Source organism: Anser brachyrhynchus (assembly GCF_964034855.1).
Source record: "Anser brachyrhynchus genome assembly, chromosome: 3".
Taxonomy (NCBI): Eukaryota; Metazoa; Chordata; class Aves; order Anseriformes; family Anatidae; genus Anser; species Anser brachyrhynchus.
This window is the reverse complement of record NC_137696.1, coordinates 100,999,615-101,287,972: the sequence shown is the minus strand read 5'-3', so window position 1 is coordinate 101,287,972 and position 288,358 is coordinate 100,999,615. Positions and strand designations below refer to the sequence as shown.

Here is a 288,358-nt window from a genome sequence, read left to right as displayed (position 1 = left end):
TGCAGACCTCAGTGGGGATTTTGTGGGCCAGCTCCACGCTTGCAGAAACAGAGGTGTGTGGTAACCCAAGCTGAACCCAGAAAGGGGCATGTAAGAGAAAGCTTCAAGGTCCTTTACAAGGAATGCTTTTATCATTATTATTATAATTGTAACACAGAACAACTATTATCATCTTGTCGAAACCCATGCTTGTGTGACTTCTCTTCCATCTTCTGGCTTTCATCACCTTATTTCTTTACCTATGACTGCAAAAACATACATCAATTGCCGGAAAAGCTTGCCAAAGACAAAAAGGTAAGTGAACTCGTTTACCTTTGCAGGATAAGACAGCTTGTTGGTACTTGCTGTCAAACAACGTGCAGTGTTTTTAACAGCTGGGAAGATGGCGGTGACACCGGCATTGGGGAGCCTTGTTTTAACTGCACACACACGTGCAGCGCTGCTGAGCAGATGGGGAGGGCTCGAAAAGAGGCAGAAAATGGCCTGAGGTCTGGAAAAGCTGCTGTGTAGATTTTTTTAAAACTATTAAAGTGATAAATGCAATTTTCTGAATTTAATTTTTCAAAGAAAGAAGGTGTCTCAATTTGAGACATGCTATCTTTTTCAGTGTATTCTCTACTTTGATGAATAGTTCTGAATTTTATGCAGGAATTATTGTGTGCATCTTTTGGCAGTTTTTCACGTGGGAGATCAGACCTTAAATATTTCAATCTGATGTACAGGCCTGGAATCTACAACAGATTGAGTGATGCAAAAAATAATGTATTCATTAAACATAGCATCTTCCTCTGTGGAAATACACACAAATTTATTTTTATTTTCTCTCACTTCCACAGTATTTTTTGATTTTTCAGCTTAGCATCCTGAGGAAGGAAGTCTTCGGTGATCACATCTGTCCACCTGTCCCCCTCTAGTAACTTTCAAACCAACTTTAAATCAACTTTCAGATCAACTGCCGAATTTTAGCATTGTGCAATAGTGTGGCACACAGCTCACAGGCACTGGAACAGGATTCATTTCACCTAAGTTTAGCCTTCAGACACGGTATCAGTGTCCTCATCTGAGACAGTCACCTTAGGTTGTCCTTACAGTTAGTGGAGACCAGCTGGCACCTTTCAGCATGATGCAAGCGACCTGATTTAGACGTCTATTTTGGGGTGGGATGAATCACAGATTAACACTGCCTTCCTCTCTGTACCTACCGTTCAGTCGGGATGATCGGTTGAGATGAAGAATGGCTAATAGTGGAGTTTTCTACAAGACTTCTGAGGACCGGCTGTAGGTAAGATAGGAAATGTAATGTCTCCTTTGAGGCAAAAGCTGAAGCGTGTGCAGAGCAGCGGCGGTGTCTGGGGAGCACGTGCCCCATGTCGGGAGCTGGAGGGAGCTCACGGTGCCCTTCACCGAGCTGGTATTTAGGTGAGTGCACTGCCAAGGTGAGGAGAGTCACGCAGGGCTTTTGGGCCAGGAGAGCTGTCAGGGTTATTGCGTTGGGTGGGTAAGAAAATAAGACACGAGTTCGTAAAAACAAGACTTCACCGGATTTACTGCTCACAGAATTAATTGCTTTTCCCCGTGAACTCACCACAACTCCGCAGTCTGTGACTGCTCAGATAAAACCACTTCTGAAATAACCCTTTCATCATCCAGAGGCCAAGTCCTACCTCTGATCAACATACAATGCCAATTTCCATTTCCAACTTAGTCATTTTCAGACAAACACTTCTGTGTTTTTCCTTACAGCCGCTCTCTCCCCTTAGAAAAAGCCACTATAAACACTTTCAAACTAACTCGTTCTTTTCTCTGAAATTCCCCAGGCCTGCCTAAGCCCTGATGATGACTGAGTGGTTGCTCTGCTGAGACTGCTGCCTGGGACTGACCACCTCCATTTCCTGTTGCTGTCCATTTGACGGCTCCCAGTCCAAGTTCTCTGGGCCAGAGCATCTCAGTGCTGCGTGTGGTAGAAATCTTGGTCAATAAACCTAAGTTTGTAAAATCTATGGTAATGCAAATAAATAAATAAGAATACATTACTGTTCTGGTTCTGCTCTGAATGCGTGAATGTTGGTGGCATTCATTCTAAAGTGAAGGGTCTGGGGCTCGTTATGACAATGTCTCTAAAATAGAATCACAGAATGGTTTGGGTTGGAGGGGACCTTACAGACCACCTAATTCCACCCCCCTGCCATGGGCAGGGACACCTCCTACCAGGTTGCCCAAAGCCCCATCCAGCCTGGCCTTGAACACCTCCAGGGATGGGGCATCCACAGCTTCTCTGGGCAACCTGTGCCAGTGCCTCACCACCCTCTGAGTAAATAACTTCCACCTTATATCTAATCTAAATCTCCCCTCTTTTAGTTTAAAGCCATTCCCCCTTGTCCTATCAGTACACCCCCTGACAAAGAGTCCCTCCCCAGCTTTCCTGTAGGCCCCCTTTAGGTACTGGCAGGCAGCTATAAGACCACTCCTCTGAAACGTTGTCTGGTTAAACTCAGTCACTTGGTTGTTTGTATGAGGAGACAGAGAAGTAGGATCGAGCCATACCTGCAGGAGGGGCAGATGCTGGCAACAGCAACATCTCACAGGAAGAAACAAGAACACAGGAGGCATATCTCAAGAGCCTGCTAACCCCGGTGATATCACTGAATGAAAAGAGTCATCCCCACCCTAACAACCTTCATAAAGTTGTGCTTTGTCACGGTGACTTTCTGCATTTAATAAAGCAGGGCATTAATCAAGGTTGGCCTTGGTGAAAAGGCAGTTGCTCCCACAAGCATGTTCTCTTCTCAGGATCACTCATTAATGCATATTTATTTAATAATTTACTTTCTGGGTATAATTCCATTCATGCTCACTTTTTCATTATCAGCAAAGCGTAACTCATTGCCCTGCTTTTCAAAAGGCAGAACTGGGATAGCTCGGTGTTTGCTCAAAGCCAGGGAGTGCATCAGTGACTCATCAGAAGAGCGAGCAGTTTGAATGGCAGGCAGTTTTTGTCAACATTTAGTTCCAGGAAAATCAAAATAAGTCATACAGGCTGGGAGAAAAACTTCAAAACAAATGGATTGGAGCAATCAGTCCCAAGCTGATGCTGTCCATAATTTGGCTTGGAATTGTACTCTGAATGACAAACAGTGAATGCTGGTTCCTCCCTTCATCTGCAAAAGCTTCATTCTCTATTAAACTCCAGCAGGCGTACTGCCCATAGTCCATGATTCCTCCTTTTGGGTATCTCTGTCCTCCCGGTGGGACAGCAGAAGGAAGCATGGCACACGGCATGCATGGCACTTGTTGCCATCCTCTTGCTGTCAAAACACAGGTCTTCTGGCCGTGATATAAATGAACAACTCATCCCTCAGAGCTTTCCTGTTTAACGGCTGCCATCCATGTCCTTGGGTACCAATACTGACCATTCCTTTGTCCTTACTTTGCTGCTTTGTCTGGTGCTCTCACGTATTTTCATTTCTGCTTCACCTGTAGCTATCTGACTGTTCTTAGTCTTTGCCATAGGGTTGCCTTCCAGAACTGTCTTGCAAAACACGGCTGATGCCAGCTTTCAGTCACTTGGAGTAAGTCAGATATGGGAAGGCTTGAAAGGACTCTCTGAACGGCCTGTATGCATGCGCATCTGTTGTAAGGCTCAACAGCATAAGCTGTCCCTGAACAGATAGTTCAGGTTGTCTTGTGGTGGGTGAAACAAAAGCGGGTGGGAGTCTGCAATTAAAAGACACAACAGCCTCGAAACAAAACGTCAAAGCAAAGCAACCTTCAAGAGGAGGTACAGATATACGGTATCTAGAGAGGAATCCAGTTCAACATGAATACCCTTAAATGAACATGTCTGTTTGTAGGTGTGTATAAATAAACGTGCTGTGTTTTGACTATGGAGATCAATGGGTCAGCCAGAGGAGATCGGTGGCTTGATTCAGTCACCTAAATGCTGGTGCCATTTGAAATATTCCAGAAGTCCAAGATGTGGCTGGCACTTGCAGGGGAACTTAGAGGGGAAACCCATACCCTTTTGGAGCAGCTGGATGTCAGCCCAGACACCTCCCCAGTGCTAAGGCAGTGCTGGACACTTACGGGTAAATCTTGTGTCTTGCCAACACAGTCAGTAAAGCCTAAAGAGCAATTCATCTTTTCCTAAAGCAGGACTTTGTGGGTGACTGAATAAATCACTTGATATGGCTGTTATTGGCTGATATTTTATCTTTGACTGTATCGACTATAACTGGAGATTTAACATCTGCATGTATCGATGCCTACATTTTGTGTTTCCTGACCTTGAATTTACTGCAGTATTAAAAGGCAATGCTGACAGCGCTCGGCATGCTTGTTCCAAAGGAGCAGTGGCAGATATGAAAACATTTGTTACCCGACAGATTATGCCTGCGACTGCTCAGTTTCATGACTTGCATGACTTATCTGTTCCTTTATAAGTGGTCTGCCCCTCCAAAGAGATAAGATCACATGGGAATACTTTGAACACTTATTTCTCGTACGAACTGATCCAAATTCTGTTGGTGTGACCAAACTTGCCCTGCTTCCGCTGGGTGAACCAGTCCCTTTTTCATGACTCCTTGCAACAGTTCAGCCCTGGACATATGCCTATCTTTAGTTTCAAAGGGTGGTTTGATAATGAAGTATTCAAGCTGCTGCTAAGAGCTTAGAGTGTTACTTATTACTCACATAACACCACGAGAGAGTTCTGCACTGGCTTTTAATACATGATTTATGGTATCTGCCCCCAGCCCCCCAGTTTTGCTAAGATTCTTTGGCAGTCCTAACAGCTTTTCTGTTCACCTGTCCTGGAACCTCTCTTTCTCCTTCAGAAGAGCTGATCTGTTACTTCTGACAATGCAACCAAGGTGTCCTTTTGCCAGAACTGGTTTGACACTAGCAATGAAGCAAAGAGACCCTGAAATGTCACTGACGGCCGCGCTGGCTGCTGCAGTGCCTTTGCTATTGTTCCAGTGAGTGTGATCTAATGGAAAGCAGAGCATTCTTATTATAGCAGGCTATAATTCACTGCCTGAACTCTCAAGTGTATGCTGTGACCAGCGTAAGAGCTTCAGAGAAGCAGCCGGGCCAGGAATCTGCTGGCTGCACCATCCTCCCAGCAGCATGGGAAAGAATTGTTTTTCCCATGTCCTAAACTTTGGTAATTTCCAGTATGTATATCTGTGTTGCGCTGGGATGAAAGCATAAAATGTGTTCGCACGTGTTGTCCTGGAGCATCTAAGAGATCAGTGTTTAGGGCACAGGTTTGGGAGGCAGAAAGCAAATCCGTTCGAAAATCCTCTGCAATGGGGATAAATATTTAATTGTTTAGCCAAACGGGAACAAACTCTGGGAGAGGAGATGGAGAAACTTTCAAAAAGGTGGTGGTTGGGACCACGTATGTGAATTTGTGAACAAAGTTCCTAATGTGAGAGCCGAAAATAAAGGAGACATACGCCCTCCCCAGCCAAAGCTGAGCGTCCTCTTTACTGTGGGGATGATGCTCTCTTGTGGTGGCCAGGCATTCATGCTGGAGAAAACTTTCGTTCAGGAAAACGTTGTCAAACTTCCTGCATTTTTGCGTAGTTCATTATTGTGTAGTATTGATTGTACTGAAACAGAATTTTTCAGCTCATCCTCCTTGAATAGCCCCCTGCATTTTTCAGATCGTTTCACCACTCTGTGGGCTGCTCCTGAGTTGCTGTCTTCTCTCCCAAAACCTTTGCAGGCAGGAGATGGACGTGAGGTGAGGGGCAGCAGGCAGGACACTACTGAAATATTTTTTTTTACATGATGTAACAATAGCCTTTGAATTTTTTCCCCACTTCACTGCTGCCACCAGCTCCTCTGCCCGAAAGAAGCGTTTTATGGCTTTCCTCCTGGATTGCCCCTTAGCTGTCCCGAGGTGTCTGCTGGACACCCTTCTCCCTGAGGTCACTGCAGCATTGTGGCTTGTGTGCCAGCATCTCTGGGCACAGGCAGCTGCGTGGCCCAGGTGTCTCCCCCGAGGCAGTGGCACCACGGAGCTGCCAGCTCCTTTCTTCTGGTGCCCTCCAGTGCTCCGGTCCCTTACGGGGCACTGCAACAAGTCCCTGCAGAAAGGGGACAAGTCCCCTGCCCATGCTTTCTGATACTTCATTGGACACACACGAGGATCAGACACTGAATTCGATTGAAGTTTCAGTGCAGTTTGCTAGCGTAAGCACTGTACCATTGTCTAAGAGGAAGGAATTTAAGCACCCAACTGACATTAACCCAGGCTAAAACAAGCCTTGCTGCATTCACTTTTAATTCAGGAAAGCAATGCTGTGTCTGTGTTAGCTGAATGGTTATTCTGGGGTGCTGCCTTAACAAAGATGTTCACCGTACAATCATTTTCACTTTATTTAAAAGATAGTATTAAGATACACGGGATGAGAAGTAGTGATTTTTCTTTGGCTGGTTTAAACGATAAGAACGTGAGTTACAGACTGTGAGGCTTTTATTCTGTGTTTTTCTTTTTGTTTGGATAAGTAACTCAAGCTCACTGTTTGGCTCAGAATAATCCCACACATAAACAGCAAGAAGATAAAAGCAGTCCTTTCCATTTGGTTGTTTCTAATTAACAGCAAAATTCTGGCCCTACCGATCCTCGTGGCTATTCTCACATTGCCACAGGGGGATTCTGCATAACGAATGCAGGATGTCCTTCCGATGGAACAAAATGCGTTGCCATAGGCTTGGGTCTTATTTGTCTTGTGAGCATTTCACAGAAAGCAGAAATATACCAATTTATATGCCTTTACAAACTGGATTTAAGTTGGCATAACAGACGCCACAAATGTATGAAAGACCTACAGCTAAATTATGGATAATTTAGGGAAAATCAGCTTCCTCTAAGTGAATATTTCACTCATGTTGAAGGGAAATGATGGCATAATAAGCTCTGAAATGTATCTGGAATACAGAGCAGAAAGTTTTCTCAGACCCTCAAGTAACAAGGCAAATACTATAAGAAATGAAGGATACAGCTAATGTTTACTTTACTCCATGCTTTTTCCTTTTGTGATGCTGCCAAATAATGCATTTGGCAAGACTTGCTTAAAATCTTTGCCTTTTATACCATGGTTTATTTTCAATTATTATTGTTATTTTTATTTTTAGCAGCTTTTATCACGCAGATCCATGGCTTGACATGGACATCCTGTTTTTTGCTTCCTCAAAATCATCCCTGGACTTTGATCTGCTCTACTTTAGCTCCTGGCAATGATTTACGTTATTCTTTACTTTTTTTTAATTATTCTTTAACACTACTTAACATCATTATTTCCACCCCAGCTACTTGAACTGTTTTGAAGATTACAGCCAAAAGACGAAGGGCCTGCGGATTCAGAGATAGCTTCTAAGCCGTTGTGATGCTCTGTTAGTTTCTATCTTTCCCTTTACAGACAAGCCCCAGATGATCGTTTACGATCTGCTCCCAGCAGATCATGGCTAGCTGTGATGCTGTAGAGGTTCAGGTTGGAAATTTAACATTTCTTTCCTGTTCCCCTCTCTGGCTTCAGGAAGGAGTCATCTAGCGGTGATTCACGCCAGCAGCTCATTGTTTGGCCTTTTAGTGGTGGGGGCACAGCAATACCTCACTGGCCTCACTCCCTCCTTGAGGTCAGGACCAGTGTGCCGCTAGCCCTGGCAAGAGATCAAGGGAGAGCCTTGCTCTTCCCATTCTGCACAAGAACAGGTCATAATCCCTGTCAGGCTGCTGTGATCCTAATTATGTTTCTTTACAAATAAATGTTAAAACTTTGGCTTGAATAGGTGAATGACACATCCTATACTGGGTCTCTTTCTAAAGCTTATGCCTCCATACGAAGAAATTTCCTTAGGCCAAGCAAATCAACCCTGTCCTTTTCTCCAGCAACATCATTCACATGAAGAGACAAATCTGAGACTATCAAAGATTCACGTCCAATATCTGAGGATCACTGGGAAAAGTTTTACCGATAAACATCAACACTTCATGCTTGCTGGGCAGAAGAAGTTCTGCGCCCACGTTCCCTGAATCTTTTGCTTTCTGCTCCACACCATCAACCAGGTGAAATAAAAGCTGCAAGCTCCGGGGATGCATTTGTTCCCTAAGAACTGTTTTTACCGCTTTATTTACACTGGTAAACTCAGACATCACCACTTTGAATAGATTTCTCCCTGAAGGAAATAAAGCTTGCACTTAGCATTTGAAAAGTTTTCTTATTAGGATTTGAGATAGGATGGGGGGAACAGCAATGCAAATTTTGATGATAGATTTATGTAGGTTAATTACAGTGAGTTATATTAATTATAACGCATAATTTAGCAGACCTTTTTGGATAAGAGCTTCAGCACATTTGAAATGCTGTAGTTACCAAGGACTAGTGGGACAGACCAGGGCACATCAAATAGGACTCGAGGGGAGCATTCAGACACTTGATTCCTGACCTTCAGGCTCGATGCACAGCTGAGCACACCTGCAGGCAGGTAGCATCTTTTCAGGCGACCTAAGGAGACAAGCTGCTGCTCTAGATGTGCAGGGGTGCTGGTTCATGGTCAACAGTCTCATCTGGCTGTCATAGATGCTCCACAGAATCCCAAATCATGCTTTGAAGCAAGCTCTTGGGGTCAAAACACGGGGAACACTCTTTACTGCTTCAAAACCTCTCATCAGTGGCACAGCTTAATTGGTTTTCAGAATTGTGACTATTTTTTTTCCTTGAAACTTAGTTTTTTTATTTCCATTAATGTTACTTATACAATCAAAATGAAAACGTTACATTGCTAATCAGACATCTACTCTGTTTTCATGTCTTGTTAGGCATTTTGATGACGAAAAATGACCGTGAAATGCATTGTTAAAAGAACGTTTTCCTTGTGAAAAAATGGAAAAGACAGGTTAAAAGTGGCTTCACTGTCATCCTGCGTGGCTCATTGTGACGGTGGTTTGACAGCCAGGGTCTAACAGAAATGCCAAATAGCTGCTCTGAAACCAGCGATCAGCACGGGGCTCAGAAAACAAAGGAGATTTGAACTGCAACCAGGAGTTAGCCAGGCAGAAAGAGAGTCTCAGAGTTTCAAACTGACGTGACAATAAAAATAATTTGTTTGCTCTACATGTCAACAGTTTTATTTAAAGCATACAATGAAAAATACTGACATGCTGGTTTATTCCTCTTAACAACAACTGCTGCACCACATATTTTAATTTTTAAGTAGTAACATTCTCACATGACATGTATAGATTTTCCTGTTGAAATATGTTCCCTTGTGTTATCACAGTCCATCCTTAAAGTGTGTGATTAGAAAACCTATTTGTATAAGCAGGATGTCTAACAGTCATAAGCCAGGGAAATGCTTTACACAAATAAGTTATATTTTAAACTTTTCTTGTTGACAACAGAATTGCCAAGGCAGCAACTAGTGTAACATCCAGTGTATCTAAATGTGTGTGTTCCCATTCTTACCAACAGGTATCAACTATGTCTTCCTCACAAGTATACCAACTGCCTGTATTGTTATTGAAAATTCCATTTCCATTGACACAACGAGCTCATACTAGTCTTTTGCTTGGTAAAACTCTCACTCAAGCTAATTGCATGTGTTTTCCTTTATTTTTTAGGGAACTGCTGGGAACAGAGCTCTGAGCAGTGCCACACTTTCAAATGAACTCCAGCGACTCACTATTTACCCCTTTTTCCCAACAGGCATTTCAGAATGTGATCTTCTCTTTCCTGTGGCCACCAGCAAAGAGATTTTTTGCATTAGATTCACAGATGAGCTTTTATGAGCTCTACAACTCCATGCACTACAAACATCTGTTTTGGTGGACTATGAGAGAGTCACTCAGTTATGGACAAGAGAAGAGAAAATTAAAAAGATATGGCCTCATTGCAGCATTTCTATACGTAAAGGGGTCTTATAAAAAGGATGGAGAAGGACTCTTCGCTCAGGTAGATAATGATAGGACAAGGAGGGGTGGTCTTAAACTAAAAGAGGATAGATTTAGATTACATGTTAGGAGGAACTTCTTCGCTGTTAGGGTAGTGAGGCACAGGAACAGGTTGCCCAGAGAAGTTGTGGATGCCCCATCCCTGGAGGTGTTCAAGGCTGGGTTGGATAGGGCCTTGGCCAACTCCATCTAGTGGGTGGCGTCCTTGCCTACAGAAGGGGGATTGGAGTTAGATGGTCTTTAAGGTCCCTTCCAACCTGAGCCATTCTATGATTCTATGATAAGAGATACTCCTCCTGCATGGAGGAGTCAGAGGTACAAATCCATTCATTGAAATGTTTTTGATTACTTATACAAAGTAGGTCTTTGACAAAAGGATGAGAAGATTCATTACAAAAAGGCCAGGAGACTGTAGTAGGACTATTGCATTCTCCAAGCAGGCAGATTCAGAACTTAAGATCTCCCAGCTTGGGTAAGCCCAAAAAACAATGAAGTCCCTGGAGCCTACACAGGATTTTACTGAGCAGTTAACCCCAATGAAATAACGCTTATGGGGAAATCTAGTCCCTAAAAATTTCAGGTACAGCATGATAAGTAGGTAGCTGAATGGTAACACTGAGTATCAGTCTAATACCTCCATGTTGGCCTTCCTCGTGTATTGATGCTTGTCTCGCCATGGATGTAGTTCTTGTTTTTTACTTTGCCAAACATAAAGCATAAGAATAACTGTATGTAAGAGAAGCCCCACTGAATTCAAGATGGTTTGCATGCTCATACAATTACATGTATGACTGTTGGGTTTGCAGCCAAACCCAGCCATTAGTAGGGAAATACTCCCTCTAAACCCAGCATGAATTTTGAGAGTTAAAACTGTAGGCTCAATGAATCTAGGTTTCAGGGTAACATAGTCTTACTCAGTCATTTCATTCATTACATACTTTTCCCTGCAAGAACTGCTTTTTAAAAATCTCAACACAGAACGCTTTTTAACACTTTATAGCTTTGGTTGATGCTAAGTTCGTCCACTTCCCTTTTTGACCAGCTGGATGTTGGCACTTAATCTTACTGGACTCTTCACTCATACATAGATGATCTTACAGCTTAACTACAGGAAAAGATTAAACAACCGTGGTCTCATCTTGATTAAGAACTATGCACAAAAAATTCCTTTCAGCATAATTTTGCAACCCCGTCACACACAACCTCATAACACACTCTCCCATGCACCTATACAAGCACAATTAAACAAGAAAATAAAACATTATCAAACTGTTTCATTCACAGGCTGAAGAAATGTCATTTTCAGATTTGAATTCCTTGGAAGCACAGATGTCGTAGACCCAAAAATGCATAGGCATAAGGAATTTTGAAGAGTTTTTTTTTTTCCTTTTCTATCCGTATAGCATTAAAGAAGATTCTCATAGTGTTTTAGCAACCTGTGTCTCATACAGTTGGAAGTTCTGCTTTACTTAATATTATCATGTCCAGTACTTCCTAAATTGCATTTTAAAATTTCTTTTCGGCATATACAATATTTTAAGTTCCAGTGAAATGTTCTTATTAAATATTTGGAGACTGAAAGAATGGTACTGGACAATGGAAGAGCACTGTCCCATAACACATAACATACAAACCACTTTTTACAGTTCTAACAAAATGAGATTGTACATAAAAATGTCACACTTCGCTCAATACATTGGTATGATCATAGCAACATTAAGTTCAGCTGATATTGCCATATATTAAAGGCCAAATCCTGGCTCAATGTGCAGTTGAAGCCTAAACAGATGTTTAGAGAAAATAACGAAAATAACACAATGAAGTGCTATACTGATAACAATACCTTTTCTTAATCTACCTAAGATTTTTGGCCTATGGCACGTACCTAGTTTGTGCAATGGAAGCAACATGTGGCCAGTGGTGCTTGACTCCTGTCCTAGGACACCTCCTTATGGATTTGTCGTGGCCAAGGGCAGTGAGGGCTGAGAGATCAGTCTTCCTTATGGGTATGACAGTTTTGGCAGGCATCTGTATGTATTGTTCTGCCGGAATTTGGCCAAGAGTCTGAAATCCTATACATCTTATTCAACAGTCCCAGTGAAGTCAATGGAACTTTTTTTGTGAGTAAGATGAAAAGGATTTGGCCCCCAAAGTTTTTAACCCTTTAAGTAGTTAAGAGAATAGTTTCATTGCACTTAGCCCATCATCCACAAATAACTTTCTATCCAAAAACAGAAGATCAGTGTTGATGTATAGGAAGCATTGGTTCATAGAAGAGGAAAGCGTGCAGCAACATCTGACTACTCGTATCATTTTGGAACTGAAGCCCTAAAGGGAAAAAAGTGGCACTTGCATATGACACAACCTTATCCCATATTTATCTGAGGCCAAAATGACTGTTTATTGAATTCCTAAATGCCATCTTAATGGGTGTCTTAGAACCGCTAAATAAATAGTGTATCTAAACAGATATAAATGAATTTGTGTATGTGTGTCTTTATTGACCTGGGTGTATAAGCAACTACATCTAATAGTATTACAATATTACAAAAAATATTGGAGCAGATGGATTTTTTAAAGAGCATCTTAAATATTTCCATATAGAACATGTGGTCATGGCTTTGGGAAAGGTTGGACCAGGTGACCTGCAGATGTCCCTTCCAACTTCTGAATGCTTTTGATTGGAGTGGGCAGGAACAGCATTTTTGTATTTAAAACACAGTGATCCTACTCTGTTATACAATTCCATGTTTTGTTCTGTGACTGCAGATTTGAATTACTATTATTTGGATTAGAAAATACAAAGGATAACTATATGCAAATTAAATTAATCAGAACAATATGACTGCTACTCTGACTACAAGTCATCGCAACGCAGTATATTCTAATAGCACGCAGTACTCAGAAATAGAATTTGGGATTTAAGTTTGTGTAGTCAGGATGCAGACATGAATTCTAAGTCAGAACTGGAAAACAGGACTGAGTACCATGCAGTGTAATCCCGAAGGACAGGGTGAATCACACCATCTCTAATACTGTGTCACGCTCATTGCTGATGCTCAGTATGTAGCTGTAACAAAGTCCTGTAAATGTTTGTCTTGACAAAAGTCTGCACATACAGACAGTTTTATAGCATTTTTGTTTTGCAAATGACATGAAAGTTTGGCTGCCTTGTAAATGTTGCTAAGAGTATGCCTTCCTATTGGCCCTGGAGCCTGGAGGTGTCAATTATAATCCACGGAAACTGCATGCAAGGCCTTTATGAATTGGTTGAAGTGAGTGAACTTCTACTGTTTTGGTTATATTAAATAATTTTAGTTCCTTGTATTGCCTCTTTCCTTCTCAAACAGAAGGATGTGGACATTTTGTATTGACAGCACTCCTTCGGTATCAAGTTCTAAGGGGACATTATGGGCTGTATATCCCTTTGCTCAAGTGAATAGGATTAGGTTTCATAATTCACTCCTCCACTGCATGCTGAGACTGGGGAAACAAAGTTCTTGGAAAATCATCTGAGTTGATCAGAGACTTCACTCACTGGGAAAACTCCACAGGATTCAACAAGCACAGCATTAGCCTAGCCTTTGGAAAAACCTGAGTAAGAGCTCCTCAAAATACAAGTGAGGCTGTAACAAAGGCTTCAAAGGAGGTACCTAACAGTATGTCTAGAGAAAGGTTAGTTTGGGTGATGTTGTGTCTACACCTGATAAGAAAGGTGTTAAGGTATCTCTTTGTCACTTCTAAGGAAAGCCTCTTTGATTTCATCCACTTTCCCATTATTCACTGTTCTCCATATACATACACTATGCTTAAAGGCAGATCCTGCAGTCTTTATACATACTTTGTTCCTCACTGCACTGGGAATTTTTCAGAATAATACTGAGTAGGAGAGATGCTCTGTGCATCTTCTCCGCTCTCAGAAACCGTGAGCCTCGGTGCCTCCTGGCATGAACTCAGCTTCCAGATTTTGCCCCTCTTGGCTTTTTGGCTTCTCAGAAGCCAGAAGTAACCCCGAGATACATTCCTACACAGATGGGTAGAGCTGGAACAGGAGGAGACATACTGCGTGGCCTTCACACCTTCCTCTGGGAGTAACAGGAGAGTCTCCCTGGCATGAGGAGGAGGACAGGGTGGCGGTCTGCTCCCTGTGTACACATGGGGGTCAGAAGAGGTCTTTGGCACCCGAGGCAGACCTCGGGGCTGGCCCATAAGGCTTACAGGAGCTAATGTATTTTGTGGATTCAGGTCTTGATAAAGTCGTGTCACAGCATTAGAGAAGAGGATTGAAATGTCTCATTGCAGAAGATAGGGATCTCTTTCTAGCTTCTGAAGGAGAAAACACTGTGAAAAAAATTCTGTGAATATCACTGCCCCAGACGGAAAGTATGTACATGCTATATGCAATTTTTTCTTGTTTTTTTTTTTTCTGTCTTTTTTGTTTGTTTTTCAAAAAATAAAATGCTTAGAAAAGAACAAAACTGATAAATTTTATAATGACATGGCACATTTCCAATGTATATTGAGATTTATTACTACTAATGTTTGGCTTTCATTTTGAGTTCTGAAAGCATTTAAAAGTCAGTATTAAAAAAGCCTCACAACAATCTTCTGAAGCAACTTTATCTCTATTTTACAGGTAAGGAAACCAAGTCACAAATAAATTATTTGCCACAGATAACACAGTGAGTCAGTGGCAAAGTCAGGAACAGAATAAAATTCTCTCTACTGTTATGGCTTAACTCTTTTCCTGCTAAGAAAATTCATCTTATCCCTAATATGTTGTTTCATGCCGCCTGTCTTAAAGATCAGGAAAAATGGCCAATTTGCACTGTTAAAATTGTTGCAAAGCCAATTATTTTTTTCCACGTAAGCACAAAAATGCTACTTAAAGGGTTAATTAAACTGCTGTGCTGGTAAACATTTTTACCGGTTGCTGGTCTGACCAATGTTTAAATACTGACTGGTACAGAAGAGACTGAGCTCGCCCTGGACTCCCTTGTCTTGGTGTTGGGCATGGATATAGTACAACAGGATACTCCCACAGTGGCCTCAGGCAGCTCGTCTTCCTCTGTCCACTCATTGAGATCTGGGTTATAGCACTGAATGCACTTCTTATATTTTTTCTCTATCTCATTCCACCCCCCCACCAAGTAAATCTTCCCATTCAGCATGGAGGCGCCGGCCGTGCTCACCCCGGTTTGAAGGGGCGCCACGTAACTCCACTGCCCCGTGTATGGGCTGTAACACTCCACGGGGAGGACGTCCACCCTTTCCCCTCGCCCGCCCAGCTGCGACCCACCCATGACATAGACCCTCTCCAGCAGGGACACGGCGCAGTGCCACCCTCGTGGAGTGCTAAGGCTGGACTTATCCTGCCAGCTATCGTTGCTGGGGTCATACATGCACACTGAACGGGAGTAGGCGCTGTTAATGTAACCTCCTGTGACCAGGATCCTACCATCCACCACAGCGCTGGCGTGGCAGCAGCGGGGCACCTCCAGGGGTGCCTTCATCTGCCACTGATTAGTGGCAGGCACGTAGCACTCAACCGAGGAGAGACAACCCTCCGAGTTGCGACCGCCCACTGCGAAAAGGAGGCCATTGAACACGTTCAGGCTGAAGTGGGTACGCTTCTGATTCATGCTCGCCAGGTGAATCCAGGTGTTGAAACGGGGATCGTATCTGAAAGCATTAAAAACAGAGGGTAACCATCCCACGTGCGGCTATGGTAAGTTCTACACTCCTAAATCTGTCCCACTACTACAGTGGCTGAGGAATGCTAAATCACTATTGTGTTCAGCTATTTCTTTAGCCTGGCAGAAGTCAGTGGAATGACACTGGTACTCCTGCTAAATTTCAAAATAAATTTAGTTTTTTTTGGAGAAAACTGTGTTAGTACCATTCACATCCAATATTATTTCAATAAAGTAAATCTGTCTCTTTTCTGTAACTTGAGTTTGCATAATAACCTCATAAGAATATTGGAACGCAATAATTTTAACATACAATAGAAATTTTAAAATGATTGCGATTTATGCCTACAGCAAAGATGACAAAATTTAAAAAGTGTGAGGTGGTGGTTTATATTTGCTCCTTTTTAGTAAGGGTAAGTGTTCTTTCCCTGCTACTCCTATCAAGTAGTATTTATGTGGAGAGGATATCTTAGTTTCTGAACCTATGTGAAATATAGCTGTCCTCTGTCCCTGACATTTCAACAAGCAATTTAGAAGTAGCAAATAGTACATAACAACTCCTTTGGACAAGGAGTTGGGTGAGGTGCATTAGTAGACCCATACATTTTTCCCTTTGCATGCTGAAGGGACCAGAGAATCACACAAGAAAAAGACTATGAGGAAGTGAAAAGTAATTGCTAGCTGTTATATGGCATTCTTATCGGTAGCTCTGAAAGCAAGTTCACAGACACACTGATGTGGATTGACATTGTCAAGAATAAAGGCTGAAGAGGGAGCAGAACACCAAGTGGACCACAAGGACTCTCCCACCTCCTTCACACAACCTGGGCGTGCAGCGACCACACAACTTGCTGGAGAATGTGAGGCATAGCTTCGAGGCGGAAGGTTGGGAGAGCAACAGCATAGTCTCCTTTACGTGCTGTATTTTTCTGACAAAGCAGATTACACAATAGAAATGACCTAGAGAATTTTCCTTATTCATTATCTTGGTATGTTAGTGGACCTCTCTGGGAGAAGTTATCTTAATGTTCTTTTCCGGGAGCAGAAAAGGAAGCACTGCTAGGCTGCATATTGGCATTGCTTGTCCATAGCCTGTTACACGGTCTGTTACTAGATAAAAGATGAGTTTTCTCACCTCCAGCATTTGCTTCAAGCTACTGTGTGCCATCAGCTTTTAGCCTGAACTAATCAATAACTAGCACCATTCATCTGACTACTGCACGTTAGGCTACATACTCTTTTGCCCTTGCAATCACCAGTATGGTTCTTAGATGATGACAGAGAAGAATCATAAGCCAGGTATTGTTTGGAGTACCTTGGAGGATAGAAATATAGCCTTCAAGAGGCTATGATGTAGTTTCTAAACTCGTCATAAATAAAAAAGCCAAAGGATATGAAATGCAGTACAAGAGCTGTTAAAGATATGGTGAATGGTGCACAGAAAGGCAAGATTATAATAACTCAGAGAATTTTTTGGAACTTTCTGTGAGGCATCATCAGCTCATGAAATTTAAAAAATCTTACCTTGCCTGATTTCATGCATTTAAATGTTACCTTAGAAACTCCTAGAACTCCTGTTTATTCTCCTATTTATTTCCTCCACTTGGAATATTTCTCAGTCTTCCCCTCTTCTCATTGTGCATGGGTAACCATGGTGAAGTTTTTACATATTTCAGTTGCATTTTTCTGTTCATTCAAACTCAGTACAGAACAGCATCCGTACCTCCTCCACCCTGTCCTCCTTATAGGTACCTGATCTGATCACACTGCACATCACAACCCAGCTCAGTCTTCTCCCTGCACTGTGTGGAATGAATAAATAAATAAATAAATAAATTTAAATAAATAGTTACCTGCAGAAATTGCTGACTGCATGCTTGGCTTGGTTCCTGGCATCATTCTGGTCTTCCCCACCGGCCACATAGAGAAATCCATCCATCACCGTCACGCACTGGTTAAAACTTTTAGCAGGCATCTCACTAAGCTTCTTCCATCCCTTTTCAGGATCTCTGTATAAGATGTCTCTGCTAAGAGACTTCTCTGTTAGAGCAGGGCGTCCCCCAACAGTAACTAACACTCTGAAACCTCCGCGAATCCTCGTTCTTCTGGACTGCAGTGTATTCTGATGATACGGAAGCAAATGATAGTTCATGGCATCCACCAGGAGCTTATGGCAGTCAGCATCTTGCATCATTCTCGGAACAGTTTGAACATAATTGACAAGGTCTTGAGCTGAGATGGTACCAAAACGGATGTTGCCTAAGAGATCAGCAGCAAACTTTACTCTTTTTTGGTCAAATTCCAGCCATTTTATTGCAATCTGGAATGCAACAATTTCAGAAGGAAGCTGTAAGTCATCATCTGCAAGAAGTTCATTAATCTGATCAAAAGTAAGTTTTAAGAACTGATCCGTTTCTGAAAATTCAATGAAGTTGTCTCTAATAAATTTGTGTGCTGCCTCCTTGGTCGTTTTTAGTCCATACGTTTCTGCAATATTGGCAATGTACATACAATTCTCAACACTGATTTCTTGGATTAGAAAATCACAGCACATCTTTACAAGGGAGTGAATCTGAAGATAAATTGCTGTGGAAATAATACTACCTATTGTATAAAGCGAGAGAGTAAGTTTTCCAGTGTAAGCATAGGTGATAACAGTAGCTAGACCCAATGGGGACACATCATTGAGGTCTACTCGTTGGGTGGATGGATCTTTCTTTAAGATGTTGTGAAAGTAGTCACTGATTGAAGCCATCACCACCTTATGAACACTGAAAGATTTGGTTTTGGTACTGATAGTCAAATCACAAAGAAAATTCTCTTGTCTCATCCTGCTTAGACCTTCCAAGAGATTTGGGCTATATGATGAGTCAGAAACTTCAGATGAGATGCAGCTGAAACCATTGCCTCCTTCTAAGAGTCCATTCAAGCCATTTAGTTTACTGAGGGGACCGTCTTCCACAATGATAGTAGTTTCATTGATATCTGCTTTGTTCTTCTTCACATTCTTCTTCTTAGGTGCCATGACTGCAATGAAATATTACAGCCAAGAGCTTGCTAAAAATAAAATGAAAAAGTTTAGAGCTACACTGCAGTTGTGAAATTTAATATCTGAGTGGTTATGCAACAAAGCTAACCTTTGTCAATACATATAAATGCCACAAAAATAAAACACGTGGGATAATCTACCTCTCTAAAAGCTATTATATGGTCCTAAATTGTAATGTGGCTGCTTATTCATAACAATGGATACTCAAATTATGACGAATAGAACTACAAGTAATTTTCCTTTTTTTAATAACAAGATCATAAAAATAATATTTCCATATTGTCATCACATTTGAAGAGTTAAATTATCTTCCTAAACATTAAACAAGTTTGCCAGAGTGTAAAATTTTGGAAATATATATTTAAGTCAGCCAGGCTCTAGATCTGAAACATAGGAAAGATATGGTCCAGCTTTGTTCTAGGGCTAATACAGATTTACAGGTAAGTGAATTCAGAGTTTGACCAAGAAATATTAAGAGTTGGGGAAATTCTTAAAGAAAGAGTAATGTAAAACATGAAGGAGAAAGTGAATTCTGGGTATAACGTTATCTTGATTTTAGATTTAGGATCTGCTCCAAATTGCTTCAATTTTTTATAACTTTAGATTTATGAGACTGATGATATTCTGTTTCCCATGACAGATTTGCAAATACCTTCTACTTATAGACCCTTTGCTTGCTTTTCGATGTCAGTAATTTGAAACTATTAAACTTAACCTTCCTTTTACGATTTTGAGGACATTTAGGGAGAAGAGATGATGTCTAACTTTTATCTGGAAAAAATGTCGTGCAAACTGTAGCAGAATGTATTAACTTAACCAGGTTCTTCATGTGTGATGGAAATAATTGTTCACATACATTTATCTTAGAAGAGATATTTGAACCACACTTATCAACTCTAGGCAAGTTCAGCTTTTGCTGAAATGCAGACCTAGGTTTTTGTCAAACGCAATGTGAGATGGCTCTTAAGTAATTCTCAAAATGCTTATTTCAAAAAATATGTGTATGCAAACATACAGCGAAGGAAAATGCTGGTCTTCAATACCAGAGTTAAAACAGAATTGCTGAGATCAGCACGCAACCTATTCAAATATAGCATTTCTCCTTGATATATCCATTGATTTTAAAAGAATTTACACAAGCTAATATTCTTTGTGATCCTTGTGCTCACGAAAGACAGAAGATGAAGTATTGCTACTTAATGATAAAACAATCTGGATTACTTCAGATCAATTTATAAGAAGTCATATTTCAATGCAGTCACATTTCAGTCTGAAATCTCAGCACATCAATTTTCCCTTAAGCCCGCAGCATGCAACAAAACGGTAATTTAATTATAGAAAGGAATGGTTGCTGCCTGTGAGTACCAGGATTTTTTTCTTCTTTTGCCGGGTGATGACTGCGTGCGGAGAGCAGCAGAGGGAGAAGGCCATGTGTGCTGGAAGTGTCAGTGTCAGCGCAAGCTGACGTGAGCTGCGGGCCCCGAATGTCTGGGTGCCAGCACGGGGGTCAGCTGCTCCCCGCCTCCCCCCGCTCCGGCTGCATTCCCAGAGCTGCATCTGTTGAGAGCTATCAGAGTCACCTCCGAGAATAGCAACCTCCGAGCAGCTTGCCATTTTAAGACAGGTTCAATCGGAGGTGCATCTGGTGCTTCAGTCTACTTCGTTGTTTAATGCAACTTTTTGCAATAAAACTATGTTACCTCCCCTGCAGTGTATGATTATTGACACAGAATAAAACCAGAACAGAACTTTTGGATGTCTTTGTATGTCAGCCACATAGCTATAGCTTTTCATATTAATAGCCACAACTTCAGAGCTGGCAAGGGCATATTAGTTTGGCAGTCATATTTGTGGTTCTACGTATTTTTAGAGACCCATAACTTAAAAATTTTAATGCACGCACCACTTAATGTTTATTGCCTCACTAAATCATTGCGGAGCACATTTAAATATGTGTCATTTGAAGCTCTCTGTTAAAAAATGTCCACTTTCCAAAGTTTTTTCCTGAACACTACTTTTCTGTCAGCAGAAATTGCACTAGCTAGTTTAGTGTATAAGTGCGTAAGTGACAGGAAATGCAAAACCAGTGAAACAAATCAAGCAATCCTGTAACAAATCCAAGTTACTGAGCTTTGAAATCCCTGGATGATTTGGTTTCCTCTAGCTGTTTGCCATCCCCTAATTTCCTTTTGCACTACAACAACTTATGCCAAAGGACATTGAGGGTCCCAAACCAATGCATTCAAACACACAACCTTCCCCCCTTTAATATGCTATCTTCTAAACACTATTAAAGTGAGGCGTTAAAAACCCCTTACCCTCCTCAGAAAAATGTTGTCCCAGAGCTGTCCAAGAAGCTGTCAGTGAAAATGCCTCTTCCTAAGAAAAAATGAGAAGACAAAGAGACGAAAAGTGGTAAAAAGAAAGGAGAAAGATCGGAGGCCACTTGGTATGTCCCAGCTTGTGGTTTCTAGCGTGACCCTTTTCTGTCACAGTGAGCAAAAGAGACCGGAGCCTGCGCTCGGTGCTCTTTAAAATGACCCCTCCTCTCGGTGCCTTGCTCTCTGCCTCTGCCCAGCCACGGGAGTTAAGTTTCCCTGGCCTGCCTGGCCTTCAGAAACTAGGGGAACAAACCTGGATACTTGAAATGCTCCGGTACAAGGCAGAAAAGGAGGTAGATGAAAACGGCAGACCCACAGCATTCAGTGATTGTGCCAAGTAAGCGCAGGGTGGACCATCACATTCCCCATCTTTGGGTGCCCGGGCTCCCTGAGCAATGCTGGGAGACGGTGAAGTTTAAGGGTGGGATGTGCAAAAGCCAGTATGCTCTGGGGAACATGTCTAAAACAACCCGCAGGTAACGGCACGGAGAAGCTGGCACTTTAGTTCCACTTTTCATTGGACTGAGGTGTTTGCCTCCAGGCAGAGGGAAGGCAGCAGACTGACAGGGATTCACTGTCATGTCCTATTTCTCGGCGTTAGCTCACCGCTTCCATATAGGCTTGTCTCGGCTTCCAGGGACACTGGCTCACAACCCCTGATATATTTGCGCAGAGATCTGAGCTCTGATCTGTCTCTCGAGAAGGTCTCCCGACTTGTGGGTTAGAAAATACACCGGAGTGTTTTACCTTCAAGACCTCTGGCCAGAAATCCCCAGGCAAAATTTAAAGCCCAGTCTCCACATCCCAGAGGAATTTCATACCATGGGGGTGATAAAGGTGGTGGGAGGGACTGCATGGGGAAGGAGGGACATCGGGGGATACGGACAGCACAGAAAGGGAAGATTTTCTCTTGGCTGGACTTCATGTAATGCTTAATCCGATAGATTCATTAGATTAGCTTCTGGCTTGGATGATGGGCTTTTACAGCAACTGCTGCAAAATAACACTTGTCGTTTCGAACAAAAGGGCATTGCTGTGCTAGCGTAGTTACATGACAAAAATGAAAAAACAGAACGGGGAGTAGGATGTTGTCAGACTACTTCTAATAGCTCACAGCCGGACTTTTATCAATTTGTCTAATTAAATGATGCCCTAAAAAGCCAACATTTTTCAGAGAAGGAATATCTTCTTTGTTATTTTTCAGTTAGTTTATTCATTAAAAGGGGCATTTATTCTCCAGAATGAATATGCTATCGTGATCTGTAGAAAATAAAAGATCGCTCTAATTTTAATACCATATCATAAAAACATATTTGCAAGATGTAAAATAAATTTAAGTCTTATTCAGAATCTAAAAATGTATTTCCAGCATCCCTATATGATTCACTGTGAAAAAAAAAAAAGCACACAAACTACAAAAAGGAATTATCCCTCCTGAGAATACAAAACTAATTTCTAATTTCCAGAAAACACTGAACATGCTTTGAGCTGTGCTGTGCCGTATAGAGATAATCATCACAAGAGGCATGCCTCAGCATTTCAGTGTATTAATGCTGACACAGTCAAACATCTCCCATATTTCTGAAACTCTGGTTGTACCTTAGGGCAAAACCACAAAAACTTTAGTTACTTGGTCTTCAAGATCAGAACACAGCTGATACCACACGTAGCTGTTACACAGCATGCAAGCTGATCTTGGAACCTGTCATTCTCATTTTCCATTAATCTGCATACAGCAAAGTCTCTTCAAAGGTAAACTGTACTAGGATTAGCCTGGCATTGTGATATGCTTTTAAAATTCAGACTTTAATATTTTTTTTAAAATGCTGTTATAGTTAAACAGGTGTTCTTAATATTATTCCCTTCAAATAACATTCTACCTTGCTGATTATTTCCTTTCCAGTGGGATAGAAATTAATTACTACAAAAATATTTTGATAATTGTCTACGGAAAATCTAAGTCCCTGAAAACTAGTTACAAATGATTTTCTCATTTAAAAGAAAGGATAGTACATATTTGGCAATATTTTAAGCTTGTCAATACGTATCTTTTTATCTATAAGTAAATCTCATAAAAATTGAAAAAATAAAATAAAATTGCTCCATAATCAGCTGTGTGAGTGACTAAGGACAATACAATCAATCCATGCAGCAGTAGCACATCATGTAGCAATGTTTTAACATTCTTTATGGAAAAAAATACACAAACGTTTCAAGAGATTTGCTCATAGCCCAACAAGCAAGAATAATTGTTATTATCTGCTCCACACACATGAGCCAGAATTAGCAATAGGGAAGGATCTTTTATCAGCAAACATAGGCCTCAAGGCAATTACAGCAATTATATCCTTTCAAATCCATGTGCAATCACTACTGCACTCTTTCTGGTAAATGTAAAGCCTTTTCTCTAAAGTCAGCATGTCTCAATGTGTTTGTGGAATGCTAGCACCACAGCCATGGCTACATGGAGACTTACCTTGTTCAACTAAAACTGTTAATAAAATTATGGCTCAGCGTTAGATTATTATTGCTTTCTTGGCTCTGAACCCTTTGTGCATACTCAGCCAAGTATTATGCACCTCAAAAGCCCATATTTATTTAATGATGATAATTAGTTATGAAAGATATCTTTAAATGCATTAATCTGAATGTATTGAGTAATCTCACCCATAATGACTTCAGGAAGGCTGAAGCTCCTTCTGCAGATTGGAGATACCATGAAAGCATATTGAATTTCTGTTGCAACTGCAGTCTTTTTAATAAAACGATGGAAAAGAAACATACATTTTCTTTGTAAGCAACAGAATAAACATAGGATAAACCATCATAGTGTAGAATCTAATAAACAGGCTTTGATTTCATGGATAGTGGCTCAGAGAAACTGTGTGCAGTAAACCAACCAGCACTTATTTGGTCAGTCAGATCTCCCCAGCCACACAGAGCTCCCACAATACTTGATCATTGCCTAATTTTGCTCAGCCAAATCTCTCACATCAGTTCAGGCCTTGGAACTCCTCCCTAGCTGTTCTTAGCTCATGCACAGCCAACTTCTCTTCCTGATTCCTCAGTTTCCTCAGAGCACAGCTGGCAGCGCACCACTGTTCTCTGGCAGGTAGTGACACAGAGCGATTATCAGAGCTAGCCTGTGTGCAGCACCCCCACTTCTTCATTGCAGGAGTTCCTCTTTGCAGTCAAACAAATCTTCATGACAGTTGGCATCGGAGGGCCTTTCCGAAGGACCAAGTAGGCTTGTCACTTTTCTCTGTAAAAATTATGATGAGTAATATGAGAAATTTTGCAGTTACACCTGGGTAAGACATATTTCTTGTTCTATTAATGTTTTTGAGATCTTAAATATTTTATTCATCACTGGCATGAAACTGTGATCTTTCAGATTTGTGCATAAACACAGGAAGGAGATTTTCTTCATTCCGCAAAACCGAGCGGCTTGATAATTAAGGCTTTCATACAGTGTACGGGAAACCCAGCTTCAATCACATCACTCATATGATGACCCGAGTCTCAACTTCCCTACTCAAAGATGACGTTAACCATAATGCTGCTGTGGGTTGAATCTCTTTCAAGATTTTCTTCTGCACAAATTCCACTTTGTGTAAGTAATTGAATATTATTAGGGCCAGAAAAAAAAAAAAAAAAGAGCAAGCAACCAGCTGTGGGTGGCTGATTCTAGGGCAGGGTTAATGAAGACTGTATACATAACGAAGATGAGCTAATTATTTCTGCAAAATAAAAGATGAGGATGTGAACCGGAGAGCCAGTCCATGACAGGAAACTGGATCTGTTTTTTCCATATCCAACCCGAGTGCTCTACCTACTGCTTTGCACTACTGTCTGTTTTGGTTTCTCTACTGATAAATTTGCTACACGCTGTGCCAAGCTGTAATGAGATCTATTTTGCAACGTAATGTGCAAATACCAGACATAAAGGTAATCCTCTTTTGCCTACTTAAAATTCCCCTGTAATTTAGTCTGGGTACACTCTTTTTAACACTTCTCCCAAATGCTGTTTTAAGGAGTGAAAAGTGACCTACATATCTAACTATTCTAATTATATCTACAATAACCTCCGAGGAAATATGGCAAACCCACAGATTTTTTCAGAAAGACTCATTCAGCCTCAAGTCTTTCAAGTGCTGAGCCCCAGTAAGCTCTGTGCCAGAGATCCTATTTCGCTTTCGCAGTAGACAAAGACAGATTCCCTGCCCAATGTTTTTTGTGACCTTATGTACCTTTCAAAGAAGCCATGCTTCAAGCTGAAGGGCCCAAAAGTGCTTTGTTCTCCTGCAACAGTTGCATTAACTATCAGGCTATAAATAAGGTAGGACAGAAAGACAAATAAAATGCTTTCTTCAGCCTGGCTGCTACCTTTACCTGGGGGTTAAGACTGCAGCAGTGTGCTTGCTGGTGCTGGGCACGTCTTCATGCACTTGGCCTTGCTCCTGCTACGCTTGCCGTCGTACTTAGCAGCCACTAAGCAGCCTTACAGCCACGCACGGACAACAGACACACCACAGGCCTTGAAATGACCTGCTGGTGACCGAACAAGTTCGCGTGGGCAAGTGTAACTGCCCCTGATGCTGCGTCCCATCCGTCAGCTGCTGTAGTGGGGACTATGACCTACACACCCCTGCAGGGACGCTGCCCCAGCCATACCGATGGATTCGTCTTTGGTGCTCTTGAAGGACATGTGGAAGGGCCACCACGGGTCGTGGGGCAGGCTGCTGCTCTCCGACTCAGAGCTGCAGGCATACTTGAATTATAACTGTTTGCTAAGCACTAACCACAGTGTGTGTTGAAATAAAGGTAAACCTGAGAGAGGCAACACAAAGCAAAGCATCTAGTCCATATTACATGCTGATAACAAATACGTGCTGGGAATAGAACAACCAGGTCGACCACAATCACCATCCTTGCAGCCAGCCCTGTGGGGCAGAGGTGCTTTGGGAGGGACACTGTTGGCTGTGCCCTCAGCAGCAGGACAGGGGGATGAGACCCTGCAGGACATGAGGATGAGGCCCTGCAGGGCTGAGGCTGGGGCAACCGAGGGCCTGAGCTCGGCACTGGCAGCCTACGGAGGACATGGAGGAGCGGGACGAAGGCGGCGCTCCCCCCCGAGGCCGGGGAGGGCACGGCAGGCAGCCGGCCGCGGGACGCCGCCCATGGCGCCGCTACAAGAGGGCCGAGATGGCGGGCGCGGGGGCTGCGTGCCCGCGACCATGGCGGAGGGGCCGAGCGCGGCGGGGAGGAGGAGGAAGATGAGGCTGAGGAGGGTGCTGGAGCTGAAGGAGCGCCTGGGCCGCGCGGAGCAGCCCGCGGAGGTAGCGGGGGGCCGGCGGGGGTCCCCCCGGGTGGCCTCGGGGCTTCGTCCCCGGCTTGGGGCGCCTGGGGGGGGCGATGTGCCTCAGGTCCCTTTGGCACCCTGAGGTCGGTGTGTGGCCGGGCTCTGGCTGCATGGCGTCATATATAGGGGGCCCAGTGCAGGATGAGGTGACAAGGATCTGTGTCTTGAAGCCAGATATAACGCTACGCATCAAACCACCTGATGGGCGGTGCTGGTGGTTACATGTCTTGTCCTGGCCAGAAGCTCAAAGCTGAGGTGCTGAGCTCCGTAAGAGCTTTTTGTAGCAAAATAAGTGTTTCTGCTGTGCTGTGGTGGTGCACAGAGGGCATCGCATCCTGCGCTACGATTCCTGGTACGTGAAGAGCAAAGCTGTGCTTATCTGAAATAAATTAAGCAACCTGTAGGAGAGCAGGGCTCTCCTCGGGAGCTGCAAGAAGTAGATAAGGAGGGCTTGAAACAAGAAAACATCCTCTGTGAGGTGGGGTAGAGCAGCCGAAGGAGGCAGAGCCTGGCACTTGAAGGTACCAAGGTGCAGGGAAGGAGATGAGCAGGAGGGAAGGCACCTTGTTCCAGCAGAGGAGTAAGCCCAAAATTTGACTTACTGTTTGCTAATGAATCATGTTTGACCAAAGAAAGCGTATTCTAAAGGGGTTTTTTTCTTAATTTTGAGGGGTTGAATTCAGCTTGAAAGTACAGAACATGCTTCACGTGATAGATTTCTGAAGTGTTATAACTTGATGCAAGTTAGTGGAAGTGTTTGCAAACAGAGGGCAGGCATATCATTTAACTTGCTTTGTACTTTGTAGTTAATAAAACTTAAAAGGCATCATTACTACATTCATACCTACTGTGTGTGTTTGAAGTGTGTGTTTATGCATGTGCAAGGAATACTGATTTTCTTAGCCAGTAAAGGTTTATCTTCCTCCGCTGGTGCTGTAGGCTTTGTCTGTCCAAAATGCAAATATCAGAGTGCAGGTACTACTTGAGGTGCTATACCTTGCAATTCAGCAAAACTAAAACTTCTTGTGCTCTAGAAGTGATCAGATTTTACTCTTTAATATATCTTTTAATACTTATGTTTGGTGATGATATGCTATTATGAACAGGAGATTGAAGAGGCAAAGAAAAAAAAATTATCTCTGGAATTGTTTCTAAGTGCTCCCAAAGCATTAAACTTGAAAACACATTAAACTAAGGAGAAAAATATGAGTAGCCCTGACAGGTTTGGCTCTGAAGAAGGAGAAGGAGATGCCCTGTGTTTGTAGTATGACCAAAAGCAGGTGCTGCATAAAGTAGGTCTAATGGTGGTGCTGTAGCACTTCCACTGTTCCTGGTAAAGCTGTGTCTAGTGAAATAGAAATAGTTATGGGTGAGGAGTGGAAGGGAAGGGAGAAACTGATAGCTGTAAATTGGCAGGCATGAAATGCACTACTAATAAAAGATAAACCTACTAGTAGAAAACATGTAGTTACGTTTAAGGCAAAGAGAGGCTTTAAGGATGCGCAGAAAGAATAATAAATCCTTATTACAGATACATATGTTGGTGTTGTCAAGTATTTCTGCTCCATAGTTGAGAATAATCTTTGTCTGATCATGTCACATTTTTTAATAACTACTGGATACTTTGATAGGCACCAGGGAAGATGCAGAGCATCAATTGTTTATATCAAAAGCTTCTTAATATGCGAGGTTTAATAGCTACCCGGTGAGTTTTCAGGCAACTGACTAAAAATGAACAGAACTGATGAGGTTGAATGATACTCAAGATACTAGGGAAGTTCAGCAGCTCTGGAAAAAAATTACCGTGCTTCTGTTTATACAGGTAGATGAAATGAGCCCTGTCCCTAAAGTCCATGAAGCAATGCAATGAGCAGCTGCAAAATCTTGCATGTAAGATGTGACTGGTGTAGAAATAAAGGATGGTACCATGAGCCAATGCACTCAATGAGACTTCACATAGATATGTACTGCTAAATTTATCTTGAATTTATCTTAAATTTATATTCAGCTGACACTAGCTGTCATAAATATACATAAGTCTCTTAAAGAATTTGACTTGCTGCTGTATGATGCTGATTACAGTAGCAGTGTTACAGGCCTGATGTAACATCCACAAGACGGATTGAAATTACACTCAGCAAAAATAAGTGACAATCCTTATCAGAAAGCAATGCTGTTTATTTTTTGGGAGGGTAGGAATAGGAGGGGGAGCAATTATCCATCTCATCTTGACATGGCGTTACTCAAATCTTTCTTAATTTAGAAGACAGCAAGCAGTGCGGGGAGATGTTACAAATACCAAAGTAATTTGTGTCAAATGAAGAGGACTCTTCTAGAAAGCAGCCTTGGTCATGTGCTAGGCTACATTCATTTGAGCGGCGTGTGTTTTAGCATGGCTCAGTGGAAAGTCACAGCCAGGAGCCATGAATATAGGTCACTCAGGATAGGAGACTGTATTTTGGAAAGCATTGACTCAGAAAATGATTTGGAGCTCTGGTGTATTACCAGTTGAGCATGAAATTGCAGTACAAGGCAGTGGCTTATGGAATAACTGCTATCTTCGGGTAGCTTAGCAGGGTCGTGTTATTACAGCTATGTAGTATGAGAGGGGCAATTAGGGGAATATTATGTCCTGTTCTGGGGGCTGTTCTTAAAAACAAGGCTGCCGAGCTGGAAAGATTTTAGGATAGCAGCAGAACGGCTAGAGCTCTGGTCAGCATAACTTACTGAAGCTCAAGAACTCGGTCTGGTTGGCCCTAAAAAAATAAAAGACCAAGAGGTGACCAATGTGCATGATTAGTGTTTATATTTGTGGGTTGTATAAAATATTTGAGAGAGGACTCCCTTTAGTTAGCGGGAAGAGATGATGAGATTCAGTGGCTGAAAACAAAATCAGACTTTTTAAAGGAAACTTTTTTTTTTTTAAGTGAGGGCAACCGAACGTAGGAGTGACTTGCTTGGGATTGTGTTAAGACTTCTCTAAAGCGCTGTCTTCAGAGACCTGGTACTCTTTCAGACGAGGTGGCTAGCTCAGCAAGGAAGCTGGTGAGGGGTCTGGAGAACAAGTCTTACGAGGAGCAGCTGAGGGAGCTGGGCTTGTTCAGCCTGGAGAAGAGGAGGCTCAGGGGCGACCTTAAAGGTACCTTAAAGGAGGCTGTAGAGAGGTGGGGGTTGGTCTATTCTCGACGTGCCTGGTGACAGGACGAGGGGGAATGGGCTAAAGTTGTGACAGGGGAGGTTTAGGCTGGATATTAGGAAGAACGTCTTTACTGAAAGGGTTGTTAGGCATTGGAATGGGCTGCCCAGGGAGGTCACCATCCCTGGAGGTCTTTAAAAGACATTTAGATGTAGAGCTTAGTGATATGGTTTAGTGGAGGACTTGTTAGTGTTAGGTCAGAGGTTGGACTGGGTGATCTTGGAGGTCTGTTCCAACCTAGACGATTCTGTGATCCTGAGTTAGGGACCTGCTGGGGTTTCACCACCCAGCTGGGTTGCTGGGTCCCATCCTGCCTGAGCGAGGGCCGAGCTACAAGAGGCGAGGTGACCTCGAGGCTCACGCAGAGAGGCTGGAGCAGCGCTGGTGCAATGGGAAGACACAGACCTGGCGCAGCCGGGCCTCTTCATATCATCCCTCTGCTTTCAGCTTTCACTCTGGAGAGCTGCTTGCTCACGTGCTTCTTGCTGTTATTCATTGCCTGGGCCCTCTGCTTCCCGAATGCCTGTCTGCTTTCCATCCTCCCCTTCATCTTATCTTGCTCCTGCTCCTGATGGCCCCCGTACTTGTGTCTCAGGCTGGTATGTGTGTGCTCGTCCGTGAGGCTCTGGTTGTGCTGCACACGCAGGCACACGGGGCTCTCTCTCCTTTGGCAGCCCCTCTCAGGCATGGCTGCTGGTCTCACTGCAAGCTGAGCTGTTCCCAGCTTTTGGGAGATGGGGATCGCTTCTCTTAACGGGATTGTTAGTGTTTGATCAATGCTTTCTTCCTTCTACCTAATGAAACCCTTATGTTTGTCTTAATTCGCCAAATGGGATACACATTTCAGGAAAGCAAAATGAACAGTGTGGGCTTTGGCTTAAAAATTAAGAGTTTTGTCTCACATTAAAATGTGTTGACTGCTCTCAGGCATGCTTGTCATCCAGGTACTTTTGTAATTTACCCCGCTGTTTTGAAGCTGCATGAATAGTAATTGCTTGCTTCCTGAACCCATTTTAAAGATTCTTCTGTAATGAACTCAGCTTCATGAACGAACTTGGTCCACAACCCATCAAGAGGAAATACTCAAAATCCTCATTGTCTCTGATGAAAGCATCTTTTAGCATTCTTACATGCAGGATTGTCTCTGGGCTGTGGGATTTATTCCCAGGTGGTTTGCACTGCTTGAGTAGCCAGTCACCCTACACAGCGAAGTCCATCCGCTTAGCAATGGGCTGCTTCCTTCTGATTGCAAAATGAGTTAAATGCCCAGGAACATCATTTTAAAAAGAAAATTAACTAAATTGACACTGATACCTTAGTTTCTAATGCTTGTCATTAACATTGTGGGTATATTATTTACGCTTTTTTTTTCCACTTAACTTTGTCAGCATCTTTGCAGTGTATTTTCTTCCTGATGGGGTTTATTTAGGAAAAGTCTTCATCTTGTAAAATGTGTAGTCTATGCCTGTGAAGTGTCTGGGAAAAGTTAAATATTAAGCATGTGTTGTCCTCAGGAGGGAGAGTCGCTTCCTAGAGCTGCAAGATTGGTTTTAACTTAATTGTGCATACACTTAACACAACTTGCTGGGTCAAGGAACGTCTTTATTTTAAATAGGAGGTGAGCAGAACTTCACGTGGCTTTTGTGTTGGTTCTGGAGCTGGCTGTGCAGCGTTTCTCCTGCACCTCTGGGTGTCTCAGTGCCACTACTGCAGGGTGATGCCTTGCAGGAGAACCGCGTGCCAGGCGTATGGATGGAGCCCGCTGCGCACAGTGAAATTCACAGGGATTCCGCTTCTAATGTATTACACGGACAGTGAAAATTAGAACTGTTGTAGAGGGAAGTGACTATTATTAAAGCAATTATTAAAGTTTAAAAAGTTTTAGGGTTGTTGTCTTGCATCCCGGGAGGTTCCTGCCACTGCATTTAGAAGTGGCAATGGTCTGAAAAAACTTGATAAGTATTCCAGGCTTTGTTAGAGCCCTATGAAGTGCTGTTACTTTAGTTACACATTAATTCTGTCAGCTAGATAACATAACTTTGTAGAAATTCGTCAAAAATGATGCAAACTGTGTGTAGTCAACTGCAAGACTCAGGTGTGCTGCACACCCGTTGCCAAATAAGTTCATACTATTTATAAATGAAACTTTTGTATTATTAAAAAACCTCTCAGAGTAAGATAAGCAGTTTCATATTTGAAAAATACTCTTCTGCTTCTACAAAACTCAACATTTTAACCAAAGGTTTATATACTTTGCCAGTGTGAAACAAAGCAGCTGTTCTAGCTTGATTTGGTCTTGTTAATGTACAAAAAGCGTGAAGGCTTCAAAACCTGATAGTCTTTGCAAGCTGAACTCCCACAGGCTCTTTTTTTTTATTCTTGGCCTAGAGTGGTGCTGCTGGCTGGGAGACCTTGTGGGAAACTTGCTTTTTTTTTTTTTCCAGGGTGCTGCTTCTGCTTAGTGCAGCCTTTGAATCGGTTCGGTGCTGATCGGTCACTGGTACACCAGGAGTGGGGGCATATGTGTAGCCTGAGCTGCTGCGTTATTGATCTTTAATGTAATCTCTGCAGCAGTAAAGTCAAACCTGTTGGGATTTCTGGTGTTACTGCTGCTGGGGGTATCACAGAGCTGCACTGGTTCGCAGAACAAATTTCAAGCATAGCCCTTACGTACAGTAAAGGAGTTTTCCTGGAGTTACTGGATATTCCTCCTCTCAATGTTTTTTTTTTGGATAAACATGGGAATGAGGATGAGAAAAGCAGGATGGTACTTAGGAATGTGTTCTCTAAAAAAAAATAATAAATAAAAATCTAACGTTTCCTTCCAGATTCTAAAAGCACTTGAGGTACTACAGGATTTGGATATATCGCTGGATATTCTAGTGGTAAGTGACCAGTAATACATTACACAATCATTCACTAAAAAAGAGTTTATGGGGTCTGCAATCCCAGAAGCAGTGGGCATTGTTGCATTTGGGAATTCTGGCTCTTAGCACGGTTCATTTAAAGCTCTGTATAAGAAGCCATGGAGCCTTCTCCAAAAATTAGCTGGAAGCTGGGCTTAAAACCTAGCAAATTTGGCGTTGTGACAAGTGTTAGTGGTGAGCAGGGATCTGAACATACAGGGAATACTCTTACTCAAGGCTGGTTTCTTACTAAATCTGCTTTCAAATCAGTGCTTAAGATACCCCAAATATGGGTGATCTGTTCTTCAGGCCAGTTGTCTAAATCTTCTGTCTCTTATTAGCTGGTCAAGGTGAGTTTCTTCCATCTAAAGAGCAGCCATCCCAAGCTGTGGAGTAAGAATACCTGTGATTTGTATCCTTAGCCAAGGTGCATCCTGTCACATTTTATATCGGAAACTCTCAGTGTTTGGGAAGTTTCTGGTTACTATTGTCAATGTATCTATGTTTGGGGAAGAAGATTTTTTTTTGAGATAGTTCTTTGCAGAGCAAGAGAAAAATACGGTAATTGGAATATTTGGCCAGCTTATTTGGGCAAAAGGCACTTGCCTGCCTAAAAACAGATGGGCCTCTACTATAATCCACCAATATTTTTATCGAGTAATGAAGTAATCTCATCTGAGCTGTTAAAAATGACAAAGGGCTTCTTCAGATAATTAATGTTCTCAGCATACTTTCATACTACAATGTGGCAGACTATGATGGAAGTCTTCTAGTGAGACAGAGGGAAGAGATGTCTTAAAATTGAGGATTGTGCATATTTTAAAGCATTTTTAGGAACATAAATTTCTCACATGGATAGCTTTAGGAAATCCTCCCACCAGTTTTCTTGCATGTATTTGCAATACACTGAACCTCCAAACCAGTGCTCCTGAATGATACAGAAACTGAATCTCTTTAAAGCAAAATTATTTTTCTGAGACTTTAAGGAATTCCCTTCTAACGCCTGAGCTGAGCCTGGAAGAGTAGTACTTGTATAGCTCTTACTCAGACTTCACAGGAGTAAAATTTCACTGGCTAGCGAAAGCGTTAATAGGTTGCTGTTGGCTTTGCAAATTCCAGGGTTTGCACACAAAAGTGTATCTTAAAAGTGGGGGTTTGTGGGCTGGAGATACTAATAACAGGATTAAAAAATTCACCTGTGATACTTATATACGCACAAAGTCTGCAGGATAGTTCTGCTTAGACAATGTAGAAATCATTAGAGCAAGATTTGAAGACAATGATAATGTGAAAATAATTGTGTGGTGGGTGAACAGAACAGCGAACATGGCATCTTAAACATCAGGGGATTTTTCCTGTGGCTGAGACTTGAGTTTAGTCACATGAACTCTGCTCATCTGGCACCTCTGCCCCATGGTACTTCGTGTTGAGGCTTTTAGATTACAATACACTGATCATTTGTGCTCTTTAACACATTAACCTGTACCTGTGTAAGCCTAAAGGAAACTTAAATTGATTAATCTAATTCGCTTTAGCAGTATGCATTTTGTGGGCATAAGCACTCAAGCCAAGTGAGCTTTCTGAAATACATGCATTTAATGGAGAAAAGTAGCTTCTTTTATGAATTAAGGCTGCACTTTGTTCCCAGTATTTGGTTATAAATATATGCTTTTCTTTCAGTTCTGTTTGTAGGGTGAGAAGTGTTTACTTCTTTAGCTGCTGTAAGACTGCTATGCTAATGCTGCTTGTAGCAGTTTTAGGGAAGGTTTTACTTGGGATGTTAGCTGTGATTTATTCCACCCATCTTTCTTGCACTGTCTTCAACAGGAAACTGGCATAGGCAAAACAGTGAACAGCTTTAGGAAACATGCCACTGCTGGGAATGTAGCTAAATCCCTGGTGAAGCGATGGAAGAAACTTATTCCTCCAGAAAATAAAAGGTAGGTATGGGCTTTTTTTCTAAAGGATTAATTGTGCTGTTGCTTAATTTAATAAAATGCAACTTGGATATATTAGAATAATATTTGGAATGACAAATATGCATTATGAAATATACATGAATGGTAGGAATGAGTCTTTTATAAATTACTAGAAGACAGATCAAAGCAACCAGTGTTGGTTTAGCCAGCCAGCACTCAAGCTTCACCTGCTTTTTGACCAGCACAAGTTCTTAGGTGCTAATTGACATGAGCAGCACTAAGCCAGTGATGGGCAGTGCTCTCCACTCCTCTAGAGAAGTAGGAAGTTTGCTTTTTCTTCTCAGCAATGAGGCTGTTGTTAAATGAAGCATCTCTCTAGTGATTTGGTTGTATACAGGACTTCCCTACAGTATTTCTGCAGACTGAGAAGGGTTTTGTGTGTCAGTGCAGTCACACTCGAAGAGATGTGATTCCTTCTCAGGAGTCAGCCTCCACTGCCATCAGCAGGCTGACTGTGCTGAAGGTGTTTTGCAGTCCTCTGGCAATGGGAGAAGTTGATCTGAGAAAGCTGAAGCTTCAGATTGACTAAGCAGTGCATTTTAAATTTGAAGTTGTTGAAACAACAGGAAAGTGGCATACCAGAGCACACGGGTAATAACAAAATATCCAGGCTGATGTTTTGTACTCTTACCACCTGCAGAACATGTTTTAAATTCTGCCTCCTAGTTATTTCAGGTACTATCTCTGTATTATATAGCATGCAGGGAAACTTGTGTAAAAGCAGTGGTATCAAAAGCATTTTGAACAAATAGTACTATGTGAAACATATTTTCTTATTGATGCTTATGTCCTTACTCTCCCCTTGCTTTGCTCTCAGTTTCTTGTTGCAGTAGTTAGTGGCGCTGGACCCAATGGTGACTCCCTCAGATTTCTGTGCTGATGTGGAAGTAAAATAAGAGCACAACAGAGTGTGGTTCTGGGTCCTGTAAGAATTATGTCACGTGGTGTGATTTAAAGCTTTTGGTTTCACTGATGTAAATAAAAAGATTAATTCTTCAAGAATTTAGCATCAGATGTAGCGTGGGATGTATTTTTTCCTTTGTGTTGCAGTGATCACAGAGGAAGAAAAAATACTGAAAAAGAAAAAGATGAGACAAAATCTTCTGTTTCCAAAGGAACTAAGCCTTCAGAGAAGTCCAAAGCATCTGTATTGGCCTCCAAAAGCTCCAATAGCTCTCCCCTTTCTAAAAAGTTGAATAAGCAGCATACTCATATTGAAAAAAAGCACCGAAATACAGGTTCTGAGCCTCAAAAAGGATGTGATAGTAAAGAATGTAGCAGCAGTGGTTCTAAACATGGTTCCCAGGGTACTGATCCTCAAGCTAAAGAAAGGGCCTTGAAAGAGAGAGCCTCCAAGGGCAGCAAGGAAGGTTCAGAAAAGAGGCGTTCCTGTGTAGCCAGTAAGGATGTATCCCCCACGAAGGAAAGGCCTAGTAAGGATGCTCCCAAACAGGGAGATCCTAAGCAGGTGAAGAAACCAAAACAAAAGCTCGTCACGGGAAGCAAAGCTAAATTACCTAGTGATGAGGAATTTGAGCCCCCTACTATGTCTTTTGAATCTTATCTTAATTATGATCAGGTTACAAAAAAAAGAAAGAGGAAAGCTTGCTCTACAGGTGAATGTCCAAAGAAGCGCAGCGAACAGAAGAGTAGCTCAATACCGCAAAAGACTTCAAAACTTCCTCACGCGGATGGGGGAGAAGAGAAGATCCAAAACTGTGAGGATGATCAGTCAGAAACTCCCAGTAAAAAGGTAAACCACTGCGTGCTTGGAATAATAGCAAATAAGCTGCAGGCAAAGGAGTGTTCTGGTCTATTACTTCCAGCAAAATTAATCTGTGATTAATTTAAGCAACAAATGTGTGGCTGTGACATAGGCCGTGTGGCAATGGCAAATAATTATAATTGGGGCAAAAAAGATTATTTACAGCATACTGACAGCTTACAATCAGTTTCTTATGGTTTTTATGATAACTTCCTATGCAGCAGTGGTATTTAATTGGTATCAGCTAATTGACTTTTTACCCGTAACTTCATTCTTGACCAGTTTGTTTTTTGACTTTAGCAGATGTTGGCATAGCACAGCTGTTTTGTTGGAAGCTGTGGTTCTGTATTAGTTACGGTCTGTAGTGGAAATGAACAGACTCTTCCTTCAATGCATTAAAGTAAACCACATTATTACATGTAAGAGTAGCTTATATGAATTCTTAAAGTGAAATATCCTAGTCCCTTGAAGTGGCAGAAAGCTTAAGTAGCTCCTTTGAGCTGAGGTAGATGTAAACATGCTTACTAATTAGACTTTTTAAATGAAGCCCTTTGTACGCAGGGAATTAGAGGTCTCTTCAAGTCTCTTATCTTTGCTGTGATGTGAAAGCTCCAGGCTTTATTTATTGCACAAGATCTGCGATAGGAATGTCTTCTATCCCAAATAGAGGAATATTAACGGAGAGGCTTGTACATGATAGCAGCATTTGGGAACTAGGAAACTGAGGAAAATCTTGGTAAAATTGAGAGGAAAATGTTGGCTGCTCAAGTTGCAAAAAGTTCTTACAGATACTGAAATGAAGTTTAGAGAGATGCAAGCTTTATGTTGTAAGTGCCTGGCTTATGACTGGAAGACACCCAAGACTTAATTTAGATACTGTATGCAATGCTGAGCATTTGCAGGAACACTAACCAGACTCCTGAATCTTTAAGTCACTTTTTAAGGCGATATCTGGAAGACTGTGTTGCTTATCCAGCACGATGCAGGAGACGAGGTAGAACCAGGTAGAAAGCTGTTTCTTGTCTTTCAGGATGGCATTTAGCTTGCCTTTAAACATCTAACTCTGCTTTTTGTCATCTTGCAGTTTTGTCTCATTTGCTGCATGCCTGTAACCTCAGCAGCGATTTATCTGAAAGCCTGTTAGCTGAACACATCTGCTCCTTTTTTTAATCCCTTATTATGCACTGATTGCAGATACCCCACTAAGTTCCTTTTGTGATGTAGTATCGGTAAGTAGAAGATGAAAGAATATGCTGAAATACAGGAGTAAATCTTAGTGCAGAAAAGCAGTAGTTTTGGTTATCCTAGGTAATTTTGGGGCTTGATTAATTTATTTTGTAGTTTATTTTAAGCCTTAGTAAATCTGAATTTGTAACAATGAAGCGATGTTTCCTTGACTGTCTGCAGACCAAGGTGGCTTCCCTCCAAGATCTTCTTAATACTCCACTGCCTAAATTTCTGCCAAGCATTTTAATCTCATCTCCCCCATATGCTGCTGACTTTAAGGGTAAGTAGTATGTGAGGCTGATAAATGTGAAGCAGTGCATGTTTTTACAGCTCTATCTAGGGTAGTCTTCATCCCATTTCCTAATAAACTATAGTAACTCATCTGTCTGTGGCAAAGAAATGTCTTCACTTGCTCCTCTGTAGAAATCGTTTTGAATCTGAGGAGAGATATAAAGGCTTCCCTCTTACAGCTTGCAAGTAAAGAAATGCTGTAGAAGGTTTCCACAGATGTAGAGGAGGTGTAGATCCTGTAGTCATTCTCCAGGCTCCATTTGTCTTTATCCCTGTCTATGCCTTATGCAACTGTAGTAGAAATTGCCACCAGCTGTAGCTTCAGCCTAGAAACTTGCTAGTATTCTTACTCATAGGTGGCACAAAGTGCCAGTGGTTTTCCCTTGCAGCTCCTGTGAGGTTTCAGTAGTCTCACGTCTCTGTGGGCTTGAGACATCATTGCTATTGCAACTTCTCTAGGATAACCCTGTAACATCAGTAACATGGTGGGCTGGTAACTGAGAGTATCTAGATGTCAGTGAATATCCCTGTTGCAAGGGGAAGGCTAAGGGCCCAGCCTAGATGTGAATCTGACTTGTGTAGACCTGAGCTAGCTAATGTAAGGCTGGTTTGGGTTCATGCAGATAAAATTACATTTGCAATGTAGTTGCTGTATTTCTGTTAGATGTATGAGGGGACCTCTGTAACAGAGTACGTGTAAGGGATCAAACTCTAGCATAATAACATTATATAACATTATATTTCAAGAAGCAAGAATATATTTGTCCTGCCAGGCATGTTTCTCTGAATGTTTAAAGCCCCGTAAAATGTCAGGAGCCAAAGAAACCCTGCCTGATGTTTTGTTTGATTTCCTTAGCGCCTGTTGTGGAAGCACCCCAGCAAGTCAGCGAACCAGTTCAATTCACGGGACGGAGACTGAACTCTAAAATGCAGGTTTACTCCGGGTCTAAACCAGTCTGTCTTTCAAAGATGCTTACACTGTATGAGCAGTGCATCCGAGTGCTTCAAAATAATATTGATTGTGAGTACTTTAAGGGATTTGTAGCAGGCTGTACTGAAAGACTATTTGATTTCTTTTTTTCCTCCGTGCTGGCCTACTAGAAGATACTGTGCCTCCCTACAGACAGTGACTCAGAGCTGGTCAAAAGGCATTTATAAAACTGAACTTACGATCATGCTGAAATGCAGTTTTGTTTGGAGGCCTGCCTCTTTTAAAGCTCCAATTCTTAGTTAAAATATAATGTCCTATGAAGTATAAGCCGAAAAGCCTGCTGACTTTTTTGCCCCTCCAAAGTGTTTGTTCACGTAAACTGGAATGTGTGATCAAGAAACTGTTTATTCCCTTGCGTAGGCAGAGAGGAGAGTGATACAGATCAGTAAAGATGGGGCAATAGCTATTGCAGGATGCTTTCTCCATCCTCAGATAAAAATTACCATTCACTTATGAACTGCTGATTTATAGCTTCATACCCTGACTTCAAAACCTGTGTTCTGTTGGTATTTGCTGAAGTTAATTTGTATTTTTATTTTTTAAACTGTTGGTAAGTGGTGTTACACACCAAGTGAAACAAATGAGCTGCTAAAACTACTGTCCTCTCTTGTAGCACTACATGAAGTAGGAGGTGTGCCCTTTGAAATTCTTGAGCCTGTGCTAACACGCTGCACACCAGAGCAGTTGTTTCGAATAGAGGAATGTAATCCGGTAAACTCTGCTTTGTTAAATTCAGGGAACCACGGAGGACTTGAGGCATCTGTTTCTGCTTTCCTTGCACCCCTCTTGATAAAGATTCTCTGTGTGTTACGCCGTTTTTGTGTCTTGTATACCTATTTCTTTGAGTTCAGCTGTCATCAAGCCTCCCTCTCTCCACTGTCAGGATGCAAAGCATTTGGGAGAATTATTACTGATGACTAAGTGAAAGCCACTGTGGGTGGAAATGTTGCTGTTTTTGAAAACAAGAGAAAACAACAACAAAGAATATTTGCTAGACACAGTAAGAACAAATGTTTTCAGGCTTAAAAACTATTAAGGCTGCAAAGCATACATGAAATCTCACTCCAGATATTTCCCAATTTGCATCTGGTAGATTTCTTATCTGTAGTGTTAAGACTTCAGCTCCACGGTGCATTTGGACATTGATGTTCTGAATGCACGGCACTCCTTAGTGCAAGCTGGCCACTTCTCTGCATGCCTGAAGTTGAGAGCTGGCGTGGCCTGAGCCTGTGCTGAAAACACAAATCTAGCCTGCAAGCATGGCTCATGAACTCAAATATAGAGCTCTGCTCTCTGAAGCTACGTGATTTTTAGACTGACGCTGACATCTCTGTGTGGCACAGTCACGCCTCATGGTGGGGGTACCAGTGAGGGCACCTGGTGGGATTTGTTCTGCACCTTTCTCCACTGGGTTATTGGGCTTTGTCGACAGGCTCAGCCAAGCAAGTAGTCTTGGAAATGTTACTCTTAAATTCTTGATCTTAAAATACCTTGTGTTCAAACTAAGACATTTACAGAAGTGTCTGACCACTTGTGGAAGAAACACTGCCAGAGGGATTTTAAAAATGAGAACCTCCTGGAATATGAATCTTGGCGTGAAATGTACTTGAGACTCTTCAATGAGAGGGAAGAGAAACTGAAGACGCTTACAAAAAACATTCTTTCAGCTCAGTCTGAGAAACCAAAAGGTAAAAAATGTGGGTAACCTGGTTTTCAAAACCCAGTCTCGTCTGTTCTTCTTGACACTTACTGTGTAGTGTTTAGTGGCTTGTTTGCACTGATCACTGATGCTGTGTCTCAGGGAGAAGGCATCAGGTAAGGATGCTGTTCCTTTTGATTTACAGGTTGCCCACAAAGTGAACATGTACATTAATACAGTATGTTAATGCATAATGCTTGCAGGATGCTGTACACGAATCTTACCTTACTGGTTAGACTGAGGATTCTAGGCAACCATACAGAGTGCAATTTTAATAAAAAATACCAAAAAATACAGATACAATTACAAATATCAAAGTTAATGTGAAGAAATACTGTATGCGACTTGCTGTGGTTCAGTTACTACTTTGGTACCATATTCTTTTTTTCTGAATGATTTTTTTGATATTTAAACCTAGAAATTGTCACACAAACATATTCTCAACTGACTTTCAAACATAAGTAAGGAAAAATCACATTCTCTGCTCCTTGCTTCTGTATTAGGCCGGCAAGTGAAAATGGCTTACATGACTAGTGCAGCAAAACCACCCAGGAATATTCGCCGAAAACAAGAAATCCATGGGACAGCAGGACCTGCCACCCAGCTTCATCCCACGGAGAAGTGCAAGTAAGTGTTCTGTCCTGTGCGTTTAATGAGATTAAACATCTCTGTCAGTGCTAAAATTTGTTGGCAAAATATCTTGCTCTTATAAATAGCTCTTGGTTTACTTTTTTAAGCAGCTAGCGGCTAGAAGCTAAGTTGCCTCTTAAGTCTTGTGTGCTCCTCTGCTGTGTGTGCACTGTCACCACGTGTTTCTCCGAGTGCCAGGGATGAATTCATCTTCTCTGCTAGTGAGCGAGCAGCCTCTATTGTTTTCTTCCAGATTACATTAATGCTGCTTGACATCCCGGGGAGATCCCAGTGTTGATGTTTGGTGTTTATAAACCTGCCTAGTAGTTTCACGTGTTCTCCTGTTTTCATAAAATCCCCAGTGAGCTGTCCAGAGTGATATAGCTGACCAGAGTGAGTCTCAGCAACCGTTAATACGCTGGATTGTGGGCTCCCACTTTGGCAGCCTGAAGGAGTGTCTGGAACAGCCAGTCAGTGGCAGTAGCCAACACTAGTCACCGGAGGAACAGAAAATTGGGATTCCTCAAATATTTTCTTTGTACAGCACAAAACCAAGGTCTCCTCCTGACAACTTCATTCAGGGTAGTTCAGCAGCCATGGGAACCAAAGCAGAGATGTGGGATTTGTCCTGCCATTCCTGCTGGCCTGATGAACTCCTCTTAGACACAGGAGAATGGCTGCAACAGGAAGAAAAAACAGCTGTAGCACCAACTTACACCCCCCTTTTCTCTTCTCAACTCTGTGGAGAGACTTTTTATGTTTGTATATCTGTTCTTGTCCAAAAGAAAGTCAGCAGTTTGATTTAAAAGCACCCCATGGGTTGGTAAGTCCATGTATCAGCAGTTGGACTGTAAAAGCAGTGGAGACTATTCACACTGCCTGGATGTGGGCGTCTTGTGCTGCGGTCACTTACTTCACTCTGAGGAGCATTGTGCCTTCCCTTCTCCCCATAGCTTTGGGTGTTCCCTTGTTGGCATAACTGCTCTGCAGCTACCTCTGTCAAAAATGATCCTTTTGAGGAGGGAAAACTTCTAATTGATCTGGATTACTCTTGAATTAGCAGATATGCAGACTGGCAAATATGTAAGTGGAAAGTGACAGGTAGCTGGGGAGTATAAAACTTAAGCTGTTGCAAAGATGATGCAAGACTGACTGACAGTAACCGAGAATGTCAGCAGTCATTGTAAGTAGTTTCTGTCCTCGTGCTGCAGCGTCTGCAGTTGTGCTGAATAATTCTTCACGTGCCTAAGACTGAGCTGACCTGGGCTTATGGGAGAGGGGAGAAAACACACAAACAACAGAAGCCTGGGGAACTGTGTGTATAAACATATACACACACGTATATAAAAACAGAGTCTGCTGATATCAGGAACTTGATTTACAGTTCAGCAGCGTACTGTATTGCTCAAGACAGTGGTGGTATGGGGCAGGAATGACAGCCCACATGTAGGAAATTCTTAAAAAGAGCTTTTACACTGCAGATGATCTCTTTACAGCTGCACCTTTAGGTGATTAAATTAGGAAGCTTCTTTCCAGACTGTTGCTGTTATTGGTGAAAAGATGGTCCAACACCAACGCAGTAGCTTAAGGCACTTCAAGTTAGGCTTCTGCTGTTGGTTACCCTGTGGGAGGTTGTATCTGTTGTGACAGACTAGCCTTCCAGTTTAGGTTCTTCAGTACAGTAGTGTAAATGTCCTTTCTGTCCCACTAACTGCCTGATGTACTCAAAGCCCTGCATATTTTTTTTCACACATCCTAAATTAGGACAAACTGCTGTTGTGTGAAAGGAGCTGCAAGGATGGTCGCTGGTTTGCCTTCTTGAGAAACAAAACTTTGTTTAGACGTGATGAGTTAACTTCTTTGTTTCTTTGAACATGTCCTCTGAAAACCTGTCAGTTTTACTATATACAGCTGAAATTTTCACTTATGAAGCTGGTCTTACAGGAGCTAAAAAGGTCCTGTGGCACACATGTACAGATCCCTGGCAGGCTGTTTGCAGTTCGGCATGCAGTGGTTTGTGTTAACTGGCAGCAGGCCTCGGTGACTGGCTCCAAGGCGTACAAGGCTGCCTGGATTGCTGGGCAGTTAAATGCTGTGTTGGCTTAACTGTTTTACACAGAGCTGATGCCTACTGCAGCCATCCCAGTCCTTGTCCTGTTGCTTGGTGTTTCCAACCTAATATTTAGGGCTAGTTATTGTGCCTTTTCCTAGGCATTTCTAACTTAAAGGAGGAAAAAAGAAAACCTGAAAACTCGAGTGTGAATTTTTCCTAATTTTCTGGCAGAGGGACAATTAGTAGTTAGCTGTATTCAAAACCAAACAAAAAAAAATCACAGAGCAAACTAGAACACAGGCCAACAGCCTATTATGAATCATCATAATACCTCCATCTGTCGTAAATTCAGATAATTTTATTTTAAAGACAAATAAGAGGTATCATCTAATGAATGGAAAAATTGTGCAAGAATGGAAATAGACTAGATGACCTCAAGAGGCCCTTTCTAACCTGAATTATCCTATGATATTAAATGTATCACAGTACTGATGAGGAGACAGACTTGTTAAAATGCTGTGACCTTTTTTATCAAAATGAAATGGAGCAAATAGTAGATTTTTATTTTTTTTAAAAAAGTTAATTTCTTTATTTCATGGTTTTAAAAGAACACGGTTTCCAGAAAGCAGAGACAGAAACAATAATTCATCAAATCCGAATGCTCCTAGCAACAGTAGAAGCTCTAGCTCAAGTGGAACAACTCAAGATGGAAAGAAGCCTATCAAAAGTAAGTGGAATTTCCTGAAATGATCAGAATAATTGCTTTAACTTGCTGGTTGTCAGTGTATGCTTAACATTATGCTACTATCACTTTGTCATTCACATTATGCTGTTAATCCTAACTGATCTTTCTTTTCTTTTTTTGTTGTTGTTAAAGAAATTGCACCAATCATGAGGAAAACTTTAAAAGCACTGAAGAGTAGAGCAGGACGACGATGAAATGAGGATGCATATTGGAAGCTTATGTGAATATTTGTATATCGTGCTACAGCTAACGGAAATAACATTAATGTAAACCTTCCCTGACTTACTGTAGTTAAAATAGTTATCAAATGTTGCAGGAGCAAATGACTTTCAATAAAAAAAAAAATGAAACCCTGGACTCCCTTTGTAGTGCTGCTTCCTTCCTCATGAATGAGGAAAACTGAATTGAAATAAGGTCAGTACCTGCTAGTGGCAAATCAGTTTGTATGGACTTCTATTGATGCTGTCTTTATCAGTTTGTTTCCACATTTGAATAAGCTTTTGATGAAAGCACTTAACCAACCTTGGCAAAATACATCCATGGCTTATATTTTAGGAGGAGGCACAAGGTATATTTAGATACAATTGCAAAGAGGTTTTGGTGTCTCCAGCACAAGAGTCTTTTGGAAACTTGGTATATTTGTTGCTGTAAAGGTTTCCGTAAGGAGACTTCCATATGTTTCTTTCTGTTAACGCCTGGTTTGGTTGGGTGTTAGTTTTTTCCTCTTCTGGATAAAGACAACCTGTCTTATAAGACACTCCTGGAACTCTGCTTCTGACCTGCTAGAAGAAGCTGCTCAGGACAGTGAATGGTGTTTTTTTTCTAGTTTCTGAGAGTCAATTAGCCTGTAAAGGAGAGGTGAGAGGAAACTGTTAAATTTGAATTGCTTTTTTAAAGCAGGATGTATAAACTGCTTGGGTAGATAGGGCAGGCCATGACAGTGAGTTAATGAGAAGCCATGTGTCATTCAGGGACTCTTTCTGGTTGGGACATTGTACAATAATGAAAAACAGACCTCTCGGTGTGAGACCCACTAAAGGCACTAAGAACTTGTGTGGGTAATAGTGTTTTGGGGGGAAAAAAGCAGAAGGGAGGGAAGCCATCACTGTCATCAGCTTGATGTTATGGTCATCTTGTAGGAATCTTACTGACTTCAGAATAATCCCTCTGAGTCTGGAGATGGGAGAAGGTTTGTGGTATGCTCTGATCTGCTACTCTGAGTATGCTGTGAAGAGACCTAGCTCACAGCCTTGAGGATGGGCCCCTTGCGTTTGAAGTGAAAAGCTGTCAGGTGTTAAATAGCTGTCCTTCCAGGAGTTACAGGCTGCTGAGGTTTGGGGTTGGTCTATGAATGGGCTTGCTTTTAGGAATGAGATACTTTCTAATTACTTCATTTAAAATAGTTCACTTGCATGAATCGAAAGTCAGGCTTTGTCTTAATGGCATGGCTTTCACATGGAGGGATTATTTCTATAGACAGCAAGTAGGTTTTCTTTCTAATCTCATACTTCTGTAGGGCTCTGCATTCTGAAACAAAGGGTAAGACTGTTGTGAAACCAGCAGCTGTCTCTTTTTCAAGAAAAATGTGAATTTCCTCAATATTCTATTCTTTTTTTTGAATAAAGAAAAAATGTTGCTACTAAAATTGGCTCTTATCAGTCTGCTAAGGTAAGTCACCCATACATAACAGCTTGTGTAAATGCTCTATTTATAGAGGGATTTTAAGTCAGTAGGTGTGCTAGTGTGTCATGGTTTACTGGGCAACGGAACAAGGACAGGTTTTTCTTTGTGTGTTATAGTTGCCCTTTTAGTGCAATGAATGAAAGATGAGAACAGGAATGTTGACCCGCAAACTCTTGTGTGGGTTTTTTTCTGTCTCTGGGTTCAAATAAGCATCAACTAGTAGGAGGGCTGTAGTGTTTCTCATCCACATCAGTGAAGAAAACTCCTGGGAGGAGCTGCTCAGGATTCAAACATGGCTAAACAGTCGGTGTACCACCCGTTGTTCATCAAACACTCTGGTCATCATATAGTTGCTAATCAGTTGGTGGCAGAAGTTTAGCTCAACTACAGGCTTGTATCACAGGTGGTGTGAGTTGTTGGAAAAACTCTGGTTTTATTTATACTTTTTTCCTGAATCACTTTTTATTTGCTATAGATGTTACTGGTATCCTTTTGTACAAGAGACAAGAATGCCATAACAAAGCCTTTTTTTTTGGAATTGAGCCTTAAAGGACACAGCTGTTAAGCCAACATTTTGCACAGCTGTAGATGACAGGACTGCAGCCCCAGGAGATTAAAGATAAATGGTTGTTTTAACTGGTAAGCCTGTTAGTTGCAGGGCTAGTTCAAGTAGGAGAACTCTTCCTATGCTTGATGCTGATGGCAGAGCTGTGTGGAGGGCAAATTTGACTTAAAAATAAATGGAATTTAATCCATCTTTATAGAATATCTATAGAGATCTCCTTGCTTTCTCTGACTTCAAAGGGCATAGACCCATCTCTGGTAAGAAGGTAACTGTACAATCAGTTTTTTTTCCTGACAATTTCTATATTTGAGAATACTGCAGCCAGGCAAATCTCTTTAAAGCAAGGTAGTCTGTGCTACAGTCATTTTAGACTAGGGCTTTTGTTTCACTTCAGACTTGCTCTGATCTGTTCCTGCGGACTGGTTGCCCAGCTCAGACAGGTGCGCTCTTGGAATGTGTCTTCCTCTTTTTGTGGTTTGACGCTGCTTCATGGTGCAAATCAGTTTGCACAGAGCTAAGTAGAAAGCTTGCTGCAAAAGCATACCCTTTATACCCTTTGAATCTGAACTAACATGCTAATGTTGATGCTTTCTTAGTCTCTTACCTTCCATGCTGTTTGCAGTTATGCTACTAAAGGATAGTTCTTAGCTCTGCGTATTCTTAGCACCTACCCAACAATACAGTGTTATTGGAATATATTGGCCTGTGGCAGATCATCTTCCTTCTGCTGGATCCATGGAAAACATTGTTACTTGTAATCTGCTCCCCAGTCTGGTTGTCACATCTCTCTTCCTGATGAGTCCTGTATTCTCCTGTTGTGCGTTCTTGCGTGTGGCTCTGAGCTTCCAGGTAGAGAGCTGAGCCTGACTGAGGGCAGCTTGGAGGAAGAGATGACCTAAGATCCTCAGCAGGTGGCTGCTTTGATGGAAAGTGGAAGATCCTGAGTGTGTGATGTCCTGCTCTTCCTTAGTAACACACTGCAGCTCTAAGTGCTTCTGGAAAATCTTGCAGCGTTTCATCCCAGCAGTAAAACTGCTTTTTCCTCCATGTCACAAGCAAGTTCCATGTTCATTTCTGGCAAATTAAGTAAGTAACGGGAGAACAAACATGGTCGCAAAAGGAAAGCCATGATGTTGTGGAAAAGACCACAAGTGAAGGAGACTTCTTAAACTGTCCATTTCATGCACAAAACCCACTTTCCACATCCTGCCAGTGTTTCATAGCATTCACAATGTTTGTCTTCTGTCCTGTTAGTGGTTGAGCCCAAGCAGAAAGCTCAGCCTGATTGCCTGATTGCTGCTCCATTTTAAAATAAGGACGCCTGATCCTACACTTAAAACAGACCTTATGGTAGGAGGAGAAAACACAATTTTGAGGTGAAGTGTTCTTCAGAGACCTTGCTCAGAGGGCGTGTGAAGCTCCAGGAGCTGAGCTCTTCCCAGGGACCACAGATGTTCAAATTTCGGGTTAAGTCCTATCCTAAAGCCAGGAAGGGGTTCAGGATTTGGCATGATCCTTCTGGAAGAATTTGGAGAGCTCAGTGGACGCGGAGCCTTGTGTGTAGTCTCATCAGTTGTTGCTGTCCTAAGGATCACTGTCTGAGGTGCTGCTAATGTGCATGTGTCCATGACTGCCATTGTACCTGTTTTTTTCCAGTTTTTCAGATTTCTGGTAGCCATGGGATAGTCTCATCAGAGGGCGAAGGATCCCCTTCACATGATGTAAACCTCAGACTTGCCCTCTGAAAGCTCAGGATAACGTCTGTGCCAGGATTTAGTGTGTTGCAAAATACTGCTGGGTTGCAGAGGAAGAAAGAGTGCACCTTGGAGCATGTACTGAAAGAAAATGTGGCTGACTTCTTTTTTTCCTTCATTGGCGGGGGGGGGGGGGGGGGGGGGGGAAGAAGGTGAACTGGCTTTGCCTCAGCTACCTGCTCTTTCCATAAGACAGACACGATGTTTGGGAGGGTGGTGGAAGGCCGTGGTTAGATGGCCTCCCATCTCCCCTGCACTGACCAGAGGTCTCCCTCCTCCCGCAGAGCTGCCGAGGGCAGTGCCTACAACAGTGCTTATCAAGGTCTCTGCTGTGCTTACAACAAGTATTGCCACCAGAGGAACCAGGTCTAGTTTTCTCTAGGTCTGTAATGTTTGCTTGTGGCAAACTTAATACTGCCGGGCAGCTGAAGAAGTAGCTTATTCTCCTGGTTCACCAGCTATGGGAGAAAGCCTGTCTTCTTGTTCTTTACAGCCTGAATATACGGTGTGTTTCCCCCCCCAGTAACATTCATATGAACAATTCTCTCTAGCCCCCAAGCTATTTCCTGTCTGATTTGCTGACTCAGTCAGGGACACACTTTTGACTTGGAGTTGCAGGTTTTTCAGAAAATCGATATAATTTGTGGTAAAATGGGATTCAAAACAACAAGACAGAATAAACCTTTGCAGCTATGCAAAGGAGTGTGTTAATCCCAGAAGACTTGAGAAGACTGCTCCTGCAGATGAGCATATGAAGCCTAAATCTTATAGCCTGGAACCAGGTAGATCAGCAAAAGCTGGTTTCTGTAAAATGGCGCATCCTGGGAATGTCCTGGAATTGGGTGGCTAAAGGTCATGTACGTCCAGCCCTCCTCAACTCCCTCACCAATGTAGTCCTAGACAAATACAGCATTAAAGTGAAGCTCAGAATTGCCAGGACTGTCAAATAAAATATAGTATGAGGCTGTCAGTTTTCCAGAAATGAAGCATCTAACGTTTAGAAAATTACACAATTTTTAAAGGTTTGAGCATCCGAAAGTCTTTTGGATTCAGAAGAAGAAAATATTCAGGTCAGGATAGTGGGGAAGCCTTTTTCCTTTTTTTTTCTTTTTTTTTTCCCCCTTGAGATCAAAGACTGAAATCCCTGCTTTAAACATGAAACTAAAAGTCATGAGCATCGTCTTTGTAGATTAAGCCCCAAATGGTGTGCTTGCTGTGGGAGGCACCAGAGGAAGCGCTCAGCAGAGTATGTTTTGTGAGTCCTGTTTACAGATAAGATGCCTATCCTCATCCCTGGGGACAGACCTAAAAAAGGCACCAGCTCAGGGAGGGGGCTGCACGGCTCTGGAAATGGTTACATAGCTGTCCTATGGAACTGCAGGTGGGAGACAAAGCTGTTTGCCACTTCTCCTGTCCCTATCCCTGGCTCTTTGCAGTATGGTGGAGCCTGCAGGAGAGGAGATACTGCTTGCCAGAGCCTGCAGAAGCAGGAAAATAGGTGTGCGGGCAGGAGCAAGGAGGAGCGAGCTGCTGCTTGCCTCTGGGAGAAGGAAGGAGCCTACTTCCCTTCAAGAGGGGAGGAAGCTGCTGAGACACGGCTGGGGAGCTGCGTTACCTCTCTTTGAGGTGCTGACCTCTCTGAGGGGAAGAAGTTGGAGCCGTGTCCTCGTGCCCCTCTGTTCCTTAAATTTCCTGTCCCTTTTCCCTGCATGAGGCACTTTCCCTTCTTACAGCTCTTCGCAACACTCAGTGAGCTCTCTGCTTTTCTCTCCCACGGATGTGCTCCAGCCAGCTCTCTGCAAAATACATTTCCCATAGTTACCTATGTTGGCGTGCTTTTCAGAGCTTTCAGACCTTTCAGGCTGGAAGTTAGACAATTAGTCTGTCTGAAATTTAGATAAACACTAAAGTGCCGCATTAAAGTGTGACTTCTCAGAACATTAGTATTGTGCCGGAGTGGTGCTGACAGCTGAAATCTGGGTTTGGGCGTTGAGAAAATCAAGGCAGAGAATGAAATGCTGCAGAGAGGTCCCAGGGGCTCATGCACGAAGCAGCAGCTCCAGGTTTCCAGCAAGCCTGAGGCCTCAGCTTGCTTGTGCTGTTGAGGGGTGAACAGTACAGACCCTGACTCAGGTAATCACAGAATTGTAGGGGTTGGAAGGGACCTCAAGAGATCATCGGGTCCAACCCCCCTGCCAAAGCAGGCTTCGTAGAGCAGGCTGCCCAGGTAGGCGTCCAGATGGGCCTTGAATATCTCCAGAGAAGGAGACTCCACAGCCTCCCTGGGCAGCCTGTTCCAGTGCTCCGTCACCCTCACCGTGAAGAAGTTCTTTCGCATGGTGGTGCGGAACTTCCTGTGCTCTATTTTGTGGCCATTGCCCCTTGTCCTGTCCCCACAGATCACTGAAATGAGGTTGGCCAAATCCCTCTGTCTCCCACACTTCAGGTATTTGTAAACATTGATAAGATCCTGTCAGTCTTCTCCAGGCTGAACAGACCCAGGTCTCAGCCTTCCCTCATAGGGGAGATGCTCCAGGCCCCGTATCATCTTTGTTGCCCTCCTCTGGGCTCTTTTCAGGAGATCCCTGTCTTTTTTGTACCGGGAAGGAGGAAGTACTCTGTGTGGCTCTGAAGCTGAAGGATGAATACGCCGGTGACCTCATTACAGCAAGGAGCTAAGGGCCCTGTGGTACAAGGTCGTGATGTTTCTTGGATGGTCACCACCGGCCAGTTGATCACCTGGGCAGCCTTCCAAGCTCCCCTCTTTGGTAAGGGGGCATCACATCACTGGGAGGTGTGCAGCCTCGTTGACCTATATTTTCATAGCAAAAGTGATTTTGTGCTTTAAGGAGGAGAGGAATACATGAAGAAATAAGGCTTACGTTGCTGCTCAGGCCTCGCCACCTACTCTTCTCTTTGGGCCTAAAGAGTTGGGAAAGGTATGTTTTCTGAAACCTGCTTTCCCCGCGACAATTTGGAGGACAAATATTTTTAGAACAGGCAGAAAGTAGAAACATTAAGAAATTGCTTTATTCTAGGAGCCTTAATAAAGGACTTGGATTGGATTCGTAATGATCTTTAGAAGAGGTTAAAATTTAATGTTCTCAGAAAGATGCTGGTGCCTAACAAAGGCAGTGTCCTCAATCTCCACCAAATGCCATTTCCAGGAGTCGCCCTGTCTGGAGAGCTGCACCGGTGTGTTTCCCCTGCTGTTCAATGCAGTAACCTGCTTTTCGTTACCGAGGGCTCGGAGCTTTGGCCTGCCTAACCGGAGAGGCTCAGGGAAGAGGATCCTTGAGAAAACCTTGGGCTGGGTCTGCTGCTGAGTTACTTCATCATTCACCGTTATCAAAACTTTCAGTGCAAAATGACAGAGTATCTTGTTTATAATCTGTATCAAGAGTTCTGTGGAAGAACTCCTGTGATGTGCATTAAGCATTTGTCTCGGCTGCTTGAGTAAGACTGAGCTATATTTTGCATTTAACATTGAAAACAGTGTTATTTCCTCCAAATTATGGCACTTATGGCACAGAGAGGATCTTCTGAGGAAAAATCAAGTATGTGACAGACCGTGCTTTTGGTCCTGTGCTGTGCCCGGCACTCTGCTTTACGTTCTTCGTGGCTTTTGGTAGTTAAAACCCACCGAGTTGCTGAGCTTGCAAGGGATAAGATACCTATTTGTCCTACCAGGCTTTTTCGTCCTGCTCTGAACAGAGTGGGGCTGCCAGCCCATCGCAGCGACCCGTGTGCTGCTGCTGGGATGGAGAAACTCTGCCCTGTGAGCTGCCTTCTCCCTGCAGCCGCGGCTATGGCCTGCTTACCTAAGCTTAAAGGTGATTTTTTTTTTTTTTTTTAAGGCTGTCATACTCTGGTTTCCAGGCAGCAGAATTTGACAAGGATTATGACAGCAGGAAGATGACTGCACTGCTGTGTGAGCACAGCCCTGAGGAGGATGAGGAGGGAGGCTGGTGCCTCCAATACCTCGTGAAGCCCACCTCGTGCCTCTGCTCATTCGTCCTTCCAGCCACTGCCCCAAGGCCTGCAGGAAGCTGCCCTCCTGGGTCAGCAGGGCCTGGACGTCTGCCTCCTGCTTGAGCAGTTCAGGAGAGCTGGCAGCTGGGCTCCTGCTTCCTCCTGAAGTTCGTCACGGTTTGGTTCTGCAGCTCCCTCGAGCAATTAGACAAATGGAGGTCCACGTCATTTCCTCCTAACAACCCCCGTGTGAGCACCCTGGTGTGCTGTTTGCAAGTTTTTTTCCCCCTCAAGATAGATGCCAAACCACAAGCATGGGCAATCTTAAAAATCAGAGAAACATCAGGCTAATCCCCAGCCGTGAGATTAAAAATAACGCTGTTTTTTTGGACTGCCATCCAAAATGCTAATGGAGCTATTAGCGTTGCCAGCTCTCCCCGTAGCACTGAGCGAGATGTTTTACCTCTTTTCTGCCCAAAACCTCCTGGTGTTCCCAGCCTCTCTGGGGAACCGAAAAGCTGATTAACCCTTGTGGTGCCATCACCCTTACCCTCCTTGTTCCTCCCTCTTGCTCCCTGCCTCTTGATCGTGTTGTAACCCCTCCTCTTCCAGCTCCTGGTGCAGTGTGGCAACACAATGCTCTCTGAAGGAAAAACCTTTGCAGGGTGCCCTAGTATGTATTCTACCTCTTTTCGTGTTGAGCACACTTGCTTTTCTTTTATACCCCTCATTTTCAGGGTGCTGCCTTAGCTCCCGTGTTGAAAACATTCCCTGTTCCACAGCACAGGTAATTTTACAAATGTGTTTCAAGTGGCGTTTCCCTTCTGCAGAGAGCTCCTAGAGGAGGTCAAAGCTTCCCAATTCAGAGACTCAGCTGCCTGCTGCATAATGGATCCTGAAATAATCAGGATGCTGTTGATATTCTCAAAAACCAGGCTATGTTTGCTATCTTTGAGTGTTTGCTCTTACTTTTTCAGGCTGCTAAATTAGTTTTCTTCACACTTTGACTAGCCGGTTTGACGTTCAGTGTGAAATAGGTGGTTGTGTTCCTGAGTGCAGATGCCAGGTTCAAACTCAGACTCAAAACGTCTGATTTAGTCTTTGAAAATGGGACTTTTTTTTTTTTTTTCCCTCCTGAAGCCTGTGTGTGTAGGCTGAAGAGGAGCTGGAGCTGTGGGGGAGGCAGGGAGGCTGAGCCGAGCATCGTCAGCATCATACCAGGAGCTCGGATGCCTTTTTGCAGCTTTTTAAAAAGACTTTTTCCTCTATGCTATTTTATTTAGTGGAGATGAGATGGTTTGGAGTGGTGCTAGCCATGCTGATTTCCCTACAAGAGCAGTACCAGACCAGTTTTTTGGAGGTCTGGTGGCTGTGGCGTGTTTCTTTCTGGGCATGTAGACGCATATAAGACTGGAAATCATTTCCTGAGCTGCAATCAGGTATCACCCATGCCTGTTTCTCCATCACTTTTTGTTACTGTAAAATAGGAGGAGGATTTGCTAGGGGGAAGACTTCCTCGAATGCCTTCCAAGAGCATCATTGCTTGGCATCCGGGGTACCTAAATGCATCCCCTTGTCACACCCGATCCTGTGGTGCAGCCCTGTGATTTGCAGCGTGGCCACAGCAGGCAGGAAAGCCTTCCCATTTCCTTCAGGGTGAGGCAGCAATTCCCTGGGGAGCGCTGATGATGCTCTGCCACTTTCCACTTAGGAAAATGTAAGCACGAGAGGCTGAAGGAGAGTGACGCTGCTTTCCAGATATGCCGCCGCACATTTGCGTTGGGGCTGTGAGGTTCACTGCTTCTCTTCGTGGGGAGCCCCATCAGCTCTTTGTGCTTTTCCTCTTCACCTGCTCTGAATAGCAAACAGCATCTGAAAGTCTCCTGCTTGCATGAGACAACGCTTACGACAAAATAGGTGGCTCAGAAAGTCAGAGAAACCTGATGGTGCTGGGCCACAGAGGTGGGCATGCTCGCTTTATGGGAACATCCATGGGAGTTATCCATTAAATCCCCCAGACTTTGGAGAGTAAACGTGAGTGGAGATATTGACTCCTAAGCTGTGCTGTGGATGGACTGGGGAGGATCAACAGGATTGTGTGCAGGATTGAACTCAAAAAAATAAGCAGAACCCTTTCAATCTATGCTAATAAATTCAGCACTTGCAATTTATTCTGCAAAATTTACGCTGGAACCTGAGAAAAATAGGAATAGCAATATCCACTTAGGCAATCAGGCAAATTGTTTATTTTGCAATATTCACAGTCCATTAAGTTCAATAGTTGTACCAAAAATCCACTGTCACCGATCTGGAAAAACAAAGCTCCGTGATACACATCTGTTATTTCTCAGTATGGTAAGGATGGTTGCATTCAGTAGGACTTCAAAATGCAAGCCGCTCTGGTCAAAGTTAGATAAATCTCTTCAAAACACAGCATACATCCCCTCGCTATTTTCAAACCCCAGCAGGAATCAGCCAGCAATTCTCAGCCTTATATTTTTTGTCTTATTACGGACAGCTGGTTTTCATCCAGCTGATGGGCTCGGGGTGATTCAGAGAAAATGATGTTGTAGAGTCTAGCTTGTTTAAAAAAAAATAAAAAAAATCCATATCCTTCCTTTTCAACCTATGGAAGATGAAGCATGAGTGTTACTATTTTTTTTTAAGGTATTTAACTAAAAAGAACATTTTAATGCCCTACAGAGCAGAGGGAGGGAGGAGTATTTTGGTACCTCCCCAGACATAAGAGTTTGATGCTACTGGCAGTAGTGGCTATGTCAGTTTTGTACAATTGGTAATACTGAAATACGTATTTTCTGTTGTTTTTTACCTGTGGTACTTACGCAAACAACTTTTTTCACTGGAAGTAGAGAGGAGAATATTTTTGCCCTTATGCCTCACAGCTGAAAGCAGGCATTTGAACAGAAATTACACACATGAGAAGGAACTAATGTGGTGGTTTTGTCGTTTCCAGTCTGCGTACAGTAGGGTTTCTGTCTTTGATGGACTGGTGAAAGGAACGGAAGGATGAATTGCTTGTCACCATATAATCTGTCAATATATAATTTGTCAACACATAATCTGAGTCAGCCTCTGGAGAAATAAGTACATGCTTCGTGGTTGCATTCATAACGAATTCAATGAAATGCAGATATCTTGTACAAAGCCAGAACAATCTAGCTGTAAGATTAAGCTAATTGAAAAGATCTCTCTAATTTCAGGATGAAGTTCTTGTGTGCGGGCAGGAGCTCTGCGTCAAAAATTCGGCACATGGAGCCATTGTAGGACAAAACGAGCCCTGAAGCTCTTGTATTGACGATATTCACTGACTTTGGCAATCCTTTGCATTGCAGCACAGGTTGCAACACCTCTCGGAGCTCCGAGCCACTTTTCCCCACCTGTCCCTGCCTGCTGTCTGTAATTTAGCTGCTCCTCATGAGCTGCTCTACGAAGTTTATGTAATTAAAATTACATTTGGAGAGGAACAAAGAGGAAAGGCAAGCAATTCAGTTTGACTGGGAACCTTGACTCGACTTTGCTGAACGCACTGTTTAAGCATCTGCTCCAAAAACAATGTGCCTTTTACCAATAAGTAAAATCAAGTCAGTAGCTGTGTATGGCACTAATGGCCCAGAACAGATATGAGATATTAGAGAGGCAGAGAACAGCAGCAGTAATGGGGAAAATAACCTGAATTTCTCACTCTTGCTCTTCGCTTCCACATTACGCCATCAAGGATGTCAAGAGTTTATATGCTGTTAGCCAGAAGGCATGGCCACCCCAAATACTGCCTATAATACAGGAACTTTTAATATAAAGATGCAGAAATCCGTGATGGGATTCTCATTCTGCTCTTCCTAAGCCCCAAGCGAGAGAAGAAAAATGTGCTGTAATCCTGGAAGAGTCAGTCCTAGAAAACTACAGCTCTCCTTCAAAGAGAGTAATGGCAGTGCTCACCATGCTCGTAGCTCTCTCTATTTTTTTTCCCCTGAGCTCTAAATAGTTTCCAAGTGCTAAAGCTGTACATTTTTAAACTCTAAGATATGGCAACGTGAGCTCATCAAAACTGGCATTGCTGCAGAGTTTCTTCCCTCTTGCCGTATGTTCCTGGGCCCTTATTTGCACCAAGTTGAGGGTTTTCCTGATTTAGCAGTGAGCCAAATTGGTGGCATTTTTTTTTTTTTTAAAAAAAAAACCTTCCCAAACTGCTGACCAAATGTTTCCACCTCTTTTCTTGAATCAGATCTAGTGCGCTTGTAGTATGCAGTATGTTGATTAGGCATTCAAAGTCAATGAAATAAAAAACTCTCCTTTTTATATTTTTCATACTGGTTTGAAATACGGTGCTGCTGCAGGCAATGCACAGGAAGGCCTGGGCAAGGGGAGACGAAGGAGAAGAGCATTTTATTTGGCAGCAGCTTACAACTGAAAGGCTTGGGGTGAAGCATGGCTTGGGATGGCCGAGTGACCTGAAGCCCTCCGAGAGGTGTCCCAGGCTGTGCTGGCGAGCCTCAGGCTGTGCTGGCACCTCTGCTGACCACACAGGTGTTGGGTTCAGTTTCTGACAGCGGTTTGTACCTAGCTTGACCGACTACTGTGGTCAGCCCAAGTGAAAAAGAGAAGTGAGAGAAGGTGGAGACCACACGAGTCCCTATATCATATGACTGTGACTGTGCTCTCAGTCATATGGTCTGAATTTTGGGGTGGTGCTGTGTGGAGCCAGGAGTTGGACTCGATGATCCTTGTGGGTCCCTTCCACCTCGGAATACTTTATGATTCTGCCCTCTGACCTGCACCATGCACACCACGCCGAAAGCTGCTGGTGGGAGAAGGTCTGGAGCTCTCTTGTTCCCTGTGCCTTCGGTACGGGACTTCGTGGGTTCAGAGCTTCGAGTTGTGTGAAGAGCTACCTGACAAATCTTCAAGGGATTTCTCTGGGATGTATAAATATAGTCCTGCGTGACACTAGTTCAAATCAACTTTTGAAGAAGTTGAAGGTTTTGTTTTGTTTTTTCAATTCTGCAATATCTGGTTTTAGGCGAGCTGTTACTGCACACAACGACATTGTACAGCCAATCTCCAGGGAAAATCAAGCCCTGTAAATGTGCAGAAGTGGTCCACTTCCTCTAGAAGTGACTCTAATTTTTACATATCTTCATTTTATTTCTGCTGTGGTTCACACAAGGCACAATTTTCTTGTCCTGGGTTGTTATATTTCTGAGTTATCAGTCATTGCAATTTCATGACAAAGCATGAATTCGATCTATTAATATTTTAGTTTCTATCCTACAACATACATTTGGAAACGTGATTAATTGCTACAATTGCTCTATAAATATGACAGTAATAGGAGCTAGGTGTAAATATTCCAACTGGTGCATCTAAGGCTAAATTATTCATCCTGTGGTGCAGGTTGCTTGCTGTACTGATTGGTTCCAGAGGGACTGGTTACTTACTAAGGGATTTCTAACACTCACAACCATGTTTACTATCCGTAGCTAAATAAGAGATTTAGAGGCTAGCCTAGAAACGTGATGGGTTTTTATTATAATTTTCTTGAAGATGTAAATGAAAGTGTAAGTCTGTCATCACGGGGAAGCAGAGAAAGGAAAGTGAGGGAATATTCTTGGCAATTACTGGGCAATACTTACCGAGACCGCCCCAAAGAGCTTGCTGCAGCCACAAGCCTTTTATTATGAGGACTTTACCCCAGTGCAGAGAGCTTACGTAAAAGCCTTTGCTCCCCACGCGACCTACTTTAGGTCTCTGTGAAGTGCAGAAATTTGGCGTAAACGGTCAGGTGTTTCTGCTACAAACCCAAATCCTTCGCGAAAATCCCTGCTATAGCGTTCAGCCACTGGATGTCCTCGTTTTCAAAGGTCTGCAGCGGCTGATCGGCTGGCGAGCCACATGTTGTTGACGGTTTGCAGAGCGTTGCATAAAGATGTTGTGCGCGTGTTGCACGTTGCCAAACTCCAAGCTTACCACCCATAAAGCAATAAAATGGGTTTCACTTCTCAGGGCTATTAAACTCCTACTGCATGCAGAACATGTGTTAGTCTGCTCCGTCTTTCTCTCATTTTGATGACTGATCTACTTATTTATGTAAAAGCTTGCTTTGCAGGACTCTTGCATGCTTAAAGCTCTACATTTCTTCCTCTTTGCCATGCTACGTTTGCTAGAGGTTCCCACAGCTTTTACTGTGCGTTCTGGCCACAGCTTGATTTTTCCAAATTCCTTTTCAAGGGTGCACCCCGCTGCTGGCAGGAGCCGGTGTTGCTGACAGCAGCAGCAGCAGTGCCGGCACCCGTGGGCAGCCCTGATCTGACCCCATGAGGACATCACTGGTGATAGGTGATGACGTTCTGTCCATGCCAGGGACCGCGGCTGCCCTTGCCATGAGAGCCAGGCCTCTGTTTTTCTCAGAAGAAGGCCTCCTTCCTCCTGCAGCTGGCAAGACATCACCACCCACCTTTTCTTTGCTGCAGGCTCCCGTGCCTGCACCATCATGGAGGGTGCTTCAGCCCGAGCTTCCCCTGCAGCTAAAGCACTCACCCAGCCTCCTCTTTCTCGCAGATCTGATGGGATCATCTTTCCTGCCAAACATTCCTGTCTTCTGATTATTATTTGATATCGCTTGTCAAACACTCTCCAACAGTTTATAATAATCTAAGCTGGGGGAAGGGTTGGCAAAGGGATGTCCGTAGCTGCGCCTGGATTTCATGTTTGTTCATAAAATGTGAAGAAAATGCTCATGAAAAATCTCACTGTTGGTTTTTTTTTTTTTTTTTTTAGTTTTAAGTTGCAAGAAAAAAAATCATCTACTTAGCTGTCAGCCTTTTAATTTTTCTAGCTTAAGCCACTGTTAAACCACATTGTCTTCCCAACAATGGGGAAGCTTGTGCTGTGTAAACACGTTTGAAATTGTGACAGCAAGTTTTGCCAGAGGACAAACTCGGTAGGAAAATTAAGGCTGGACTTCTTTTCCTTATAAAGAAAACTCTTCTTCTATTATAAACAGACATACTTGCACCAGATATGTTTGCTTCATGTACCAGCATGGTAGTTCCGCTCTTCCCATGCTGGTGCATGAGGCTTATCTCCAGTAAGCATCAGCCTCCATAGCTGCTCAAGTCTCCTAAGGTGACCAGGTGTGTGTTTATTTTTCTACTTGGTAATCTCTCTTTTTGGTGTTCAGCATTTGATGAGAGCTTCAGAAAGAGGTAAACATGTTATCTTTCCAAACACAGCTCTGCAGGACTGATTAGGTCCTTGTGGAGACTCATTCTTATACACTGGAAGAGGAATGGTGCCTAGAGCTTCCCGTGTGGGCAGAGACCCAAGGTGCACATAAGGGGACAAATCCCAGGATTCAGAGTCCAAATTGATAATCATGCCGGTTTCCAGACTCTGAAACAAACCTGGCATTCAAGTAGGTGGGGAGAAAAATTCAGAAGACTAGAAAATACAGAGGAGGAAAGAAAACTCCTGTGGCAGATCCGGGGGATGTGATGCTGGGTCACGATGTCATTGCCTTAACCCCAAGTACACACCGAAGCTTCCCTAAGGTGGAAACTAGCACAGTGTGGTAGGAGCATGCTGCTTTGTGGACACAGTGAGCAATGGAGAGCAGCTTCAGAAGGAGCTGTGTGACAGACAGAGTCACAGGATCACAAAATAGCTGAGGCTGGCAGGGACCTCTGGAGATCAGCTGGTCTAGCCCCTGCTCAAGCAGGAACACCCAGAGCAGGGTGCCCAGGCCCATGTCCAGGTGGCTTCTGAAGATCTCCAAGGAGTTCTCCCATCCTTTGGCAGCTGAGGAACCACTGCAGAGTCTCGTCACTGTGCTTGGCTGGAAATGAGCCATCTCTGCTTCTGTTGTGGGACTAATCAGGCCAGGGGAACAAATTAGATGACATGTTTCTGCCCTAGAAACTGTAACGCTGCTGTGAAATTTGCTTGCCTTAGGCTAATGATGCTGAAGGTGCATCTAAAGTATTGTGTCTCAGAAAATTCTGCTGTTAAACTGCTTGGAAGTGGTGACAATCTTCAGCATGCTCAGATGACGTACTCTTGAAAGAACAGATTTATTGACCCTTTTCTATTGTTCTCAAGGGCAATTGGGTCCATGCTAACAGTGGTGGTGAATATGCATAAGAAGTGGGGCTGGAGCCCATCACCAATGTTCTGAGAACCTGAGCAAGCTGCAAGCTTTCCCTGTTGCACCCATGGTCATCCCTGAAGAGCTGAAGCTCACTGCGATTTTGGGGGACCCACCTGCTCTTTCTTCCTGTAGCTTCTGAAGATTTGATTGGAAAACTTGGGATGCTGCTTTTAGTCATTGTGAAATCTGAGAATTGATTTGTCGTGCTGGAAAGAAGTAAAAGGTTTTGCAAGCGGCAAACCCTAGATTTACAGGGAACACGGGATATTTTTTTCTGCTTACTATGAGAACTCAGATGCAGCTGAAATGAAAAATCAATAATTGATCTACGTCCATTTACAGATACATCAACATTTATGTAGGCTGGGAAACCTTATCCCTGTGTGCACATTTTCCTTTTAAGCAGCTTGTACTCCGTCTGCCTGTGAATACATCTGCTCTCATCGCACAGGAGATGCTAGGATCTTCTAGGAATGAGCTGGGGGCCTTTTTTTTTTCCCTCCAGTAAGAGGACTGACAAGATAAGCTGCTGAACTGCTACACAGCTCGTTAGATAAGTGCGGAGTCCTTTAAAGCTCAGGATGCAACCAGGATTTACCTCTTGAAAAAACAGCAGCTTGTAGCTGCTGTTTAAACAGCACAGGGTAGCTTGCATGGGTAACAAATCTGCCTCAAAACAAGCAACATAGATGTGAAATGTAAGGTCGCAAAAATCAAAAATAACCTTTTTTTTTTTTTTTTTTGGCTGAGGTGCTATAATGTGGAATGAGGCTGAGGAAACATACTGTGATTCCCCCTGTTCGCTGCTCGGTGTCACAGATCACAGGCTGTGCAGCCACGCCAGGCTGCAGGTCACGTGCCTTCGTTCCCTAAATAGAGAAAATTCCCTGCTATGTTGTGACATACCTGAGAAGAATTTCACTTTTGCTTCGTCTGGTTAATGAGCAAAGTGTCTTGCAAGGAGCACGTCTCAAGGTCTCTGCTCCCAGTGCTGTGCTGTGGGACACCCCACATTTCCACAGCGGAGAGCAGGTCCCGGCTGCGGGAACCCGCTGAGGCCTGCTCCAGGCAAGGGCCCTTGGACGTATTGCAGGACGTCCCCTGCTGCTGGAAACCTGGCTCTGTGGGGTGCTACAAGTATACCCAAGTTGTCCCCTTCCCTGAGAAGGAACAGGTGGTGTCACAGAATCACAGAATGGCTGAGGTGGGAAGGGACCTCTGGAGGCATCAGGCCCAACCCCTTCCCAAGCAGGGCCACCCAGAGCAGGGTGCCCAGGCCCATGTCCAGGCAGCTTCTGAAGATCTCCAAGCAGAAGACTTCACAGCCCCTCTGGGCACCCTGTGCCAATGCTCAGCCACCTGCACAGTACAGAAGTGCTTCTTGATGTTCAGGTGGCACCTCCTGTGTCCCAGTTTGTGCCCATTGCCTCTTGTCCTGGCACTGGGCACCACAGAAAAGAGCCTGGCTCTGTCCTCTTGCACCCTCCCTTCTGGTATTTATAGACCTTGCTGAGATCCCTTGAGTCTCCTCCAGGGTGAACAGTCCCAGCTCTCCCCGCCTCTCCTCACAGGAGAGGTGCTCCAGTCCCTGTCCTATCGGTAGCTCTTTGTTGGACTCTCTCCAGTACGTCCAGGTCTCTCTTGTACTGGGGTGCCCAGAACCGGACCCAGCACTCCAGGTGTGGCCCCACCAGCGCTGAGTAGAGGGGAAGGATCACCTCCCTCAGCCTGTTGGTGATACCTTGCCTAATGCAGCCCACGATACCATTGGCCTTCTTAGTGACAAGGGCACACTGATGGCTTATGTTCAAGGAGAGTTCGGTGGGTTTTTAGGTGCTAAATATTACGTGCTGCTGAATATATGTGAGCTGATTTTTTACTTTTCTATTTTTTTCTGAGGGATCTTAACCGAATTTTGTGGCTGTGGCAGCAAAAGGCACATTGCCAACCTAATATTAAGCTACCCTGTCTGCTAAAAGGACTTTTTCCAAAGCAAGTGATCTTGTTAGCAAGACTGCCTGCATCTTTTCAATTTATTGCACACTGTATTTTCTGGCAAATGTTCTCAGAAACAGGTGATTGTTTTAGTTGACACTTTCTTGAAAATACCTGAATATGAGTCAGGCTCATGAGGTAAAAAACATGATCCTGACAGATAGAGTCTGGTGAGGCTGTAAGCAAGTAGAAACTAGATCTCACAAAAGGAAGTGCTGGGCCAGCTAGCAATAGAGATTATCAGCTCTTCTCATCATTCATGATGACAGAAGGAGAAAAGGCTCCCATTGCTTCTTAGAGAGGTTTCAAAATGTGAAGAAAGGGGTTTTGTGTTCAGCTGAGGAGGATGAGCAGGGAAGCATATAAAGATAAGAAACCTTCAGCATTTGGGTATTGTGGGTGAGGGGAGAAGCCACTCATTCAGTGTTTACCATGTTTCTCCAGAAACTATAAAGTGTGAAATACTTCTATTTCTGGCTTCACTTACAGCTGTTGTGTCCTCTCACCCTTCTGTCTTTTCAGCTTCCAGCCGCAAGGTTAATTCAGGCTGTTGAGCAGAGCTTCCCACCTAATGGAAAATAAATGCCTTAATCTCACAAGAGTAGGAGATATACAGGGAGGAAGGCAGAGAGAAACTGCACAGACCAGCCACATCTGCAATGGGCCCAACACTGAGCAAACCACGTCTGTATGACTCCAGGCTGAAACCTGAAGACACGTGAAAGGCTTCAAAGAAGTGAGCCCACTAAAATGAATGTGAGTTCGCGTAGTCTCATCCAAAGGTTCAAACTTGTTCAAGAGTACCAGCAGCTCCAGCAGTTTATGAAACGCTGGTGCCTTCAAGCAAGCTAACGGATTTTAATTTTCTCCTCATGCAGGCAACAAGGGCCACAAGTGGAAAGACACCCGTACGGAGATGGCTGGGCTGTGTTTGGAGCTTGCCTTCCTGCCCACGCTGTTTCCACAGAGCCCATCACCATCCTCAGGCCAAGAGATGCTTTGAGGAGGTCTGGGCTGGGATGTCCCAGCAAGACATTCCTCTGCTGATACAAACAGCCAACATCAGGTAAGTGAGCACTGCTCCTTCCAAGAGAGCTCAGCACCTCATGCTGACAGGGTGGATGTGTAGCAGCAAAATTACTCTCTCTTCTTGCCAGCTGTGTGGCTGCAAGGAGCGCATGCCAGGAAGGAGGCCAAGGTGTTGCTTTCAGCCTTGTCTATGAGGTCTGTGGGGCATCTGAAAACTGAAAATATAAATAAATGATGAAAAGCTTGAATAAGATGTTCAGGCTTGAGGTCAGTGTTTGCATATGAGGTAAATAAACAGTGGTACACCATAGTGAATGCTGAGCAGTATCCACCATCACCCCTGGTTGATGGTGTTCCCATGTGAGGGTTCCCACAAATGGGCAAGACCAGGTGTACACTGCACCCCTGATATGATAGGATCATAGAGTCATTAAGGTTGGGAAAGACCTCCAAGACCATCTGGTCCAACCGTCCCCCTACCATCAGTATCACCCACTAAACCATGTCCCTAAGTACCACATTTCCTTATATACCCTCAGGGACAGTGACTCCACCACCTCCCTGGGCAACCTGATCCAACGCCTGACTGCTCTTTCTGAGAAGAAATGTCTCCTAATTTCCAACCTGAACCTTCCCTGGTGCAACTTGAGGCTTGGAAGAAGTCTATATTTTAGGTTTGAATTAGAGAAACATCAGATCTTTCCCTCGTACATACATTTTCAAGTGTTTACAGTCATCTCTTCACATAATCAAATTAATTTCAATACCTTCTTCAAATCCAAAGCAGTATTTACTGAGTGCATTGGTACCTAAAGAAGACTTGTGTCTCATAGAAAGGATGATGATGGGTATAGGTTCCTTGCCTTTGGGAGTTCATGAAAGGCATGCCGGGGTCCCACTCCAGCCCCTTCTGCTTTCTGTTTACTTTCTGTTGGCCTGCAGAACTTCTGAGGTGCCCCCGTAAACTTCCCAGGCTACCACACGATGTCTATTTGCTTGACCTGAATTCTTCTGAAAACAATCGTTTGTGACAATTGTAACTCAGGTTTTACAGAACCGGGTAGCTGGTTAATAGATGCTGTCACCTGGACATGCAAGCTCTGCCATTTTGTTATCAACAGTAAAGGCAGTTATTTTTCTATTTTATTTATTTTTATAATATTAACTGATTTTTTTCCAACTGTATCTCGCAACTAGAAGATTGAACTGTTGTATATATGTCCTAAATTGCTAATTTGTCTTTTGGTATTCAGCAGGATGTCTCTTCAGAAAGGCATTTAAATCTAAAGACAATTGTGCTTCTCATTGCACTGCTATATAACACCTAATCTCTCACTGGATTCAAATGTCTGCTTTTACTGCAATTGTTGCTGTTACATAATTAGAGGCAGAACCTGGTGCAGCTGCTTGCTATGATTTTTCTATTAGGCATTCTAAATACGTTCTCGTTATATTTCCTTTATCCTGGGTCTGATTCATAAAATAAGCCACTTTCATAGTCTACCTGCTCCTCTTTGTCTAAGGAGAAATGTCAGAAATTTCATTGTTCTTTTTACTGAAGATCAATAACACTTTTCTATCATGATATTTTATAATACGAAAAAAAAATATCCTATGGCAAAAGTCATTAAAGTACAGCAGTCTAATTAACAAGCACTATATGAGCTAAATAACTATTATAGGAAATGAGTGAAGAGTAGAATCAACTTTGAAACTTCCCTTTATGAATACCAAATGTGGAATTGTATGTGTGTCTGCAATTGTAGATAAGACCCCATGTGATTACTCGAAGGGCATTAAACTTCCCTTCCAGCTAAGATGAGAGGAAGAAGGAAATTAGGAACCACACACCAAAAAATAAAATAAAAATTAAGAGCCAGTTAAAATATTTTTCATTGCTGTCGAATTTGCATTAGCCCCAGTGCTGGCTGCTCAATAAATACAACATTCCCATCGCTCACTAAGTACAACATTCTCCACTGGTCAGTACCAATGCTGTGGGACGCGAGGATGGTCCTGGTATGAGCGATGCTCCTCACTCCTGCAAGGGCATGGGCATGGTCCTGCCCCATCCCTGCCCTGATCCAGCTCCCCAGTGAAGCTATGTCTTCTGCTGCCCTGGGTGATGCTGAGTGCTGGCTCGGAGAGCTGTTGGTCCCTCCTCATCCAGAGGTTAAAGAGCACAAAATGAAGGTGCGGCATAACGCCTTCCTAAAACCTTCTCTGACAGGTCTGAAAGGGAGCGTGACTTACCTGCTTCTGGTACCTGCCTTTTCATTTTAATGCCAAATCCAGCAGCTTGCTGGGCATGGGAAACAGAGCACCAAACTTGCGCTCAAACACAGTGGAGTGGTATTTAGCTAAATTATGGTGTTGATTCAGAAAAAATAAACACAGGTCTGAATTCGTGTCTCTACTCGCTCGCTTCACAGTGGCTGGAGAAGTGAAATTTGCTGCGAGAGGTTCATACCTGTTATTGAACCCAGCGAGAATAATAAAAACCTGAAAAAGTATTCGGTGCTCAAAATCTAACCATCAGCTGTGATAGCGAGTCCAGCAATCAGGAAGGGGGAAAAAAAAAAAGAGAAAAGAAAGGAAAAGGGAAGAAGCCCATCCCAGCCACTGGCTCCTCCTTACCTGCCAGAACCTATTACTTTGTTCTTCTGGCCAAAGAAGACGATGGGTGTCAGCCCTCGAGAGTTGGTGTGAAATAAGAAACCATAGGATACAACGCAACCACATATTACTGGCCACTCCTTGCAAACCAAACTGAAGCAAATAGGATTAAATCAGAGTAATACCTCATGTGATTGCAGCTCATTGTGTTCAAATAAAAGGTGACGTTATCGTGAGCGATTTGTTTGGGGGTGGGGGTGGAGAGATGCTGCAGCTCTTGCTCAAAGTGATTGCTATTTATAGTGCTGCAGAAGCACCGAATGTGTTAAAAGGCAGTGCCGCCAGCGTGTGCCACTGAGGCTTTGCGTTGTAGGGTGATAATTCATTGCAACTCTTAGGTAGACCTTTATACGAATAATATGTTCATATTATTCCATACCAGTTATTTCAGACGCGCAAAAGCTTTGTAGATGTGAGGCCTGTGACTAGGTAACCAGAAGTTGTAGCTCTATAATCAACACAGGAGTGCCTCGTAGTTACACCTACCTGCTGCTTGTACAACCCCCTCTAAACAATTTAAACAAAACGTGAAGAATAAATGTGGTTGGAGTCCTCAGCCAGCAAAACTGAGAGAAAAAGTATGTCAGTGCTAATTAACTCCAGCACACTGCCAAGCCTGGCTCTCAGCAGCTCTGCAGGCTTTCTGCTTGCTGGTGGCTCGGTAGCATTCGTGTCTAATTTGGTCGGAGGGGTGGGTAGATACATCCAGCAGCAATCAGAGCCTGCGTATGGAGAGTACCGCTGGGTTATTGCACCCCGGCCTGCTCCTGTCACCTGCAGTACTTGAATCTTTCCTTCTTCATGCCCTTCTTGTTTTGCCCCAGCCTCCTCATGCTCTGTAATTGCGTCTCCTTTTCTCTAAGGGCACGAGGGAAATGTGGCTGGGGGAGGGAAAAAGTCCCTAACGCAGAAGAGACTTCAGGAACTTGCCCTGCTTTTTTTTTTTTTTTTTTAATTATTTTTCCTAGTGTTAATTTAAGTGCGTTTTGAACTCTGAACTTTATGAACTACTTACACTGTATTGATGCTAAAAACTATTTCTCTCCAGTCTTTTTCTCCCTCCTCACCCCAGAATGCTCCTTACTGCTAATTTCTAACTGAATATTCCTGTTTCCACTGGAGCAGCACTCACCTCCTCCACACTCACCCCAACCCATGGATATCTGTGCTTTATGGCCTTTTATAAGAGTCTCAAAACGCGATGCTGCCTGCTTGCACTGCAAACAAATGGGGTGTTCCTTTTGAAAAACCAGAGAGCTTTCTGCCCGATCAGTGCTGAGGAGGGAATATCTGCAGCGTGACCTTGCTCTCACTTCTTTTGAATAATAACTTTGGGGAATTCTCCCTGAGGTCGGCATAACCTAATCTATATTTTACATTGCACTGCCTGAGATCCTTAAAACTCACATAAAATTATTTTTTTTTTCTTGAAGAGCACATAAAAGGACTGTGTATAGAAAGAGAAACAGAGATTTTCAACACTGATGTTCTTGCCTGTGTACGCAGACCAATCCGGCAGTGGCTGAATGACGGCAGTTTGTTTGATAGTCTAGAAGACATTAAGTTTTCGGTCACGACCTTTCTCCCAAATTTAAATTATGATGTGACTGTACGTGAAGCTGATACCCTGCTGCCATTCCCAGCAGAGAACAGGGTGATCCAACGCAACCCCACCAGCAGTCCTGCACAGAGAGATTGCTCCTGTACCTGTGCTGTGAATATCTGGGGGTGCAACCAGCGCTTGGGAATCAATCCTCTTTAGAAGAAGGATGTATCTGATAACAAATTCTCCTGTGTTTATACCTTAATGCTGTTTAACAGAGCAATGGTGAATGACACAAAGCCTGATGTAGGTTGCCCAGCCAGTGTGAACACCAGAAAGAGATGTGAACTGTGGCACCATGGTGAGAGCAGACTTCATCTGTTCCACCCTGAAGCTGAGTTCAGAGAAACCTGATTGCGTCCACCTGAGGCTGGATAAAGCGGCCTGCCAAGAAAGATCCATGAAGCTGCTCCTGACATTAATTTATCTAGCAAAGGAGGCAATGGGATTACCTCTCTTACAGATTTCATACAGCTCAGAGGCTCTGGGCGTTGTTGGGACAGTTGTAAAATAAAGTCTGTTTGTCCCAAGGAACTGAAATTAAGCCAACCAGTATACAACAGTACTGAAGTACTTGGAGAAGCACTAGGAAGAGAGAAAGGGAGAAAGAGAGAGAGAGAGAGAGAGAAAGAAAGAAAGAGAGAGAGAGAGAAAGAGAAAGAAAGAGAGAAAGAAGGAAAAAAAGAAAGATGGAAAGACTTAAATAAAAAAGCTCAGAATAAAAGTGAAGATATGACAAACCAAATGGCTATCAAATGGCAGTCCGGAGCCAGGTAATCCCCTGCAGAACTGGGAGAGCAACAGCCCTCGCTTCCTTCTGTAGGCGAGCCACACCTTGGCTTGCCATGGATCTGTGTAAACCAGCAGGATCGCTGCTATCAGAGAGGGCAATACTTCTCTGAGCCCTGGAGGGGACAATTGCCCCAAGTAAGAAGTTTGTCAAATATGTGCTGGTACAAATCCTGGCAACCTGCTGTCCCCCGCTGCTTGCTCACTGTAGCACATAGCTTCTCCCAAGTGCTTCTAAAGAGTCTCCTTATTAGATCACAATTTTCCTTTCTCACACCTTTTCAAAGATCTCTCACACAACAACTTACCCCAATATGAAGTCACTTTTCTTCTGGGCACACGGGATACAGAACTGGCCTCATTTTAGGGAAGGGTTTTTTGTTGCTGCTATTTCTTAGCACAAAAGAACAATAGAGACTAGAAACTCATTACACCTCCCAAAGCTGGACGGGTTTATTTACAAGCCGAAGTTCAGGATGATGCTTTCAGCTGTGAGAATACTATTTCCTCAGCAAAGGTGCTGGTTTGCCTCTCAGCCTCCTTGATGCCTGTTTTCATACCATGAGTTTAGCCACAGGCTATATCTTCAGGGCCACTGTCACAAATTTGATGTCCAAAGCTCCCAAGTATTATATGGTGAAGGCAGAGCTTAACAGTGTTGAGGCATTTTGTCATCACTCTATCCCCTGGACTGCCTGGCACTCATGAGAAGCATGCAAACATTTTGCTTAATTCTTCATTGAAGTACCCAGGCTCACCCCACAGTCGCTGTCACCCTCCCGGTACTGTCCAGACTTGTCACAGTGAGACCCAGTCATGAGACACATGACAGCATCTACACCAGTGACACTTCATGCCAAACTTTGTGTCCATGTCACATCAGAAAGGCTCAAGCCCTTTACAAGCCCCAGGGACAACCAATCTGTCGTCACGCCGGCCTCTGTACCCACCAGCTCCGCACTCCCTGCAGTGATTCCCACAGGAGGGACCTTTTCTTTTGTTCAAGTCCCCTGCTGCACGGCTCCCACATAGTCCTGCTTCTTTGAAGGATTCCCTAGAAAGGGAGCCACCGAGGAGCCTCCACGGTCACTGGATGTAGGTTGGTAGTGCGTGGCTGGCCGCCTGCTGAGACCCGCCGAGGACTACGGCTGGATGTGCTCCTCCTCATCTCCACCTCTGAGATCTTGGGGCCAGAGTCCCGGATCCCTGCTTTTGCCAGGCCCTGCGCTGGTGCTCAACGCATTTGTTTGATTTTCTCCTGTCTTCTATGCCCTGTGGTTATCTAATCTCATGGCCAGGGGTTGGGACAGCCTGAGAACGCTGGTGCACACCCACCCTGTTTATAAGCATGCGTGGACACATTCATGAGCTTCATGGGTGCTGCAGAAGCTGAGCAAGTCTTTGGCTTAAATACTGCAGAGTTGCTTGCCCACAGTATGGGGGCACACAGTGAGAAAACTGATCTCGAAGCCCTGCTGAGGATACCGTCAGGTGAAGGTCCTCCTTTCTTTCACGCGCAAGACGAAGATCAGTCACAGCTCTCTTTTTGTGTGTGTGTGCTATAAACATCTCGTGCACTTGCACTGGATTAAAATTATGTTGGAAACCCAGTTGTGGGTCTTGGAGGGGAAATGCTGACCCGTTCTCTCGAACACACATTTTTAATCATGTTAAAGTCAGAAATCAGTGTAACTGATCATTTCCTGTGGATTTCCAAAAAACTCTGCAGTTTAGTTGTTATCAGGTCAGCAATATTTAAAGCCTTTTGCAAGCAGGCTAGCAGATTTCTTTACATACTTTATTTAGATACATTGGGAGTTTCCTTTTTTTTTTTAATTTATTGAATGTATTGGTTGAAGAAATAAATTCTTCCTTCTGACAGATCCTTAAGGTACATATGTGTGAAATGTATTATTATATAATAATGCGTATCAGTGGTAATTTTTTAAAAGTTTCTTAGCAATCTGTAACAGTACACAGTCCTAAAATGTCCTTTTAACAACTAAAAGCGGGCAGACCCCTGCGATTCCCACAGAAATTACACAAATTTATCTTGCAAGATTTATCAGTTAAGAAGAAAATTGCCCTTTTATGACTAGGTATTCTGAGCAGCACGCAGGGGCAGAGGCTGCTGTGATGAACTTCCCCCTTTGCCCTGTTCCTGTATCTGCACGCAGTTATAATTAGGCAAGAAAACAGCAGTATTTCAAGAGAAACTCTGACGTCAAATGCCTGCTTCCGAGCGTGTTTTATGTCCCTGTGTGGCTCCCCAGACCAGCGCTGGGCAGCCTCCTGGCGGGGATGCTCCGGCCGGGGGGCTGAGGGTTTGGGAAGGGGATTTTAGAATCACAAAATCATAAAGGTTGGAGAGGACCTCCGAGATCATCTGGTCCAACCATCCCCCTACCACCACTATCACCCACTAAACCATGTCCCTAAGCACCAGGTCCAACCTTTCCTTGAACACCCCCAGGGACGGTGACTCCACCACCTCCCTGGGCAACCCGTCCCAACGCCTGACGGCTCTTTCTGAGGAGGAATTTCTCCTCATTTCCAACCTGAACCTCCCCTGGCACAACTTGAGGCCATCCCCTCTGGTCCTATCGCTGGTTACCTGTGAGAAGAGGAGACCCCCAGCTCCCCACAGCTTCCTTTCAGGTACTCGTAGAGGTTTCAGGGAGCCTTGAGGATAACAGCATACAAATATTTTTTAATGGCACGGTCTGCAACAGCAGCAGCGTCCCGTACCTGCAGTTACCCTGCCCGGCGTAAAGCAGCGGGGAAAAGCCAAACCCGGCCGCGACCCCCGGCCCGGAGCGGGCAGGGCAGGGCCGGGCAGGGCCGGCTGGGGACCCCCCGGCAGCACGCCGCGGCCCCGGGGCGGGCCCCGCTGATGTCAGGCGGGACGGGGGAGGGAGGAAAGAGGGAGGGAAGGGAGAGCAGGAGGGAGGGAAGGCAGGGAAGGAGGGGGAGAGGCCGCCGTGTTCCGGGTCAGGCGCGGGAATGCGCGGCGGCCGCCAGCAGCGCTGCGCCCGGCGCCCCGCGATGCCCCTGCGGGGACGGCAGCGGCCCGGCGCCGAGCACTAGGGGCGGCCGCTCCCGGCTCCGGCTCCGGCTCCTTGGCCGTCCTCCTCCCACCCTCCGGCGGCCGCCTCGCTCGCCCGGGGGCCGCTCCTCGCCGCTGGATGCGGCTTGCCCGCCGCTTCCCCCCCGGCGGGGCGTCGCGGCGATGTTTCACTGCATCCCCCTGTGGCGCTGCAACCGCCATGTGGAGTCCATCGACAAGCGGCACTGCTCGCTGGCCGCCGTGCCCGAGGAGATCTACCGCTACAGCCGCAGCCTGGAGGAGCTGCTGCTGGACGCCAACCAGCTGCGGGAGCTGCCCAAGGTGAGCGGGGGTGTTTCGGGGTTTAGGTGTTTTCGGGGTTTAGGGGCGGAGGCGGGGACCGCGGGCAGGTGCCCGGTGGCAGCGGGGTGCGGGAGGGGGCAGCGCGGCCATTTCACGCCGGGCTGGGGCAGGCCGGGCCGAGCCGAGCGGTTACCGCTCGGCTCGGCCCGGCCTGCCCCAGCCCGAGCGGATCCTCTTACCCCGACCCCATAAAGGAGGGGAATTGAGCCAGCGTGGCCCTCGTCCGCCCCGACCACTTTAAAACACCCCCCTCTGGCAGATAACAACGTGCACGTCTCTCCCTACGCTACTCCCAGGAACTACCTTGCGCTCCTTCCTTTCATCGCCACAATCCCCCTTTACTCGTCAGTGCCTCGCTTCCTCCAAAAAAAAAACCAACCAGATTCCTGTTTATACAGCTTTTCGGTAATAAAAAAAAAGCGATGCTTCTCTCAACCCAGCTTCACGGCGTTGGGGACGTGCAGGCTGGCACCTGGTGGCTTTGCTGGAGAAACTTTATCGCAGGATAGCTCCTAATGAGATACGCTCCTCAACCCGACAGCTACAGAGCGCGATCCACGCTTGGCTTGGTAAACCAAGGGCGTTTTGCAGAGCTTCCTCGTTAAACTTCAGGCTCCTCACACGCCGCCGTGAGCTGTGGTTGGTAACAGGAGAGGGGAAGCGTTATCGAGAAGCTGTACCTAGGAGTGTGAAACTCTTCCTGCCTTGGAAGCTGAGCAACTGAGCTTAGTAGCCAGAAACGTGTTCAAAAGCACCTTTGTTTCTACCTGAACCAAAGTTGGTCTGTTCACGCTAAAACTTAAACAGCATTACTTTTTTTTTTTTTTCACACTCATTACTCTTACGTAAACTTCTTCTCACGTAATAAGAGTAAGTATGAGGAAGAAGTCCTTGTACAGACAGCAGTAAAGATGTTTAGTTGAAATGACTTTATTATATATTTGGCTTTTTCTTCTGAAAAACCCAGAAACAGGTTTGTGCCTTGTTGTGACTGAGCTCTTTATCCTTCTGAAGTAGAGCAAAACTGGTTTACATAGCCTCAGTGTGGGTGCTATTTTTACTTCCAGCAATTTCTGCTGGCTTTGTGCACAGGCTAGGCGCATGAGCCTTTTTTTTTTTTTTCTGTGTGTGTGTACTGGACTTTTTTCATAGTGCTGGCTTTCAAGCTTGTACCCTTTTTATTATAGGAGTACTGAATGTGTGTGGTTTGAATCCCACTGCGAACTATGGCTCTCCCTTTGAAAAAAAAAAACAAAACAAGCCCCCCCAACTGGTGGCTGTGTACAAATATAAATGGTGAATGCAGATATGTCTGTTGTTCGTGGTATTACATACAATTTATTTCTGAAAATAGACTGCAGCTATTCATTGTTTCTCTTCTTCCTTGAACTGTAACTTATGAAATGGCCTTTTTTGTCCCACGATAACTAAAGAAGACCACTTCTTCCCATTACTTAGATATGCGTGCATATTGAGTCCTGTACATGTAAAAAACAAACAAACAAACCGGAGGGGGGACCAGAGTCCTTGGCATTGTAGTAGAATCAAGGAAATAAAGTTGAAGATTTTCTTCTTATGTGCATGGATCAGATTACAGTAGTGCCTAAATATACTGTAGGAATATGTTTGTGGGCTTTTGGCTGTGGTAGGAGGAATCCAGTGAAATACAACTGCGGAAGCATACTTGCATTATCTGTCCGGAATACATTCTGCCTTCTCTGCAACATAGGAAGGCATTTTTATTAGGGCTTTCTGCAGTGACCTATGAACTTTCCTCGTCAGTTCCTTATTAGTGGTTTCTGATAAGTGGAATATAGTGCCTTCACCTCAGATAAATGTTGACTCTGTAGGTATTTCAGGTACAAAAAATACAGCTGCAGTCCTGGATGTGATACCAATCTACTGAAGCTGGAAACAGATGGGAAGAACCTCGCTTGAAGTTTCTGCTAGCAAATACGTTTCAAAATTCTCCTGTAGGAATCTGGCTCGGGAGAACAATGGAAGATTTTTCTTTGAAAGTTAGCTACAGGATAAACTGTTGGTTCTCTGTATTAGAAGGTTAGTGTGATGAAAAGTGCAGAACTGGAAATATGTACAAAAAGCAGGGACACACCATACCTCTTGCACAGAAAACACTAGGGAAATCATGAGGGTGTGTAATTAACAAACTGTTAGGTCAGCATAGATCTTAGTAGTCATGAGGCCCTTAATCTCCTGCGGTGCATTATAATGGTCTTACCTTGCTTAAGTTTCCTATCTATGTGGATAAAGGCAGCAATGCAAAATGAAGCCATGATTAGGCTCAGTTCGGTCCTTAGCACGTCCGGAGACTTGTTTAACTCTCGGTGACTTGCTCGTTAGACAGATTCCCATACTTGACAAAGTCCTGAAGTTCACAGCGATCTGTGCTGATTCCCAGTGAATCATCTGCAGACTGCTGATGCCGTCCGTGATGTATTCCGTAACACCAGTGAGGCATTCGTGTTGCTGAGATGTTTGTGATCCTCCTCAGGAAATTTCTGCTGTAAAGGCTCACCGTGAAATAATGAGGAAGGATCACTCCGTAGGCTGTTTGACTCACAGTGGAAGTTACAATAGCGGAATGAATGAGCAAAACCGTAACTGCTGCCCTGATCTTCATTCTGTGCTTTGGTAATTTAGACCTCATCTTCCTAATGTGGGGAGGAGCGGTCTGAAATGGCTGTTACAGCAGGCAGGAGGTCTTGTGAATACTCCTCTGGAGCCAAGCAGGTATCGGTGAGATCTTTCCTTGGCCATGCAGCAGCTCCGAGACACTGATGCCTGTTTTATCTCCAGACATCTGCTTTCCTTCCACTTGCGCATTTTTTTGCCCCTTAAAGCTTTCCAAGGCAGATAAATATCAGCACGTGGCACATTGGAGTAGATGGACTTTCTGCATTTGTTTTCCTTCCTGTGGTATGTACTAACAGGGTCTATTATAGGAGGGTGTAGTAACTGCTGAAAGGTTCTGCTGATTTCTGCCAGGCTGATGGGGCAGCTTGTGTTGGATGCACAAACTTCCCCCCTTCTCACCTGTTTCTCCCTGCCTCCTTCTGTGTTAAGTACCAGCTTTGGTTGGTTGGTTACACCAATGAAAGAATACTCTCCAGCACGCCCTAAACCCCCTGTTTTGAGGTACAGAAGCAGTCTGAGGCTTGCTTAATGTGCAATATTTGCTAACGTGCTTATTACTATTTTTGTAGGGCAGTAGAGCATGGCACACGCTGAGATCCTGTGCAAAACACAAAAAAAACCCCAACAAAATAAACTCAAAAAGCTCCCAAAAGACAGAAAACAACTTTAAAAAGTGCTGTAGTGTCGTGATTGGAAAAGACCAGCAGAGAAACTCAAAAACACTGGTGCATTATGAGAGTCATCTGAGCTATTCCTAGGAGAGGAGAAACAGGAAATAGTCTTGAATTATTTTGAAAGAATTACTTTGTTGGGTTTATTTCTGTTGTGTTGGCTGGCCAAAACGTATGGTAGAAGTCTTCACTTGTTTCTGAGGGGACAAGAAGGGTTGATCTGGAAAACATTTGAAAAAGAGATGTCCGAGAAAAGATGTCTCAGTTCCCCGTTATTTCCGCTCCTCACCTTGTTTTCTCCTTTGTGTGTTTACGCACACGTGGACCAAGACAAGAATGGGCAAACTTGGCTCCTCTGACCCACTCTTCCCTACATTTTTTTTTTGTATATACCAGTCATCCTCTCAGGAATAGAAATACAAGTTAATCTTTTTGATTTGTATGGTAACTTTAAAAAAAAAAACCTTTTTGCTACTGCACAGCGATGCTTTTGGTTTGCCTTTTCAGTAAGTACTCCTGTTCTTTTCCTAGGCCTCTCTAACTGCTCTGCCCCATTCCCCAGATTTCTCCTTCCTTCCACTCCCCCGTGACCTGATAGAGACCTTGCCTGTGCTCGTGCTGACAGTGACCTTTCTTCTCTCTTACCACCGCATGCACATACCTTCCCTTCCTCCCCTGCCCTTCGGTGTCCCAGGATCTTGCTCACTTCCTCCAGTCTAAACAGCTCTTTCTGCCTTGTGTTTCTGCTCCTTGCTTCCTCTCTTTCACATCCCTTCTGTGCCTGATTCTTGACTGCCCTTATTTTTTTTTTTCCCCTTTGCACTCTGCTCTCTCCCCTTCCTTTCTCCAGCCTCGCAGACTCCATCTCCCACTCTTGCCCTTCCTGCAGGATGAGCCAGCCTGGTGGGATGTGCTGGAGGAGCAGGCTGTACTATTAAGCTGCTGGTGGTTTTCCACAATACTGAGGTCTCTATATCCCTTCTTGGCAGATGCGGATATTTTCCCACAGAACAGCAATTTCTAGCTGTCAGCATGCTTCTCACCGCTTCTGCTTTACAAGACAAATTAAAGAGCTGCGCCCTTCGGTCTCAAAAGGAAGGGCTTTGTCTAGGGCCAGTTTTGTAGAGGGTGGCTCTCCTTTAAAAAAAAACAATCCTCATCGGTGTTGGATGCGGGCTATCCTATCTAAGTGCCTTGCAGTGAATCTTTGGTGTGTCTGATTTGATTGGGAAAAAGCATGTGGTCACCAACATGCACAGAGCAACATCAAGATGTAGTCTGTGATTTTTTCTGAAGCCTGGACCAGTTTTATTTTCCTCGAGTGAAAACTTGGGGGCTAAGCTGTAAGGTGTAGCGTATCATTTGCTACGTGTCAAGAACTACACTTCACTGAAGAACAGGCTTTCTGGCAAATTGCTTTGATGGAAGAAAATAACACATTCTGCATGATGCATTTCGGTAGCTAATCTCATGAAAAGCACCAGGTAAAAATAGGGTGCTTTCAATTCTATAGATCAGTCTGACGTCCATTAAATGTTGTCTCCTACTTCTGTGCGTTAGAATTTAAGGGCCAGGACATCTTGTCAGCTTAATTTTGCCGTCTGTGGAATTTGCTGCGTTGTTTTTGTTTTCTTCTTCCCTGTTTTGCAGAAAATTGGAATTTCTTACAAACCTTTGAGTGCAGTATTACAATGTAGCTTTTATCTTAAATCACTAGCAGTTTTTTTTTGCCTTGGTGAGTAGTGGAAATAGCTTGACTCTTGTTTTGCTGCTGTTTTGTCTCGTGACTGCTACGTTGTTTTCCTCAAAGGATAAAGACCACTTTCCTATGAGACTTTGTGCAGATGTTGTTTACGTGAAAACTCCAGTGGGGAAAAAAAAAAAAAAAATGTTACGTATGCACTTAGTTTAGCTTAAGAGTCTGCTGAGCTCTTTCTTCTTTTGGAGATTATTTTTATGTAGTGTTCGCAGACGTAATCTGATGGAACTCTGAATCATTGCACTTCTCTGAGCTTACCCGTAAGTGTGTCTGTCGTTTGTGATTTTTTCTTCTCGGTGCTATATGCTAATGCTTCTCCGCAGAGTTCTTTGCCTGATGTGAGACCACGTCCCCAGGAGACCTGGTTAGGCCCTGGCCACCTCCCGTGCCCCAGTTTCCGTGTGAGAGAAACCCAAGCTTAGCACTCAGCTCGGCAGCGGCTGTGCGTCTCTTTATTATGTGTGGTGTTGAAATCCAGGGTGCTGTTATCGTAACAAAATCTTGTGAAGGCTCCCTACGGAAAAAAGTCGCTCTGTTCTTCCCATACCACACCTTGTTTTTTTGAAAATACCCTCTTTTAGACGAAATTTCACTGTTCTGCCATAGTTTCTTCCGTTATAGGCCTGAAAGATGCTTGGTTGACGGCCAGTAGTCAGCTGTGGAAAGAAATGATACACTAAACCTCTCTTTAGGTTTGTGCTTATGGGTTGTAACTGTCCCTTCTTAAAATGTAAACATCTAGAGCATTTTATTTACTTTTTTCAAATTTATAGATCTCATTGGGATCGTGGAGCTGTGGCGTGATAGCTCCCATGGCTGGAGTGCTGCGATGGACGGATATTGGCTCTGTAAGAAGAGACCGGGAAGACAAGGAGGGGGAGCTGAAGTTTGCATGACAGAGCAGAGGGGATATGTGAGGGATAAATGATGGGCCAGCTGAGAGCAGCCGGGGGTAGCATTGTTGTGGCTGTCTGCTCTGGACTGCCTGATCAGGAAGGAGTAGGCGAGGCCTTCCTCAGATGAGTAGATGAAGAAACCTCGTGTTGGCAGACCCAGGTCCTTGCGGCAGACCCGAACCAGCCTGACATCAGCTGGAAGGACAGTCGTAAGCAACCCAGGAGGTTTCTGGAGTGCAGTGGCGATAACTCCTGACACGGGTGGTGGAGGAGTCAAAGAACAGAGGTGCTGTGCTGGGCCTCTGCTTATAACCAAGAAAGGACAGATCGGGATGTGAAGGTCAGGGGTGCCATGGCTGTAGTGGTCCTGAGATGGTGCAGTTTGGGATCCTGAGAGGAGGGAGCAGAGCAGAAGGCAGGATCTCAACCATGGGCTTCAGGAGAACATACTTGGGTGTGTTCAGGAATCTGCTTGGGGGAATCTGCGGGAGACTGTTCAGGAGAGCTGGCTGACTTTCATCGATTGCCTCTAATCTCAGGAAAGGCCATTCTGATAAGCAGGAAATCAAGCAAAGGTGACAGGAAGTGTACAAGGATAAAAAAGAGCTCAATGACACTCAGACATAAAAAAGGAAGCATAGAGCAGGTTGGAGCATGGACAGGTGACCCAGGGACACTGTACGGGGTTAAAAGCGCCAAAGCCTGTTTGGAGCTGAATGTGGAAAGGGCTGATGGGGGCAAGAAGACAAGCAGGTACCTCAGCAGCAAAAGGAAAAAAATGTGGTCCTGCATTTGAGTGGGGCAAGTGACTTGATGACAGGAGGACACTGAAAAAGCTGAGGTACCCAAAGCCGCCTTCATCTTGGTCTCTACTGGTAAGACTGGCCCTTAACAATCCCAGGTGCCTGAGACAAGTGAGGAAAGTCTGGAATAAGGAAGACTTACTTTTAGGTAAGGATCAGGTTAGAGAACAGTTAAACGATGTGAGCATATACCTGGGACCACGGGACCTGACAGGAGACACCCATGAGTGCTGAGCGAGCTGGGCAATGTCACTGTGAGGCCACTCTTGATTATATTTGAAAGGTTTTGGTGATCAGGAGAAGATGCGCAGAACTGGAAGAAAGCAAATGTTCCCCGCATCTTCCTGTTGAAAATAGGAGTGACTACAGGCTGACCAGCCTCACCTGTGAAGGTGCTGATGAAAATCCTCCTGGAAGGCAATTCCAGCCATGTGAAGGACAAGAAAGTGGTTGGGGGTAGTTAACGTGGATTTATGAAGGAGACATTTTCCTTAACCAACCTGATAGCTTTTTCCAGTGAGATGAGTGGATGAGGGTGAAGTAGTGGATGTTGTTTGTCCTGCCTTTAGCCAGGCCCCTATAAATACAGATAGCTGTGTTGAAGGATCCACATAAGTTTATTATCAGCTAATTGTCTCTTTATTTTTTTCTGCTAGCATCCAGATTCTTCTGTTGTACTGCTTAAGACTTGAAAAAAGTACTGTGCCTTTTGACATGAGATTTGAAAGACTGTGATCAGATGGGAACAAAGTAAAAACTTACTCTGGTGTCCCCCACAAAGTGTGACTTTGCTGTTAATGGCCATGAGGTTGATTGTGGCACATTTTTTGGCAAATTTTATTTGAAATCTGCTTGGTCGAAAGTATTTCCTAACGGCATTTTTATTTGCTTATTTATTTATTAAATTTATTCCTCCCAACATCAGCAGAACTCAGCTGTTACTAGGTGTGATTTTTGACCTCAGCTGGAAGAAAGGAATGAGGTGGTTATGTTTCAGTACTTCCAACTGTTTTTGTCCTGTAAAGGGTGTTTTGTTATAGGAGATTGGTAGAGCCCCCTTCTCCATGTGATGTACATACAAGGATAAGACAAGGTTTGGGGGCAGAAATTATACAAATGTAGCTCTGAAATAAGTTTTATGATTATACATAGTTATTTTTCTAATTATATCGTTTGGTCTAATAAAAGATGTTACCTCCTGCCAACAATCCTGTATACTAGAAAAATGCATGCTACCAATTCATTAGTGAGATTAAATGCTTTTTTTTTTTTTCTTCTCTTCAAAGGGCAAGTGCATTTAACTGCAATGAATCCGTGTTTTGTTGTAGCAGATGCTTTCTGGCCTCTCTGAAAGGCAGCGATATTTCCTCCTATCTTGGTACTCTAATGGCCATGGCATTGCATGCTTGTTAAGCTGTGTTGCCTCTGCTTAATCAACATATAGGAGAAAATAAATCCTTGCCAACTACAAAACAGTACGAGGCAACCTGTTCATTGCTCGGTGGAGCAGCATTTTGGTTCTTTTCTGTACAGCAGGAGGAGAAGGTGAGTGGTAACAACCTAGGCTAGCTCCTGGAACCAGCCCATCATTGACTCTAGCTCAGAAAGTGGCAGGCCCTTTGAAAATAGGGGCCAGAAGAGGGGCAGGTAGGTGCTGAATGCCAGCTGCAGCGAGGCAGCTGTTGTCGTCTTTGCTCTCCCTCCTGTAGACCCTTCCTCACCGCACCCCTTCTGCCTGGCTGACCCTTCATGTCGGGCTTTGCAGCGTCACTGGAAGGGGAGATAGCAGTTGTAACATCTGGTTCTGCTTAGGATGGGCTGTGAGCTTTCATTAATCCTTTATTTTGTCATGAAAATTAATCATTTTATTAGTGTTTCTTGGGGATTCCTGCTTGAATGCCTGCCCCTGTGCTTTGTTCCATTATTATTCATGACGGCAGACTTGGTGCTAGGATGCTGCAATACCAAAGTGCAGTTTCAGCAAATTCTACAGGTGTAGCTTGAGCATATGAAAGTCTTTTACCATGCCAAAAACTTGTAGCAATTCAGTTTCTGCCACGAAACACGGGAGGACAGAATGAGAGACCTCAGGTACGTGGAGCAGGCGTACGTTTGCTGTCTTTGTGCTGGCTGCTGAAGGGAGATTCATTGCTCCAGAGAAAATCCAGCAGCTGCTTCCAGAAACGCTCCGAGATAGAGGCATCAACTGCATGGGGACTCTGCTGTTCTGCACTGCTAATTAGTCCCTGTCCTCAGAAATCGTTTCAGTAGCTTGCTTGGTACTTGATTTGAAAATTAGCTCCTGTTTTTCCTGGAGGAGGAAGAGGGATCAGTGTTTGTGAAACCTCTTCGGAGCTGTCCCTGCTCACAGGTGAAAGCAGCTGAGGTGACTGGAGGGATCCTGATCGGATGTTTATAGCAAGCTTTGGTAAAGTCCACACAAGGCTTCACTGGAGCCTGCCAGAAGCTCACTACACCTCATAAATCCAGAAGAGGATCCTGCTCCCTAAGTATTTTGTTGTGCACCTCGTTTGCCTGTGCTTCTCAAGCGCGTTGGTACTGGGGGGGCTGCAGGAGTGGGTTTTGTGGGAAGAGTCCAGGAGCTGCCCCACGTTACTGGCAGCAGTCTCTGGGATGGATTTAAGGTGAGGATGCAGAGGGTTAGTTAGTTAGTTAGGATGTAGTGTTAGTTAAGGTATGGCATCGATGTGTCCTGTTCTCTTGGGACCTGTAGTGCTGAATCACCTCTACGCGTCGTCTTTCAAAGGATCGACTGCAGACGACTTCTTTCGCCAACCCTCCCTAAAGGGTGGTAGAAAAGGAATGAGGAAGATGTTGCCCTTTCCTCCTCGTGCTTGCCCTTCTTGCAAGCACAAGGAATGTGTTTGTATGTGTGCCTGTGCAAGAACTTATACTAAACACGTCCCCGGGAAGCAGTGCGCTAGCATTCAGTGCTGCTTCTGCCCCGGGAGATTTGAACCTTTACCTCCTGGTGTCCTGACCACCCAGCTGCATGTTAGCCTAAAGAAGGGTTGCGTTCCCCTGCTCTCTTGCTGAAACCCTAAAATGGTGCAAACAAAGAAGTGGCTTCTAGGGACCAAAAGCAAGTGCTTTTGTAGGTTGGTGATTTGAGACCTCCGGTAAGGTCCTGAATCACCAACTTAGGTTGGATGTTAGGAAGAACTTCTTTACTGAGAGGGCTGTTAGGCATTGGAATGGGCTGCCCAGGGAAGTGGTTGAGTCACCATCCCTGGAGGTCTTCAAGAGACGTTTAGATGTAGAGCTTAGTGATATGGTTTAGTGTAGGACTTGTTGGTGTTAGGTCAGAGGTTGGACTGGGTGATCTTGGAGGTCTCTTCTAACCTAGATGGTTCTGTGATTCTGTGGAGTGGTGGAGAGAGTCATGCTGGCCATGTCATAAAGTTACCTCATGGGTTTAATGCTGTATCTTGTTTGCTGTTTTGTTAGCTTACCAAAACTGAAATCTTCCTGAAGCAGTACAAAAGGGGTGGAGGAAACTGATTTCAATTTTAGCTATCTAGGTATTGAAAGAATACAGTTAACTCATCAACAGAGATGAACAAATAAAGCCAAGGCTTTTCCCCTTGATTTTGTTTACAGTGTAGGAGAAGAAAATGAAGCCTGAAGAAAGATTTGAAGCAGGAATGCAAATAGGCGTTAAACTGCCTTGAAATTACTCTGTGCTACGTTTTAGTCTAAAATGCAGATACGCTTTAACTGGGCATTTACACCTTTGGAAAATGGGTGTAGTAAATAGAGGTGGTGGTTAAAGAATCGGGACCAGGCCATGTACTGTGTCTTGGTAATTTACTTACTCTTTGAATATAATACTGTAGTTACTTAAAAGAGCCTTAAAAACTGAGGCAGCTTGCATATTTTGAAAGTCCTCGTTGGTGTCAAAGGAAACCATGACATAAGAGCAAGTGCTTAGAAATTTTTAAGCTTTTCAACAACAGCTCAGCTGCACACGGCAAAAAAGAAAAAAAATAATCTGTCTAGCCTGTGTAAATACAACCCTGGAAATAGAGTTAATTTGCAGTGTTCCTCCTCCTCCTCCTCTCTCTCTTGTTTCTATTTCTGCTGAAGATTAGGCTGTAGATTATGTTAAAGTCTCTAGTTTTTGTTCTCTTTGCTGCTAGTAAACATTTGCCCTTTAAATAGAAACATTTTGCTTGAGACAGCAATCATTTATTTGTGCCACCTGTGCCAAGCGGTTTGGAGTTTTGCTTTGCTGTGTCTCCAGCCCTGCTGTAGCTGCAGGTAGGTCTGTGTGCCCGGTGCCCTCCTCTGTTTTTAATTTCAGTTTCCGGTTGTTTTCATCTATTTCCATTTTATTTATTTATTTATTTATTGCCAGGAAAGGTGCCGAAGCATTCAGGCAGCATTCGTGGGCATTCATGTTTTTGTTCTAGGAGCGGATCATTCAAAGGAAGCCAACGACATGTGTTGTTTTGGCCACTTTCCCAGGAGAAAATCTTGAGTTTTATCAATCCAACAGGCCTGGCTTAATACTGTTAAGTTCAGTTTCTAGCATGGAGAGTGCCAATGGTAATGGTATTTGTAAAAGACCAAAAAAAAGAAAAGTGAAAGTGGGATCACACTTTTTTTTTTTTCAATTAGTCGCTTGCTCATCTTTTTTTTTTTTTTCCTTCCATTGGCTGATATTTACCCAATTTTGTCAGAATGAAGTTGTTGGGATTTTTGTTTTGTTTTAGTATATGGCTGGGCGGAGACTTGCTTAATTTTCCAGTGGGAGAAGGGCTCTATTCAGGACGTGTGTTCTTAGAAAATCCCCCTAAGAGGAACCTCTATGCATTCTTTGATAGCAAGAAAAGCTTCAATTTAAGGCTGGAAATTGCCTCTAAATAGAAAGTTGTAGGCTTCTTTAGTGCTGATGCTCGTGGAATTATTTGTCTCATGGAGGCCCTGCTAATTAGGCTGGCTGAACCGAGCGGCATTAAGAGTGTTGCCAAGCTACCCGTGGAGCCGTCGGGGCTGCAATCAAACCCTGCTATTACGGCGTGCGGGGTGGATGCTCTCCTGTGACCCGGGTCCAGCTAACCAGCGGCTGTAAGGCGCTTTGCTCCTTGTTGCAGCTTTTCAAGCAGGGGCTGAGCTCTGGCCAGTGCATCACAGGAGGAGCACGTCTCTGCTTGGCGTATGCTGGAGCCGTTAACAAATTTGATCTGTATGTTTCCACTCGCTGATCTCTCTTCTGCATGCTCTTGGTTCTGTTTCTTCCCTGTGGACTTCCTGACAGGTAAAACAAGTACAGCAAAAAAAGAGTTACGGCTTGGTTCGCCAGGAGCACTCGAGAGCATTAGCACCGTGCCTTGGTAAAGGAAGAACCGTTGCTGAGATGGGATGTAGTAGCCATCCAGGAGTGATTAAGTTCTGTAGTTTAAAGGGAAAAAAAAAAAAAACAAAGCAAGAAGTTCAAAGAAATGCCATTCACCTAACTGCAGTTTATGATTTTATCTGGCAAATGGTGTCATTCATTAAAAATTGTTATGCAAACTAGAAATAGAGCTCCCAGTTCACGTTTCTTTGAAGTAGTCGGTTACAGAAACAAGAATGCCTTTAAATATTACATAGCTTGTTTGTTGCATGTGTGTGCTTTGCACATCTAGTGACCGTATGCAACCCTGATGCACGGAGAGGTGAGGGCCCGTAAACCTGCCAAGGGATGCCCACCTCCTAATAGCTTTTTGATCACCGTTTTGTCTTCTAATCGCGTTCCTTCCATCTTTTAATTACGTTCCTTCTGTTTTTTCTCACTTGCAACTGTAAAGGATCTCTGGCAGGACAACTGGTGCTTACGGAGAAGGCTGGTATCAGCGCAGCAGCGTTTGTAACTGGTCTGTAGGTCAGCAGCTGCAAAGTGCCTGGGAAAATCTCTGCAGTGAGACACCTTGGCGGTGCTTTTTGCCGAGTATTTATTTTGGCCAGCGCTGGGACGGATTAGGATCTCCTCTGTGGGATGTACTCCTGTATTTTAACAAAAGTATCTTTAAGTGCTTTTCTCGGCTGTTGATGGATTCTTGCTTTTGTCGTATTAACAAGTATTTAGCAAAAGGGGTGCAGTTGTTTTAGAAGATAATACGTTCGTGATAGGAAAATGCAGTTAGGGATCTGGTGAGGACAAAGAAGGATTAAAAAAAAAGAAACAGATTTGTGTCTATTTTAATTGTAACACATTTTTATAGAGCTTAAAATTGCTTACAATTTTACGTTTCATCTTCCACTTAAAATTTTAACGCCGTTATCAGAGCCTTTAATGCTTTCAGAGGAGGAGTGCCGTTCTCAAAATGCCTTTTAATTATCCTGTTCACATCTAGCGCACCTTCTGCTTGCTGAGTGTTTAGAAACTTTTCAGAGCTCTGTCCTTTTTAATCCCTGCAAGGAAGCCATGGTTTTGAAGGAAAACATTTATTTCAATCACGTTCTGTTTTTCTGAGACAAGGAACAAAAATGTGTATTGAAACTGTGCTGGGGTTGCAAAGTCTTATAATTAAAACCTGATTTATGATCTTGGGCATAGGGCACTCAAACTAAGATTGAAAACCTGTACCATAATAACAGATTCAGAAGACGGTCTTTTACCTTGTATCCTAGTAAGGTGCCTGTCTTACTGCCCCTTGTCAAGGCGATTTAAGGTAGAATTGGCTGATAGTCAGAAAACTCACTTAGAGCACCTTAAAAAAAAAAAGCGCTAATTTCCAAGAATGGATTTTAGATGATTAAACAGAAGCTGATACCCAAAACCTGCTAGCATCTTCCTGTTGCCCCAGAAGTTTCCAGAGGGGAAGAGAGCACAAGGGTGCAGGCGTGCACGCGTGCTGCCAGTGGATGGGATGGGCAGGCTCTGAGTGCTGTGTAAAAATGCCTGTGCAGCCCAGAGGCCCCAAACCCTCAAAATACGAGGAGTCCAGCCAGTCGTGGTCAAGACTATGTGTGTGTAACAGCACTGGGTGCTGCCCAAATCCCCACTGCTTGCAGTCACGCTCAGCCAAGTGCCTAGCTTGAAGAGAGGAAGGCTGTGGTGAGATGAGGGCCCTCAGCCTGTCCGAGGGATGCCTACATCTTCGTAGCTTTTTAAAGCCCATTTTGCTTTTCAGCCACCAGCTGCTCCTAGCACCTGATCCGTGCCCTGTAAGGTTGACCCGAGGAGCAGTGCCTGCTCCTGGGCAGCTGCCTTGCACTGAAGATGCCACTTGCATGCTTTGGCTCCTCCTCATGCTGGAGAGACTTGAAATCAGGTGCATCACACACAACTTTCATTAGTCCTTCTGAAACTGGGCCGGTCTGCAGACAGGAACATGGGATTTATGAGGCTGGAAGGAAAGTATTCCTGGGGGAGGCCAGCTCTGTAACCTAGCTGGTTATTGTGCTCGCCTGCTAAGACCTTGGCAGCCCCTCTGTGTGGGTTTTCTGGATCATCCTGTAGAGTGTCTGTGTGCATTAACTTCCCGGTGACCCCGGTGTGTAATTAGGATGCTTTCAATTACCCTGATGGGTAACTTCACCCCGTTAATGATGTTGAAGCAGGCACTCTGGATTTCACTAGTGTCTGTCTGCTGTGGTCTTCAATAGCTGGCTTTACAGATACAGTGTTTGCATGTAGAAAATAAAACAAAATGTTCCTTCTGATGCGGTTCTGAAAGAGGTCTGCATAACTGATTTTGAGCAATAACTTCAGCTCAAATTCTGTAAACGGCTTCCAGTTTAACTTATACATCGTGCTGTTGTTTATCAGGTTTGTGTGTGAGTTTTATGAATATCTTCTGACATGGTATTTTTTTCTTTCAGCCTTTCTTCCAACTTGTGAAGTTACGGAAACTTGGACTTAGTGATAATGAAATCCAGCGACTTCCTCCAGAAATAGCAAATTTCATGCAGCTGGTGGAACTTGATTTATCTCGAAATGGTAAGTTACAAAGTTAAGTTGTTTGATTTTTATACTGTCACATGATGTGATCTACAAAGCTGGATTAGTAGGGTTTTTCTGTCTCTGAAGCTGCTATCTACGTCCTGCAGAATGCTCTTCTGTGTAATGCATGGATCTGCCTGTAGTTCAAGATGGGAAGGAGGGAATGAGCAGAGGAGAGGCAGTGGTAGAAATACAGTAAAAAGATAATGCTTAACTGTAGTTTTGCTGTTCTGAGAGTTTGCCTTATTTTCCAATTTAAGGAATGCTTTGCCTTATTTTCCAATTTGAGGAATGCTTTAAATCCTGTTTTTATGTGTATCTGTCACTATGTTTAACCTCTTTTTCTTAAATTCTAGGGATTTGGAGAGCTCAGGGAAAGAAATTTTCCCTGAGCTCTCCAAATGCCTAGAATTTAAGAAAAAGAGGTTGAAAGAATAAAGCTCCTGTCTGCCCAAAAAAGAGTGCCTCTAGGTTAGAAGTTGAGTTCTGTATTTCTGCTGTCCTCTTTACCTGTGATTAGCAAGAGGCAGAGTGCTTGTATTTCTAGTTTTGCTTCTGGAAGAAAAATCAATCTTATCACTTGCAGAGAGAAATTCAGAAAAGGATGCTGGGAGAAACTGTATTTTAAAATCTGTTGTTGTTGGAAACCATGTGGATTTACCACTCTGTTGTAAAGTTTGCTGCTGCTCTTATAGTGTCTTAAGCCGTGATGGAATGAAATCAGCTTGGGTTTTGACCTCCTCCCCCCCTTTATTTTTTTGGTGACCTGGTGAACTTAGCCATTCCGAAAGAAGTTCGGGCCTGGTGGGTCACCTTTAGGCAGCCTTATGACCCAGTGGTCTAGAAAAAGCGAATCAGCGTTACCAAATTAGAGCAACTGTCAGCTATTTCTGCCTCCGTACATTCAGTGGGTATGCACAGAATGCTCTCTGAGGTGTGACGGGTGGGGAGGGAGAGACCAAGGCTGTGCAGCCTTGTAAATAAGTGAGGGATGTAACTGAATATTAGGAGAAAAAATAATGCATTGGGAAGCCTTTTCTTGTGACAGTTCAACATCACGTTGACTCTGTGCTGCCAAAGAATATTCAGTGGTCACCTCGCCTTCCTGTAACTATTGGAATTTTGCATCTTTCCTTTGTATTTGTTTGGTGCTTCTAATGCAATCTGGTAATCTGATGAAGCATAATGAGACTCTAGGCAGTGTCTAAAAAAAAACCTGTGAACCATATAATGTTATGCACATTTGCAAACCTCATAAAAGAAGAAAACTGGAAAGAAATCACCTAAGAAACAGAAGAGACACATTAGTTAAAATATTTTAGAAATACATGAGAATTAACTGACGCAGTATTTTGGCTACTGGGTTTGGCTGAGATGGGTGCTGTCTATGACAGATCTTATAAAAGGAAATACTGTGTTGGCTTAGTAACTCTTTTTGCCAATGAATAACTAGCTGCAAAAGAGCTGATGGATCAGAGCCATGTGAACTATTGTCAGCCTGACTTGAAAGTTGGCTTGAGAGCTGAACTGTAACAAGAACAGATGGTGTGAACATTTATGGTTGGGTAGATGCATGTGTCATTAGAAGTTACTGCACCAGGAAGTGTTTTCTAAAGTGATGTGTTGGGCTAATGCAGGTTGCAGGAAGCAATTTCTTTGCGATGTCCAAAGTCCAATGTTAATCATGCATTTTATTGCGTTGCTTATTCTTCTCCGTGGTTCATTACAGAAGGTGACTGATACTGCTGTCCTGTGCTTAATCACGTTTCAGATACTACACGACTCAAACTGAAAACAAAACGCCCCGTGAGGTGATACAGGGGTCCGCTGCAGAAGAAGGCTGATGTTACTTTCCACTGTTTAGTCTTTTTTTGGTTGTCTCACAACTCCTTTGGCTCTCCAAATTAAAAGGCAAAACACACACCATATGTGATGCTGCAGGGGGAAATTCTCACATGAGATTTTGGCTATTATAATATTTTTGTTTCTTAGCTTTGTATTTAGAACCCAACTTCCAATATGTTAGATTCGCAACCTGCCAAAGATTTCTCCTGTTCCCTGGTTTGCACTTCATCAGTTTCTGTTTTTCTAATTAAAAAACTATTTAGGGAAAAAAATGAGAACTCTTTGTATTCCTTTCAGGCACGGAAAAACAGCCCAGCTTTTCAAAATTCAGTATGCGGCATGAATAGGAAAGCGTGATGGTGACATCTGAACTTGGGAAATAAGAGATCATTGTTCTGTGTTTTTTGTTGTTTTAGCTGTCTGGTTCGCTGTACTAATTGCTTTCAGTTCTGGCCATTCTGTTTCCTCAAGAGCTTAAAAATGCAAATATAAATTCATTTAGTGATCTGTGTGAGGAGTAGCCCTCTATATTTTAACCTCTCATCAAAGGAGGAGGACGAAAGGCTTTTGAATAAACAAAGTGCTTCCATTTCCCTCTTAGTAAAATAGTAACATGCCCTCCTTTCTCATTGCCTTCTAATCCTTTGGTCTGCGTGTGATCTCGGAAGCTGCGTGAGCTGGTGCGTATGTCGGATGGCTGAACTTTGGGATGCTTCCAGCCGTGGCCTGCTGTGTTCTGTGCAGTGGTGAGGAGCTGTGTCTGGAGGTGGGTCGATTCCCCTCCAGCAGAATCCCTGCTGACCCTTCGGGGCCAGCTCTGGACGCCTGTGCAGTGCAGCGTTACGTTCTCTAAGTGTAGCTTTAGATCGTGGGCCCTCAGTAAAAATGAACGGGGAGCTGGTGTTGTTTAGCCTCGAGAAGAGGAGGCTCAGGGGAGACCTCATCGCTGTCTATAGGTACCTTAAAGGAGGCTGTAGAGAGGTGGGGGTTGGTCTATTCTCCCACGTGCCTGGTGACAGGACGAGGGGGAATGGGCTAAAGTTGCACCAGGGGAGGTTTAGGTTGGATGTTAGGAAGTACTTCTTTACCGAAAGGGTTGTTAGGCATTGGAATGGGCTGCCCAGGGAGGTGGTTGAGTCACCATCCCTGGAGGTCTTTAAAAGACGTTTAGATGTAGCCCTTAGCGATATGGTTTAGTGTAGGACTTGTTAGTGTTAGGGCTGAGGTTGGACTAGATGATCTTGGAGGTCTCTTCCAACCTAGACAATTCTGTGATTCTGTGAACTCTTGGAGTGTGGCTTTCTTAGATTCCCAGATGTTTTAAAATGCCCAAGACACGTTCATGTGTGGTAAGAATGTGCTACAGCTAATCTTTTAAGCAGTTTTTGGTTAATGAGTGAATATAGGACTACAAAACTCCTTCAAAATAAAACTTGAGAATCTTCAGCAGGTGTAAACTTGATGTTCTGTTGTTGTGGGGTGGTGTACATGAGGGAGGTCTGGTGACAATAAGGTGAGACAGCAGAGTGCAGAAGGAAGAGGGTTTGGAGAAGGCTAGGAGCCGTGTGATCTTAAACTTTTCCTTGACTGATGCTATTTCTTACTCCTCTGTGAGGATGTGTTCATGTAGGTTTCATAGGAAGCATCCCCACCATGCTTTTCTAGTCCGGATGAGGCTGGTATTTGAGCAAAGGCTGAATGGGTGAATCGAAGATGGGAATATCAGAGGGCAAAGGAAGGCTGTGCTGAATGAACATCACAGCGAGGGTGAACACTTTGAAGGTTCTTTGGCATGCACTTCATCTCTGCCCCTAGGTCTCAGGTTGTTCAAAAAGCTGATGTACCAGGTCTGAAGCTGAGGAAGGCTGATTTACGGGATTTGACAGCGGATGCTGGAGCTTTTGGGTTGCTGGCAGAGTGTGTCTGAGACTAGGAGTGTTCCCTGTAGCATCTTCTGAGGCACGGGACTCTGCTGCTCAACTGCTGGGTGTCTGAGGTGTCTGCTGGTTCCCTCAGCCTCCTCACAGTTAGGTAAATCCCATCCAGGATTCTCACCTCGCTGGTGAACTTGGGGTTGCTGAAGCAAACGTACGTAGTTTGGGCAGGGCTCCTGTGCTTTGCATCGAGTTTCAGAGCAAGTCTTTGCTCTGCGTGGTACAGGAGAGATCCTGCTCTAGGCAGAATAAGAAATGTGCATGTGCTGTTTTCCCACAGCACTCAGGACAAGCTCTCGGTCTCTGAAGACCCTGTGATTGAGAAAAGTACAATCCCGAGGAAGAAAGATGCTATGAAAGTTCTGCAGCTTTTCCTTGGAGCCTCGGCAGGCGCTGCGCTTGAGCTTCCCTCACTCCAGTGCTTCTTGTTTGAAATCCCTTGGAAGTGCAGCAGGCTGCTTGCTGCCCATGCTGTTCCTCCCGCAGAGGTTTCCTGCAGCAGCTCCCCACCCCCCTTTTCTGCAAAATCCCCTGCAGAATCCCTTGGGGGCTAAGTTCGTAGAGCTTAGGGCCCTGCCATCCCAGATTCATTAAAATGTTAATGGCTTTTCTTGTTTTGTAGCTTCTTCCAGACAGGAGGGGTGCAGCACGAAGTTTCTGTAGTTAACGTAATGCATGCTGATATTTGGGATTATGCATGCCGTGTGTGTGTGCTGTACTGTTGCAGACGTGGTGCATTCCTTTTTATTGTCACTCTTCTACAAGAATGTGTTTTTATTTGTTTGCCTTTGATAAGTATTAAATCCCCTAGATTCCACGGATATGTTTTTGTCATGTTGAATATTCCTTAAAAACGCCCCACAGGCGTTAACTTATTTGTAGTATTTTTGTCTGAAGGAAGTTTCTACCCCGCATACTTTCTCTTAGTAATTTACGTAGTGTGGAGTTTGGGATTATTATTTTTTTTTTCTTCTTAAAACCTTTGTAGTGGGTTTTTGCTGGTTCTGTTTCTGACTGGTCTCCGTGGAGCTGTGATCGGTTACGTGGTGAACCGAGGAGTGATAGGTTTGCTGTGGCAGCTTCTAAAGAAATCTGCGTGGGCAGGCCTTGTCAAGCCACGTTTGACTCAGCGTGGTGCTTGGTACCAGAATCTCAAAATGGTTCTTTGCTTTGATATCACTTAATAATAATAATATTTCAGTTCAATGTGGGTGCTTGGATATGCACTGTAGAGACAGACTCTGGCTATATATTAGTTACTACCCATTTCTGCAGTTTCTGGTTAAACTGAGCTCATGACTACAGAGAGTACAGTTGTTTTGGATACAAGTGTCATGAAATCAGGATCTGCATTCCAAAAATCCTGTCTCAACACAGTTGCCACATTATGGCAAATATGCTACCGTTTCTGTGCAAATAATTGCATGTTTCACAAACGATAAATATGTTGCTTCAGGATTACCCTAGGAGTAGAAATGGCTCCTCAGAAGCATCTAAATAGTAGTAACACTGTGGTGTAAGGAGAGAGCTACTGCTGCTGAAGGCTGACAGTCTGACCAGTGCCCAACATCCCTCAGGTCAACTTCTGGCAGCTGCAAGCCATTGTCCCAAATGCAGTGAGCGTTATTTTACGTTTTCCTCCTTCCAAAATGCATTATATTTGTAGACTTGAACATTTTTAGTTGATACTGTCGTCAGTTATTATTGTAGTTTCAGAAATCAAGAGCAGCAGTATTTAAACTCCATTTTCAGTTGCAAGCAGTTTGATATTACTGCTTTGTATTCGAAAAGTTTATTCTTTTCAGTTGCTTTACAGTCTAATTAAAAGTCTGTTTGCAGGTCTTAGTCATCCTCGGAACACCACATTCATTGCATGCTGCATGATATGTACGTTTATTCAAAGAAGTATTTTAAAGCTTCCTTAGGGTGCTTCTGGAGCACAGGTAGCTGATGTACAGTGTCAGTTAATGCAGCAGGAGAGCGGTGTGTAATCCGTGCTTCACTTTCTCTCAGTGTCATCTCACTCACTTGTATTGCAGCATGCACACCCATGCTTTCCCTTTTAATTCAGCTGTCTGCTATCGAATACATACCTGTCATCCCTTCTCTAGAATTATCTTCCTTCTGCTCATAAAATGGGTAAGTATCCCCACAAAAAAAGCAAGATAACCAGTGTTTTCAGACTAGAGGTACTGACTGAGAGGAAAGGGCTTGAACACTTGTTTCAGTACAGCCTGGGCTGGTGACCAGGCCATTTAACAGTGAGAACATAAGCTAATTAGGCAGAAGCACTCTAAGGCTTCTGATCCTGTCCTGCAGTTCCACTCAGGCTACGCTCCCTCATCTACCAGCTGCTGCCTTTTGACCTCTGGTCTAACCTCAGATTTCTCTCTGTCTGCCTGTGCTGCGCTTCTCCAGCATCTGAACGAGACCTCCTCCATGAAGCCACCTCCCTCTTGGGCTGGCACCAGCTGCCCCATCACAAATGTGCTGGTACAATGCTGGCAGTAAATGGTAAAACCCAGACTGCTGGGAAGTACATTTAAATTGACACTTGCTTGGTGGATGAGAAAGAAAAAGAAGGAAACAAGATGTGTGGTGAGGCAGTAGAGTTTGCAAATGGATATTTTTTTTGTTAAAATAAGTGGCTGCTAGATTTGGTAGGCTTCTTTTTCACCTTCAGAGCTGCTCTCTGTTCAGGTGAACACTTAAAGACTTGCTCTCCACTTCCTGCCGTAGATGGTTCTTACCTGATACAAGAAAGTATCCTATGAATGCTCTCACTGTAACACTCATTGTGAACACCTGAAAACCAAGGGATATCCCATCAGAGACTATTGTTGCTTGTGTAGTGGCAAAACACTACTGCAGGTGACGAAAAACCTTAGCCTACGTCAGGCTAGCGACTTATATTTGTGTGTGTGCTAAGAAAGGTAAGGCTCCCTTGTTGCAGACTAGCAGAAAACAGAATTTTTCACTCTTTCAAGTGGTTGCTTGCTGGCAGTTGTGTGCGTGTTAATACTAATTTCTAGTGACATATTTTCTTGTATTATCTCCCACACCTCTCTTGAAGTTAGTTTAAAGATACTGTTTAAAACACAGTATCATCTTCATGTTTTAAATGTGAAATTTAGGGATCGATACACAAAGAAGAGTACTAGGGAAGAAAAACGTCTACTGCAAACTGCTTTCAGATGTGGAGCACTGCTGAACCCCATAGACATGTAGAAATTCTTGCTCACTTTGAAGAAGTGATGTGCAAGTTGGAATTTGTGAATCTCTGTTGCTAAAATTGAGATGAATGTGATGCCTGTAAGTTGCAGGAGGAGGAGGTGAGCTTTGCAAGGTGAGAGAGACAAGACCCTACCTAGTCAGTGAAGAAAGCCTGTCAGGGAAGGGGAAAGAAAAGAAATGGCAAGTGCTGGCTGTGATTGGGAAAGAAGATAAGTGAAGTCTCATGATAGAATGATCTAATTAGGGAAGTTTAGAAAGTGTTATTTCTAAATGGATTACAGAAAAGTAGATTTTTTCCAACACAGTGATTTTTCTGTCATGGCATATTCTGCCAGATTTAGCTGTTTTTCTAGGGGAAGCATGCTGAAGTACGTGTGTACGTATCTAGCAATTTTCATCCCAGTACTTGACTTGATCCAAATTCAAGAGAAGGCTGTGGATGATTTTGAAGTTTTTTATATTTATTTACTTATTTATTTATTTATTTTTTGAAATCAGCAGGAAAGAGTTAGAAACAGAAACCTTTGGTCAAGCATTAAACATCAGTTCATATGGGAGTGACGTAAACTAAATACTTCAATTTTCTTTGTCATTTTTATGATCTGTAATCTAGATTACAATCTGCAAACAGGCTTTGCTAGCTCTTTTTTTCCAGTGTTACGTGGAGTTTTTTTAAGGAAGGTTAGATGTGATGACCATAAAGTTACTGAAGAATTGATCCAATAAACGTGCAACTTCGCTGTTGCAATGCTTACGCAGTATCTGTCATCCACAGCTTCATAGGTAGAATGCTATTTTTTTCTTAAGTATTTAATTCTTGCTAGCCATGAAGTCCAAGACAGAAATCTTCATAAAAATGTGTCCTAGCCTTGTTTAACTCTCTCTCTTTTTGGTTAAGTGCTACTGAAAGATAGAAGACCCAAATTCCTTGCTGAACTCTGGCTGTTCCACTTAATTCACCTGGACCTGCTGTTTCCCTGTGCTCTAATCTTTGAGCTTTCTCCCTGGCCCTTTTCCTTATGTTTACAATTAGCAGCTCGTGATCCTATGTTTGTGCTTGTTTCTGCAGTTGAGAAGGACGGGCTGTTGATTTACCACAGGCTAGCTATTCAAAAAACAGCTCACTTTTAAGTCTTTACACAGTTGTTTCTTAAGTAACATGCCTACTATCTATGTATCTGTAAAATGGTCTTTTGTGAACATTTTTTTTTTTCCTGCTCCACTCCTCCCTTGAAAAAGGGAAGTGTACAGAAACCAGGAGGAGGAGGAGGAAGGGGTATACTTACCTCACTTCAGTTTCTTGTTAATTATACGGTAAGGGATTTGGTTGAGAAAACCCAACCTGAACCTGTTTGTATATTTTCTGTAAAGCTGTGAAGGCGGCTCTTAAAAGAGCAATCTGTTCTTTGTGTATCCTCCGCCTTAGAGTTTGAAGAGGAAAATGTTACAACCTGTACAAGAGCCACTTAATCATAATAGTCTTTGCAAGAACAACGACTCCTGTCACATTTTGTCCCAGAAATTGTAACACTTTAGGTAAAGAGGTTGATTACTTCAGCCTTCGGGGCTAGCAGCAAAACCTTCTGGCTTTCGGAACAGAAAACAAGGAGAAAGCCTGACACATCATGGTGCATGCCATGATCTCAGAGTGGAAGTAGAGGGGGCATTAACCCTCCTCCAGCCCCCTGAGGAAGCAGACCCCCTGGGAGCCACAGGTCACTGCCCTGGGAGAGGTGGGGGACGCGATGGTGACCTCTGTGAGGTACCAACCTCCTCAGCTGGGCTCTGCGGCTGAAGAGCCCTTTGCAAAGACAAATAAATACTTGCAGCACAAATTCCTTCTTGCAAGGCATTTCACTAAGTGGATAGTTTCCTCCTCAGTTTAGAAGGTGGAGGAGGTGGTGAGCGGGAAGGGAGGACTTCTATGAGGGCAAGCTTCAGCCCACTCAAGCCAGGCTTCTCCGAGTGCCTCTGTGCCATGGATGGCAGCAGGGACCCCCTGGAAATGACAGCAGAGCCTCGAGACTCCTGAATCCCTCAAGCACTGTAGTGCTTCATGATTTAATGGGCTAGCTGGACCTTTAATGTGTGCATGTAACATATGCATATTATACGACACTATAGTATATACTCAAGAGGAGGCAGGGGGAAAATTCTTCCATGTATCAAACTGGTTGGATGTGGTCTGGTTATCTGTCCCCTGAGGGATAGTGCTGCGTTGGTTCATGGTCTGGAGTGGCGTTACTGGGCAAAAAATTGGCATAAACTCTTCAATACAGTAATGATTTAGCAATCACTAAGCGTTATGCAGGGTACGTAAGGTAGTGTGGGCCTTCTGTTCTGACAGCCTAGGCCAGTCTGTGGGGTTCCCTTTGCTGGGGGGCGTGCAGCACTCCTGGCAGGGCGCCATGCCAGGCTGCGGCCTAGGTACCAGGTATCAGAAATTATGTTCTCTGTTACAGAATATGTAAAGAATGCTGGACATGTAGGCTTTTGGTAGAGAAAAGAATATATATTTTGAAATTTTATAGAAAAGTGCTGTAAAAATGCTCCATATGAAAGGTTTTATCAGTTTAAAATGAAGGCTGCCTCCCCCTCACCTTCGCAGTCGTCAGAGGAAGGGAAGAGAGGGAAAGGGGATTGAGGCATGTTACTGTTGTAAAAATCTTCATCATATATAGATTAGCACCAAACATAAGGATATTCGGAAATAATTTTCTCATTCAGGCAGTACAGAATTCCCTACTATCACACTTGATTCTTAAGTCATGTGTACGGTGCTTGAAAGATCATTACCTGATACCACAAGTTCTTGTGCAAACTAGAACGATAAATATCTGAAGAGGTATCTTGAGCAGAAATATGTGTGTGTGTATATATGTATACACCCTCTTATGTACACGACTGCCAAGCTTGATTTTTTTTTCATCTGCTTTGCTGGCATGACTTTTTGCTGCCACTGTATTTGTATTGTCATACGTCACAGGGCTTATGCTTGGTTTATAGCTTTATTATTAGCAATGCTGCACAATCTGTATGCCAGAACATCTGGGGCATCCTGTAAATGTGGAGCATTCGCCAGTATGTGGTATTAGAAGAATCCTAGATGTTTAAGTAGGATTTGAGTTGGTTATCCAGCAGTGGCAAGAACAGCATTCAACCTTATTGCTGCTAATATTGGCAGAGATGTGTGTGATAATGTCTGTAGCAAAATCTAGTAGTAAACAGTAATGGAAAAGCTGCTTGATCCATCAAGAGACAGAAGGACTTCTTTACGTATTTTAATATCCTGTGTTGCATTTCAGTTGATTATGCCAATGCTTCTATTATGGACGATCATCTCCTTTGCTATAACAATCACCCCAGAATTTTTGTCATATACTAAACTGCTCCTTGCCTTTCTTCTTCTGAGGTCATTTATTCAAAACAATGCTATAGTTGTCTTCCCATGTAGTGATACTGTCATAACTCGGTTGTGTTTTGCCTGATAAATTTCTGTAATCTTCTTTTTTCAACCATGTTTTACTTACTAAAAGTGTAATGAAACTCAGCTCAAAGAGAGGCACTGAATTTTTGTCTGTCCTTTGTCTGTTAGGTAGAGGATAAAAAAGAATAGTGAAGGTATCATGGTGAGGGGGGGGGATTTCCCTTTTTTCTTGTATCCATTACGCTTTCTTATTGAAGATTTCTGCTCTTGTAATGATTTCATAGTCTGGAATAAATAGGCTGGGAAAGCACACTTTACTTTCAAAACAGATTTTGTCATTTGCAAACACATACAAGCTACAGTGTCCATGCTGCTTTTTTGCAATTAGTATCATATGCTGGAGTAATTTTTACTTAGCTCAGATACTTAACTGTTATTGTAGATAATACCCAAGCCTTGTAAAACAAGGAGGGTATAAAAATAGTTTGGTTTGAGAACGTATTTTGTTGTTGTTGTTTTTTCTTTTCCCTGTAGCCCATTATATAGTAGTAGAAAAGAAATTATTTACAGTATGACAATGAAACCACATTGGTAGAGGAAATCAGTAGTGTGATTAGTTTCAGAAACTGTCATCATCAAAAATTTAAGTTTATATTCTGCTTTATATGTTTTGTGTGTGTGTATATATATGTATTTTCAAAACAAATTCAAATAATTACTTGAGCTTTTTTATGGGTTGTTTTTTGTTTAATCCAGGGGAAGGATTCACACAGCAAGTGTGCATCTATATCTGAAAGGGTGTTTCTGTGTGCATATATGCATGTATAAAAGTTGTGGACACTGGCTTGGTTGCAAAGACACAAGTTATTTAGAGTCCTGTGAAGCTTCAAAATAGCAATGTCCATTTCAGGACTCATAAGGCAGTGACAAATATTACATGGGTTCTTGTAGTTCAATACAAAGAACTGCTCTGAACTAGTTAAGGCTGATGTTAGTTAAGGCTAATGTTAAGTATAATTTTGATGTGGGGAGGGGGAGAGGGTAAGAAGAGAGAGAAAGATATTAAGAAACAGGAGAAGTGAGCCACTGCTTTTCTGTTAATTTCCAGCTATTTTATCCAGAGGAGGATGGTAGGAAGAATAAACAGACAGTGAATGACAAATTTCTGTACTTAGTGCTGATAAACAGGGCTCTCAGTATCGGTGTTTCGCACTGCTGCAATGCAGGTAGAGGTTCCAATGTCTGTTGAGTGTATGTAGGACCTTTGTCGTCAATAATCCATTAGCGGAAATTCAGTCTTATACAGACAGTGCTCGCATCGAGGATTGGAATGAATAAAACCTTTGCTGTCTGTGTCTGTAAGTGCAATTTTGATTTTGTTTTGATTTCATGTATCGCATATAGGGAAGGGGAAAGTTTCCAGGTCTGTGTACTGTTTGAGTTCCTTTAGAGCACCCTTTTAAAAGTGAATGCTTTTTACATGAGCGTGTGGGTGGTGTTTTTTTTTTGGTGTTCTTTTTATTTATTTATTTATTCTTAAAAAATAAAATCACTTGCCATCTGCTTTGCCAGACAGAGCACCGTCCCTGCAATGACTTCAGTGCTTTTACTTTATGGAGTATTAGTGGCATGCAAATAGTTTTAAGTATTTCATGTGTTGCAACAGTTTATCACTTTATCACAGAATTTATCGCACGCTCATTATTTAATCTGGCAATGTTAATGTGGGTTTATTTTTTTTTTTTTCTCCTTATGGTTATTTAGAAGTCAATATTCGTAGCTGTTTAGTCCTTTCCTATGGTAGGGACAAAGTGTGAGCTTTTGACTCAGAAGAAAGGTCAGCAGAGATGGGTGTGCTTGTGGCACTTTGACACAGGCTGCTCATTCCAGGTGTCCCTCCTTTGCATTCAGCAGCTCTTGTGGCTCCTCCTGAAGTAGGTTTGTGGTTGCTTCCAAAGTTCTTGGTGAAGAATCTGCTCACCGACTGTGTCACTGAAATGTATTCTGGCTGGGCACAGATTAGTGAAACCCATGAAGCTTGAGGAGCCTGACCACGAGGCTTGCTTCCTCCTCTGCCTGATGTCCCCTGTACAGGTGTCTGAGCCATGACACCACAGCTCCCGGCCCGTTTTTGCAGGCTCCTTCATGGCCCTTTGGCAGGACAGATTTGTCTTTTTGTGAGGCGAACCGCTACAGAGGAGCAATCTCTTCTTAAACCGTGATTTGAGGACTACGTTTTACCCATCCTTTCTAACCTTAAAGGCCTAATGTTTCACTCTGACCTTAGAGGCCTGCCAGTACCTAAAGGGGGCCTACAGAAAAGCTGGGGAGGGACTCTGTCAGGGAATGTGGTGATAGGACAAGGGGTAATGGCTTTAACTAAAAGAGGGTAGATTTAGATTAGAGATTAGGAAGAAATTCTTCACTCAGAGGGTGGTGAGGCACTGGCACAGGTTGCCCAGAGAAGCTGTGGATGCCCCATCCCTGGAGGTGCTCAAGGCCAGGCTGGATGGGGCTTTGGGCAACCTGGTCTGGTGGGAGGTGTCCCTGCCCATGGCAGGGGATTGGAGCTAGATGATCTTTAAGGTCCCTTCCAACCCAAACCATTCTGTTTCTATGATTTATCTTGCCGTTACTGGATTTCTAATATCAACTGTTTACCCTCAGTTATCCAAGTTGTTATGAAGGAGTTTTGTGAGAGATATAAAGCATCTCTGACAGGAGTTTGTCTCTAAAGTAATCTGTTTTCTTTTATGGGAGAGCTGGTGCCAATGGCAGACCTTAGGCTTTGTGTAGTTTTAAAAGGAGTATATCTTCACCACCCCATAAAGTGAACTTTGTACCTTGCGTACCACTTCATGTAAACCTTGCACTGAGCGGCTTTGGCCCTGCAGTTTGGTGTTGTGGAAGAGCAGCTTTGTTGTTGTTCCATGTGCTGCACTGTGGATGTTCATCTCTGTTGTTCATAAATTGTTTTGATATTTAGTAATGCTTGCAGCGGATCCATCATGTGAAGGCACAGTGTGTTTTTGGGGTTGGTGAATGGACCACTCCAGAGCTATTTGTAAACTTCAGGGATCGTTTATCCTGCTTAGGCTTTATAACTGCTTAGGCTAATTTCAGACCTGTGCCTGGTGGATATGCAGGGTGCACTAGGGTTTGTGATACAGTTTATTTTTCCTCTGGGAGAAGGGGATGACTTGTGCACTTCAGAGAGCACCACTTGGGATGCAGTGAAACCCACTGGGTGGTGCCTGTCCACCTCCGTCCCTCCAGCCCTTCCCAATCACTTAAGAAACAGAAGAGGGTTCCCAGGAGATGTTCTTGTACCAACCCTTCGTTGACCATTCACACCTGGTGATGGGGGGGACTGGGAGATATTCATACTGGTTTGGGATTCAGTTCTGAGTCGGAATGAGTCAGAACAAGCGCATTTGCTCAGATGACCTGGCAGGAGATGGAGCCTGATGAGCAGGTACTTTCCTCCTGCTGTGCCTCCCATCACGCTGCTCAGGGGGAGAAGAGCTGAATGAAATACATAGGCGTTCAATTCTGAGCTACTCAGCTAGGTAGGAAGAGACCTAATTTCCAAATATTTTTCAGCGTATTTAGGTCACTGATGGCTGCTGAAGTCAGTGGTGCTACTTACATGAGGAAAATCTATGAAGACATTTCCTGAAGTATTATTTGTGGTGAGAATTGAAGGAAGGGGAGAGGGAATAGATGTAATACTCCGTAGAAAGAATGGAAATAGGAAAACCTGATAGCAAGACTGATTTTTATTTTAAGATTTACCGCCTTTTCTGTTGAATTCCTTTCCAAGTGAATCATAACAATCTAAGTTGTTAAACAAGGAAACCAAGCGTATTTGTTCCATTCTTGCTGGATCTTGATGGCAATAAACAAGGACTTACACAGAGGGCCCACAGGCTACTCGTAGAAATGTAGCTGGAAGTAAGAGTCCCAGAACAGCTTTTTATTTTTAAGATAGCATTGACGAGCTTCACTAGATAAATGTGTAATATTGAACATACCTGAAAAAAAATGTTTTCACATAGGAATATCTCTGATTAGTTTCTGGCAATTTGAAGTAGTATGCTAGCTCTTATATGGGACCAGTTGTTTGAATAATTTGAATAATATTTTCAAATTAACTGTCTTTATTGTGAGGAAGGCTGGTTCTGTTCCCATGCGTCTGTGTTATGAGCAGAGAGACTTGCATGTTCTCTTCTTCCCTTCCTTGTTTTCCCTCCCCCTGTACTTTCTGCCAGCACAGATTGTGGGTGTGTATTGATCAAATTACAAGAGGTTCAGACTTTAATTGGTTCTTTAGAACAGTCTTAGGATGTGGAGAATCTTTTTTTAAATTTTTTTTCTGGACAGAGACTGATAAAGATCAGTCCAAGGACAGGTGAGTAGTTTAGGTTCAGTAAAAAGCATGTGGAGCAGGAGGGGGAAGTGGGATTTGAAAAAGCACAAAATGACTCTGCCCTGCTAGTTGCTCTTGCTCTCATTTGAAGTACGAGTACTTGGACATGAAACAGTCTTGCATGTTGAAATGTCTTGAAAGATACCAAGATAACTCCTTGCAGTAGCAAGTTACCGAATGTAATGAGGCAATAGTTTCAGTGTAGATGGCAGTACAGTTGTTGATGATGTTTTTTTTCCCTTTTTTTCTTCCGCAGATATTCCTGAAATACCAGAAAGCATCTCATTCTGCAAAGCACTACAGGTAGCAGATTTCAGTGGGAATCCACTGACTAGGTAATTTCCACCTTCTTCTTAGTACTTGCCATACCAGAATTACAATCTTGCTGTAACAATTACAATTTTAAATAAGCCCTTAAAAATTGTGATCTAGCATCTCTATGAAATCTTGCCAACAGCGTCTGTCTCTGGCAGTGATTGTAGCAGAAGTTCAGATTTAAAAAGCGATGTGCATCTTTACTGGGAGGGGATGAAATTTGTTAGCCAACCAGGAAAAATGTAAATCTGATTCTCTCAATTTTCATTTCTCCTCTTAAATGCGTAGGATAACCACGCTCATACTTGGGAGAGATAAGGCAATGGTTAGCATGAATGCATTGGCACAAACCCAGGTGCCTGACAATTTGGAATAGACTGTAGATCAGCTGCTGCAGATAATGGCTTTTTCTAATGATTAAAGCTTGGACTAGTATTTCATCACTCTCCCATCAATTGGGGCACAGTGACATGCAGTAACATGTGGCAAAAATGTACCGCATACGTTGGTGGCTGCTACTGCAGCTCCTGGTCTGTGTTCTGATGAACTGGGGACTGGGGATTACACACATCTACAGAAGAGGAGCTTTGTTTACGTTTCGCTGTTCCACTTGCTGACAATTTGGAATTTATATAGTGAAATGAGACTGGAGATAGCAAGGAAGAGAGGAGGTGATCTGCCAGCTAAGGCCTTTGAACACTATTTGGAGAACGATTTCCTAAACCAGCCTGTGCCACAGAGCTCCTTTGTGATGCCGAGCAATTCACATAAGCCGGAGTATTCACAGTGGGCATTAACCGACTTGCTTTGCTGTGCGCTGAGATAGGCTGGGAATACTTGCATGATTAGCTGGCTGGCTGGAGTGCATGAGTGGTAACAAACAGCTGAGTGTCTGTAATATCTTAAGCCGCTGCAGCGGTTTTGCAGGACAGCTTCTCCCCCATAGGCAGCTGAGATTCTTCAGAGCTGCGCTTTGAATATAGCGCATAGTGCATTCTAAGTTCTCTGGAAATTTGGATCTCTAAGCATTAAAGGGACACTTGTGATCTTAATCCCTGGGCCTCTGTAGCCCATTTATATACTGAGGATAATAATACCGCAAAAATCTGGTAAAGCAAACTGAAGCTGAACTGGTGTTTAGATATTAAAGTGATGAGGGTCACTGAACAGCCTTTTCCCGGAGATGAGTGCGCTGTACATAAAGCACAGAGCTGCATCTCATGGTAATGAAATAAAAAAAAATTAAGTAGCAGCATGTTAGTTGTTGTTGTTCTCCATTTTGTGCACTGAATAAGGCCTGAGGCCCAAGCAATGGATCTCCTTCAACAGCATCTGTAAGGCATAACTACAGCTGAGAGGAATTAACAAAAGAATTGAAAGGCTTTTTAATGGGGTTGAAATAGATCTCATAATTCTTTGTTGGTGCTTGCAGGAGAACTTTAAAAATTCTTGATAAAGTGGCTCCAAAGTATGTGTGTGTCCTGGAAAATATCACTCCAAGCAACCTAGTAAGTTAGAAAACAGAGATAACAGAAGCTGTTTACACACGGTTGCCTGGTGCTTCCTATGATGAGGTCCAGAATTTCAGTTTTACCTGTGTAACAGCATGTAGGTCTTGGCACTAATTAGCCCAGATAGAGTGATAAAGCCTAGCAGTCATTTCCTTTTATGTGTGATGTGCTGGAACTTTTTTTTTTTAAGCTATCGATTCTTGCTCTTATTTTCACTAAGCTTAAAAGCCAGTCAGAGATCTTCCCAATCAATGCCCTTCCACTAATACAGTATGTTGCCTCATTGTCAAATTTACTGGCTGATGAATCTGCAGTATTAAAAGTGGCTGATGATTTTGGGGCTTATATTAAAAAGGAGGCCCATTTTTGTAGGTTAGACTAGAAGACCGCAATATCTATACACAATGCTATAGATGATCAGAACGTTTAACTCTAGTCTTAAGAGTATTAGAGCCTAAACGGTAAAACTGCTGCTTCCAAGCATGTTACTACTATTGTACGGGCAGGGGGGTGTACAGCTCGCATTGTAGAGACACCAAGTGGGTTCTGTTAGTAACGTACAGAACATGACAACGCAGTACGGGGTTGAGCACATGCGAAGTCCCCCTACTGTCATTTGTCTGCTTCCCTTTCCCCATCACGTGCAGCTGTTTGCCTGCGCACCACGTCTCCTGTTAGAGGTCTGCAGGTTGCACCGTGTACCTGGAGCTGGGGGACGTGGGGAGCAGGAACCAAACCAAATGCTATGGCCTGAGCTAGGTTTCAGGCTCTGAGGATCATCTAGAAGGTGGCCGGCTGAGCAAAGGACCTCTCCTCCCCTGCATCACCGCTGCTTTTACCCTACCTGCCTCCTGTGTCTGCGCACTGCGAGCGGAGCTGCTTGGTGCACCCTGGCTGCCAGAGAGCAGGGGTGCAGGGATCCTTTGGAGTGAGCAGGGGGAAGCCAAGCATTGCAGAAAACCGGGTGTTGAACCAAAAGGCTTTGGGGCTTGGGGAGCATTTTGCATATGCTGCATTTTATAGTGAAAGAGGAGAGGGATTACATGCTGTTGTGTTGTGAAGCAGTGAACGTGGAGTGCTGTAACAACAGAACATTGTCCTGATAGCAAACAGACTGTTTCTTCAAAACACAGCAGCTGAAGAACAGCCTAGTAGCTAACACAAAATGGCCCTGCTGTAAGCATGTAGGCAACGGAATGTACATGCATGAAACTAGTTTGTTTGATTATTTTACCATATAGGTGATGCAGGATAATACCAATAGTTTTTTTCTTCTATTTAAATTTAAATTTATTGAAATGCCTTGTATGTTCTCAAGTCATATGGCTTTTTGGAGCTGTAAATTGGAGACAGGGAAGAGAGGAGTCAGGAGACAGATATTACCTGCACTTTGACACAGAGGAAACTTTAAAGTCTCTAAGCCATGTTTTTATTTATTTTTTTTTTACTATGATCCCTAGAATTTTTTGAGAGCCATGCTGGAGTCTAGGCATTCCTCCCCTTTCTGTGTACATTGGCTAAATAGACTTTAGTTTTCTGCTACATGTTCTCATTTTTGCTGTGTATTATATTAATGTGAATACTTACACTGGAAGTCCTTGACTTGAATTAATATCTCCATAGGTTGCCCGAAAGCTTTCCTGAATTACAGAATCTAACATGTCTTTCAGTAAATGACATCTCTCTGCAAGCACTACCTGAAAACATTGGGAAGTAAGTTTTTTCTTTTTTTTAAACTTTATTGGTATCTTTATTTTTCTATCTTGTTATATCTACTGTATAAATGACTAGTATAACTGTAAATAATGTGATTACCTATACAATTATTTACAGGTTTGCTTTTTTTCTTTATATTGATGTGTTTAAAAAAATCACTTTGCATTTTCACTTACCTTTAGCAGGCTAACGCAGAAGCTGAATCATGTATGTTTATGCTTATGCTCTGTTCTCAGGGATTTGGAGTAACTTGGATTTTTAAATGCAGAATTAAATAGGTGTTTTATGATGCAGAATTGACCTTTTACTTTCCTTCGCTGTGATAAAGGCCATTGATCCATTATTGTGAACATGTCAGCCAGCTTGCAGCTTAGCTCAGAACCAGACAGTGTTGGCACAAGAACAAACGGGTAAAAGCTGGCCATGATCAGGATGGAAATTAGAAGGTTCCTAATCATAGCAGCAGTCTGCTTCTGAAAAAACTCCAGCGGGAACTGTCGAGATGGAAACTCACAAAACAGCTCTTAAGGTGAAATTTGATAAGCTTCTGAGATGTTTGTTAGCTCTGGAAAGTACAGCATGATTGCAGGGACAGAATTCCAAAGTGGAGCACATGAAAAGTAAAGGGTACTTCATGTCTGTCTCATTTTGGCTGTAATAAACATCCACGCTAGCAAACAGGAATGTCTTCTCTCTTAGTGGAGAGAAGGGTAGCTCTTCTGATTTGAAGGAGAAAAGGCATTTTCGTGTCTCCTCAATTAAACAGGTGAGAGTGGCTTTGCTCATTCAGTTTAAGGGCCCATCTAGCCTAACTTTCTTCTGCTTCTTAATCCTCACTAGGTATCTACTTATTAGAAGTAGAAGGAAAGCGTGTGTTTGATTACTCCTTTTACCATCCTCTGGTTCAGGGGATTTCCTGAGTTTTGGATTGTGGTTAGTGTAATGGCAGCAATAATGAATCCCTCTTCCACTTACTAGTCCAGTTTCTCATTGAGTTTATGGAGACATCTTTAGTATTTGCCCCTGGCAAATAGCTGCAAAAGTTTATTACCCATTGCATTGGTTTTCCTTTGTTTGTTTGTTTTTGAGCCTGACTCCACCTGTCTGGCTGCTTTTTTTTTTTGCTAGTATTGGAAGAGACAGTGAACAGTTGATCCCTATGCTCTTGGTCTGCGATTGACTTCGTAGATTTCTATGATAACCCCAGGTGCTTTTTTTTTCTTTTTTTTTCAGGCTGAAGAGTCTAGCTCGCTATTCCAGCTCCAGAAATAGTTTTCACTGAACTGAAGAAATCAGATCTGTGCTTTAGCTCAACTTTATTACATTTGTTGGAAAACTTACCATTTTAGAGAATTAGAAATTTCCTGCAGCACCTGATAGTTCTGCCTCTCTCTGGTTACTGTGCCCAACTTGGATGTTGAGTTGTGTAACAGTAGAAGCCTATTAATCTTGGACATCCTTTCATAAAGTGGAGTATTTTTAACATGGATTCTTTGGGGAGCTAGCATAGTCTCTAACAATCATTAAAAGCCAACTGTTTCTAAATAGAGGAGCCCTCCAGAAGGGATCTTATTAAGAGCTCCTGCACTGTAGTCAAGTCCAGACCAGTACTGCTTTAGCCACTTCCCGTGTATATGAAAGCTGTCAGCTGGCACCAGGCCCAACAGAAGTAGAAAATACCTTTCGAAACCTTCCACAAGCACTAACAGGTACAGCTAATGTGTGCCCACTGACTACGGCAAAGTCTAACTAAAAATTGCACGGGCTGGGGCTTTTGTAACATTCTTTTCTATAAAAAGTTCACAAAACTTTTCTTGCAGCTTTTCTCAGCACTGGCAGCTAAGAACAGGCTTGTTCGGACTTCTCGGTTACTGAAAACCTAGGGATAAAACTCTGGATCCTGCCTGGTTTTGAAAATGAATACAAGAAACATGACAAGCTGAAACAATTCCCAAAACATAAAGGGGACTGCTGCTTTGCAAATGATATCTGGAGGAAGGTTACTGGCTTCCCTGGCAGGTCACTGCCTACTGTGACTCACCTCCTTGCTTACCCTGCCTGTCATTTGATCGTGTGGCTCTATTTTGGAGCAAACGAATAGAAACAATTTTGGTTCATATGGGGTTATCAGGCATTTGCAGAGATGTCAGTATGTTCAGCTATGCAAAAATAAGTGTAATAATCTTCCAAATTTTGATCCTAAGTAGTCCAAGGAGATGCAGCGGAACTATTTCAACCTTATATGAGCTGTTGCAGAATACAGCAGTGTAACCCTCAAAACCTGTATACAGTTCCCAATATTGAAGCGAAAAACCAGGGATCTTCACTTGCTTCAGGAAGAATCATGCTTGTCTTGGTGTTCCTGGTGAATTTTCCTGGAGGGGTAGACTTTTATTCAGATCTGATAGGCCTGCTTTGATCTGAAAAATACACCCAGGATAGCTTTCTAAGAATATGCATATTTTATTTATACAAACCCACGTGTTTTTTTTTTTTTTTTTTAGCAGACATTTCTGCTAATCGGGTATATGCTTAAAGAAGCAGATAGAAGTGTGTTGGGCTGTTCTCTTTGGCTCATCAGGTATTCACAATAGATAGGAATACGGCAGTTCAAAAGTAAGCTTTGGCTTTTCCAACTCAGAAGAATACTAACATAACAGGAGGGAAACTAATGACGTATCCCACAGAAATGTAACTGTTCCTGAAGTCTGGTAGGGAATGTTGATCTGCATTGGAGTACATTGAACTGACCTAAATCCTACCTAATGACTTTTTTTTTTTAATACATCTCATGTCTTGACCAGTAACAAAAGAGTAGGGCTCCTTTTCTGTCTTTTCACTTCTTCAGACTATGGAATTTCAGCCATCAGTGACAAAGAGAAAGATATACTAATTATAGCTGGAAATGATTGAGAAGTCTTGTTTGTAGCCAGTTAGGACTGCAGCACAAAGTCCTTACATGACTTTTTCCACTGAGAGTGAATTTTACCAACATTTTTGAATACTATTACATCTATAAATAATAAATTATTATTTTTCTGTCTAGCTACCAACAGGTGCAGCTTTCCTTTTTTAGTTCACACAAGTTTCGTCATTTATTTTAAGTGTGAAACCATAATTTAAGTGAATTCGATGGTCCGTTGACTGCCTTTTGTTTGATAAAAGCAGTGAAATACTCGGTGGATTCTCTAAATGTTGTATACTCGTGTTTTTTGTTCCCCTCTCTGTTCTCTTTCTTCTGCACTTTCTGGGACCCCCAAAATGCTGGGTATTAAAAAGAAGATAATGCTTATTGTCTCTGTGGCTGAAGAGACCAAAAAAGGCTCTTCCAGGTGTTTGGATGTTTGCAAATGCCTTACTGGAGTTCCTGTGTGCTTTGGGTAATGATCCATGTTATTATTTGATGGAGTACGCTGGGCCTATGTGCTTTGTGTGAGATGTGTCAAATAGTGAGCAAGGAAGTACACATTTGGTGAGTTACTCTACTACAGCTGTATTTATTTTGGGAAAAACTTGACATCCATGTGCTTGCTACTGGTCTTCTGGCCACCAGAGTATGTGGAAACGTAGGGAAAAACATCCTGAAGTCTTAGAATCTTGTCTGGGAAACTGCCTAATACAGCCAGCGAAATCTCTAATTCACTTTAGTATAGTATAGCGATCACTATGTACTTAAAGAATACATACATATATATATATATATATATATATATATAAAATTAAACTACTTACTTCAAATGTTGTGGCACCACAGGTTTGCCCTCCTGCATTAAATGAGGAAAGCAGCAAAAGTATTGGATCATTTTTTTCAAACAGCAGTACTTCAGAGGCTAGTTCAGAAGTTCTTCCTGACAGTAGGTAATAATCTTATATTTCACTTGTGGGGAGCATTTGGTGGAAGTGAGTCTTCCAAATATTCGCTCCAGTTTTCCCATGCTCTGATGTGTAAGATGAATACCAATGATCAGCTTCACTGTCTCAGGCGAGTATCTTAATTCATTCAAGCTTTTGACATGTAAAATTGCTGTTTATATTTTTATTGTGCCATTAAGAATTCTCCTGCGCAGTCCTTCCGAATGTTTCTTTTCCTTTGTGTTGCCAAAGTGGAGTGTACACGAGGCTCCCAGGTGGGCGTTTGAAGAACATAGGCGATGCCTCTCTATTCCTTTTTGTCTTCTTGCTTGTACACAGCCATACTCAGTGTATATCAGCTCGTCTTCTGTGTGACCAATTCAATCTGTATATCCAGTGCTGGTACATGTGCTACAAGTTTTCCCTTGTCAGATAAAAACATTTCTTTTTTTTTAAGCCCGTGCCTTGTCTGTAATTTTAGTGTGTCACAGATCTTTTTGCTGTGCTCTGCTTTGGGACTTGGTAACACACTAGATATTTTAATATTACCAATGCTATTTTTTTAGTGTTTCTCTGCGGTCTTTTAACTCATGGTGTGGAGCAGAACAGTGAATGCTAATGCGTGTGAGATATTTAAGCTAATAATTAGTTGAATAGGGATAGGAGTTGTCCTGTTATCTAGTTGAACCATTCAGAGAAACAGGTTATACAATCTAAGCTGTTAGTGGGAGTGTCTTTTTCAGTGTTTCTCAGCCTAATGAAGCAAGTCTAATTTCCCTGCCTATTCTGCAGCACCAGGATTGTGAATGCAGAGCTGTCTGACGAGCAGGTGTAGTCTGTTCCTCCCACCATGGGTAGCATTTAGGAATTTCCATTTGCTTCCGGGGTTTTTCTTCAATAGCTCCTTACTTAACATCCAGAACACAGGGGTATAACTTTTTCCTGAAATTCAAAAATCAGGGTGTTTCTTCGTACCTGCCTGTAAGCCTTCCTGGGGCATGCCTTACAGTGATATGGATAATCAGGTGCACGTCTGTCCTGAGCACATTCTGTCCTTACGTGTTCATTCAGTGGTGTTGGCTTTGGGGTTAGTTCCCCGCATCCTACAGAGTGATGTTGGCTTTTTGCCAACAAAGATTTGGGGACTTAAAGATTCATGCTGTGCTCTCATGGTTTGACGTCTAGAAAGAAGACAGATTGTGTCATCATTGTATATTTGTTTATTTATGGCTCTTTGGCCTGAAATGAAGTCCAAATATCTAGTTTTAAGTACTTTGTGAGTATCTGATGTTTAATCTAGCATTGGATTTTCAGATGTGTGCTTCGGAAGGAATCTGCACTAACCAAAAAAAACATTCAAGTATTAATTTCATGCTGAAAGGACTTAGTTTTGTCAAACTGTGTGGGGACAGCAAAATCAGAAGGTACAACTTTCTTTACTGGCTGAAGCAAAGTGCGTAGCTTTACTACTGTGCTTAAATTATGATTTAAGGCCTGCTGCCCATCAGTATACAAAACATCTCTCTCTTATCCAATCTTTAGCTTTCACCATTTTTTTCAGCTATCTTGCCCGTGTCTGAAAAAGACAAAGACATCATTTATAGTATCCCCATGATTTGCAGCCCTTTCTTCAGAGAACTGTACAGTCTGTGATGGAAGAAAGTAGAGTAGCTTCGTGTTGGCTTTAGAAACCTTTAAAATGGGGAGGTGAGAGTTTCTTTAGACGGGAGGGATGTTCTTCTTGATGCCAATGACTGATGAGTCTGGTTTACCCCCAAGCTTGCAAGCGGGCTGAGTGGATCTGAGGGCCTTACTACTGAGAGGGAATTACCAGGTAAGCAGAGAAATTTTCCTCTTGATGTCTGCAGCTAGCATATGCGTTTCATAATGCAAATGAACATAATGCAGAGAGCAGAACAAATGTTAGATGTGTTATAGGTGTGCTTTTCAAGAGTCACAGAACCACAAGTATCCAGAGATTTCATGTTAGGGAAATAAAATTGCTGAGCATGGTATTTAATATATATGTTCTTAATTATAGAAGCTTAGAAGTTTTCATCAAATTCTGAATTCGGAATCTTTAATGTTGATCTGAATAGGAGTAGCTGGACAATACAAGGTCTTCAAAGGCAGGGACAATACTCTTAATGCAGATGGTCCAGAAGCAGGTCAGAACAGTATCCTTATTTTCCTAATGGATTCCTGGGCCAGTCTTTGGCTGTATTTTTCTTAGTGTACGCTAGAATGTCACAAGTGTAGACTGTACATCTGGCAGCATTGCACAGAGTGTGAAAAGCTCTAGAAGTTGTCTGGAACAAGACAGTATTAAGGTTTAGCATAATACGGTCTTACATGATAACAAAAGTCGGGAGGCTTATCTTGCAAACACATAGAAGAACTATTTGTAGTTGGCCTGACTAGGCTGACTATATATAGTATTAGACATTCTCACTCTGAATTTAGCATGACAAGTAATATTTACAGTTTGAGTAGGTGGAGTGTTTGGTGTTAATCACAGCTGTTTGCTAAATGGCAAAAACTGAACGTTAAGGAACTCGAAAGTTTATTTCAGGAACAATGGAATAGTGAGTGCGGTACCATCTGGCCTTCAAATAAGAGAAGTTGCATCTTGTATGCTGTACAAGGAAGAAGCACTTAACATATATTTAGCAATTATTTTTTGTAAATAAAAATACACAATTTTGGTTAAGTAGTGGGAAACTAATGTTGCGTGAGTGGAATGGAAGAGATTTTGAAAATGAAATCTTGTTGTAATAGTGAATTGGCTTAGCTTCCCCAAATTGTTTCAGTAATCTTGATAAGCAAATTGAAGAAAGCATTCAAAACTGAACAGGCTGTACTGTAATTACAAATCTCTCTTATCTCTTAATGATCCCTTTTGAAGGTCAGACTGAGTTCAGTTTCCCTGTCTGTCTTTTGGACCATGCTCGCTGCTGTGTGTGAGAGAGAAGTGAATACAGCATCTTGGAAAACAAGCTTATGTAGAAAACTATTCCTAGTTAGCAGCTTAGACTACCTCTGTTACAGATTTAAGGAGCTTCTTGGTCGTAAGCTGTACTACTTTTCTCCGTATCTAAAATTTGGATGCGACTTGTACTGAATTGTCTGTTTAGCCTTTCTTCCAGTTAGTGGCTGATAAGATACAGATATGTTTCTATCTTTCTTTTTTCCCTTGTGGCAGACCTGTAGCTCTTTTACGAGCCAGTTAATTGTATCAACAGTTTGATTCAAGTAACTAATGATTCAAATGCTCTTCCTCTGGCTTTCAGTGTCTTTCCTGTTTAAGTCTAGGATGACAAAATTATCAACTTTACTTTCTTTTGTGCCTACTTAAAATTGGTTTTCCAAGGAAGCCTTGGCAGCCCTTCATAAGTTCACCCTTGACAAGGGGGAAACAGAAACCAACTTCACTTGCCTTTCCCTTGTATATTACACATGTAAACTTAAGAGGAAAAAATAGTGTTGAGCTTAGATGCAAGTTGCTTCAAGTTGGTTTGCCTTTAGAGGGGAGGGGGGTAAATGGTCCCAAAGGTGACTTTTGGAAGAGTGGTCTTCAGGCCTGCTGAGGAGGAGACGTAATAACAGCTTCATCAAAACGAAATCTAGCTACCTTGCTTTGCAGTTATTTTTATAGCAGCACTTATATTCAGAGGTAAAAGAGTAGGACCTCGCGTGTGTGAAGATAATATGTTTTGAATGGGTAAGTGCCCTCATTTAGGAAATAAATTCATGCTGTAGTTTCTGGCTCACCTAGGAGTTTGTAGGATTCAGTAACTAAGACTTTGCAAAAAGCACTCTCCCTTATTGCATGATGTGGGCCTAAGGTCTCTCTTTAAATTCTGTTGGATTAGTCTTGCAAAAATTCTTTGTCGTTCAGACTGTACAGCAGGTTTCTGTAACTGAAGGGGAACCCATCAAGGAGGTGAGACACTGGTTAAACTGATATTTGGAGGGGAAAAAAAACAACTTTAAGCTTAAGCTAGAAAGGAAACTAGTTGCAGTTCTATACTATCAGTAGGTTACCATACAATGGATATAAATTTTAAGGTTCTTTCATGATACCTTTGTCTAATTATGTCAGTATTAAGCAGTAGCTGGAAGGAAAATAAGTATATAGTGTTTTTAGCTTTCTAAAAAAGGGGGGTAAAACATGCACTGGGAAGTGCATGGTTACATGTTAGTGGAAACTTAGGGAATTTGAGTGGCGTAATAATTCCCTACAGAGGTAATATTGCTTCTCTTGTGTTGGAAGTGTCCTTAAGCTCAAGAAACCCCCTGAGTTTCAGTGAATAATTTAGGTGCTGGAGTTTGGAGTTTGGTCTTGCCAGGCTTCTGCAGCCCTCGTAGGAAGAGAGGGCGAGTGAAGGAGACTTCTTCAGGGAGTGACCTGGGACAGGAGCCTGTCCGGAGGTGTAAGTTGAAGTGCTCCTGTTCTGAGTACGTGGCATTTTGAGAGCTGGCCAGTGCCTGATTAACCCCATCATTTCCCTGGGAAAAAACACAGCTAAATGTCAGCTTCTGAGTGAACTGTCAGGCTGCAGCCAGAAGCCTCGTGGGATGGGAGTAGCTGAATGGGATCCTGTCAGGTGAGTGACGAGTCACGTAACCGGCGCGTCCTGGGGCAGGGCTGTGCGTGTCCCCTTTGGACGTGGGAATGGGCTGCAGTGTATCTCAGTGCACCTCGTTTCATGCATCTTGTTTCCCATTGCCAGAGTACCAGTTACCCTCTCATCTCTTGGAAGAAGACCCTTGGCAGGCAGGAAGACTGGCTTGCTCCTTATCTGCTCAAAAAAGGAAATCGAGTTGCCAAGTTTACACGCCTTTCCTTCCTACTCCAGTGTCCTGCTGGATGTTTCAAAATGTATGTGCTGTGTAGGGGTGCAGGGGCAGGACCTCATCAAGGTAACAGTAACCTTTAGATGCTGGCCCAGTGGGCTGAAAGCCTTTGGAATCGGTGGAAATAGCCAGAAAGCAGAAGCCATCACACTTCTGCATTCTGTGTCCTTGCACTGTGTTCTGTAGCCATGGCCATAGCTGCATAAAAAAATGTAATACCAAACCAAATACCAAGTCTTTACTGTGTTTCTTACCTTAGCCTCTGAAGAGAAGAGTTTTCTGCATATTCTTAGAAATCATTCCCAGATAAAATAACCACCTGTATGGTACTAGTGCTTTCAGAGAAGAAATTAATAGTTTCTTCATCTGCATCTTCTCCCAACTCTTTCTGAATGCCTTGAGTATTGCGACAGATTAATTCTGAAATCGTACTGTTTCTGAAGTCTAGAATGAAACCATTCCTCTTACTGCCTGTGATGTGTTAAGCTACAGAGTTCATTAAAGATAACAGAGCTCAAAGCATCTCCCAGATTGCTACCTTCTTTTCCTGTCAGCATAATGGGCCTTGCTTATTGTAGGGCCTTTGGTGACTCTTTCTGTGCCCAGAACCATCCTTACTGTGTAGGACTTGCCTTTGCTCCATATAAATCCAGGGACCGTGCCAACTTGCTTGTCTTTTGCTTCTCTTTGCAATCTTAATGTGAGGAAAAGGTCGTTCTTTATGGGTTGCTGCTACCAAAACTGCGTTGAGGATTTTGCATTCCAATAACCAGCTGAAGCCTGTTGGAAAGCTGCAAATGGGGCCTTGCATTTCTGCAAGTACTTTATATCTTCATCTCATGCGATTTTGCTCCATTATTTCCCAATGTCTGACTTTTCCTATGTGCTCAGCTGTGTCGTGCTCCTCACATAGGATTGAAATATTTGAGGCTTCTATTAATGAAATGAGATGGCTGTTGTTCAGGTTTTTTATTAACAACATTAGCTTTCATATTAGTCCTTTTAGCCTTCATTTTCATTTTCTCCCAGCTTTTTCCACCTTTCTATTTTTTTCCACTTTTTCATAAGAAAATACTATGAGTGTCACTGTGCTTCCCCCTTCTTTCCTCAGAAGCCTTTGCTGGTGTACCCAAGGGCTTGAGCACTTCTAGTCCTGTTGTGGCAAGGGGTGAGATAAATTGGGGCAGATAATGTTGTCTTAAGGCTGACTTTCTGTTGTCTTAAGTAGGAGAATGATACGGCTGTCTATGGTGTTAAAGCACCAGCATAACTCATCTCAGCTTTGTCTTTTATAACTTTAGAGTATATTTAACATATAGGATACACTGAAAAAGATGTGATTTCATCCAAGGTAACTAGGGAATGTGTCTGTCTTTTTTCTATGGTGTTCTTTTTTTTGTAACTACAGTTGGTAGTATTTTGCTTACTGCAATGCGTTGCTGTTGTCCACAGTCATCTGTCTGCTTTTGAAATGGTGGTTTTGTAGGATATGTTGCTACTGAGGCTTTTTTTTTTTTGAATTAATCCAAGTAAAAATAGCCTTGCTTTGGAAGAACAAAACCGTGCTTTAATTCCAGTGTTAGTGGCTCGTTCTACTGTTCTCTTTATTTTGGAAGAGGTGCTGTAGTTGACATAAAGGAGTATTCGCAGAGTTCCCTAGGTGCATCCTTTTCTGTTGAACATGTTAGGTTGTGAGTTTCCCTCCGAAATCCTGGCAGGTGTGCTCAGGAAAGATGTTTCCAGCATTTACAGACTACTTTATTCCTTGTAGTTTTGTTCTCAGTTATTGCTTTTTCACATTTCTTCTTTTCATTCTTCCAGCTCTCGTGATGAACACCAGTACCTAAAGTTACTTTAAGTACAGCACTGAATAAACTTACCTGGTTTGTACTGAAAGTGGCATTTTTAGCCATGTCATACCTTTAGATTCTGCTTGGTTCCACCCTTAAACCCGAAATCGTCTGGAATGCTAAAATGGAAAACTCGGTAATTATTTCAATTACTGGATCCTCTGGCTGGTTTTGCTGTTGCCTTGTGCTCAGTAATTTCACACACATGCTCAGCATTCAGTGTGTGTGGTAGCTTTTGTGGTGAGAATGATTACAATATTAATGCTTTTACAAGTTTCGTAGCTTCTTACAATAGTAGCCTTGGAAAAGCACTCCGTTTTTCCCCCCCTTTAGAATGCAGATGACATTTTGTTTGTACATTTTCTGATTTTGCAGGGGGAGAGGACTGTTTGTCGCTTTGTTCTAGAGCAGTCTGCAATGCTCTCCAGCATGTTTGTATTTCTAAATGCGGTTGGTGAGCAGCTGCTGCCAGAACTGTGTCTCCTGCCCTAGCAGGCTACATCGCCTTTGTGTCTTACAGATTGCAACAACAAAAAAAAACACAGTGACTGTTATTTTTCTCCTAGATTAAAACTAGGAATAGGGAAAGATTCTGGAACTGTTAGGTATGGCTTCTTTTAGTTCCTTTGAAAATCTTCAGAAAGACTCTTTATTAACAGTGCATCCACAGAATTAATGGCAGAGGGAAAAGAAAAAAAAATTCATTTACTATACTGTGAAAAATCTGTTTGTACCTGAGGAAAAATTACACTTTCCAGAAAGAATGTGTTATTAAATCAGAAAATGTATTTGAACAGTAGCAAATGGCTAAAAATCCTGTCTGTTTACATAACAGTGGGAAAGTGTTAGTGAACATATAATGTACTAAGAACCCTTGGTAAGTATAAGGAAGAGCTAGATCTCTGCTCTGTAATGTGTCAGATCGGTGCTCTGGTACATCAGCAGGCCTTGCCCATTTTTGCTTGCTATTTTATACTCTAAATGTTTTCCCATGCAATTTTTAAATTGCAATTGCAATATAGGCTTGCTGGGAGCGGATCCTATAACTTGTAGAAATTTAAGACTAATGAGTTTCCTCATATTTTCTGGCCTCTTGTTTTGGAAGGATCCACCTTAATCATAATAGTTCAGTCTAATGGAACAGCTTTGCTGATGTAAACTTTGTAGCCTTAGTCTCTATTTTACATGACTTCATTTTGCCTATTGGGGTCTGCTTATATTGTGTTTGGACTGGACTTGAGAACCTGGAAGGAGTACAAAGGATAGATTAAAGGGGTGGAGGGAAGTGTCTGTATTTTGTTCCCGGGTGAAGTTGTAATTGTAAGCACACTCGGAGTAAGAACAGCTGTAGAATAAAGAAGTTCTCATCTAGAAAGCTGTGTCACTGGGCATGAAGACATAACCCCACAGGTAGTGGACTCCCATAAGAAGTCTAACCTCGACCTGTGGTCAGCCACAGTTGCTGTAAAGCACACGATCAGCAGCTGGGTGCAAATCCAGCTATCAGCAGGGATCTGCAGGGCTACAGCTACCCAGGGACTACCACGGTACTGCTGGCTGAGGCAGCACAGATGCCCTCCTTGTACCTTTCTGGCAGCTGTACTGACCCAGGTGTTTAAGGGGATTTATAGTACATTGGATTAGGGATCTGTATTATTCTTTTTTGCTGGGTTATTTTTAAGGAGGATCAATTTCCTGAGCCGATTCACTGCCCTGTCCCAGTTTAATGATACAATGAGACAGGCTGAGGAGGTGGCTCCCAGCTTCTTGCTGTTGAACGTGGTTTTGCTGACAAAGATTTCTGTTTAACCACAGCCGAAGTGGTGTCTGATGTAAGAAGAGAAATTAAGAGATTGCACCATTTTACTCATCGACACTTCAACGTGATGGGGAGGGAGATAAGTAGATGAAGGATGCTTTGTAAACACGAGATTATTTGCAGCTTGGTGGTGTATGCATTCTTTTTGTATTCTCTTGATAAAAGTGGTTCGTGGGACCGACCTAATACAAGCTTGAAGAGAGTGGAAAGTCTAAAGGAATTGGAATCTATTGGAATAGATTTCTGGAAAGGAAACCTGTAAAGCAAATTGTTGTTGAAATCTGGAAGTGGTGGTAAGAGCAGACCCACATTATGAAACCTCTGGAGAAAAATGGTTCTCCGTCGCTGCTTCCCTCTGCCCCTCCACTAGTTTGGTTTATGCAAGGATGTCAGGTATGTGTCCCATCCTCCCTCATGTTTTATAATGTTAAAATTTTTATGTGAGAGCCCTATCTCGTGTCCCTGGAGAAATGGCTTCCTTACTACCTAGTTTCTGTCAAATGAGTTTGAATGACAGTGGTTGAGTTATTCTCACTTTTAATTGATTTTGTAATAAGCATCGACTTAAATGCTTTCACCCATATGGTGCGTTTTAACTGTTTTTATTCTGGAGGAACGCAGAGCCCTTTGGGTAAAATTTGCTCATTTTAAAAGCTGGGGAGGGCTGTTCAGGATGTAATCAAAGCTCCTTTGTGATTTCATTCAGTGTTTTCTGAATGCAATGCAAAATTGGTGCTTGATGAAGTAAGGTGTGTTTTTTTTCAGACACCATCCAAATTCAATTTGTGAAAAATCTTCTGTCCCTTTTCATAGCTCATTACATCGATTATGTTCCCTTCGCTGCTTATATAACTGCGTTGGAGTCACAAAATGAAGGTTTTTCTTCAGTTTTATTCAGGGTATCGGCTGCTTTTCTACTAGAGCTAACTAGCGATTGAGTGATTCAGTATGTTGGTATTGTTTGAAGTGGAAACAAAATTCCAATTTTATATGGCCTTAATAGATGTTTTTGTTTTTCTGAGGCGTACAAACAAAAACATTTTGGCTTTGAATTTAACAGGTGTTTCAAATTGGGTGGAATTGTTTTTATTTTCATCTAGATATTATTTAAGGCACAAGACATCGTCCCCCTCCCCTGCACACCAAGGCAGAACACATCCTGTTGTAGGGAACTGCTTATTTGTAGTCACCATATCTGATTTGTCTTTTTCCCTAGGACGCTGAAGGATTAGAGCAGATTATAGTGTTGGGATAATGTCTGACTCCTTGTGTTCCATTTAGTCATAAATAAAACCCTGAAAAATCTGAATGTTGCTATGGTGATGTTAGTAAAAGCCTGGGATATGGAGTAGTGAGCTGCTTAGGAGCATAATGTCACTTACGTTAATGAGCGTGCTGTAGTTAGAGCGGTGATGATGAGTTTACCTGATGCTCTCCAACTTCTGTAGCCCGTGACGGATTCTGAAAGCAAAGACGTAAATTCGTGTCATGCATATGTTCCGTTTAGTAATTTGCAACTACCGGCCTTTTGACAAGTGGAAAATTGTCTTTTGTCTGTTTACTTTCTAGTTTTAGTATTTTGAAGTATCGCAGAAAAACAAGCAAAGGCTTCCCCTTTTGGTATGCTTCGCTTCACATGACGGTCTGATTGAGTTAAAAACCAAACAGCTCACAGCAGATTTTTGTTTTAAACTATGTAAACACTGTTTTTTTTTCTTCTGAAAGCGTAGAATATAAAAAGACTGCATTAAAATGTGTTTTTTATTTTATTTTTTAGTCTTTATAACCTGGCTTCACTGGAACTTAGAGAAAATTTGCTGACATATTTACCTGAGTAAGTGACATTTTGAATGTTTGATTATGTTTAGAGTAAAATGTTCTTATTCTAAAAATTTGCTAACGTCTGAAACTGAATGACAGCTAGAAAAAATGCTCAGTGCAGATTGAAAACGTTTATGGGATACAGCTTTGTTTTAATAACACTTAGTTACATCCATTCTTTCTAGCTGTAATTGATTAGTTGCAGGCATCTGCAGTCTGTGTAGATTGTTTCTTCTCTGTGTAACTATTCTGTCTAAAATACAGCAACACTAAACGTTTCTTCCTGCATGCGTTGAACTAATGCATCAGCAGTGGGAGGGGTAGTTTGGATTGCTCCCATGCTGAAATTTCATAACTGTGAAAGCAGGATAATGGGATCTCAGAGTTTTCAATTCTGAATTGCTGTATGGACCTTCATGAAATTTAAATAAGCATTCATTTGGGGACTTGAGTAAACAAAAGCTTCAAAAACGTGGAGATCAAAGCCTTTATGAAAAAACAGGCCTACTGATGTCTGAAGTCCGACTCCGCCCCCAGCGGTTTTTGGGGAAGAAAATCTAGATGTCTCTATACTGTCTGCATTGTGGTCGAGGAGTTGGTGCTCTTTCATAAGATTAATCAGTTAGTTAAGATTAATCAGTTAAACAGTTTGGGGATCCATTTTGGCTGCTTGGAAGAAGCTTTTTATTTCTGTAGTGAAGTAGTTTCCTTTCTTCACTGCCCGGCTGCTTCTTGCAGGAGCTCCCATGAATTCTGTTCAGCTTGTTTAAATCATCTAGAGTATAATGTAATATATGTAAGCTATTTTAATCAGAATCTGTTCCCTAGTTACATTTGGGTCCCTTTTGTCCTGTCAATCTCCCCAGTATCTCTGTTGCAATTGTTTATAGCTGTGAGCCACAAGGAACTTTAAATGTCAGTGATCAGAAATTATGAATTACGAGCAAGGTTTCTCCATTCAGTGTCAGAATTAACCTATCGTAAATGTTGGCAATTTTATTGCTACTGGATGGAAAATTTGGCGTGTCAGTAATGTAACTGACAGCTCTCTGGTTTTCGTGCTACTGCAGCTTTGGAGCAGGTAAGCAAAAGCTCTACAGAAGAAGAATGCTTTTGAAGTAGGAAAGGATCTATTAATGTTCTCTGTGTCTGTTCATGTTCCGAAAACCTCTTTTACATCCTTTTGGGGTTTAGGTACTGTCACATTGGCCACTATGTGGGATTTCTATTCAGTTGTGTAACTGTAAATGCTCCCTAAAAAGAAATCTAACCAACTGTATTAAACTATATGGCACTGTCCACCTCAAAGACTGATAGATAAAATCAAGGATAATCATTTGGTTGCCTGTACTATGTTTTATGTTTCAAAGGCATACGATTATGCTAACAAACCAAATTATTTTTTCAGTAAGATATTTCTCTAAGTAGTCCATGCCCGGTAAAATAACTGTCTGTCTACAATGTGTTGTAATTTGAAATATGAGTTTCAGTAAAATGAGCTCATTCAAATACGTTTGGTTTCTGTTGGTTTAGTCTGATGCGGTTTTGTTTTGACTTATCTCATAGATCGCTTGCCCAGCTGCAGCGACTAGAAGAACTTGATTTAGGAAACAATGAACTTTATCACTTGGTAAGAGAACATGCCACTGAAAGTGCACATTGGTCTTGTTTCACACGTAATTTAAATTAAACAGGCCATGGGATGTCCAAAACTGTGTGGAGGAATATGTGGAGGGGAGAGTCTTTCTATATATGCAGATAAATTTTGGCAGTGAGATAGACCTTCCCATATCTGCTGCATCTTGTTCAGTGGAATATTACTTTGCCTGAACAATTTCTGCACCTGTTCTCTAGAAAATGAGCGCTCCACAGACTTTTTCAATGGAAAAAATGAAAGCGTGGAAGGGCGCAAACTGCACTTGCAGTTGAAATGAACACATGAACATTAGTTGGAAACTGGAAGGGGGGAGCACAGATAAGTGCTCTGCTATATTTCCAGGGGGGGCAGTGGGAATCTCTGGGATAGGGCAGAGGCAAACTTTGGGGTTTCAGTGTCTTAAATTGTGGCAGACAGGTCTACCAGAAAATACGTCACCTCCCTTAAGCTGACTCAATCAAATGTTGGATTTGCAGTAGATGAAGAGTTTGCATGCAATTTGTTAGTGCGTGTCAGGTGAAGTATTGTAGGTTATTAAGCTACGGCAGGTAATTTGTCTGGTGGAGTTCCCAAATGCTTCCAGTCACCCTTGCTGCATTGGGCTGTAGTGTGTGTAGTAAGGATTGGTTTACTCAAACTGTAATTATGGGATGGCTGTTTGGTTAAAAGTCCCGTGTTGTTTGACATTATTACTTTTTGTGTTATAGCCGGAAACAATTGGTGCACTTTTCAATCTTAAAGACCTCTGGTTGGATGGAAACCAATTAGCTGAAATACCTCAGGTAAAGATGGGCTCTAACGATATTGTATTGAAAATGTTTTTAAAAGAAAACCTTGTCATTTATACCTAAAAGGAGACAATCTAAAATTGACTTGTTTTCGCAGTTCACTTTGCCTGGGTTTGGTTTTGGATGTTTAAGGGTTTTCTCTTCCTCTTTAAAGGATTATACATGATACTGTGCTGTCAGACACTTTCTTTTAGATGTTTCGACAAAGGAGTTGTTTGATAATAGACACTTTGTTCTGTTTATAGAATGACACATCCTCTGTTCACAATCTTGGTGCAATGATCAGGGAACCACTAATTGGCTGAGCTAACCTTCACTTTTTATTATTATTTTTTTATATCTATCTAAACTGAAATTTTCAGTGATAAAACTGCTGCCACGAATAGAAATTTTGATCTGTGCAGGCAAATCCCCCATCTGACATCAGTTGTGAGGAGAGGGGCCTTAGCATTTAAATCTCGGAGCACTCTAAAGTCTCCTTCCTCTGAACAAGGATAACGTGTGGAAGGGTTTCTTCTTCCTTCAGAGCCAAGTCAAAACCTGTTTTCTCCTGTTGCTTGTGCAGCTTGCTGTTATTTGCTGTATTGATCTCATTGTCAACAGTGTAACTTGGAATTTGGTTATAGGTTAGTGACTTTGTTGTTGTTGGCCTGGCCTAACAATTTTGAAGTGCACGTTCTTAAACACCGATAATCATTCATAAAAGGTCAAGCGTGACTTCAGCAACTGTTTTCATTGAAGCTGGCCATAACCGTGCATTTTGTGTAATGTCCAAAGGATGAACTTGTAGGAGTAAGGGCTGTGTGTTACATGAAAGATTCTCTTGAGAGGCAAACATCTTATAAACAGAAGGAGTGATCTTGGGAGTTAGGATCAAGGCTGTCCCTGTATGAAAATTGCATATATGTAAGAATAAAGGAAAGAATAAACCTCCTTCATTCCCCTGCTGTTCCCCTGCAGATGATTTAGATGAATAAAATGTGACCTATTCTAGAACATGTACAGGGGGGTGTGTGTACGTGGAGAAAGGGAGGGTGCTGTGATAGCTTATAGGGAGAACGGTATTTCTCTGTCAGACTTTTAAGCTAATTGTCAGGTTATCACTGTAAAAATTTAGTAATCGCTAATAATTGTAGATGATAGCAGTGTAACTTGTCCCTTGGAAGATGCTTGCTAGAGCAACACTCCCATTCCTGTTTCTACATTTGTTGCAGCAGGGAGATGTGAAGATAGGAAATCCCTAGATGTCATGGCATGTTGCTGTATCAGCCAGGAGAGACTAATCCGAATTTGCCTAGGGTTAATTGGGAGGGGCAGACTTTAATTATGTGGAGGTTGATAATCTGTAGTTCTGAAAAAACAACTTTGCAGTCTTTACTTGAAGAAAACTCCAGTTTGGGTTGGTGCTTGCCTGGGTGTGCTTCGCATACCTTGTCTGATTACTGAGGCCAGTTGTAATATTTAGAATAAGAAACCCCAACTGAATCGCTCGGTTGGGTTATCATGGAAAATTTAGCTACCTCCTTTCTTCAGCACTTAGAGGTCACGCAAAGAGTTGCTTTTCTTTCTGGAATTTCACTGTGATAGTACATTTTTCAAATTGCTTTGCTGCATGTTTGAACACGACTTAAATTTCATCTTGTGTCGCAGGAAGTAGGAAACCTGAAAAACCTGCTTTGTCTGGATGTTTCTGAAAATAAATTGGAATGCCTTCCTGAAGAAATTAATGGTCTGACTTCTTTAACAGACTTGCTTGTTTCTCAGAACTTAATTCAGGTCCTACCTGATGGCATTGGTAAGTACAAGGTGAATGTTGCCATGCAGAACCATTTAATCCTCTGCAAATTGGAAGTTGCTTGTTTTTAAGTCTTTTGAAGTCTTCTCTTTCTGTGTAAGAGATGAGTTTTTCTTAGCTTTTTTTTTTTTCCTTAGTGTGAAATACATAGCTCTCTTAATTTTGCATTTTAATTGTCAGCATAATGAGTACCTCTTAATTCTTTTTTGGCCTGCACTTGATAGCTACCAGAACAAAATAAAAGTTAATGTCCTCTCTGTTCTTACTGTGTCCACGTCACAGTCATAACTCTTCAGCAGTGTAAAATTCTGGCTTGTAACATGCTGTAGGTCCCTTGATAACATTGATTGACAGTATCACTACAAAAAAGACATCCTCTTTAGTGGGATGTGTAATTATCTTGAACTGAACAATGTGGTTAATCCTGTACTGAACCCAGTGAAAGGCTGTTCCAGCTTCAGCCTTCACCCTTGAGGATCCAAATTACAACCTTTCTGTGCCTGACCCTTTGTAACAGGTTTAGTAATTGAGGAATGTTTCCTGAAGCGTTACCAGTACCTTTTTAAAGGCAAATATTTTTGCCAATGCAGTAGTTAGTGACACATTATTTCTTTACTGCTCATGAGCTGTTTTTCCAGAATGTTTCACGTTGGAAGAGCATTCCTTGCCAGGTGCTTTTTTCAAAAAGGTAGTGGAAGGAGGATTTGTGAATTTGGTTTAAATGAGAATGTGGAAAAGAATGGACAGACCTCCCCGTTCTCTCTGTATGCTGTGTAAGCCTGAGAAAAGATAAATGTTTCTCTAGAAATTAAATCTAGGGGTGTGGGGTGAGTATTGTGGGTCCTACAGTTGATTAGTGTGTGCTTGGTAGGTGGCTGCAGCAGCCCTTTCTGATGACCTGAGCTGGGCAGTACAGTTCTGTACATCAGAAATGGTGCTTTATCTTCTGAGAGGGTACAGAGTGCGCAGCTTGCAAGAGGGGAGCTTGTCTGTAACACCAGTTGGTGGGCGAGAGGAGCTGCCTGTTCCTGAGAACCCTATTAAATGCAGGTCTGTTGCTGGGGAAGGCGACTGTGAAGGGCCAGGCCTCATTTGCATCAGTTTTGTGATGTTTTTTTGAATGTGCTTTTGTCATAAGCACAAAAAATGTGCTACTTAGGTGACTATAATAAGTTACTTGTGCTTGGAAAATTGAGTAGGGATGCACTACTCACTCTTCTTGTGTAATACTGGAACGTGTCAAGTGAATTTGAGAAAATCTGGCATTGTGATTGATGCAAACCTCGCTGGTCTCTGTGGAAGTTTTTGGGAGGAGCTCAGCTGATTGCTGAACTGTTGGTTGGACTGCTGGATCTGGAGAAGTCATCTGGTGCAGGCTCCTGCTCAGAGCAGGGCTCTGACCACTGCCAGTAAGTCGCACCAGCTGTAGCAGTTCTGCCAGGTCTCTGAAGCCCCTGACCAGGGCTGCTCCAGCATCCCCCCGGGCAGCCTGTGTCAGTGCGGCACCACCTCCCCCTGAGGAAGCTTCTCCTGATGTCCCACTGGGACCTCCCACGCTTGAATTTGTGGCCATTGCTGTCTCACCTGCCACCGCAGAACAGTTTGGCTCTGTCATCTTTGTACCTGTCCCTTGAGTAGTTGTGGGTTGCTCCCTGATGCCTCCTTGGCTGCCTTTTTGCTGGAGTAAACAAAGCCAGCTCCTTCATCCTCAGCTCACATTGTATCCCTGCTGCCTCACCAGCTTTGTGTGGGGCCCCCATCCCCTTCTCCACACTGCGATGTAAAACTGAGCTTGCTTTTACAGGTGCGGCCTCAGCAGTGCCCAGGAGATGAAATACAGTAACTTCTGTTGATCTGCTGGCTGAAATTACCTCCTAATGTAGCCCATTTACTTTTTACTTCATTTCTGGTGCCATCTCACTGCTAATCCATATCCTGGTGTCCGCTGTAGTCCTCAGGTCATTTCCAGCAAGGCTCCTGTACAGCCAGTCACTCCCCAGCCTGTACAGGTTATTCTGTCCAGGTGCAGAGCTCCGTGCATCACCTTGCTGGACCCCAGGTTTTCTTTTTAGGTGGCTGCCTTTCCGTGCATCAGCCATGTCTTCATGATTTAGCATCAGCAGCAAGTTTGATGTGCTGGCTTATTGGAACTATTGTGGACAGTGGGGATGAGCAGGGAGGCGTCAGCAACTAATGTCTGCTGAATTCTCTGCCCTGGGCTCTGTCTGGGTCAGCTCTGCCTTGCACAGCTCATGAAAGATCATTCTGGCATAAAGGAGCTTTCTGCCCTGAAATAGTATTTTGGCCTTCCCGGAGAGAAGACCTTCAAAGAAGTTTGGTCTCTGTTCTAAAAAAATAAACTTGGGTTTCGTGTTTGACTGACTGGGTTGTATATTAGGACAAAGACTTGATCCTGTTTGGGTTTGGGCATTCACTTCAGTGTAAGCCTTTGTTATTATGAGTGAGTAGACAGGTGATCTTCTAAACATTCCTTTATTAGTAAACATTCCTTTATTAGTAAACATGGAATAATTGAGGGGGAAAACAAATTTTTCCCCTGTTTATAGGCCTTTGGGAAGACACTTAACTTTTAGTCCTTGCCTTTAGAAGGAGTACCATTCAGATTGCAATTTTAATACAACTTAATATGCTGAAATATGACTATTACATCATTGAATTCATATTCAAGATCAACAAACTTGCAAAAATATTACAAGCGCCAAGTGAAGCACTGCTTGAATTTTTATTACGTGAAAAAAATATTTCATTGGGTTAAAGAATTTCTGAAAGGTTTATGGCAGAATGATTTTTCTATAATTAAAGCAGGGTATCCGAGGTCACTAAGCCAAACAAATGTGGTGTTCTTTCTGTCCAGGAAAATTGAGGAAACTATCCATTTTGAAGGTTGATCAGAACAAACTCATTCAACTAACAGATTCAATTGGAGACTGTGAAAGCCTTACAGAACTAGTTCTAACAGAAAACCAACTGCAGGTAAGTGTGGTCTTGACTGCTCAAATTGCTGGCAGTAGCAAGACCTGCTGCGAAGTGTTGATTCACTTAGCTTGGAAGTGAATCACCATCACTACTTGCGAAGTAGCAAGCTTCCTTTAGATGCATCTTATTTCTAACCTGTTAAATGAATGCTGAAGATCAAGTTGTGTGTAGTAAAAATTCTCCCACCAAAGGTCTAAGCAATTACATATTCACTCTTGAATCTTTCATGATCACTAAGGGAATTGGAGCACCGGGAGTGCAGGTATCATTTACTTTGTTGTGTTTTTAATGTGGAGTTTGTGCTGCATTGTGCTTTTGCCAATTTTTGCTGTGCATTACCTGGATCAGACTTGTTGGAACTGAATAGAAACCCCAAGTGCTGCAGAGCTACTGTTGCACTGTTCCTTGCTCTGCTGTTCTACTCCAGCCAGATAAATATGACAAATATGACATGTGGTTAATTAAAATGAAATTTCAAACTCCTTTCCACTAGGTGTTTCCTTCCATTATTTTAAAATTGCCTTCACATGATGCTGATGCTTGAAATTGATAGTAGAAGTGTTTGTAAGAATCTGACATTGAGCATTTCTTAAGTTACGTTGGTGCTTGGGGAAATTAGGAGCTTAAGCCTGTTGGAAAGACACTTTTCCAGAGGTCAGTTCCTAGCACCTAACTGAGAGGTTTGCCTTTCAATTAGCTATTTAGTGACACTGAAGTTAGGTAATACGGACATCCTGCATACATGCTTCTGTTAACAGCTGTTGTGCATCTGTCATCTTACTGCAGAGATAACATGAATTCACTCATGAGTTAGAAACTGAAATTCTTGAATGTTTCCTCTGCAAGATAAGACCTTGGAACAACTTTGGAAGGCACGTTAATAGCTGGGGATAGCTATGTGCCAGTTTTGAAAATCAATCGGTCTCTTAATTCGTTTTTAAATTGAGATAAGTTTTTTGTTCTGACTTTGTGAATTTACAAAATTAATTTGCTTATTCCTTTGTTTTTGTTGGCACAGACATTGCCGAAGAGCATCGGGAAACTAAAGAAGCTGAATAATTTGAATGCCGATAGAAACAAATTAACATCTTTGCCCAAAGAGGTAAGTCTTATGCAATTAACTTTAATTGATGTGATTATACAAACAAAAAACTCCGATTTCACATGCCTACAAGAAGTAACAGGCAGCTTTGAACCACTGGATATTCTTCCCAGAAAGATCACAGCTAGAAACTTCTCCATTAGCTCTGAACAGTGCAAAATCTGAAGAGTAGCTGCGGTGATTTGGTGGCTTGGAAGTGCAAAATTTGTTTGCACTTCAACAAAAAGGCCCAGATCTAATCAACTTGTAACTGGTAATTCCCAATGTGGATGTCAGGTCCAGCACTATTTGAGGACTGAAAGTTTTGTTTGAGTGAATACACTTTAAACATAGATATGTTCAGTGGTAGTATAAAAGCACTGCCAGGAGTCTTCCTAGCCTCACTCCTGTGAGCAGGAGTGGAGGGATGGTTTCGAATTCTGAAAAATGATTGACAGCCTTCTTGGTTTTGGAGATCTCAGACTAATTTTACCTTTAAATGTGGGGACCTGAAGTGACTCACATCACTGATACCTGAAATGTTACAGCTATGATCATTAGGACTTCTTCACAGAATCACAGAACAGATGAGGTTAGAAGGAACCTCTGGAGGTCATCTGGTCCAGCCTCATGGCTCAAGCACAGAAACCTAGAGCAGGTTGCTCAGGACCTTGAAGATCTGTGAGGAGGGAAACTCCACATCTCTGGATCTCAGTCACTTTCACAGTAAAGAAGTGCTACCTGAAAGTGCTCCCTGAAGTGCTTCTTGTCCATCATAACAGTGTACGGATTGAAAGGAGGCTAGAATTTCTGATGTGAAACTAAAAATATTGATGGCCTTATGAGTTTAGTTCAGCATTAAGTTGTGGAAAGAGGTAGGATTGATATTTAAATGAGAAAGCAGCATACTTGTGATAGGTTGGAGCATGTGATTGAGAGTTAGTTCCATTTGCACTACTGTTTCTCTGTTATTTTTGTCCAAGTAATTCTTCAATGACCAAGGTGTGAGCTTCGCTGGGTTGGTTACAGAGAAGGGGCTACACGATAGCCCTTAATGTTCCTTTCTGGTTTGGTTTGTAAATGTGTGTTTGAGTAGAGGCGAGGGAGGGAGGAGAAAGGTGTGAGTACTACTGCTTCCCTGGCAGGACAGTGTCTCCTCTGCAGAGGTGCTACTAGTTCTAAAGAGAAAATTACTGAGGGCGTACCCAGACGGATTGCATAAATGCTAGCAAGCGACGGGATCTTGGGAAAACTGTTTCTGGGTTGGGATCTAATGACAGTTTGATCTTGTGCTCATTCAGCAGAAAGCTTTCCATGTCTTTACAAAGACCTTAATACATTTCATGAGTGTCCTAAGCAATCTGTACTTGAGACTTGTACAATTTTGTGTCTGGTGTAGCTTTAAACAGAATTGGGCTGTTATAGCGTGGAAGGTTTTACTGATGTGCTGTGGTTGGTCATTAATATGTTATGTAGTGTGTAAGCACTTTTCTTAGTTAATGATGAGGGGAAATCTTCCAGATAATGCATGCGTACTTAGAGCGAGTTGAAACTTAGGATGCGTTGAGTGTGAAGCATCACAGGGAAAACAGTATATCATCTATTTGCTATACAGGGAGAGGAACTTGCTATCCTGTGGGGGACAATGTGTAAGAGAAACTGGTGGTATCTGTAGAGTCTTGGAGATAGTGTATTAGGCCTGTCGCAAGGGGGAAGGTGTATTAGGGCAGAAAGTGTGGCTTGGAAGGAGCAGGGGCAAGAATAGAGGAGGAGACTTGGATTGAGACTCAGTTAAAACAGGATAAATATGGGGTATGTCTGTTTGGGAGAGGTAACAGAATTGAGGGTTTGGTACAGGAAAAAGAAGGTATTGGTGCTGAACAAGAAACAGGGGACTTGGAATCAGAAGTGGATGGCAGAGGTAGAAAGCATTGCCCAGTCAGTGAAGGAGCGGGGATACGAAAGGGTGAAGTGAAGAATGGGAATGTGTGTGGAGACCATTCCTGCACGCAGGACTTCTGGTATTGGAGAGAAAGGGGAGGGGGCACTTGCACAACGGGTGGTATAAAGTAGGGGACAAGTCTGTGTTTGGGGGAGCTGGCTGATGAGGAAACGAAAGGTGGTAACTGGAATGAGATGAGCTGAGAAACTGTAGAGAGTCCTTGAAACAGAGATAGGAGGGGGTGATTCACAGCGAGCTTGGCAGAAAAACAGAGGAAACAGCTCCTTGGCATCCACGTCTTTGAAATAGATTGTTGTGTTTTTTTGTTTGTTTGTTTTTCTGTAAAGGTCTCCACACCTAAATGTGTTTCTCATTTGAGCAAACACTTTGAGATCACATGTAAGAGAATGTTTCATTAAAGTATGTTTTGCTTTTGTTAAAGAAAGTTAGTCCTTCTCTAACTGGAGGGTTGTATCCACCCCCTGGATCAGTTGGTTTGAATTCTGAGCTAGTAATGGCAACATATATAAATAGCTGGTGCAGTGGTAGAGGCAAATGATCTTCTTCCCTTTGGGTGGCAGGGAGGAACAATTTGGTGTTCTGGTGGCATGTTCTGTTTCTACTTTCCTTCTCATAATTACTGACTTGGGAAAAAAAACTAAAGCAAAATGCGTTGACAGAGCACGTAAACTGAAAAACACACCACCATTTTTTGTTTCTTGGAACACTCTGCTTGATAGTGAGAAAGCATACTGTCCTTTCCACTTATTTCCGTCTCAAACTGACTAATTAATACTTCAAGCCAGCCACTAGCCTGCTGTGTGTTGCTTAAGATGTCTCCTGAGATGGTGTGATGAAGACTGAGGTCTCAGACCTTTACATGTCCATCAGTATTAGTAGCTGTATGCTGGTTCCCCCTTAACAGAAGCAGAGTCAAGTATAAAAGTGGAGTGTGCATTACAGATACTCTTGCTTGGTATATTCCTCTATTTTCCCTTCTCCTTTCTCTCTTCCTTTCTGAGCTTTACAGAACTGCTAGACCAGCTGTGCAGCTGTGGTCTTCATCCTTATAAAAAATGGGTGTGGGACATGGTTTTACTGATTTATCTTGGATAAAGGGGAGCAAAGATGCAGGGTCTGGTAAAATGCATATAGAAAAAGTGGAGATTTATGCTATAGAAAAGAACGCATGCAACTGATGCCATGTTTACACACTGGTATCTTTATTGTTCCATCCAGAATTGTTCCTGTAGCAAAGAGAATGTTTATAGGTATAATGGCAGAAATTGTGTGCCTGCTGTAATATTATAATATAGTCTGGTGAGATAACTTATGAATTCTAGCTTTTTTTTATTTCATTCCTAGCAGTTTACTCGGATTAGATTTTGGGTCAGCCTGGCAAACCATTACACTGTCAGATTGCTTCTGTGCACACTTGTAAAACCGGTCTCCACCTTTTGGTGTAACATTTCCTGACTTGGGATTATTGAGGAATTCGCTTGCGATACCCCTTTCAAAGTTCCTGGTTCAAAGGTTCTTCTGGATGTGGTGTTGGTATATAAGGCAAAATGTGAAACAGCTGAACGCCTGACAAAGGCTTGAGTCACAGATTTCATCTTCAGTATCTCATCTTGCAGCTTGATCCCTCTCTCGGTGAACTGAGTAGTGAAACAGACTTCAGCAAGAACAGAGTATGTCTAAACCTGTTCGTAGTTACAAATGTTTTTCCCCTTCTACTTGAAAGACCTGCCTGGTGACTCTTTTGTATTGAAATCCCACCCTGGCACTGGAACGCTGGTGAAACTGGTGTGTTGATTTTGGCACTTACATAAATAACCTCCTTGGAATGTTTTCCAGTTCGTGTGCTTTCATTAATGAGTCTCTACAACTTGCAGAGATCTGGTAATGTGTCCTTCCTGGCTCTGAGGTGTATTGTGGCTGAGAATTAGTACTACAGGAGGTGAAACTGTAGGGATCCCTTGGCAATAACCGTGCTTTTTACATTTCTGCTTTTTTTTCAGCAGGTTGGGGCTGTTCTGTTGTTTCTGGTTTTGCCTTCCTATGCTCTCCCCTCATTTCTGTAAATGTGTTTCTCAAAGAGAAAAAAGGCATTAGGGAAAAATGCAGGAAAAGTTGTCTTGAAGCAGATGGCAGGGAAGCTCTGTTGCTGTGCTCCTCGTGCACTATTCACTGGTGGTGCAGGAGATACTAAAGTGCATCTGTAGAAGATTCTCCTAGCCAATTTAAAGTTAGTAATAGTTGATACTGCTACTTATAGTGAATTGGGCAGTTTCTTCCATGTCTAAATATATTCTGTGCTTGCCATTAAAGAATTAATCCATATTATCTGGGGCCAAGGAAAATTCTGACATTATTTGCTCTGAATCCAAACAAAATTTTGGTTATGACACCCTGGAAAAGGTTTTACAACAAAACAGGAACTGTGTTTAAATTTCCAGTGCATTTATCTGAGTTCTAAAAGCCTGGTGAGAGGTCTTGATGCTGTCAGCTGTACTGAGAGTTAAATAAAAGAGATGTCACTGGGCCTCAACTAGTCATGTACTAAATCATAATTGTAGTATTTGTCACAACGGTGTATTTTTTATATTTTTTTATACCCGTGTGAAAGAGTCTAACTGTTAAAGGACAGTAGAATTGAGTCATAGCATTTAAGCAGTTAACAGATGCTGAGACCAAAAGGTGTTATTCAATTAAAGTAACTTCAAGGTCTTTTAAGTTTCCCACCTTTAATCTGTGCTTTGGTTTTAGAGCCCTGGCAAGATGAGGATGTGTCATAGTAATCAGTGAGATTTGCTCAGTGATGATGAATGGCTGTAACTGTTCAGCTGGGCTCGCGAGGAACCAAAAGGACGTTCTTGGGAGGGATCTAAAAGGGAAGACAGAGGCGAATCTGTAAACTCTTCATGGGTTTATCTACAGAAAGCTGCAATTCAGGTGCAGTTGTGTCACCAGCAGGAAAAAACAAACGGCAACCACAAGGTTATCGTAACAGAAAAGTGCAACTAAAGACATGATAAAAAAAAAATGCAACTGATGCAGGTGTTAGAACAGCAACCTGTCTGCAGTAGAAAAATGGAGTCATCAGCACCATCAGCAGAGAAGTGATGTGCTAAACTTACAGTTCTGGGGGATTGTTTAAGATGAACTGGTACTAGGTATGTGGATGTCAAAAACCAGGAAGCTGAAGTGATGGATGCTGGTCGCTCTCAGAACATAGAGGGGAGTTTCAGCAGCCAAGTTAACTTGTTCTCTGTGTGTGTCCAAGTCTTACTGTTTCTCCAGAACAAAGAAGCTGATCAAAGATGAATATCAGAGTGAGACAGAAGAACAACATAACCACCAAAGCCTCTCTAAGGGTAGAGTTTTGTGTGGGACCTAGAGAGGTCTTAGTGACACTCATACTCTGCAGAGAGCCCACCAGATGCAAATAAGCAGTTCTGTTGAGACTTTACAGTACTTCAAAAATCAACGATCGCAAAATTAGCCTTTCATATTAACGATCATTTTCTACCTTAGATTCAGTCTGACCATTGTTTTTTTGTTTTTGTTTTTAACCTGGAGTTTTAATTGACTGTTCTCTGGAGATGGTGAGATGAGACAAGTAAATAACTCTTGCAAAAGTGGCTAGAATGCAACAATTCTTTAAAGTGTTATGACTTAGACAAACACAAGTCATTTGAGACATTTTCCTGATGTCCAGTTCCCCTCAGAAGGATGTGAGGACCTATTAAACCTCCAGGCTTTGGAGCATTTATTCACGTGCCCAGAACTAAGCACATGCTTGTCCATTAAGCAAAGTCTTGTGCTCGAAATGAACGATGTGCTTAACTGTTAAGTGGGCTTGTGGTCCAAAATGTGTACTTGGTGCCTACGTCACGGTTTGGCGAGGTCTTTTGTAAGCATGTGATCACACCCAGGGAAAGCATGAGCAGAGTGTGCCTGTCTCTTTGTCAGTCGATGACTTTAAGCCAAACCAGCAAAGTTCCGATATTGTACTACTTCATAGTGGTCACGGTGATGTGTTTCTTTCAGCTTGCCGTTTGGTGTGTGCGTTGTGCCTCGATGATACCACTTTGGTTTTTCAAGTGTTGGACCTGATGTCTTTCTGTAATGCTGAACGAGTCCAATCTTTTTTGAAAGGACAAAGATTTTAGTTTTTTTAAACTGTCAGCCTGTCTTTTTTTCTCTGTGATACCCTGCCTGATGCTAACTGCTTGTTAGATGCTGTCTGTGTTTTTGAAAAAGTTTCATACAAAGGTTTCTGTATTGCCCCTCAGCTGCCCTCTTCAAATAAAAAAATCACCAAAAAACCAAAACTCTACCTCTGAATGAACCAAACTTTGAACAATTATCCATTAACTTTAAAATAGCTGAAGACAGCAGCAGCTTGTGAGTTCTAACCCTGTGTAGGAGTAGAATAATGTATGTTCTGTCTCCATTTGTTGGCATGCTCTTGTCCAGTATGGATAAAGAAACATGAATTGAACATCTTTTGTATTTTCTTAATTGTTAGCCGCTTGGAAAATTATGGGTCAGGTAAATTGATAACCCTGTAAGTATTATTCAGTCCACGGTTCTACTGTTACCTCTCATTAAACTGCTTTAAATGCATGACGACTCAGGCCGGCTGGTTCCACTGCTGCATTTTTCCATTGTCACAAGTAACAGAAATTTCAGTCTCATCAGGGTTGCATGGCTTACTTTTGTTTGTTTGCCTAAATTGTTTGGATCTTCATGCTCCAAGACTGAATAATGCAAACTTCATTCATAGAAAAGCGAACACTGTGTACAGTTAGGGCATCACTTGCCAGCTCATCAGCATCCACACAACTTTATCTTTTGCTTTTCACGACTCCTTGTGTTAGATAAACCAATTAGACAGTTTATGTACTGTTTTTTCTGTATGGCACTCCGTATCCTGCGAATGTGTCAAGGCACATTATTTATGAATCTTTACATGCTTTCAAGTGACAAGCGGAATTCTTGTACTAAAAAGTGTTTGCTTGTGGTTTGAGCGCTGGTTTCTAAGGGCTTTGATTCACAAGCTAAAATAGCTAACAAGGTTGCTGCTCGTGTGTACACACAGGCTCTGAGAAGCTGATACTCTTGTGAAATGGTGGCATCTTAGAGGGCAGTGATTGCAGAGAAACCAACCCAGATTTTGTTTTGTCAACAGAATGTTGTGCTGTAACTTTGCGCTCTAAATAGCTTGTGAATCAGAAGCCATGAGCAGCTGATATCTGCTTTCTTCCATTAAAATGTATTTATGAAATAAAGGAAGGTGAGTGGGGTATAATTGCTCCATTTGATTGTTTTATTTTCTAACTCACAGTGGCATCCTTTTTAAAATGCCCTTTTCCTTGGTAAATAGCATAGTTAAATTGAAATGATTTTTGCTTTGACTAGTAGAAAAGCTTTTGTGGTATTTGCCTGTAATCTAAAACTTGATTTTGGACTAAACTGTCAGATGTGTCCCTGTAAAATCTGCAGCTAACTAGAACACATAAGTAATTTCAGCTCAGATTTGGCTGCTTCTGACCTAGATTAAGTGAGGTGTTGGCTATATTGTAACACAAGAAGCTTCTTACATGTGTGTAGCTGTAGAAGTCCCTAATTTTTGAGCTAAGGTCTTCTAATAGGTTTGCTGTCTTTAGTTCAGTTTTAAGTCTGCTTGACTTGAAAGCTTCAAAAGGCTTTGAATATTTTTCTTCTAATATTTGAAGTAAGGGAAGAAACTTTTTCCACTCTTGTGAGTTTTGTAACTGGAAAACAAACAACAGCTTTTTGAAGCTACATAAGATAAGCAAACAAAGGTAAGTTTCTTTTGTGACTAGGAACAAAGAGTTACTTGAAGCAGCTTTCAAGTTGCTAAAACTAATAATCTTTATGTTTGTAGAAGTAGTAATTGCCATCTGGAACAAAAAGGCAATATTTTAAAATTGAATTTAGAGGGTTTATTTTTTCTGAAAAATACGTACCTTTGACGTAAATTACAGATACTTCAAGGGTAAAACTGAAATCTCATCTTTTGCACCCCAAAACTATCTTGGGAATGGAGCTGCTTAGGTTTGGATAAATTAGTAGAGACAGAGGATATTAGATTGAATTGGCCAGTTCAGATGGGAATTATTTTGAAATTAGATGCTTCTAATAAAACAGGGCGTCAGAGATGTTACTCATAAAGCCTACTTTCTGTGAACTCTTCATTACTCTTTGCTGACTCAATAAATGTCAGGCGTTGATTGGTTTATTTAGCATTTTGTATTGCCTAAAGCCCCATTGCACTCGTTTGTATATAAAGTTACCATGAGGAAAGAAAGAATTAATAGGTAAATACTGAGCTCAGAAATATGGAACATTAAAGCTAGTATTTTTTGTGAGGGTAGCCTACAAAGTGACATCTGTGTGGTTACTGACGTCTTCCTGGCTTGGAAGGCTACAAAAAGTAGGTAAAACTTGATGTATTTGTAAGGATACACATTATTCACAAATAAAGCTGTTCAAGAAACTGCTACAACATACCAGCTTCAGGTCAGGCTTCTTTTAAGTTAATACTTGTTTGCAGTCTGTACCTCTGGGTGACCTGTCTTGCAGGTGTTGTAACTTGAATGTGCTATGACATTTTATGTGACCCATACTGCATGCCTTTGTTTGTATTACAGTACTTAAATAAAAATACTTTTTTTTTTCTTTTTTCTTTTTTTTCTGTAATACAGATTGGGGGATGCTGCAGTCTTAATGTCTTTTCTGTACGTGACAACAGATTGTCTCGAATTCCTTCTGAAATTTCACAAGCCACTGAACTTCATGTCCTGGACGTTGCAGGAAACAGGTGGGATTTTTGTATTGTCACATTCTTTTGCTGGTTTTACGTAATTCTTTCTAATGACAGCAGACATTAGGTCTAAGAATGAAGTAGCAAAACCCCAGTTATAACTGTTATGTTGTTGGTTTTTTTTCATTACTGTTGAAACTGTCAAAGCAATCTTCCCCTCTGGCCCAAAGTAAGCATAAATTGCATATTGTCATGTGTAAATTTTCTGGATTGCTTTGACCCCAAGGAAAAGGTAGGATTTAAGGAAAAACTCTGGATTTGTGTATTTCTGAATTAAAACTGATAATCTAGGCAATTCTGTAGAGCTTCCGCTGAAACTACCTATCTTGATGACAAGTGTCACTAATACTGAGTGTCTTATCTTAGGGATAACAATGCAAGTGACAAACAATCCAACTTTGACTCTGCAGCTTTTCATGAATCTTAGTTGATACGCTTCATAAATCAAGGTGCAAAAAGGGGTAGATTGAAGCATAAAACAGCAAATTAGTGTAGTTGCTTAGTAGGAAGTTAAAATAGAGGAACAGCAAATGGTATTTCGTGTGTGCAATATAATTATTTCATAAGCATTTCTGTTCTGGCAATTGTATATATAAGGTCTGCCTATATATAAGCAGCAGTCTGCCTTCCCAGGGCAGTTTATCGCAGGAGAAAAAGCTCAGCATTATTTTAGCAGATATTCACAGCTATAGAAAATTACAGTATAAAGTTAAGCTACAGATTGTTTTTAAAGGAATGGGATAGTTTGAGTTGACGAATACTGTAATGCCTCTAATATGAGGCATTATGTCACTCCTGCCTCTTTCAACTCAGAATTGTATAGTTATGAGTCAACTTCATGACCATTGATTAAGTCTCCCGGAGATTACCCTGACTTTTTTTTTACTTTTCTTTTTTGAACTAGACTGACGTATCTTCCCCTCTCGCTGACTACCTTAAAGCTGAAGGCTTTGTGGTTGTCTGATAACCAGTCCCAACCTTTGCTGACGTTTCAGACCGACACAGACCCTGAAACTGGAGAAAAGATTTTAACATGTGTATTACTTCCTCAAATGCCTTCTGAGCCTGGTTGCCAAGGTAAATGCTTAGAGTTAGTTTTTGATTATGTATAGAAACACTACTGCTTTGTTTACTGTGTTTTCTGTTCTGTAAAGGTTTGTAAACCAGACTTTTCAATATCTATGTATTAGCTCTGTTGAGCACAGGTATGGCTGAATTTTCACGTGTAAGCTTTTTTCTTTTGTAATCATAACTTGAAAACACTCCCAGACGTGTTACTGAAAATAAAATGCAACCAGGTACAATACATAAAATACAGACCTGGAGGAAAATGGCTTAACTGTATCATTATTCTGAGGTTTTCCCGTGGACCAAGTAGTGATGTATATATTTGTATACATTGTTTATACGTTTTAAATTACATATATATATATATGATGAAAACTGGTGGTTTTCCAACTACAGTCTTTTTATCAGAAAAATAATTAAATAGTTTGTAAAAAGCAGGAGATGTTGTACTACTTAGCAAGTGAATTTTCTTTCAAGCAGGCCTGCCTTACAGTAACTTTATTACATTCTTTAACAAGCACAGAATTGTAACGATAAGTTGCTTTTACCTTTTATGGTGAAACTTGCCTCTTGGTCAGGTGGAACCGTAAACTCTTTCACGGTTTGCTGTTCCACTAAGTTCTGGATGTTATTTGTCCTCCAAAGCTTTTATAGCAACGTGTGAACATTGAATGGGATTCATCTGAGCTAATATTTAAACTCTTACTGTAATCACTGGACAGTAATTCATCCTATCCCAGAATGCTCCTCCGAGTACAAAGGGAGCCTGAGGAGAGAAGCTCAGTTGTAGATATCTATATTATAGGTATCCATACTTGGGTGAGAGTAATTTCAATACTGTGGGACTGGAGCAAATAGAAACCATTAAAACAGTCCCAGTGTAGAAATGGCTGTTTTGTGCCAGTTTCTGAGTTTTAAGAGAATACAAGTTACATTAAGAATTAAAAGAAGTAAGTAAGTTAGCCCCTTTAGATTTAGAGAAAATTAGCAAGAAGAGTAGCAGAGGCAGACTGACTTTCTTTAAAGGCGGCTTGAGTAGTGGAAATCAGATTTCCTCTTCCCCAAATGAATGTTATGACTTCAAGGACAGAAGATTGGAATTAAGATTGTTTGACACGTGTGCATAGCAACAGTAAAAGGACAAGGTCGATAAAAATAATGATACTGTGATATGGAGTGCCATTTAGGTAAATGGCTAACATCAAGCGGCAGGCCTGATCTGAAAGAAAAACACTTACCAAGGCAAGTATGTTAAAGTAGGTAATCAACACTGTAAAACCACCACAAGCCTGAAACAGCCCAGGTACAGAAACTTCTCATTTATTTGGAAATTATTTTTGTATACACTTGATACCAGAAAATTAAGTCATTAAAAATTTCTCTTTTATGTGCAAAATATCCAAATTTAGAATTTTTGTGTGATTGGTTGGATATTGCAGTTATTAACACTCGTAACATGCTGACATTCTAGACTTGTTGTGAATCTTCAGTTACGTTTGCTGTTTTAACAGATAACCTGCCACGATGTGGTGCGTTGGAGAGTTTGGTAAACGAAATGTCAGATGAAACGTGGAATGAGCGGGCAGTGAACAGAGTCAGTGCAATTCGCTTCTTAGAAGATGAAAAAGATGAAGAGGATAATGAAATGGTATGTTTTCCGAGTCTTTGGATACCTGCAGGCACTGTGGCTTTAATGCAAAAGTGTGGAAAGTATCTGAGCTGTCTTGCTCTAAATTTCAGCTGTGACTGCATGCATTTTGTACGTGTTTGTAGTGGGAACTGTTCGTGTTGACTGCTGAAACTTTTCATATAAACTTAAAATGTGTTTTTTTTTGTTATTTTTTTTCTGTTTTGAATTTAAGTTCTGATGCAGGGCGATCTTTGTTTTCTTTTCTTTTCCTGTGTCTCCTCAGGATGTTTTCTTTCCAGCTTTCCAGAAACAAGATAGGATCTTCCTCTGCCTCTGTGAAGCTTTACTGCCTGAAAGTATATAGGGCCTAATTTAGGATTCCAGCACTCTGGCATGTGTCTCCACCAAGTTTGCTACCCTGCTACATTGTTTGTCTCTCTTGTTTCTATTTCTTATCTTTCTCTGTATTTCTCCCTTTTTCCTTTTTCACCATTTGCATTGAAATAACCCTAATGTCCATGAACAGCAAGGATTTTGCTCATTAGTTTCCCACTTAAAGGATGTGGGAACATCTGTCACTGTACTTATAAGACCTCTCCGTTAAGTTGGGCTTTGCATGTCCCAAAGATCAAAATGCAACAGTCTTTAACTTTACTAACTTCTATTAACAATTAAATATCTACGTAAAGATTAAGACTGCTTCAATCAAATTTTCAGCCTGCTTTTCTAATGCTCTAGAAACTTCCTGGTGGTCCTCATTAGAGCTCAGCCTGAGATAGTTCAGAGCACTCTCTGGATTGTTGCACACTGCAAGCCTGGTCTTACTTTAAGAAATGACTATAAAGATTCTTTCTTGGTAGGGAAATGAATATTTAAGTTTTCAAGTAAGATGCTTAGTCTAAAGTACCAGAAACTAAATGTCTTTTGACAAGCATGGTTTTTAGATTAACTGATAAAGGATTTCAGAATGGTGCTTGTTAACCACTGTGCCAACCTGAGAATGCCCTTACCAGGGCTCAGGAGGCAATGATAACTGCTTTCAGTCATGGTATTACAGCCTGACCTGAGGCAAGAATATTTTTTGGAGAAAAAAAAGGTTATGATCCTTTTCGGGGGCAGTGGGATTTCTAATGGACCAATCCATCCATTTATAGGTAGTTTACCAGTTCCACCGTACGTAGTTTACATATATGCCACTGAAAAGTGATTGCATGTATTATATCTATTATGCTGATGCATATTGTGCAATTATTCCTGGTGTCCTGTGGGTCCCTAATCTGGATGCCAACTGAAGTTTTTGTAACTTTTGTTTTCTTTGCAAGTGTCAACACAGTGATGTTAGATAGTCTTGTGTCTAAGATGCAAGAAAAACGTTCCCTCTTCTTGCTTTCAAGATACCTGTTTTCAATTGATAAGAGAACCAAACTGACTGGAAAGCATACAGATCTCCATACAAACGTGTAATTGACACTGTAAAGAGATCTTGTTGGATTCTTTGGATTCTTTCAAAACCAGCTAAATCTTTTTTTTTTTTTATTAATGTAATCTCAAATCACTTGGATGGTTTTGGTGGAAAAAAAAAAAATCCCGACTATGTTAAAGAAAGAATCTTCATTTCGGAACTTGTACTTCATTTGAGTGGCTTTCAGATTTGTAGGTCAAGAGGGGAAAATATTTGCTCCTAGACAGTTCTTAAAACCTCTTTCACTGTCTTCGTAAACAAGCAGCTATGGAAAAAACTTTCAAAATTAAGCATAGTAGTTTGAAAAGGAAAAGTGGGGGATTTTTTTTTTAAATCGATAGCTAATATTTGGTATGTAAATGCTAAAGCCTTGAAAGTGTATGTTGTTTTTCAAAGAGACGAAGGCAAAACCACTTATTGCACTGTTTATTTTTAGAGAACACTTCTAAGGCGAGCCACTCCACACCCTGGAGAATTAAAGAACATGAAAAAGACAGTGGAGAATTTACGGAATGATATGAATGCTGCTAAAGGACTGGATTCAAACAAAAACGAGGTCAATAATGCCATTGACAGAGTGACCACTTCTGTGTAGAATTTCATCTCCAGGTTTTACCTCCTGTGTCTTCCCCTGCTGTTGAAATGTTCCTGTCGTCTCCTGGGACCTCACTGAGCCCCTTTTTTGTTTTTAACCAGAACCTGATTCATCATCTCCATATATGTGAAAAGTGCTGCCCACTGGAAGAAAGTGCCTTATTTCATCCAGGCAGTGAACCAATAATTTCCAAATCAATATTGTAATTTTAATAGTACTACGCTTTTTAAAGTATAATACACTACTGTATGCAGAATACAATATTTTTGTCTTAAACACAGGGGAAATAATGCTCTTCATTTCCAGAGTGCTGGGATATCTTTTTCCCAGTGGCTGGATGTGCTGGTGAGAAATTTAGTTTTGTGGAAAAAGATACAATTTTTTTTTATTTTTTTGGCAGCTCAGATGGTGTAAATTTTAAAATTTTGTATAGGACTTTCATAACAAAATGATGTATTTCATTTTTAAGAGAAAATTTATCTTGAGCGGTACATATTTTAGTATTTGTGGAAGAGAACAAGTTTCATGGACAACTGTACTCATTTGTTTGTACCACCCATTGTGCCTTATTGTGTCTTATATGTCATACTAGTCTTAAATATAGAAATTCTTGAAGAAAGTGAGTAGATTTAAACTTGGTCTTCTGTTTTAGATACGTTTTTCTTTTCAGACAGTAATTTGTTGAGATTTTTACAAAACAGAATTTACGTTTATGTCATGGGATTTTAGTTCGTGAAACACAAATGTTAGTTTTGTTGTATACGGAATTAAGATTAAAATGACCAAACTGCTATTGTTTATTACATAATGCACTCACACTTTAACTTAGTTGTAAGGAAACATCTTGTTTTGGATGCAGTGTTGCATTGCAGTCACTAGAAATTCATGCTTCCATTGTTGTTTTTAAACGTGCCATCTGTAAAAATAACTTGAAAAACAGCACGATAGACTTTCAGAAGCACAGTATGAAACTAGTTTTATGTATTACATAAGAAAGCATGATTCTTTAAAGTGCTTTGGTGGTTTTATATACTTATATAAAACCATAATAAAAAAATCTTTAAAAGCTTCGGTATATTTATTGTATCATTAAAATAGCAATTAAAGTATGTATGGATTAATACTGGAATTTACTATCATTGTTACTGTGTTGCACTTCCAGTGGTCCAATGCTGATTTCAAGGTCTTATTATATCTGTGGGTTCTGGTTTGTTTACAACGGTAAGTATTAACTGAGCGGAATACAGTAAATAACAATTTTGCAAAAGGCTGATAAAGACTGATTTTTGGTGTCTATGGGTTCTGTGTGTGCCATGAACTAACAAAGATCTCTGACTTGTTCAGCATGGGGACTTGAGCAGTCTGAGTTCAGAGCAAAGATTTGACGTATTTTGTGTGAGCTAATGCAATGAACCCAAATTTCAACAAAATGGAAGACAGGACACTTCTGCATGTGTGGCTAACGGCATCCGTCCTTCTGCCAGACATTTCTTCTAGCAAGTGTTGGTTGCATAGAGTTTTGGGGAGAAGATGGGAAAGGAGGAGATCAAGGAAGTCACGATAACTTTTGTGTTAAAATTAACAATCTGTAGTGTTTGATAATTTTTGTAATTTAACTTGTTAAGTTTTAATTTGAGGCTTTTACAAACATCATTCCTTTCTTTTTGAAATCAAGCAAGTAGGTATTGCAAGCCATCTCCAAATATTCAAATCTAAACTGGCAAAATATATTAGATTTCCATTATTTCTTTTCACGCCAATCATTCCTCATTTACACTTTGAGGCATAAGCTCTTTGCAGGAGCTGCTGTGGTTTGATAGGTGTTAGGTTAGTTCAGGCAGGGACAGTGAAATTTCGTTCTTCCCAAGGCAGAGTTCTGCCAGTTGTTCTTGGTAAGCTGCTATTAAAAGAAAATGAGAAAGAAAATGAGGGTTTGGTACAGTTGACTCCAACTTTGGGTAGAACTTTCCTTTTAAAGTAGTTACTGGAGTTGGCACAACCGAAAGTTTAAAAAGGATAGGAAACTGTAACGAGAGTCCAAGTAAACCTCAGCAAATCCATTTAAATGAGAGGGAAATTAGTTCCTAAAAAAAGACAGACCAAAGACAAAGGCAACAAGGCTGTGTACTCTGCGGTGACAGCTGTAATGTTTTTCATTTAGAGGCTGTGGTTTGTTTTGTTTTGTTTTTTAGCGTCTGCTCCAGATATAAACAAGAGAGCTCAATCAGCAAGATGAAATGAATGTGTAAAGCTTGGATTTGGGCCTTGCCTAATGTGCCGTCAGATGAAAATAATTAACAGCTTGTGTGTACCTACTCCCGCCTTCTGAAGTCAGAATAATCCGTAAACCTTGCAATAGCTTAATGATAGGTGCTTTGTCATTATTCTATTCTAAAAATGAGTTTTTTGGTCCCTCTAAGGAGACCTTAGAGTGTAGAAATGAGGCTTAACTTCTGGTTAGCCCTGAAGTGGTCAGGCAGTTGGACTAGATGATCTCTGAAGGCTCCTTCCAACTGAACTCTTCGGTTCTATTAGGTAGTTTCTTTCTGTACACTCTGGCAGGCTTGTGGAAGCTGTGCTGCAGTCCAAAAACTAGCCAGAAGGCAGGCAGCACGTGCTGCGTCAGCTTTGACATAAAGTAATTGTTTTGGAATCTTTTTGAGTAGTGGGAGGAATATTGGTTTGGGTTTCTCTGGCATGGAAGCTACATATGAAAGGACAGCAGTGAATGGGAAATCCAAACCTGTTGCTTTTCCCCTGGGGTGGCTTCAGGTTCCTTCAACCTAGCCGGCCAGAAGCTGGATGGCTACTCTAGTGTCCCTGTGGTCATCCAAGCCTAAGATAGGTGATATGAACTGCTTGTCGAAGGTGTTTGCATCCGCTGATTTGTAAGAGAGAGTAAAATGAGCTCCGAATATAATTCAACAGTTGTTTGGCTAGAGGTTAGAGGAGCTGATGTCCACCGGGACACCATCCTGTAACTGTCCCCTACCTTCTCTCTCCCCCAAAACCTAAATGTTTGGTTGACAGCAGCGTTACCATAGAAGGGGGGCTTCCCTGTCATTCCACCTGATCAAAACACCAGCAGCCTAGGCCAGTGCTAGTCCCTCTGATCTCCCGAATGGCCTGTATGCGTGCCATTTTATAAAGCATTTTTAGGTATGCTTGTATTCTAAATGGCGTTGATAAGGTTCCAGGCAATTTTAACTGTGTTTTGTAGGCAGAAAAAGCTGGCGCTATTTGTTATGCTGAAATTGTCTGTCCTTGAAAGCATGAGCTCTCTCTTCCCAGTCTGGCTTTCTGTCTGATGATGTGAGGAGCCCGAGTAATGAACACAATTTTGTAAGCATAACTTTTTTTTTTCCTCTTTAAACTTTTTCTGCTTTTTAAAATTGCTTTGCAACTCTTTTGGGAGGTGGTTTAATGCAAGGGAAGAAATCCTGTGGTACTTGCATGCTGCTTTATTAGTCAAACAGTTAACGAGGGAAAACCAATTGACCGTAGTGGTGGAGTGGGTTTAATATTAACCTGTCAGTTATTACACGCGAGTTGACTTTATTGAAAGTCACAATTGCATAGGCTTAGGAAAGCAGAAGCAGTAGTTGGTGTAGCAACAGATTTTTCCATCCCCTTTGTCTTGCCCCTGGCGTTTTCCACAGTTTCCATATAATTTATATGTCACGATTATTTTTCTGGCTCACATTCCATATTTTTCATAATCGGTGTATTGTTGTAAAGCGAGTACTGGAAACTTGCATACCGATGTTTTTCCAGGAAATGACTTGCCTGTGTCCAGGACAAGCTGATCAGACTGTTTTTTGTCTAATGGGAGTGCTTTACCACTGTTGGGCGAACCATTTGTAGCTGATTAGCGACTTAACGCATTTCACTACGTGGTGCTCACAGATTCAGCTATTGGGAGGAGAGTAATGACACTGGGAATTTAATTTTTGTAAAGTAAATTATTTTAATATACTTTAATGGTCAGTTCATATAGCCTGAAAATTGAATGTACAGTTATCTGTGAACACGTCCTTCCCACTGAGACTGGCGTGTGCTCTTTATCATAAATCTCTAGACCTTTTGTTAATGGAGGATTCACTGCCTTTCTTCACCTTGCATATGGAAAATAAAATTACTTCAGTTTTTCAGTTGTCTTGATGAGAATGTTTCCCACCTTAAGTTTCTGTAAAACACAGGAGTCAGTTCCCATGCTTAGGTTTAGGTCAGAGAAGATGAGTAAAGTGGACTGGTGTTGGCTATCAGTAAATATTTTGGGTGTTCCCTTCCTCCTGAACACTTTGTGACATTTTCAGCGGGATGTTGCCTTCCTCTTTCATTCTGAGCTCAGGAACATATTCAGCTTTGAAACGGCTTAATGAAAAATGTGAGATTTTCAGAGTGGAAAAGCGGACACCTGGTTTGAGGACAGCTTTGTGAGCTGCTTAATGGGAACCATCTTATCCGCTCTTCTGGTAGGTGTTGGAGACGCGATGCATTTTATCCCTTTTTCTGCAGTTCTTGTGCCAACAGGATGGCCAGTCTTGGATTCAGCAAGGGCAGAGAGCTCTGAGGAGCTCAGTGTGTGTGGCTGGACTGTGCTGTGCCCGACTGAATTACCATCCCTGGAGGCCTTCAAGAAACATGTAGATGTAGAACCTAGTAGCATGGTTTAGTGGTGGACTTTACTACTAGGTTATAGGTTGGACTAAATGATCTTGGAGGTCTTTTCCAACTGGAATGATTCTATGATTCTGTAAATGAGGAGGAAGGATTTGTGACTTGTTCAGGGCGTGCCTGTTAATAGTGTACCAACATCAGTGTTAACACTGAGATCTTAAAGAGGCCACTTACCTTTGTATAAGAAAGGTCCTCTGCTGGTAAGGAAGGCATCGGTACTGTCTGTGGGAAGGACTGTTGCTCCTTGGTGATGCTTCAGGGAAGGGACATAGGAAACTTCCTTTTCAGTAAATACCAGGAAGTTGAAAACTGATGTTCAGTAGCCTTTGACACTTGTTCTCTTAGTGCTCATCTGTTGTTGAAGAGTGTTGTCTTTAACTGACATCTCTGAATTTGGAGCTGAAGGCATGATAACAATCATAATCAAAACCAACTCTCTCTGTAGTAGGTGAGTGCTGACTGTGGTAACTCTTCAAAATCCATGGATGCACATGCAGCTTGTAAATATCAGCAAATCATTAGCAGCTTCAATTTCAGTTTATAAGCATCCCCAGAAAAACGCAGAGATAGGACTTCATGCTTTGAAATTAGTTTCATGTCAGACTAAAACCACCTTATTTTGGCACTCAGGCAAACTATGGGACTGTACTAGTGATGCAAACAGTTTGATTCTCTCTGATCTCTTCCAATAACTTGCTAGTTTTACCCAAACCCAGAATAAATGAGCTGCATTAAACTATTTTGCAATTGCTTTTGGCAGATGGGATTGTCCTGAATTTCTGGAATATTAAATTAAGGCACTACAAGATTATAAACACGAGTGAATTTCTCTGCATGTATCGTTCATTGATGACACCAGGTACTTCCACCAAGCAACATAAAATCAAAACAAAATCTGAACCAAAAAAAAAAGTGTGAATATTTGAATATTACTGATCAAAATAGGAGAAAAATGCAAGTCTGAAGGGCATTTGCATAGTGGATGCTTTCAGCATAACCTACAGCATGCTTTTTTTAGAATTGTGTATGTTTAAGAAATTGAAAAATGGATTCTGGCTAATTAATACTTGAACATCTAGGTTTAAAGTTAAGTCATCTATTTACTGCTAGCAAAGTTTCCCTGTACAAGTCTTGCTTCAATAATCTGTCCAGGCAGCTGTTTTGCTGCCTCTTCTACAATGAAAGCATATTCAAGTATGCCTTTGTTTCTGCAGCAATTTGGTTCGCCTTCATTCTTATTTCATCCGAATCACACAAAGCTCTTTTAGCTTTTTGTACTTTGCAAAGAGAAAGAATCTGAAATAGTTTCCAGTTGGAATACTGAATGTTATGTGTAGTTGTACTTGAAAAGAGTGTTTATGTTGTGGGAAATACATCTTTAAAGACATTTTCTTTCCCATTTTTAATAATTACTTACGGTGTTTATAGACAAGAATGTGTGTTTGGGGTTTCAAGTTGAAATGCAGTGGCAGGAGTATTGCCATCAAAATATTCTGGGTGACTGAAAGCTCTGACAGTTTTACATTGGGTTGTACTTGCCGGTGGTTACCAGGTTACTGCTGTAAGCATGGTGTTTCCTTGTCACTCTAGGGTTTCAGTATGGTTTTTAAGAAATGTGGGTGGTTTTCATTTCTTCTCTTTTAATATTAGAGTGTTTGGGATTCTTTTTCGTTTGCCAGAATGATTTAAGGTGATATATAGCATTTGCAAACCTTTGTTGCCTGAAGCAAATTCATTCTCTAGAGGATTTATTAGCAAGATCTTATCAGAACAGACACCTTGTACTTTATGAGAACAATTTGTCCTCTTAATATACAGCGGTATGATACAGAGGAATATTTATGTTTTGAAGAGACTGCCTTTGAAAACATGAAAAATAGATTGGAAGGAGGTAAAAAGGGAGCTCACCTGACTTGCTGGTGAAATATCACAGGAAAATGATCTGTTTACCAATAAGATAAAATCGTTATTAATGAAGGGAGATTAAAAATGTATTTCCATGGGATGTAACTAGTGCTGAGGCTGATGAATATTTTTTTCCCCAAACATTTCTTCTACATTTACAAAACAGCAGTGTAACACAGTCCAAATATCCACGAAGCTTAAAGTCTTAAGTACTGAATCCCTCTTCTCCATTTGTTTTATTCCAAATATTTTAAAGAGAATGTAAAACTACATGCCTCACTCGGTATTTGTTGCTTACGACTTAAAATGTTGACTGTCTAAACCCTTTTGGTTCTCAGCTTCCCTGGGTATGAAATAGATAAAGAAACTTCCGGCTTTTACCTGAGTAGTAAGAATACCAGTTAGCATCTATAAAATTCTGTAAGGAGGACTAATGTTTTTTCTCTTAAGAGATTTGTCAGTAGCCTCTTCAGTCTCAAAGCATGGTCCTATAGTATTGAATCTAATAAAGAATGAATTAATAAATTACGCTGTCACATTAGCTCTCCTGAAATAAAGCATACCCAAACAATAGCAAATAATTTTAGCTAGCATATTTTTCTTGGTCTGATTAGAATTTCTGTCCTAATTAATATTCATAGGAAACAGAGTTTCTATTTAAGAGTACCCCGTGTTTCCTTACTCATGGCAAATGTGAAGAAATAGCATGCCTTGCGTTTGCAATTGTCAGGAATGGGAGCCACTAACGTGTCGCGATCGTTTGTGCTGCTCATGCATTCAATTCACTGACAAACTAAATCTGGTGTCAGCTTGAGTGTCCCGAGCTGCGTGGTTTAGAATAACCACAAATCCTGGCCATTTATCAGTGAACAGCGGTATTGTTGAGTATCGGTGCAGTTCAAAATGTGATCTAACAGCAAATTTCTTACAGAGGCTGATCACTCGTTCGATTCACAATGCAAATAATCCTCTGGTTGGGCTATGCTCTTAAAAATTCACAGACAATTCTATAACTGTTTCCAAAGACTCGCTGGGACATTGCGCATGTCTATTTCCTAGTCTTTTATAGTCATACTAAACCTAAAAGTGAATGAAGAATCCCAAGGGGAGCTCCTTCAGCAGCTGAAGATGGATCAGCACGTCCAGCATGGACAGCCTTGTGCTATCTGCCTTCCTTTCGCATCCTTAGATCTAACAGAGGTGGTGACTTCTGGGGTGCTGGTCACAGCAAGAAATCTGTGTTTGCATGAACATAACGATTTTGCGTTAAAAAGGGAAAAAGCAGAGGCTTAAAGAAGTGTTAGATCTGAATCGAATATCTGTTTGAACAATATCAAAGTCATTATGTGCTGCTGATTGCCATACCATAATACCATAGGCTTGTGGATAACTTTTTTCATTACTTGGTGTTCTCTATCTCTTTGCCCTGGTGGAGCATGCATGTTACTGTACCTACTGATATGGCATCAGGCTGCTTTCTGCTGCTGGATTTGTATCACCTTAAGGAAATGCAAAGAGAAATTTAAAATAAAGCTTCAGTGAAAGTTAAAGGTTATTGTGAAAAATGATTTCTGAAGTTCGGTGAAATTAAGGTATATAGGCAACCTTGACATGACTTGATGTGCGTGAACTGTGTATGAAGCAGAGAGGAGGGATTTTTGGCTGTAAATAAGTAACTGACATTTTGGGGAAAACTGTACTGTAATTTGAAAATCAACAAACCTTAAAGCATTATTTTAGGATTGTGCTTTTGATTGGGACTGTTCAGCAAACAGAGCATTTTATTCGATGAATAGTGTAGAAGGAGGGGGATGACTTAATTTTATTTTATTTTTTAATCAGGACGTGAGATGAAAGTCACTAAAGGTCTAAGAATTCTTGCTTGTTTTCTTAATAGTGCAGGGTATAACATTATTGAAGACTGTTGTTGATCATGTAATTCTTCTTTATGAGGCTGAAGGTGGGCTTGGCTCCACGCTCATGTAAGTCACTGGAGGCTTCCACTAACGTTAGCAGCCTTTGCTCATTGTATCGCCAGTAGCACCATTAATTGTCTCCCTGGGACTCAAGGTACATCCCAAGGTAAAAAGGGGAAACCCAGTCTTAAATAAATAAATGCTTAAATACCTTGGAGAACTTGCCGGACAATTTCTGCATGCACATACATCAGTCACTTTCTTAAAATCTATTAATTGCTTTTTATTTTTTTGTCCTCTTCCTAGGACTCTGTTAAGTGGCTTCCCAAGTCTCCTAAATTGTACAGTGGCCATAACTGGAGCTCCCAGGGCTCTCGCTGGGCCTCGTTGAAAGGAAAGGAAGGTTTTCATGCTGGCAACCTGTACAAACTCAGCTCTGCCAATGGAAAATGGAGGGAAGGAAGGATCAGCCCCGAGCAAGAGGCGGAGGAACTGGAGGATCCTGATGAGGATGTAGGTGGTTTTCTTAAAGTCAGGAGAGACAATGTTGTGTGTCCATCAAGAAACTACCAACAATTCAATGCTCTGTGCCTCTGACAGGAAGGCTGGGTGCTTTTGGGTCAGTGGGAGGCTGCATCTGCCACCTCCCCGAAGCTCTGTTGTGTACCTTCACATCCTTGCTTACGTTTTGTGTCAGCGAGGACAGAATCGTGTTCAATGTTTTGTTCCTTTGCTTGCAGCTAAAAGATCCCAACCCCCACGAGGACAGTGCAAGACAAGTAACCAGTGCAATGATGAGATGGGTACATTTAAAAAAAGATGTTACTCCTACTTATGTCTCTGGTTATCAGCATCCCTCCGTCTCTTTAGGGTGAGCGGGTTGTTCACAGCACTCAAAGCTCAGTCATGCCCTGGAGGAGGAGGCTGTGGAGGAGGTGACTGCACTTTCTCAGCCTTGCAGGGTGTTGCTCGCAAGGTTTTCCTCCAGAAGTCTGCTGGGAATGAAGGGGGAACTGGGTTTCTTGCTCCTTTGCTCCTGTGCCACAACCTCACCTCCCTCCCGAGCTCCTGGCAGCCACCACCGAGTCCGATCGGGTGGATCTACCTGGGCTACTCAGCCCTGGGCTCTCTTTTTTTTTTTTTTTTTTTTTACTTACATGACTTAAAGCTCAGCAAATTCCATTGTAATTTTAAGTAGAAATAGGAAACAATCACTCCACGCTTGCTCTCCTGAGGGTTGGTGGTGCTTCGTTTCATCCCAACCAAAAAGGCAATGTGGGAGAGCTCCGATACAGATTTAAAGACAGTGTCCACTGGGGTTTCTGAACAGCTGCTCATGGTAATGCCACTGCCTTTGTAATTCTGTTTTAAACCACCAAGCTTAGAAAGGCATTTATGGGGTTTATTATCAAAGGTGTTGACCTTTGTTTGCTGCATCATTTTACTGCCAACAGAAGATGTAAGGATTATGGTAATATGAAGGTGTGATTCAACCTTACCCATCAAAATTAAGAAAGAAAAAAAAATCAGCTAAATATAAACAAAGCAGCCATACAATGTGAACAGAGTTTGGAGATCATGGCTGGATTTCATTTAAACGCCTTGCCAAAAAAAACTGATAACTGGGAAGCTTCACCGTATTTTGCAGTAAGACTGGATTGTGTATTTCTAATCTCAAGCCCCGGTGGGTTTGCTAGGCGTAGGGTGACGTTGTCCGTTCCTCTGCATCTCACAACAGCTACATCCTACAGCCGGGCTTCAAGGCTGTCTTTGGGGTGCCTCACCTCTGAGGCTCCACTTCCACCAGGCTGTTACCAAGTTTGCAGGTCCCCACTCACTACTGTTTGAAGCTCAATAAAGTCAACCCAGCTTCTTTTTTTCACTGAAACATTTGAATAAAATCTTAGAGATACAGATGCAAAGGTCGGGCTCACCTTCCCTCTCACACCTGTACTCCCAAATATAGAAGATGAGCCTTGAGGAGCTGTGAGAAATGTTTTATTTTCTGCATGGGAAGCCTTTTCCTTTGCTGTACATGTGTGGCTCCTTGCCCTGAGAAGTGGATTTGGTGCTGCTGAGCTGCTGTAGACTGCCCAAAGTGGTCTCGTTTCCACCTTTTCACTGGGCATCACTGGAAGTGGCTGGGGAATGGTGAGGGTGCACGTGCTTGTGAGTGTCCAGGGATCTAAAAGAATGCTGTAGGAATCCCGGCCCTATAACCTCTGCCCTTGTATTGAGGGAAAACTGTGCCCAGAGAAGTAACTGTACAAAAAGATACTCGTGTGCATTTGCTTTAAGGTTGCAGTTTTGTCTTCTGTGAAGCAAATGCTAGTGTGATAAAGAGGAGCAAATCCAATTTACTGCATGTAGCACCCAGGAGTCAGATAGCTCTTCTCTTTGGTGTTGCTTTGTTTACCTGTTTGATCTTTAACCCCTAGGAACCTATTTCCAAGTTTTCTGGCAGCCTTTTTGATACTGACGGTAGCGTAAGAGATCAGAGAAATACCAGAACAGCTCTTCAGGAGAAGCACAAGTCAGCAGTGAAGGGGAAAACTCTCCCAGGGACTAACAGCAAGGCACAGGCTCCTGTCTCAGCAGTGGGCAGCTTGTCCGGAGAGAGCAGCAGGTTTCTGGAGGACTCAAGAGCTGCCGATGGGACACAGCCCCCGCTGAAGGTAACGAACCACCCTAGGCATGCCTACATGTCTGGGTCTGTGTTCTGTGCAAGACACCTTTGCATCTTCACAAAGGATGCAAAGAAGGGGGATTTCGCCTGGTAGTTGTAATGAGACAGCCATTGACAGAGTGTAAGTTGGGGTTTGTCCTTGCTCCCAGTGGGTTATCCTTATAAACCACACTCTGCAGCCATTCAGCACTGTCTTGTTTTGCATAGCCAGCTTTGGACCTTCGTAAAGTCAAGCCAAAGGTGTGTGCAGCTACATCTTCACCTGTGAATGCTTAGTCCTTGGTTTAGGAGCAGTGACATGGCCTTACCCTCACAGCGTGAGGAAGCCTCCATCCCATGACAATGGGTGGCAACGTTCAGGTGGAGATTCGTCAGTGGGATCTGCAAGATTTAGGCTGAGATTTGTAGAGAAAGCTACACACTCTGAATTCAGTGGGTACATCACATCTCAACGTGCGTTAGAGGACATGAGGAGGAAACATACCGTATGGGATTTAGAGAGACGTAGTAACAGAAATGCAAAGTTTGCTGCAGCCCAAGACCCTGGGGATACAGCTCCAGAGAAGACAGCTCACCTGGTGGGACAGCCCTGGTGGCGTCTTATCACCAAAGCATTGCTGACAATTACTCATGAATTCTTGGGCATGCGGGTAATGCTAAATCTAAGCTAAGCTTGGCAGGGTGGTTTTCATTTGACTGACAGGTTATTTTCATGCCTTTTTAAATCCGGAATTTCAGATGAGTATGTGATCTGTGCAAGAGTAACTGAACATTTGTCAATTTTCAAAACACAGCTGTGTTGAAACAGTCTTAATTATAAAATATACAAAGTTGTTCAAGCCTGAATTGTCTTAGTGAGATGAACCAAGTCAATGACAGTACAAGCATTTTGCTTATGTGAAGAAGTGAAATGTGATTTGCATTCAGGTTCAACTACAGTACAGCAAGGTGTTCCTTAAATCTAATCTGATTGTTGTCTTAGCAATTTTCAAAGTATTTAATAACAGGAATATGATACATTAAAGAAAAATAAATCATTTCTGGGAATAATTCTTAAACATAAGTTGTCTTTGGAACATGAAACTGATTTTATTTGGACTTTATTGTAAATTATGCACATTCAAAAAATCATCTTAGGTACTGAGCAGTTGTTCTGAAATTTTGCCATTAATAGCAGGCTAAGAATAGACTAGATGGATTACAATTTATGCTGCTTTTAAAAATATTTAAGTACTGATTTTTATTTTAAAGTCAGTAGTTTCTGTTGAATCTTCTGACAGAGCAACACATACACACACAGAAAGCCTGTTTAAAGAAGCTATTGTAGTAGTGCTCAAACTCAATTACCTTCTCTCTCTCTCGAGTGGAGTAAGTAATCAGGCTGTAGGTGAGGATCCGAAGCAAAGGTTTTTCAGAAATGTACCCCAAAATATTTCCTTGTCACACCTTGTGTATATTAGCTTTGTGGCCATCACGAATGCTCAAGAAATTGGTGGGTTTTATGAAATAACTGGGTTGGTCAGCAGTTCTCCAGACGGCAAAGAATTCTCAGGATGAAGAAGCTGGGGGCAAAATAAAGTACTCTTAATAAAAAGCCTTATAAAGTTTTGACATGACTGTAAATAATGCATTCTTGATGTTATTGAAAATTACAGATTAGGCTTGCATGTGCTGGTGTTGAAGAATAGCACAATTTCTCTCTGGGTTGAGGTGTATAGGGGGAAGTCTGGTGGTGTTCAGAATGGGAGCTAGATTTTCATTGCTTGTGTAATTAATAGGCAATGCTTTTGATTAATCAGGCCTCTTATCAATTATAATTCTTTTCCAGATAACCATTACTGTGTGCAGTCAAATGGGGAGTCTTGGTATTAGCATTGCTGGTGGAAAGGGCTCATCTCCATATAAAGACAATGATGAGGTGCATTTCATTACTCAAAATTTATCTAGTACTCATTAGAAGGAAACTGATGAGCAGTTCTTTGCAGCGGTTGTGTTTTGTTGTTTGCTTTCTGAGGTTGTCCTCAATGTAACATTGCTATCTTAGTAATACAGTTGATGAGGGGAAAAATGGGTAACTTATTCCCAAAGTAGAAGCCGCCAGTAGATTTTGATGGGAAAGCTCCTGGAGGCACCTCTATTTGAAGTCACTCCATTTGCAATCCACGTGCCTCTCCCATCCCATTTGCTCATTCCCAGGAGTTAACTTGATTTGAGAGAAGTATTTCTTGCATCTTCTCACTTAATTATCATTTAAGTAAATCCTAGTTTCCCCGTCTGTCCCCCATGGCATATTGTAAACAATTAATGACTTCTGTTCATTGTTGTATAGTCAGCCATGAAAGCTTTTTTTTCCTGCTAATATGCTTAGATGCTTTAGTTTCTATTTTAATAGAGGGAGCAGAACAGTATCTCTTGAAAATTAATTACTTCTTATTTGCTTTTAACAACTGCGTACAGTAGAAGAAGCTGTGTTATGTCTGAAATGTGTATTTTGTGTTACCAGGGAATTTTGATTGCTCGGCTACCAAAAGATGGTCCGGCGGACATGGTGGGAGTGCAAGCAGGAGACAGAGCGGCAGAGGTAGATGGTTTGTTTGCTAATGTAGAGCACATTTTCTTCTTGTAAGCTTTAATTCAATTCAATTAGATATGGGAGCTGGAGATCTAGATTTAGGCCTAGCTTTTTGGATTCTTCCCAAAGTACTTTATAAAGAAGTTATAATGACATTAAGTCTTTGTATTCCTTTTTATTATATTCTGTTTTGCTGATCTTTCTCTGTTCAAAGTGCTTAACAAAATATTATTCACTTTGATGGCTGACTTGTAAAGGAGAATAATGGCATTCGTTAGCACAAACGCAGCTGTACTTGGTCCAGGAGAGTTTCTTATGGCATTGCCTTGGTCATGTATTACATGAGTTTGATACAGAAAAAAATATAAACTACATCAGCTTGTTTCACCAAGGTAATTTTTGGCTGAGAGAGAACAACTCAAAGTAACTACATTGGTGGAGTCTTACAGTGCCAAGTGCGAAGGAATAAATGTGTATCCCTGGCTGCTCCACTTCAAGTCTCATCTTTCCTAGCGACAGCCTTTCTGTGAAGCCTCAGAGGTACTCAGGAGGTCTGCCACAGCTGTGGTGACAGTGTATGTTTTTCTGGCACTATGGCCTATTCTTTGTTTTTTACCAGCTGTGAAAGATAGAGTGGGAGGGGAACCTCTGCAAAATTATTTTCAGATTAAAGTAGTCTATGACTTATTTATTTTTTCAGCTCCTGTGCTCTTAAGTTTTTGTTGTACTTGCTTGAACTGATAGCTTTTAGTCTAGCATACATCTTGTTAAATTAAGGTAGGGTAGAACAAGGATTCTTTTATGTCAGTTAAGCTGCCCATAATAAGGATACAATCTATATAAGACAGAGCCAAATGCATCACAGATCAATCTCTCAATTTTTACAACTATGCTATAGATTTATATTTGTATACCCTTATATATTTTATCAGAATATTCTCAGGATTGTTTAACCTTTTCCTTTTAAAAAGTAAATATCTATTTTTTTATTGTAACATATGTGAGAAATAGCAAATAAAATAAGTCTAAATATTTCACGTCAGCAGATAATCAGGAAAAAAGTCAAGATTTCTAGTTGTTGCACTTGTAATTTCTAAGCAGAGGTTCTGATCGAATCAGTTGATTTTTATGATACTAACTTTCTCAGGTTCCTCTGTAAGGCTGTAATTCGTTCTTACTTTGGGGGCTATTTGAAATATACTAGCTGCTGATGTCTGTTATTTTAATAAATAGTGAGGTAAGTTTGTATATCTGCTCCATACTGCTCAGTCACGCTATTGTTATCCTACAAATAGATATGTTTTCTCTGTCTCCCACAAGATGGCAGAATCATTCATCTATTTAAAGAATGTAGAAATAAAACTGTTTTTTGTATGTGTGGGAGATGAGAAGGAATTAATGCATTTAGGTGTGCTGTAGGAGTCCTGATGTTTTGAGCACAGGCCTAATCTGTGGGCAAATAACCAGCATTTCCTCTTGATATTTTATGTTACAAATTTTTGTTCTTGAACAGACCATTTCAACAATGCAAATGTACAGTATGTTCAGCAGATAGGGAACAGCAAAAATTGTAATTTTATTTGCTTTCATTGTGCAACCACGTATAACAAAAGGTCTAGGTGTTCATACATTCACCTGAAAGGGAGGGAGTTGCTCCTCTTGAACAGAATGTAAAAATGTCTTTCTTCTGCATTGTTTTTTAAAGGGATCCCTCATTTCAGAACCCAATGCCCATGATGCTGGTCCTGCTGAAGCTTTGTCCAAAGGCAGCCCCTTCCAGACAGTAAACCATGTCATAACAGTAAGTATGGGGGGCACAGCAAGTAACAAATCCTGCTTAGCTAAATAATTTGTATTGTCTGTCATTAATGCTAATAAGGATCATGAACACTGGCACAAAGCTCGTGAGAGGCTGTGTAAAAGGAAAACGTATACCAACGATCAGTGACCATGTGTTTATGGTGGCTGTCACCGCACCCAGGGTGCAACCTGGGGGAGCTCAGCTCCTGGTCAAGCACTAGCTTAGCAGATCAGACCTTTTGAGTTTGGGAGCACTAAGGGTGGTGTCCGTTCCCTCCAATGTAAGTATTTATTCTGGTGCCTGGACTCCCCCTCTAGTTGATGGAAAGAGCATCATCTCTAGGGTGCCTCTTGTGGGAGGGAGAAGTTGAGCTGCCACCTGGAGGTGCTCATTTTTATCCTTCATCATGAAGGGGAATTTGCATGACAGGCTAAGACTGTGTGCCCATATTTTAGGTGGCTGATGTCAGACAACATTAAGCCTACCGTAAATGTCACAAAAGGAAATGTTTGGGCATGCAAAGGGTTTATTACAATTCTGATCTACTTTTGTGTGCTTCTGTAAAAAGTTAAACTATCTGAAGACCTACCCCAATCACAGTCATCTGCCTGCACACCTGAAATTCTAGCTTTACTGGGAAGATACAATAAGATTAAGGTATCTGAATTATGAAGGTAAAAAAGCATCTCGTTTAAACTAGGTCTGAAGTACCAGACAGCACCAATGGTTTCTCTTACAGCAAATGCCAGAGAAATGCTTTGTTTGATTCTTCTTCTTCAGCCTTTTTTTTCATCCTTTTCCAGGAAAAAAACTCTCACAAACCAGCTAATGGAAAAAAAAAAAAAAAGAAAAAAAAAGAAAGTTCACATATTACATAAGACTATAATTGAAGGCCACATACAGTTGGTTTTTTTGCTAACCATTCTTTTTTTTTTAATAATATAATTTGTTAGTTAACTGCAAAATAAGCAAATAGACCATGTAAGTCTGTTTTCCTTCGGTTTTCTCTGTGGTTTACTATTCAAGAAGGCTTGAGCTTACACTGCAGCTTTTGTCTATGAGATAGACCAATAAAAGTTTCTTTAAGCAACTAAATAGAGAACCTATTTTTGAGTTTTCTCATCATCTTGTGAAATATTTAGACCAGTTTTATTTTCCAACTGAAAATGCTTCCATCATTTATTTATTGGTCCAGCTCTGCCTGATATCTGTTTCTGTATGGTCTTAACTCACATGGCAGGAAGCACAAGGCTTCCAGTTAGAGGAATCTCTGTTGGTGGGGTTGATTCATGCAGTGCTAGTGGCTTGAATCTTCTGCAGAAGTACCTGAGTTTTAGTGTTTTCAGCCAAAAAAATGAAATGACCATTTTTTTGTGCCTCTTGGAAAATAACACAGCAAGTTTCCCTGCCTCTCTCCAAAGCTCTTAAGCTGCAAGGAGAGGAGGAGGCAGATAAGACCATGGTAGTTACCTCAGAACAAGGTGCCCAGAGAAGATGTTTCAGCTGTTGAAAGGAGACAGTGTGAAAGTTCTTCTCTGGAGAAACCTTCATATTTCTGTTCAACATCTTTTTGCTGTAGCAAATTGCATATTACATCCTTTTAGCCTAAAGCACCATTTGTCGGTCTTATGGGTTATGGGCTTTTCAGGAGCATCCAGCTGACTCAAGAACTGGTCAGTGTCTCATCTGGTCTCCCTCTGGCTTTACTTTGGTGAAGTTCATCTTCCTCCTCAGTAACTGTTACCTGAAAAATGTTTACAGTGCTGGCTTCTTATTAAAGACATGCTTTGCACATTCAGATAAGCTGATGGCAGTAGTTCTTTAAAGAACAACAGAATCTTCTCCTTTGCTAGGAATCAAGGAAAGTTTGTTTCCTTTCTATTTGTGACTAGGTTTAAAGAGAAGATGGGTGCAGCTACTTCAAGGGAAGTCAGGAGGAAAGTTTAGTGGCAAAGCCGCCAAAGATTTGTATTATTCTTCTTGTAACAGCTGAATTATGTGCTGGATGAGCTGCTACAGTGCCTGTATTCCTTCTCCCACTCTTCCATGTCATCACTGCTTCCAGCACTCCAGCAGGGAATCTGTCTTCATCTAATTATTCTTAATGAATTTTAATAAACATCCTCTTTGCATATGTTATTTATGATAATATTGCCGTCATTTGCCAGCCGTGGTCCTTTAGACATCTCTTGCCATTTTCCTTTCTATCTCCAGGCCTTCCACTCTGACATTACAAGGGTGATCCCTCTGCCAGATTAAGGTTACCTCTCTGTTCTTCATGTGCTTGGTTGCTTTAAGGTCTTCTAAAAGAATCATTTGACTTGTTAACTAATCCAGAAAAAAAAAAATCAAATCCTTTGTGCCAGGTTTAAGATTTCATGACCAGTATGATCTCAATGATCAGTAATTAATTGGACAGACAATGAAAATTTCTTTCACTCTGAGTCATTGTTTTGCAAAAGAAAAATTAGAATTGTCCTTGGTTTAACTTATGATGATTTTATGGAATTGTAGAGGCTCCAGAACTTCAGTTACAATTAGGTACTTTTTTACATTCAGTGTTTTATAGACTTGTTTCAGTTATGTTAATCACATCTCAGAAATACAGAATCTGTTTGTTTTAGATTGTTTAGTATGTGCGTATAAAAATACGATACTTTAACTGAGCTTAAATTGAGTCTTTGGATTTCAAAATGGTAGTCTTAGAATATGAGTATGTCTATGAAGATGTGCATCAAAATATAACAGATTAGAACCACAACTGATACCGCTATCTACATGCATCCTTTGTGTAAAATATTGCATGTTTGCTACAGGAAAGAGAAAAATCAGTGATACAGACCACCAAACTTTGCCAATAGTGCCCTATGTTGACTATTGGAGAAGCAACGTTGCTTGGATTCTGGAGTCTTTATTTCCAGTTCTCTATTTTTCTGTCTTCTCCGTCTGCTACTTATTTTGTGCTCTTCCTCTCAAACATAAAATGAACTCTGCACAATTTTTCTCCATCCAAATATTCTCATTCAAGTCCCAACTGAAATTTCCAGTGGACTTTGTCCAACAGTGAATGGAGAATGTCAACAGGTTTCAGCATCTCTCTCAACTCATGACGAGGATCATCATGTCATTGTCTCTGATCCTTTGTCTTTTTCATGGACAAAGCTTTGATCAAAAAAAAAAAACCAGATACCAGTTTTGTCTAAAACTCTCCTGGTTTTGTTGGATATGCTTTGGCATCTTCTTTTTAAAACAGTTATCTAAAAATCCAGCTGTGTGTAATGTGTTTTTTTGTTTTGTTTTTTAGGCCTGCCTAAATGCACTCCTTCACTCAGGCCAAGGAAAAAAGATTGATTTAAGCAGTTCCTTTTATGAATACAGTCATTATCAAATACAGCCTTTTGCATCTAGTAAGGGCATGTTTTCATTGTTTAGCAAGAAGCCTCAATTTCCTTTTGCTGAAGTCTAAAATAGTATCGCTATCCCCAGTGATGATGACAAAGTAAGATGAAATGTGAAATCATGAAATGATTCATGGTGTTTACACAAACCCTGGAAAATGCAAAACAAGATGATGGGGTTTGTTCTTTTTTTTCGTTCTTTTTTTTTTTTTCTTCCCCGAAAGGCTCTAAAAGACATAATGAACATGATAGCCATAAAGACATTTATGGGCTGTTCTGTAACCTTTTGGACAACCATATAGTTAGAACTGGAAAGGAAAGCATGCATGTATAAAGGGAAGTTAACAACTATCAGATGTTCGTGTGTTTGCAGGCTGTGTCATTTACTGTGCTTTAAGAAGACACTTTCAGCTGAAGCATCATAGCCGGCTGTGTGTTTATTCCTATCTCATGTCAATATGAATGCATTTTTGCAGCCAACAGTGGAAATTAATTGCCCCGGGTTATTTAGATCAGTTTGTTTCTGTGTGGACCAGGAGCGTGCACACAGCCCATGTCTGTGTTTCAGCTGAAGGACTCCAGCTTTCAGTGGAGGGTGATAATGCCATAAAATGGGCGTTGAAATTGATTTTTATCTATGATTGATTATAAACAAAAATGAAATTTACTCATTTTTAGTGTTTTAAGTCTCTTATTACATCGACAAAGTGTGAGAAAGATGCAAACAGAGCAATGAAAGAAATCCCTATAGTGAATGCATTGGTTTTGGTGAAGGATGTGTCCTTTTTTAATTTTACTTTTTAGGCACTGAAAATATATTTTAAGGAAAAAAGGAAGATAGTGACTGGTTTCAAATGGTCAATTACACAGTTTTTTTTTTTTTTAATATAATTTGATGGTTTTGGATTGACCAGTGCTTCAGGTGTTATTTTAATAATGAGTTCATGATGACAGAAAGTGAGTAGGAGGACTCTGCAATTTCAGCAGAAATATTTTGAACAAGTTCAGGCGCTGTTCAGTAAAACTAGTGAGGTAAAACAATGGAACACTGCAGAATCCTGCCTAAACTGTCCTCCTACACCAACATCAACGTTTTCTGAAGAGTTACTGGTAGAAGATAGAAGTTCCACACCTTCCTTAGGCAAGCGACTCTAGAGCTCAGCTGTCCTTGCTGGAAAATTTTCCTTGTTCCCATCCCAAATTTCTGTGTCGTGTCCTGTCTGCAACGGGCACTGGAAATAATTTCCTTCATCTTTGCTACGACATTTTATTTTGGATGTGATATGTGTTCTCCTGTCTAGAAAAAAAAGACCTAAAAGCAAAGCTTACCAATTAAACAGGGGGAAGCTGTGATCAGTGAAGATAAACACAGAAATCTGAAAGCACGGGGAATCCCACGGGGATTCTGGGGCGAGAAGCACCTGGTGTGAGAAAAGGATTGAACACAAGACAAAGAATATGATGCAAATTTTGTGGCTGAGTTTTCCTACTCTCTTTTGTTGTGTTTATTTTGTTTTAAACAAACCAAACCAAAACTGGAAGTGGAAAGGAAGACTTAAATCATGATGTTGCTGCAGCCAGGGTGAATGTGAAGGCAGTGACAGAGAGCTCTGGGTTCCTGGGAGATAGCTGGGTGAAGATGGAAATGTTGCACCTCTGTTTCTTAACTGGGTTTGCTCCCAATTTGCAGTTGCATAGGTTGGAACAACCTGCAGCCAAGAGCTGTTTCATCACTGGTACCTATGATTCAGCTGTGAGGAAACTGGGGCTCCTGAATCCCATCAGGGAGGTGGACACAGCACAGGGCAAGTAGCTGCAGAGGACAGAGCAGCAGTGGGGTTGGGGATGGCCATGGTATGGGTTACTGGGGGCTTTTGGAGATGGTAAGGGAGATCTCCTCTCGGAGATTTTCAGCCTTTGCAGCCTGCTAGGGCCGAGAAACACTTCAGGTTTCACCACAGAAAGCCGATCAGTCATTTGGTGCCAGCTCCTCTTCATGTGCAGCAGGATGAAAAAGTAGACAAAAGACTTCCCGAACCCCACTTATTCATGAATGCAGTCGATACGTGTTCCACAGAAATGCTCTGTGAGCAGGTGGGTGTCCAACAGGCCACAGCAGACCGTCGTGCTGTCGGCAGGGCTGGGATGTCCTCCAGAGGCTCAGCTTTAGCTCAGGTGCTGGAGCCACGCGGTCTGAAAGACCTCACAATTCCTCCATGGGCGTAGGGGAGAGAGTGTGTCATTAAGGAAATGAGGTAAGTTTTCGGGAAAGTTGTGAAAGCCTGGGTACAGCTTGCAGAGTATTGAACAAACATATAGAGAGATGCAAAAGGCGAGTCATGCCAGAACTTGAACATCCTGTGGGATTTGTTTGTACAGTGGCAATATTGTTACAAACTCAGGGTTATGTTTTTCAGATTTAGATTAAAAAAAAAAGACTAATTTTTTGGCACCTTGGTGATTGTTGTGGAATATAGAATGACCCACAAGAACTTCATGTTACTAGTTGAAATTTTGGGGGTTATCCATCACCGACAGCTAGGGTTTCTTTCAGTTTTCTTTATTAAATTAAGTAAATGAAATTCACTTTGTGACTGTAAAACTGCCCTATAGTAGTATTTGAAAGATAGTATGCAAGAAGCAGGCTTGAGAAGTTATGAAATGTTTAAAGAAAAGCTTTATTAGAGGATTACAAAGCTCAGCACTGCATATCTTTGCAAATAACTTCAAATAAGGCACAGACCTCAGCTCTAGTTCTAGAGGTGGTGGAATTCCAAAATATGACCCAGGACACGAACCTATACATATAGGCTGTGCATTTGCTGTAGCACAAAGCTGCTGGCTATCACTAAGGAAGAAACATCTTTTAGCAATGAGCACAGTCAAGAAAAACATCCAGTGGGTGGAGAGCTTGTAAATGTTGTCAGGTGTGCGTGGCAGAAGCAAATCTTCCCAGGAGATATTAGCGTGGCCAGTACTTCTGGTCTACGGAGATCATCTATAGCTTCCAGTAATGCGTCATCCTTAGCCTAAGCGAGAGGATAGAGAGAGAAGTGGATGTTCAGTAGACTGGGGAACATAACTAAAAAGTACACCTGGTTGTAAAATTAGTTTACAGTTACGGTGGGTGAGAATCCAGACTGACACCGGTGTTTTGGTGTCTATGTGTGGAGCAGCCCCCTGTGAGCTGGGGGTGCCAGGTCCCGTGCAGCCGGCGGAGCTGTAGCTGATGTGGGCAATGGAGCCTGGAGAAGAATTCCTGTGGCTTAGGTGCAGAAACCTGCTGGATGCACAGCTGAGCAGCCACAGAGCATCTCTGTGCTGGTGTCATTTCCCAAATCAAATGGTGTATGGCAGGGAAATAACGCAGCAATGACTGAATTGTGTGGTGTCAACATTAAGCGTTTTTATAATGTCTGAGGAAATACAACAAAGTTACTGGTGTGTAAGAAATATTGCCTTTCTTGAAAATTTCACAGTACTGGTAAGGTGGACAGTTTATTATACATCATTGCTTGCTTGTTAGATACGTGAACTCACTGCTATATCTGTTTTTATTAGGTGTTAAACTTTTTTGGAATATTAGTAAAAAGTAGGGCTTCTCATGCATCAGAGTTAAATTTGTAAAATCCATTCATTGATACGAACCATTGCTGATACATTATTTGGCTATACATAAAGAACCTAACATTCTTCTTTTCTCAGTTACAGCATTTAGATTAATTTAAAACCACTACAACATAGCTCTCAAGGAACGCAAAATTCTCAGCCGAGTCATTGATATTATGAATCCAATCCATGTGTGCACATTGGTCAGCTAATGAATTGACACACTGATGTTTTGTCTTAATGTTTCCCTTAAATATGTTTGGTCAGTAACTAAACTAAAATATGAAAATTTTCAAAGCTTGGTAATTGATATGCCTTTTGGTCCTTAATTAATTTTTATTGCTTTCAAGTGCATGGATTTCATGATGTTAAATAAAAGTGCATGTATATTTTTCATATTTATTTGTCTATTTTTAAAAACTTTTGTCTTATTTTCCCCTCTAGAACCTCTTTACAAATTAGCTAATGAGAGGAAAATGCAATTCATCAGAATTTTGCTTTAATTATCGCTGCAATTTTTGGCATAGATCCCCTCAGAAACCCCTGTGGCTTTACATCTCTGGCATGTTTTTGCTCATCACCTGCTTCCCCTGTACCTTTACAACACCGCTTTTAAACACCTCCTTTCTCTTGATCTTACTCTTTTTCTCTGCAATCTCTTGCATCTTCCTGAAGATACCTCGAATAATCCTCACTCGCCCTTCAACTTCTGATGAAGATACCGACCAGTTACCCCCGGATCCGGAGGACCTTGAGCCGGAGGAGCCCAATGGCACAGAAAGCCATGCCTATTCGGACTGTCTGAACAGCGCTTTTTATCCTCCCTAATAAAATACTTTTTTTTGGAAAGAGTTCACAATTTTTTCCCCCCAATTATTTAATGACATTTAATGTAGTACTTGAACCGCTATGCCTTATTTGTGGGTAAAACCATTACACAGAGAACGGATTTGAACTGGGGACAGGGGGAGCACAATCTGTGTTTGTCTTTGGTTGCCTTGAACTTGCCTTCAGCCAGAACTTGTGCACTTGACGAAGTGTGCTCTGGGGAGGTTATGTGAATGTCCCTACGTGCTTCAGTACCCTCTTGTAAGTGCATTCTATAGCAGGTAAATGCAATGATGGGAAGAACAGATGAGTTTTATTCAGAGGGTACACTACCCATTTGGAAACACAATGAAAACAATTGTATAGCTGTTTTTTTAAATCTTGTGTCCATTTTGTGTCTATGTAGCTTACCCTTCTGTGTACCTGCAGGTTCCTTTGGATTGCCCCTTTTAATATTGTTTTCTATAAGAATAAAAATCCTTTTCTGTATTATAAATAGTGCTTTATTTTTTTTCCTTTTCCTGCAAAGTTATTTACATTAGAATTCTATATTTCATTAGAGTGAAATAAAGAATGGTTTCTCCAAGTATCTCAGATTTGAATGGGACCTCTAAGTTTTTTATTAGATCTAAATGAAGAAATCACCTTACACAGCTATGCATCTGAGAGTGAACTGAGAAGTTCTTACCCTTGATGTTTTTTCGTAGACTTTCATTTCCCCTCCTGACTTGCATATAAACAGAACACCTTAAATTTGCCTTGCTGTGATAAGCAGTATTTCATGTATAAATATGTATAGGTGAGCATTGAAAAGCAAATGTTTTTGTACAACAGTGTTGAATCCTTTAATTCTTTTTACTGCTATATTCAGGTTTCTAATGTATTTTATGGTACCTACAAATAACCTTTGGGAACTGATTAAACAGTTTGGGGCTCTGCAGTGCTGCCTTAACTCAGGTGTGGGATCTTGTCCTGCTAGACTGGGATGTAATGACATTTTTAAATGCGCATAAAGCGTGCTTTGACAGTGTTTACCATGTGTGTACAGTTTCTTCACCTGTAAATATAATATGATATAAATCAATGACCTGGTAGATCCTCATCTTTTTTTCACATTCTGAAAGATTTCTGAGACGATTGTTCATGTACGACTTGAATTGAGTGTGCTAGTAGCTGGCTTTACAGGAAAAAGGAAGTTCCCAGGAGAGTACTGCTATCATGTGGTTGGAACAATGTTTTTTACTGGTAAAATTGTTATTTTATTTTGAAAAAATGGATTTACAATAGCAGTACGATATCAAGATTTTTCTTGACTCTTAACTCATCCACTACAGCTTTTTCATTATTCTGTACATCAGCATTTTAATTGAAGATAATTTATCAGCAGTAGGAATATTAAACTACTTTTCATTTATTTTCAAAACAAACATTACTTTAGAATCTGCTATTGCTTTAATAATAAAGACTATATTATGTGCATAAACATTTCAATTCAAATTAGCTTAGATGATGTCAATAAGAGAAATCATATTAAAAATATTTGTTTCCCATCCCTTTTGTTGCTCCAAAACAAGCAGTGTTTCTCCATCATGATACAATGTTTGATCAAAGCATACCGCAAAAATATCATCAAGCTCAGAACCCGTAAATGCTTTGGCAATCCAGCTAGTTATGTGCAGTTTATTGTTGACTAATTATATCTTACTAGACTGCAGAAAAAGTAATCTCATTCCACTGTTGTAAGCCATCTCCTGGGTTGCAGAATAAACTGTAGTTGAGCGAGTGAAATGAAGTAGGTCTGCCAAGAACTCTAGAATTTCATTATTTTTTCCTCCTCACGCATAGGTATGTGGTTTTGATTCTTCCCTAGGCAGTAAGTTATTTTCCAAAATGCTTGAGAGTTGGAGGTGCTGTGTTAGTGCACCTTGCATGTGCTGGACCATGATTTAATAAGGCTTTTGAGTTTAATTGTGCTTGTTGTGATTGTTTGGCAAGATGGCAAGACAATGTGCATTGGTTTGGGGACTCCGCTTGTGGGTTTAGAAATCAACACTTTTGCTATTAAAATTAGGTGCTCTTAACCAAATGCTGTCAGTATTCAGATAACTTTTTAACACTTGGGTCTTTGTCTGTTCTTTTCAGCTGAATTTGTTTTAAAGGCAGACTTCATACTGCAGTGTAGAGAATTCTGCTGTGGGTATAAATTTATGGTGGTAACTGTGTGTGTGGGGGACAAACGATGCAAAAAGACAAATGAACCCTAGAGAATGATGGAAGTACGCGGACAAACAAACCAATGGCTTGCGGGTGAGCATGTCACTCTGCAAAACATGTCACCCAAAGCCTCTGCTACACGTTTGTTCAGGCTTTATTTAAGCAAAATATCCTGTACATTTCCATGGGAGGCGCTGGGACAGGTGGTTACATTTCACTTTCCTCCTACAGAGGAGGAGCACAGGTGGAGGTGAGATTCTGACGTCCTTATCAGCACTGAGTAATGTCTCTTTTCAGGTCCTGTGTTTGATAAGAGTGGGCAGAGACAGAAGGCGAAAGCAAGGTGCGGTGGGAGTTGTTCTGTTCGTGACAGCTCACATCCTGCTTCCTGGTGCCTGCTGCGGAGGAACCTGGAAGAGCCCACTGCCGCCTGTGCAGAGACCACAGGCTCTCTGTGGGGAGCGGGCTTCTCCTTGTTCCCAGCCGACACCTCAGTTGTAAGATAGATGGGAAGGCATGAAGTGCTTTCCTAATGTGTTTCGTTAGCCACGTGTCATCAGTGCCATGAATTTCTGGTTGTGCGGGAAGGCAAGGTGAACAGCACCACTGAATATGGGGAGGGGTGTTTTTTTTTTGTGATGCGTCTATTGAAGTGTATCTCTCAGCATGGAATCATTTACATTGCTGCAATATAGCAGCAACATTTAGTGTCGTTGCATGTGTATAGTTGAAATCACAGATACTCAGCTCTTTTCGCTCAGCTGTTCCACAGCTCTCTATACTGCTGAAGGACAGCAGATGTAGGACCTCACCAGCACAACGTTGCCTTGGCTAGTCTGCTTTAAAACAACTGGCTTGAAGTCACGAAGTTGTGAAACTCATGAAGAGAAGAAAAAAGTCATGAAAAGTCAAAAAAAAAGTCAAAACTCATGAAGAGAAGAAAGTACTTCCACAAGCTGCGGTGTCAGAGCAGGCTCAGATCTCTCAGGCTCAATTTATTGTAATGTTAAAATAACATTCCTTGTTTTTATCTTCAGAAGTATTCCAGCTTGACCCTTTGGAGAAAGTTTATCTGGGAGTCTCCTGCTCCCTGTACGTGATATGCAAGGCTCTCCGTAACTGCCTCCTCACATGCAAAGCAGAGCCTGGCCGTGCACGTAGTGTTCCCCTCTTTTTCCACGCCTGCTACCTCCTGCTCCGTGAGTATTTACAGAGCAAGCAGGGTGGACCAGGGAGCGACAGCAGCAGCTGCCGGGCGCTGCGGCAGGAATGTGGACCGGCCTCTCCTAAGGATCAGCTTCCCACCCTCGGCTCCCTGCTGCTTGCAAGGTAAGCTGGCTTCGCAGGCAGCCGTGGCAGCTCTGGCATGCTTCTCGTCCCTGCAATGAGCATACCACTAAATAGCTGCTAGGAAAGCCGCTGAGGTCCTGGTGTTTCCAGGCGTGTGTGTGTGATGGGGCTTTGGGCAACCTGACCAAAAGGTATTCCCTTTTGGCAGGGAAGGTGTCCCCTTTTTCCCCTTTTTGTCGTATTAAGTGATGGAAGCCATCTGTCCAAATCATACCTCTAAAAACTCACTGCAGAGGTAATTTCTGGGTAAGTTTTTTATTTTTTTAGCTCATACATGTGACTTAAGTAGGTGGTTTTCAACCGAGCATAACGTGATTGAACATGTCAGGGGCAGAATTAATGCTTTGAACTGCTTATGGTGTGTTTGATGCCGAGCAAATGAAAACTACTGCCTTAAGAACGAAGTGGTGTGGCTCTGTCATGTGTGATGCATCAGCTGGCAGTCCCAGGTGGCAGCAGTGCCAGGCTGAGAATGAAAATTTGCAAAGTTAAAAAGCAAAACAAACAAACCAACCACCAGCACCACCAAAAACCACAACTGCTGTCGCTGTATGTGTGAAAACATGGCTCAGAGTGGCATACAGACATTGTGACAGTCACCTGTTTCATTTTCCAGGAAGAGCAGATTAAGTGGGCACAGAAAATACGTCTGCTTAAATGGTTTATGTACACAGTACTACTATTTTGGATTTTCAGCAGTTTCTTCTTACAAAAACAAACAAACAAACAAAAAACCAATCACAAGCCTAACCCCGTCAGCTTAATCTCTTGGCCTCTTGTAAGGTCCTGCTCTGAGAAGAAAAACAGGTGTCAAGAGATCAGTGACTGTAGTACAAAGAAGTAATTGAAAATAACACAGTAATTGAGGCGGTCTATAACATCCTTTTTACTTAGCACCTGTTTACTGTGTTTTCCGTTGCGAAGTAGAAGAGGAAATAAATCCATATTAACAGTGTCTTAGAAATTCCCCAGAGTAAAATAACCATTATTTCTATGTAGGAATAAGAAATATACTTACATAGTTATTTAAAGCCAAATTCTTATATGGTTGAAACCATGGTCTTTCCCCAGGTATAATGCTGAAATATAATGCAAGGTCAGGCGTGGTAGATAAAAGGGTGGTGGCAGCCTTGCTATGCTATTTACAAGGTCCTTGTATGGCAGCATCCAGGCTGTGGAAGAGCCCTGCATCCACGGTTTCTTGTGTGGTGGTTTTACCCAGCTGGGCAGCTGAATTCGAGCACAACCATTCTCTCACTCCCCATCCTCAAAGGCAAAGGGGGAGAAAATACAATGGAAAAGGGCTCAAGGGCTGAGATAAGGACAGGGAGATCACTCACTAGGTATCGTCACAGACAAAACAGACTCAGCATACAGATAGTAATGTAATTTATTACCTATTACCAAGAAGCTGGAGCAGTGAGAAACCAAAAACACCTTCCCCCCATGCTCCCACTTCCACCTCCTCCCCCCGAGCGCAGGGGAATGGGGGCTGTGGTCAGTCCTTGAAGCTTCGTCCCCACTGCTCCTTCACGGTCACTCTCTGCCCCTGCTCCCCGTGGGGTCCCTCCCACGGGATGCCGTCCTTCCCAAACTGAGCCTGCGGGGGCTGCCCACAGGCAGCAGCTCTTCAAGAACTGCTCCCACACGGCTCCATACCACGGGGTCCATCCCCCAGGAGCAAACTGCTCCAGCACGGGTCCCCCACGGGCGGCAGCTCCCCCCAGACCCCCTGCTCCTGCGTGGGCTCCTCTCCACGGGCTGCAGCTCCGGCCCGGGGCCTGCTCCTGCGGGGGCTCTCCATGGGCCGCAGCCTCCTCCAGGCCACATCCACCTGCTCCACCGGGGGCTCCTCCACGGGCTGCAGCGTGGAGATCTGCTCCGTGTGGGACCCATGGGCTGCAGGGGGACAGCCTGCTCCACCAGGGGCCTCTCCACAGGCCGCAGGGGAACTGCAGCTCTGTGCAATCTGCTCCAGCTCCCTAGTATTTGGACCATCAGCAGCATGATGCATTCAGAGTACAAATTACCAATAATGAGAAATGAAGCAATTAGGTATTTCCCTATCCCAGTGTTTTAATTTTCACCTTTTTTTTTTTTTTTTTTTTTCTCCTTATGGAATCCCATGTTCAGCTTGTGGTAGACACAGGGAAAAGGGAAGGCTTTTTTTTTTCCTTGTGAGCACTATTAGAAACCCATTACAAGAATGATTATGAAACACCCACCTGTAAAACTGACTGCTCTTATTAGGATCTCAAGCTGGAATTACTGTGAGCAAGGTCACTTCAGAGCTACTTCCTTGGGTCATCCTGTTGTGGAGACCTTTGACATTCATGTGGGTGAACTGACACACAAAAACAGGAAGACTGTGGAAATAGAGAGTATGAAAGTGATTAAAGATCAAATTTTAGGGCAGTTAGCGTGTTTGCTAACATAGCAAAAACTCCAAATAAAATTTGTTAGTGCTGGTCTAAGTCTATGTGGACATACATGTTTTGAATCTTAGTTTGCTGTTTCATTGCATCCCTGACACCCTGCTCTTTTACCACCACAAGTACCTGCTCAACAGCACAAACTAAAAGTGATTCCCCTGAAGTTGCTGTTTTGAAATCTGCCGGAGGTCAGGGGGAACTCCAGGCACCTGTTAGAGGTCTGGAGAGCAGGCTGAGCGCACCTAGCTGAACACTTTCACCTGAGATGCTCCAGTTCTTGTCAGTGATGGAAAACTCTTGCAGACTGACAGATCAGTGAGAGCTTTTTATTTATTTATTTATTTATTTATTTTGTGTGTGTATGTGTGCCGTAGGAAATACCAGAAATGATGGTAGAGTTTTATCATTCACTTGGCTGTGAATGATCTGTTTAGGGAATGACCTGGAGGAAAAAAAGGGCCACCTGTGTTCTTGTGCTTGCTTTGTAGTGCTGATCCATGGAGGGGTTAATGACTTGGGGATTAATCCACCCCTTTTTAGCAGCGTAACATAAGCTGCTATTAAAATCCCACTTAAGGGTATTCACAACGGATATTTTGAAGACATAAGTGGTACAAAGGCATGTAGGTTCCCCACCACAGAGATGAGTTTCAGCCTCACAGAGAAGATTTTGGAGATACCAACTGCTTGATACCGTTTGTGTTCCTGCTGAAGAACAGAGGAGTCCAATAGCTTTCCTCTGGGTATTGTGTCACTTCTCATTCCTTTTATCCCAGCATTTCCAGGAGACTCAGTAGGGTGTATTTTTACTCCTGTGACATCAAGCACATACTTATTCCCTCTACTACTGCAGCCCTTGTAGGTTTGACTAGCTCTTTGTACTTGCCCTGCAGCACTCACTGCTGCTGGCTGCCTTATGCTGCTGAAAACAAAGGTAAAAGAGAGACAAAAGAAAAATAATTGTAACCGGAGTAACTTTTTCTTCGTCCTGAACAAAGTTTCAGGGCAGAACCATAAGTTGCTTTTTTGTTGTTTGTTTGTTTTGGTCAACTTTTCATATATAAATTGTAAGGACTGCTGTGTATTGACTTCTGCAGCTGCCTTTTCTTCCCGTCCAAGGCTCTAAAGACCGTGTGAGTACAGTATCCATCAGGAAGCAAGCAGAGTGGAAAGGAGTGTGTTTACTTTTGACTGTCATTTCCACACAGGCAGCCGAAAAATGATGGGAAAGGTTTATATTTATGCATTTATTGTTAAAGGAAGTATTTTTTACCAGGGTGCTGAAGGGGAAGAGAGGGAAAAGAGGTATCTTGCCTTTGCTAAGGATTTAGTGAGATGCATAAACTGCCAGTTTTATAAGGGGGTATGCATTTCTTAACAAGCCACAGACAGAGCAGAGCGCGTATTCGTCCCTCGCCGCTGTGCACGAGCCAGCCCAGTTGGTGCAGCAGCCGCTGGCTGTGCGACGAACCTCGGCACCCGCGGGGAGGTCCCCTCCCACCCCTATTTCTAATATTGGCCTCCTGACTCTGTCACCCTGAACCGGGGCCAAGTTACTCTGCCAGAGTAAATGGCCAGCGTCAGAGCGCGCAACCATCTTCTGCAGGGGTGTTCGCTCCATTTTGGGTGCTCGCTGGCCACTGCTTGTGCTTAGGGGTGCTCACGGTGCCCTCTGAAAATATTGCAGACCCTTCTGCATTTCAAAAATCCGAGGTATCACATCCTGGTATTAGAAAAGATTGTGTGCTTTGTGTGAATGCATGTTAGGGTAGCTCAACCCCAAATGCTCAATGGGGAATGATCAATAAAACACCATTTTTAAATATTCTGTACACTTTCTGTCTCTACAGAACATGTGGTAGCAGCTAATATTTGTCATTTTACTTGCTTAACAATCTTCGTGAGCACAGGTTAGTGCTGCTGAGGCACTAACGTCTTTAGCCATTTGTTTTCATTGGCTTTTTAGTATGAGTTTTTTGTGGGGGGGTAGAGGGCGAGCATGGAGTGAATGGGTCCGGTAACCAAAATCCCTCCTGAACAAATTGCTGCGATACCAAAACCATGTTTACTGTTATCGGAGGCAGCTGCCTGCCCTCTCTTCGCAGTCCTAGTCGTGAATTTTGACAGCTATAAATGGAAACACATGCTGACCAGAAGTCACCACCAGCACTGCCTGAGACTTCTCTCTCACAGCTTCAAAAGTACAGTGACAGCTAACATGTAGCCAGGTTAAATCGCTTCTGCTCGGGATATTAGAGTTTGTTTTTATTTTTTCTTCCCCTGGGAAATGGAGTTGGGAAAACATGAAAGGAAAGTCTCAGGAAGAGAAGCCTTAGAGGAAAAGCAAATGGTAAGATATGTTGAGAAATGTTGGTTGTCGATGTCTTTTTTTTTTTTAATTTAATGACAAGAAGGCATGGCAAATCAGCTGTGGTACTTCTTAGGAATATTTGCCTAATTCCTTTAACCAGTGACCTTGAAGATTAAAACTTGATTTGTGTAGGTTAAATTAATTAAGATGATACATTTCTGTAAACGTTATGGAAATTTGTTAATGCATTTTATGAGGTGCATGTGAGGGGCAAAACCTGCAATCCAATTCAACTGCAATAGTCTGTGCTGTTCTTGTATTATTTTGAGGGACTATTTCACATCTTTGCACATTGCATTCCATAACCTTAAGTCGATAAATGGTAGAGGAAATAATTTGTCTGCATCTGGAGCTTACTGAAAAGAAGTGTGACCAAAATAAGTTATTAAGAGCAAGTGAAAACAGTCAAAGCACAGCTTGTTGGTAATTAGTGTAGTCTTGAAACACAGTTTGTAATGTGCCTTGCATAAACAAGGTTATTTTCTTAATATCATGAAAAGGGCAGTTTGTTATTGACTTGACACAGCTGTGAAGAAAGGTGGCCATCATTCTTGTTAAGAAACAAATTAGCACTGAATATTTTAGCAGTTATCCTACATAGTGGTGGTGTTGGATTGGTTTTTGGTTCATGGTGGGCAAGCACCATGGGTGCAAAACCATGGATGTTTGCCTCTGCTAGCGATGTTTGCCTCTGCTAGCCTCATTTAAGTTAGACTTCGGGAACTTTGGTGTGTTAGTGAATAGTTTTAAATAGGGTGCATTGGGTAGGAAATCTGGGAAGTGCTGAAACAAAATAAAGATTTGGTCTTCGAGTACTATTTTTTTTTTTTTAGTAATATGTGAAAGGGCACTGCTGAAGCTTAAGCAAGAATTCAAAGTATGAATATTATCTGGTATTTTACCGGTTGTTTTCCTCATTAATAAATTAACAAAGACCTTATTTTGTTTTGTTTGTGGTTGGTACATAAAATATAAGGAAAACGCTTCAAAAGTAAAAACAATGATACAAGTCACAAAAGCTTCAGGAAGACTTTCAAAGGAAACCTTTGACGTGTTGCACTGGTTCATGTGCGGGGGAATGCATAGCGGTGTAATCAGGTAGCGTGATTATCTAACTGCAGGCTGCATCCTGATTTACAAACAGTTAAGTGCACAAATGAGGCTTTTCCAAAATGCAGAGTGCTTCGGTTGTGACCATAATGATCTTCTGACAACATTGTGTGTGTCATTTACTGCTTTTGAGAATGGCAAACTGGAGCAAAGAGGAACCCCACTGACTGGAGCTGGGCTAACACCCGTCCCAGGTCACCTGTGGGGCTGGCTGGTTGCTTCAAAAAAACACACTGAGCTCAGAGAAGTCGCCGACAGCAGTGGCAGGTCACATCCTTGCGGGTGGTCAATGAGGGGGTGGAGGAGGCCCCATCTCTTCTCGTGTCTGTCGCGTCTCTCTGCCGACAGTAGAAGAATGCCCTGGCTCGGCGCCCGTCCTCCCGCACCTTTCTCCTTCCAGCCCAGCTCCATCCTCGCCCCCATCGCCTCTCTCCCCTGCTTCCCTCTGTTCTGTTTGCCTGGTTAGTCTTAACGCTTTTCTGTCTGATTGCTAGGAGGTTTTCACTTTGTCCCCATGTTCTTCCCGGTTTTGTGCCTCCTGGGCGTTTATTGATTCTGCGCTTTTCTCTTTGTTACATGCAGGTCCATTCAATATTCAGACACTGCATGGGAGCAGTGTCAGTCTGGGGTACAGATATTATTTGTACATGTGTTGTTGATATTTGTTCACTTATTTAACTTCAGCATAACAAATGTTAGCTATTTAGTATTATAGGCACCAGGAAGTGTTTGTTTTCAGTTTTATATGCTATTAGCTGGATGATACATTATGTGTGTAACTAGATGGTAGTTTATATACATATTTTTATATAAATCATAGGGGCATAGGATAACTCAGGAGTGAGGGGACTTCAGGAAGCCTCTAACCCAACCTTCTGCTTAAAGCAGCTACGGGGTCAGGCCAGGTTTCTCAGGGCTTTATCCAGTTGGGTCTCGTGCCATACCCATCCTTGGAGGTTTTCAACCTCCTTGGGCATCCTGCTCCACTGCTGGGCAGTTCTTGTGGGGGAAAAAAAGCTATTTTTCCCCCCTTTTGTTGCTCTTGAAAATTTCTATTGTTTCAGCCTATGTATGTCCATTTTTCTTTCCTCCTGCCATGCACTGCTGTAAAGACCCCTGCTTCCACCTCCTCAGTAACCTCCCATAGACATTGGGGCTGCTGTTAGGTTCCCCTGAAGCCATCTCTTCTCCAGGCTGAACAAGCCTGGCTCCCTCAGCCCCTTCATACAGGGAAAGTGCTCCAACTCCCACTGCCTTGGTGGTCCCCACTGAGTTTGCTTCAGTTTATCTAGGTCTTTCTTCTAGTGGAGGGTCCAAAACTGCATGCTATATTATAGATGTGATCTACTGAGTGCCTCACAGAGGAGGATAATCCCTTGTGACCACTTCTTCACCCCAGTTATGCTGTCTGCAGCACAGTACCACAATGCCACACTCACTGATTTCTCCTCTGATCCTGACCCACAAGCTCTTGCCCAGCACTGTTGCACAAATCATATTCAAGCTTCTCACATCTGAGCTGGTGCTTCACGCAGAAGGATCCTCTGCTCCTTATCTTCCCTCTTTGTCTTTCTGGAGGTCTTGTATCGCAGCACTAAAGCCGTGTGAGTTATCCCACCACATCTTAGTTATTTCTACAATGTCATAGTTCTGTGACCAACATATATTTCTGTGCATAAGATAAAAATGGGCTTTGTATACTTTTTGTCTTTAACAGATATTTCTACCTGTTTTCAAAAGAACAAAGACCTAATCTAGTCTGTATCATCCTGAAAATATTCTGATTCAAGAGTGTCCATTAAATAGATACATGCTCACGTCCTACCCCTATGTAGGACAGCCTTGCAGATAGTTTTATTGTGTAGCATTGTACCTTTACATTCACTGCTTTCTGTGGATGAGATAAATAATATAAAATTCTCTACCACTTCAGGCTATTTCACTTAATATTTGTGAAATTTATTGTTAAAGAGTTCTTGTCCTTGCCTCCTGGAGGAAGATTTCCCGGCAGCCAGAATCCTGAAGAGAGTCTTTGTGTTGAGCTGGCTGTGGAAATGGAAGATAATGGAAGTCCCATTTTGCGATGGGAAAATGGAATGACTCACTATCAAATAGATTGGACTAAACAGATGAACCAGATTTTCCTTTTTATAGTTTTGATTTTAGAAGAGCTCAGAAGGACAGAATAATTCTAGTGATTCCCTATTGAATTGACAGCGTGGCTCAAAATAGTCTGTTTACATTCTGAAGTTCTCCTCCATTAACGCATATTGCCTCTGTTATTTGAAACGATTTTAATTATATTTCACACTTGTCTGTTTCCTATTTGATCTGTTCCCTCCATGAAAACACAACGCATGAAGTATTGCATTTAAAATAATTTTCCATTGGTATAGTAACAGAACATTCAGTCTTAATACTTTAGTTTGCATTATATGTTTTTTTTGTTTGTTTTTAACTTGTTACACTAGATGGTGATAATGAAAAGAACAATCATGTAGAGGAAATAACCAAACCAAACAATCTATGGATCAGAAAGAATACCATATGTCACCTGAAATGCCATTAAGCTAAGTTTTTGTCTGACAGGATGTACTCTGCAAGAATGGGCTGCGGTACAGTTCAGAGAACTATTATTTGCTTTTCACAAACAACATGTAGAGACAACTCATACAAAGTGAGGTAGTTTGGATCAAACCCACCCAAGTGAAACAATGATTGATCTTTGTACATTGGTAGTAACAGAAGGATCCTTGAGAACAAGGTTCTCTCTGTGCGAATTGCTGTGCTAAAGGCTCCCCTGAAAAAGCAGCCCATTTTGTGAGGGGAGCCCGGAGAGACGGAGATAGGAGGGACGTGCTTGCTCTGGAGTTGGTTAGCAGGGCAGGCCCGCACCTTCCTTGTGGCTCAGGTATCTCACATCCGTGTATGGCTCAGGGTCTGCGTGCATGCACGTGTGCAGCCAGGGTGGCAGTGCAAGGGAACAGCAAAGCGCTGTTCGGGTCAGCCATGTATTTTCCAGCCATGAAAACACGTCTACCCAGAAGAGAAACTACTACAAATACACTAATTGATTGAATTCAATCCTCAGTTTGATAATTCAGTGCTGAAGTGTGAGCATCACACTCATCTTCAGCATTATCTTAGGAAACTCTGTGTGTACTATTAGTTAAAGAAGGTTTTGTGTGTATACATTTAGTTCATTCCTGTTTACCCTTTTCTTGCTTTACAGGTTCTTTGTGACCTCTGGGAGAGTCTGTCATGCAACCAGGTTCAGCAGGGTGGGCTGCCATGCTTCAGGTGTTCTGTGCTACCTTGTCCCAGATTGTGGCAGCCTCTTACTATAAGGGATGGTCATGGGAGATGCTTTCAGATATCCTTGAGCTTTGAAGAGCAGGACTGAGGTTTTGCAGTGGCTTTGCAGGAAGAGACTGATAAGATCCTAGCATGGATACAATCTCTTCTCACTGTGCAGGAGTGATGTGGTGGTTGAGACATTGCTGCAACTAGAGCATCAGTGTTTCCTTTTGCTTATCTAGAGGTGAGGTGCAGAGGCATGGATTGCTCCAGCCAAGGAAGGAAGGACTAAACATGGAGGCTGCAAGAAGCAATATAATTTTGTCACTGTTCATGTGGCATTAAACAGGACCAAAGCAAGGGGGAAACATAGAATGCTGCTCTGGCCTCTTTTCTAATCCCTGACACGTAGCTCTCGCCTCACGTCAATTTACACTACCTTTTCTTTAATCCAGTGCCAATCGTACAGAGACATTGCTAGAATGCATGAGGTGGGCTTTGGTTGCATCAGTGGAAAAAGCTGTCTTGGAGGGGTGTCATCTGATGATATATACCTGTGTATAGTTTAAGAGTTAGAATGGGACAAAGACCATTTCACAAATAAGATTGAGAAAAATCATGTGTTTCCTGAGGGAAAATATTCCTCAGGAACGTGGGAAGGAGTTGTGGGTGACACTTGGGAAAACATATGCTGTCCATTGCTGCTGCTAACACCGAAATTCAGGATGGACATTAGAAAACCTCCTTTGTTAGAAGGGTAGCACAGCACTGGAACAACAATGAGATTTGTGGTCTATCCACTCTGGGAGGTTTTCAGGACTCAAATAGGTGAGGACGTGGCTGACTTGGCCTTGTTTTGGCAGTAGTCTTGCTTTGAGCCATACTGGACTGGGTGACCCTGGGAGGTGTCTTGCAAGCAACATTTCTTTTATTCTTTGATTTTGAAGTAGCACCAATGTATTTTTCAGGAAACATGGCAACAGCTTTCTCCATCTGCAGGGCACCTTTCACACATTTAACGCTGATACATAATGAGACCATGCTCATCGTTTAGAACTCTTCATTATTCTGTAAAAATAATAATAAAAAAAATACTGCTTTCAATTCACTGCCCTTTAAATTCTGAAAGTGTTCAATAACACACCAGTGGCATTAAATCTGTAACTTTGATACGAATTCTTGGAAACAGAGCTACTTGGCAATGAATAGAATAAGAGGAAAGAAGTGAGTCGTGAGAAAGGGAGAAAGAAGGTGGACCGTAAATGAGCTAGATTTTCAGGGCAACCAGCAGACAAACAATAATATGTTTCCATATTTGCTTTGTATTGAGTATGGAATGCATAATATTTCAATATGTTTTACTCATATTGTCCTCCCTGGATATGTCATTAAATTAATTGTAATTAGTGACTGTTTCTCAAATTAAGTTTCCTAAATGCATTTTAAGTATTTAAACAAGTCTAAACACCTTAGATGTTAACTTACCCAGAAAAAAAAAAAAAGTTACTTCAAAGGAAAAGGATCCAAATATCAGGATATCTGTTCTGCTTGTTTCTGAAGTAATTCTGGTGTTGTGGTAGCAATGATGCAATAGCTTCATAAGTATTTTTCCAAAAAGTGAATGAATTAACTTTAGCGGGGTATTTTATCCAAAATGTCTCCCAAGGAAGGCAGTGGGGACTCTTTTTTCTTCTTTTTTTTTTTTCCCTTCTCTCACCCTCTTTTTAAAAACATGCTTATACTCTTTACTGATGTATTATTCAGACTTATTTTAATAATCAAGTCTCTGTTGAGTAACACTTTTATTATTTTATTTTATTTTATTTTATTTTTATTATTATTTTTTTAATTTCTTCTCTCAGGATTCCATCAGATAAGGAAAAAAAGGAGCAGGGTAGCATTTTTTTTTTTTTTAAATATAATCTGTTATGCATTTATGTTAACAAACACAGGTTGGAGAAATGCAACCTGTGTGTGGAATGCGTTTGTGCTGTAGAAAAATGATGAAGCCCTGTCAAGTATCCACCACTTCCTAACTGGATAACAAATGGAGCAAAGTCTGGTAGTCCTTAGGTTCTAGACCATCCAAAACCTTTGACTGATGTTTCTACTTTAGTGGTGAACATTACCCTTGCTGCCCAAGTTCTGTTGTATCAAGGGAGCAGAGCTGCAGCTCTTCTTTCCTGAGTGGTCTTTTGGATGCCTGCTGTAGGAGACATCATGATAAGACCTTTTTCGTGGGATACAAGAAGCCACATGAATGCTGTTATAGTTTTGTGGTTGCCCTTGTAGCTGAATCAAAGTCCATTTTGAGATGTTATTTTTGTCACTATGGAACCATTATTAGCTGATCTAAGCATTAAAGCTGGAACAAGCATCATCATTTTCCTTGTGCTATTTTATCAGCATCTAGCATTGGTAGGATGGTCTTCCAGAGACCACACATAGTAGGGCTGCTCTTAGAGCTGTGATCCTGTGACACAGGTGTCTGTTATGGTATTACAAGTCCTCTAGAATCGCTTAATAGTGTAAGAGTCTCAGCTTTCATTTTAAAATGCATGAGTGGTTTCACCACTGTGGTTGCAAAGAGAAGATTCAACGGGACCTGACAGCAAGTGAAACCCACTGAAACGGTGACATTCTTGGCTCAGTGGCTCTGAAAGGTGTGAGCTGTTAGGGGTGTCTCAGCGCAGTGAGAAGTCAGGCTGTGGGTAAAGTAACAGTTCAGTTCTACAGTAGTTTTCAAGATTTCATAAACTTCTTTTTAGTCTTCTTGAAAATGGAATTGTCTCCAAATATCTTTCTCTTGAAATCTGGAGTGAATTGAAGTATGATGCTGGAAGGAGGAAGGATGGGGACTGTTTCTTATACGTGGCAGGCAGCAGATGCCCAAGGCTGGTTTGGGATGTCAAGTTCATCTCTTCAGTTCATTCATGGACTCAGGCAAAACAGGGAGTTGTACTTGGATAGTTTCGCTGCCATGTCTCTTTCTGTAAATGAGATAGTAAAGCCTCCCCTTCAATTCTCATTGAGTTTGCATAGAAAACACCATGGGTTCATGCAATATGCTGATTTTGCTGACACAGGAGATTGAGATGTACATTAGTTTTTTTCACATGTATTTGGAAAAGAGGTCCATTTTTTCAGTCTAGCTTACATTGGCACAAAGGCTTTTGACCATGATAGCTGACCAGAAGACTGTCTATGGCAGGGAAAAAAAAAAATAAAAAATGTTCTGGCTTATTAACCCACTGCATTGCATGCTAAATTCTGTGTTAAGCATTCTTCAGCCTTCCCTGTCTTTCTGAGGGTCAAACACTAGTCCAAGTGGAGAGAGACCAGGGAGCAGATTTTGGTGTGCCAAGGCAAGACAGGTTATTGTAATGCAGCTCTGCAAATGCCATGAAAACATATACAGTACTGCTTAGCCAAATCTGCAGGCGAATGTCTATTTGGAAGTAGTAGGCTTTGAATGGCGATTCTACATTTTCACAAAACATTTCTGTTCTTGTTTATTTATTTATTTATTTCTATGAGATAGCTGAATTATCAGATGTTTTTTGCAGTATCAAAAACTGTATTTTTTGTTTTGGCAGTAGTCACCCTGGCATCAGATTTATCTATGTTGTTTTAAGATAGGATTAATTTTGTTTCCTTATGATGGTCATACAGAAAACCTTTTTTGCATTAAATATTTAATTGTTGAGAGTTAACTGGTAGGTTTTCCAAAGAACTAATGGTGACATGCAATAAATACTCCAAAATACTTTCTGATGGTATTTTTTACTACATTCATCCCTGCCTGGTAGGTTACTGTATCCAGGTTTTTGTGCCTACCCAGGTTTTTGTGCCTACCCAGGTTAGCAACAAAAGCAGATTTGCTGAATTTAAATGAAAAATTAATTTTGCTCAACAGCTTTTAGCTTGTCAGGATTCTGAAAAATGTAAAGCAACAGAATGAAGATTTTCTTATCTTGAATTATACACGAATGTATTCATAATCTAGAACTGAAGTATTTACAGAAATCAAAAAAAATGTCTCTGTGAGGCAGAAATTGAATTATTAGCATTCTGTCTTTACTACTTCATGTTTTCTATCTTGCTCATGATGAAAATTTGGAAAACAAGCATGGCAAAAATGGTAGGGATTTTGAAATGCTATTTTATTAAATTATGTGAAATAAATTAATCAGACTCACTTGAGTCACTTATAATTGAAGATTTTGGAAAGAGCCACCAAAACTTGTTTCCCTGTTCAATAGATTTAAAATTGTTTTCATAGAGGTTCCATATATCTCATAAAAAGTTACTGACAGCACATTTATCACCATTTTACTTCTACTTAAAATATAGCTGTTGTTGTGGGTTTTATATAATAAACATGCTTCAAGCAAGAGCTGTGTCATTTAATATTTCTTTAGTAAATGTACCTTGAAGTGCATCTAGATCAACAGCCGAACATCAGCTGAACTAAGTGATAATCAAGCAAAGAGTTGGTAATTCTTATAATCAAGCAAAGAGATGGTAATTCTTAGCAAAACTCCTGAGCCAAGACTGTGTTCTCTATTCCAGTTGGAGACAAGAATAGAAAAATGCAAAGATAAGTATTTGTGTTTGAAATCCCAGCAGAGAAAAGGACATAATTTGTCTCTCTTCTTTTCCTTAACAGGTACATTTTTCATTAACGTTATGAAATTGATCTCTATTGAAAACAGAGATTTTATTCTGGTTATGTTATTAGGTGAACTGACACTGATTTTGCATACATTAAAAAAAATAAATCAACCGTCAGTGATTTATTTGTTGGGAGAGGAGCAGTTAACCAAAAAACCACAACCTTTCTTGTTAGACTTATTTGTTGCAAGCCAGTTTATGCTGTCTTTTCTGGGACAGAAAGTCTATATGCTGAAGGACTGCAATGATAAATTTTTCCTGTAACCAAGTCAACCCACAGTTCTTCCCCAGTTTCTAAGGAGCAGAATTCAGGGTTGAGGGGGTCAAAGTTGCCAACCTTGCCAATGACTTATAGTGACTCAATGCTGCATCATGTAATGGATTGCCTGGGGTTTTCAGCAACTCCGGCATTTATAGATTCTAAGAATCTACCTCTGAAAAAATGCACTTTAGAGTTTGGAAATCATGATTATCTGAGCAAATTTAATGTTCCCTTTGCTTTATTCTTAAGTACTATGACACAAATGTCAATAACAGGATTAGTGTTTATTTATTTATTCCGAAATTATTATCCTGTTTAGGAATCACATCCACCAGTTACTTTGGAATATGACGTGGTCTGAACAAAACCACAGTTATCCTCAGTGTTTTTATAAATAAAATTCAGTTAAATAAAATTTAGTATTTCATCCTTCTGTTTCCAGGTGAATATTTTTTTACATTTTTCAGAACTTGTGCTTCCTGTCAAATGCAGAAAACATAAGCCAAGAGGCTGAGATGTCCAAAGAAAAGGAAACTTGGCATTTACACCATCCCACAGAATGCCAGTCAAAGAAATGAGCTGAGAAAATGGCTCTACACACTCTTCTCTGAGAAATTAGCCGCCAGCAGGAAGGTGCATGGGTGGCAATCTCAAAATTACTAAACTAGGGACATCAGTAGGCTGTTTCTTAAAAGCCGCAAATTCAACATTTGTAGATATTAGTCATTGTTCTTTAGTTCTTTGCCTAGAAAATAGAAATAATTGGCTCCCTAGGAACGCTGTGAATTGCTTGAATATTGCAGATGTGAGAGTCATGAAAATGCAGATCATCATGAAATTAATTTCCAGGCAGTTTTAGGCTTGAGAAGGGTGTGAGACCAGGCATTGAAGTTGCAGGATGAGCTTTGATGGTTAAAGCTGATTGTCAGAATATACTGCAGTGTAGCAATTACTATTACATACTTCATAAAATTCAGAACTTAATCTCATATAAAATTTTGATCTTAGTATTCTGAAAGCATCTCTTTTCTCTATTTCTGCATATATTTCTTGATAATAAATACATTTAAGAACACAATTACTCATATAACCTTATTTTTATTGCTTATTGGAAAACGTAGATTTCTTGTAAAACACTACTTGTCTATGAAATTGTATATTGTTACAATTAATGTTCCTGTGTTCCCTTTTTATTGTTTCTCATACAAAATATTACAGATTTAGGTGTTCCCTCATTAAAGATGCAGGAGAAGGTTCAAATATTTCAGTGGTCTTCTTTTAGACTTCTTAAGGAAAAGCAATTTGTCCCAATAGAAGAATGATCTTTAAAATATTGGCATTTACATGAATTGTGTACATTAATAACAAATACTTATCTCACTGAGATAGCTACAAGCTAGCTGTAGTTTGGTTTTGTAGGTTTTTTTTATTTTTTATTTATTAATTTATTTTTTCCTTCCTAAGTGCAGAGATATATCATGGTCAGTGGATAGTAGCTGTCTTATTTTTAATATCTGTGAGAAGATACACTTTCTAAACAGATATCCAGCAGCTTATATGTGTAGTGCAACAATTTATCAAATATTCATTGCATGTAAATATGTTAGATGGTTATTCAATGACCCCAAAAGATTTAAGTAACTTCAAAAGCAGGTAATCCATTCCAATCAAAGTCTGAGTGGCTGATAATTTTCTAGTAAATCTGCAATTACTTATATATGTTTCTTCTTCCATATGAACTATGTTAGATAAAGTGATCTGTGTGGCATAAGAATGAAATACTGCCTTACAGGAGAAAAGATATCAAGCCATGTAGATTTTTATTTATTTATTTATTTTGTATTTGGCTATGCAGATGTGGGAAGCATTTATGGAAGAAAGCTTTCACCTTTGAAACTGCATCCAAACATTTTGAAGTATTATTAGGAGTTTCTGAGTTCAGTGCAGTAGCTTTTGCTCTCAAAGAAAGACACCATGACTTGTTCAGAGTGAGGCTGTGGGGTCTTCTGAAATAAACCTGCCATTCTGAGACATGTCTTAGCCACATTTGCTTTTTATCTGGGGGTGATGGGAATTTACAGTGAGATTTTAGTGCTGAAGTTTATTGAATACAGAGTAAACTGTCAGAAAATATTCAGGATTCAAGATGTTTTCGTTTTGGAAACCAATGGAAAATCAAAATCATTGTAATGTAGCATAAATATTAATTATCTCTGCATCATCATAAACATCATTAATATTGTAATTTTATATGATGTATGGTGCAATTTCACCCATGAATTATCTACATCGGGGCTTCTTAGCGCAAGGTTATGAGCAAATATGAAAGCAATGACTACTCCCATCTCCAGAACACACTGCACAAGCTATTGTACACTAAATTCTTCATCTGAATTCTTTGTAAATGTCATTCAAGTCAATTTCAGAAGCTTATTTTAAGCTCCTATTGAATATATATAAGGCCCGACTGCATATGATTTTGAAACAATCTTTGGAAGACTGTCATCAGTTTGCTTTTTCTTTTATTTCATGAATAGACATCCCAAATTTGTTAGTCCTGAATTCAGGAAATAGTTGTCTAATAAAATGCTTATTATTTTAAATGTGTAAATTTTATAAAGCCATTGCTATATAATACAATTTATGTTTGCATTTTTCCTGGAAAAAGTTATCATGTTTTAATGCAATTTTAATGAAGTTTTAAAAGTTAAATTATATCATAAGTTTAAGATGTTTTGTTTGTTAATGCTTTTATGCTCAGAGGAATGAATATATCTGACAAAACATTTACAAAGTACCTTTATGTTTGTTATCTGTGTGTTGAAATCAGTTATTTAGAAAATGACTGAAATGACTAGCTAGGTATTATGTGATGACTACTTAAGGTTTTTGGAACTATTAAGAACTATTAACTCACAAATACATTGAAATCTACTTTTTAACATTTAAAAATAGACACAGAACAACCATTTATTTCTGAGGGAAGAGTGTTTTCAGCAGCCTGTTATTTTCAAATGTTTCCTTATATTCTCACCTCTTAAGTTTACACTTTCGGTCCATCAGTGCAATGTTTCATCCAGCTCTACCATCCTTCAGCCAAACAGCAATGTCATAAGAAATGCCACAGAATAAGAAATGCCTCTGGCTTCTGGGTGTGCTCATCAACACCTGGCTTTGCAAAGCAACACCTCTTTTATTTTATTTATTTTATTTTATTTTATTTTATTTTATTTATTTTATTTTTTTTATTTTCCTGAGCACTGAATGTTGCCCATCAGGAGATGTATGTGTGCAACACCTGATTATTAATTCATGGGCTGGCTTTGGGCATGAGTTGAGCACCTTGATGTTGAGCTGAGCCAAGACACCTTTAGGCTAGCAGAAGCATAAGTTAAGGACATTGTTGTCCCACATTTAGGTACGTGTCTTTTTCCAGATGCTGAAAAGTGTTCTACAATGACGGGAAGAGGAGGAGGTATTGAAAAGTTGAACCTATGAGCCCTTTTGAGGTGTAAATGCTGCTGTGAATTCCTGAACTCCTTTTGGTGGGAGCTTCAGCACTCAGTTGTTTCGTGAAACAATGAGACTTGGACAAATCTTTTTACTCCTTTCCTATGCAGGCCAGTGAAATTGGTGCTGTAGAGAAAATTATTGGTGAAGTAAAAAGTGGAGTGGGTCTGGACGAGTCTTTTTACTCAGCAGTGCTGCAGCAAGATGGGAAAATTGCAGTGGTAGTGGCTGAATTATTCTGGTTGCAGTCCCACGCAATGGGGTGTATACCACGGACATTTTATCATTGCAGCTGTAGACATTGGAAAAGGCTTGAGAAGAAAGCTGATAGTAGGAAGGAAGATGTAGGGAGCCCTAAAAATCAGTGTGAGAAGGCAGAGAAAAGTGTGAGAAGTCAGAAATGGGAGAAATGAAAGAAAAAAAAAAAGAGAATGAATATTAAAAATGAAGGAAAAACACTAAAAGAGAAAAATTTGGTGGGACAGAGAATTAAAAGGGAGAAAATTAAATAGAAAAGAATTAAACACGAAGAAGAAAAGCTCAAGAAACATGGGAAAAGGGAATGAGAACAAAAAATAAGGGATCTTATGGGCTGTGTCCCACAGCCTTATTTTTTATAGTGATGTGCGTGAAGTGAATTGTTGCATTGTATTGCTCTAATACTCTGTCATTTGCACCTAATGTAAGGTTTTATTATTTTTTTATTTTTTTTTATTTTTTATTTTGTTTTGTGAACAAACTTGTAGAATTCACAGATTACTTGCCAGAATGCCTGTAGGTAGTTTGTAAGCCTGGCTTAACAGGAGAAATTCCTTCTGCTAATGTGTCTGTAACAGCCTTTCGTATTGATGCAGTGATTCTCCTAACATCTGTTAACCCCTCCCTAAACACTTAAAAGCCTCTTCCAAATAAAATTTTAGTTGTGGAGTGTAGCCACCTGCATTATCACACATAGGCGTATATGAGATGTCAGTAAGAAGACAAAAACCTTCATGCTATTGAATGTATGAGGATTTGTTTGCTGACTTCAACAGCACAGCTTTCCAGTTGGTTTGGTACTGATCTTGGGGATAACTCTTTTCCATCCATGCAAACTGGTTTTGTCATGGACTCTCATGCCTGAGCCTAGCTGAACTGTAAACAAGATTTCCCTCCTTTCCCTCTGGCACTTTTGTATAAAGCACTTGACTGCACTTGTTACTCAGTCTTACCCAAATGATTCTATATTGATCTACGTAAACAGATATAGACAGATACAAAGAAGACTTATGTCCCAGGATGGCTGTGTATAGCTAGAAGATGTATTTCTTCTACTCAAAAAGCCAGCAGTGATACTTTCCATCATGCCTTCAAGTGAGAAGTCCTCAGCTCTTTGCTTGATTTATTTTTCTATTTATTTCCTCAGTTAATCTCTCACTGGCATCAGGAGATGGTCCTCCTTTGCTGCTATTCTCTCAGTGATGGGGCTGCCTTCTCACACATCAGTGCCAGGCAATATGTCATGGTTCTGGTTGATATCTTCTTTTCCTGTGTCTTCTGAAGTGCTTCCAGGGCTGGTGTCACCCTGGCATGCTGCATGGCAGGCACACGAGGCAGCTTTGGGCAGAATAATGAGCCACAGCTTTGTAGCTCTCTTCAGACCAGTGATTTGTTCTTCATTTGAGTCTAGAGATAACCTTGCCTTTTTTCAGCTTTGAGAAGCCTAGAGTAATATCAGATAACATAAACTGGATTGTGCAGTTGCACACTTTGTTTGTGTGATTGATCTCCCGAGATTATATTTTGGTTCTTTTGTTTTGGTTCTTTTCTTTTTGTTTCAGTTGTTTTGTGTCATTTACATCAACAACAAGCTGACTGGTATTAGTCTTTCTTTTCTGACAAATTATTTATGTTTTTTTTTGCTCTGTTTTTTTCTTTTGGCATCTGGTTACTAGCCCAGTTGTTGGCTGATAAATACTTGGGGCTATGACTTTGTGCAGATCTGTGCACGCACTTCATTAGCTGCACTCCACTGATTTTGTTTGGATTGCTTCTGTGATTTAATCTCTTTAGGGATCAGAATTTGTGGCTGAAAAATTTGATAACTCCATGGCAATGATTGTTGTAAGCACTGTGTGACTGGTTGCTAATGTAGAGATGAATGAAAGCCCTGACTGCATTTACTGTTAGAAAAGGGACTCTCGCTGTTATTCACTACTGCTCAGCTTGGTGTGGCTCCTTTCTACAAATGCAGCGAAAGCAGCTGAGGTGCTACTGCTCTGTTTTGATTAAAAAAAACAATAACAATACCAAAACTTCAAATATTTTTTCTGAAGCTCACCAGTACTGAATGCAGATTATATCAGCATTTCAACATTCCTGTTTGGGGTGTGTGTGTGTGTGTCTCTTTGTAACTAGTTTTGAAACGATAATTAATTTACACTCATCATACTGGAAGATAAAAGTAAATTTTTTTTGCTCTCTGGATTCATATGTGGAAAGTGGAGTGAAAATTATTAAGTATGTTGAGTATTCTGGTGCTTATTTGGATATTTATTTTTCACTTTTTTTTCAGAGCTGATAGATAAGGACTCAAAAGAGATTGTCTTAGCTTAACGTGACAAATTTTCTTCCTTAATCTACTTCTCTGTCATCTAAAAGAAGTATTTAATGAGAAAAATATGATGTATGCATTTCAGTTTGTTATAAGAGTTCAGATTTGGTAATACGTAGCAACAGACACTGCTGAAATACAGTAGTTAATCTGGTGGCTAATTTAAAACAAAAGTTTTTTGGGGAGATGTTGTGGTTTAACCCGGCTGGCAGCTAAACACCACACAGCTGTTTGCTCACCCTCCCCCCTCCCTCTCAGGGATGGGGGAGAGAAACGGGAAAGTGAAGCCGGTGAGTTGAGATAAAGACAGTTTATTAAGACAGGAATATAATAATAACAATAATAATAGTAATAGTGATAATGATAATAGTATTAATAATAATAATGTGTAAGAAAACAAGTGATGCACAATGCAATTGCTCACTGAAGAAGCAATAGTTCGGCTCACAGAAGCCGAAAAGTCCTTGGCCTGGTGTAAGCACTGCTCTGCAACAATTAAAACATCAGCATGTTATCAGCGCTCTTCTCATCCTAATCCAAAACATAGCACCCTACCAGCTACTATGAGGAAAAATTAACTCTGTCCTAACTGAAACCAGGACAGGAGAGAAAAAAAATACCATACATGGAATATTTTTTTCACAAACAGGTCAGAGAATTTCACCAGACCTTATGTGCTATTTTGTGTTGTGATGAAAGCTCACCATCAAGTTCCAGATTTCTACCCCCATTATTTGGAAAAATTGTTGCAGGGATTTTTCAGGAGGGTTTTGTGTAAGGATTAGATATGTCACTGCCTTGAAATGGAGAGACAGGGACAGTGCAGTGGAAAGAAGCATTATAAAAAGCAATATTACATCTTACTGTTTGCATCCTCCTCTAAGATGGAGGTAAAAATTCAATTAGCAGCATTAGTCACAGCCTAAGAGTTGAGTTCCCCAGGAAAAAAAAAAAGAAAAAAAAAACACTCTGCATTCAAGTTCTGCTGCTATTCTTAGTAATTTTTCAACCTTGCCCAAAAGGATGGAAGATGAAACTGCTGATGATGACTCATATTGATGACAAACAGAATGGATAATGTCAAGTAGGTGTTTGGCACTAACTGTCCTCACCAGTAAATATCTGTACTAAAATAATATATTGGGAATAGAGAGCCGGGCCATGCACAAATGTTTTGCAGTAGGATCGTAAAAGCAAGTGGGGTAATGGCTTTCATTTTGTGTTTGTGCTTTGTGTCTTTTTCCTGGCGTGAAACTAAGGCTTAACCAGTATTTGGTAATCCTAGGAAAAATGGTATGTGTGAGGCAGGCTAACAATATTCCTTGCTTGGCTCTTAGCCACAGGAAAACCGTTGGCAGTATTAGAACGTGAGATATTGAGAATGGACATACAGGCTTAATTGGAAGTCCATCTAGCCAAGTATCCTATTCCTGGCTGTTGCCTACAGCTCATACTTAAGGAAAAAGGGCATGGAAAAAAGGACAGATATTCCTATGCCTTCCTTTCTTCCTGGCCTGAATTTCAGTTGAAGGATCTATTAGCTATGGATGTATTTTCTTGGTCTTTGAACTTGGCTTTTCTTTTTGGCATCTGGAACTTCCTGAGGCAACGAGTTTCATAATGTAATTATGTTATACGAAACCCCTCCACTTTTGATTGTAAGATAAATTCATGTGGTGCCTCATGGCAATTTTGGCCTTATGCAAGAAATCCATGGCGCTGAAGGGAAATCTGTCTTTTGTATATATCTGCTTTACTACAAAATATTGCAGTAGGCATAGCCTTGCCCTTGGCACCACAGGCACACAGTTACAGGGAATCTTGTGCATGAGTGGTTCAATTAACATTGCTTAGATAGGATTCATGTTCCCTCTTTTAGATATCTAGAATGTACATCCAAGTGAGTCACACTAGGTTTATTTTACAATCAATTAAAAAACAAACAACAACAAACACAGGTATTTTAGAGCATGATTAACCCGATCCATTTTAGACATATACCTTTTGGGTAGGATGAGCTGCATCTCAGAAGTGTCAATTTCTCTTCATAAAAAGAGCACAACTCAAACCTAGATTTCTGTTGTGGAGACCTTTACATTTGTTCAGATGACTGTCATTGTAACTGAGGTCATTCACTAAGGAAGAAGGAACAGGTATAATCCTGAAATACAACTGTGCTTTAGGAAATCACTCATTAGATAAAGGTTGGTAGAGTGTATTTTAATCACTGGTCTTACACAAATCCCCTTTGGGCAGGTGGTAAGTAAGATGTTAGTGCAGTAGAAAAAGAAATGGCAATGAAATTTCATCCAATTAAACACTCTTAAGATTAGATGTTATAATTCATTAATGCTTGACGTCATGATATGCCCACAAATTTATCTATTTATTTAAAGATTTGTTTCTAATTTAAAGACAGCCCATTTCTGGGATGATGCAAGTGTTCCATTTGGACTTTAAAGAGGTTTCGTAGCACAACGTTTCTTAAAAGGTTACCCAGAGCTTTTTGATTAATGCTATGCCATTTGTGTTTGGCATCCAACAAAGGAAAGAAAACAGAAAAAACACAAGGCAAGGTGAAAACAAAAACACAAAACCCTTTGCTTCTTTAACTTAATCAAGGTGCCAGGTAAATGTTACCCTCACATGATGTACAGTGTGTTGGAGGCTAGGAGGTCTAAGACTCTCCCCAGGGCAGTGGGGAGAGGAGAGTCAGTCTCTGCACCCGGGAGATAGTGAGACTCAGCTTGTGTCCCTTTAGCTGAGAGCTTGCCATCCCAAATCCACTCCAAAAATTTGATCTCCCTGACGGCTGAGGAATCTGTCACTTCCATACCACACATTGGCACAAACATACTGACTTGCGATTGATGTTGCCCTTTTGAAGTCAACTCCTTACTGATCCTGATGCCAAATCTGTAGTGTTGGATTCCACTAGGCAACTAGAAATGATATTTTGATTTTAACTGTTTTCCAGTGAAAAGATAGGAGAGGAAAATTGATACAAGGACATAAACCATCCGAGACTGAGACAATAGTTAAGCATTTAAGAACCTCTAGCATTTGACTTACCCTGGTTTTGCAGTTTCCATAACTAACAGTAAATGACATTTTGTTTCTAGTAGTGCATTTTGGCATTCCTCTGGTATGCTTTCTTCAAAACAAACAAACAGGACATTCATACACAATTATTTTTCAGTATTCCTTCACATAAAATTTTCAGGTGGCAGCATGAGATTTCAGAAATTGTAAAGAAACTATCAGAGTCCCATTTTAAGTTTAAGACCAACGCTAAAAACTTCAGATCTAGATGCCAAGCTGTAAGTGTCTGAGGCCTATAACAGATTTAAATGGTCTTCAGGAATAATCAGAGATGAGTGTGGGTAGACCTGAAGCTGCAGTCCTTTTTGTCCTACTAATTTAGAGTCTGATCTCTCTCTAATTGCCTAATCTTCATTTTCCTAAAACTGGCATATAGAAATTCTCATTTTGCTTAACATGGCTAGTCAATAGGGTGTGATTTATCTCTCCTCGATTTAGGCAGCATCATTTACATCTGAACAGGTTGTCCAGGCTCCTGTTGTAATCAATGGATGGAAATAGGAACTTCTCAGGCATAATTCTTTGGCATAGTTTGGGTGCCTATCTTATGATGAAATAAATCATTTTCTTTGAAGTGCCTGTTCCCTCTTCATTGGCTATAATGGAGTCTTGAACAAGCTCAAATGTGGATGTGGTAAGTACTTATATTTCCTTAATTACCTGTGCAGGAAACTACAATTTAATTCTGCTGAAACTTTGGCTTGTAATATTATTGTGATGCTGTTCTGTTACCTTTCAAATTATTTCATTTATCACTCAGAGTTATCAGTGGTGTGGAACACACATATCAGCCAAAAAAGTTTAGATGGGCAGCTCAAGATGTACACAAGTAAGAATGCAGAGAAAATGTAGACAGAAATCTGGGCAGAGTCCCAGGAAAAAGCCAGTGACATTCCTGCTTCTGTGGAAAGTGTTAGAATATTTTAAGAGCCACTCTATTTAATTGATAGGATTGGGGGGAGGGGTTGTTTAAATGTGAAAGAGGACTTTCAGTGCATTAAGTATGTCAGTTGCATTTATTCTCTTCCATAGTTTTGTCTTTTATGTTTCCTGGAGTCGTTATTTCACGTAAACAGGCTAAATATTCTACTAGGTCCTGAATATTCTTTCTAGCACAGTTGACAAATTAACAAGGCTCTGCTAATGTTTCTCACCTGAACAATAATGAATGAAATGATGAGGAAGGCATTCCATTTGTACTTTTAATGATGCAGATTTATGTACTTGAGTTTCCATGTTGTAATAACCATAACTCCTTCCTAGTAAGCAACATTGCTATTTAGGCATCACTACTGCAGTGGGATTTGACCTGCATGTTTCTTTATTGTTTTGTGAAAGAGAACAGTCCTGGAAGGTTACTCGCTTTACTGTATTTGTGAGTCCAGAATAGTGTCTATGATTTAGTAGACACGAGTCAGGAAAGAAAAAAAGGCCAAAGAACATGACATGTCTTCAGGGACAGCAATCACATTTTCAGAAAAGGTTTCTCCTTAGAAATTGTATTCTGTTTTGGGAAAATGGAATTAAGAAATGCAGAGAAAAGTTCTTGGTGTTAATGGGATACATTACATATATTTAATAAATGTTTTTCTCCTGGTAGTAATTTGTCAGAAGATTGTAGTACTTAGCTAATATGTGTTCACAGATCAAACCAGTCACTTCATCTTCCTTCAATGAATCAGTGAAAGTTTCAATGAAATTGAAGAACTTTCCTATTCATTTTTTTATGAAAGTGAGGCAGATGTCCTCTCTCATTGCTTGAATTTAGTTAACTCCATAGTGGCTTCATGGAGTATGAATTCAAGCAGTAAAATTATACAGGAGCTGTGCATAATTTATGCATAATTTCTTGCAAGAATTTACTGTAATTACAGCAACAGAGGAGCCTGTTGATTGTTCTCAATTACTTTTCCATTTCTGTTAGAAAATCATAATGCAGAACAATTCAGTTTAAGAAAAAGCATCTTATAAAATCTGAACAGAAAGAATTGCTTTCATCATTTAAAAAGAATAAATTTTCACACAGGGTACTCTGTCAAGAGGGAGAGAAAGGGAGAAGTAAGGATATTCCTTTGTAGGAGGGAGAGGGACTGGGTTATATCTCACCCGGTACACATTATATAGGCTGTGTGGCTGCATCACCAAGACTCATGTACTCTACAAACCCGAAAATTCCCCAACAGGAAAAATTAAATGCTTTATATCATAAAATCATAGAATGGTTTGTTTTGGAAGGGTCCTTAAAGATCATCTAATTCCCTACCCCCTGCTGTGGGCAAGGACGCCTTCTGCTAGACCTGGTTGTCCAAAGGGTAAGCTGAAGTATGCCTTGCCTGATGGTTCAAAGTGGCAGAGACAGGAATGAAATCCAGGAGGTGTAGTTGTATAAGTTAACCAGATATTCTGCCTCATTGCTCCGGACTAAAGTTTCATCTGATTTCCTTCCTGATATATTCTTATAGAGATAAATCAGGAGTCACTGGCAGTATGTTTTCTTTGGTAGATTGTTTTGCACAGAGAGAACATAATTCTTCAGAGGGAAAACCTGCATTGCTTAAGGAAAGGCAGAAAGCTGGACAGTGGCACTAAAGAAAGCACATTGCCTACATGCATGGAGCCAGGCCAGAGAGGAGCTGTGCAGGCACAGTGAGAAGGACTGGTGGAAAGGAAGCTGATGCTTCTCTCATCCACGTTTCTCACTGGGTTGCAAGGTCTGCAAATCAAGCTGACTCAGCTGAGCGATGGCCCAAGGTTAAGTAGTATGATGTGGGAATATGTATATATATAACTCTTAGCCTAGTTTGCTTTGGTCTGAAGTTATCAAAAAAATTTACCAGCTTTACTGAAAGCTGATGTGGAGGTACTCCAGGCTGTCCAGAAAACTCTGTACCTTCACTTGACCCCAAGTGACACCATGAAGTCAGCTATCTCACCTCTCTGCACATCCCCACCCCACCTTTGTAAAAAGGCATTGACATTTATATAATTCACAGACTAAAAGGGAAGTCTTGGAAGTACATCTTCATTTCTGTCTGCCCTCATAACCTGATCCTTAGGAACACAAAGGCTCAACATGATGCACATTACTGGCAATGAGATGGGACAGTAGGGACAAATGTGTCCCAAACCTTTACCATCATCATGGGAAAAGAGCCATGCACCCCACATGCTGGTGAAGGTGTTGATGGTATAAGGGTGCTGGAGGACTTTCCAGTGCGGTTTTTCCCAAGCAGAGTCTGTGCATGCCAAACTTTGCCTTTGCTGATTAAGTTCAGCTCAGTATTACAAGAGGGGAGACAATGGTTGCATAAGGGGAAAAAATAACTAAAAGGAGTGGGCACAAACTGCAGCAGTAAATCCACAGTCATATCAGTTTTGACAGTTAAAGCCAAGCTGCAAGTGAATAAGCATTCACACGGCGGCTGCCCATGCAGTCCTTGGTGGCTACATTTCAGAATTACTTTCTTAGACACACACATAGAGTAATGAACCTGGCCATGTTGTCTGAGAAGAGATTCACAGGCACGCAAAATCTCCTGGCAATGCTTTTGTAGATAAGCAAGATGAAAGTGGCTTCAAGTGCTCTTTATTAGCCTTGGTTGGCTGAACAGCATTTCTGCTACTGATTACCACAGCCCTTCCTCTGCACAGTGTATAGAGAATAGCTGGGTGGGGTAGGGATGTGCAGGCCTTTATCTCAGGTTTTCTAACTGACGAGACATACTGAGCATCTCCAGGGCCCATTGCACACCACCAGACAGAAACGCTCAGTACGCTTATATCAGAACATCATATGTTCATTGACTGGTTTGCTGTCAGGATGATCAGGTTGCTCTTCTTCCTCCCCCTGCCAACAACAAAACCTTATTCTGGGGATCTTAAAAAAAACCTTAAAATTATGTATCAGTGTTTTATCTAAGGAGCTCATGCAGTATTATGATAGATTTTTTTTTTTTTTTGCTTAAGCTAAAGCACATCTGGTATTTTCTTTATTTTCCATATTTATACAAGAATTCTGTATTTAGGAATGGCAAAAGACAAAAAAGTAAACGGTTCTGACTAACCTGTAGTACAAGCTGGCTTACTGCAGAGCAAGGCAAGGAACACCTTCCTACTCTGCAGCCCGAGCTGGAAAGCCTTTCACATATACAACAAGATTTAGACAGAATTTTAATGTCTTAATCAAAATTCTGGAAAAGTTCATTTTTGGTTTCCCTCAGGTCCTGGTGCAGCTACCAACAGAAGGGCATTCAAAACTTTTTCGTATTTAAATTTCTTAAACACATCAATTTCATCCTTAATGACCGTTTTACAGTATACTCTGAATATTTTGGCATCTGTCTGAAACAGTGGACCCATCATGAATGCAAAAAGTAGCAGTTATTTTGGCAAGTCCTCTAATGTGTTTGATCAAACCTGTGGGTCTGATCCAAGCTTAAGTCACAGAAGATGTATGGGGTGGCCATTCCTGTTTCATACAGATTGAAAGGAGAACTCATGCCCTTTAAAAAGGCAAACCACTGGGGCGAGGCTGGAGGGAGGGGGCCTCCAGCATCCTGGAGACCCAGTGACTGAATAATTTGTTTGAATCAGACTCAAGATGCATCCCCAAACTGACATCTCATCCTTTATTATCAAGACAAAAAAAAGAATCATAAATGCTGAATATTTTTAAATATAGAGTGGCTTTAATAGAAGAGGGAAGGAGTGCTGCATCTTGCTAGAATGGCCTCCTGCCTAGTTGTTGGGGGATACGTGTTATATAAATATAATACATCAGGGTATATATTATATATACTGGGGGGTAAATACACACTTTACACAGAAAGCTTGTTCTAACAGGAAAAACAAACTAACAAAAAATCCAACTGCCCTTATTACACACCTTTCTTAATGTTTTGTACTATAACCATCTCAGTATAGTCAGCCTCATCGCTCGTGAAATATAAAGAGTGGATGAGAATTGCAAATGCTTATTAAGTCAAACAAGTTATAAATAGCTTGCAGAAGATATTCTTTGTATACTAAATAAGATTTAGAAAGGAATTTAGAAATGGAGTATAAGCTAAAGAAAAAAATTGTAAGATAAATAATAATCCTTACAATAGATTCATGAACATTTGATGTAGGAAACACCTTTTTGAGTCTTACCTACTTTCCTGTGTTTCTGAAAACTTGATCTCTAAAATCTGGATTTAAAACAGTTTAGCAAAGAACTTGCATTACTGTCCTGGGAGATTACTTCATAGAATGATAGATGCCACAGGGGAACGATTCCTGATACCTAGATGAAATATTTTCCTGCTCTGTTTTTTTTCCCCTGCCTCTGTGGTGTGGACCACTGAATCCACAATGAGATGTAGGGAGTGATGCCAGTTCACAGTGACTGAAGAAGCATCCACAGTCCCTTAATCTTGCCTGAGATGAGTCTTCCCTCTTTCATTAATTCCTTTTCAGATACTTCAGATTTTTTTATGCCTTCCTCAAGCCATAAGAATCATTCTGTCTAACTGCACAATTTTAGATCGGTATAACTTTGCCCCATCATCATTTTAATGCTTTCTCCTAATAAAAGTGGTGTCAGATTTATTTTTTCGCTTACTACTGCTAATATATCTAGACAGCTTTCAAGAAAAAGGAAGGGACTAGCAGCGTTTTACAGTCTCCTGAATTGCTGCTCTGTAGCAAGGTATTCTACAGGAGTTGTGATAAAGTGTATATAGTGCATAGTGATAAAGTGTATATAGTGTATATAAGTGTATAGGGCTATATCTCACCACAAAACATAGGAAGATAAAAAATTTGAAGTTGATTACTAGCTGCTCGCTCTCTGAACATAGACCTTCATCAGATATTCCCAGTGATTTGTGCTAATGAACAAAGGTTTTTAGGCTTGTTTTCCTTTTGTAATTTATCCATCCCAAAGGAGTTAATATTATGGTGATTTGGTGGCTAGAAAGATGTTTGCTGCTTTCCTTCTGTATCATATTTCATTATAGTTTAAGAATTGCCTAGGAATCATGTGACCTGAATCAAAGAATACAGCATCATTAACATTCCTCTTTCTCAGTGTCATTGGTCAGTTTTGAGGCTACTTGGTTTTATTTAAAGTTTTGTTTCATTAAGGTACTTATTTCATAGACCAGATATGTTTTTTGGAAATGCTTTTAGAGAATTAGGGTTCAACAAGGTGCAGTAATATGCATATATATTTAACATTAACACATGTAGACATGAAATTAATTCTGTTTGGAGATAATGGGTAGATAGATCCCTGAGAATGTTTCCTTTATATCATTGGTATTCTGTATCTATCATGAGGTACGAGCTTGACTGGCTGTCATCAAAATCTTCACTTCCACAACATGCAGGGAAATATAATTGGTTTTGCAGTCTTGTATACAGCAAGCTCAAGGGCTCTCTGTATTTTATTGCAGTTGCAGTTGCAGTTGACTGATGGAGATTAATTTTATGCTAATCAGTGTAAATGTAAAACTTGGTTTTAGGTGGTACTTAGTAAAGACTACTGATGCAATTTGTTGATAAAAATAAGTTTGTTTTTTTTTTTTTTTTCATGGTTAAGCAGCCATGTTGGAATCTGAAAAATGAATACATTACTTCTGACAACTTGTAATACTTACGGTGTTCTTCCAGCCACCACAAGACATGCTGCTTCTGATTTTGGAAGACATGGAGAAAATATCTTGTAAGCTGACTCCATGTAAACTCTTTAAAGCATCAAATTCTTGAGGTACTGATATTCTTAACACCTTATCAGTGATTCTTCAAATATTTTAGCACCTGTCTGTAAGCTTTGCTCAGGTGTCTTACTTAAGGAAGTGGATATACATGTCAAAACAAAACAAACAGTTGTTTTCTGGAGACTCATGTAAAGAGCCAGACATGTGTATTGTACAATCAGATCCAAATGCAGCACCGTAATAACGTCTAGCTCTGTTTGCAGTGTACTCCTCTGCCTCTTGATTTGGGAGGATCCTGCTCAGTATTTGACTAGGTTTCCATTAGAAAATACCATCATATTAATTTCATAGCTAAATGAAAATTAGTATGGAAGTAGAGAAAAATCCTATGACAAAACACAGCCCAAGTCCACCCTATAAACAGTAGTTAGGCTAGACAGTAGTTAGGCTAAAACAGTAGTTAGGCTAGACTGGTGGTACTAAAGGTCTTTTTTGGGTATCTTCTTTTGATAATGAAAGATGAAATGTTCTTTAACTCATAAAAACATCCCTGGCAGCAAATCTGTAAAATTATTTCAAGGTCTTGTATAAATAATCAAATATTTCTATTACATTCCAATTACCATATTAATAGGTGCTATATGTGGTGTTACAAAGCTGAGATTTTTTTTTTTAATATAAAAATGATTTGAAAGTCCAACTTCAATCATTGCCAGTCTTTTATGATATCTATGTTTGGAGGAACCTTAGCTTCCTTGTAATGCTTGAAGATTTATTATTATTATTGTTTATTCATCACCTTCTTAACTTAGCTTCAGTATATCAACTTTCTATAGCAGACCACATTGATTAGTGTTTTTTAAAACAATTTGACATAAGTATTTGGCAGAGAGAGTTGGGTAGCATATGCAGTGCATTATCACTATACATTTTAGCTGTTGACAGTGACAGAAGTAAACTGACATTAATGCATGTTTGATAAGTGATACTGCTATTACCAATGTCACTTTTAACATCAACTGCTCAAAACATTGACCTGTGATTCTTGATTTGATGTTATTAATAAATTTGTTATGCGTTAACATACATATCACATTGAATTCTTCATGACATTTTCTTTGACAGTAATATGATTATTGCATATTGCTTCAGTTCACTTGTTAATATTGCCCTTAACATCTCCTTCAGGAGGCAATAATTTATTTATTTATTTATTTATTTATTTTACCATAGATGTGCTCAGTATTTATTGGTTTGGATATGAAATGCCTCAAAGGTAAAATTTTCTTATGAGATACTGTCATACAATTAATTTCACTGGCAATTGAAGATGTTGCAATCAGATTCAACATCATTCAAGGCTTTTTCCTCTTTCAAAGAGACCAAATCCATTTTGAATGTTTCCATCAGAATTAAATACCTATAAAGTATTTTTGCTGTTGTTGAAACTGGATTTGTGGTATTACTTATGTAATGGCTGATGTATCTTTAAAATGTGCTGATCAAATGATCACTATTTAAAGTTGGTTAGGAGATGCTAACTTCCAGAAGTGAAATCTGGTATCAAAATAGTAGGCAGATTTAACAGAGATGTTTTGGAGAAAACACTGCAAACTGTATGACACCACAAACTACAGGAATTCAGAGTGAATGTGACTGGCATGGACTCTGAATGGATAGTGCGACTCTGAGCTGTCAGGATTTCATTTGTTGCACAAATCCATGATGACTTAACACTCTAAGTCTCACTGAAATTGATTTGGCCATCGACTTTTAACTTACCTTCAACATGTGGCTACTACAGAAGTATGAAGTAAGTGAGGGATTTTCTCAGGAGCAGAAATGATCAAGGGCAAGAGACTTGAAGAGAAAAGATTTTCTGTGAGATCTGAGAGTTGGCTACTGGGATTTGTGAGTCATTTGGGGGTGGAAATGCAGGGCTCTTAGTTCAGTGTTGCTTACACAGGGGTCACTTGGGTCCATCTGCAGCAGTCACCCAGGAATGTTATCACCCCAAAGCCATGGTAGGGAGCTGCCTGAGGGAGCCATCAGGAAAAGCCAGCTTTAGAAAAGAGCCTAAATCCTGCTGGCTCTTAAGAGCAGTAAGCATATGATGCAGGGCCATGGGGAAGCAGGTCGCCTTGTTTAGCATTCTCAGCTGTGACTCTTTCCAAATTTAGGCCTCCAAACTAGATATCAGTTTCCTACAAGAATGAGCCTATAAAGACTGCTATGCTGGATCAGCCAGGGTCCTGTCTTGTCCAGTCTTGTGTCTCAGGCAGTGCCTGAGAGCTGATGCCTAGAGAACAGTATGAGAACATGGCAAATGCTGTGAACTGAGCTCAGATCTCTTAATTTGCAGAAGAATTACAATACCATATAACCGTAGGTACAGAGTATGTGAGGGAGTTCCTCCTAATGAAAGTCTTTCATGTCATTTAAATAATTCAATACACACTGGGCTGGAGCGAATATGAGACAGAATTTGCTATCTATTGTCCAGGACACATGTTCAGAATTTGGGATAAGCAGTATCTAGTCCTGCTCCAGTTCTGAACTCACACTTTATGTAAAGCAGGATCAGTGTGACAGAGTAAACTGTATCATTCACCCTCAAATGGCACATGAGGGAATGCTTAAGGGAATTCACATGGCAAGCAAGGAAGTCCATTACCCAAACAGAAACGAGGACATGGCTCGATGGTGCAAGTGACAGATGGTCATGGAGGTTGCACAGAAGCACGCTGAGCACCCCAGGATGTGGCAGAGAGCCCAGGCTGTGCTTGGGCCGTAACTACTCCAGCCTGAGCATCCCACCTCTTTATACGGTTCCTTTAGTGCAGGTCTGAAAACAAGTCTTCTAATCTTCCAGGAGACTTTATCTAGAAGACCAGTTTGTTTCAAGAGGAAGAAACCTCCTTCATTCACTGTCCTGGTATTCACTACCAATACAAAGATTAGCAGACATCGGATGGAACCCATAGGTTGCAGGTTCAAAATGGTTCTTCTTTGCAGAACATGTTGGTGTACTGGGAACTGTGTACCATGAGGCTCTGTAGATGCTAAAAGCCTACTGAGGCTTAAAAATGATGAGGTATGTGCCTGGAAGAAAAACCCACCTGTGACTATAACTCAGAGAGATGCCACCTGTAATGGAAATGGTTCTGGAAATGGTTCCAGAACCAACCCCCCCCCCCCCCCCCCCCCCCCCAAAAAATATATTGTGACAAGAATTGGAAGAAAGGACTTAACCACCTGCTGGCCGGTATAAAAGCTTACACATGGTCTCACTTCCCTCAGGTCAGGCTCATGGCTTTAGGAGTGTTGCTTCGTGGTGGTCCCACAGGTACAGAGCTTGAGAAATCCGCTGGGCTATCTGTGATTACACTCCTGTCTGAGGGCAAAGACACAGGCACCTCATGTGCACAGCAATTCGTAGAGAGAGAATTTACCTGCTTACACATTTAGGCGATGGATGTAAACAGATCACAGCAATTCCTGCGTTTGTGGACCTAAATTACCCTTTTCATTCCCATGTTTTGCTGACCTTAGCTGCTTCTGAAGTGCCCTAAATATTATGTATTTACACTGATGTTTTTGTAAAATTTCTATCTATTTGTAAAATGAATTCACCTGTACTACTGAATTCCTGCTAAATTTGGTTTAGTTTTTATTTTACTATTTTTTGTTTGTTTCTACATGTTTTTATTATAGGCCTTTTCTTCTTCCTTTTTCTTTCTTTCTTTCTTTCTTTTTTTTTTGAATGTTTCAATTTTCCTCAGAATTTTCTGCTTTTAATGATAGTATTAGGGTATCCTTCATTCTGAGAAGAATTTAGTTGAATGTTTGAAAATCTTTTACATTGATGGCAAGAACTACCAGCAAACTGACATTTGGTGGCTTTTTCATGCACCCTCTTTTGCTGTTACATAAGTAAATTATTTTCATTGTTCTCTCTTGAAATGATTGGTTTACTTTTGGATACTCTCCTGAAATGTTGTACTTTTTTTTATTTATTTATTTTAGATTTAATTTTTTCAAAAATCACAGTTATTTTATTGTGGAAAAAATAATGTCTGTGCATTAAACCAGCAAAAATTAGGCTCCCATAAGATCTGTTTGATAACTTGGCTTGTAGATATGGTACTGGTGCTGCTAATGTGTGAACTCAATCTGAACAGAAACAAACAAACAAAAAAACAACCATGAAGCCTTACCAGAGGGTTTGTCTTGTCCACCAGTCACCATCAGGAGTACAGTGTAAAAATATTCTTACCCAGAATATACTTTCTAAGGCACATTTGTATACTAGTTGTTTTAAAGTGATGACAAAAAAAAATCTGAATATATTAGAAGTGATGAAGAAGTGATTAGGAAAGAATTTGATGCTGACTAAGAGATCTTGCAAAGAGTCTCTCATGTTTCAGGCTTGCTTAGGCAGATATGAAAGGTCACAATACTGCAAGTATTCAATTAATACATTCAAACAAGTTATCCCTTTTTAGAAGGGATGCATTCTTACACTGCACAGGGAAGAAGTAAAGGTAGACTACTTAAACAAACCCCATTTTTTTCACTTTTTTTTTTTTTGGCAGCTGCAGATGCCCAACAGCTCATTAGTTCACTATCTATACTTCGGCTGAGAGATAAAAACTTTTTAAAATAGACTCACAATCACGTGAACATGCTCTGATAAGCAGAGTTTGGATGAGAAAAACAACTTCTGAAGTGTGTACTTGGGTAGCTATGAGGGTTGAAACAAGCTGATCGTTCAGAATTTGATCTTTTGATGTGAACAGGCGTATTTCTTGTGGCACTGTGCCCTTAACTAGTCTTATGAAATGAAATATATTTTTCAAGTAGGCAGGTGCAAAGATATCACAGCACATTGTATCTTTGCTTTTGTGTGATCTCAGAAACTTTATAAAAATTGACTCAAGATCTAATTTTTTCCTAGGTAATCATAAAAACTCTGGAGTTTCATGTGAGCAAAATCTAATTTGCTTTAATGGGACAAGTACACAGTCTGCTGACATAGCTGTTTGCAAAAGCAGTTCCCAAATTCCTGACACTTTACCTCCACCCACATAACATTCTCCCATCTTTCATTTTACATACACACGCACACAAACACTCTTTCTACAGAAAGCATGTCAAAAGCCTCTTCATCCTGAGTGCTCTGATGAATGTTTGAGGTTCTAATGGAAGTGTAATAATTAGGAAATAGCTTGTGTCCTATGTAGCAGACAAGGAGCTCTGAAGCAGGCATGATTTTGTTCTTTGTTCCAGAAATCCTCAGTGACATTACTTTTGCTGTTGACCAGATCTGCTATGGGCCAGTGCAGCCTTAAATCTTTTGTTGACTTATCACTAGTAAGAAGCCAAAGAAAAACACCTAGCAATTACTTCAATCTATCTGTGACCGTGTGCTTTCCTGAAATGTTTGGATTTGCAAGAAGGAGAGAGGCCTATGAAAATCCTCTTCACTCAGAGAGTGGTGAGGCACTGGAACATGTTGCCCAGAGAGGTTGTGGATGCCCCATCCCTGGAGGTGTTCAAGGCCAGGCTGGATGGGGCTTTGGGCAACCTGGTCTGGTGGGAGGTGTCCCTGTCCATGGCAGGAGGGGTTGGAACTGGGTGATCTTTAAGGTCCCTTCCAACCCAGGACATTCTGTGATTCTATGATGATGAACCCCTCAGGACAGACACCTCACCTGCAGTCTTCCGGCTTGTTTGTGAACTTCAGGTGAAGCTGTGGGTCGCAGCTGCTTTCTGATAAAAGGCAGGTGCCGATGAGTGTTCCAGAGCAAAAGGTGTCCTCTACAAATCTACCTGAAGCTCCCTGTTTGCCCATCAAATATACATCCTCCACCCAAGTCCTCAGCTTCAGGATTTTTGTGCTGATTGCTTGCCCTGGCTCTGGGAGGTCATATCACCACCATTACATTCAATTAGTAGGTTTCACATTTCTGGCTAGGAGAAGACTTTTTCTGGAGGAAAGTTTCAACCTTTGGCAGTTTGTTCTGTGATGCTAATCAATGATGACATCTTCCAAAGCTTGTGCTGAAAATCGTGTCTAAGAGAGAGAGAGCTGAAAATAGTTAATTACCTGGTAGGTGGGGCTTCCATTAGTACTGTAGGAAACTTGGAGTAAGTTTCCATCTTGGTCTTCAAAGAGAGACATATTCAAAACTGTTCTGTCCATCCTTCTCAGCGTTTCCACTAGTCAGTCCCTCCTGGCTTCAAGGAACCTTCCAGATTAAAAGTGACTAAAAGCAAATATGTTCTGTTAAAAGATTTTGTTCAAGCAAACTGACTTATGTGGAAGAAAATACTTAAATGAAAAATTCCTGGTCCACTTCAGAACTGCAAAGGAGATGAGATTTCCTATGTATAATGGCAATACAGAGTCAGCTGAGGCAATACTACATGCAACAAGCACAGTGTTTGGCTTCTTCTACTGAAATTAAAGGCAACGTTTTAAATGAATGAAATGTTACCAGCTACCAGTATTTCTGGTAATTTCCTACAAGGATCTTTTCTGGGAAGCAGAGAAAAAATAAGTACTTGGTACAAGAGGGCTTTTGAGCCACTTCCAAAGATAACTTGTTTCATTTCCTTAACTTTCCAATTTTTTTCTCACTGCCAACTTCTGGCTAGTTAACAAACAAGACCTAATAGTCAGGGCAGATACAAAATCAGAGACTGGAGCTGTAAGACATGTACCAGATGAGGTAACTGCCTTTTTGATAGACTGCATTTGTTACATAATACATTCCCTTTAAAAGTTAGAGAAAGGGCTTTTCAGAGAAGACTGATCCTGCAGGCACACGTGCTTTGTGTTTTTCTGGAGTGGCTGAGCTCCTCCATTGACCTGCAGCCTCTGCTGCAATAAATAAATACCTTAGCTGGGTAATGTTTGAAAGACTGAGCTTCTAATCACTTTTTTTTTTTTCCTTGATGAAACAGCCTTAACCAGAAGGAAAATGAAAAGACAGAATTTGACAGAAATAGTACACTGACAACCTTTTCTTAAATGCATATATAGATATATATATAAGAAATATATATGTAGAAAATAACCTGAAGCTTTAGTAAAAAGCATGCATAACTACAGTTACATTGGATTGCAGTGGGACTTACAGTGCTAAGGTTTTTAAACTTTATTTTTTTAGTTTGAACCTGGATATGCTTCTATATTTGTAAACCTCTGAAACTGTTCACAAAGCATTAATTATGAAGCTTTTAGATTGCACATTGGTTTGTGCATATAGATGTGAAAACATTGTTTAAAAATGCTTGTGATTTCTTAATATTATTCACAGGAGTTATGTAGTCTCTGGGATAAAGTATGCTAACAAGTTATTTGCTGAAATGTAAGAAGGAGAGTTTTATTAAGTCCAAATCTGTTTATAACCTGTAAATATTCCCACTTGTCAAAACATTGGGTGAGAAAGTAACACACGAGCTATAGGGTCTTTGTTGTAGAATTTAAATGAAGAATCTATATCTGATGTCTTATTTAAGGATCCCTGTTAGTAGAAATCAAAACTTCAAATAATATCTCAAAACAACAAATGGATGACTGAAACACTTCAAGTTTTTTAACTTTCAAATTAACTTCCTCATTTATATAATCTGAATTGCAATATTCATTTCCCTCTGAAATGCAGTTTTCAGGACATGGATGAAAAATAGAAAGCAATCTCTGTTGGTAACAAACTGTGCATATATAATATTATTTTCCAGCACATTTGAAGTTGACTCTAACTTGAAGTTGAGTCTGTTGCATTGAATCAAACTCTTGTGAGCATGCTGATAAATGTTACTTCTCTATTACTAGTAATGACAGAAATAACATTTAGTTGGCATCCAAGATATATTTATGTCCTTTTCAAAGCTAAGACCACATTGAGAAATCACATCCATTTCCACTCAGATCTTAGGTAAAATTTGACTTATTTCAAGTAATGCTCAGCAAAGAACTGTCCAAAGTGATAAAAATAAAAATCAGCATGTCATCTGAAGCTTTGCAGGACTTTCCTCAACCCAGGCATTTTAGAATATAGCCGTCAGCAAGCAACATTCTCCTTGGATCAGCCGGCTCTGCCCTTAGGAGACTGCAGAGTCACCCATCTGAGACCAAAGGAACAGAGGTCTTTTTCAGATGCTACAATAGAATATAAAACTTACAATTTGAAGCATGGGGCATGTGTCTTTACTTTTAGCCTAATAAAAAACATAGTATAAGATAACCAAGACTTAACAACACTTAATATCAAAACGCTAAACTGCCGGACAAGAGGAGAAAGAAAACATCCCATGTCACTTATGTTAATTATGTCTGCTAATGGTAACAGCTTGAAGGTAACCACTTTTCCCTGGTGATGAAGGAGTTTAAGGATCTGTGTGGAATATCTCAGGACTGCTGCCAGAATCAGCCTTGGTAGTACTGAGTGTATTTTCAGGTATTATAGAAAACATGGATTTTTATATGCTTTAAAGTGATTGAAACGTTAAATCTCCCAAAATGCAGTTCTGGCTATAAACTAACTCAATTGCTTCTTTAATCTAAAGCTATGATTATTATCTTCATGTCTTCCTTTGATTGCTTAGAGTGAAGGTGCAACATGAAGTACAAATGTGTAGGAATGAATCTATTGAATCTACACTCTGTCACTACACGAAAAAGTTTTATATTACATCACCACCTGCATTCTTATGCTACATGCTTCTGAAGAAAATATTGCTGGGAAGTAAAAGACGATGTACAGACTTATGTTCACTAAAATTAAATCACCTGCCATTTTTAAAATGCAATGATCTTTTTCATTAGTTCATAGTGTCTATAGAGACATTCTTATTTATATGTTTTCATCTGAAAATCTAAAGTATATTTTGGAAGATAACATTGACAAGGTTTTGCTCAAATCTGGGAGACTCTCCATTAGAAGCCTGGCATCGGTAGCACACTTTCAAGCCCAACACCTGGATACACTGTTTTCCTCACTTTTCTCAAGGTCTGCTTCAGATGTTGCAAACTCTACAGGTGATAACTTAAAGGTAGTTTGCAAACTGGAAATAGAAAAGACAGCGTCTGAGAAGCCTAGCTGAGTTATAAAGACAAATAGAGGAAGGAAAATGTCATTGGTCAGATGTGTTGGCCAGATGTGTTAATAAATGCTGTAATACAAGATGAGTTAGTTGACACTGGAATATAAGGCCAAGAGCATAAGGCTAGACAGAAGGAAAACCTGATTATGAAAGTAAACAGCATAATTTATCTCCCTGTTCTGGCAGGAATATGACTTGCAGGGCAAAATCAAAACTTTACTTTAGGTAAAAATAGCAATCTGCATGGGATCGTCCTAGCTGTGAAGGGCTTCTTGGCTGGACTCCTATAGGAAACTTGATAGATGCCATATTTCATCCCTGGGCAAGAAAACCAAACAAGCAAAAGTTCTTCTAAGTTAAGGCTAGCACATGTTAATTAGGCATATCTTCATCACCAGAAGTAGTCAAATAGTGTAAGGTGGATGTAACATATTTGCGAACACTTGGTGAAGACTGAAGTTGTGGTTAGCCATGGATTGCTAGAACATTTTAGAGCAGACAAGGTTGCAGGCACTTGATCAGGGCTGCCCAGGAAGCCTGAGGCAGACCAGGGCATAGAAATCAGTTCTCAACCTGCCTGGATTTGTTGGCTAAAGAAATTATGCTTGTTCTTGGTACAAAATGTACATTCTGCTGTAGAGAATCTACATTCTTTTTCCTACACTCTAAAATATCTGAGGAATGGTGCATGACTATTCAGCTGAGTGATTATGCCAGTGTACAAAACTCAAAATATTTTTTCTTAGTGAAACAAAGTCAAGTTTGTAAAATGACAACCCTTCACACAAGCTCTTTTGTTGGAAAAAAAATAAAAATAAACTGACTTAATTGGGACAAGTGTAGCTATTCTTCCAAATAGATAAAGTCAGATGAAAATGACCCTGGTGCTGTTAAACATGCAGTATTCTTGATATCTGGGAAAGCTGAAGTTAAATGTTTAAAGACAGCTGCTTTTTAATGATTAGCACTGAAAAGAAAACAAACTCCTAAGTATACCATCCTCTTCTGTGAACGTGTGGAAGAAGCAAGCAGCCATTCAGCTTTACCTTCTTACATGTTTGTAGCTGAGTGCCTGAATAATAATGCTTTGTAGCCAGCATTCTTCTGGGCCCACACAGGCCTACTCAGAAAATAGCTGGTTAAAAGGACCTCTGAAAATCGCTACTGAGAAGAAGAAAATATGAGCTCTTCTTCAGTTTTGTCACACGCATTTCTTCACTGCTGTTTGAAGTTCCTTTTTTATTTTTCTCCAAGCTGTGTTATGGACAGCAGACTGAGGAAGGAGACAGTCAAATTACCAGCCCAGTGAGTTTTATTAATGAAAGACAGGTAAGAATGCTAGTAGATAGGCTCATGGTGATTGTGATTGTTTGTTAAATTGCTTGCACAGGTGACTGAGAGGGTGGTGTGGCTTCTGACATAAAACCTGTTGCTGATTATACATGATGAAATAATCAATTTTTCAATTATCAAAATACCAACTGCCTCCACCTATGATTGGTTAAAAATTTAAAAAGAAAATTTAGTGTCTGAAGATTTCCAAAATATGCTGTGTATCCTTAACCTACCATCAGTGAGAACACTTCTGTTTGGTTCCCTATGGAAAGGAGCTGAGGCATCTGGGCTAACTGGTATTATAAAGCTTTCACTGCTGCCTACTGGAATGGGAGCAGGTAAGCTAGAAGTCCTCAGTCTGATCATATAAGAGTGGATTAAGACTAAGGTTTTAATTTGCACTTTATGAAGTCTATGAAAACATCACTTTTAAAATTTAAATTATCTTTTTATGTTAATTTTATTTTTTATTTTTATTTATTTTTTAAACCTTTTTCTGGCTGATCAAAAATCTGACAAATCCAGGTGCTGGATGGCTTTATGGATCTGGAAAATCATATTTAAGAGTATGTCACGATCAATCACTGAGAAGACTCAAATGTGAAAGCCGTACTATTCTCTTGTCATTGATATGCAGATGCCAGATGTATTTCCTTTGAAAATTTAATCTCTATAGCTCTACATGTTTCCTTATATCCTTTGGATCCCTGCTCCAAAAATGTAGCACCTTAGCAAAAGGAATGCCTAGACACAAGATATTGTGGTTTGGGAAGGGATCTATTGAAAATGTCATGCTTCAGAGATTTAAAATAAATGAAAATGAAAGTTTAGTAATAATGGCAGAGTCTGAACACAGGAGACAACTTGATAGAATCTGCGTTGCCAAGAGCAAATCGCATCAACCTTTTCTTTTCCCCTGTCAGATCAATTACCTTTAAATGAAAAGTTACCTTCCAATTAAACCCAACTTGGTCAAAATGTTTTAACCCTCAAAATACCTTTACAGTTTGCAGATTTCAAAAATGAAAAAAAATAATATTTTTAACAAACCTGAAAAAGCTATCCAAAAATCAGACATAATTCTACCATAGTTTAGCTAATAGACAGAAGTAATAGAGAGGGAAAGGAAAGTTTTGGTGAAGAAAAGCTCCAGATGGAGCTGGATGTTTGCATTTGGGGGTGGCAGACAATGCCAGGAGCTGTTAATCTCAGGCAGAGAGAAGAGGCATATCCAAGTCACCCAGAGATAGCTGGTCAAAGTTGGATGATAAGGGTGTTTAGGCTCTGTATTGAAGCATCATGAATAGAACAGTAACTGGAGACTGTCAGTGCTGTTGTGTATGCTGAAATACTGCTAAAGTGGTCTTATAAAAGAGTTTGGCAGAGAAGCATGGAGAGACCCATCATTCAGCACATCCTCATCAGAGTCCAGGAGGGATTTCACACACAGCTTCTAACTTGGAGCCATTTAAAGCACACCTGCAAAACTTAGCTGTTAAAGGGGGCTCTAGCAGTCCTTCTTCAGCTGTGTTTAAACAAAGCAGGAAAGTAGTTCCTCAAAAATGAGCAGAAACATTACGAAGGTGGAAAATGCTCAGTCTCACCTGTTGTGTCCAAATTACTACCAAGCCTCAAGGGTAGGGTTGAAGACCAGATATCTGGTACAACTTCTGTAAAATAGAGAAACACACATAGTGCTGCAAGAGTTTGTAGGCAATCTAATGGAAGCATTAGCAGTCTAATCATAGAGTTATTATGTTGTTAATTCCCTTTTCTGTGACAGGGGGTCAGTATGGAGGAGGCACTTACCACAAGCAATATTTATCAGAATACATTTTATTAGCCCAGTTATTACTGTTAATGAACGAGGCTGTTTTTATTAACAGCAGGTGGCTGTTCACATGGTGCCTTTACCTGCTCAGCTGTGTCTCTGGTACACTTGCACAGTCGCTCAAGGCTATCTAGCTGGAGACAGAGCTGCAAGGGCAACCCTTTGTACAGTAGCAGAAGGTTGTTCTATGCCTTTGGCTTCTAGGTGAGGTCATGAAGTTACTCCAGGTGACCTTTTTTTTTTCTTCTGTTGTGTGTATAACCCCCCCAGTCTTTGTCCACATAGCATCCCACGGCCTGCTGGGATGAGGTCAAAATTACCCAGCTTGTTCACTGATGATGTGACACGTGTGTGCTGGTGGCCTTGGGCAGGCTGGACTGACTCTTGGTATTCTGAATGCATCAGTTTTTGTTCATTCAACAGGACCACTAATCCCCTGAGCCTGTCATTTTGGGAGGGACTTTCATGCACTAACTTTTGTATCTATCATCTGTTCAATCAGCTCCCCCCCCCCCCCAACCCCATCAGGCCTTTTACATAAATGAACACAAATTCACACATGCACAGGGCTTTTATGTCAATTACTGGTCCAGTTACAGTGATATTCACAGTTAAAGTTCAAGTGATCTAATTAGTACAGGTCTTTACTAATAATGATATAATTAAAACCTACATATGCTAGCTTTCTCCTTTTGTACCTTTTTTTTTTTTTTCTTTCCTACGTGTTATGACAAACGGTGGGGATTTCTGGTGGAATGGTGGAATTTACTTCTGTGCATTTAACCCACTTTGAGTTATTTTTATATGTTTGCTAACATACATGCTATATGTTTATTTTGTCATTTATCTTTCTTCATTGGCCAGCAAATGCTGTTATATCCAAACTTTACTGTATGTGGTATGTTTTATGATTTATTTATTTATTTATTTATTTTAAGCTGGATACTGCTTCTGTGTTTCCTTTTTTATCCTTAATACCAGTATGCAAGGTTGCATTCCTGTAGTGAGCAATAACTTATTATTAATGGTTTATGCTTGTAGCCCTCGGGCCCCTATCCTGTACTTGTGCTTTCAAGGCTTCTGCTATTATCTTGTGCTTGTATTTTTGGAGGGCTCTGTTAAAATCCCCTGTTTTTCTTCAATGGCCTTCAAGCTATGGTTTCTGATAACATCTCTTTTATTAACACACATATTCTGCTTTTGGAGTCACTCAGTAGTCCACTTTACAAAGATAATGGTCCATTAGAAGACACAGGGATCCACAGAGGCACTGATGTGATACTGGGTAGCACCTGCTATCAAAATATTTTGCTTACCATGACATCTCTGGTGTGTTACTGAAGTTGCCCTGCAACATCTCGTTGTAAGGACAGCTGCTAAGGTGCTTGTTGGTGGTGGCAGCACCAGATGGGCTCCTCTGGGCTCAATTTTCCCACAGTAGTGGTGGCAGGATGGACAGTGCCCAGCAGTGTGGTGGGGAAACTTCACCACTTGTAGGAGAGGTTCAGTGCTGGCTGAAATCCCTCCAGCCCTCATCTGCTCAGACAGAAATATCTAGGAACTGAAGTGCAGGTGGTTGATGTGTGCTACTGTAAAACTGACGTTCCTTGTTAGCATCATCCACCAAGACTGATCTCTCAGCTCTGACAGGCATAAGGAAGGATTTGTATCTATTCCCAAAGCTTGATTTGAAAATGGCACCTGCTTTTGGAAGAAGAAAATAAGGGCAATTACGTCATACACATTAATGAGACTGTGTCCAAAGACGTTTTTGAGGATGACAGCAGCATTCTGGGACTCTCTTGCACAACTGAAATTGCAAGAAACTCTTACAGGAAATAGCATCAATTCAGGCTAACTTTAAATTTCTTACTGAATAATTGAGGTGAGAACTTATTCACAAAAAGACCGAAAAAGTGAGTTCTGTTGTGCCTTGCTGCTGCTATACCAATGTGACTAAGCAGGCTGCAGAGTTTTTGTTGGGTAGAAGTATCATGACATTGTACAAGCACATACGTGTATCAGTGTGTGTGAATGTTTCTGTGTATACACCAGTATGCACACTCTACGCACAAACTCATACACCCTAAGGACTTGTAAGAACCTTTGGTTAGGTGCAGATATTTTTATGTCTCTAGAGGCACTGGACTTGCTCTGAAGCCTCCCATATCTCAGTGAGTCTTCTGACTGCTAAGGTTTTTGATAATCGGTGCACGTACATGCCAGACAGCACCAGGATTTTACAATTTTCTTTTGCAATCAGCTTTTAAACTTTTTCAGTCTACTTTTGTCAGTCCCTGAATGCCTTCTATGCAAGACCAGATGGCAAGTCTGGCCATACTATAAAAAACCTGTGCAAAATCAGAGAGACAACATTTCTGGGTCATTTCTGATTGATCCATACAATGAAATGAATGCAGGACAGACCGAAGGAAACAGTGGTAATATGCTGAAAGGGTAGCTGTATGCAAGCTGGTGTGGGACTGCCTACCTGGAGCTTTGTGCATAGATGAAGGACTAGAGTATCTTGGGGTGCTACCACAGAGGTGTTTTTAGCTTGGAAGATGTTGCTTCCTAGCTGTTTTAGGAGACTGGCACAAGTAAGGGCTTTAAGGATGTCAGTGGTACATAAAATATGACTTGGAGATCCAGGTTGCCTTGAGGTCCAATGTCACTAGAGCATTTAATCAAACTGCATTAAATTAAATTAATTAATTGTAACAGGCAAGTTATATTACTCCCCCTTTGCAACAGAGGAAATTAAAGGTTATCTTTACTTACTTTTCACTTTGCTCAGCTGCATCTGTGTAGACCAGTATGAAAGAGTAATTACAGTTGTATAAAGTCTGCCAGGCTGAAAAGCTAATTAAAATTATTACTGAAAAGAAACATTTCAGCTGAATGAACTCTTGCATTGTGAATAATAGATGACAATTTTATACTATTAGTCATTTGCTCTTTCTAGTGTTTTTCATGCATTGATTTTCAAAAGATATTCATCTGAGTTTTAGTGTGTGCTGCTGTCCTGAGGGAAGCTAAGTGCTTTGTTCAAGGTGATACAATGAGCACGTACGTAGCAGAGCTAGGAAATGGCGTGGGGAACTTCTCGGACCACAGCTGTCGATGGGAATTTTGACACAAACTTCATCGGGGCTGAAATTTCACCCTGGACTTCTGGAATGGCTTTAGCTTTTGCCCTGAAGTTTCACAGATATGAAGCTGGTGTTCAGATGATCATCTGCTGCTGTTTGTAAAAGTTTTCAGATAAACTGGAGCTCATATTACACAATAATCAGCTAATCTGTACTGGGTTACTCTGATAGATACAGTAAATCAGGATAGAAAAATCTGCTGAAGATTCTTACATGTCATTAACTGATTCATTTATATCAGATTAGCCTTGTTCTCAGTCTACAGGAGAAGACAATATCTGTTCTGTTGTCTGACTTTAGTCTGAACACAGAAAAAGAGTCTAAGAACAGCTTACACAAGACAGACGTTTCTGGATGGCCCACCTCCGGGCTGGGCTCACTGCTTTAGCTGTGCCCTGTGTGTGAAAACTATATTTAGCAGGAATTTGGGGCATGTGAATTTGTGCTCTGACCAAAGCAGCACATCAGTCAACATATTTCTATGTCATGTTGCACACATTTAGTTTTTTTTTTTTCCCTATTATTTATGACTATATTTTCTTTTCTGTCCTTTAAATAAATAAGCCACCTCAAAAGGAAGTACTTGATATTTCAACAGTGAGGTTTTCTCAAGGTATCATTTTATTAGTGAAATGACTTGTATTAACAAATCAGTGGAAGAAGCAGTAATGTGAACCAGCATATTCAATTTCACTTTAGCAATCTGTATTCCAGAAGGAAATCCTGGCAAGCAATCAGTGACAATGGGACCTCAATTTAAATTACAAAATAAGCAGTGTACTGAATGCATATAGCCTAAGAGAGAGAATAAATAGAAGTGTTCATTTGTCTTCATAAGGTACCCAAGACAATAAATATGTGCTCTCCAAGTAAGGACTGTAGATGCTGTGGTAATAAAAGCAATAATTAATATAATTTAATTTACTACCCTGGGCCAGTTGTAAATTGATGGTATTAATTATGTGACAAACCTGTTGACAATGACAAACTGATGACATAGGAAGTCATGGAAATCATTTAAAATAAGTTTCTCCTTTTAAAACTATTTGGCAACATATTATGCAGCTGTCTATAGCCCCCTAACGGATATTCAATAGTTAGTTATATTAAACTCTGTAATTTATACTCTTCAAAGAACTAAGTAACATAAAAGCATGCACTTAAAGCCAAGCAATTATGACATTGTGCATAAAGTTGATTACATAATATAAACCAGAATTCATTAGTATTAACTTGAATACACATTGCAGATGCCACCATAACTATATCGATTCAAGTGAATTAGAGCAGCAGGGAATGTATGGCATTGAATTATTTCTGCTGTTATTATTGTGTCTGAAGAAAGGATGATAATCTACAAGATTTCATAAATATTTTTTTATTTAAAAGTTTCATAAATATATATATCTTTAATTTTATTTCTCTATTATTTACTTCTGCATGTCAGAATAGCTACCAATAGATGTAATTAAATGTTGAAGGTCCATTGTGTTCATTTCCTTCAGTTCTTCTAGGATAGAGACACCAGCCAGAGAGATACAGTAAATTAAATAAGTATATTGAGTATATGAAAAAAGGTGCAAAATTATTTCTCTACCTGAGGAAAAAAAAAAAAAGTCAACAGCAGCATGTAAGGGTTCCTTTTGTATCACATTGTCGATTTTTTAATTTTTCCTTCCTTTTTTGGAAGAAATAGAAGAAATAATTGAAAACTAAAGGCCATAGTGCTAAAAGCTATTGAAAATTTAAAAAAAAAAGGGAGAAACTTTCTCTCTCTCTCTTGTTTGCAGCATTACCAGTTAAAAAGTATTAAAATTTTGCAATGTAAAAGTATTTTAACTTATTTTTTGAAATCACCAAAATGAGAACAATCACTTAAAAGATATTTTTAAACAAGATTTTTTCTCTTTTGTTTTCCCTGGTGGAAACATTTGGGTTTTCTATCCAGTATTGTGATATTTGCTCATTGCTTAGGTTTCTGTGATGCAACCTAGATTGCATGACCAGTTTTACCTGCTAGGAGTTTCTGTTCTCCACTCTCTATAAGTGAATTTAAAGGGAGTGCATTTCTGCACATTGCCACGCAGTATCTGGCAATGTAAAACTTTCTAAAATTTCTAAATTTTCTATTTTTTTCTTTTTTTCTAAAATTTCTAAATTTTCTAAAACTTTCTAAAATGTCTACAAGCAGTAATTCTACTTGTTGGTTTTGTTTTCTAAAGTCCAGAAAAAATAAAATATACTAAAGGAATATAAATACTGTCATGTTTTAACGACACTTTTCAGCTGAAAAAATGTTCTAGCTTGCACATCTTTATACATGTTTTCCAACCTTAGTTTTAGCTTGCAACCCATTTTGATAATGAGTTCCATGATGTGTTTAGGCCAAATACAATGAGGTTTTCTTCATGTATCCTTTATTTTTTCCACCAAAGCAATAACACTGGAACTGCAGGATGAGACATGGTATAGAATTAGGGTCTGGGAATTCTGGAAATGTGCTCACAATATATCGTCATTACTATGCAACGGTTGGGGTCTTTGTAACTTGGCTTTTTGTTCACATTTCCTCATTACAAATACAGAGATATAGTACTTGGAGTTTGTCAATGCTAACACATTTGATTGCAATTTTCTATAGTTCTGTTTGTGTCGGGCTAGTTATTTGGACACTTTTTTTCTTTCTCCTTTTCTCTGTCATAAGGAATATTTTGTGCTGATAGGTATTACTCTCTGACACAGGAGTGCTCACAGATACAAAACAGTTGATGTCAAGTATCAAGTAAGAGCATGACAAGAAGACAAGGTAGAGAAGGGAAAATTTTGTAAAGATGGCTGAGGTAGAGTCATTAACTGCATTTCCTAACTAGAGATGGAAAATGAAAGCACAGCCACATAGCTGCAGGAAAGCAAAGGCCATCTCCAGTTAATTTCAGTGGAGATTTAGGTGCTGTGAAAGACCTTAATGGGTAGTGTCAGCTGTAGGGTAAACACTAATGCTAATATGATATGTGCTCCTGCCTGGGTACAGGCAAACCTGCCTCTTGAAAAGCACCTTTGGGTGGTTGGATGTGTCCCTTGGCTGCGCTGCAGGGACTGGCTTCTGCTACCTAATGAGTACGTGCTCAAATACTCGTATACTCTGTTGGTTTGTATTAGGAGTAAGGACAAGGCATTTAATGTGCCAGTTATTCCTATTTAAAAATTGTGCCGCTGGCTTATGAAGAGCAGTGATCAGGCTTGTATACTGTGGCTGCTGAGAGAAAGACAGAGCCATGTCATTTCTCTCTCATGTAAAATATGAGAGCTCCTGGTGTCATGGAGCGTTTAGCAGTCACTCTTCTGTTACTGATTCAGGCACGCCTGTGCTTGGCCACTTGGATGGAAAGGGGGAAGTGGAAGGGAGGAAAGCAGGAGATCACTCTGTCCCTGAGTCCTCGAAGCACACACCTCTAACTGGTGCAAATCTGCAATGTAGCATAACTTACTGGCATGAGTTTGTAAATACAAAACCCAATTTCAGGACTGACATGGCTGCCATTTACTCAGAGTTTTTCACTTTCAAGCATCAAAACATCTTATTCTTTCCAAATTAGAGGTGGACACATGGAAATTTGTTCTGGATATGGCTCAGAGAACTGTGTTCTCCTAAATTGTAGATACAACAGCAAATGGTATAAATAACCTGCCTCTGTTTTGCACAAGTCCTCCAGGAGACAGCTGTCAGTGGAAGTAACTAATATTTCCTAATTTAATAAATAAATAAAAAAAAGAAAATATGTGTCTATCATTTTTAATGTTCCAGCCATAAGGCTGAGTCATGTGAATGTATTCATAATTCCAATGCATAATTGCATTTACTTATAGATGCAAATTGCCAAGAAGCATAATGAGAACCATAGCTCTCCAATTTGCTTCACTTTAAACAAACAAGCCAAAAAAAGTGTTAAAGCAATCGTGCTGTTTTTCTGTATGATTCATTATAGTTCAAGGCTCTGCATATTAGGGTTCCTTGAAAAAGCAATTAACTTCTATAGGCTTTGAACCAGAAGTTAAAACAAGACACACACGCACACACGCACACACACAAAGCTATAAATTCCAGTTGGTGTATGTGGTTAAATGGCCCAAAGAAAATGGGGTGAAATGCTTTCCTTGAAGCAGAATCCATCCCAGGTGTTACTCAGAATTGGCTGTATTTGTATTAAGAAATGTAAACATGTTTTAGTTTCTTCTAGCAGAGCAAAGGTTTTTCTAATTTACTATAAATTATTAAGCAAATACTCTAGGAGTTATATGATGTCCAGATACGGTGTATAATTACTTTGTCATTCTACTAACGTGGAGTTAAACTAAGCAACCTTGAAATGAATTGAATGTTTTTCTGTTTTGGTATGGAAAGTGGAAAGAATAACGAATTATTGAACAATTCTTCTCATGTCTTCTGTGCTACATCATGAGTGTAAATAGGATGTTGATGGGTATAATCAAAGCAGTATTTTTCTGTGAAAAAAGACCTTAAATGCATTGACTTGATATAAAACCTATTGACCAGTATAATTAATAATTGACTTGTAAGTTATATAGATGAAGTAGTTCATGTAATTGCTATATGTTATTTCAACTTAGACCAAAATAACCTGGACAAACTGACAAAAATGTTGAACTAATTATGTGTTTTGCAGGTCACTTCTCAAGAATCTGAAACCAAACCATTGACTTTCACATTTGTGCCATCCATTGGCCTACTTCCAACTCATTTTGAGGTTGTAGATGTCTCTAAGTTCCTTGTGACTATTCCAGAGGAGCCAAAAGATCTCAGCAATCAAGAAATTATAAATAAGGTAGAGCTTTTTTGTGTTTATTTTTTCTATTCTTTTAAAGAATATGGAATTTTTTTGTCCTGAGCATCCCTGAACTGAAGTTCTTTCCCTTGAAAGGTCTTGGCTTGTGTTTGGTTTTAGTTACCAAGTCTATCAGAGATGCAGAGTTATTGTGCAAGACATAATTGCTCAACAGCCTATATTGCTGTTAGCAGAACTTACTTTGGAAGAAAATATTTTACCATTTTGATACTCTCCTCTGTCCATCATGCAAAATTGTATTCTTGGTAAAGGAGGGGGGATTCCTTCCAGATCTTCAGGAGAGCAAAGGCAGTGTGTGAGGAGTGTTATCACATGGAAATCCACCAAGAGGTGGTCACTAGATCCTGATTTTAGCAAATGCCAGTGCTGCAGCTTCCAGCTAAGGTGCCAATCCCCTTCATAGCTATGTAGTAATGCATCAGCCAAAGAGAAAACTTGCTTTCTTTGTTTTTAAAGCTTGTCCTCATGATTTTGTGACAGTGAAACCAACAGCACAACATTTCTGGTTCTCCTGCCGCAGTGTTTTTTATTCCTTTACCGTTTCACAACACTTGCAGCCTCTTATTTTATTCCATGCTGTTTGAGAGGAGAGTGGAATCCTCAAGTTAATTTTAATGCTTTGTGGTGCTTTTGCTCTTGTGTAACAGCTCCTTCCCTGGGACATCAGTGGAGCTGCAGTTCTTGGTGCTTTTCCACATAGCAAACTTTTCACAGGGTTCACCGTCCTCTGACCTGACCATGTGCCAGCACTTTCAGAAGCCTCTGTGACTGAAAAAGGGTCAGGTCGGGGCAGAGAATAGGTGTGTTTGAAGACACATGCACTGAAATATTGTCCTCAGGATGTTTAACTCATTAGATATATTTCCAACCATTCAGTATTGGTTTTGTTATAAGTAGTGCCCTGGGAAATGCAGAATTGAGTACTGCTGACATCTGTCTCCCTGTATTTTAACACTCTGTTAGGCAGAGAAAACTTTCCTGACAAGTGATGCAGTACTGAGACCTTCATAGCATTGGCTACTCTCTTTTCTAAAACATCTAGAACCTGGACAATGTTTGAAAAAACACATAAAACCAACAACCAACCAACCAACCAACCACAAAATCCCCAACAACAAACAAACAAAAAAACACTAAGGGCCTGAGTTTGAAGGTATCTCCCTGTATGTTCCATTGTATTTCTTTTTAAAGAACTGAGCTCCAGGGACTCCTGGAGCTGTCAGTGGAAATTTGTTGTTACTACTTTCCTCAAGCAGGATGCAAATTTGAGCCCCATCTACAGGTTTTCTCTTGCAGTACACAATATTTCTTTTTCACTTGATTCCTTCTTCAAGACAAACATATTTTGCCATGGCGATTTTAATACTGATTTGGTAATTTGCACGTCATATGCCCAGGTTGCACTACTACTCCTACTCTCATTCAGTGCATACTTGAGAAGTCTCATTCTGGAAGTGGAACTATGAACAACAATTGTAGTCTGTGCTGAGATGCTTAAACACACAGTAAAGCTCTCTGACCTCAGATTCTCTGTCTACCCTTTTGAGAGAATGCCTTGGATTGAAGGCCTTTGTTCCTTCATTAACATGTATAGGTTTTGTCCCAGATTCGTCTGCCAGACCCCTCTGAGGAACATTGTCTGCTCCTGTGGATCCTGCAGTCAGGATGCCTTCCCATTGTGTCTGGCGCAGTCAGCTCTGACAGCTCATTCGGCTTGATTGCACCCTCCTTTCAGTTCCCAACCCAGCCGTAGCACCAGGCTCAGGCTGCCATTATACTGCAAGTCCCCTGTTGCTCCCTGAGTTGCAAAGAGGCATCTCCCACAGCATCGGGAGCTGGCTGGGTGTTGGGAAAGCTGGAAGCTCCCTAGGGAGCGGCGCGGTAGCCTGTTTCTGCTTGGATCAAGTCCAAATTCTTCATTCTTTTGCATTCTTTGCAATTTTGGTAGCACAGTGTCAGCCATCATGGCAAGCCAAAATTCCTTCTCATTTTGGGGGACACAAATAAATTGCATCTAACTGGGATCTTTCCCCTTGTATCTCTTGCAGTCTAACGTAGTCTCTGATGAGCAGTCCTTAAAGAGCAGTGTCAGGCGAGACCGTGTGCCTGCCATCCATCCAGACAGCACCCAAACGGTTCTCCAGTCCCTGGGGTGTAACCCAAGCAAAGGAAAAATGCAGGAGAATGACCTTTTTAAGGCTGAGTTTATCCTGATTACGGACTCCGGTGATGAAGATGAAGCAGCCGCTGCCTCGATCAACATCCAACGGCCTTCCAATGGCTACGGTCCCATCAGCGCCCAGCTGCTGGCTACATCCCACATTTCCCCTGGCACTGAGACAGGGAAGCCTGGTGATGGGCATCTTCCAGGTGCTGGGCTTTCCCACAGCACTGCTGATCAGCAAAAACAGCAGGTAACCTATTTCTTTTTTCTTTAAGTTCTTGAGATAACTGTGGCTTCTAAATCTTTCAGGACACGGACATTGATTCTTTTTGTAAAGAAGCTTGGCCAATTTATTCTTTAATTTGAAGTTTTTTTAGCCATTTCTGTAATGTTTGTATTCTATGGAGTCATTCCTACCTTTCTGACTTAGTGCCTCTCCCTGTGGCACTGGTGCTTAAACAGAGCAGGTAATGCAGATCTATTATTTTTTCCTTTCTTTCCTTTAAGAGCAGCTCATCATGACAGCAGGTTAATCAGATGGTGTTAGATTCCTAGCTAGACTAAATTGGCTAAGGTCAATGAAATCAGTGGAGCTTGTAGATCATTTGAATTATTAGCACCTGACTTCCTGGGCCTAATTTTTCCCGGCACCTGCTGCAGCCCTTTATGCTAGAGAAATAGGCTATAAAAGTCCTATTATTCTGATTGTTAGTTAGCACTGATTCTGCACAGGTGTAAAGAACTAATGAAGATGAAAGGTCTGTTTTACATTGATCTTCACAGAGACACGTATATTGATTTATTGAAACTTCAAATCCTCAATGGGAAAGGAAAAAAAAAAGAGTCTGAAATATTTCACTTTTAAAATGCATGAATCTGATTTACTGCATGAAAAGTTAATGTATCTCATCTAGAAAAGAGCACTAATAATTTTAAAGGTGTATACACAATGGAAAAACTTACCTTTTAGCAAAATAGCAACACCCTTCTCTTGTGGAATAAATTCAGATATTTCCTTTGACCTCAGCTGGGTTTCCAACAGTTGAAAGTGCAATTCTTTATCAATATGTTAAAGAGAAAGTACTGGATACTCCCAAAATGAATAAGGTATTCTTCTTAGTGTTAAAATACTTGTGCTACTTTTTTTCTTTTTTTTCCTTTTTTTTCTTTTTTCTTTTCTTTTCTTTTTTTTTCTTTCTTTTTTTTTCTTTTTTTTTTTCTTTTTTTAATCCATCAAATTCAGTGTTGATTTTTGATGGAGAAAATTGTGAAAAAGAAATCCGTTCTGGCTTGAGCTTCACAGCATAATGAAACATTCATTTTTTCCTGGAAACTCTCAGTGAACAAGTAAGAATTTTACCTGAGGAAGACGTAGAGGCATAGGTAAATCTGTGTAGGGGAAGCAGCTTGTAAAAGAATAATGGTCCTAGGGAAATACAAACTTACTTCAGCAACTTTAAGTATGCAAATTCTGCCAGACATAGCTGGCTGGTTTCTTTAAAAGCTACTATAAAAATTGCATGGATTTTTTGTAAGATTGCAGAAAAAAATGATAGGCTGTTTTCTTCTTCAATTTTTGGTGACTTGATGCGTAAACAGGGATCTGCTTGGTAAAGAAACTGAAAATACAGGTTGCATAGAACAAGGAATTAAAGCCTAACGTTAGTAACTGTTCACCCAAATGTGACTAGACATAGTGTGTTACCCATAATATGGATAACACATATTTCATCATTATTCTTAAGTTACAAATCTTCAAGACTTAGTACTTCCTTGGTCTTAATTTTCTAAATATTAGCTGTCTCTCTCTCTTCACAGGAAGAGGATGTTTTCACTAAGCTGATTTTACTGATGTTCTGATTCTTCAGCGTTTTCTTAGGCACCACTCTTTCTGGTTTGCTATCTAATAACACACTATCAGTTCAAATATGAAGGAAAATCACCAAAAGATTATATAGCTGAATTATTTATCTGAGTAGTCCAAAGGACTCTAAACAGAGGCTACCTTGTCAGTTCCATGACTATAAAGCCAGTATCATGTCCCATTTAAGAGTTATTACATATAACATTATGTTCATTTAGAATCATAATTAGGTTTAATAAACAACTTCCTGTTGGAAATGAGAAAAGCAAGGATCAGCACTGAAGACCATTGTGTTGTACAGGGAATCAGTCTGAACCAGAAGGCTGTTACAGCTCCATGCATTTCTGACTTCATTTAGAAGAAAGAAAAAAAGAAAAATCATTAAAAATATTGAAGCTTCTGTTGTTCTTTGAGATGGGAGACTTTTTCTTCATAGTTTACTGTTTAAATATACATACATAACATATATATATACATAATATATATATATATACATAAATAATATATATATTGGTTAAAGAGAGTCTAGCCACGTGACAGAGAGGCAGACTGGCTCTTGTCCTTGGGAATGCACCCTTTGGGGTAAGGGGGATGTGGCTGCTCCCCTGAGTGCCTGGGGACATTAGCTCAGCTTGGGGAAACTTCTCAACTCCCTGTGGGGAATCAATAACCAAAAGGGTTTTTTAGGTTGTCAAAGTCACTTGACATTCCTTTGTCTGGTGCATGTCATCTGGTTTGGCTTCTCCAGACAAATCCGTCAAGAGCCCTCTAAACCCCTGCCATAGCCAAGAAGAATGCATCTTCCTTGTTGGGAGAAACCAGACAGTTCTGAATGGCATCTGTGTTAATCAGGTCTCAGATCACAGTTTGATTTACTATGCTGTCTCCAGATATTATGTCAAGTTTTTTACAGTCTCCGGTGCTTCCTTCTCTCTTTCTGGTTCTCAGGTCACAGGCTGAGGTAGGGAAATGACTTTAGTTTTTCCTATCTCCAATAAAATTCTAGCAAGATCAAAGCTTGGTTAACTGGTCCCAGAAGCAGGTCTCCATTAAGCCATGTTCTCTCTCAGACATGTTTGTCACACTGTTTCCCTTTTCCTGTTTCACCAACACATCTCTCAAGGCCTTGCTGGTGTCAGTAATGGCATTTTCTGTGCCCTTCCAAAATGATGTGATCTCATCAGAAAGACCTGTTACCTTACACCTAGCTCTGGTCTGCGATTTCAAATATGCTGAAGGTCTCCTCGGCAAGGCTCTATACTAAGATTAAGACCTATCTGATATTTCTGGGATCATCATCGATGCAACATGAAAATCTTTTCAAGTTCCTTGATCCCTTCACGCCAAGGTAACCTTGCCACTTATTTAAACTTTTTTTTTTTTTTAATACAGTTTCAGAAGTATATATCTGAAGTTCTGATGAACAGAGAAAAAAAACTTACAATTGAATCACAGACCAAATGAACACAAATCCTCTTTTATCATTCACTTCTTCCGCACTAGTACAGTAGTTAAAGCACAAAAGCGTTTTAAAGTAGGAGAGAAACCAAATGGAGAAAACCAAACCAAACTAAAACAAATCCCTTGATTGAGGGAAGTTATATCTCACCTACTGGCGCTGGTGAGGCTGCACCAGTAAACTGTGCCCAGTTTAGCAGTTCCCCACAACCTAACTTGAAAGCGATGTGGAGAAGGGATTGGAGGCCCTGCACGAAGCTGCTGAGGCAGCAGGGATACAATGAGAGCTGAGGATGAAGGAGCTGGCTTTGTTTACTCCAGCAAAAAGGCAGCCAAGGAGGCATCAGGGAGCAGCCCACAACTACTCAAGGGACAGGTACAAAGATGACAGAGCCAAACTGTTCTGCGGTGGCAGGTGAGACAGCAATGGCCACAAATTCAAGCGTGGGAGGTCCCAGTGAGACATCAGGAGAAGCTTCCTCAGGGGGAGGTGGTGCTGCACTGACACAGGCTGCCCGGGGGGATGCTGGAGCAGCCCTGGCCAGGGGCTTCAGAGACCTGGCAGAACTGCTACAGCTGGTGCGACTTACTGGCAGTGGTCAGAGCCCTGCTCTGAGCAGGAGGCTGGAGTGACAATCTCAGGATATCACTTCTAACCAACTTTGATGTGATTCTCTGACCCTGAAATAAGAGTGTGATCATCTATAAATGTAGATAACACTGTAATATAATAGCAAAACCTTTTCAGAAGGCTTGAATGATGGTTTAATTAGCTCAGCACATAAATGTTCAGTGGTGTTCAAACTGGACGAAGACTACAGCAAAATGTCTTTATCGTACTTTTAGGAGCATATTTATCATCTGCTATCAAGAACATTTTCCTACCTGCTTATAAATCTTTCTTATTAAGCTTTATCTAATTAGAAGTCATTGCACATCCTGGTCTTTCATTATGGAGTTTCATATTAGTTCCTCATTTTCTTTTAATCCATTGTCTTTGTAAGGGAAATTTATCTATTCCATTTTCAAATATAGGGATTTCATTCTCCAACTTTGTTTTGACAGTTGATTAGCTTCCAGAACTGATTATTAAATTCAGCAGGCTGCTCAAAATTGTCAGATGTATTACCACACTGCTTTTAAAGTTGTTAAATAATTTTTTGTTTCATGACATATTTACTATTAATTTTTCATAGTGTTTACATATTGGTAAATTATTTTACAAAATGTTCAGTATTTTTTCTTATTTTTGTTAGCAGCTTTTTCAACAATAGTCATGATTTCCGAATCCAGAAGAATATATAGTAGAATATTGTCACAGATATTTGTTTGTATACCCTAATATTTGCACTGCATAACATAGGCTTTCCACTTTGAAACGGGACACCTTAATACATGTATAAGGGAAGCAGAAGTTAGTGTCGTTGCAAAGGCATTCTGATGTTTGGCTTTTATTACTATAAATGAAGGCATTTCTGAAGAAATCTCATATAGCAAATATTTTCAGCTCTAAGGCTTGTTATTTGCATGCTGTCATTTAGCAGGAAGAGCTCACAGATTTTAAGTTATAAGAGTTAACAGGGTTCTGCTGTGTGTAGTTATTCCATACTTATTTCACATACAGTTTAACCCTTAAAAGTCCATATGTGTTGCTCTCCTGTCACGTGTTCTCACTTGAAAATTGTTCCGTACATATTCTCGTTTTGTGATGTATCAGTACTATATGACATCAAGCTATAATAATTCCTGTCTCTTAAGGGGAAGGCATTTCTATTAAAAATTAGAATTCAAAAGCTGAGCCAAAGCCACATGGAATTCATGTATGTAGAACCTGGTATAAATTTGTTTTACAGAATTGCACAATCTTTTCAAGTTATCAAATAAATATATATATAGTTGTTGCTATGTTTAGATGAAATTTGTGGGGATTAGAGTCAATTTCCCTCCTTTCAAACTGCTCAGTCAAAAGTTAGGTGATAATTTGTAGCCTTTTGGTTTCACGGTTGACAGCTCAGTATTTTACACTCATGTTTTATTAAAATCGCATATTCCCCAGTTTTTAACTTCGATATTATAACAGCTTGGAAGATTTTGAGGGAATTTCTTTCTTTAAAAGCATAGAACTGTATAAAAGGTTGATAATATACTCGTGTGCTCTAATTAGTTTTGACAAATCCTAATTAGAATAGACCAAAGAAAAAAGGAGCTCATGAAAGAGCTCATTACTGTTTTATTAGTGTATTGTAAGACTGTGGAAAAGGGGATAAGGACTCTTATATGCCTGTAAACTCTCAAGCATTGCTCTATTAAAGACAAGAAGAGAGAAACAAACTGAATACTCTGATTTGAGTTCTTCTGAGCAAATTTCTTGTTCTGATATCACAATGTTGCAGAAGGTGCTGTTTATTGAATGTGAAAATGAGTACTTGAGTTGAATCTCATTTACAGAAAAGCTACTTTACACTGAACTGGGAGAGTGAGATGAGGCTATACTACAATTTTCTCACTTTCAGTTGTGTTTCCACAAGAGAATACCATCATGTGGTTCTAGATATTGCTGGTACAACTGCCTTGGGTTTTACTTAAAACAAAATATCGGTAGACTTGAACCTTGTCTATGTCAGCAAAACTGAGGTCTCATAAAAGTAAAGTAACACATAACTTGTCTGTACTCCATCACTTCCCTGAGGGCCTTATCCATTAGGTTGTAAACCCAAGTTTAAGACAGCCCTGTTTTTTTTAACCCACAGAGCAGTACTAATGGAAACAGTATATGCATGACCACATGACTGAAATGTGGGATGCTTAACAGTTCCACAGGTTCCACCTATATTAACATTTCTGTTTTTCTTTTTTCTCCAGTTAATTTCTACTCTTTCCACCTCTGATCATCTTTCCTCTAAACCACCTGCTGTCCACTTAATTTCTCCAACTAATCTGAAAGTAGCGTGCGGTGCCATGGTTAACCAGAATCAAGCCTCTTCGCTGGAAGACTCCCATAACAACTGGCAGTCAGCAATCAGGTCTTCTAAGCAAGATTCATCTCTCTACTTTCAGTCTGCTTCCCATAGTTCAGCCCCCTCCATGTCTAAAATATCCTCCTGTGCATCAAACATTTGTTACTCCAGCCCTCAACTATACGATAACCTGCAAACACCAAGTCTCCATAGCCCTGTCTGTGTTTGCAAAATGGGAGACTTCACCACATCTTCCATTCCAGCAAAGAGTCCAAGTCTTTTCCCCAAACCTTCACATTCAGCTGAAATTCAAGGATCATCATCCCAGCCTTTATCCCCCAGTTCTTCCAAAAGATTGAAAGCTTTATCTCCCCTCCCTGTATGTATAACTACACATTCATTATCTCCTAGCCCTAAACCTTTGTCTCCACCCTCTCTTTATGGCTCCTCTTCAACCGTATGTAGTGTAAATGAGCCTTGCACACAAATGTCATCTAGAGGATATTTAGTAAAGTCGGGAGTTAGATCACCTCTGCCAACCAGACTAACTCTCTTAACTGCTATTTTGAGATCAGGCTCTTCTCAGCGGAGACCTCTTTCCCCTGCTTCTTGCCCCACGTTTTCTCCTAGCTCCCTTTGTTCCTCAACACTTGCAATAGATCAAAAGTGTAAAATGACTCCCCCAACCCGCAGAAAATCTATTTCAAGCCCCCCTGTTAGGCCTGATTCTCCCAGCAGAGAGGAACATTGGCCTTCAGGATGGGCTCAGCATGTGCCTTTACACTCCAAGCCTCATCCTGCCCCTCGGGCAAGGTCCCTTTCTCCTAGAAAGCACCTTCCAGTCCGAACACCCTCTCCAGACTCCCGAAGTCCACAGTCACCCCCCATCTCCTCCCATAGAAAATCAACTGCCTCTCCAGGTTGGCAGTCTACGCTGCCTGCTCTGGCGGTACCTCCTAGTGCCCCAGCACATTATTCCCTTGCACACCCAACCTCTCCTCCTCCTGAAGGCCTGCGTTATCCTGCCTCCAGGTCCCAGGGACCTCAGAGGTGTCAGAGAGTGCACACTTACTCACCCATCTTTACCTGCCAGTCATATCCTTTGCTTTCTCCCACCAGACTTAGTGGCACATTTTCCCCCACCCGAGAAAAGCTGTTATCTCCCTCCCCAAGTCTTTCAACTTCAACTTCTAGATCTAAGTCAGATTCATCTCAAAAGTCTGCTCAGGAGCTGAGTACCCCCTCTCCTACGTCTTCAGGTGTCTCAAAGCAGTGGTCTCTCTCACGTCCTGATTCTACTTCACCGGTTCCCCAAACTTGCAAAATTAATTCCCACCCACTGCAGCTTCATTCTTCATTGATGCACAGAAGCTATAGGTCTAATTCCCAGTCTCCAAGACCTGAGCAATCTGCCACCTCACCAGTATTAAAGTGCAGATCTCCTGTCTCAGACAAGTCACCATGCACACTGCCATCAAGACCCAGAGAGCTGACTTCACCTCAATCTTTTTCCCTGCCTTCTGACCATGAAAACATCAAACCCAAGGTACTCTTGGTGCATGCTTATTTTCTAATAGTTCTTTGTCCCTGTAGGAAAAAAACACATCTGTGTTGCACAATGCTAGTAAAATGAATGAGCTGGGGAAGATGAAGGAATGGTTATTGTGTTGATAGTGAAGATAATGACAACTAAATCCTACCATTTCAAATTGCTAGAAACATGTTTTGTATTATGGAGAGGGTGCTGTAAGAATCCTTTAGCATACAAATTAAATATTTTATTGATGGACGGGAGGAGATTTGGACAAACTGGATTTGTTAGTGTCCAGTGGCTCTGATCTGCTAAGTTCAACTGAGCAGAGATCTGAGCCAAGAGCCAGAGAGGGAAGACAAGGACAGTCCCCTGTTTCTTCCCTTTCTTTCCCTCTGGTACTTCTAATTTTATTATGCTAGATAGAGGGCAAAAATAAAAAAAAAAAAAAAAGCTTCCTACAATATGTACTACTGCAAATATGAAAGTCTTGCACTTGACAGATCAGTTGTACTCCTGCTGTTTGTCATTCACCCAGAGGCGGGAGAGTCCCAGCAGAGTGAGAATAAGCAACGATGGCAATTGCTGCAGGAGGTCTTGGGAACCAGTCTCCCTTTAAACCTAAAGATAAATCTCAAGAATGGGAAGGGGAAGGAAAGGAAAGCAGATCAAAAGATATGCAGCAGATAGGTGCCTGGGAAAAGAAAAGCAACTGCCTTGCACAAGGGGAGAGCTGGTGGCAGAAGACATCAGAGCTGCAGAAGAGGCATCAGAGGCTTTCCAGCCTCTTTTATTTTATCTTTTCACTCCGTGCTTCCTTTGCTGATGTCTAGGCTCTCCTCCGGCAGCTGAAGTTTGCTGCCCATCGTAGAAAGGCCATCACAGTTTATTGATTTATTTGTTCACAGCACAAAATTACAGCCTGGTCTGCCAGATCAAGTTGTGTCAGATGTGTTCCTAACAGCTTGGCCATGGCAGGGGTGACCTGAACTACATGGAAAATGTTAATTGAAAATGAGAGGTTTAAATCAGCACAGAGTAACAATTGTCATGAATGGTTCTTTTAAAAACCAAACAACCCCAAAGGAACTATTGTTTCAAGCACAGCTGTACAGTGTCACTACGCCCTGTCAGGACCAATTAATGAAATAAAAAGAGAAATAAAATTGTAGAAATTTCAAGATAAAAGACCCTCGAGAAAAATCTGGAAGGCACGACTGAGCCTGCAGATTGCAAAGCATTTGTGGTGTCTGCTACTGTTGGTGCAATCTCTGGTGGTAAGGAAATTCTCTGCTTGTGACACATAACTATTGTCTGTGTTATATTTACAGAGGCTATTTCATCCTTTCAGTCGTTCCAACTGTCCCTTTTCCTGCTAATTTTGCTGTTGTGATGCAATAGCACTTCTGAAACTGTCCAACCACCCTATGGAGCATCGGAGAGTGTCCACTATAACAGGCTTGGGCGGTTAGACTGGTGCAATTTTTAATCATGCAGACAAAGGTGGCTCCACCAGGATGTGAATGGTCTGAAATCTCTAAATCAAATGCAGCTAGAAGTTCAGGACAGGAAAGTCATCTTCTGGCTTTAAAATATGAGGCTGAATCTTCATTTACAGCTAACAATAGTATGCATTCAATGCCATCCCTTCCTCCTGCTCTCACCTATCTCCATACTTAGTTTTTGAAATAGCTCAACAGACTTCTGCTTTGCTCATCTGTGAATGGTACCAGACCCACTCCAGCCTCAAATCTCAGTATATTTCCAGGGGAAAAAAAGGAAAAGATTGAGGAGAGAGAACACCACCATTTTAAGCAGCATATAGGTCTCTTTAATACCAATCAGTTCAACTCGAGGACTGGACAAAGAACTCCGTATGATGCACGACATATGACTGTTGGTGCACAACAAAATTTTTGCATGTGTGAATTTTCTAAGTGAGAATCAAGGGAGAACTGCAGAGCTGCTTGACTTTGGCATGTGTAATTTTGCAACCTTAATATTGCTTCAATAGTTATTAAACCAGCACATTTTAAAATAGAACTTTGACATCAGATGTACTTTTCATCATGCACATTAAACTGTTTCATTAACATGATATCAAAGCACTTATGCAAAAAGGATTCTTTCATGGAGAGCTTTTATCTGTCTATGTCTACTCATGTACCAATTAATGGAAGTCAAAGAATAGCCTATGAACTTGTTTAAGTATTTGCATTTTTATATATAAATGCATATGCTTTCCCATGCTTTATATATTTATGTTTATGTTTGCCAATGTTTTCAAAATATGACTGTTCAGCAAAGTGAATATGAACATAATCAAATTCACAGAACAGTGTGAAGTGTTGAACAGTGGGTGACCACTTGAAATAAAAATCCTCTCCCTGGACTGTGGAGACATTTTAATAGTATCCTGGTGGCATTATAGCAAAATGAACAGTAGGATGGATTGGAGACAGATAAAATTGCTGATTCTGCAGGAAGAGATTAGCATAAAAACTGCTGGCTGTTGTTTGAAAACTCTTTGCAGTGATTTAATGGTGTGTCATTCCTACATATTCTTTGATTTTTTCCTGTTTGAATATAGCACAGGAATGCATGTAGATCTACCCAAAACAGCTGGGGATCAAACTAACTCTAGCAACACGGAGCTCAGCACAGCTGCAAAACCTACCACAAAGCAGGAAAGATTACTCATGAGGAACTCCACACTACCATGGTTAGTTTCTGATTCTAAGCCTTTATAGGTACATGTCTAGCACACTTTGCAATGCCCTGTGTGCGCCCTAGATGATTGTTTGAGCAAGGCAAGCAGATTTTCTGAAAAACTCCCCAGGCTGATACTCACCCGAGTGGTGATAATGGAGTTGGTTTTCTTTTGACCGGACCATGGTGCAGGCCAGCAGACATGAGTGTCTATGGCTGTTCAAAAATACTAATATATTCCTAAGAACCAGATTACTAAATTTATTTAGACATTGAACAATAATTTTAAGTAATGCAAACTAGTGTGTCAAGAAACATGTTCCTAAGAGAAGAAATGGAATTAAAGATTTCCCATTCATTTAAACACCACGATTTTGACAATTTCACATTGCTCACATGTTCTACAGTACCTGGCAGAGGTAAAGCACATTAAAGTAGAATTGATTATATAAGAAACGCTTATATTTTAACAGTCTGATATGTTTTTGTTTAGTTTATACAGAAGTATGACTAACCTCAAAGTAGTTATAGTATACTCACCAGATATGTAAAAATACTTGGGCTTGGGAAATTGCAATTCATTTACATGTTCAATTAAATCGTTTCATTGATTGAATATCAATTACAAGTAAACAAGGATACAATTTGTGGTTAAGCCAACGTTAATATTTGGAATATTGACCTTCCATCTTACTTCAGTGTATAGTATCTTATGTTGAAAATCTTATCTTTATATAGACAGATGTTGTATATACATAAATATTTATATATATATAAGTATCTATAATAATTTATAGCAGAGTGTTTCTATCTAAACATTCAAAGGGCAGTATTTAACTCGCATGACTTTTGATATTTGAAAGCTAGATATCCAAACAAAACTTAAGCAATTCTATTATAGTCAATGGAGAGAAGATGCTGTATCTACAGGATGATTTTACTTTAACTTTGTAGGTACTTATTTGAGGATGCGATGAATTATCCTGTAGAAATGTCCATGACTATAAATGGTTTTAGTTCTGACTGAAGCACCTAAATGGCAGACATCCAAGTTAGAATGGCTAAATCTCATATAAATTAAAAAATAAAAAAGGTGAAAAAGCATTTCTGGCACTGCATTGATCTGCTTTGACAGCATATTCACTCAGTATATGTGATTATTGACTTCTTCAATGCCTGGCAGTCTCCGTGTTCTGACTAGAAATAAATATGAGTAAATCTGAAGAAAAAATAACATTATGTATGAAAAGAATTAAAAGGTGATGTCCTAAAATGTTTAAAGGGAGGTTCAAGTGTGATATAAATTTCTCTTATCTGAATTAAATTTCTGGCCCCTCTGTAATTGTTGAGGGTTTTATTAGATATAAAAACAGGAAAAAAAATGACAAACGTATAACCCAAAATACAGGATGTTTTCCAGACCATTATTTCATAAGGACTAGCGTCCAGTGCTCAGGCAACAGTACATTAAAAAAACTTAGGTGATGAACAGTTAACTTTGTGTCTGGTTAAATATCACAAAAATATTCAACTAATAACTTAAAAATCTATTATTGTCTGAATTTGTGAATGTTTCTTTAAATTAGTATGATGTTGAAAAGGAAAAATGTTGTGAATCCCTTTTTAATTGTTTACTCCCCCCAAAAATATTCCAGCAGCCATGTGATTAAGAGTCCTAGCTCTTGAACTTATGTAAGTATAGAAGAATCTCATTGTTCATTTAAAAATAACTGAATTTAGCCTCCATAACTACCAAGAAAATATAGAAAGTATGGTTTCTAAAGGGTTAAAACATTTTGGCAAGCTAATATAGTCTAAAATATAAATTATTAAAAATAATAATTTTTAAGCTTGATCTTAGGGTTTTTTTGTACCCCAAGTCATGTACTTTTTATGCTTTAGATCGTCAGTTCCATATACCTGGTTAGAGTGCAAAAGTTCCTCCACTTGTTTTGAAATGTGTGGGTGTTAAAGTTACTCGTAAAGGAGGTGAAAAGTAGTGTCATCTGACTTAAGTGATCTACCCACTTTCACAAGTAATTCAGCATTTAAGGATCTTATTCAGTCTCATCAAAGCCAATCACAGAAATCCCTGTGACTTAGTGGTCCAGGATCACACAACACAGCAGCAGTTCTTAAGGTGCATGTTATGGCAGAAATAGCTTTGCATTATCATTTCAAATCACAAACTAACTTGGAATAAACTCACAGCCTCTTTTGATATCAATTTAAGGATAGTAGTAAGTAGAAAGTGGCCAAAATCACTTTAGAATTTATAAGCTGCAGGTATAGAATGTTCATGTATTTCTATCTCATTCTTAAATGCAAAAGATGTATGTCCTTTAAAATCTAAGCAGAACCACTAGATTTTCTTTAAGAATTAGCTTTCATAAGTACTATGTAAGCCTTGTATTGTTGTAACATGTCTGTGAGACAATTAAAATCATCTTTCATTGTCGTACCTTTCTCCTTTCTTGTCTCTTTGTCCCTCTCTCCCTTTTACCCTTCTTTACGTCTCTTCCTGCTTTCTGGTTTGCCCTTTTAGCAGTACAAGATCAAGACAAGCTACAAGGCATTTGCAGCAATACCTACAAACACATTACTTATGGAACAGAAGGTTAGTGTTTGATCAAAGATGTGGGAATTGCATTTGAGAGTGTTCAACTTTATGTACATATTCTGACATTTCTGTTGGTGATATTACAGCACATAAACTCTGTGAACTAGCTGCTCAGGATTATAATTCCAGCAGTTTTTCAGGGTCAGCTACACTGTACTGAGGATCAAAGGCTTCATTAACCTGAATTTCTGTTAAAAAAAATACTGTAAAAAAACATGTCCTAAAGGAATCATGATTTATGACAATGTCTCAAAGTCTGTTTTGCTGTTTGACAGTCTCTGGAGCTCTGCTATTTTAGGACCTACCCATCAGTAGGTCTTGGCCAGTTAAAGATTCTTCAATGGCTATGCTTACACTAGTAAATTCAACAACACCAGGAAATGTCCTCAATTACAGTCCAACCATCAACCTGAGCTACAGAGTCCCTTCACTAAACGATGTCCCTTAGTAACACAAAACATGCCACAAATATATTTAAAGACATGCTTAATAACTCTGACATCACAAATATAACTGTATCTGAAAAAACTATCTGTGGACATAATTCAGGAACTTACCTTCTAACGAATTTCTGTAAGATTAAGCTTTCCTATGTACACACCTACATATGCATTTACATGCAAAGCTCAGCTGATTTCCCTAGGATTTTACAGAGTTTAAAGACATTGGAGAGTGTGAATTTAGCTCTGCATAAAAGATTTTGAAGATGAAAGGAAATCTGCCTGGTGGAAATGGACTTGGGGATATTGGTTGATACCCTGCTGAACATGAGCCAGCAGCATGCTCAGGTGGCCAAGAAGGCCAACAGCATCCTGGCTTGTATCAGAAACAGTGGGGCCAGCAGGACCAGGGAAGTGATTGTCCCCTTGTACTCGGCTCTGGTGAGGCCGCATCTCGAGTACTGTGTTCAGTTTTGGGCCCCTCACTACAAGAAGGACATGGAGGTGCTCGAGCGTGTCCAGAGAAGGGCAACGAAGCTGGTGAAGTGTCTAGAGAACAAGTCTTATGAGGAACGGCTGAGGGAACTGTGGTTGTTTAGCCTGGAGAAAAGGAGTCTCAGTGACCTTATTGTGCTCTACAACTACCTCAAATGAGGTTGTACCAAGGTGGGGATCAGTCTCTTCTCTCAAGCAGCAAGTGATAAGACAAGTTGAAATGGCCTCAAGTTGCACCAGGGGAGGTTTATGTTGGATATTAGGAGAAATTTCTTCACTGAAAGGGTTGTGAGGTATTGGGACAGGCTGTCCAGGGAAGCAGTTGCGTTACCATCCCTGAAGGTCTTCAGAAAACATGTAGATGTGGTGCTTAGTTATATGGCTTAATGCTAGATATGGTAGTGCTAGATTAAAGGTTGGACTTGATGATCTTAGAGATCTTTTCCAAACTAAATGATTTTATGATTTTATGATCATTTTGCCCCTGAAAAATAATAATAATAATAATAATAAAAAAAAAAAGATTGTGACCTACTGGTTATCACTTAAATAACTTAAACAAGTTCATTATTTTCAAAAATGTGAGATTCCTTTCTTTTACAGTTTTCTTTTAATCTTGGATGAATATTTTCATCATTTGCATCAAACATGAAGCTTCTCTTAAGTCTTGAACACACCAAGTAAGACTATGTCTGCCTTAACATGCAACAGAAACGGCTCAGTAGAAGAAAGTATCTTATATACCTACTGTATGCATTCTGGTAGTTTTTTTTTTTTTTTTTTGTCAGAGAGCCTGTTAGTGTCCGGAAGCGTTAGGTGGACTCTTGAGGTGCCACTTCAGGGCTGACTTTGAAATGAATGCAGTTTGTGCACTAAGCTGTGCTGCTCTGCAGATGCAGAGGTCGGTAGGTGGTAGGTGACTTTGAGTGGGGGATTTACTTTGAGGGCACACTCCTGATCTGAACTAGTGGGTTAAGGACAGCCATGCGACTGCACCTTTTCAGAAGAAAGGCAATTCCTTCTGAGGGATCGTCTTGCTGACTCTCTCAGGCATTTACTCATGAGCTGTATGTTACATAACCACCAAACATAAAAATGACTTGTACAATCTTATGCCAGTATCTGTAGAAAAAAAAAAAAAAGACTCCAAAGAAATCTATGTTTACACAGAGACTTTTTGTTATCTGCCAATTTACTGAAAATTCTAGCCTTAGCGTATCCTTCAGTAGCGACAGCACAGTCATGTAAAACTAATAAGATATCAGTTTTCTGCTACAGGACATTCAGGATGAATTTACTTTACATGTTTTAGCATTGCCTGACTACAGCTGATGTATCAGGTGCATTTCCCTTGGCATTCTGTCTAAGGCAGCTCTGGTGTACAACTCCTTCCCTGTTTTCCCTTGTTTTGGAGATTATGTATATTTATATCCTATTGATCCAGACCAGCAGCTATGTATAGTGCTCCTGAGATAGTCCTATTGTGTTAGCTGACATGCATTTATAGTATGTCTCTTAAAGGAAGCATAAAAGAGTCATATGGCACATACAGGTCCCCTTGTACCAAACCCTAATGTACAAGTATTATCCTCAGAGTAGCAGGGAGGGAGCTTGGAAGGAACTCATGCCACTTTGTAGCTCAATGCCAGTAGTTATATTGCTCCCATTTTATGCAAACATCAGATTAAAAAGAGCAATTCAAGACAACCAGTTCTAACTGCATAAATAATGTTTTATTGACATTGAGATACAGATTATTTGGAGAAGATATTTTTGAGTGACATTTATTTTAGCAAGGAAGGAAGTTTTGCAAGACAGATATTACTGAACTGAATTAATGATTAGGAATACATCATCTTCCTAAATGCAGGAAAAGTATTTTGCTGTGTGATCAAACTGGAAATGAACATTCTCCAAAGTGAACCTTTTTGCACTGTGTAAGTAATTATGTTACTTAATTTGAGTGGTCATGAGAAAATGGGTTCAATCAGATCTATGATGCAGGTGATCTAGTGACAATTTATATGCAGTAATAATTAGATCATATGAAAGAAAACTGTCAGTGATATGCTATATAAGGTAAAATGCTTTGCCCCTGAATTGTCTCCTTGTGTCTTTCTTTCTCAAGTAACTTTTTCTTTTATGTGTGTGTAAATGCTTTAATTTCAGCCAGCATTTTTTAACTTCTTATGAAACTGTTAGGCTATCATCATCTTAACAGCTTATCTAGGACACACTTTTATTCTTAAGTACTCTCAGTCAAAGAGAATTGTTCAAATTTATGCTCTTTAGCAGCAAAGAAGAAGCTCATTGACTACATATGCATATAATTTGGCAAGCCCAGAAGTGGTTTAATATCATCAAATCCCATAGCTGGTGTGCTTTCTAACTGTTTTAGCTTGTATGCACATGATATTCCTCTTATCACCCATGGTCTGCTCAGGAAAATTCAAATTCAGGATATCTCTTGGAGGATACAGCTGTAAATTCCTTCACAGACAGAAGAGCAAAACCTTGTTTTTAAAGGACTTGTGCTCAGCATCACGGTCAGGTTCTGTCTGGGAGCAGCAACAGTGTGCTGCTCCTCACGAAAGATGAGCCAGAAGCTGGCATAACAGCAAGGCTAGTAGGACAGTGTCCTCACCAGCATGGGCACTGTCCCACGGTGCTTGATCAGGGACAGCAGAGATAGTAATAACAAAGTGGTGGTGTCCATGGTCAGCCAACAGTGCCATGATCACCACACAGATTTAAACTGATGCAGCAGGTCCTCAGACAGTGACAATGAACTCTTCTGCAGAAGAGTTAACAGATAACAGCATCCACTGGCTAGAAGAGGAAGCAGAACATGCTTAATGTAGGCTTAAGGCAAAAGTTTAACAGCAATAATTAATTAACCATGAGAAAAAAATTCCAGAGACTGAAATGGGTGCTTTATCATAGAAATTAAACAATCAAGACAGGACAGTTTTCTGGCACTTCATACAGTAATTCCAGGCAGTTCTGTGGTTTAAAGAAAAGGTCAGACTCGGTGATCGCTGTGGTTCCTTCTGGTGTTTTTGTTATTGAGTCAGTGAGTCACCCCTCCACTGACATTCACTCTTGAATAGCCTCTACAGTTATAGAGATGAGATCACAATCCAGTTCAAAATTCCAGTCCTAATCAGGTAGTATATACCTATTATTTAGATATTTTATTTATCAAATACCTATAAAAATATCTTCCACTCAAAATAGTTTGTCATGAAGAGTCTATTTTGGGGAGATGTGAATAAATTCCTAACTTTAAGTATACAGTCCCTTACTCCAGACCCTAGTTCATCTTCAGAACTATGTCAAATTTGGGATGTAACCCCAACACTCTATTGAACTTCTTGGAACTGCACAATAAAAAAAGTCTTCTCTCAACAATTCAGTGGTCTGTGGTCTACAGCAAAGTTTATGCAGGGGTATTTGGGATTGCTGTGTTTGTCCAGAAAAGGGAAGGTTTGTCCAGGGAAGAAAACCTGGTTATGAAGGCTTTGCGCTGGCTGCAAGTGTTCTGCTCAGACTTCACCCGTATCTGAATGAGGTGAAACAAGGATGATGGGTTTTGCCATTAAGTACATCTGTTTCACAACTCAGCACTTATTAAGTCTTCTGAAAAGCATTATATGTAACTGGATGTGGATGGAAGGAGTGCAAATGAAAGTACTGTTGGTTTATCTGTCTTGTATTTATCAACTAAGTACAAGTAGAGGACTACAATTTCTTAAATGAATGTAGAAAAAAAGATCTTAATAATAAACCTAACAGCTAGACAACTGGCTCTTTTTGAGTATGTGAGGATCACCCTGGATCCAAAAAGCATTTCTGACAACATTTTATTAAGAACATTTTGATATAAAAGATTGTATTTTTCATCAATTACTTCTGGTGTGCACTTACGAGGTGAATTTCTTGCTTCCAGATTATATGTTCATGTAAAAAGCCTTCTGAAGGCTAGAATTTAATACCTAATGGTAAGAAAAAGAAAATCATGTGTGCAGTTCTAGAGTGCTAAAAGACCTAGTTTGTCTTTAATAATAACCACACATGACAATAGAAGATCAGGCTATAAACTCCCTCTTTCTTTCTTTTAAATATTAATTTTAATTTTTTAATTTTTAAAAAATTAAAGCAGCTTTTAATATTAATTTTATAAGAGGAAGAGTAGCCAGGTCTTTACAATATCATTTCCCAGGATCTTTAAGGAATAAGTTGTAGGAACAGAGTGTACATGAAATTCCATTATACAGAATACATTTTTTTGCATGTACAGAGGGCTTCAAAAGCATATTAATAGGAAAAACATGCAAGAGAAATAAAAGAACAGGAAACTTCTTGGGTTTTGCTCAGCACAAGGTCTTCACAAGACAGTAAAGAGGCTATGTCAGATTGAGGTTACAACATTGATGTTGTTCATTAGTGAATGAAACAAATTTCTATATTTCCTGTATGTTGCCAAGAGCTTTAATTCTTCTAAAAAATACTGGAGACCCTAGTCAGATCATTTACTACTATCCTTTCTGCTCTGATACAGCTTCAGCAATCAAATAGCTTGGGGGAAAGAAGAGGGAGGGGTTATAGTAACCACTGACATCAACGAAGTGTATGCTTCACACCCTCTAAGTTGCCTTTTACAAGAATAGAATTGGCAGTTCAGCAACTGGCTATTTCATCCGCACATTTAAGTTCTGTCAAAAATAAATTTTCATTCTCTAAATTACACTCTTTTAAACTGTGGTCCCACTATTATTTTTCAGATAATCAAACAATTGGAATGTTCCACTTTTGGTATTGTTAGGCCACTGGCATAGAAAGCAAAGCTTGAATACTGTTGATAGAGCTAATCAACAGTACTGTTGCGAACACTAATGCTTTAAATTAATCATAATATTATTGCATGGTAACTCTAGTAATGAGTTCAGAAATGAAAGTAATACTTTTTAAATCATACATTTTTCTCTGTGTGGTAATGCATAACAACAACAACCAAAAAATACTGCTAGAAAAACAAGTTGTTTTGAAAAGCTAACAATGGATTAAAGCGAATCTCCCTATATCTTTTTTTTATTTTTTTTAATTTTTCTTTTTATCTTCCCCCTCTTTTATTTTTATTTTATTTTTTACAGATGTTAGGGATGCTTAAAAATGAGTTATATTTGTTTCTTCTCTCTCTCTTTCTCTCTTTTTGGTGCTGCAACCACCTGAGTAAATGAAAGTTCCAAACTTCATAGATATTTGGGTTTCTAATTTCTACTGAAATTGATGGATGATTGATACTTAAATTATCCAGAATCTTGGTTCTTGACATAGACTTGTGGATGTGTCTGTAGTTACTCTAGGAAGATCCATCAATAGCTTCTGGGTAGCTATGTCCTACCCTTAATTGTGTTCACCCTCTGCTACTGTCCTAGAGAAGTGAATTGGAAAGATTTTTATATATATATTTTAAACAATTACTTCATTATGTTCATCACCCTACTGATTTCTCGAGGGTTTTGAGAAACTTCTTAAATTCTCTATTCTGAACATGTGGCTGATGACAATTTCTTAATGGAACAGGTTGTTTTTCCTAATTCACATTCAGACTCATCTCTCTACAACAGGCTGCTTTGGCAGTCCTGCCCTTGATAGGTACTGGAAAGACTCTTCTTCTTCATTTTGCATTTTACCACTTCATTTCACATTTTACCACTTCATTTTACATTTAACAGGAGGATGTAATCTGACTGAAACTGAACAGGGGACACAGCACTTGAGTGTAGTGCTGAGCACTCTTTAGCTGAGCTCTCTTCTTCCACAGGTCTGTCTGTTGATCTGAGATAGGAGAAATGAGAAAGATCATTTATCTTTTCATTTTCTGTCTCAGGAAAGTATTACATTAATTTATTTAGCTCAAAAAAAAATCATTCGTTTTCTTTTTTTTCCTTTTTTTTTTTTTTTTTTCCTTTTGAACTACAACTACTTCAAAGCCAACAGGTTTGTCTAGAGCTAGAGGGGAGGGAAGAAATGTGTTTGGAAAGAAAGTACTCTTCATTGTACTCTTCATTTTTTCCTACTGAACTCTCTAATAGAAGACATCACAAACGTGCTTCTGTGCAGGATCATTTATGTATGGTACATAGATGTATTTTGCCAGTAGCAGTTATACTCAGCAAAATTAAACTCATAAATAATTACTCAAGTGTATGTGTATTTTTTTTTCCTTAAAAGATTCTACCATTTTCCTCCCAGCACACATATGTCTTCTGTAATTGCAGCCCAAATAAGTACCTCACTGGATACATATTATTGCCACAGAATATGTATAGGAATGTTTTTTTTTTCCTTTGTTCTTATCATATTTTTTTTTTGCAAATAACTGACAAATATGAAACTTCATAAAAACATAAGTGTTAAACAAAAAAATCCACAAACCCTGCTGATCCGTCTCCTGTAGTCCAGCTGCATGTATCAGCAGGCTTCCAGAGCAATTTTTGGTCTCAGTATGGAGTCTATTTGAAAATTGATTCAAAGAAAAAATGGGTGATGGCAGTGAGAGTGTGCCTCACCAACTCTGGGACAAGATGAAAAGGGCACTGAGCACTGAAGTGAAGTTTGGCTTTTGTGGGTGCTTTGTGAGTTTCCTGATAAAAGAGGGGTTGGCAAACTGATTCCCACTGTTCTCACACTTGCTCCAAGTGTGGGCATTGGAAAGATGGAGGTATATCCAAGCACAAGAAGAGTGCCTTTTGTTTTGGAGAGATTGTGGCAGCTGCATTAAGTGGTTGCATAGACTAGTCATGTTTTATATGGTACCACAAGTGTGTTGTGAATATTTTCCTTTATACGATTCTCTTTTCAAGCTAAAATCCATAAATGTCAAGCACCATTTTTGTTGCCATGTATTATCAATATCCTCTTTAAACAGGAGGTGCTTTTTAAAGAAGACAGCTACTGAAAGAAACAAACAGGCCTCCTGTGTGCTTGGACCCCTGCCCTGCCCACCTGCTTCCAGCTGGTGGCTGTCTTCCAGTGGTGCATGGCAGGCAGACACCCGGCACCTTTGTCGTCCAGCACATTCACTGTGTGACATTCACTGTAGGAGAGGTGGGGTGTTATTGAAGGAGAAGACAATGTAAACATTACAAACCCCAAAGTTATATTAAATTAATGGTATTTTCTGATCTTCAAAGCAGGGAGGAGTCACCTAGCTTGAATACACTCTCTCTGAAAAAAAACAACCACAAATTCAAGATCAGAAGATGGTAACCCAAAGAACCCTACTACAATTTCTTTTTTTTCCATGATTGCTTATTAAAAAACAAAACAGAACAAAACAAAACTCAGTGTAACAGTGACATCTTTTGAATTGCAGGCATTAGAAGAGCCAACCAAGACTGCTAGTGTGACTGAAGGCACTGCTTTGGACACCCGTTCAGAGGTAGTGCTGTTTTATCTCTCAAATCTGTATTTGAAAACAAAAGCTTTGTTTTCTGTTAACTGAGTGATGTGTCCTCCTTTTTCAGATGTGCTCCCCTGCCCAGCTCAGACAACAAACAGAAGAGCTATGTGCTGTCATTGATCAAGTCCTGCAGGACCCATTGACCATGGTAATCCATCAGTATGTAGGACTGACTTTCTCCTCTTCCTTTATTTTTGTCTCATCATTAATAAATTTATTCTCTGTTAAAAATAATTTTCCAGCGCCGATGTGAATCTTCTCCAAGTTTCCTGCAGATGAACACAGAATTGGATGGTGGCAAGGTAGGTGAATAAGCCCACACACACACCAAAAGCTATTTCCAGGTAGACATCAAGGAAAATAAAAGCACAACTACAAAGCCTGCAGCAACAGAAAGTTGCAGTTAAGAGATCCAACATCAGTAAAGCGTCTGGGTGATTTAAAAGATTTGGAAGGATAAAACTTTAGCCTTGGAGTTACTGCAGTTTCTACTGCAAGATGTTTTCCTGAAGTCAGGAGTCATACTGACTTGAGAGAACAGCGTGGGGCTGTGACAAGGGAGGTTCAGGCTGGATGTTAGGAGAAGGTTTTTCACTGAGAGGGTGGTTGGGCACGGGCACCCCAAGGAAGTGAAATAGAATATATTGTGAAATAGAAGCTGTCTATTAGTTTTGCAGACACTGGATCCACAAGGAAGAAAGCCTTCATACCTTGCCTTCCATATTACAGAGTCTGTGGCCATCTCCCAGATTTTGTCCTACCTATTGGTCTTTATGACAAAGGAGCCCATGTTTCAATGGTTTCAATGACTGAAAACATCTCCGATTTTTTTTATTTTAATTTTAATTTTTTTATTTTTATTTTTATTTTTATTTTTATTTTTATTTTTATTTTTATTTTTATTTTTATTTTTATTTTTATTTTTATTTTTATTTTTATTTTTATTTTTATTTTTATTTTTATTTTTTTTTATTCAGTATTGGTTTTCAAATAATGGGATAGCTAAATGAGTAAGTAGAATTGCTCTTAAGTCCTTATTTCCTTTTAACTCTTGCCCCTTGTGGGAATTGGATATCTTAACACTTAACATGGATAGCTCTGAAACAGGTAGTGAGAGGCAGGTACAGCTTTCTATACTGGTGTTAAACTTCACTAAGTTATATTGGTCTGTCTTCTGGATTCAAATGGATGACTAACAATAGGAGGAGTGTCCTGTACTCAGTTTGCCCCAGGTAAATTTAATTTGGTCTTGGCAGCTATAGGAGGCAGATACAGAAAGTGGCAGAAATGTCAGGAAAAAAAAAGAAAAAAAAAAGGAGAAAAGGAGAAAAGGAGAAAAGGAATTTTTGGCAGGAAAACTTATAAAAAAATCAATGAATTCAAACTAACCTTCATGATGTCCAGTCTACCATGCAAATATAGGGCACAGAACCAGCATTCCTGAGTAGGTGTATTCAATATACACTTCAAACTTCATTTTCATTTTTGAAATTCTGTCAAACCGCATGCAGTGGTGAATCAGGCTTTAGGCAGCTGAAAGGAGGAAATAGGACAGCAGCTGAAAAAGCAGGCAGAGACTGGTATTGAGGAAATATTTTCTAATACTTGCACTGAATCCTGTGTGGTTGAAACAATGCTACTAAGTTGGACTTCTGAACTATAGAATCCAAAACCTACTTCCTTGGGCAACTGAGAATCGATTTTTGACCAAAGAGAAGATATCAGTAATCAGCAAGAAAACCAAATAAAGAGAGCAGAAGGTGAGCTTGACAGGATGCAGCATAGGAAACAAGAGAAATGTGATATGAATCTCAGTTTAAGTTTCAGCAAAGTGCTTGAATTGAGGGTGAAAGAGAGTCCTAAGAACCAAAAAAGAGTATTTGTTTAAAGTAAATGCCTTAGAAATAGTATGGGTTAGTCAGATGAAGGAAAATAAGAACATGGAAAGAGGCAGTTTCAGGTTATAATTGCGAGCAAATATAAGTTAAATTCCACAGTGTGACCACATCTGTGGTTGTTTACTAATAAACATTTTATTATGAGAGTTCTCAGAGATAATTTAAAGACCAACTACAATGGAGTGTGATTCATGTCTTTGAGTAAAAATGAAATAATATTTTAAAAAATAAACACCTCAAGTGAAACTTTAATATACCTTATTTTCATGTGTCTCATGAATCTTTTTAGAAAATTGAAGTTTTCTTGAATTTAAGCAATAAACAATGTCTCAGTGATGAAAATCTCTCTGAGTTGGTCCTCCACTTTTTGCTGTTGAGATATCTGTTTATTTTGTATAAGGTGTCATCAACACTGCAGAGAGCAGCTGGACGTGAAACCAGATATGTAAGTACGTTTATAATTACTCTATATTTGGCATGCAGAAATGTCTAATTTTGTAGGTTTTGAAGGTCATGTTGCTGCCATACCTGATTTGTTGGCATGTAGCAGACATAGGCATACTTGTGATGTGAGGTGCTGTCCCTAGTAAAAAAGAGTATGTTAGGGCAACTGCAATTCATAGAATCATAGAATGGTTTGGATTGGAAGGGAACTTAAATACCACCTGATTCCAACTTCCCTGTCATGGGCAGGGACACCTCCCACTAGACCAGGTTGCTCAAAGTCACTTCCAAGCTGGCCTTAAACACTTCCAAGGATGGGGCATCCACAGCTTCTCAGGGCAACCTGTTCCCATGCCTTACCACCCTCATAGTTAAGAATTTCTTCCTTATATCTAATCTAAACCTACCATCTCTTAGTTTAAAGCCATTCCCCCTTGTTCTATCACTCCACTCCCTGACAAAGAGTCCCTCCACAGCTTTCCCGTAGGACCCTTTTAGGTATTAGAAAGTTGCTGAGATGTCTTACCTCTGCTCCAAATCTATCATGGCTGGAATCTCTTTAGTGCACTGTCTATTCATAATGTTACCTATGAGAATATGATCTTAAAGTTGATTTATTTATACAATTCTTTGTTGCTGATTGTTTCAAGTGTGGGGCAAGAGCTCAGATATTTGGCAAGGCTATTACAAGTGCTGAAGGACATACTTATTTGAACTGTAGGGAACTTACTTTTGAAGAAGTGTTTTGGCTCTTGCCTATCCATCAGAATTTGGGGATGATCCAAATTTTTCCTTCCAAGGTGTAGAGGTGGCTGAAAACCCACTGTTTAGTTTTAGAAGAAGAACAGAAGCTGTTTTCTGATGTATACTCACATTCCAACATAAAAATAAAATCTCTATATTGAATCATCATTTCAATTAGTGAAATATTAAACCCAATTAACATTCTAATTCTCACTAGCACAGTTAATGCAGGTTCCATATTATACTTACAGCTCATCTAGTCACATGGTAAGACATCTCTGCTTACTATTCATCATTCAGACTTTCTATTGAACCTCAGATCAAAGCAGTGCTAGCAAAAGCAATGGAAGCCTTCCAGTTTTATGCCAGCACAATGCTTGACTGATCAATTCAATTTTGCTTCTTGAATGTGGTGGTATGCATATTTTATTGCATACTGTGATTTTTACTTGACAGATTGTGCTGGCTCATACTAATTATAAAGGATATTGGAAGAGTGCTTTTTAATGAAATAAAAGATGTAGTCTGTGAGAACAGAATAGATATTACTACCACTCCAGCACAGATCTTCAGCACCCAAAACTCTGCCTGACATACACCTTCCAATACATTTAGGCATCCAATTTATACACCTAAAGATACAGTTAGGTTTTCTTCACTGACATAGAAAATCACACTATAAAACTCTTTCTTTCCAGTCTCCTCTGGAACATTCTAGATAATTGAAGCAAATCAATATTTAAAAATGCATTTGGGAACAATGCAGACACTTATGGGTACGCTAACCTTTCTTATACATTGTACAAATGTGTTCACTTTTTTTATGCCTGATAACAGATCAGATGACTGTGCTAACAGACCATGTTCTCCACGGTGCACTGTAGGGGCTGAGCTTGGTGGGTCCAGGCTCTTCTGGACTCCACAGTCATTGCGTGCTGCAGCAGTCACACGAGGGATGGGCCATGTATCCCCACCAGACCCTCCACATTGCAGCTCTTCCCCAGTCTCTTGCTCTGCCTCCTTGGTAGGACATACAGAGGCTATATCTGTCCCAACACATAAACCAGGTGGGGGCTTGTCCTTTGGCCTTCAGGGTGAGGGTGCAATGAAGTGTTCTTTCATAGAGTTGTCTTCTTCTTTTCCCCATCCACTTCCCTCCCCTCAAAGTGAGACCCCACCCCTACACAAGGACAAGGGTGGCCTCATCCCTTCAACCCATGGCAGCAGCATGCTCTGTGCTACCATCCAGATCATGGAGGACAACAGTCCAGAAGAGTGGTAGTTGGAATGGGCCAGAGTGGTAGTTTTTCTGGACCAAAGCACGCAAGTGAGTGTGCTGACTGGTCCCTGAGCCGGTGTGTTTGCTGACTTTCATTGACTAGAGGAGAACTTTTGGCTCAGGGACCAACATTTTTTAGTAGTAGGTACAAGATGCTTGTTTTGAAACAAAATGCTTATTTTGACACAACCAATCAGTGTCTCTGATTGGTAGAAATCAGGAACTGAGTATAGTACGGGAAATAGTTATCATAATGTCAAACTGGGAGTTCCCCCCCTAGGAGGCTCCCACTGCCACGTTGTGTCATGTGAGCTGTCTTGGAGTAATGATCTTCAGCCAGCCTTTTATTAGCAAACCTTTTTTTTATTTTTTTAGAAGTAGGCTTTTTGTTTGTGCAAATTAATTAAATTTACTAGAAAAATAATATGGCAATTTAGCAATACAATTTTCTTAATCTTTTTGTACACATGATGTTGGATGTTGCTTTAAGGGTGATTTTAGTTGAAAGAAAAACTTCAGTTTGTTTATGATTCAGGGACAGGAATACCTGACATCATGCTAAAGTTTAATTTATAAACACACACACACGTGTATGTATATGCACCTTGCAGTATTTCTATCAGTTATATTGATTAGTAGACTACACAAAAATGTTGAAATATCCTGCCTTTTCACAATTAAAATGTCTTAAATTTGCCTTGACCACAGTTACTCTTTGTCTACACACCCACTTCAGAACATTTTAAGGATGTAAATGGCAGTACAAATAGCAAGGAAGTGTGTAAAAAGATCTGCCATCAGTGAAATTACAGCAGTTTGTACCAGCTGACAATGTATTGTAGTTTTAGTTTAACAGCTTTTTAAAATGTATGGTCTTTGACATGATCCCATTCACCATTTTATACTAGTGCACCTCTGTTGGCTTTTGGGGTGATATTGCTGATTGCTGTGATATAAACATAATCATCCTCTAAATAAAGGACTTTTATGGGTATTGAGTGCCCTGATAGATCTACTTAGTCATTTTGTTTCCATGTAATTACTGTCACCAAGAAAAGCTTTCATAACTTTAATTTCAAGTTCTAGAAAATTTATCATTTTGTCATGTGGCCTCTCCTACAATTATTTTTAAAATAACTTTTGGTGATTAACTGGAGTAATCACTGTACATATTGTTTATGTTTTTGCTATTCTTTACAGTTCTGTTCTAAAGAAATCTTTTTAAAGTGTCATGGACATGCAACATAGAGAAGTGAAAAAATGAGAGTACACAAAGCAGCTAAAAGTGCACACACATGCAGAAATGAGTAGTGTTTATCTGTAATCTGCTATGTTTATACACATTTCAGGCAACCTCTCTGAAATGACAGGAAAGGGACCTGGTGGTATTTGTTGATAGCTGGTTGAATATGAGCCAGCAGTGTGCTCAGGTGGCCAAGAAGGCCAACAGCACCCTGGCTGGTATCAGAAGAACTGTGGCCAGCAGGACTAGGGATGTTATCGTTCCCCTGTACTCAGAGTACATCTAGAGTTCTGTGGCCAAATCTCTGCAAGGTCTTTGTCATGGGTGGACAAAGGAAGACCATGTTCTTCCCTCTCCAAAACGTGCTCAATTTGCTTTTCTGCTTTAAACTGTGAGAAGATATAGTTGAGTCCAACTGAGATCCTTCTATGGAGGATCCAGGCTGTGAAGGCACAGACTATAGTAGTGCTATAGTACAGTACACTTTTTTGCACCTTCATTGAGGAGCATTCACCTTTTAGAGTTCAAATCAATCTTAATCACTCCTACGTTAAGGAAGGGTATACCATCTATACAGAAGCATTTTCTAATCCATTAGAACTCCCTACAGAGCTTGGAGGAGATGATCAGTGCATTAGAAATCCTGAATCTTACCATAGTGAGGGCAAATGAGTGTGTGGCACACAGCTATTTCACAAACACACATAAATACTTTGCATTTACCACATTGAGCCATGATTTTGAAAACAGGGCTTCTGCTCTTCAGAGTATACTTGGAAAAAATGTGATGCTGGAGAGTAGGATTGTTCTGCTTTTCATGCTGTGAAGTCAGAAGGATGAGAAGGTTGAATTTAGATCCCCATACAACTATTAGTGTTAATAACATTGATGCTGCAAAGTAACAAACAATGACAGGTTCAGAAATGTCAGGGTTTACTTTTCAGAATTAAATCAAGCAAAATTTTTTTTTTTCCACTTGGGAAAAAGTATCCCTAAGACTTTAGCAACAGACATTCATACTTGACTATACCTTGAGATAAACTGGGAAGGACAATATTTTAACTTCTCTTAATAATTGCATTTCACTGTGTGACTGTTAAAAGCTTCTGTGCCTAAGCATACTGCTATCTATATGTTTTTCCTCCTTTTAGAAAGGCCTCAGAAAAATGCAAGTAAAATGACAACTGCAAATGCATTACTTTTGCTAAACATTCAAGAACCATCAACAGTGAAATTGTGAATCATCAACAGTGAAAAAACTTATCTTTCTAGATTTTTCTTCCTATGATGACTATTATATTGTAGTTAATACTGAATACCTTTACATTTTTTGCAGGCCAACCTTTACAAATCAACACCTATGGTGGCAGAGAGTCAGATGGTATGTATTGCACAGCTCTGCTATGCTGTTTATCAACAATTGCACAAGCACAAAATCCAGTCATTATTATTTGCTTGCTTAGTCCTTTGAAGGAAACTAAAGTCAATATCTTCCTACAAAGTTGTATTGCTTCCTACAGAAATTCATTGCTTTCTTCTGTACCAAACACATATCTGTTTTAAGTAAATGTAAATCCTGACATTATGCAAATGTATGGGCCAAATGACAAACCAGAGAGTCTTGCTGAGTCATGAGATGTATGACAACTATACAATCTACTGCTGTTTGTTGAACATTGTTAATACTCCACTTTTACAATTTTGTTTATATGCAACAAAGTTTTGGCATCTATATTTTTCTTACACACTGATATAAATCAAATCTGGTTTAACTTGTTGTCAGCAAGAATAAAATCATAGAATCACAGAATGATTTGGGTTGGAAGGGACCTTTAATGTCATCTGGTTCCAACACCCCTGCCATGGGCAGAGACACCTCCCACCAGAACAGGTTGCTCAAAGCCCCATCCAGCCTGGCCTTGAGCACTTCCAGGGATGGGACATCCACAGCTGTTACCCCTTGTCCTATCACTACAATCCCTAATAAAGTGTCCCTTTTCAGATTTAAATAAAGAAAAAGAGATTATACATCAGATGTTCATTTTAGCTCTGATTACGTTTCAGTCCTGTTGGAACCAAACTTTCTGAAGAAGCGAGAGAGGTCCTAGAGCCTGTCCTAGTGAAAGTGGCCACTAATGAATACTTAGGGAAAAAATGAGTTGTGAATGAGAAAATTTTCCTATTGTATTTCATTTAATGGAATTTTAGGGACTTCCTGAATCAATTTCTTCTGTTTAGTAAGCATTTACCAATGCTTCTTTCATGATCTTTTTCTAGTTACTTTTTTTTTGTTGTTGTTATATTTAGGTCTCTACAACATTTTATAGCAAAGCTTTACTTTTTAATTATGCACTGTGTGAAATAGTACTTTATTTCTTTTAAAGCTAGTGCTTGATGTCAGTTCTTGCACTGAAATAGAAAATAATTGTATTTCTTTACTTTCCAAATATTATTTATGATTTTCTAGATATTAACTTAACTACACTGTCACTTATTTTCCATACAGAAAACTCAAAATTGCTTAATCACTCTTTGAGAATTATTGATGTTGTCCATCCAGATGATCCTTGGTGATCTTTTCCATAACTTTTTCATTTTTTTCTTTAATTGGGAGACTAAAACCATAAACTGCTCTTGTCTAGCTCTGAACACTGCATTTCCTATTTACACAAAAATGTGATAAGTTTCATTGTTGTTATTTCTATTCCTTTCCTAATGACTCCTAGTAATTTATTTAGTTCTTCTTACTTGTGTTGAGCCATAAGACAATGTTTGCATAGAACTGTATACAATAAATCCAAGATATATTTTCTGAGTAGAAGGAGGTAGTTTCTGAGCTTACTAGTTTATGTGTAAATTTAGGATATAGTTTATTTTTCTCCTATGAATCAATGTTGAATTCAGTTAAGTTTCACCCGTCTTTTTATCATTTAGTCATTCAGTATTGTAAGACCTATCTGCAACTCTTTGCACTGCAATTTTGTTTTTACCTCCATGAGTGATTCAGTATTATCAGCAAACATTGTCACCTTACTAGCCACTCTTTTCTGGCTGATCTGTATTTATAATTCAAAGCCCAGCCCACGAGCCAGCTCACGTATCCAAGGAGCTCCATTTGTGACTTCTCTCCACTGTTAAATTTAAACATTCATTCCAACATACTGATTTGTATCCTCTAATTGGTCCATGGGATATATTCTCTTTTACTCCACATCAGTTTCATTTCCTAAGTGTCTGTTGCTGACAGAATCCATGGCTGAAACTCCACTAAACATTATGTTCTGCGAAGGGCCTTCATGGAGGGTACAATATGACTGATTATGGGACAGCTCTAGATTGAGAATCTTTCCTCTTGGCCCTGTGCATTTTGATAATAATGCCACAGCCATAGGATGATAGTTCTTCACTACAAAAACAGTAATGATTTTTTTTTTTAATTTTACCATTTTTCAGTGCTGTTGTAGGATGGCCAACACCTTCCTTCACAAAACTAAGTTTTAGCTTGATTCTCAGCAGGGTCAATTGCAACCCCCTACCAAAAGAAGAGTTCAAGCTTTTACTTATGGAACAATGATTTTGTCCAGCTTGCCAGGTAGCTAATAAAGCATTTCAAATTCTGGTTGCTGGCTGATATCTTCCACTCTTTTGGTTGAGTCAGACATAAACATATGACTCACTCAGCACTTGAGTGCACAATGATGTTTAGAAAATGCTTCCTTAAAAGCATTTCTACAGCGTGCTTTTGGAAGAGGTTTCCTACATAAGGAGAGTAGCTTGTCCTTGATGATTGCAGGTACCTCAGTGGGCTTTTAATTGCATGGTTACATGGTACGGAGGAGTGCTAGAAGGCCACAAGCCTGCATAATGATGACTTGGTAACAACTGTTGCATCCAATTTATATTTGTTTACTTTTGCATTGAAACCCAGGAGTCTTCCACTTTTGCAAACTCCTCTCAGAAATCTTGGAGAGGACAAATATCAAATGGAGTTTATTGCGAATCCTACAAAGAAATAGTCATGATCTTAATGTTCATAAGTTGTTGATAAGACATTTTCTCCAGTTCATACTAGAGAGGATTTTAAGTACTCCTCTCTTACTTTTGAGGAATGAGGCATGGAACCAGAACCCTGATACAATGGAAAACCTTAAGCCAGAAATGGGTTCAGAGGGTTTGATTGTTTACATCAGAGCCCCAGGCTAGGAAGATGATAGTAGCCGTGTTTTGAGTTGGGTGCTGAGTTTGGACAATTTCTGTCAAGGAGATCAGAACTGATCTCCTGACCATAAAGGATTGTTTAAAAAAACAAACAAACAAACAAACAAACAAAAACAACAAACTAATGTCACCTCATGGCTTATTTTTTGTTTTCAGTCAAATACGTTTCTTTCTATTTGATGATTTGAAAGGGCTCCAAACTGTGGTAAGGAGGGAGGTGACATAATACAAAACTAAGGGAAGCTTATTTTCTGCCTGGGCCTCACTGTTCCCAGACATTGTGTTCTTCCCTGCCTCTGTCTTCTCCCGCTCAGCCTCTAGCACTGCTCTGCATTTCTTTCCCAGGGCAGGGGCATAAGCACAAGATGTGGGGACATTCCCTGTCTCTTGCACCCTCTGTCTCCCATGGTCACCCCTCTTGCTCTATTCTTTCTGGATGCCTGCAGATTTTATTTCAAGGTTATCCATACCTCAGTTTGCATGATACACCCAGGAATATCAGCTGCCTCGTTTTAAGCTTAATTTCATAGCTCTTTTCAAAACACTTCAGTTGCATCAGCTTTACATTTTCCACTATATTTTCAGGTTCACTTCTGCTGCTGGGCTTGTGCTAATAACATTCACACCAGCACAGCAAGGAGTCACCTCTCTCTAGCTCTTCCCAGGCTGCTTTTTCTTCCAGTGGCTTGTTGTGTAGCTCTGGTGAGAAAATAGTGCTGGACTGTGGCCGGAGCAGAGAGCTGATCCAACCAAACACCCAGCTAGCAAAGAAAAAGGTTTCCATCCAGATGGCTGTGCATAAGCCCTACTGCCAGCTTAAGCGATGAGGCAGGAATATATGGCTGGGTTGCTTAATGCTGAATAAGGTCATTTTTTGTCCCACTCCCTTTGTATAAACTGAGATGTGATGTGTGTAAGCTCATTTGTCCTATGCCTAAATTGTTCTGTAGGCATCTCTTTTTTTCCCAGACATGCTGCTTAGGTGTATTGCCCTTGAAAACAGGCAGCAAGGTGTTACTAAATGTACACTGGCTAATCTCATAAATAAATCTAATAGTGACTAAAGCTTCTTCTCTGCATCTTTATATATTGCTGGGTGCTGAGGATGGGGGGCTGCAACAATGCCTATATCTCAGTCCCAGCTGGGCAAGCAGCCTTTCTGGGCTGCAACTACAGAAGAAGCTCAGCAGCAGTCCTGTTATCTACATCAGTAGTGCCAGTCCCTGTTTTCTATGAGGTAGTCATAGCAGAGAAGAATATAATTGAGTTATTTGGAAGTTTAAATTCAATTACAGAGCCTCACAGTACTTCAGTATGTACCAAATACCAGAGAGAATGCACATTTTTTCTCCTTTTCTTTGCTTACTGAATAAGTTCTATTTTAAAATTATTCCCTAGCCTCTGTTTATGCCATAATCCATCACGTCAGACTTTAAGAATTCTGTAAATCACAGATATACTAAATTGACAAGTTAATTGTCAGTTTTTTGGTTAGCTAACCTAGAATGGTTAACCAAGAATTCTTTTCTTGACTAAATAATCAGATTTGTCTGAAATGAGGTGTGTCACACATCCATACTGATTAAATTCTCTTAGCTTGTACCTTTCCAAGTGAACTCTTAAAGATACTGTGAAAATGCAGTGTACAATCACTGGTATTTTCCCCCAGAAATACTTTCCCCTGAAATATTGCTACCTGAGTGTATGTTAACATCATCACACATTACCCTTCCTTGCTTTGCAGTTACCATTTTGAAGAGCCCAGATAGGAATTTGCAGCGTGAAAGCAGGTGTGTGGCTGTGCATAAACTGTGACTTGATGAACTTATCAAGATGCAGCTGCACAACTAGCCAAAACAGCCAGCAAAAACTACAGACAATAGTTTGACAGCCCAGCATCTATTTTTGTGGCAGTGACAAACAGATGTCAGTGATGAGGTTCTGTGCATAAAAGCAACTTTTGCCATTTTTGTCCGTGGTCTGTATTTAAAGTAGGACAGGTAGTATGAAACCTGAATAATTCTGGTGATGAAATATGTTATTAATAAAATTTTTAAAAAAATCTAGTCAGTACAGACTTGTCAGTGCATACTAGTACATACTAGTACATACTAGTCAGTACAGCCTCAGTGGAATTAACTTGTATAACAAATATTCCATAAAATATAAAGTATTTTATTTTATTATTTTTTTCCATCCCTTTGTCAAGACAAAACCCGGTGTCATTCGTCCTGTGCTGGTGAAAGCGAAGAGTGCACAGCAAAAGGAGGAGCCCTATCAACCCAACCCTTTTAAAAGGTACCTTGAGGAAATCGGTGATCAAGATATTGAGCAGGTAAGTAATTCTCACTCTGAAGGATTTTGTAGTCTTAGCTGTTTTCTGCAAACATGATGGAATGGACTCAGATCCTTGTTTCATCCCGGTCTCTCATTTTTCAAGGTTAATTGTGAAGAAAATACACAGCAGATGCTTCACTGAAAGGTGCCTGGCTCCTGGAGGAATATCTCCAGGCTGGACAGGGGCATCTAGGCTTTCAACAGGGACATCTTTTTAGTGATCTAAGAAAACATAAGTTGAGGAGGGTGCCTTTTAATGATATCCATAGGGAAGGCTGAACAAAATAAAGCAGAAATTCTGTGCAAGCCTGTAAAGTAGGTGTCTGGATTGGATCTATAAGAAAGTGCTTGTTTCATTTGGGGTCTAGACCTGAATCCTCTCCAAAGTTAACTGAGGTCAGCAAGGACTGAGCAAGGTTCACTCTTTTCTCCCCAAGGGAGACTACTGAGGAGCTCCAGTGACTTCCCATATAATTCTTCAATGTGCAGGTCCCCCAGGTCTGTATTCAGGTCTCTCCACAGCTTTGGGAACTGCACATGAGCGGGCATTAAGGGGCCAGCCCATGGGTCAGCAGAAGTGTTTTCTTCTCCCACAACCTCTGCATAAAGCCATAAGATCCCTTTGCAAAAATGCATCTTGAACTTTACATACTTCTATGAGGCATTACCTCTGAGTAACCACAAATAAATGGTTCTGTTGGCCTTTTCTTCTGCACTGGTGTTTGTGTGCATTATTGTGAATTAAACCTTAACACAAATATAATTTGAATGTCTGTGTAGGAGCTTATTATTAAACTATCCAGTATGCTCTGAATTTTCTATCTGGAAAGTAGTAAAATGAAACCAATAGTCTTCTTTCCAGACACAATGTGAATAAAATACCTTACTTATTGAATTTTTCTTACTTCTATGCCTCTCCAGTCACCTTAGAGAGAGAATTTAGCAATGGCAGCCCTCTTTTTCTCATTTTGTTACTGAATTTTTTAAAGATTTTCATTTTAGTTCTTTCTAATCCTCCTCATAACTGACTTGCTGTAGGACAATCCTGACATTTCGTAGGAGTACTCCAGCATTATAAACAGGGGAAGATTAATCTGTAGCATCAGTGGGTTTCAGCAACATATATGAGTGGAATCAGAATGTTTCCTCTTCTATAAGTTTCTATAGAATGTAGAGCTTCTGTAAGATATAAAATCACACTTTTAACTACAGGTCGTGTTTGCAGCCAGAATAAGTTTTCAGTGGGAGATAAAACACTCAACATTTAAGGTTCGTTTGTAGTAATATTTGCACTTGTGGTGGCTTTGTGGTAAGAGCTCATTTGGAGTGCTGAAGATCTTTGTACATAATGCCAAAAGATTTCTAGTTACTCTTTAAATACCAAGTAATGTAAGTAGCAAGGTTTTTAATAACTGCACTATAATTAAAAAAAAACTTTTTTTTTTTAAACATTGAATCTCATCAACTTATTTTGATTCCAACCATACAAATATCTTATTTACATGTCAAGACCTAAAGGCACAAGTCCTAATATTTGCAGAGAAGGAAGTCTCCCCAGATGGGACAAGCCCCCTGACAGCTCACTGCCCTTCAGAGAGGCAAATCTGCTCCTCCAGCTCCCTCCATGCTCCTGACAGAAAGGTTTCCTTCTTCTCAAATCCCTCACTTTGACTGGTCTGTGTCCTTAGGAGCTAAATTTAGGTGGACTTGTCAGTGCCAGGTTAATGGTTGGACCTGATGATTGTAGAGGTCTTTTCCAACCTAAATAATTCTATGATTCTAAGTCATCACTGTAACATGGTAGTAAACTAACACAGCAAACAAACAAACAAACAAACAAACCAAAACAAACCAAAACAAAAACCAACCCAAACCAAAGAGTGTTTTCTCTTGGCATGGTTGGTGAAGGGGTTGAGAAATTTTTCTGACCGGTTATATGAACAAGCGAGCTAGCTTGGGAAAGTGTCCTTCCAAGCTCAGGAAGGACAAGGGAGGCTTGGGAACAAGGCCACCCCTCTTGGGAGCAGAGAGCGGTCAGCCTGGCTCAGCCATTTCATGGACCTTTACCCACTATTCACTCTTAGGGGATGGCCACAGTCTTGAACACTTTTGCTTGTTTTAAATTTTTGCTTTCCATCCACATATGTTAATAAGTCCATGAATTAATGAATGCACCTAGAAGTCACACCTCAGCTGCTTCAGTTAAATAACAATTAGAAATGTGTCATTTGGGAATAATGTGCCTGGACAGAGAAGGAGGAGAGGTCAGGGCTAGGAAATAATTTCATTCTTTTTAGGCTGTAAACCTCTTGTTCGCACTCAGAGATTTTCATGCCATTTTTGCTTATTATAAAAGCAGAAGAAAAAAAATTAAACATTTACAATTTGTCTCTGAGCTTTTGAGGTTGGCAGTGAATATTTGACTTCAGAGATGACAGGTGAGTTCACAGTGAGATTCTCATGCTGGAACTTACTGAAAGCCTTCTGATGCCAAAAGCACTGTGCCATTCATCTGGGGTGAGAGAGAAGGAGAGAGGACCAGTTCTGCTAGAGAACTTCTGGCCTAGGACATCTCAGCAGCAGGCTGCTGCAAAAACAATCAGTTCAGATCTCCCTTCATCAGGGCTGGGCACTGATTCTGCAGGCTGTAGTTTCACTGATGAAAGAATGACACAATCACCAAACTTTGTATCTTTAGACAAAGACAGATCTGGTGTTATTGCTCTACTCAGATGCTTTCTGACATTTGGAGATAATCTTGGAGACCAATCAACTTATGTCATTTTGGGAAATGGTTTTTGGACACCAGGTATCCAGGCATGGCTAACCTGACTTGAAAGCAGACCTGTAAAGTCCTAGATCTGCAACTTTTCAGAGCTATTGTACATATTTATGGAAACCAATATTATCTATATATGATATTTTGCAGATCTTGAATTGCTAAGTGTGTATGGTATAAATTACTTAAGGAATATATTACTGAAGGACTGAGGATGTGATAAATGAATAAATGTGATAAACGAATACATGTGGTTGTTCAAGTCAAAATTATTTTATATATTTATATATCATAGAATCATAGAATCATTCAGGTTGAAAAAGACCTCTAAGACCATCAAGTCCAACCTTTAGTCAAGCACTGACAAGTTCACCACTAAACCGTACTACTAAGTTTAACATCTACAGGTTTCTTGAAGACCTCCAGGAATGGTGACTCAACCACTTCCCTGGGCAGCTTGTTCCAATGCTGCACAACAAGAAATTTTTCCTAATATTCAACCTAAACCTCCCCTGGCACAACTTGAAGCCATTTCTCCTCATCTTATCACTTGTTGCTTGGGAGAAGAGCCCTAGCCCCACCTCACTACAACTTCCTTTAAGGCAATTGTAGCGTGTGATAACATCTCCCCTGAGACTCCTTTTCTCCAGGTTAAACAACCACAGTTCCCTCAGCCACTCCTTGTAAGACTTGCTCTGTAGACCCTTCACCAGCTTTGTTGCCCTTCTTTGGACATGAAGAAATATATGTAAATAAATATTAAGACATCTTTGTTGTGAAAAAATTACAACTTAGGCCTTTATTCAGATGGATTCACTAACTTAACAGAAACTGATTTTGTTTGTGTGACAAAAGGTTATACGATTCTAGAGGTGGTCTAATATAATAATAATACAATGATAGCCAAATCTGGGGAAAAAACTACAGTGCTGAACATCACAGCATACAGTCATGATTTCAGCTCTTGCCTCTTAGAGCAGGTTTATGGTGCTGATGTAAGTTCCTTATGAGTGGAGAAGAATTTGGTGCCCACAGGAGAATGTTCATAAACTTTCAGCGTCTCTAAAGCTCTCCTGATGGTTTTTAGTGACAGGGCTGCTGCACTGCCTGTGAAACTGGGCTCAGTGCCAACACAACTGCTTGAAAATTGCAGTGTTTATCTCCAACCACAGGTTTGTTAGCTTATGAGGACACCCGACAATGTGCGCTTGCAGCCCAGAAAACCAACCGTATCCTGGGCTGCATCAAATGAAGTGTGGCCAGCAGGGTGAGGGAGGTGCTCTTGTAAGAATCCACCTGGAGTTCTGTGTTCAGCTCAGGGGCTCCCAGCACAAGAAGGACATGGATATATTGGAGAGAGTCCAGAGGAGGGCCACTAGGATGATCAGAGGGCTGGAGCACCTCTCCAATGAGGACAGGCTGAGGGAGTTGGGGTTGTTCAGCCTGTAGACAGTTCCCTCTATCTGCATTTTCTTTCCTTTTCATTCTAATACCGTCGTTGACACAGGTTAGATGAGGTTCCAGACAGTGTCAGATTTATTAACGTCTCTCTTGTGATTTTTCTTAGACCTCCACAGTACTCCCCCTCCCTGCCAGCCTGCCAGTGTGACACTGAGCACTAGTAGCCATGTGTGTGACATTGGGTTTGCGACAAAACGATGCAGTCAGCCATAACTACTGACCTTCAGCTTCACCTCCCTCTGTTGAACATTTTTTTTTGCATGACAGAGAATAGCTTGTTTATTTTTCACTTCATTGATAAACCTTCTCACGTGGAAAAAAAGGCATTTCTTGTTCAACAAAAATAATTTTTGCTTTAGCAGACAGCTGTTTTCATGCAGATAATCCATAGTAATATATATTTCTTTTCATTATTAATCTTCATTTCCTATTGCTCTACATATGTTGACTGATACTGTGCAAAGTGATAAAATAATACATAGTTTTACTTTGAATGAACTTTCATGTTAAAAATATTGAAATGATGTGCCATTATTTTTCGAAACCAAGAGACAAAAAGGGATTTCTATAAAGGTAAAGATCATCTGGAAAGGTTGTAGGGTAACAGTTCATGGCTAGCTCTTTTTATCTGTATTAGTTATGCTGTATATAGAATGACTGTAGTGAGCCAGTAAAAGTCCTTTTTGTTTTGTTTTAGTTCCTCATATGACCTTATATTGACTATTTTTTTCCTTTTCTTTTCTTTCTTTTTTTTTTTTTTCCTCGTAAGGAAAATATGTAACTAGTAGTGTGTGCTATTCAGTAGATATGTCAAAGTCAAACACTTGTTATAGACAGAGCTTAATATTGCTGTGGTTTCAAACTGACATAATTAAATTAGTCACATATTTAGGTGCCCTTACTGGAGGAGGTAATTTCCCTACAATGAGAAATATTTTTATCATATTTTTCCTCTTGCCTGATACATCTTAGTAATGTTTCAGGAATTTTGCAAGTAAGCTTCAATTTGTTCAAAAGAAAAAAGAAAAAATATATAAAAGAAAAAATAAAGCACTTTGGGCAACAGAAGAGCAAGATTGCACTAAAGAGTTATTAGTTATATTTGTCATGAAGCTGTGAGGCCAGTTTGCCAAACATCATCAACAGAAGTATAATGGTGATGCTGAAGAGGAGCACCAGGAAGCAAGGTCGATGCTGAGTGATGGTTTCCTGGCCACCTCCAACCACTCTCATTGCTGCCAGGCCTCTGATCCATCGTTTGCTCATGCTCACTCTTTTCTTTGGGCAATATATTAGCTTCTGCTGGAGCTAATTGTGTTGTCACAAATTTTCTGGATCCGGAGTTCAAAGGCACAATTACAGAACAGTCTGGTCAAGACTCCGCCAGCCAAATGGGTGAGACTTCAGGATGTATTGTGTCAATGACCTTGACAAAACCTAAGCATGAGACTGGTGCCAAAATCTGAGTAACCTTCCTGCATCTATCCCAAATCTTTTAAGAATCAGTTGTTTAAAATGTTTTTATCTGCTTTACATGCAAAGTGCACATAATTTTTTATTTTTATTTTTTTCAAAACCACTATTGCTGACAGCTTTCAGTAGTGAACGTCATTGTGTGAGCACCTTCTCAAGATTAACTTTTGAATGTCTGGAAAGGCTTGTTAAAAACTTGTCAAAAAGCCTGAAGTGTTCCTGTTAGTATATAGATAATACAAGTGGTCTTTTGCATCATTTGTATTTGTTTTCAGGCTGGTTTTACTTCCAATACATACTCTCAGAAAACCTCCCCAGAGCATGTCCATTGTATTTTAACACAAGATCTTTCTGGGCTTTCCTTTTCTGTCACCCTAACATTAATTAACTGCAGGAGGGCAATGTGCTGGGCCCCATTATAAGCATAACAACTTTAATGGGATATCTGCAGCAGTTTTACGTGTGTGTGTGTGTGTGTCTGTAAGTATTGGTTGTCATGGACATGCCAATAGAAGTGCTTAGCGTAGAGCCATTTTATTGACATGAAGGTACATTATCTTTCCGAGTTAATTATCAAACCATAAGAAATGTAAACAGGGTCTAAGATAAGAACTTTGCTTTCTGTCCAAAGCTTCTTTTTTTGCATCCTTTGATCTAAGTTTCTGCATCCTTTGATCTAAGTTTTTTTTGTTTTTGTTTTTTTTTTTTCCTATATAGGAGACTGTTCTCCTACATCCTCTGTATCCTACTAAACCGATCCCTCCAAATAAGTCCCCTTTGCATCCTCTGCGGGTTTCCCTTGCTGACTGTTTAAACCCTGGACCTTTTAGCCACTTGTCCTCCATCATGTGTGATGTTCATGAGAATCCTTATAGCCCTTACTGTCACAACTCTTTGTACAATAAGGTGAGCGTCAAGTGTGGTGTGACTCAAGAGTATTGCCAGCCTTTTATCCCTTTAAATCTAGGCAGAATCTAGCTGAGCCATTAGAATTCAGTGCCAGTGGGTGGTCTGGGAGATGCTTGTCAGAAGAGCCCATGTCTCCAGTCCCTGGAGACACTGGAGTCCCTGGAGTACTGCTTTTCCTTCCCTCAATGAACTTTTGCTGGGGTTTGCTTCCTCGAGACCAGCTAGGACAGAGCTCTTCCACTCTTCATTTACAATGTTTCTCTGAAGGAGAAATAATCTATGTCATTCCTCATGCTCAAGTCCTTTAACATTTACCCATACCAAAGTAATGATCTGTATTCTTGGGGACTGAGGGAAAGAAGACTAACTTGAGAGAAATATGAACTTTTTCCAGCAGCTTTTTCTATCATTCTGACAAGCAGTTGTCTCTTGCCAATGCAACAGGAATCACGCCGTTACTGACATTTCCATCTTCTCTGAAACAGCGATGAAGGAATTAGACAAAATGTCAGTAGACCAAGGTGTGTGGGTGACAGGGCTGGCTAATAAGCTTTACAAGGCCAAATACTGGGCCCTACATCTTAACTGAGGTCTTTTCAAAGAGCTGTTGGAATGAGGTCCTTATAATATCTCAAGAAAGCCCCAGTCTAGTGTTAGAAAAGCACCAGATGTGGAAGCCCAGAGAAGACATACTGTTTGGACCACTCAGATACATCCTGTCTATATCCTATTTTTCCAGCAGAGAATATGGCTGCAAACACTCAGTCCTTCATTCTGGCAGAGATAATTCCACTCTGAAATGTATGGTGCACTTCACTTGGAGTACAAGAGTTTAAAACACAGGCATTAAGTGTTGTTTCTTTAGGCTACATCAAGGTTTCCTCAGCAGGGGAACACAAGGGTTAAATCCACATGACTAGTTTCAGGCCCACTTGGAGCTGAGACAGCTACGGAGAGAAGTAGCAGCTCCACAGAAAACATGTGTTGGTCAATAGTTAGAGTCTGAAGGAAGCACCTGAAAATGTCTTTCTATCCCCATTGATTATAAACAGAATTTGGGTTAATAGACAACATAAAGAGTGTCCCATGTTATCTCCTACTGCCCTGTGGGAGTTATAGTAAAATTTACCATTTTACTCATGTATTGGGATGGACACAAAATAACAATAGTAATTAAAAAAACCATCACCCTTCCATTCTGTCTTTGAATCATCTTGGGAAAAACCACCTTTTCACATCTGCTAGGCTGGGTTTTGTTCTCTATTTTAATTTTTACTAAACTGGGCTGACATGTTTATTTAGGCAGTAATGATTTTATGATAAAATATTTTTCAATAACTGTCCTGGTTCGTTGCAGGCCATTTACATGAACAACCAAACAGTTTATGAGACTGATGAAGCCAATTTTTATAACGAAAATGGGTGTTAGCTGTTGATAATGAAAACAGTGCTAGAAACTCAGTGTTTTAGATCTATATAGGAAGGTGAATAAATCAGGGAGAAGTTGTCTGAAGACTACAAAGACTGCATTTTTTTGTTGTTAATTTCAAGTTAGTAGTTTTATCAAACAGGGATATTCTTGCTGAATAACTTATTAAATACAGAAATTTTTGCTGTTTCTGAGTTCTCATAGCACTGTGCACCCCAAACTCTTCCATTGAATGCAGAGGTCATAGGACAGCCCAGCCTGTGTATTTGCGCTCTACCTATACAGGGATTATTACAAGGCCTATTCATCTGCAAGTTTTATCTCAACTAACTTTTGTCATTCCAAGCAACCTTTGTGAGTTTTTCTAACTGATAAATGTAGGCACTCCTCTTTGATGTCAACAGGTTCTTCCTGTACAATATAAATCCAAGAGTTACATCATCTCTTTGATTTCTCCCATTCTTCATACATCATAAATTGTCTCCTTTACTTGGATCATTTTTTACTGTTAGCAGAGGTACATCAAAGAATTTTTCTGTAAGCTTCATACATCTGTAAACGGCTCTTATTTTATTTTATATTAATAAATATATTTATATATTCTTATTTTCATGTTGGACTTGGCTCTTGGCTCTCTTTAAGTCTGCAACTTTCCAGGGTTGAGCAGCATCATCCATAGCCCATAATTCACTGAGTGTTATATTCTATTAAAGAAAAGCTCAGATGATCCTTTAATTCAACTTTTTTTTTTTTTTTTTTTGTAGCAGTGGCATTTTGAATGGTTATGTTATTGGCAAGCTAATTAGGAGTTCTGTGTTTTAGATGAGGCCCTAATACTGATTTGCTGTGAGGATTCATGCAAAAAAGTTCATATATTTGGGCTTCTGATTGACTTCCAATCATCATCCCTCTTATGTAAGTGAATTAGGTTCCTAGCTTTTATCAAGAACATGTAAAATGATAATAGTTGTTGTTCTCCATGGGCATCCCTTAATTCAGCTAAAGGAGCTAGTCTTTGTTCCAGTCCTTTAAGATTTAGTGAAAACCCATGGGAACCTATAAAGTTAACCATTATTAGTGAAAAAAAACATGCTAGTAAATAGCTGCAGTAAAATGCATTGTATTTCTAAATTAATGTCACCCTCCAGGTGGGTGTGGCCCAATGGTTTAGGAAACAGAATAATCAGATTTTAATATTGGACTTGTTTAATAGAAACAGAGTTTTATTTACACAAGCAGGAAATATTCACCATTTAAAATTATTTTTAATGGTTCTGTTTTGGTCTACAGCGTTAATGTTCCTTGGTGATCAAAGGAAGTTTGATTTTGGTGTTATTCACGATTGATTTTTAACATGAGTCAATATATGTAGATAAAAAACATGCAGTGACCCTGTCTCCTGCACCACACAACAAGTCTGAGCTATTCATTAAAAAAAAAAAAAAGAAAAAAAAGTTTAGCTTGTTACAAATAGTTAAGTAATAGAAAACTTAGCACAGTAGACAAAGTATCAGCTATTGAAACTTAAACTTATTAGACCTCTTGTGTAAAAGGCATAAATATTTAAGAAATTTCTTTTTATTCTCTACTAAACCTGGACTGTTGTATCTGCAGATTTCTTAGGGTTCCCCCTCTCTAGTCATTGTCCTTTGGGTTAAGAGATAATATGAGCCATGACTTGCCATGACTTGGACTCGATGATCCTTGTGGGTCACATCCAACTCAGCATATTCTGTGATTGTATGATACTCCAGCCATCCAGTAAAAACATGCTCTGTGTCCAGATGTATATACACGTCTTATTTCTGTGTGTAAACATAATTAAAGTTTTATCTCAATGAACCGTCCAAGAGAATATTAAGAAGGAAGTTGCATTGCTAGCTATGTGTTGTATTTTGCTTCATCTTCCACTAGAGGGCAAAGTCCACTGCCATGAATTCTTTTGTTCATTTAAAATACGTTGTAAATATACTATTGACAATGGACAGGATGTGAGGGTGAGTAGACTTGATAATTTCCATCTGCACTTTCACTTTAAAATTACTGTATACAAACATTTCCTCAGATTTTTTTTTTTATTTAAACAAAACAAAGCAAAAAAAACTAAACAAAACAGCAACAACATAACAGAATGATCACCTTCTGCTACTTGTATTGGGGAAGGTAGATGTGGTGAGCTCCTATAATCAGTATCATTTCGTTTGTTGGCTCAGGGTGTAAAAAAATGGCAGCTGACTATCTGAAATGCTGTACCAAAAGGGTACGGTGCTGTTGTTCAGGCAGATTAGACCCAGCACCGAGCTGTTTTTGTTTGAAGCCCGACCAGGTGCCTGAATCTTTGTAGCTGATGGAATTACACAGATTAAGCTGAAAGATAGCTCTGACAGGATTTCTACACTCCTTGGTCTTGAAAAGTGACAGCTTTGATACAGTTGTCACTGGACATACTGTTATGATGGACTGTGGGTGACTGTGTCTTTTTCTCTTACTTAACAGACCAGTTAAAGCAAACAGGAGTCCTGCTCTGGTATCTTCTGGAATAAAATATTTATATGAGTTGATCTTTATATATTAAAAGTTCATTTTCTCTTTCATTGGAATAAAATAGCTCCGAAAGGTGGATGGGACTGCAACTCTTGTAGTGACAGAGAGCCTAAGCCATTAAGACCCATGGCTGATTTCAAAATTTGATTCCTCTGGCAGTCCCCAAGCCTTAAACTGAGGACTGTGTTGGGTGGCAGAGCTCAGCTGCTGGCACAAGTCCCTTGGTACTCCCTGGGGGTCCTGAGACGAAGTGGAGTCTCCTCCTGAGAAGGGAAATAGGCCTCTGCCACTGACATTGCCTCCCTGAGGTGGACCCCAGGGAGGGACCCCACTGCACATACATGCATGTCACTGCACATACATGCACATACATGCATGCCAAGGGATTCTGATTGTCTCTGATCTTGAGAAGTCTCACCATAATCAGATAATCTGGGCATCATCTAGGCAGAGGGGCTGCAAGAAATCAGGACAGCATGTGGCCTGATGAACATGAGCTTCCATTTTCCAGGTGTCAATTCCCATTGTTGATCCTTTGAAGGGGATCAGTCCCAGTCCCTTCTCCTGCAGGCTCTACCTGAGTCATCTACTCTGTTAAGGGAAAGGAGACATTTGTTTTTTTCTAGCCGTCAGGTCAGCTGCAGAAGATCAGAAGAACATGAAGACACTACTGCCATAAATATCTGTCAGGGCAGAGAGCATTAGATTTTGGGAAACTGGTAGTCATTTTGAAGTAGAAGGCAATGAACTGTCCTAGTGAAAAGGCAGGGATGGGGATGGGGTCTGTGGTGTGCAGTTCTCATAACTGGAGACTGCCTCTTGGTCCCTCTTGACTTGCAAACTCCCTTTTCTGTTTCTGTCATCAAGGGAAGAGAACACAATTCACGTATGTCCCTCCAAAAGTCTCCCCGTTGTTTAAATATTTAGCGGCACAGTCTTGAAAATGGGTTGGAAGGAAGGTGTTTTTGAAAGAGGTATGGGAAATGTTAAAAAATGGCCATTTTTGTACCTTATCAGACACATGAGAAGAGGTCACAGGACCAGTCTTGCAGAGGACCAGTTTTCTTTAATATACGAGTCTGGGCTCAAGTCAATTTCATTGCTTTTCCTGGGCCTAAATGGAGTTTTCTTGAAATCACTGAGTATTGTCATGTTGGAAGGGTAGCCTTCCATAATCATTTTCAGGTCTGTAGGCTCACATGTAAGCAGAATATTTAAAGGGAATCTTTTTTTTTTTTTTTTTTAATGAAATCAGTGGTGTTTACCTCACCATCCAATCTCTTACTCACTGGAGTTTGTATTTGATTAATAGTTGCATAGTGGGAATTGACATTCTGTGAATGCAGCAGCCTTTCAGGGTTGCCATGGAAAAGCACTTTTCTCCCAGACATCATCCCAGCTGCTTTTATTTCCAGAAGTGAGTTTCTTTCTCTCTTTTGAACTTTGATATGTAAATGCTGAATTTCCACATCTGTACTTGTGTTAAGTATGTTGTGGTTGATCATCCTTCCACTATCTGTGCTGAGAACAATTGCTTTAGTATAGGAGAAGAAAATCAGAAGCAAACAAGCCAGTTAATTATTGCTCTGCTACAAATTGGATGTCCTAGTTGGGAAAGTATTAATGTTTAATATTGCTGTCTCTCCTTTGTATATTCTCTTATTGCATTCCTTGGGCTTAGTGAGCCATTTTAATCATGTCATGCTTAGGTGACATTTCTATTACTTTGGACTTAGTTTGATAATGCCTGCAGAAAATGCCTCTAGAGTTCTTGCTCAGCACATCTTCAAAGAAAAGCATTTAGACTAAAGCACTTTAGCAGTATCTTAACTTGGTAATCAATTGCTTTCTTTGAAGCCATCAGATTAGCAACAGAACAGGGAGGTAATTTAAACTCAACAGGAGCCACAGCAGCATGCACTTAATGTGGAGATGTCTTAGTCTTGCACCACCTGGAAAGAGCTCTGCTACCCACTCATGCAGATACAGCTCTCCCAAAGGGAAAAAATAATAATTAATAAATAAATATATAAATAAAAGAATCAACTACTGCATGTAACGCATAAAAAAAAGCCTGTCTGTCTTTATTTCCACTAGGAGAAGCTGTTAATGGTAGAAGCCTGGTATTTCTTCAGTGTAATTCTGTTCACTTAGAAAACACACACAAAAAGCATTGTTTTCATGAACACAGTAGGATCAAACCCCAGCAGACCCTGACCATACTTCGAAATCAAAATTTGCACAGGGAACGCTGTGCCTAGAAGTGTACAGACTTCCTCTTGGAATACACAGCTGATTCTTTTTCTTTCTGCCTTTACATTTACACAGACAGCCTCTGCTGGATTAGCCGAAAGCATGCTCAAATACCAAGAAGTGCTTTATAATACTTTGTCTTCATTCCTAGAAGTTTCTACATAATTTAAAACTTGAGTTCGGACATATGTCTGGCATTCTAGGATGATTGTGTGTAGTTTTCTGCAAAGTAGATTTCAGGAAGACATTTTTAACACATACAACAATGTCAAATATAAGAGAAAGTCTGGCCCTAGCTAGCAACTACTTTCTGAGAAATCTTTATCTTAGCCTTCTGTATCTTCAGATTAATACATTTTAGGACAACAAGAAAAGGAAACAAAACAGCCCAAATAGCACATCACTCCTAATATCTGCTTCTAATGTTGGTTTGTGAAAGGAATTAATTCTATGACACATCCTGTGGTGATGGGGACAAACTTGCCATAGACTGGAGGTTGCTCCTGATGCTAAGAACGTGTCCGATGGTTGAATTTTGGACTGGATACAATTCCATATCCATAGAAATTTGAAACCAGTGAAAATGAGAATGTTAAAAATAATCTTTATAAATAGTCTGGCAAATGGGAGCTGCAACATGGGGCCATGTCTTTTCTTGTAAGATAGTAATAAAAACAAAAGACAAGAATATAAAAAGAACAGAAGTAAATTTGTGTGAAAAATATCAAACAAGATTGGATGGGTAAACAAATGATAATTATATACTTTTAATCAAAGACAGTGAAAACCAGTCAAAAGCATGTGGATTCAAACACAGACACAAAAGGAAAAACAAACAAACAAACAAAACAAACAAACACATAATAAATGGAAGCTACTCCAAAACATTCAGAGCTATGGAGAAAATTGTATTTTAGACCTCACTGAACACAGATGTTTCTAGAGAATTTCCTGCTGCTTTTTCAGATTGTAAATAACTCTTTTGAGGCATTGAGAAAAAGTAAAAACATTGAAAGCTGATGAACCTTTGGAAACTTTACATTTTAAAGGAAAAATTGGTGCAATTAGAATTCACTTAACTTTTATTGCAGGTATTGATATAATGTGTACTCTGAAATATGGCCTTAATTAACTCTACTTCCAGTTATGTTTAAAAAAAGTATAATAAAATTAGTTCTGCTGAAATTCCAAGTATGTACTTACAGCTTGGTATAAGGAAGATGGTCTTTACCTGTGTTTCAGAGATGCTATGAACTTCAAGGCATTAGTATCTTTTGTGTCTTTTTTTTTTTTTTCATTTTTGGAAAAAAATGTTTTGAACTTTGATGAAGAGGTCATATATAATAAACTGTAAGTTATAATACTTTTTTTTTTTTTTTTTCCCCATACGTAAACAGTGGCTATCATTTTCATAGTTAGGGAGAATATGATCTTAATACAAATTTTAATGTTTGTTGACAGTGTTGAAGTTGAACCTGGCCTGGGAAAGGGCAGCCCAAGGAAAACTGATGCAATTCTGGGCCTCTGTGTGTTTCCACCAGTTCCCTACCAGCTTCACTTACCTCTGAGATAAGCAATCTCCACCACTAAGACTTACAGTTCCTGTAGCCTCTAGTTATTCAGATGCAAATCTTTCCATTGCACTTTGATCTGGTGCCCTTCCAGGGCTCTGTCCTTGGAGAACCTGCCAGGGAACAGTGTCTACAGTAGTTGTCCCTGTTGTACAGATCCTTACTCCTATCAGGAAAGAGTTTGGTAGTCTTCGAGTTAAAAAAAGCAAAAATACAGTAGTGTATAGTAATGATTTGCAATTTAATCAGTATGCTCTACTGCATACCTGGCTGAAGACACAATATTAGTCTTTGTTACAATCACCATTTCTACTTTATATTTCCTTACAGAGAGATGAAAGTTGCAAAAGAATCGGTTGCTTAACTGACTGAATCTTTGAAACTGATTTTATAGTGTCATTTCAGAGGAACTACATACATCATAATTATAAATTGTCTGTTTCCATTATTTATTTTCTCTCTCTTTAGTTGAGGGTAGTTCTTGCTCTGCTGATGTGGGCATATACCATTTATTATTACTCTAGATTTCATGCACTTGTACTCAGAAAAAGTGGTTATCCAGGAAACAGTTTTATAAAAGTGTTTGCTGGTTATGCCTCTATAAATAAACATTTTTAGTCTTTGAAATGAACAGTGGATTGAGTGCACCCTCAGCAAGTTTGCCAATGACACCAAGCTGTGTGGTGCAGTCAGCACGCTGGAGGGAAGGGATGCCATCCAGAGGGACCTGGACGCCATCCAGAGGGACCTGGACAGGCTGGAGAGGTCTGTGTGAACCTCAAGAAGTTTAACAAAGCCAAATGCAAAGTCCTTCATCTGAGCCAAGGCAATTCCAAGCAAAAATACTGGCTGGGCAGAGAGAGTGGATTGGGAGCAAGCCTGACGAGAAGGATCTAGGGGTGTTGGTTGGCAAGAAGCTCAAAATAAGCTGGCAATGTGGTCTTGCAGCCCAGACAGACAACCGTATCCTGGGCTGCATCAGAAGCATGGACAGCAGGTCAAGGGAGGTGATTGTCCCACTCTACTCTGTTCTTGTGAGACCTCACTTGAACTGCTGTGTTCAGCCCTGGGGCCCCCAGCACAAGAAGGACATGGACCTATTAGAGCAAGTCCAGAGGTGGGCCACAAAGACGATCAAAGGGCTGGAGCATCTCCCCTATGAGGACAAGATGAGAGAGCTGGGGTAGTTCTGCCTGGAGAAGAGAAGGCTCTGGGGAGACCTGATAGCAGCCTTCCAGTACCTAGGAAAAAGCTGGGGAGAGACTCTTTGTCAGGAAGTGGAGTTATAGCACAAGTGGGAATGTCTTTAAACTAAAAGATGGTAAGTTTAGATTAGATATTAGGAAGAAATTCTTTACTCAGAGGGTGGTGAGGCACTGGAGCAGGTTTCCCACAGAAATTATGGATGCCCAATCCCTGGAAGTGTTCAGGGCCAGGTTGGATGGGGCTTTGAGCAACCTGGTCTGGTGGGAGGTGGCCTTCACATGGTGGGGAGGCTGGAACTAGATGGTTTTTAAGGTGCCTTCCAATCTAAACTATTCTATGATTAAAGATTTAATGGAGTATTTTGAAAGAATGGTATAAAAGTGAATGTTTTCTGGCTACTTTATTGGAAACATTCTTATTTCTTATGTATATTACCTCTTACTGATTCCAAAGAGTTTTAAACCTGTGTCTCAATTATCAAAGGTTGTAGATCCTCTAGAGAGTGACTTAGACTTGTGAAAAAGGTCTTATATTGAGAACACTTCAGAAAGCTTTATATTAGTTGAGGCAGCTGTGATTCATAGCACAATAAAAGTAAATTGACCTTTTAAAGGCAAATATGTCTTGCTGATTACTCTACAGATCTAAATGAACAAAGGTCTAACTAAGATGTTATATAACTGCCTCTTTTCTAAGTTTTGGCTGAGTCTTTACAAGGTTATTTTGGCCAGGTAGGTAATTTCTCTTTGAACTTAAATGCTGTAAATACTTGTATATTGTCAGGATATTCTAATCTCTTCAGTACAATTTTCACAGCCACAAAAACAGATATGTTTAGTTTGCTCTTTCACTGTTCTTAGAAATAATCAAGTGTCACTTCACCAGAAAACTGTGTGAGACTCAGAAAAATTAAGAATCATTAATCACTTTATAAGAAAAATGTAGAATTTTATAACTGGCCAAAGAGTCAAGAACAGAAATTATAAAAGCAATATTATCATCGTCCAACATAAACAGATGCAATTCTTCTAAATTAGAAGGAAAACAAATAGGGCTCCCTGCCAGCTGCTTTGACCTGGGGATGGAAGACTGCCAGTGACAGAACAGGATGAGGTCTCACGAAGACAACACACCAGTAAAAAGTACAGAGTCCAAATTACATTCACACTTCAGATCTTGTGGACATGGGGGCACATTCCTCTATGACTCTGAAGGATGATAGTCACACAACGCCTAGTAAGGAACAGTTAATCCTACCTTGTTCTGCCTACCTTGCATTTCTGTTACTTTTAAGCTGATTTTCTGGTACTATGTGTTTGATAGCTCATCTTTGCAGAGAAATGACCTTCATATTCTGAGGATCTTTTTCCTATGCTTAAGTCTGTATGTTGTACTGTGATCCAGGTACAAGGCTGAGTTTAATCAGTTAGGCTATATGTCCTGTTAAGTGTCCTCTGAACACCCTAGGTTAACCACCATGCAGAGAGAAAAAGAAACAGGTGCCAATGCCCTGCTTTAGCACTTGCCCAGACACCTGAAATAACCAAGTATAGTGCCCGTCGCAGCTTGTAGAAGTTCAAACTTCTCTCACTTTCTTCCAAAAGAATCAAATACTTACACATGGAGCTGCAGAAAGCAAGTGCACTGAGACACCATTTTCTATCCTGCTTGGGGGACTCTAGTAATGTGCACTCAAGAACACAAAAATCATAAAGAAAAATCAGAGAGGAAGGGATAAGACTTGCGGCCTCTTGGCTAAACTGTGGAGAAAAAGCATGGGGCCTGTTCCACAGAAGGCTGACATGTTTCAAATTACATTGACACGTTATGGAAATAAGACAGGAATAGGCTTTCAGGTTGTTAGGATGAACTCACCCAGGCCAAAGCACTCATCTCCTTCACATCTGGCAGAGATAGAGCTATATGATTACAGGGAAGAACCCAACATCCTCCTTTTAGGGACCTGCAAGACTAAGTGTTATTTCAGCAGAAGGGATGTAGTACTTTTTGATGTTCTCCATAGTCACTCAAGTACTACTGAAAGTCTTTATAAATCTAGGTAGTTGTGACTTTGTAGACCCCATGTCATGGCAAAACTAGGCCTTCAGACCTCTGACTAGTATGCAGTCTTCTACAATTATTCTTCAAGGTTTTTACGAGAGAAATCTTGTGAAAACAGACTTTAGAAAATTGTATGTTATTCATTTTCTTGCTACGTCTTAACTTCTGCATTAACTTTTCTTCCCATCATTAATCAGTGAAGTCCTTGAAATCCTCTCACTTCTTTTCTTTCAATTAAATCTCTACAAAGTATTCAATATTAACAGTGTCTGTCCAGAAAACATAGATAACTTTCTGTCTTCATGGGGACTGTTATTTGCATTCACTATGCTATCAAAGTAAAACAAACAAAGATACATTTTGGAGGAAAAAAAAAAAAAAAGATTATTTGTCAGGCCTAAGGAGGGACTCGACACCTCATTCTTAAGGAACAAAGTAAGGCAGAATCAGTAGGAATTTCAGGTAAGCACAGTAGGCAATGAATACCAGCAAGAAAGACTAGGACTAGATAATACAATAAAAGTGCATTTTTCATTGATTGGCTGCATGAGCAATTTGAGAAAAAGAGTTGCTGAGTTCACTACCTGACTAGGTAGGTTTCCTTACCCTAGTAGTGGAAGTCCTTCTCAGAGGGCTTAGCTGCACATCAGAAAATAAACAGAACATGATCAATACCTCCTGTGTTCTTTTAGTGATTCTTAATTATTTTCTGGAATACAGAAATGCCATATTCTGGTGAGACAATAAGTAATTCAACACAGGGTTCATTTAATGAAATAAGTTTGCTAATACACTGGAGGTGTTGCTAGAAATTTGTCCCTGTATATTATCAAGAATTGTCTAACCTCAGTAGCTGCAGGGTTTGGAAATGGGACTTCTGTCTCCTATGTGAGCTGTTAAACACCTCCTGTATTTGTTGTAAAGAGCTGTGCTGCAGCAGTGGGGTGGTGCAAGGTCTGTGGGCTGCCTTGGTCGTTGTGCCAAATGAAATCAAGAGTCAGGTCTGTGGCGGAGGGAGGGATGTTGCTGCTGACATCTAGTTCCCTTACCCCTTCCTTAACTTTCCTTTGTCTAAAATTACTTCCTTGCCTAAATTTATTGAATAAATACATTAAATAATTGTATTGCCTAAAGTTATTAATTTGCCTTTCCATTTTGAGGAAGGAAAAAAGAAGAGAAAAATGTTAAATGACTAAAAATTGCTGCTGTTGTTGTAAGACTTGGCTCTTGATTCCCTGAAAATGAAGCAGGGCAAATTTTCAAAAGTAGAGCGCAATACAGAACAAATCCATAATGTAATTATAAACAGTACGTGCCACTTCAATGTCACACTTTTTTTTTATAGGGTTAGATTGGCAGATCAGCTTTACACCTTAAGAGTTAATTTTCTAGGGCAAGACCAGTATTTTCTTAAGCAACACATCATTTGCTAATGTATTATTTGTTCTAAATACCAAAACAAAGTAGTGCTTTTGACACATTGAACTTTGAAGGCTTCTTCCAACCTTATCTTTCTACAATTCTAAAATACCAAAGCTCCAATATTTTCCATGACCTTTGCTCTAAAGAGGATGCTGAATCTGAAAACTTCACAAACTTGTGGTCTTAATATTGCCTATATATGTTCTGTCTTATCCTGTATTCTGTTCAAATCTTATTGAAATATGTATGGCTCTTCATTTGAATATCATCCATCAAACTCAATTACTCAGATGCAAATCCTATAGTACTCAAAACACACTGGAAAATTATAAAGTCCTTTCTGCACAAACTAATTACTGTGATATAGTTCTTTATTTATTTATTTATTTATTTATTTTTAATTAACTGTTTGCATGATTTATGTATCTGAAATGTAAGATTAAGGAGAGGTCCTTTAGAGGTGATTTAAGAAGACTTATTCAAAGTGATAGAAATATGACCAGTTTTAACTAACTTTATGTGCATTATCTCATACTGAATGCATTGTAAGGCAGATGCCCTTGCTGTGATTTTGACTTGAGATGACTCTTTCAAACTGGAAAGTGATTTATCTTTCCCCACCCTTTTAATTATGGGAATATGATATAACAGAGAACATACCTTGAAATAGACAGGATCAGTAAACATACAGATACTGTTGAACACAAGGAACTCATTACATTGCTGTCCTTTGCATGACTGAGTGTACTGTCTTTCATTGTTAAAATGGTGTGACATTTTATACAGAATTTGAACTGATAACTGATTTTCTTTTCCTGTTTTTAACCTCATGCTCCCTCCAACCCGTGACATCTTGGCTTGGCAGCCCAGTCATCCCATAGTGCCTATTCCAGAAAATGAAACACTCAGCTCTAAAGAGGTAATCAGTTGACATTTAATGGGTTTATGCATTTGAATGCTAGCTTAATCTTTTATTTATGTAACATATGTATGAGTTGATGAGCAAAAATGTGCTGAGCTCACAAACCTGCTCTTGTCCGGTGCATGAGCTAGATAAACATTAATTATTCTTAATGATTAAAAAGAAAGGAAAGAAAAAGAAAAAAAACCACCAAAAAACAGAGTTGTTTTGGAGGCTGTGCTGTTTCTGTGAATTTGAGGTAACACTAACATTTACATTTCAGGTTTCTGGTATGTCCTGTTGGGATGATATCAAGTGGGATTTGTTAAATTATGCAGTAAGCCCCATTTAAATCATACATCCCCCAATTTCTGGTCACTGGTATAGCTTCTGTTTTAAACACCAGATGCAAGAACTGCCAGAATCTCTTAGGACAATTAGTTGTTGAGAATTTTGTAAAGGACTGTCAAGAAATCTTCAGACAGCATGCAAAGAGGTAGTTTGCCCAACATCAAAATTCGGTGCCAGTTTTATTTGACTTTGAAGGAGCACACAAATCTTCCTGAAATCTATATTCAGTGGCTGATTCCTTACTACTTTCACATCTCTACTTTCTAGGACCACAGTGGTTATCACCATAGATAATTCACTCAAAGAAATCTGAAGTGAAAATCTGATCTGCTACACATTCTTACTTTTCTCTTGAGACAGAGCATATAAAAATTAAAAAGGTTCTGCTGGAACAAACAATGAGTTTATTTATTTATTTATTTTTTTCCTAACAGGATCATGAACATGAATATGAATTATTGTCTCAATATTGAAATCAACACATATAATTTAATTAACTATCATATTCTTTACTGCAGGCTTTAGAATATAATGAACATCCTTAATTAAAAGTCATTTTCTACATTATTTTAGAAATTTATGTAAAAATGCATCACTTACTATGAATAAGAGCAGTATGAGTACAGCTATGACACAGGAATGAATTTTTACTACTGAGACTGGGTACATTCTCACAATTAAATCACAAGTTTTTAGATGGGCTTAACAACATAGACAAGAATAATTGCATTTTTGTTAACACATTATTTTTCTTATTTTAAAATTAGATTCTAGTCTTGCTAAAAGCAGCAAAATGAGCATTTAAATAAATTAAATGGATGTTTGCCAATAATTGTTACCAAATGTGTGACTTTCGAGTAGTTTTGCAAAATATTGATGGAGTTTGAGTGCAAGACCTTCACATGTTGGAGGCAGAAGTTTTGCCTGACTTCTGATTTTGTTGACAGAGCCTGTCAATATATCCTTACAGTTAATCTTGGTTTCTGCTGTTAAAAAGTAGAAAAAGAAAAGAAAAAGAAAAAGAAAAAGAAAAAGAAAAAGAAAAAGAAAAAGAAAAAGAAAAAGAAAAAGAAAAAGAAAAAGAAAAAGAAAAAGAAAAAGAAAAAGAAAAAGAAAAAGAAAAAGAAAAAGAAAAAGAAAAAGAGAAAGAAAAAGAAAAAGAAAAGAAAAAGAAAAAGAAAAAGAAAAAGAAAAAGAAAAAAAGAAAAAGAAAAAGAAAAAGAAAAAGAAAAAGAAAAAGAAAAAGAAAAAGAAAAAGAAAAAGAAAAAGAAAAAGAAAAAGAAAAAGAAAAAGAAAAAGAAAAAGAAAAAGAAAAAGAAAAAGAAAAAGAAAAAGAAAAAGAAAAAGAAAAAGAAAAAAAAGAAAAAGAAAAAGAAAAAGAAAAAGAAAAAGAAAAAGAAAAAAAAGAAAAAGAAAAAGAAAAAGAAAAAGAAAAAGAAAAAAAGAAAAAGAAAAAGAAAAAGAAAAAGAAAAAGAAAAAGAAAAAAAAGAAAAAGAAAAAGAAAAAGAAAAAGAAAAAGAAAAAGAAAAAGAAAAAGAAAAAGAAAAAGAAAAAGAAAAAGAAAAAGAAAAAGAAAAAGAAAAAGAAAAAGAAAAAGAAAAAGAAAAAGAAAAAAAGAAAAGAAAAAGAAAAAGAGAAAAGAAAAAGAAAAAAAAAAGAAAAGAAAAAGAAAAAGAAAAAAGGTAGACAGCTCACCTGTTGGGTTGATCAACAGGCTGCTGTTCAACACCAGGAGAATATGAGACATGAACATAGCCTTTTATTCTCATGTGCATCCCCAGCCTCTCTGGTCAGGGATCCAGGGACTTACAGTTACTTCATCTTTTTCTTTGTCAGTTTGTTTGAATCTTCACTGCAGCTTTCCAGATGCCTCCCTTTCTCCTTGCCCTTCCTACTTGTTTCTACACCACCAATTCCCCTTACTCTGCCTCCCAGGAGCCACTCCTTGGTTCTCTCAAATACAGTTGCTATGGTTTATATTGTGGATCTTTCCAAAGTAAGCCCCAAGATGCCTTCGCAAAATAAAGTTAGACAATTAACACCTTGCTGAGCTTCTCGGATTTTTTTTTTTTATTTTCTTCTGTGAAGCTTCTGAAAGGAACCTATCTTAACTCTAGTAACAGTTTGTGCTGAATTTACTCTTTATAATCTTACATAACCCACAAGGCTCCACCTAATTTAAAATGTCCTTTATTATCAGTGAAATCCTGTTTGGATGCTGAACTGGTTAGGAATAGTTCTGTCATGTGATAAGGCCAATGTTACTCTTACTGCTGCAATAAAAACTTTATATTTCTCTGTCTCTGCCCTCACTAACCATTTCTTCTTTATCTAAAATTACTTGTAAGCTCAACTTCTTAACTTCTTCCCATTTGGTGTTCCTCACTCAGAGCTAAAAACTGTGAGAGAAAGTCAGTGCAATTTATGCAATTCCAGAAAAAGAATGGGTGGTCAAAGGCTCGGTGAAACATAAGCATTTCCTTGGCTCCTTGAAAGGAGTGAGAGAAGGGAAAAGGGAAGATGTTGCTACCGTGTACTTAATAATTCATATTGTTTTCCTCAAAGTGAAGTATTCACTGGAAAAAAAAAAAAAGTTGTTACTTTTGTGTTTAGAAGAACAGCATTCTATTCCTCATGCAGCTTCAGCTTCTTTCTGTAACATGAAGCAAATCAGATCTTCTACTTTCTTGTGAAAGCAGGAGAACAAATAACGGATTTTCCTCCCCGTGAAATCCTTCTCTACAACCAGCACTTTTTAGTTGGAGGAGATCTGAAGGATACACCTGTAAAACCTAACCAAGAGATAGACAGTAATTTCCAATACTTATGGTCTTCCTTTAACCTAGTGTTTGCCCATATTATGGTGTGTGACTGACATAAAAATTACTTTCAGAACTGTACGGTCAGAATATTTAGAGAGAACATAGGGCATATGTCCCTGCAGAGTTATAAAAAGCCATTGCATACAGGTGCTAAATGTACATACTCATTCCCCTCATTCATATACAATTTGCAAAATCCCAAATTTATAATGCAATTAATTTAGGTTCACATAATCTTTTGCTGCAGCTGTTACTATCTCTCATCTATTTGTTATTCCTAAAAAAGCTGAAATAATTATTTGAGACCTAGCATTTTGAATGTAAGGTCAGCATTCATAAAAAGACCTCATGAGAAAATGCTGATCCCATTGACATCAGAGGAGACAGTATTTCATTGAGACACTTTTGTGCAGATTCCTCCCACCTCCCTTCCTTCCTTCCTTCCTTTCTTTCTTTCTTTTTCTCTTTTTCTCTTTCTTTTTCTTTCTTTCTTTTTCTCTTTTTCTTTCCTTCTTTCTTTCTTTTTCTCTTTTTCTCTTTCTTTCTTTTTCTTTTTTTCTTTCTTTCTTTCTTTCTTTCTTTCTTTCTTTCTTTCTTTCTTTCTTTCTTTCTTTTTCTTTCTTTCTTTCTTTTTCTTTTTCTTTCTTTCTTTTTCTTTCTCTTTTTCTCTTTCTTTCTTTCTTTCTTTTTCTCTTTCTTTCTTTTTCTCTTTTTCTCTTTCTTTCTTTCTTTTTCTTTCTCTTTCTTTCTCTCTCTCCCTCTCTTTCTCTTTGTCTTTCTCTCTCTCTCTCTTTCTCTTTGTCTTTCTCTCTCTCTCTCTCTTTCTCTCTTTCTCTCTTTCTGTCTTTCTCTCTCTTTCTCTCTTTCTTTCTCTCTCTCTCTCTTCCTTCCTTCCTTCCCTCCCTCCCTCCTTTCTTTCTTTCTTTCTGTCTCTCTGTCTCTTTGTCTCTCTGTCTCTCTCTTTCTTTCTGTCTCTCCCCCTCTCTCTCTCTCTCTTTCTCTCTCTTTCTTTTTCTTTCTTTCTTTCTTTCTTTCTTTCTTTCTTTCTTTCTTTCTTTCTTTCTTTCTTTCTTTCTTTCTTTCTTTCTTTCTTTTCTTCCTTCCTTCCTTCCTTTCTTCCTTTCTCATTTTTTTTTCTTAATAAGGGAAACAATCTGTTTTGCTCTGCTTTAATCAAATTTAATACCAAAAGTTCTTGAAATTATGAATTCTATGAAAATGTCAATAAGGCCCAAAGTTCTGTTATACATTGCTCTTTATCTTTATTTACTTAAGGAATGTTTCTGGTCAGAGGTCAACATTACTATTAATCATTAAAAGATTCTACATATAAGAAGAAAATGCACCCATTACATGGTAGAATCCTTGTACTAAAGAATTTATGTAAGGGTTTTTATGTTACACCAAAGATCCAACCCATTCGTAACACTGCTGATGTGCAGAGTTTATAAACTATCCAAGGAATTAGAGTGTATTAGGTTATTCATAAACAATGCATATACAGAGACTAGGCATAGAGATTATAAGCAGCATAAGGCAGCAAATAAAGGAAAGGGCACCAGTAATACATATAAAAAAAGCTCGCAGATGTTGAAAATTAGAAAATCTTTTGATGTCACTTTCCTCCAAAATAACCGTTCCGACTTGACCTGTAATATTCCAAAATATTTTGAAACAAAATGAACAAGACCTCTCTGAATCAATAGTCTCAGTGTCCTTAGTTTATTTTGTCCAAACCAAGGACCATAGCACTAGACTGTCTCCATATCATCATAACATTTCATTTAACTTTATAGTTTCATTTATTTGAAAATATAATGATATTGCAAAGGAACATTACAAGTAAGAACATCTACTGCTTTTACTAAGGGAATAAGAATTTCAAATGTTAGCTGGGATAAATTCTTTAATCTCATAACGGATGGGCTACTAATGAGGAACAGTAAGCTACAGTCTTCTGATACCTACAAATAGAAAGGCAGGTCCAAATGACATAAGTTTTTAAATTTTGAAAAAAAAAATCAGCAGAGATCATTTATATTTAGTTTATACTTTATAATGCTTTAAGCTTTATAAATTTTAATACTTTATACTCACAATGGGAAATTTATATTTGCAACAGGTATTTGGGCAATACTTTTTGACAGCTTCAATGATATCTCCTTGCTTTAAGTAAAAAGTTTCAGTTATAGCCTATGGACATGAAAGGGCATATTAGATCACCAAGCATTAACAAGGGAAAATGTTTTCTGAATTTATGAGGTATTATTTCTAATGTGATCTCTATAAAAAGAATTACAGTAAGTGTATTACTTACATGCTGAATTTACATTAAAAAGTCTAAAAGGGTACTAATGCACAGGCTATTTAAAATGATATGGAGAAAATATGAAATGTCAGCATGTCACTTAAACTGCCATTTTAATCTAATTCTATCTGGCTTTAAGAAAAATCTGTTGTATTTAGTCTCCTTTAAATAATAGCAGGAATAATGTACAGTAATTTCAGTGGAAAAGAAATTGCTCTGAATATGTAGTCAGAACACATGTATAGTTTGACGAGGATTTTTTATTATGCAAATACTTATGTAATTCATGAATAATTAGAATCATAGAACCACAGAAAAATCAGCTACAGTGTTTCACCACTCATGATGAAAATATTTTTCCTTATGGGCAGTTAAAATTTCCCCACTGGTTTCCTCTTATCCTTTCACTATAAAAACCTGCATTCTCTCTAAATCCTCTCTAAGTAGCTGGAGAGGGAGAACAGATAACCCTTCACTTACTCTTCAAGTTAAACAAGCCCTGTAGCTTCCCCTCGTGTGTCATATGGCATTGGAACGGGTTGCCCAAGGAGGTGGTGGAGTCACCGTCCTTGCGGGTATTTAAGGGAAGTTTTGACATGGACCTTAGGGACATGGTTTCGTGAGTGATACTGGTGGCAGGGGGGATGGTTGGACTAGATGATCTTGGAGGTCTTTTCTAACCTTAATGATTCTATGATATGCCTTTCCCAGAAATCAGGAAACTCCCCAAACCATCTTGATTGCTCTCCATTGGGCTTTTTCTGGTTGGTTGATGTCTCTTTTCTATTCTATCCAAAAAATGGAAGCTATGTTCCAGATGCAGCCTCACTAGTGCCTGTCAGAGAATAATGACTTCCCTCACAACCTATGAGGAATGGCATATGGCTATGCTCTAATTAATGCAGCCTGATATAAGGTTAGCCTTCATCACCACACAGGTGTACAGATCCTCCTTCAGTTTGGTGTCAGCCAGCCCTGAGGTCTCTGTGTGACTGCACAGCTGGTCAGTCCCTGGCCTACCTTTGTATTGGATTGTTCACTCACCCAGCCTAGATGTAAGACTTTGCATTTGCCTTTGTTCGCAAAGCTCCTGCTGGGCCATTCCTCCAGCCCAGCAAAGTGCTCCAGAATAGGAGCCATACCCTCAGCTTAGCAGTCTGTGTCTGCTCTCCAAGTTAGGACCATCGACAGACATCAGGGGCTTGCATGCTCATCCACCACACAAGTCCCTTCTGGAGTTGTCAGATAGCATTGACCTAAGCCACCCATGACACCTGGAACAGTGACTTTGAATAGTTAACTACTACATTTTCTGGTGGTCCCACCAGTTATTTATCCATTATAAACAAATACTGACCTCTGTAGTACACCCTCCTCCTCACTGGGTACAAGGCTTCTATTGAAGAGTGTGGAAAGCCTTTCTAAGGTAGAAGAAAACAATATCAGTGCCATGTGACCACAAGGTTGGCCACATGCCGTGTCTTCCTGGGCTATGGTCATACAAGGAATTGGAAGCCCAACATGTGCATTTAGCCAAGGTAATGCTTTGCCTTTTGAAATTTGCTATGTGCATATTTGCTTCCTTAAACATGCCAATGCATGAAAAACATCCTAAGCCCTATAAGCATAGTTATAAATTAACAGTGCAGGAAAACAAAAGATGTTGTATGAAGTTGTCTGTCCACCAGCAAAACAATTGTAGTCCTGTACCTGATTATTTTATGGCAGTTTTTATGCTCCTCTCGACTTTGTTTTCACTTCTTCTTTCTTTTGTTCTTCTTAATACAGGTCACCAATGAAAGAGGTTCTATTTAGCTACAGTGGTGAGTATTACTATTTTTATGACTTGTCTACAGTCACAGTTAGAATATGTAACTACAGATTTAGTGTCATTTTAATAAATTGTTGTGTATGGGTTTGCTTTGAAAAGATGGTAGGATGCTTTAGCAACACAGTGTTTGGATAATAAGCAGGCTATTTTTGGTGAGTGATTTTCTATTAATAATTACTAATGCTGAATAATTCCACTTCTTAGCTTAAAGTCAAAATTTAATTAATTGTAAGTGGGATGCAATCAAACAGCTGGAAAGAACTGAGGTATGGCCTAGGATTGGATTGTGTGGTAATATCATTGAAATAAGTTGAGTATTATTTTATACTTGAGTGCATAACCACATAGTACCATTAAAATGAATAGTGTGCTATAATTAAACAATACCATATTGAAAATAATATGCTATACTTGACACAATATAGTACTCAACTTGGAAGGTCAGCAAATAGGTAATATAGAAAAGGCTAAAGTGTTCAATACCTTTTCCAGTTTCACTCTTCACAAAAAGAGGCTAATTATGACTAAAAATTTGATTCAGTTAATATTAAGAATTTTGTAGTAGGAACATAGAATAGGAAAAGAACGTTTTAAGGAATCCTGAGGTGAAATGGGTGTATTCGGGATGGCACAGCCCAATGAAACCCCCTTAAACATTTAACCAAAGCTATTTCTCAAACTAGCAATTAGCAAAATGAGCAAATACCCAGAAAACTGGGGAAAGGCAAAGACAATGTCATATCTAACAAAGAAGGAAATGAAAGTCTAAAGACTTATAGAAAAGCCAGTCCTAATATTATTTCCAAGATACTGGAAAAAAGTATTAAGCAATCCATTTGTAGGCACCTAGAGAATAGCAAGCAGATAAGAGAACTTGCACAGGGACACATCAGAAACAAATCCTATCAAGTTGACCTCATTTCCTTCTTTGACAGCAAAACATATATAGGGGATGTGGTTGACACAGTGCATCTTCAACACAGTCGAACATGACATTCAGAAGCAAGCAAAGCAGAAATGGGCTAAATTAAATTCTCATAAGGTAGATGTGCAACTGATTGGAAAGCTGGACTTTGAGAACAACCATTTGCTGCTAAAATGGGAGAACATCTCACAGAGACTTCCATAATGCCATCTTCAAGTTCTAGCACTATAAAATATTAACTACTTGGTTACTTGAATGGACAGTACATTTACTAGATTTGCAGATAATCCTCATCTGGGAAGATTTGCAAGCAGTTTGGAAGACAGGATTAAAATCCAAAAACATACTTATATTAGAGGGATGGCTGGAAATCAAATTATAAAATTCATTAAAGACAATTACAAGGAACAATGCAAAGCACAGACAGAAATTGAATGACAATAATAAGGCAGGAGAGAACCTGAGAATTACAGGGGACCACAAAGTGAATCTGAGTTGGAGAGGCAATGTTCTTATGAAAAATGTCATTCAAGGGAAATACTGAAAGGAGTGTTTATAGTATAATGGAGGTAATTACTCATTTCTGTTCAGTGTTAGTGAAGAATCAGTTGCAGTATTGTGTTCTGTCCTGAGCAATTTTAGAAAGGGAGACTGGAGGTGTAGAAAACAAATGGGAGATTTAGAAAAGATTTAAAGGTTTCAGTTTCTTCACACAGAAGAAAAGAAATAAAGACAGAGATGAGGCACAACAGGTTATATCTCTTTATAATGTGTTATAAAAGGATATTAGTCACTTCTCTATCCTCCCTGAGAGTAGGAGGAAAAGAAATGGGCCTTAAGTTTCAGAAAGAGGGATTTAATTTAGAATTAGGGTTGTTGCAGCTACATGGGAATTTAAGCACTTAAACAGTTTTTCTCAGGTTGCTGCAAAGGCAGGCAAGAGAAGTGGCTGAATATTTCTTCATGTCTTTTTTTTTTTTTTTTCCTGTGAAAATATGAGTTACATTTATCAGTCAGACCATCAGGTTATATAAAGAAGGAAAACCAAGTGAGCTTGGTGCATGCTACTTATACAGTTTACAAATCTTTATTTTTTGCTACATGTATTCATGTGAAAACTCTTCTTTTGCAGCCCCAAATTAGGATCAAGAGCTAAAACCGTATTTTCAGACCTGTTCCTATACTGAGGAGGAGTCCATGACACTAATGTTATTTAAAGCACCATTTTTTAAAAATTTGCTTCCAGTATGCTAATAGTAAAGCAGCAATAACAATAAAATATTCTTTCATGAGATAATCTTATGTATTAGCATAATTAACCCCAGAGATACACACATGAATGTGCCATATTTATGTACCACTTCTTGAAGTGCTTGCCAGTTTAAGAGAGGCCTAAAGTAACACAGCATATTTTATTTAGGAATAATACAAATGTTGAAATTGAATAAAGCTGTATTTTTGTTGCAAAGTGTTTGTTGTGATTCTTATCTTCACTTCTGTAAATCTGGCTCTGCATAGTTCAAATAGCTGAGACTGGATGTCAGCATCATTGGGAAAGGAATGTTCCCACGCTCTTAGCCTTGGTCACGTTCTGCCATCATGCAGAGGCTTTGTGAAATGCTCAAGGAATTTTTCACTTTTGTGTCAGCACCTAAAGCAATCAGCAAACACAGTGGTTCTTCCCTGTCATGAAGTGTTCATAGCCCTGTGACATCTGGTGAAGGCAGACAGAGCTGATAACTCTGTGCTAGCAAACATGGAAGAACCACTGCCTTCCTCTCTACTTTGCATTGTTCTTTTTGACCCTGAGCTGTTTCCACAGACTGAGTGTTCCCCAAGCTTGCATCTTAAACAATTTTTTTTTTTTCCAAAATGCATTGTAAAAGTTTAAGGATGCTGTTCATCTATGTTTGCATGAGTCACTGGCTTCTCCCCGCTCCCTCGATCCTTTGAACTTATAAATCACCCCACAGGTATGTGCACATCAGGGACCTTTGCAAAGCAACCTAGTGTGCGGGAGCAATTCGCCTCCTGACACGCTGCTACAACTTGAGGTTAAGATTAATAATTGTAATGAGATGTGCTGCTGCTTTTATTAAAATTAATGTGATGAACTAATTTATAAAGTCCTCAATTAAAATATTAAAATTAAAATCAAATTAAATGGAATAGTCTTAAGGCCTTGTACTACTGGGCCTGGAATTAAGCTGTTTAACTGTGGAACTGTAAAAATGAAAGAGAAGTTCAACCATCTATGAGTCTCTTTATATAGTTTAAAATATACATTTTCCCTTGATACTGTAGCACACACATCCTTCACAATATAATTAAATAATTGATAGACATATAAAGTTTATATATGTATTAGTTTCTTTTCTCAATGAAAAAGTAGTAGAAGTTAAGTGTGTAAAATTTGTGGACAGCACATGCATTAGCCAGATGGCAAAAAAAAATAAAAAAATTAAAAAATGTATTGTGAAAAGCATTTCACTGAGTTCAAGAGACAGTTCCTGGGGATGTAAATCAACACATACAGGTAGACAGAAGAAAAATATATTGAAAACCTTTTTAAGAAAGATGTAAATGCATACTTACAAGCACATAAATACTCTACATATGTTATAAATTGTATAAGATGTAATAGGTACACCCAACAAGTATCTATTAGTATTTCTTGTTTTCAGTCAAACACTGAACTGGGCAAAATTGAAATTTAGAACCAATGCAATCTGTGCAATTCTCCAAAGTTTTAATGAGTTTTTCTGCCCATTTTCTCAAAGCAGTTGCCTTGTTCTGAATTTCTTGCAAATCTAACTTTGTTTTCCTCCTGAATTTCATTTTTGTGAAGCCCAAATCCCATCTGGCATGTCTAACAGAGAGGGTTATTCACATGGTACTTTTTATCTTTAAATTAGCCCAGGTGACAGACCAAAGACCATGGGTGGAAGGAATACAATCGAGAGAAAGAAGTACCAAAACTGTAGGAAAGGCAAAGGAGGGATCCCTTTCTTTACCTCTTGTTTTGTGAGTTTTTCATCTGTGCATATTTTTTAAAATAAAAAATAAAAAATTAAAATTAAAAAAATAAAAAATAAAAATAGAAATTTAAAAACATTTAAAATTAAAAAACCAGCATCCCTATCTACTCAAACAGCTTCTGTCTATGAATGAAAACTGAGAGTATACTGGCAATTACAGCCTAGGAAGTCTACCCCTCAGACACTAATGGGAAAAGTATTTAGAGAAAAAATCCTTTAAGGGGAGATTATAAAGAGGAAAAGTCGACATGAAAAAATGATTGCTTTTTCAGTAGTACTATAAAATTAATGGATGCTGCTTATTCAATAAAGTAATATATTTAGTCCAACTTCTGATGCCTCTACCCTGCTTTTATTCATGTTTCTCCTTGTAAAGTACACGTTCCTGTCAGGATCCCAATGACTGCCCATGTTTAGTGAGAGCTTATATTCTCCTTTTTCCTTTATCTTTGTTCACAGGCTAACATGCAGTCTAATACACAGCATTCATCACATCCTGTGCATGCAGCTGGTATTACTGCTGTTGCTATGTGCTGCAACCCAAGCTAACCAACACCCGCCCCCCTCCAAAACAAACAAACAAACAAAAAAAACACCCAACATATTATGCTTGGCCCAAGTGGTCTGAAGTGAAATTGGGCTAGCACAAGAGGTTGTATCTGGGCAGTGACATATATAGGCTGTGAGTAGAAGGGACAGAATTCATTATTTGAGAAAATGTGGTTTGCTGCCTCAAATTAAGGGCAGCCCTTGCCCTCAGGCTTCAGCTGCCTGGGATCCAAAGCTTGGTTTGGTGTGGCACACCTCTGTGGTCTTGACTCAGTTTTAATGAGAAAATTGCTTAAATATCATAAAGTTCACCCCCTAAGGTTATGCAAAATGAGAAAAGTAAAATCACAGAGAGAAGTGTATTCTTGAAAGAGTAATAGGAACAGCTCAAGGATTCAGAAGGAAAAAATCTATGCCTTAAGTTATAAAAAACCTTTAAGAGCAGAGAATCAGAAAGTGCCAACTCAGCAACACAGAGGACTGGCCTGTTCTGGGGATCAAGAAGCATAATCCTTCCCCACCTGACTGAGGCTTGCCTGCCCAGCACAGACACCAGACATCTTACCAGGGTTGGTAAGGATATTAATAGGAGCTCATTCCTTGTAGCCATTTAGTGGGTGCATTAGCCAAGGCATAACTTCTCCATATCAATAAGCTGTATGTATCATCCTTGCAGTGTCTCTTTGTACATCATAAAACATGTCTGAACAAAAATGAGCTGGTGACTACTGTGTTAGACTGCTCTCATTTATTCAAGAAGTAGTATCTAGCCATACACAGGGCAATCTTAGGCTACTTCTGCACCAGTCAAGTGATTCACCACAAGGCAAATGGCATGGAGTATTTTACAAATTAAGGGGTGAGCCTACTCTGGGCTGGTTCCTCTAGAAGTAAACTGGTGATGCTCATATTGCAATGGTGCCAAAGTTAGTATGTATCCCAAGCACCTCTGAACCTGCTTGTAGGTAAGACACATGGACAACCTGGTCAGGCTTCTGGAATCAGTTTGGGAAAATACCTCTACATCTGCCTCTGCTTTTTCCACTAATCTGAAAGGTGATCAGAAATGGGGTTTTAGGGTGTGCAATGAGCTCATTCAAACAAATCAGAAGGAATTTTGGAAGAAAGGTTGTGGGATAATCCTGTTCTAGCTTCAAAGAGACTCCTGGCCATTTTAAACTGCCTTTATTTTGCTACTTTGCCAAGCCTTCAGTGACATGAATATATGGATTCCTGCCAAATCCGTGGTGTCTTTTTTAAGCTCAAGAGTAGACCTCAGAGGCTACTGAAACAGGTACAAGTCAGATATTTTTGTACTTAATGGTGATGACCAGAACTAGGACTAGGCCCCTAACTCAAAAACGTAGTAGAGATGGTATGCTTGGAATAGGTTCATCTTCAATGGAGAATAAGGATTATATTTAACCATTCCTAAATAGTTACAGATAAGTCAACACGTGATTTCCTGAAGTTTACAGAGAGCTACTTTTTGCTTACAGTGGAAACTATTGAAAACAAAATATTTGCTGAACCACAACAAAATGGCATGTTTGTTTGTTTGTTTGTTGAAAAAAAAATATTTGAGCATATGCCAGCAGATAGAAGAATAAGATTTTATCAAGTTTCAGCACAGTTTTGTGTGTTAAAAAACAAAGCTGTTCAGAAGCACTAGTTCCATTTTTACGTTCCTTTAAAAGGAAACTCATTCCTGTGTAAACTAGCTCACTTCTTTTCCAAACAAATCCTTTGCCTCTGGTTTATCATCAGCAAGTCTTAAAATTTAAAAGCTGAAAAACCAACTCCAACAACAAACAATGAAAACCACCTAACCAAACTAAAACCTAAACTAAATGAAGACAGAGGTCTGTAACTTAAAAGGCAGATAATATCACATGTGGAAGAAATTTTCTTTCTTTCTTGTGCTTCACCAGAGTAAGGACATAACTTTGTAAAATGATGTCCAAAGAATTGTAACCGCAAAGAAGATTTGCATTTTGCAGGTGGCAGTGCAAATCAAGAGAAACATTTTCTTGGAACCACATAGAAAGAAGGATTAAGGAAAAGGATTATCATTTTTACCAAGAAGTTCATTTGAGTTTCCATGATCATGTTCGGTTGAACTTTCCTCACCTTATATTTGATGCATTATAGCACTTGGTGACTGATTGAGATACCTAGATTTTTGCCTTAAAAAAAAACAAACAAAAAAACACTAAATCAAAGAAACACAGAACAAATCTGAAGGTTAAGATTTATGTAATATTATGTTATGTACAGTGATTGTATGTAGCTGACCTTGGCTTTTCTATTGACTTCCATACAGAAGATTGCCTGCAAAAAGAGGAAAATAAAAATCATGTGGTCTGATGCAATTTTCCCTCATCGACATTTCTTTATCTGTGAAAGGGACAGTGTGAGAGGCAGGTCCAATAAAAGCTCTGCTGGCAAGAAATTATATTAAAGACTCAAGCATTTGTATTACAATCCCATATATATAAACACACACACACATTCCCCCTTAATGACTCTACCATTCACAGCAATGCATCCAGACCAGCTGTGCTGC

General features: G+C 40.4%; 5 protein-coding genes and 2 long non-coding RNA genes across 12 annotated transcripts; 5 read left to right on the top strand and 2 right to left on the bottom strand.

The window, feature by feature from the left end:
* The first annotated feature begins 325 nt into the window (after nt 1–325).
* LOC308192578 lies at nt 326–2,031 on the top strand. Its single transcript, XR_013948907.1, has 2 exons — nt 326–1,282; nt 1,818–2,031. It is a non-coding gene; the product is annotated as an uncharacterized lncRNA (long non-coding RNA).
* A 12,433-nt stretch (nt 2,032–14,464) lies between these two features.
* KLHL31 (kelch like family member 31) lies at nt 14,465–21,247 on the bottom strand. Its single transcript, XM_080584068.1, has 3 exons — nt 21,019–21,247; nt 17,505–18,708; nt 14,465–15,640 (listed from the first exon to the last, which is right to left on the bottom strand). The coding sequence occupies exons 2-3, from the start codon at nt 18,674–18,676 to the stop codon at nt 14,908–14,910; spliced, it is 1,905 nt and encodes a 634-aa protein (XP_080440194.1). The 5' UTR covers nt 18,677–18,708; nt 21,019–21,247; the 3' UTR covers nt 14,465–14,907.
* Nucleotides 21,248–26,241: 4,994 nt separating this feature from the next.
* Nucleotides 26,242–44,318, top strand: LOC308192433 (elongin-A-like). The gene is made up of 11 exons (XM_080586013.1): nt 26,242–26,420; nt 32,468–32,524; nt 34,373–34,485; nt 35,575–36,277; nt 37,697–37,796; nt 38,664–38,828; nt 39,412–39,509; nt 40,306–40,486; nt 41,001–41,124; nt 43,789–43,907; nt 44,058–44,318. The coding sequence occupies exons 1-11, from the start codon at nt 26,262–26,264 to the stop codon at nt 44,117–44,119; spliced, it is 1,881 nt and encodes a 626-aa protein (XP_080442139.1). The 5' UTR covers nt 26,242–26,261; the 3' UTR covers nt 44,120–44,318.
* Nucleotides 44,319–71,068: 26,750 nt separating this feature from the next.
* Nucleotides 71,069–141,846, top strand: LRRC1 (leucine rich repeat containing 1). Of its 2 annotated transcripts, none has more exons than XM_080586008.1 (14): nt 71,069–71,543; nt 86,179–86,296; nt 101,425–101,503; nt 104,618–104,707; nt 118,866–118,922; nt 120,476–120,539; nt 121,274–121,348; nt 123,005–123,149; nt 126,025–126,143; nt 127,165–127,248; nt 135,907–136,022; nt 136,930–137,102; nt 138,605–138,741; nt 140,622–141,846. In XM_080586008.1, the coding sequence occupies exons 1-14, from the start codon at nt 71,385–71,387 to the stop codon at nt 140,778–140,780; spliced, it is 1,575 nt and encodes a 524-aa protein (XP_080442134.1). In that variant the 5' UTR covers nt 71,069–71,384; the 3' UTR covers nt 140,781–141,846. The 2 variants fall into 2 exon arrangements, with proteins under 2 accessions (XP_080442134.1, XP_080442135.1); XM_080586009.1 differs by lacking the exon at nt 71,069–71,543 and adding an exon at nt 82,598–82,629.
* Nucleotides 141,847–141,976: 130 nt separating this feature from the next.
* On the top strand, nt 141,977–167,137 carry LOC308192429 (uncharacterized protein). 2 transcript variants are annotated; one of them, XM_080586011.1, is made up of 7 exons: nt 141,977–145,255; nt 149,588–149,794; nt 151,720–151,956; nt 153,796–153,885; nt 154,471–154,548; nt 156,245–156,340; nt 164,023–167,137. In XM_080586011.1, exons 1-7 carry the CDS (start codon nt 145,229–145,231, stop codon nt 164,173–164,175), a joined length of 888 nt encoding a protein of 295 aa, XP_080442137.1. In that variant the 5' UTR covers nt 141,977–145,228; the 3' UTR covers nt 164,176–167,137. The 2 variants fall into 2 exon arrangements, with proteins under 2 accessions (XP_080442137.1, XP_080442138.1); XM_080586012.1 differs by having other exon boundaries at nt 163,792–164,163.
* A 3,786-nt stretch (nt 167,138–170,923) lies between these two features.
* MLIP (muscular LMNA interacting protein) lies at nt 170,924–283,673 on the top strand. Of its 4 annotated transcripts, XM_080586004.1 has the most exons (15): nt 170,924–172,521; nt 208,160–208,234; nt 217,909–218,067; nt 220,137–220,502; nt 226,437–228,077; nt 233,317–233,388; nt 241,708–241,773; nt 241,859–241,942; nt 242,037–242,096; nt 244,093–244,137; nt 248,739–248,783; nt 253,830–253,955; nt 273,931–273,984; nt 281,238–281,272; nt 283,338–283,673. In XM_080586004.1, the coding sequence occupies exons 1-14, from the start codon at nt 172,459–172,461 to the stop codon at nt 281,262–281,264; spliced, it is 2,883 nt and encodes a 960-aa protein (XP_080442130.1). In that variant the 5' UTR covers nt 170,924–172,458; the 3' UTR covers nt 281,265–281,272; nt 283,338–283,673. The 4 variants fall into 4 exon arrangements, with proteins under 4 accessions (XP_080442130.1, XP_080442131.1, XP_080442133.1 ...); XM_080586005.1 differs by lacking the exon at nt 208,160–208,234; XM_080586007.1 differs by lacking the exons at nt 208,160–208,234; nt 226,437–228,077 and having other exon boundaries at nt 170,939–172,521; nt 233,320–233,388.
* Nucleotides 199,328–204,189, bottom strand: LOC308191382. Its single transcript, XR_013947930.1, has 3 exons — nt 203,506–204,189; nt 201,047–201,185; nt 199,328–200,893 (listed from the first exon to the last, which is right to left on the bottom strand). It is a non-coding gene; the product is annotated as an uncharacterized lncRNA (long non-coding RNA).
* Nucleotides 283,674–288,358: the final 4,685 nt, after the last annotated feature.

Excerpts from the sequence above, each read along its gene's own strand:
- KLHL31 (XM_080584068.1), bottom strand. The coding sequence starts at position 18,676 with ATGGCACCTAAGAAGAAGAATGTGAAGAAGAACAAAGCAGATATCAAT. Across the intron at positions 15,641-17,504 it reads GCAGTCAGCAATTTCTGCAG|ATACGATCCCCGTTTCAACA; the intron begins GTAACTATTTAT and ends TAATGCTTTCAG.
- LOC308192433 (XM_080586013.1), top strand. The coding sequence starts at position 26,262 with ATGGCGCCGCTACAAGAGGGCCGAGATGGCGGGCGCGGGGGCTGCGTG. Across the intron at positions 34,486-35,574 it reads ATTCCTCCAGAAAATAAAAG|TGATCACAGAGGAAGAAAAA; the intron begins GTAGGTATGGGC and ends TTTGTGTTGCAG. Across the intron at positions 39,510-40,305 it reads GAATAGAGGAATGTAATCCG|ACATTTACAGAAGTGTCTGA; the intron begins GTAAACTCTGCT and ends GTTCAAACTAAG.
- LRRC1 (XM_080586008.1), top strand. The coding sequence starts at position 71,385 with ATGTTTCACTGCATCCCCCTGTGGCGCTGCAACCGCCATGTGGAGTCC. Across the intron at positions 104,708-118,865 it reads CTACCTGAAAACATTGGGAA|TCTTTATAACCTGGCTTCAC; the intron begins GTAAGTTTTTTC and ends TTTATTTTTTAG. Across the intron at positions 118,923-120,475 it reads TTGCTGACATATTTACCTGA|ATCGCTTGCCCAGCTGCAGC; the intron begins GTAAGTGACATT and ends CTTATCTCATAG.
- LOC308192429 (XM_080586011.1), top strand. The coding sequence starts at position 145,229 with ATGGGAACCATCTTATCCGCTCTTCTG. Across the intron at positions 154,549-156,244 it reads CAGGAGACAGAGCGGCAGAG|GGATCCCTCATTTCAGAACC; the intron begins GTAGATGGTTTG and ends TGTTTTTTAAAG. Across the intron at positions 156,341-164,022 it reads CAGTAAACCATGTCATAACA|ATACCTCGAATAATCCTCAC; the intron begins GTAAGTATGGGG and ends ATCTTCCTGAAG.
- MLIP (XM_080586004.1), top strand. The coding sequence starts at position 172,459 with ATGGAGTTGGGAAAACATGAAAGGAAAGTCTCAGGAAGAGAAGCCTTA. Across the intron at positions 228,078-233,316 it reads ATGAAAACATCAAACCCAAG|CAGTACAAGATCAAGACAAG; the intron begins GTACTCTTGGTG and ends TTGCCCTTTTAG. Across the intron at positions 273,985-281,237 it reads AAACACTCAGCTCTAAAGAG|GTCACCAATGAAAGAGGTTC; the intron begins GTAATCAGTTGA and ends TTCTTAATACAG.